At 40.8% G+C, this 221,639-nt stretch overlaps 1 protein-coding gene and 1 pseudogene across 3 annotated transcripts; both read left to right on the top strand.

The window, feature by feature from the left end:
* The first annotated feature begins 5,984 nt into the window (after positions 1–5,984).
* Positions 5,985–141,357, top strand: STAC (SH3 and cysteine rich domain). Of its 3 annotated transcripts, none has more exons than XM_019727663.3 (11): positions 5,985–6,235; positions 61,436–61,712; positions 89,549–89,649; positions 91,237–91,318; positions 92,466–92,581; positions 98,964–99,042; positions 105,294–105,358; positions 106,914–107,002; positions 126,532–126,583; positions 126,681–126,818; positions 139,931–141,357. In XM_019727663.3, the coding sequence occupies exons 1-11, from the start codon at positions 6,125–6,127 to the stop codon at positions 140,027–140,029; spliced, it is 1,209 nt and encodes a 402-aa protein (XP_019583222.3). In that variant the 5' UTR covers positions 5,985–6,124; the 3' UTR covers positions 140,030–141,357. The 3 variants fall into 3 exon arrangements, with proteins under 3 accessions (XP_019583222.3, XP_074168740.2, XP_074168741.2); XM_074312639.2 differs by having other exon boundaries at positions 61,469–61,712; positions 139,931–140,164; XM_074312640.2 differs by lacking the exon at positions 126,681–126,818 and having other exon boundaries at positions 139,931–140,164.
* A 32,205-nt stretch (positions 141,358–173,562) lies between these two features.
* On the top strand, positions 173,563–173,969 carry LOC109445403 (small ribosomal subunit protein uS8 pseudogene; annotated as a pseudogene).
* Positions 173,970–221,639: the final 47,670 nt, after the last annotated feature.

Raw genomic sequence — 221,639 nt, 5'->3', positions numbered from 1 at the left:
GGTGGAATTTGGGAAGGTTTTTAATTTCTTTAGTATTCTTTTTGAATACTGCTTGAATAATGATACACTATTGCTTTGGAAAAGAGTATTTCGAAATACTATGCCTAATATCATAATAAATTTGAAAACTCAGAAAAGAAACTTGGGCAGCTGGTAGTTTGGTCATCATGTGTTCCAAATCTGAATAAAGCAATGACCATTGGCATTGGTGAGCAAATAGACATTGGATCATTGTGCCATATATTGACTTTACACAAGTATTTAACCTATGTGAGTTTCCATTTTCCCTTCTACAAAACAGTTTTTCACTGGACCTATAAATTCCACTCCAGCACTGACATTTTAACTTTCATTCATTTAACAAACATTCCCTGAGCAGCTATTATATGAGCACCTAGGGCATCAGAGATATATGATGAAGAGGAAAGGAGAGGAGACATAAGGCCCTTGACCTCATGAAGCTTACATTCTAAAGGACACCCAACAAGAAAAGAAGGAAACAGGACATATCCATATGGTAGGCACTGAGATCCAAAACCCGAGTAGCGCTGTCCATGGGAATAATGGTAGGGGAATCTCAGATGCAGGAAATGGTGACAAGCACCAAATCTGGGAGAGAGAAAAGCCCAGGTATTTCTGAGGAGCAAAAATGCAAGGGTGGGCTGGACCTTGTGCCTCTTAAATTATTACCCTGAACTCATGTAAAGTTAAATGCTCATTACTAGTCGAAGGACCAAAATATGTAACAAACTTCAGGTAGTTGCTGTTTCTAAACAATCTAGTGAGGAACTATTAACAATTTTAGAAATGTGGAAAGAGATCTACCTTTGATATTGTATATGCATTTGGCTAAAATAAACAGAAAATCCAACTCAAATAAAATATATTTGACCAAAATCATATGACTAATGATAATCACAAAACAACAACAACAACAATAATACAAGATGCAGGCATTTAATGCTCTAATCCTTACAGAAATTCTGTGAAGTAGGGATTATTATCCCATTTGGGCCTTGAGGAAACCAAGGCTGAGAGAGATCAAATCAATCACTTAAAATCTCCTTTTACATAGAAGAGCTGGGATGTTTGGACTTTAGGTTCATGGTCTTTCCACTAAATGGAGAATAAAGATTCAAGCCCCCCTATTCCACAGAGGTAATAGCCAACTAGAAGCAGCCCAGCCATTCTCTCTTTAGGGGAGAGAACCAGATCTTAACCAGAAAGCAGCTAGCTGTAGGAGGCTTGGACCTTGCTGCTTTTTTCTAGGAATTTCTCGAGGGAGATAATTCCATGCAAACAGTGTTATTCAGATATGACTCTCTATTATTATTGCTGTTATTATTACTGATTGGAACTTAGAAAACCAAGATAAGGATGCTTCAGCTGGATCTCATTCACCCTGATCATAAGAGTCTACAAATTAAATCATTACCTTTGGTACGGAGGAGACATCACTCACGAGTTGCGGCAAGGCCTGCAGTCTGGCTTTAACAGCTACCCAAAGTAGGGGCTGTTGTTGTGGTGCTAAGACTTTGGGCAAAGCATTTGGTTTCTCAGGGCTTACAAGCAGGTGCATCAGGCAAGGTAGCCAGAGGCTGACAACGAATGCTGGATTCCTGGTGCTCTTTACAGGCTGGATGGCACAGTTGGGGCCTCCTGCCTCGTTTGCCTCAACTTGTTGGCTATCACCTTCAAATTGTAGGTCTGGTTATTATTAACTTTTAAGATAAAAGAATGATGGTGGCACCCTTCATTCTTTGAAGACTCTCCCTGTGTCTTCTGTGATGTCTCTGGCTCTGAGTTTCCATCACTCCTTCCATTTAAAGTCTGCTGCCTCTTTATCAGATCGGGTTCTTCCTTTGTCTGGGGCACAGTAGAGTCAAGTGGCCAAAACTTGGCCCAGAAGCAGGATATATCTGAGCTCAGATACTTGTTTCCACATTTACTGTAGAACCTAGGCTTATTTTCTTTATCTTGTTAAGGTTTTGTAATGATTAAATGAAATAACATATAGAAAATATTTATAACAATTGTATAATCACCAATACATGTAAATTCTTGTTATTATCAACAACCTAATTGCCAAGCCCTATGCCCTTCTCATATATCTCATCACCATAACTCTGATGCATCAGACATTGAGAACCATTCCTTCCCTGAGACCCTTTATCCTTTATCCTTTATCCTTGCCAGCTCTCCATCCCCTGGACATTCTGATTATCTTACATCTTCCCTTTTCTTGCTGTTCTTTCGGTACTCTCCATTAGTATGACTTATTTAAGCAGTCTTAATAGTATCTCTTTACCAAATGGCTCTAGAAAAAGTCAAAGTCCACAGAATGAAAGTCCACTCTCTTTATCCACACTTGAAGCAGAGCAATGGGAGAAGATTGAATGCATTATACACTCTTCTGCTCAGCAGTGTTACTGTAAAAGGCATTTGCGTGTGATCAGAAGGAAGGTTTTGCCCTCCTTACACCTTAATAAATGAGTAAATGAACCAAGAGTATGCGCTTCCACTTTAAGTTTATGAAGATAATTTCCTGCACACATCACACTTCTGCTGGCTTGATATTTAACCAGAAACCAGAGTGAAATGGACCATGAAAAGCAGCTACAAAAATCACAAGGTCCTGATACAGACTCGAGATTTAGGATAATTATTTACAATGCGAATTTCCCCAGGCTTCACTTGCCTACAGGAGAAATGAGGTCATCTTGACAGCCATAGCTAAAATGTCATTGCAGCTGCTCATTGCAGGATGTCCAGTCTTTCGTGAGGTCTCATCCCCAGTACAACTGGGAGATCTGAGGGGCTATCTCACACGGGGCCATGAAAAAGTACACTTCTGCTCAGGGGTGTCAGTGCTTTATCAGATGTCCTCTGAGAATCACTTTGCTGGTCTACCATCCACTGACTTCCCGTACCTGGAGACCATCCGTCCTCTCCACTGTCCTCTGGACATCTCTATCAATATACCAATGTCCCCTCAGTACCAGCTCAGGGCTGACTTTCACGACAACATGGGAGGACTCTCATCCATCCAGGACTTGGAATCAGGATGGTCATCTAGTCCCAAAGCAGCAGTGCATGTGACCCAAGCCTCAAGGCGTCCTACACAAATATACAGCCATCCAATTCTGCTGGCAGCCCTCTCCCCACAGACTCAGACAAAGCAGCATCCTGTCCATCTCCACAGCTATTTCTAGAGATGAGCTGTGAACCTCGTGTCCTTACTGCAGACCCCTTACCTCCATGCAAACCAACGAACTCCACATTCACAGACAGCCATGACTCTCAGTTTAAGTTCCTCTCATAAGCCATAAAATCAAAATTCTTAATGTCAAGGAGCTTGTGTAACTTTAAATCCCACTGTTTTCTAGAAACATCCAGAGTCTTTCTCCATTCAGTGTGCGAAAGGCACTTGGAGTAGCTGATGCCGAGGCCACCTTATGGCTCAGGAGTCTACATATGCAGCCTCCTTTCACCGTTTCGTAACAACCTGCGTGCCAGAGGCTCAGGAAACAAGACGAACACGACATGGTTCTTGCCCTAATGGAGCTCATAGCCCAGTAGGAGGACAGGCAGCTTCATCACTGATTATTTAGGGGATGATGCCATGAGGACATGGCATTGATTTCAGAATTTAAATCATACTACAGAGGTCAGGGAAGGAGAGCTCAACAATAACAAATGTTTGGAGATGTGTTTTGAAAAATAAGAAAAGTCAGCTAGATAACAACACAAAAAAGGAATGGAAAAGGCTTTATGTGAAAGGAACGCATGAACAAGGTCTTGATCAGTTTTGGAAACTACAGTTAATTCCACAATTTCCTAGGAATGGTAGCTATTATTTATTAGACCAAGGATGTCTGTTACTAGGACGGGGTGGGGTAAGAAGGAAGGAGGTACTAACTTCTTTAAAATTTAAATAACATTTAAATCTATGTTATTGGCTAATGACTAGATAATCAGAGCTAAGCCTTTACTAAAATGAAGGGTGACATATCATAGCTGCTCTTTAATTCTTAAAAATAAATAAATAAATAAATAAAATCCAAAATGAAAACATCCTTGTTGAAAGCCACAATGAGCTTGCCCACCATGATTGGCATTGCCTGTAAGCCATGGGGGCTTCGCTTCCTCAGAAAACCCTTCTCTGTCCTCACACTAGTTCAGGCTTTGCATCTGTACACACTCATTAGAGTCCTGTATTTTTCCTTATCACAGTTCATGAAAAATGTGTATGTGTGTGTGTACAAGTGCATGTGTGATTTACTTAATGTCTGTCTCTCTCACCAGACTCTAAATTCCAGGAAAACAGACTTAATCTATGTTTTTCTCTCTGTTGTATCATCAGTTTCCAGCACATTCTCTGGTACAGAATAGATGCTTGATAAAGATGTATTGGTACTGTTGCTCCTGTCGTCGTGTGTTCTGTTTGCTACTGTTGTGACTTTGGCTGTTAGAATTTTGTCTCTATCGAACAACCAGGAATTGTGTTTTGAAAAGAAAGAAGCTGTGGCCATTTGGGTTAGCCATTCTGGCCTGGTCAACTGACAAGCTGCTGGTCAGTACGGTAGAGCACTCTGAGAGCCAAGTGCTGAGCAAGAGGCTGTCACTCAGATCAGAGTTTTCAATTGATGTCCAGGATGCAAAGAGGAATAGGTTCTTTCCAAAGGACATGCACTAAGGCAAACTTGCAGGACCAGATGCATAATTCACAGGGTCCAGTGCAAAATGAAAATGCAGGGCCCCTTAATAATTCAAACATTATTAAGAATTTCAACACAGCAACAGAATTGCATTAAACCAAGTGCAGGACCCTGTGTGATTTGCACAGGCTGCATACCCAGGAATCTGCAAACATTTACTGTTAATAAACAAAATCTGAACTTCAGTTTACGATTTTCTGCTAGAAAATTAAGGAGGTAGTTTTGTATGCCTGAAAAAAATAAAGAAGTCTTTTAAATATCCAGATGTATTAATATTTCCTTTCTCTACATACTGAGGTTGTGTCTTCAAAAAAATACTGGATCCTTCTGCCTCTTTCTCCAATGGGGCCAGCTCTGTGTTTCCAAAAGATCTAGTAAGGGTTTGCCTGGGTCACCAGCCCTGAATTCCTTGCTATGTTGCACCACCCAGTTGCTCTACAGCTATGAAGGTCTGGCCTAGATTTGAAGCTCTGCAGTCCAAAAAGCATGGATTTTGAAGACAAAATGGATCCCTAGCCCAGCTCTACCATTTATAGTTCAGTGACTTAAAGCAAATTACTTAGCCTCCCTAAAACCTCAGTTTTCTCGGTTATAAAACGGAAGTGATAGTAGTAGGGCTCGCTCTGGCGATTAAATAAGATGAAAAGGGCTTAGCACATAAATGCACAGCAAAATGAGGACAGGAACACATTACATTCTCTCTCTGTTTTAGTCCAAAGCTGACTGGGGGAAAGCGGGGACTGAATTGGGGAATGGGGTTCCCTCCAGCCAGGGAACCCCAGCTCTGGTGCCTGATCTCCGTCACCGAACCCTATAAATAACTTGGCGAAGTCACCATCTCCTTTAGAGTCGCTGTTTCTTAGGGTGAGGAATAAGGGAATTGTTGCAGGTGGTCCCTCTCGGCTGAATCACTCACAGGGTGCATATTCATTCGAGGTTTGGGCTGAATTTTCACTATCCCTGTTAAGGAACCACCCCGGACCCGGTGCTGTGCGCTCCCAGAGCTCTCACCCGTGCGTCCCCGGCCTGCCCTGGCTACCTCGGCATAGGCCGCGCAGCCCCGCCCCGGAGCCACCTCCCTCCTCCCGCATCTCCCGGGCGAGTGAGCCCCAGCCCGAGCCCACTAGCCCGCTGCCAGGTGGCAGTCACGACTGTGCGGTCGCCGGCGAGGTGGCGGCAGGCGCGGCGGGGCGGGGCGCGCTCTCCTCTGCCCGCGGGAGTGCGGGGGAGGTGGGCAGGGCCAGGGCGGGGGCAAAGCCAGCGGAGGGCGCGTCTGCGCCTGGGCGAGGATGGGAGTCCCCAGGACCCTGAGCTGAGCCACCCAGCGCGCGGTGGAGAGGGCGCGCCGGAGGAAGGCGAGCCTCGCTGTTCCTCCCGGAGCCCAACACCGTTCCCGCGTCGCCACAATGATCCCTCCGAGCGGCGCCCGCGAGGACGGCGGGGATGGGCTGCCCAAAGAGGCGGCGAGCGCCGAGCAGCCACCGTCTCCTGCATCCACCAGCAGCCAGGAGTCCAAGGTACCGCGCGCACTTGCCCCAAGAGAACACAAACTCTCTGCCTCTCTCTGTCCACCTTTGTTTCCTCCCAACTGGCGCTGGCGCGGGGGGCTGAGATGTGTCCCTAGTTCGACCAGGGTTCAAGGACTGTACCTCCCTTGAGACTTGACTGTCCGGTAGGACTCGCTGCTGGCGATGCTGGACCACGTTCAGGTGGACCCAGCCTCTTCGCCCACACAGACCCGAGGCTTCGTTGGACGCCGGGTTCAGAGATCGCTTTCTTGGGTGGTGGTGGCTTGGTTGGTCTATGCCTGTGTGTACCCAAAACGCGTATAGGTATTAGGCGGCTTCTGAACGGTGAGCAACAGGCAGCCCAGGGATACTCTCCAGAAAAGCCAGGGCATTTGAGGGCCAGCAAAGGGTTGTCTGTATCCCAAAGGTCTCAGACCCTCTGCTTGACGGGGCTCATCCTGAACTTCAGATACTGCTCGTTTCAGAAAAACTAGGCAAAGGGACATGTCGCGTTCGCGGGAAAGTTGATGCTCTTCTGGTGAAGTTGATACTCAAGAACTTTCATTTGTTTTTGTGGGAGTTACACTAACACACATACACAAAACCAACCCCGCAGCATTTCTCTTGTCACTTTTATGCTTCCTCTGAAACTCTCGTGGGTGCCAGGCACGTGTTTGGAAATTTGGAAGAGGCTCAAGTAAAATGCCGCTGCTAGCAGTGAGATGCCAAAAGGCATCACAGCCTGGACTGAAAATCAAAGCACGGAGTTTGTAGTTATATGGAATTTCTGTTTTTTAAGTGCAAGATTCCTGGCTCTTTATACTGATCTCCTTGTGAGTTCCCCGAGCATCTTTGGAATGGGAGGAGGGCGCCGTCTCTGTGTAGGAGTGAAGGAAAGTGGGGTGCCAGTGTGGAGGGCAAGTCAGATGAGGCAAAGAAGAGTCCCTCCTTGTCTCGGTTCCCACACACCCACAGAAGCCACTGACATGACAGCAGGATCAAAATCATAGCTAAGTGTCTCTCAGTGTAATTGATGCTGCTGGGCACAGTACATATCGCAGCCTCCGGAAGTTAACCATCAAAGATGGGAACCCAAGACAGAGAGCTTTGCATTACTTTTATTTTGTTTTAACATTTTTCTGATAAATGTCTGACCTGGGGCATGTATGTCAACTTTTCTAAAGCTCAGTTGGAAATGGGGGCAAAGCATCACTATCCATAGTCATTGTGAAGAATACGTGATGAGATGACTTAAAAGTCCGCCCAGAATAGTCTAAGGAATCAATTAATGTTTCTCGTTTTTGTACCTGAGTAAAGGAGATGGGATCCATCTCGCCATAAATGATCCAGTCCAAAGCAGCCTCACAACCCACACACACGTACCACTTCTCCGCCGACCAGAAGTTTCTGGGTGTGTCATCTTTGTCCATCCTTGACTGTCAGGCACTTAAGTGATACAGGCTAGTGGTTGTTTCAAAGGTGATCTAGAATACTATAAATTAATGTAGCTTAACTCAGGAGTGAAACTGGCATTAAACTTTTTGAATTGGGCCTGTTGCTCTGCAGTAGGTGGGTTCTGGAAAGGGCTTAGCATTTGGATATACAGCAGCATGGTTCTAACACACCATGTGGGTTTGCTATTTATAGCTATCCTAATGTAAATTCTTTGGCAAAGCCAAAACTGCATATGTAATACCCATAATTATCCACCAATTTATCTGGCTTATAGTTTCAGATTTGTACACGGCCATTGTTCTCAGAGTGGTCTACATGCCTGACGTGTGTTTATACATTCCTAAATTTGCTGTCATGGCTGAGGTGTTCTTAGTCAGTGGAAAAGTGGGGGCTAGGAGCATGAACCCCAGTCAACTGAATACAAAATAGTGTGCCTAAATGAATTTTTCTTGGCATAGCATTTGTGATATTCTCCAAGGGGCCTGTGCCCCTCCAAAAAGCTAATCTACTAGTGAGGAGGAATATGTGGTAAGGAGGCAGGGTGACATGAAAAAGGAACAGAGGAAAGCTGTATTCATTCCACACCAGGAACACCACGTTTGAAGGCTCTTTGGCATTTACAAGAATCTTCCTGCAGATGAGAGCCTGGTGAGGAAAATGTGAGCAAGACATTAGTAATCATTCCATCTTACTCTCCTCTGAAGCGGTCTGTTTGTCAAAATACCGCATGGGACAAGCCTGGTTCAGGCCCCTCTGAGCATTAAACTTCAAGAAAGACTTTTAAAAGTACTTTTTAGAGAAACTTTTTTTTTCTGATTGTAAAAGTAACAAATGCTCTTTGTAGAAATTTGAAAAGTCCACACAAAAATAAAGAAAAACATCACCCATTGGTCACAATCCAACTACTGCTAATATTTTGACCTACATCTTATGTCTTTCTTCATCTGTTTTTACATTTACACAGTTGAGAGAACACTGGTGAGCATCTACTGAATGCTTGCTATATGTCGGGCACGACTTGACTTTTCACAATAACCCTTTGAGGGAGATTGTACTATTATTTCCATTTTATAGATAAGGAAGCAGAAGCTCAGAAAAGTTAGGTGACTTACCCAGGAACACATAGTTAGGTGGGTGGCAGCGCCCCAGGTGGCATGACTGTGGAACACCAGTTCTCAACTTCCATGCACCTGTCTCTCCTGCTTGCATACTGTTTTATGTGTCCTGTGTCACCTGACATTCTAACTGAGTATTGTTCATGCCACTAAAAGTCATTTGCAACATTATTTTGGTCTTCTCATCTTAAGAAATATTCGAAAATAACTTGAGCCATGTTATCATGTGAAATGATTAAAAACCAATCCTCGTCCAGCTTCTTTGCACCCGGTTCTGCTGCCCTTTCCCCCAAAGTATAGTTATGGAAGTAATTCAATGGAATATCACAGAATCATATGGAAAATGGGACCACAACAAACCCTTTAGTCCAGAGGGTCCATTAGAAAATGAATGATAATGATTCAATTCCCTGAGCACATACAGTGTTTCCAGAAGTTCATTTTCTTTGCAGATTCTTTAAAATGCAAAATCGTAGAGTATTAGAATTGGGGACACTAGAGTTCATCTATTCCAGGTATTTTCTTAAATTATGGATAATTTTTATTGTGTGAGTTTATTTAATGATGGAAATCTTCAACGTACCCAAAAGTAGAGAAAGCGTAGAAGAACCATCATGTACCTCATCACCTGGCTTCACCAATAATAAATTCTTTTTCCTGTTACCTACCACCACTACCCACCCCCCCACACACACACTGGATCATTTTAAAGCAAATTCCAGACATCAAGTTCTTTCATCCCTAACCATTTCAGGTTGTACCTCTAAAAGATAAGGGTTCTTTTTGTAAACATGACTATTATCCCTTGATCACATATTCAGATTGTTTAAATCAAGTGTCAGTATATTCTTTGGAGGTCCACGAATGGTCTTTGGAAGATTTATAAACAACCAGAACATTCAAAATCGTGCATCATATGGGGAAAGGGTTGTTAGCTTATATCAGATCAGTAAAGTGTCTATAGCCTTTAAATTTCATTTAAATATCCACCCTTTTTTTCTCTCTCTCTCTGGAGTAAATCCAGGCCCAGAGAAAGGCAGTGATTTGCCTAAGATCACACAGATAGTTACTGGCAATACCCTGCGTCAGAACTTTGTCGTGAACTTGGTGTATGTACCCTAGTACAATTCCTCAGAGCAAATTCCTGTAAGCACAAGCAGTCATGTAGTCTACCACTATTTTACGGTTTTCTTTTTCATAAAATCAGTTGAGTTGAAAGGGTTAGAAAGCCACTGATGAACCTCGCCCCTCTATCTTTCCAGTAATTATTCCAGAAAGACCACAACCTAAGTTATTTTCTAAATGTTTGACAGAGACCACTGAATACAAAGAAAAAACTCACATTTCAGCATCACTTAGTTTAATGAATCTCTTGTCTCCTGCTGACTTACTGACAACATAGAAATCTTACTAGAGTGTAATATGAAGGTTTAGTATGGATGTTCTTTGCCGTCATTTATACGACCCAGGGTCACATTTTGATGCTATGAAGGGATTATAGGTTTTGAAGTCAAATAGACAAGAATTCAAACTCTTTTCATTGATTGCTACCTTTGCAACCATGGGTATGTTGTCAAACCTCTCTGAGCCTCGCTGGAATGTCGGGATGCTAGTACCCAATTGGCGTGTTTTTGGTAAGGCCTGAGAATATGTAAAACACCCAATATGCTGTAAGCATTTGTAAGCATAAAACATTGATTACTTTCTCTTCCTGCTTCAAATTAGATGATTTCTGTCACTAGCCAGCCCCAAATGTTATCACTGGAAGAATTTCAGTAATCAAAACTGACATTCCAATAGTATAACTGAGTCCCTTTGGATTTTTAGTTATGCTATTGATTGCCGTGAGATTTCACCTTAGCTATTTTGCATCCCCAAGGAAGATAAACCACAGTGTACCAACATGTGACTTCAATTTTGAAAGGGTGATATAAGCCACCCAGTGCCCTATTGGAACCATGGAGCAAGGTGCTCCCTCATTCCTGGACGGTCCTGTCTGAACCTGCACCACCATCCAGCTCAGGAGAAGAAATCCCTAATCATGAGACATGCCCTGCATCTCCCAGAAAGGTTTTTGTGACATCAGTCAGCAGTTATGTGTTGAGTAACTATTTTGTGCCCAGTGCATCCCATGCATATGTGAAGCTGTTCCTATCAATAAAGAATTTGACTTCTACTCAGCAGAGGAGATGAAAGAAACGGTAACCTTGGCTTTGCCTGGGGAGTCCAGGCCATAGGCTAGACCTGCTAAATTGAAGTCACTGAGTGAAAGACCCAGGCATCAGTTGTTTTGGTTTGTTTGTTTGTTTGTTTGTTTGTTTAACGCTTCCTTAGTGATGTCATTGCACAGCCAAATTTCAGAAACCCTGGTCTAGACTATAAAGATTGTAGGATGTCAAAGAAGGCAAGATCCTTTCCCTACTAACCTAGGTACTTGAAGGAATCATTTCCCATTTATACTTCAATTCAAAGAAATGGCTCTGATGAAAGTGACCTGCGGTTGTCCTCCACGTTGCCAAAGAATCGTGAGCATTACTGAGATGCAGCTGGATTTACAAGATTAACTATGTCTCATCTTCATGATTATAAAAGTAATAAGTACTCAATGTAGAACACTGGAAAACACATTAAAATGTAAAGAAAAAATCATATATCACACAACCACCATAAGGATGGTTAAAATGTTGCTGTATTTCTTTGGTATACATTTCCACTTTTACACATATGCACACTTGTAACAGAATTGGAATGGAGTATACATAAGTGCACAGCGTGCTTTTTCTTCCACCTAATGTTATAAAGTTTTCCCATTCTCTTAGATAATCAATGACATGAATATTAAATATGGTATAGTATTCCATGTCATTATACCACCTAGTTTGTCAATCTCTTCTGATTGCGTATTTAGGTTCTTTCTCAGTTTTTACAAAGTAAAATTATTAAAATGTACATTCTGATACATACACATTTTTTATGTATTTCTGCTTACTTTCATGGGAAGTAGAATTGCTAGTTCCGGATATAAACACCCCTAAGGTCTTTTATCCTCATTGACATGGTGCCCTCAAGAAAGGTTATACCATAGGGTGTTGTTTTTTTCCTTAGTGAACCTTTTATTGAAGTATGACATCATACCAAAATGAGTTTTCAAAAAACTAAACTCTTGATCTGTAGATAACCACTACATAAATCAAGAAACAGAATGTTACCAACATCCCAGAATTTCCCTCATACCTTCTTCTGTCACTATCCTCTAACAATAGCAATATCCTGAATTCTAACAACGTAGATTAAGTTTGTTTATTTTTGAACTTTTTATAAATGGAATCATATAATGTATACTCTTTAAAGCCTGGCTTTTTCGCTTAGCATAATGTTGTGAGATTCATCTTTACCATTGCATGCGGCAATAGTTTTCATTTTCATTGCTATATAGCCTTCCACTGTATGAATAGACCACAATTTACCTATGCACTCTCATGATGATAGATATTTGGATTGTTTCTTGGTTTTGGCTGCTATAAGCAGTACTGCTCTGAACATTTTTGTACATATCCTTTGTGGCACACATGAAGCACTTTTATGGGGTACATACCTTGAGGGTGACATTGCTAGGTTATAGGGTACACATACATTCAGCTTTAGAGGTACTGTCAACTTTCTGAAGTAGCTGTACCAATTTCATTCATACTCCCAACAGCAATGCATGAGAGTTCCATCTGCTCCTCATCCTCCAAACACTTATTAGCATCTGTCCTTCTCATTTTAACCATTCTCATAGGTGATTTGCCGTGCCACACTGGGGCTCTAACTTGTTCTTCCCTAGGGACTAATGAATTTAGCAGCTTTTATATTTATTGTCGTTTGCATATTCTCTTTTGTGAAGTAGTTTGTCTATTTTTCTATTAGGCTATCTGTTCTTTTTAATTTGTAGGAATTCTTTACATATTCTGGATACAACTGAACTAAGACTTAAGTGTATTGCAAATATCTTCTACTCTGTGGTTTACCTCTTCTTAACAGAAATCCTTAATTTAATATAGTCAGCATAATAATTTACCCCCGTATAGTTGTCAGCGCTTTTGTGTTCTGCTTAATAAGTCTTAGCCTACCCCAAAGGCATGATGGTATTCTCCTATATTATTTCCTAGAAATCTTATTGTTTCACCTTTCACACATAGGTCTATAATCCATTTTGAATTGGTTTGTTTGTGTAGTATTAGGTTGGGGTGAAGATTCATTATTGCACGGCACCACCAACTTTGCAAATCAGTGACTATATATCTGACGTATGTGAACGTTTCGATTCTGCCCCACTGGTCTGTTTGTTTGTGCTTGTACCAACACAGCACTGTCTTAAATGTAAAGTCTTTGTTAAAAATTTTTGATATCTGACAGAGTAAGTCTTCTAGTTTTGCTCTGCTTTTGCAAAATTGTTTGGGTTATTTTAGCATCAGCTAACCAATTTCCAAAAAAATAACTGCTAGGATATTGATTGGGGTTGCACTAAATCTATAAATCCATTTGAAGAGAATGGGCTGTGTATACTATAACGTCTTCCAATAACATGTCCCACTCCAGAATTTTGCCTCTGCCAAGTAGTCAAGGATATCATTAGCTGAGAACCAAATTTTGTGTTACTTTTACATTTGGGGGCTACCCAAACCAAAATTTGAGCCCCTAATTTATGAGACGGTAGGTCTGCGATGATGAATTCCAAGGGAAATGTTTGTTTGTTTATTTATTTACATATTTACTTACTTATTTACCCTGTGTCTATGCTAAGATTTCCTTACCATCAACCTGGATTTGTGAGAAATTTGTTTCCAGTTCATTCTTTTCCAGATCTCCACTACATGTAGGCATCAAAATGCAATCCCTTTACATTTATTGTTATTTGTGGTAAAATATACATAACATAAAATGTACTATTTTAACCATTTTTAAGTGTACAGTTCTGTAACATTAAATACATTCACATTGTTGTGCAATTGTCACCACTATCCCTCTCCAGAACTTCTTTCCAAACTGAAACTCTGTACCCATTAAACACTAATTTTCCATCCCCCTCTCTCTCCAGCCCTTGGTAACCACCATTCTATTTTCAGTATCTATGAATTTGACTACTCTAAATGCCTCATAGAAGAGGAATCATATAATATTTGTCTCTTTGTGACTGGCTTATTTCACTTAACAGAAATCTTCAAGATCCATCCATGTTGTGGTATGCATCAGAATTTTCTTCTTTTTTTAAGGCTGAATAATATTCCTTTGTATGTATATACCACCTTTTGTTTATCCATTCATCCACCAATGGACTCTTGAGTTGCTTCTGCATTTTGGCTATCGTGAATAATGTTGCTATGAACTTGAGCGTGCAGATATCTATTCAAGTCCCTGCTTCCATTTTGGGGAGTGGGAGGTTTATAGTGAGAAGTGGGATTGCTAGATTATATTGCTAGATTATATGGTAATTCTGTGTTTAAGTTTTTGAGGAATCATATTATTTTTCATAATGGTTGCATCATTTTAGATTCTCACCAGCAATGCACAAGGGTTCCAATTTCTCCACATCCTCACCAACACTTATTATATTTTGTTTTTTAGATCCTAATAGGTATGAAATGGTATCTCTTGATTTTGATTTGCATTTCCCTAATTATTAGTGATGTTGAGCATCATTTCATGTGCTTATTTGCCATTCGTATCTCTTCTTCGGAGAAATGTCCGTTCAAGACCTTTGCCCATTTTTAAAATCAGGTTGTTTGCTTTTTTGTTATTGAACTGTAGTGTCATAGCAGATTAGCAAATTTGAAGGAGAAAGATGTATTGTTTTAATTACATTTATTCACTAGAGAGGAATATTTTTCACATTTTAAAAATTGTCTTTTTTCTTTTGTGAATTATCTATTCATGTCCTTGTATATTTTAACAGAGTATTAATTCATTTCCTATTGCTCTTTCAGAATTCTTTATAAATATTAAAACCATGATCTTTCAGATATGTTGCTAACATTTTCCCAAACTGAAATTTTTTTCGATGTTATTATATTTTCAACATAGAAGATTTCTTTTTTCTATGTTAAATGTTACAAATTTATTCAGCTATGGTTTCTTCTTTCCATTTATATTTAGAAAGGTCTTCCCCATACTGGGAGCAGCTTACCTATCAACCTATATGTTTTTCTAGATCCTTAATATATACTTTTTACTTTTATCATTTTAATCCATCTGGAATTCATGTGGTATGTGGTATGGTAGAAACCTAATTTTTTCCAAATATTAATAAGCATTTCTAAAACCATTTGATGAATAATTCATTCTTTTCTTCACTGATTTGAAATGTTACACTTACTATGTAATAAATGGTAATATGTCCTAGGTTCTCTTTTAGAGTCATCTGTTAATATGTTAATGATTTTGCATTTATTACTATACTTTGGCATTGTCATCATAATGTTTTAATTATTGTAGCTTTATAACAGACTGATAATTGATAATACAAATATCCTTCTGAGAGTTTTATTATTTATTTATTTAACTGCACTCACCTTTTTGTTTCCCCATCGAGTTATAAAAATCTTATTTTGAAAGTAATTGCATGAAACTTTTAAGATCATTTTAGTGAAAGTAATTGCATGAAACTTTTAAGATCATTTTAGATCATTTAGTGAAATCTTTACAAATAATGAGCTTGCTCATCCAGGAATATAGTATCTATGTTTAGTTAGTTACTGAAAGGTCTTTTTTGGGAAATTCCCAAAAAAGAATGGGAAATTCCCAAGCACTTCCCATTCTTAAATGCTTGGGAATTTTCTTCAGATATTTTCTGCTCCATTCCCTGGGTAGCCCAATAGCTCTTTCCTGGGTATTTTATACTCCGGGTTACTATTAAGAACTATATCTCTCATATTTTCTAACTGGTAAGAGCTGACTTATAGGATATTTATTTTATATTAATTTTGTAATCTGAGATCATTCAGATAACTTTTTTTTCTTTCATTAATAAAGAAATACAGTGTGGCTTACTGGTTCCAATCACACACTCTGGAGTCAGACACAGCTGTGTTCAAATCCCTCTCTGCCACATTGGGGTGCCAGTTAACAAGCTTCCCTGTCCTTTACTTCCCTGAGCATCACTGTTCTTTCTGTAAAGTGAACGTAATCATACCCTCCGCAACATCATCTTTAGGGTTAAATTAATCAGTGTATGCCAAGTGCTAAACACAGTGCCTGACACATAGTAAGTAAATGTTAGCTATTATTATTAGATTATCATAATATCTACAATAATAATTTTATCTCTCTAATTCTCTCTTTTTGGGGGGCTGGGGGGGGGGAGTAGGGTAGGTAGGAACAGGGATTTATTGTGTTAGAACTCCCAAAATATGGCAAATATTAGTAGAAGTATTGAGCTGCTACTTGACTCACTTTAAATGTCACTGATGTTTTGCTGTAAGTGTACATTGTCTATAAGTGTACATTGTACAGTGTTGGTGCTAAGGGGTGGCCTCAACTCACTTGCATCTAGAGCTACTCTGGAATCCACAGCAACTTTACATAGTCGGCCTGAGAAATATAAGGTGGTGCTTTGCAAATTTAACTTCAAGACAAATCCATTTCCAACTAAACCATTCCTTAATACCCCCTTCTACACAAAATCCAGGCTTCCCATTCATGTCACAATTAAACTGAGACAGTTTTCTTGGTGTGAAAGATAGGTAATGTTCTTAGCTTACTAAGAATTTCCATCGGGAATGGAATATAAAATTGTTTCAAATGACTTTTTGGCAAGTATCAAGGTAATCATGTGATTTTTTTTTTTTTTTTTTTTTTTTTTTTTTTGCCTTTGGCCTCTTTATGTGATGGATTATATTAATAGATAGCCTAATATTAAACTCTTCTTACATTCTTGGAAAAGGTCCTACTTGGCCATGGGGATTTTCTTTTAATAAACTGCTGGGTTTTGATTGCCAATACTTTATTATTTTCACAACTATAGACATAAGGAAGATTGTCCTGTAACTGTAACTTTGTGTCCTTGGTCAGCTTTTATTTTTAAGGATATGCCAAGTTTTTAAAATGACTTGGGAAGATTCCATGAATGTTTCTGTATTGTTTGTTTTTCTATGGAACAGTTTATAAAACCCAGATATCCTCTTTGAATGTTTGAAAACATCTGCCAATAATATCTAAACTTCACACCTATTTTAAAATAAAGTTTGAAAACTTTTTTTTCCAAATTTTTATTCTATTTGTTTTCTAAATTGGCTTGAATCAGGTTTGTTAACTTGTATTTTTCTAGGAAATCATCCAGTTCCTTTAAATCTTTGTAACATCTCTGAATGAGTTACTGTAGGACAGCCCTGGGATCTTCCTTCAATTTCACTTCATCATCACTCTCTCTAGCAGGATTTCTATGTGCTCCTATCCTGTGAACACACTTTTTTGCAGTTCTGTATGTTTATATAACATTAGTTCCTTAACTGTGGATTTGGAATCAGGAGCATTAAACAGCAGTGCTCACACTTGCACCTTACCGAGAGAAAGAACCCTTTGCTCGCTCCTTAAATCTCTCCAATCCTTTGACTCTCTTCCAACTGCTATAATCATTCCTCTCTGGTCCTACTGGCTGTCACTCCCTCCTCTAACCACATTCAAATGTTGGTTTTCCCCAGCATTCTATTCTCAGCCCTCTGCCCTCCTCATTCTCCATAATCTCTCTGGGTCTATACTGGGAAATTTTACCTCGTCTTTTTATTTCAGCCTCCAGCTGATAACGCCCATATCAGAATCCAACACAGACATCACTCTTCTGAGTTCCAAACCGATATATCTAGCTGCTTCTTGGACAACCTGTCTAGATGCCCTCCATACATTTTAAATTCAACCTACCCTCAACTAAACTCATCATTTTCAACTCAGATGCCAGCCTGCTTCTTCTTGTGTTCTCATCATCCATAGAGTAACAAGCCGGGACACCAGAAGTCGTCCTCCAAGTCCCTTAGGACACCTGAGCAGAGAGGTTGTTTGGCAGCAGATAAACAAGAGACAAGATGTCTGTTGGCCCCAGAGATGCTTCATTTACTTGAAACTGAAAGTTGTACCTGTTGCCTGTTTCTAAAGGTCCGCATAGCTAAAGTTTCAGTCAGCATGTTTTCCTCAGTCCCGGGAGCAGCTTTGACCACAGCATGAAAAACTGAGGTCAGACACAAAAGAAAGAGTCAAGAGGAGGAATCCAAAACACCCTGGGCTCCCAAGTGTGCCACTGCTTCCCTTGCCCTCCAAACTAACATAAGCAAGAGTAGTGAAAAGAGGTGCTAGAGTTCCCCTGGGAACTATGTGCCCCTGGAAAGTACCCCACATTCCCTCCCTCCCCCTCCAACATTCTCAGTTTTATCAGAACGAAGGTAATTTGGAGAGCTTGAAAAGGAATCTTATCTTACTCCTTTTCCCAATGATGTCACTCTCCAGAAGAGACACAAAACTGCAGAGCCCCCTTTCTCTCTCATAGTTTAATCTCCATACGAATCTGTACATCTGCTAATCCACCCTCATCTGCCACCCTCCCCAACTATCTGTACCCTCCACTCTCACCCTGTGGAATTCACTCTTCAGCAAACTCCTCTTTCTCCTCAACTTCTTGTCTGATATTCCCTGCACTTCCTACGCTGACACCCAGTCCTTACCCTGTAGGCCTCTCAAGGGGTGGCTTCTTTCTCCTTTATCAGGCCTGGTAGTTGGGAAGGCACTCTCACTATGGCTTCCAGACTCTTATCTTTCCTCCTCTAAAATTGTAGCTTTAAAGTCCATGTGCTCAGGCTCAACTGCCCACTCAACATCAGCAGTCACCTACCAACCCCAAGTAGGTCTCTCCATCCTCCATGATGGTAGAGCCAGGCTCACTCTAACTCGTTTCAACCCAACTCCTGTCATAGTCTTTGGTGATTGTCATATACTGCAGATGACTCTTCCAAATATCCTGACTTCTTTAGTCCTTAATCTTTCCTCCTAAGATCTTGTCTTCCACTCTCTTCCACCTCATCACCCACTTCTGTAACTGTTCCCGAGACTTTGTCTGCACAATGATTACACCTTTTCCAGAATCTCGCTGTCAAGCTTCCTGTTCTGTGACCATCAACTTGTATCTTTCCATCTAATGCCTTCTAACACCTCTCTTTGAATAATATTTCAACCCCCTCAGAGCAAAAACCCATTAAACTGGTAAGCCTACTCCCTTTTCTCTGTCCATTTTAAGTTCTCAGGTTCCTTTTCATCATCACTGTGATTTCCCCCTTGCAAACACCCTGAACTCTCTTGTCTCTGTGTCCCTTTGTTCAGAGTCACTTAGAAGATCCTCAGCTCTGTATAAGCCAATTTTCAACCTCCTCTCTACCCACACTTCTGGAGAGTGTAGACAAGACAGACAGTAAACAAGGTGAAAAATGCATAATATTATTTTAGGCAATGATAAAGCTATATAGAAGTCTACAGTGTAGAAAGGGGTGGTGTAAAAAGCTATTTTACTTTGAGTGACCAGGGAAGGAATCTATGAACATATGATTTTTGATACAAAGACTGGAATGAAGTGAAGGCATGAGCTGCCATTTGAAGATCTAGAGTAAGACGGGAGTAGGGGAGAGATCTGGACAAAGACCCTGAAGTGGGAATAGCTTGCATTTTTGAGGAGCAGAGAGAAATCATGGGTGCTTGCTTCTAAGTGAACAAGAGAAAAAAATGTCAGGATGGGAGTCCAGAAAGCTAGACTCACCTTCAGAGATGAGTCTAAGAGCTAGATCTGTGCTGTCCAATACGGTAGTCATTAACCACGGGCAGCTAGTCAAATCTAAATTTGATTGAAATTGAAAATTCAGTTCTTTAGTCACACTATCCACATTTCAAGTACTTGCTAATCACCTGTGGCTAGTAGTTACTGCTTTGGACACCACTTATTATGGAACATTTCCATCATTGTAGAACATTCTTATGGACAGTGCTACCTAGATTCTATAGGTCTTAATGGACATGCTGAGGAATCTGGATTTCTGTTCTCAGTTTGAGGATCACCATTTGAGAAAGCCATGGAGAAAGAGGATTTGGACATACATGATTTACATTTTACAAAGATTACTCTGGCAGCTGTATACAGTAGGACTATGGCATAGCAAGAGTGGACGTAAGGAGAACACTTAGAAGGCCAGATTAGGGAGAATGACATGTGAGACCAGGTATTAGTTGGTGAAATATTTAGGAAGTGATAAGTTTTAGGATATATTTTGAAAGTAAAATCAATGAGATTTACTATGAATGTGACGTGAGGTGTGAGGGAGAAAGAGAAACCAAGGATGATTCCTAAAGAGTTAAAGAGAGGATTAAAAGGGATGCACGTATCAAAATCTTTTATGATCCATGAAGCTCTGTGCATATGTAAATTGGTAGCAGTTATTGTACACTTTAAGAAGATGGGATATAAACTTAATTTTATTGGTAGCTTTTCAAAGATGGAAACAATATAATTGGCTTGACTAATATTGTATATGGGGAGGAAACAGTCAAGATAGGTGAAGAGGTCAGAGGCAGGTCTTAGAAGCCAGGCACAGGGACTTAGATTAGAAGGGTGAGGATAAGAGAAGCCATAAATATTGTAATAGTGAAGTGAAGGATGGATTGTCATGGAGAGAACCTAAAGCCTGGGAGGTGAACAATCAGTCTTAAGAAAATGACAGAGAGGAAATGGGAAGGAAGAGAAAAGAGCATGCATGAAAGGGTTTTCAAAGACAAGGAGAGTGACTGTTTCCTCCTCAGAGAGTCATCTTCAGAGATTGCACAAGGAGTGGACGCTGGTTTCAGTCAGGAGGACCCTTATCTGGTCAGAGACTACACAGTTAGAGTCAAAGACCAAATAACTGAATAGCAAGATCAGAGTCAAAAACATGGAGACAGGCAAGATCTCGAAGGGTGGGATAAGAAGGAAAGAGAGAATAAGAACTACTCTTAGCAGTAAAGAAAATAAGTTGCAGAACGGAATGAGATGCAAAGTCATCAAAATTTCAGAATGTGAATGTCACTGCTTTACTGTAGCTCTTCTCTGCTACATTGTTTGGTCCATGTAGGTTGTCAGACAACCCTTAGTTAGAAGGCTTAGTAGTCATAATACTCTACATTCATATTTCCTCACATGGTAAGAAAAAGGCGACAAGGGCCAGAGCCATCTTTGATTTTTGGCTTCCATAAGCATAAGCCATCACTCTACGAAATTAAAAACCAGGTAAGGGTCAAGGAGAAAGACCTTGGATTGGAATAATTTCCTTCAGTCAGGGAATCTTTCTGGTAAATAATAGTTCCTATCTCTGTAATAGAAAAACCCCCTTGATCATAATTCTGGCAAAAGTCTGAGTCCTCCTCCCCTGATTAATCTTATTCTAAAAGTACAATGTAAATCCCCATCCTGGAGTTTCATAAGCTTAATGAAATTTTTAGATTAATTTAACTACATATTTTTTAGCAGATATGGAACCAAAGATGCAAAAAGTAGAGTATATGTGACTTGGATATACTCCACTTTTATATATATAAAGTCAATTATAAATTGGATCTCTGTTCATTGAACAGTATTGTCCTACTGAGTTTCATTAAGAAATTTGAGATAAAGTTCCTTGAGAAAATAACAGTAAAAATCACATCGTGCAAATGTAATGAATCTTTTAAATTGGATTTGATTGAAAATTGTTAGGGATCATTTTCTGATAACACATGATTACTACTATGCAAAGTTAGTTGCTAATTTTTCTTCCAGAATCATTTTCTTGGAGTTCCATATTTTGAGGGAAATGCGTTCTTTCCATTGCAAAGAAGTACAGGGAAACCTTATCAGGCAAGTATGCTCAGAAAAGGAGCCATCTTGGAGACTCAAGCCTTCCTGATAACAGAGAACATGTCCTTTTATGTTTCAAGCATTTGCCTGTTGGGAATTTTGCTTGCAAATCTGTCTATAATCTGGTTTACATTTCCCTGCTTTCAAAAGCAGAATATGGCACATGGAATTTCATTCATATATAACAGAGCTATAAATGCTTTGTAAATTTCAAAGAAATTACATTGCTTTTGTAATCTCCTTTTCCTGATTACTCAGGATCACCATTTTAAATACCAGTTATTGAATCTTTTGCATGTAGAGTTTTTTTCCCCTCGTGCTAATGACTCCATACTGATGTACTCTCCCAGTTCTTGTGCCTGATTCTAACATTTTTCTAACTCTTCCTACACAAAGGTCATCCCTCTCTGTGGGCTACTTTGAGACTTCTAATTGGCTTCTTCTAATTTGCTTTTGTATTGGAAAGCAAATCATTAAATTACCGTGTTTCCCCCGTAAATAAGATCTAGCAGGACCGTCAGCTCTAAGGCATTTTGTGGAGCAAAAACTAATATAAGACTCGGTCGAATATAATATAATGTAATATAATATAATATAATATAATATAATATAATATAATGTAATGTAATACCGGGTCTTATATTAATTTTTGTTCCAAAAGACACATTAGAGCTGATGGTCCGGATAGGTCTTTTTTTCGGGGAAACACGGTAGTTGGAATTTCATATTCCTTAAAATGAAATAGAAATTAAACCTACTATCAGGGAAGTGAATAGAGGATTTTTGTTTTTCTGTGTTTTGTTTTTCATTTTTTATTTCTATTTAGTGATTGGTCTGGTAGTGATTCATCAAACTTTTTGCTTACATTTTCTGGTTCATGGCTGCATTTTCTATATGTCAGTTGCTAGGTTTTCCTGATAGGCTTGATATTTCTTAATTGTTGTTTAAAAGGCAAGTTGATTAAGCTGAGGTTGCTGGTTCCATTTGTTTCATTAATACAGTTTAACTGGAAGCTTGATCAGTTTGCAGGTGGTCATCCCCAATGGACCTGACCTTCCAAACAACATTTAAAAAGATAAATTCCTAAATAGAAGGTTTCATTATTGTCATGTTTTATGGAGTGGATTTTTTTCTAACTGTTACGTTGGACTCTCTCTCAGATATGTATCCTGAAAGTAAAATGATCAAAATAAATGTTCCATGAGTAAGTTGCACAGGGCAAAAGAAAAGGAGCAAAAGGAAAAAAAAAAATCCAGCTTACAAAATTAAAATATGTAGTTTATGGTTCTTCTGATGAATACAAGAAAGAACAGGATGTAAAGCCAGGAGACTTCATGTCAAACCACAACTCAACCCACCAAAGCCTCGCAAATGTGCAGATTCTTAATTACTGGTATCGGTCTCTCTTCCAGATGGAATAACTTCAGTCTGTTTCTGATAACCCAAATGCTCTAGAATTTCATGAATTGTATGAACTTGTCTGAGAAAGCAACATACATTGTTTCATATGTGATTTGTGTTTTTGTTCTTGTGGTCAGAATTATTTTGGCAAAGTTCTTTTCTTAGATTGCCTATACAGTGCCTTTTGCAGACAGCAGGAAGTGAAAAACTTGATATTCTAATTTGTAATAAATCGTGGATTTGAAGATGGGAGATAGTTTAAACTTGTATATCAGGAGCCAAGAGCAAAATGCCAAGCCATCTAGCTTTGTGGCAGGACACTTTCTCGTTCTTAATTGGATCTTCACTTGTCAGTTTGCCCACAGCCTGGTTGGACAGCTGCACAGAGAGCCTAAATCTAGCACTTACAGCCCATGAACCTGATTCCCAGGCTCTGGACAGCAGCTGGAGACAGACAGAGGCCCATATGGAAAGCAACAGCTTTGACCTCATTTAGTGGTCAGACTAAAATGCCACCTGCCTGTTTAAGCTTTTAATAAGACTATTCTACTACCATGTATGAAGATATGTTGGAAGGAAGAAAGGAGTTAGGAAGGAAGGAGAGAAAGAGAAAAAGGAAGGGGAGGAAAGAGAAACAGAATCACGCTCATCAAATCATATGGCCATATTAGAGGAACTTTGAGGAAGCCTGCTTCCCACATATAAAGTTGCTGTAGCGGCAGAAGTTACTGACTTATATTTTTTATTCCCTTATCCTTCACCGTAAGTTAGGATCTCTAGAAGCAGAGCCAGAAGTTCAGAAGCAAGTAGTAAATTGAGGGTGTATTCTCAGAAGAAATCCACAAGGAGGAAGGAAAGCAGGACAGAACAGGAACCCGGGCCGAACAAGAATGTGGTCTCAGGTAAAGCCATGGCCTGATCCACAGTGGGCTCTGGAGCACAAGGTGCATCAGAGTTGTCCCTGCCTTAGGCAATATGGCAGGACTGTTTTACTCTGTACCCCTCAGTCTTTGGGCCCCTGGGGTAGGGGAGGGGAGTTGTGGTTGCATACTCTCCCAGGGGAGACAGTTCCCATTAGCTGAGGGCAATTGTCAGAAGAAAGAGCAATCTGCAAACTAAAGCAGCTGGGAGATGGGTACCAGGGCCCCAGTAGAGAGGATATGAGCGAGGACCAACAGCGCCCCCTACCTCAGGTGCTTCAGTAAGGGCAGTCACTTCCCTTTTCCACACTCTCCAGTTAGGAATTTTGCTAAAATTTTTGGTCAGCAAAAGAGTGCTATATTTGAAAAAAGGTGAAACAGACACCTGATGAAAGCATATAAGAGCTGTTGCCATGGTAAGTGGCTGCATACCCCCTAACACACCACAGCATCATAGAGCAGAAGGAGAGGAAACTAGGGATCTTGGGGAAGGGAGCACGGATGGCACCTTCTACACCCCACCCCATGAAAAACAACCTTTGAAGGAGAGGGACAGCACTTAGATTTCGGTTGGCCAATTTATACGTCGTACGGAAATGGCTGCAGGATAGGTAGCCCAACTGCCTTGCTTCTTCAGGACACCCTTCAGGACCTTGTCCTCTCATATGGCCATCCTTTAACCTTAGGATAAAGACGTCTGAGAAGCCTACTGCTGTGTGTTAACTAACTCAGGACTCTTGGACAGATTTGGGCTAAACTGATTCACATACACTCACAAGTTTTTACAAAAGTTCCCCCAACTGACTTGAAGTCATGGAGAAACCAAAGGCCGTACCTGGAATCCTTGCCTGGAGTGATCAGCCTGGATGAATATGTTTGCAGGCTTCGTGGGCTCCGACAGCCACTGACAATTCTGTGCTTCACACAACCCCACACAAAATGGGGGTGCTCATGCTCAACTGCTTTGAGAAACATTGGGGGAAATGGACAAGGGAAAGGAAGGGGTTAATGTGCTTAAAAGTGGGTGGTGATAATGCTCAGGTCTAAGGGAGTAAAGCAATAAAGAGTGACAGCCCTTTGGAAGCTTTTCTGTGCCAAAGCCGACACTGAACACTTTAATTGTCACATCTCCTGCAACATAGGTGCTTTTCCAATTCGACAGATGATAACTAGCTGGTGTCAAATTCAGGTAGTCTGACTCCAAAACCTGGGCTACCATGTTCCAGCTCCAGACAGATAATACATATGTAAACTGACATAGAGCTAGAACTATGGAAATAGATACATTGCAATAAATAACTGCTCATCTACTGTCCCATGATCATTTGTCCATGTAACTATTTGAGAGTGTGTGTAAAATATATTTTTGAATCCCAGTGCATAGAAAATATAATGCAGGAGGGACATTGGAGAGCATCACAGACAATCCTGTGATTTTAGAGTTCAAGAAACTGAGGTGCACAGAGTTTCAGTTCTTCTCCCAATTATACAACAAGCGCTATAACTCAAAGCCACGGGACGGACCATTTAGGCATTAATGTTGGGTTGGGAAGCATTATGATGACCTTCAAAGAATGCCGTAGAGCTGTTGGTTGCCAACTTGAGTGGACATCAGAATCATCTAGGGGGTCTGTTAAAATGCAGATGACTAGGCCCTGGCCCCAGAGTCTGTGATCTGGTAAGTCAGGGGTGAGGCCTGAGATTTTGCAGTTCTAAAAAGGTTCAGGTGATGTTGACACTACTTGTACAGAGACCACACTTTGAGAACCACTGCCAATGAGGTAACTGCCTACTCTGCATGTTTGTGATGCCCACCCTCTTAATTTACGACTTTGGCTATAATTATATACAGGCGTTCTCTTGACTCCAGATGGTCTACATGTACGTAAGGGCCCTGGCCATGGCCTCTGTCAACCCACAGCTTGCTAGAATTAATTCAGCTGGCAAGGAGGGTAGTACCAGGGCCACACTGGTTTGGCCCAGCCTCTCTGCCCTTCTCCCACACCCCTGCCTCTTTCCCCAGCTGTGGACTTGGAGAAAGAAGGCAAAGGAGGTTGGCTTCGTATGGCTGAGATTTACTTGCTCAAACCTCCAAACAACCTTCTGTGTTCATTTTGAAACAACTACCATAGAAATCAAGTCTCTAAAAAGGTTGCTGTGCCTACATTTTGGACTCCTGTTGGCTTGTGAAAACTAGTCTCTGTCCCTCTGGAAATAAAGGAGCAGATGGCTAACTGAGGTTCATGAGGAAGCACGGGAAGCTCCTAGGTCTGCATTTCTTTGGGATTTCATGTTCGAGGACACACACTAGCCTATGGCCAGCGTGAGCCTGCCTTTCCCAGCATATTCCTAGAGGTTTTCTTATGCTCAAAAAAGGCTCATTCTTTTCAAAGTCATTAACAAAAAGGCAGTAAGTCATATCCTTTCCAAAACCTTGCAGAGAGCTACCTTAAAGACCTGGAGAATAAATAGCAAGTGTGTCACCTTAGAGCTATAGTTAGAAGGGCCGCAGAAAGCCCAAAGAAGCCTGCACTGGCTGTTTGAGGAACCTAGATAGCAGTGACGCTGGGAGAGCTACAGCCACAGACAGCTGTAGGATTCCAGCACTGCTGCGTTCAGGCACCTGAGAGCCTCTCTGTCTACTGGGAAGACAAAAACATGGATCCTGCCATGCACTGTGTCACACTAAGCAAAGCCAGCTGCTTCATTTATGGGGTCTAGTGTGAAATGAAAAGAGGAGTGCGTTGTTCAAACATTAAGAATTTCAAGCCAGCAACCACAGAGAATTAAAGCAAATGCAGGGCCCTTCTAAGTGTAGGGCCCTATGTCACCACACAGGGCCTGCACCCATGAACCAGCCCTGCATTGTGGTCCCCACTGCAGAGTTTGGCAGAGCAAGAGACTGGGCATGGGAGGCAGGACAGCCGTTTCCCTCAGACGTGCTGTGCCAAGTGATCCACGCACATCATTTCACTTAACCCTCGTTTTACAGATGAGCTGTGGAGCTGTGGAGGTGGAGATCAGGAAAGGGAAGCAGCTTGCCTGGGGGCATGTGGCTGACAGGGGTCTCCACTGAAATTCCTATCCATTTCTGACTCTCAGTCCCTATTGGTTGGTGGTTGGTTGGGTGGGTGGGTGGTTTAAACTTTTCCACATTCCTAAAGCAGTAACAGCTTGTAGGGAAGAACTTACACCTGTTTTTGATTTTTATTCCCTACGAGCTCGAAGAAAGAATAAACACTTAATAAGTGTTTTTAATAAATAATAAGGATTAATCAATGGTCCAGATCCTGGTTCAATACCAAGAAGAATAGTGGAAACATGGCAAGAGAAAAAGAAGGAAAGGAGGAAGACGGAGGGTAAGAGTGAGGAAAAAGAGGGGAGACGGAGGGGGAGGAAGGAGGAAAGCTAGCATGCACTGCCTAGTCCCTCCCGCACATACCATTGTCCGTGCCTTATCATATTTAGTCCTCACACCAACCTTCCCAGATCTTGTTTTTATGCCCACTTTACAGATGAGGAGTCAGAAGCTTACAGCAGTTGGTTAACGTGCCCCCCCAAACCCAGTCTGTGTGTAGCTGGGGCTCGCTCCTCTGTAACAAAGTGATGCAGGCTGTGTGTCCTGTGTCAAGGTGAGTCTCACAGTCTGTCTAGTGACATGGATAGTATTTCCCTCCAGTGAGGCCCAGAAAAGTCACTTTAGTGCAAATAAGTAATAGCAGGTGCCATTTACTGAGTCCCTGTTTACTGGTTGCCTACAATTCTCCTAGGCCTTTTAAATCCCATTTCTTATCCTTCCAACAGTACCTTTGTGGGAAGTTGATATTCGATCCAAACAACAGCTGAGTGCACTGAGGCTGAGAAGGTAACTTGTTCAGGGGAACTGTCAGCCCTGCTGTAAAGATCCTTAAAGACTCGTCGTTCAGAATCCAGACCAGGTATAGGTATTTAATCGCCTTCCCTCACAGAGTTCCATTGATAAAACAGAAACTATATGATGAAAGATGACATCAGTAACAGAGTGGGAAAACAAGAAAAAATACCATCAGCAGAATTTGTGAGGAAATCGTGGAAGATTTGAAGCAGAGAACACTGAAGTAATGGAGAAACCAGATGAGAGAAAACTGTTGTCAAAGGTTCTGGACATACTAGTTACAGACATGAGAGCAGATGCTCCCAGCAGAGCTCCAGAGTCGCCCAGGCTAAGAGTCAGCAAGTGCAGAGCAAAGAGTGGTCCCGACATAAACCCACAAGAGTGACTAAGAGCTGTTCCCAGTACAGAGGTCCTGTTGTTCCTTCTCAGTCCCCATGCATGCAAAGAGCTAGAAACACAGGCTCTTGTCCTAGGTTAATGCCTCGGGATTTCTGTCTAAACTGCCTAAGGCATTAGCCTCGGATGTCATCCAGAAAGGATTAAGGAACGACAGAGGAGCAGAGCCCATGGTAATTCCAGACTTCAAAAATTTTAAAACCTGCTAATGGGTATCATCAGAGAGATGCAAGAAGTATTGTGACCCTATCAAAAGAATTGGTTTCTTTTCTTTTATTTTCTTTTCTTTTTTTTGAAGGAACAATCAATGCACAGGAATGAATTTTTGGAAAAATAAGTTTAAAAAAAAAACACGCAAGGTTTGAAAAATAGGGTAGACAAATTCCAAGACTGAATCAGTAAAATGGAAGATAAAATAGACAAAGAGATAGTAAAAGCAAGGTATGTTTTAAGAGAAAGGCCTGAGGAGATATTGAAAGTAGAAACAGGAGACCAACCAGTCATCTCCACTAGGAGAGAACAGCTAAAAGAAAGGTGAGGAGATAATTAAAGAAAAAAATAATAAAATATTAAAATGAAAATGAATAAAATAGAAAATTAAATAGAAGAAACTTGGATTTATATGTTCATACAAAGGGCCCCGAAAAGTGCTGAGCGATGAAAGTCAAATATAAGAAAGTGTCAATCAGGAAAAGCAAAACTATAAAATGATATGAAAAAATTGAAATATAGATACAGAACTCTCAGAATCATGATGATACTTCTCAACTTTAAGAATAGAGAAGAATCCATACATAACCCCAGAAATGAAAGAAACAGGTGAACTTCTCAAAATGAGAACCAGAGGGGTGTTGACTGAGTAGAATTGAAGGTTGCCATAGCTTTAGATTCTGACAGAAAAGTACATTTGACTGGAATCCAATGTTAAGTTGTTAGGATGACTCTGGAAAAGAAAGTCATCAACACATCTCCTGAAAGAGCATAGATACAAATTAAATCCTGGATAAAGCATTCACAAAGCCATCAGTATATGAAAACATGAATTTCTCATAACCAAGGAGAATGTACCCTCAAAAAAGCAAGGGCAGCAAAACATGCAAAAACTATGCAATCTTCTTTGATAGAAAACAGAAGAAAATTGCTCTGACTCCAGTGATGCAGAATCAATTGGAATTCCTGATTATCAAAAAGATGCCTGTAAACTAGGATTTATTTACTTGTTGAAGAGTATCTACTAGAAAACTGCAGTTGCCACCACCCGTAGCAGTGAATTACGAGTCCCTTTATAGTAAGGAGCAAGCCAAAGAAACACACTTTTGCCTGTGTTACTCAGCATCACTCTAGAAGTTACAGGATGGGAAATACAAGCAAGAAGAATAACTATTAGAAATGAGGAGACACAGTTGCCATTACTAGCAGTTTATGTGTAAGTCCATCTGTTTCAAATAATCAGTTGAAACTCTTATGACTAACAAGACAATATGCTACCAGCTCAAAAAAGCAAAACACAAAATCCATTCATTTGCTTTACACCAGCAACAACAACATACCTAGGAATATCTTTAAAAAGAAATACGAACATCCAATGTAAAGGACCATGCAGACATTTGAAAGACAAATAAGGAGATCTAAATGAATAGAAAGACATGACATTTTTTAGGTGCGAAGATTCAGTGTTTTGAAGATGTCCATCCACTCTAAATAAATACATAAACTCAAGTTAATTCCAGCCATCTAACAACAGAACATGTTTTAAAAAGGAAAATTAGCAAGTCCATTCCACCATTCTTCTTGGGGAATTAGTGGCAGGTCACGTAAACTCTCTAACTCATAGTCTCTTCAATTGTATTGGGATCATAATGAAACCTACTTCAAAAGGTAATTGTGAAAATTAAATGAGGAACACTTAACACAATGCCAAATCCATAGCACCAACACACATTAGTTTTTGTTATATTATTCTGATTAAATGTACCTGTGCATATAAATACATGAATGGCAATGTTCATTACAGCATTGCTTACAAAAGCAAAACTTAAGATAGCCTTATATTTCCATCAATATTAAAATGATTAAGTACAATATACCATATTCATAGCATAGAAAAATATCAGTAAAATTTGTTATGTATATGTCTATAATCCGAGATGGAAAAAGCAAGTCACAGAACAAAATGTGTAAGATAATTCATTTATGCAAAAAGTATTGTAATAATAGATAGATGATAGATAGATAGATAGATAGATAGATAGATAGATAGATAGATAGAAAGAAAGAAAATTTTAATTAAAAGTATATGTTAGTAAATTCACAGAAATTGATCTGGAACTATACACACCAACTTGTTACCAATTGTTGTTTGTGTACAGAATACTAAGGTCGGTGATAGGAAAGATATAAAGTAATTTTCTTTATTACAAATACGTCTATGTTATTTGAAATTTTTGAAAGGTCATATAATACTTGTTTATTTTTATAACTATGAAACAGTAAAGCCTAGACAGTGTTTTAAGGAACTAGCTGGGCTTCAGGAGGTCCTCGTGCCAGGAAAGCAGCTCACGCAGGTCCTTTCCTTCCTTGTATGTCCCTACCCACACCTTCCAATCTTCACTCTCCTCTCATTTGGCTCTTAAAGCCCCTGTGCCTTTCATTGTGACTGCCCTGGTGAAGCCACAGTGCCCACACGTCAAGCCACCAACTGAGAGAACTGCCAGGTCCCCAATTCTGACTGAGGCCCTTTCTGGGCCCTCACTGGAGAAGCAACCTCACCCTGATCTATAGGCCTCAACTCATTTTGTTTAACCCCAAGTGCAAGCCCATCCAGACACCCGTCTCCCTTCTAGCTTGTCTCCATTCTGATCTGGTCTTGCTCTCCCTGACTTACTGCACCAGACTCTCCAAGGCCCCAGCTTTCCCTGTGTCCTCTGAAACCTTGAGGCATGATAACCATATTCTTATATGTTGAGGGTCTGCACAGCTCCGCCATCTGGGGGACTCCCTGAGGCCAGACTCTCCCCAAGACACACAGCTCCTCACAGCCCTCTCCAGCGCAGGCGGCTCCAGCCTCTGTACCCCCTACCTCATGGCCACAAGGTGAAGAAGGCTCCCTCCATCACCCACAGCTCCCTCTAGGCTGTTACTCCATCCACAGGTGTAGAACAGCTTGCTCTTTCAAGGTCTGGCATGATTGGGCCCTTGCCTCCCTCTCAGCCTCACGTTTAGCTCATTCCTCAGCCACACATCACACGCCAGCAACTCTGAACCACGTGTGGTTCCCTGAACCCATCATGTGTTTCTTGCTTCCGTAGCTTTGCCTTTGCTCTTCCTTCTAACCAGAAGACTCTTCCATTTCTCGCACTTCTTGCCCCTCCCACTGGCATAGTTCTAGTGGTTCTTTAAGACACAACTTTGCTCAGGAAACTTCCTTCTCAACTCTCAGCTCCTTCCCCCCTCCTTCACCCCCCCACCCTACCCCCACACCCCCACCCCCGCAGGCTGGGTTAAATGGCCCGCTTGCATCTGCTTCGCTGCACAGACTCTGAGATAGAGAATCACATACAGGGAGTCTACTAAGAGGCACCCTGGAGAACAAACCCTGGAAGGGACTGAGAAAAAGGAGAAGTGAGCCCAGGGAGATGTTAAATTTCAGTGCAGCCACAGCAAAGGCCTCAGCCATTGCTGCGGGGGGCTCTGGAGCTAAAGTGGCCCATAAGAGTTGTTCCAAACTGGGGAACCCCCACACCCATCAGCCACGCTTCCAAGCCTATACCCTCACATCCATCAGCCATGCTTCCAGGGAGAAGGCATGACCCTAGATGAAGCAGATCCCTTCACTGAGAGCCTGTGGCCACCATGGTTCCAGCAGCAGGGGGTGTGAGGCAGCACAGCTTCACAGCCAACAGGTGGGACACTTCCCCTTTTGTACACATCTCTCTGCACTTACCAGGATGTGTTATAATGTGGCCGACTTCCCCGTAGACCAAGGATCAGCAAACTACAGCCTGCAAGCCAAATCCAGCCCACTGCCTATTTTTGTAAATAAAGTTTTATTGGAACACAGCCACGTTCATTTATTTATATATTGTCTATGGCCATTTTCACACTATAATGCAGAGTTGTGTAGTTGTGACAGAGATCATATGGCCCTCAAAACCTGAAATAGTTACTATTTGGCTTTTTACAGAAAAAGTTTACCAACCGCTGTGCTAGTATCTATCAGTCCATAACTGGGGCCTGGAATTGGAATTTTGGATGAATGATAAATGAATTCATGTCTGGATGAATGAGTCACATGGGCTTAGGTTCGACTCTTAGCTGTGCCATTCAAAAGCTATGAAGTTAGGCAGATGATTTAACCTCTCTAAGGCTCAAGTTCCTCATCAATAAAGTGAGATTCATATTTTTTTTCGACGTAAGAATGTCCAAACCTGTAGAGAATTTTTATGTTTATTTGAGCCAAACTGACAACATGCTGGGAAGCAAGATCTCAAATGTTCCAGAGAATAAGTTTTGCAGTTCCTGTTATACACTTGGAATTAAAGAGAGAAGTAAAGATTATTACATGATGGTGGGAGGAAGGACGGAGGAGAAATCTCTATGATTGGACTGCAGAATAGTTAACAAGATTATGTGTCCCTTGAGAGTTAATACCCCTTCCAGGGGTATTACTTCTGGCATTTCAAAGGTATGTTCACCTACATGCACAAGAACAATGGGCAGGGTTTGTTTAAAAACCTTTCACTAAAGAAGTTATAGGCCTGGAGTATGACTACCCACCATGACCTGCCCAGTTAGGATTTATGATCGGACCACCCTGTGAGGTTACTTTGGGTCACTGAACTTATACATAGCCGCTTTTTTGATCACACTATCTTTTCACGGTGTGGTGAACATTAAATGAAAAAGCACAGATGGATTGCAATCACAGTACATGGTAGTTACTATATGTTCGTTTGCATGAAAGCCAGTGGGTCTTTTCAAAAAGTTATATGACATTTTAAGGTTGAAAAACACTGGACTTCTACTTCTCTAGTAGACTACATGTTAATACGCTTGTTTTTGCTTAAAAAAAAAAAATCTTAGCACCTGGCAGAAACACAAGTCCTTTCCTACTGCATAAATGTGACAGACAGTCCTGATGGTTCTCAGAGGTATCATGCTTTATGTATCTGGCCCAGATTCTAATTAATTGGAGCAAGCCAGATCTCATAAATGAAAAGTGCTGTAATTTGGAGGTGACAACTAATATGTCATTGCTGTTCAAATTCCATTTCATTAGCAGGTACAGCCAGGATGTGGGCCAGCCCCAGGAGACCGTCTCTAGGACAAGACTTCCACAGGAGACAGTCCCTGCACATTTGGTGGGGCATTTACTGCCTTAATAAGATCAACCTTATTAACCATTATATTTAGTTAAGGTAACACTAGCTGCTACGAACCACCAAAGTTTATGACTTAACACCAAAGAATACATTTTTTTCTCACTCATCCAATAGTCCATCGTGGGTATATCGGTTTCTATTGTTGCATAATAAAATACCACAAATTTAGCATCTTAAAACAACACATATTTATTCTCTCACAGTTTCTATGGGTCAGGAGTCTAGGTCCAGGCCAGCGGGCTGCTGGGCTTGGCATATTACTAGGATGAAACTGAGGTGTTGGCCAGCACTGCAATCTCATCTGAGGTGTGGGGCCCTCTTTCAAGCTCACCGGTTGTTGGAAGAACTCAGTTCTTTGCAGCTGTATGGCTAAGGTCCCCATTTTCTTGCTATAATAACTGCAGGCCAGGGATGCTCTCAGTAACTAGAGGCCACCTTAGGTCCTTGCCACACGGCGCCCTCCTCTCATACCGTAACACGTTTTATTTCTTCAAGGCCAACAGGACAGTCTCACTCCAGTCTGCTAGATGGAGTTTTATATAACATAGTAATCACCAGAGTGATTTTCCTGCGCCTTTCTCATTTAGTAGAACCTATCCAAGGGAGTGACCTGATATGCCCAGGTCCTGCCCACACTCTAGGGGAGGGAATTGTGTGCTCTTGTTCCCTAAGTTCGTCGTCCATCTTGTCTTATTCTTGTACTTCTTCCCTCCTGACCCCTCCTACTCCCCCTCCTTTGCCTACCACTAGTCCAGTCATTCTCTACAAGGGTCTCTGTACGTTTAGGAGACACTATTGGTTGCCTACCCCAGAGCCATTTACTCCTTTCTCCTTTCTTATAAAATACTAATACTGCTCTGATTTCCACCCGTCTCTGTATAGTCATGTTCTTCAGGAAACGCTGTTCTCAGTTTATGCACCAATGAGGTAAATTGGTCTAAGCTAAGCCTGGTGGTTTCATTTTTCTTGCCAGTGATTGGTTTAGGAAGGACATGTGTTCGGTTTTGGCCAATGAGAGGAGGAAAGTGTGATGGCCACCTTCTGGGAAAAGATTTCCAGGCTGATAAGAACCAACATAAGGGAAGATGCTGTCACTCTTCTGCTGCTAAATAATTGCGAACAAGTAGCTATTTTAGACCACCAGGGAAGCCCTCTGTAAGGCTGGGATAAGGAAGGCAAAATAAAATGATGGAAAGAACTCAAGTCCTTCGTGATGTCATTCTGCTGCTGAATTAGCCACCGCTATGTCTCCCTGCATTACAATATCTTGTTATATGAGGCAATAAATATCCTTACTGTTTAAGCTACGTTGAATCTGGATTTTCTAATACTTGCAGTTGTAGGTACCTAAGTGATTGTGTGTGTGTGTGTGTGTGTGTGTGTGTGTGTGTGTGTATCTCAGTGCAAAATACTGTGATTTCTTACTTCGCATACTGTAGCTGGAAATAATAATAATAAAGATGATGATGACAATAAAGATAATAGCAGCATTAATGTACAGAGGAGCTACCTCTGTCCAGGGAATGATGTCAAAGTCATGAAAAATGATGTCAACACATGAAATTTGCAAAAATCCATTGCCCCTGATTTTACTGAATGGCATCTAGGATATAAATATAGATTTGGCATATTTCCTGTAGTCTTCCAGATTCAGTATTCCCCATGTGAAGATCCAAAGTGAGTATGCCAAAACAGACTTTGGAGGAGCTGCTAATGATCTAGTATTAAGACTTTGATTGACTGCCTCTTTTCAATCAATCCAAATCAGGGGAGCAGGGTGGTCCAACTCAGAATTTAGTTGGTTGATGCATATTAAGGTTATAAGGAGATAAATAGAATTCATACTCAGGCTCCATTAGCATTCAGCCAACAGTGTTAATTTTTCCAATACAAAATGCATTCTAAGTGCTGTGCTTTTATTTTTTATTTTATTTTATTATTTTTGCCATAAACATGCATTCCAGCAGTATCAATGATGTGAACTGAATCAAATGGTCCTTGCCCCAGAAAGCCAAGTGAACTCTTGCGGTATCGTGTTCCTCCAAAGTTTAGTTGTCTTATAGTGCTGAGAACAAAATTGGCTTCTACACAGTCACTAGGACTTGGAAGGTACCCATTCAATTCATTCACATCATCTGGAGGAAGAAATAGAGAAGGCAAGTCACGCATTAAATTATCAAGGCAAAATACTCCAGGTAAACGGATCTCTAAAGCCAGACAGAATGAACATCCAACTGGCAGAATTGGGAGAAATCTGTCATCCTTCCATTTCTATTTTATATAAATCCAATAAACAGATGATGCAAAACTAGGGCATTTTGCGAAACTGGAGAGGAGATTTGTTTATTTTCATTGAGTCACATTGCTTGGGCTAGATTAGCAGCAAGTCTCTATAAAGAATGTAATTTTCCTTTCCTTTTCAAGGTGTATGGAAATGGGAATTGAAGCTAAAGATTATCTGGGGTGGTCTATTTTTAGAGAAAGTGATTTACTGAGAGTATTTGTCATTCATTCAGGAGGACAGCCAGCCGTGAGCCATGGCAGGCAACAGCCAGCTCTTTTGGAAGAAAAAGAAAATAATCTTTCTATTCTTGAAAAGCATTAAGAAGGAATGTTATCAAGTCAAAAGCAGGAGGCAGGCAGTGAGGGAATGAGAAAATGTAAGGCATTTTCTGTTTAGCATATGAGTGCGTGTACCATAAGTATAGATTTACTGCTGTGTGTTTATCAGTGCATGGGTGTGAAGATACATGATCAGGGTTATGTGTGTCTGTATCACATGTTTCTGTGAATAAGAAATAACAGCTAATATTTACTGGATTGAAACTGTGTCCCAGTTTCTGTGCTAAGAGCTTATTGGGATTGTCTCTTTGAATTATCTCAACAGCCTATATTTTCCATTCTTGAAAAGGTTAATAGAGTTATTAGGACTCAAAACCAGGATTCAGACCCAGGCAGCATGACCATTTGGGGCAATCAGCTCCCCAGAACCCTTGCCACCGATTACATTAGCATGCCACATAACAACAATGTTTATATGTGTATTTGTATATGTTTTTTGTTTGTTTTCAAAAAAAATCTTTAAGGGGAACAGTTTTCTCTATTGCCTGCATTAAAATAGAATCACTATGTATCTCAGGCTGAGACAATTAACCAAACAAATAAACACCCCCAACTTCTTGGTAACATATTGATGGGTTCCACAGCAAATTGAAATTAAAAAGCTAAAATCTCACAGTGTTTATTTGTAATTCCTGATTGATCTTTGGGTTCATCTTGAAACATATCTCATAATTCATACAGTTCACTCTGGTGCCTTGCCATCTGGCCTCTGGCTTACAAAAACAGTATGGTATGGTGTTTGGGACTGTAAATTTAGGGGATTTGAACAGCTTCACATGGATAGCTAACTGTCATCTCTAAATTAACCCATCAGAAACAATTGCTCAGTACTCATCCCACCCCACATCAGACATGCATCTTCCCACTGTCCATCATCTCAGTAAATCACCGTTTCTCCAACGGCAACTGCTGAGGCCAAAATCTCTGGTCTCATGCTTGATTATCCTCTTTTCCTCACACCTCACATCCAACCCACTAAGAAATCATGTTGAGTCTACTTCAAAATATGTCCAAAACATGCCGCTTTTTACCATTCCACAGCCATGGCCCTGGCTCAAGCCATCATCTGTCTGTAGAAATGCTGGTCCTTTCTCCACATATAAGCCAGCACAATCCTTTATTAATACAGATTACTCAACGTCAGGCAATGACTTACATCACACAGAGAATGAATCCAAAGTCCTTCCGAGGTCTCTGAGATTCTCTCTCTCTCTCTCTCTCTCTCTCTCTCTCTCTCTCTCTCTCTCTCTCTCTCTCTCTCTCTCTCTCTCTCTCAGTCAGTCATTGAACAGCCACACACCTTGACATTCCTCAAATCCTCAAATACCCAAAACATATTCTCATCTCAGGTCAGGAGAATGACCAAGATCAGAGGATGCTGGTAGAGGATATTCTAAAGTAGCTCTTGAAGAAGCATCCAAGAAAGACAGGCAATATTTTGCCAACAAAGTTGCACCCCCATTATAGGATGAGACCGTGGCAGCTAAGCCCAGGAGAAAGCATTCCTTTAGGATGAGGTGTCTGAGGGGGAGAGGCCCCTAATTCTCCATTAGGCCAAGGAATGAGGCAGCAGACAGCACACTCACCCTGTTATGAGGCAGCACGGATGGGGCGCAAGCATGGATTTTGGAATCTTGAGAGACCTGGATTTGACTTCTGACCTCACCATTTACTATCAGCATGATGGTGGGCAAACACTTAGTCTCTCTGAGTCCCAGTATCCTCATATTTCAAAATTTTGCAGTGATTTACTTTGCTGCAATAGCATTTTGGCTTTGTCAAAAAGCTGCATATCCCCATGGGAGCATAGCATATATGCGCTATACTAGTTAAAGATACCTACTTTATGAGTTAAAGATGATTTTAGCTAAAAGTGACCCGAAAATCTAACTTACAGTATCTCAAGCACATATTGGTTTGGTGTTCTCACAAAGCAAGAGATCTGGAGGTAGAAAGTGGTTGGCCTTAGCTCAGCTCCTCAGCAAAACCGTCAGGTAATTCCTTCTCTCTGCTCTGCCACCTTGCCCTGTTGGCTTATGTCCTTTTATTTATTGTCTTGAGATGGCAAGAGGGGTGCTGTACCTTTAGACACCGTGTCTATGTTCAAGACAAGAAGGAGAAAGAGAAAGGCAGGACCAACTCAGTCTCTCTCTTTTATCAGAAAATCAACTCTGGGGAGAAATCTACGTTGGATACACATTTCATTGGCCAGAACTGTGTCATCTGGTCATTTCCAGCTATTAGGAAAGCTTCACACAGTGCTATTCCAAACAAAACGGGGTTTTGTAAGAAAAAGAGAAGGAAGGACTGAAAGTTGGGTACACAGCAGAGTCTGCCACGGGGCGGGGGGAACAGAACAATGTAAATAATAGTCTTTGTTCCTAGAATAAACCCTAGTTGGCCACAAAATATAATTATTTCAATACATAGATTTATTTGATTTCCTAGTATTGTATTTAGAATGTTTTCCTCCATGTTCAAAAATGAAATTGGTTTGTAGAATGTGGATGTTTATACACTTTTGAGCACATTCTCTTTGTTGAGTTCTAGCATTGTTTATTTTAGATTAACAAAGCATGGATTTGGAACATCGTCCGCTTGTATCTATGCTATGGAACAGCTTGTAAGGCATAGAACTTATGTGTTACTTAAATTTTGGGATGAACTTGCCCATGAAGCATTGGATCCAGCCACCTTTTTGCAGGTGATCATTTAGAAAGAATTTCTCATTTTTATAGTAATTGAGCTAATCAGCTATTCTACCATTTCTGTATTAATCCTAGCAATTTATATTTTGTTAGAAAGTTATCTTTTTAAACCAAATTTTCACGTATGTCAGTAAAGGATCTCAAATCACTTACATGTGTGGTCATACATCATTTCTCATTCTAAATTTTGTGTATTTAGTGGAGCTGTTTTCTTTTCCACTTGTTAGACTAAGTTAAGCTTATCCTATTTTAATATTTTCTTTCAATAAACTAGTCCTGGAATTTATCTATGCTATGATTTCCTTTAATTTGTTTTTAATCTATTAAGCACTGTCTCCTGGTTCACTTGTACTTGTTTTATTGTTCTTTTTGTAATTTATTTTAGTTGCATTCTTAGTTCACCAATTTTCATTTTTTCATTGGTAGCAATGAAAGCTTTTATGGCTTTGGAATCACTCCTGAATACAACTGTGATTATATCTCCTAAATTTTTATGATTGCTATTCTCATCATTATTTTCTGAGTACTCTAAAACAGAAGCAGGTGTGTGTGTGTGTGTGTGTGTGTGTGTGTGTGTGTGTGTGTGTACATGCAAGCTAATGAGAAAGTGGGGTTAATTTCCAGTTGGTTAGGTGTTTTTATGTTGTGTACCTTTTGGCTATTAAATTCTAGTCCTTTCGCTCTGTGCTCATCACATATACCCTGTCTGATCATCTATTTGAGGAACTCATTAAGTATTCCCTTGTGGTTGCTTATAAGGTAATTTTTAATGGGTGTTCCATAGGCCCTTGAAAAGAAAATGTATTTACTGAAGTGTAAAGAGCTTAATACTCTTGATTAAGTATATATTATAAATTCGACGGTTCAGATATATTATACTTTCTTTTACAATGTTAGATTTATCACAGATTGAAATCAGTTAAAGTATTTCATTACTGATTCATTTCTATTTCATTTTTACAGTTTAAAAGTTTTTTAGCTTATACATTCTTAATGTCCTGTTATTTGGTGCATAACCACTCACAACTGTTTAAACTTCATTGTGGATTGCACCCTAATGACTAACTTCCCACTCCTCCCCCACTAACTTTTTTTAACTTACATTCTACTCTTTATAATATTAACACTGCAAAGCATTTTTAACACTTTTACCAGCATTTGTCCTCCTCTTTGCACATTCCCTTATTTAATCTCTAGGAGTTACTTTGGTTTTAGTGGGGAATCTTCTAAGCTACTTATTTTTAAAATGTATTTGATGAGGAACATAATCATTAATACTTACTGTCATATGTTTGATTTCATCCCTGTCGTTTTATGTTCTGTTTCTGGAGGTTTGCATGCTCCTTGCTTTTTTACTTTGTTTTTTAAAACTATTCTCTGCTAGCTGAACTTTTCTTTCCAATAAGTTGAAGATAACCCAAATTTTTTAATACACTAATGGCTACTTTTACATTTTTACTAACTCTTATGCAACTACGTGCTTCTGATTTCTAATATTGAGAGTGGACTAGCACATAATGTCCTCTTGTATCTTAAATGAGGATAGTAATAATAGCACCTATCTAATAGGGTGGATTGGACAATTAAAAGAGATGATACATCTAAAGTTCTCCAAACAGTATGCAACACATAGTAAAAGACTCAAATGTCAGCTCTAACTAGTACTATTGTTTTTTGCTGTCCTGGTTACTTTTCCTCCATATAAAATGAGGAAATTAGCACAACCTGATTTTCTCCTCCATTCCCCAATCTGCCCCCGCCACATACACACACACACACACACACACTGCTTATGTTTTATTACTACAAGTCATGTGATTGTCATTACTGTTGAAACACTTCTAAATTATGTGTCATCTGTTTCATTAAGTATTTATAACAGGTGAATTTTCTTTGTGAACTGTTTATACCAGTCATTTTAACTTAACCGTGTTTAAATTATTTCAAGCACAAGTCCTTTTATGCTTCATGTTTTCCATATTTTCCAGTCTTTTGTTTTCTCTGCTCCTGAATGGTAATTTGTCTAGATTAAGAACACTTGGGTCATAATTTGTCTTACATTGTTTCATGTTATAGAAGAGAAATCTGAAGTCTAAGGTTTCTTTCTTCACAGATGACCCATTTTCCTACCTATATGTTTCGATGTCCTTCTTAATTTTTGACACCTTCAGGTTCTAACAGGGGGCATTAATATGCTGGCAGGAAAAGAGATGTTTCTTGTCACTAGGCTGACCGGACACATGATGACTCCCTCACTGACAGATTGGGTCTTCTTTCCTTATTTCACCCAGGAACTCTCATATTTAAATAATGTTTCTCAGTCTCAGAGACATAGAGGAAAAACTGAGGGTTGCTAGATGGGGGGGGGGGGGGGGGGATAAAGGGGAATGTGAGGGGATTAGAAAGCACAGTCGGTAACCACAAGATTGCCACGGGGATATGAAAGTCAATTTGGGGAATGTAATCAATAATGTTGTAAAGATTTTATAGGGTATCCGATGGACACTTGTCTCATTAGGGAGACCACCTCAGGGATGATGTAGCTGCCTGATCACTGCATTGTACCCCTGAAGCTGAAGCTGAATAATAGTGAATGTCAACTACAATTATTTATATATAGTTACAAGAAGCGGAGTACAGCATTAGGAGTAGAGACAGTGGGAATGTAATTGCTGTGTGCAGTGTCAGAGGGGTAGTGGATGGGGGGAGGGGGGTTGTCACTGTGTGAGGGATATAAATGATAAATGTCTAACAATTGCATTGTTTTGTGCACCTGAAACTAATTTTTAAAAGTTTTTAAAAAAGAAAGTTAAATTAACAGCTGAAATAAAATTCAGGAATTTTATTAAATAAATAAATAAATAAATAAATAAATAAATAAATAAATAAATGTTTCTGCTCTCATCATTCTGAAGTCTTCTTCAGGACCCAATTATTTACTTATATTTTCTCTAATAGTATCTTCTCGAATGATTTTCAGCTTGTATTTTTGCTTGGTATTCCATGAGAGCTTCTCAGACATAGCCCTCCCACTCAGTACTGAAGAACCTTTCTCCAGAGCCAGTCTTTCTTGCTTTTACCTTTTTCTATTGTTTTAAATTTTACCGTGGTATTACTAGTTGCTACAATTTCTTTCCTTAATGCCTCCAGAGCCCTCCATTTCTAATCTACTTTGATCATCTTAGCTTTCATATTTTACTATGCAGAGATTTTATGTCTTCAAGTTTATTGAGAGCGTAGAGAGTACATAAAATTGACTTTTTACTTTGATAGTCAGTATTTTCATAATTATGTTCTTCTTTTAGAACCTGAGCATTATAATCTTTACTCATTTTATGTTTCAGAAGTTTTCACAGACCCCGTATTATTGGTTTGTGTTTTATGTTCCCTCATTTCTAAATGAAAAGAGTTTTTCAAGATCTGGAATTTGTGTCTAAATGTAGCGAGAAAAGTTTCCTATGATCTCTTTAGTATTCATGTGGATATTGTTAAAATCCTTATATCTTAAACGAGTCGGGAGGTCCGTATGAGTTTATAACATTAGTTGAGTTGCAACAGCCTCAGGAATCACTTAGAATAAGCAAATAGTAAATCCTCAATAAATGTTGGCCATTATCAGCAGCAGCAGCAACATCGTTGATAAATTTGACTCCATAAAAAAATTTAAATCTATCCACTGTAAACATAGTCAATGAATAAAGTCAAAGATGAATGACAAACTGAGAAAAATATTTGCCACACAAATGGCAGGCAGTTTTTATAAATCTATAAAATGTTTGCATATCAATAAAAAGATCTATAACTGACTAAAAAAATATATTAAGTTTTGAGCATGTAAGTCCATGTAAGCCACATAAATTGGCTTATAAACATATACAATTACATTTGGCCCTACTGATAGATAAGAAATTGAAAGTTTTTACAGTTCATCTACTTTTTTTTAACCCATTACCTAAAATTAATTATAACAAGCATTGACCAAGGTGTAGAGAAAAAGACATTCTCTTATATGAACCACTGGGTCTGTGAATTTAAAAATACGTCTTTGGCCAAGCAAATTTGCACTCAGCACTGTAGCTCTTAGATATCTTTGCATGTGTCTGCAATGATGTATGTAAAAAATGTTTATTCCAGTATTGCTTGTAATAGAAATATACTCATATTGTTAAGTGGAAGGATATGCTGCTAAAAAAGAAACCCAACAAATATTCAATGGCTCAAAAAATATATGAAGTGTGATAAAATAAAATACAGTGAATGTTTAAATAAAAATAATTATTACAATAAAAGTCACATTGCCATTAATTCCCCCTCAAAATCTCCCCCTTGCTTCAAACACACTTATCCCATCGTTCTTGCCACTTTCTGAAGCAGTTCTGAAAAGTCCTCTTTGGTGAGTGTCTTTAGTTGCGCTGTCATGGCTTTCTTGATGTCCTTAATCATTTCAAAACATTTTCCTTTCATGGTCATTTTGACTCTGGGAAAGAGCCAGAAGTCACCCAGTGCCAGATCTGGTGAATAAGGTGGATGAGGACACACTATAATGTTTTTATTTGACAGAAATTGCCATACCAGAAGCGATGTGTGACACAGGGAATACATCATGATGGAGGATGAAGTAAAGACACTCAAGAAAGAGGACTTTCCAATTTGCTTCAGAAAGTAGTAAGGATGATGGGATAAGTGTGTTCGAAGTGACGGGGGGGTATTTTGAGGGGATTAATGGCAATGTGTCTTTTACTGTAATAATTTTTTTTTTAATTTAAACATTCACTGTATTTTTTTATCACACCTTGTAGACATTTATTTCTCTGTTGCAAGTTAAACTATTTAGGTTAGCAGGGCAGCTATACTCCTTGTGGTTATTCAAGGACCCATTTTCCTCTAAGATATTACTCTACCTTTTCCTAGGGTATTGTCATAATATCCACAGTTGAAGTGGGATCAATACCACATCCATTGAAGCTGGTATGAAAGGGGAAGGCATAAAGCAAGCACGCACACAGCCTTAGGCCTAGTTTCAGAAGGGATACGTTTCATTTTATTATATTCCATTAGCAAGAATGCATTCCCATTTCTGCATTTATGTGCCAAAAGCTTTGGGAAAACCATGTACCCAGGATAAAATGAAAATGGATTTTGATGAACAGCTGCAGGTCTCTGCCTCAAGAAAATACTAGAAACAATCAAATGTCCATCAAAAGAGGAACAATTAGTTCACACAGTATCTCTATTCAATGGAATATTAGCATGCAATTAAAGAATGAGTTAAATCTTTCATTCTGTTAGATACATATGATAGAAAGATCCCAATATATATAGTGAAGCAGAAAAGGAAGACACAGAAAAAAATGTGTGCTACATATTCACATTTGTGTTTTTAAAAAGAGTGTATTCTATACTTATATACAGGTATATGCCCAGAGCATTTCTACAAGAAGAAACTACTAATGGAGATTTAACTCTGAGTTGAGCTAGGGGTCTGATGTCAGAAGAAAACGTATTTTCAGTCAGTTCCCTTTTTGTATTGTATAACTTTTTTACCATATGTATTTATCATTAATATTATAAAATGTACATATATGTAAATATGAATAAGTTCTTCTTTGCTTAAAACCCTTCAGCAATTATCTGTGGCTATGGATAATGTGCAGGCTTATTGACACGTTTTTCAAGCTCCTTTCCTTCAGATCCCTGTCTACCCTTTTAGACCTTGAACTTGAAGCTTTCTTCCTGCGCTGTTCCTCATTTTCCTTCCTTTGTTCATAGTCTTTCTGCCTCAAATACTCTTCCAACACTGATACCTGGTATTTTACATTATTTCTCTTTTTTTCCTCACAAAACTAAGTTTACTGCCATAATATCCCAAGTGAGATGAAACCTTGAAGACAAAGGGCATGTTGTTGCCCCTCGTCATCCCTCATTCTGTCAGCAGAATGGATGACAAATAGCAGGTAGTCAGTGAATATTTGTACAAGTGAAAACGTCCTCTCACCCACTTAATTTAAACAACATTTATTAAGTGACTGCGTGATACCTCTCTTAAGTAGCTTCTCCACTCCTCAAATTTTTTCCCATTTCTCTGTTTGTGTCCTGTGTATTTACTCCCAACTAATTTATTTCCCTTCTTCCTCTGGTGTAGTTTAAAGGACCCTACCTTAGAATCCAACTACACATATATCAACCAGGGAACAATAAACCATGTTTTAATAAATAAGGGAAAGGGTCTGCATAAACTCATGGTTTTTAATAGTTATACATCTAGACTGATACAAAAATAAATGTAGGAATACTCATTCATATATCTACTAGTTCTGTCCACTGAGAGAGCCTAACATCAATGACAGCCCAGTAGCAATGGGTGCATCTAGTACCCAGATATCAGTTTGTAAGTACCATTCCTCAATAAAACTAACCAGGGAGCTTAGAGAAATGGTTGGCTGCAAAACTGATCTAGGGAAAATATAAGATAAGCCTGGAGAATCCCATAGTGTTAGAAAATAAGGAGGTGTTAAAAAATAATTAGGGGATGTCCAAAAGGACACAGATGCCAACCTAAAGGAGCTTCCAATGACCAAACCTGTGATAATTTGAGCAACAAAATAAATAACGAGAGTAGTAAATTGTAACTCTTAGAATAAAGCAAATATCTCTTAGTCCATACTATTGAAATGGATGAATGAATGAATGAATGAATGAATGAATGAATGAATGACTGGAGAATTCTATAGTAGAATGCTAATTAATAAATATAGGAGAATACCTCTGGCTTTGTTCTTTTTTCTCAGGCTGCTTGTGCTATTTCGGGTCTTTAGGGTGCCACACAAATTTTAGGACATTTTGTCCTACATCTGTGAAAAACGCCATTGAGATTTTGATAGGGTCTCCATGGAATCTGTAGAGTGCATTAGGTGATGTGGACATTTCAATAATGTTAATTTTTTCAATCCATGAGCACAGAATATCTTTTCATTTCTTTGTGTAATCTTCAATTTCTGTCAACAATGTCTCACAGTTTTCAGAGTATAGGTTTTTCACGTCCTTTGTTAAATTTATTCCTAGGAATTTTATTCTTTTTGTTGCCAGAGATATCATAATCCCCAATTTCAAACTATACTATGAAGCTAGAGTAATCAAAACAGTCTGGTACTGGCAGAAAAACAGACAAATGGAACAGAATTGAGAGCCCACACATATATGGACAACTAATTTATGACAAAAGAGCCAAAAACATACAGTGGAGAAATGAAAGTTTCTTCAATAAATGCTCTTGGGAAAACTGAACAGTAACATGCAAAAGAACAAAACTAGACCAATATCTTACGCCATACAAAAAAATTAACTCAAAATGGATTTAAGACTTGAATGTAAGACCTGAAACTGTAGAATTCATAGAAGAAAACATCGGTGCCAAGCATCTGGATATCATTTTCAGAGATGTTTTTGTGGATTTGATTTGAAAGGCAAGGGAAAACAAAAGCAAATATAAACAAATAAATATGAAAGAACTAATGAAACTAGAAGAGCACCATTATGCAAACATCTGGTAATAAGTTCTGTAGGCAAGAATCATCAATGGATGTTGAAATTCGAGAGCAAATATTTGGTGAGAAACAGGATATTTGCATAGGCTCAGAGTATTTCCTCTATATGAAACTCATTCATTACAAAGAGAAAAGAGTAATTTTATAGTGGCGCAGCCTGGCAAATAACACCTTAACCCAGTGAGCAAAGCGAATATCACTATTAATGAGACATACTGACATCACGTATCTCCTAATATGCGGCACTGAAAAGAATGCATTACTTTGTTCCATTCTTACCAAAAATATGTAACCTCAATTTAATGACACAAAAACATCAGACAAACCCAAATTAAAGGGCATTCTACAAAATAGTGGCTAGAAATCTTCAAAAGGGTCAAGGTTATGAAAGACAGAGAAAGACTGAAGACCTGATACAGATTGAAGAGACTAAGGAAACATAAATAAATGCCATATGGAATCCTGAATTGGATCCTGGACCAGAGAAAAGACATTATGGGAAAACTGGCAAAATTCTAAGAAGGTCTATAGATTAGTTAAGAGTTTTATATCAGAATTCATTTCCTGGTTCCAATCAGTTTAATATGGCTTTGTAAGATATTAACATTAGGGGAAAATAGGTGAAAGGTATGTGGGGACACTACTATTTTATATTCTTTCTGTATGACAAATTATTTTAAAATAAAAAGTTACAAAAAGTAGGTTGTGTAGTTTCTCACTGAGTTGCCCTTTCATAGATAAGCAATCCAGAGCCCACTGACTTGAAAAGGTCGGAATAATTCTCCAACACCTAATACCTAATGTTTAAAACCTGTAGTTTTTTCCTTCATTTGGTGTAATCGACCTCTGGGGTTTTTCGTTTATTACCCAGAAGAAGCAAAATCTTTGTTGTTCATTTGGCAAAGGAAATTGCCCCCTGTCTTATCTTTAACTATGTAGTTAAAACCAGAAAAATGCCGGATGAGTCTCTAAACAGAGTCAGGATTCTATTTGCCACTGATTCTCCAAGCTGCCTTTAAAGCTGAAAGCTATTTAATCGAAAGCCATTTACTAGGTTCCTGTAAATCTAAGCTTTAGAGGTATTCTGCAGCAGTTTGAAGGTGAAAAGTTAAGGATCACACACAATGTAGGAAATGCACAAAAAATTCAGCATATAAATTGACTTTCTTAGCTACTTTTTTCAAGACATCAATATTATATTGAGTTAATATAATTACAGAATATTAGAACCGGGCTATAGGAGAGGTCTCCAGACCTTGGGTTCAAGTACTGCTCCTGCCAGTAATTATCTAATGTATATGAAAATAATTCTTAAACAGAGATAAGGAAACCAGTTTATTAATGGCCTGAACATACTGTGGTGCCCTCAGCTATCAGCCTCATATTTTTCCTCTCACACTCTTCTAGGAAGGTTTGTTGGAATTCTGTTCATTGTCTCTTGACAGCATTTGAGCATGTCATAGCTTTCATTGTTGGTCATAAGAGGCTCATTTCCAGGTATAAAGTTTAGTCCATCAAAAGCAAAATGTTAGCTTGATAGTTAATTCACTGCTGTTCCCTCATCCCCACCACCAACCTCCTTCTTGCCTCTATCCACAAACACCCCAGCTCAGGCCTCACCTGGCTTGAGAACCTGCATTGGGAAAATGAACTGTGGCCTGTTCTTTCCACCTTGCTTCTCCTCTTCACCTTTCAGACTCATGCTCCCACTTCTGAATCAATAGGGAATTTTACAAACAAGAGCTCTAGGAGGCCTCAACCATGTCCCACTCTGGACAGGTGGAACCTTCCTAATGCTCCAAAGGATAATGTAACTGTATTGAGAAATCTGTGAACTTGTGAAACACCTCAGCTTTCCTCCACATCCCAGTGGGCATCATTTGGCATGACTTCTCACCTGCACACTTTACAGATCTTCCCCCATCCAGGAATGTCACAGGTCCCTGTTTTGCACAGCCATCAGAGATAAGAAATGTAAAAAGGAGATAGAAAACATAAAAAAAAGTCAGAAATAAACAATACAATAACAGAATGAAGAATTCATTACAGGGAATCAACAATAGATTAGATGAAGCAGAGGATCAAATCAGCGATTTAGAAAATAAGGTAGCAGAAAACACCCAATCAGAATAGCAAAAAGAAAAAAGAACCCCTCAAAATGAGGACAGTTTAAGGGGCCTCTGGGACAATAGCAAGTGTACTAAGATTTGCATTTTAGGGGTACCACAAGGAGAAGAGAGAGCAAGGAAATGGAAACCTAGTTGAAGAAATAATGATGGAGAACTTCCCTAACCTGGCAAAGGAAATGGATATTCAAGCTCAGAAGCACAGAAAGTCCCAAACAAGATGAACCCAAGGAGGCCCACATCAAGACACATCATAATTAAAATGCCAAAAGTTCAAGACAAAAAGAGAATCTTAAAAGCAGCCAAAGAAAAGCAGTTAATTACCTACAAGGGAGCTCCCATAAGACTGACAGCTCATTTCTCAACAGAAACTTTGCAGGCCAGAAGGGATTATCAGGAAATATTCAAAGTGATGAAAAGGAAGGACCTACAAAGATTACTCTACCCAGCAAAGCTGTCATTTAGAATCTAAGGACAGATAAAGTGCTTCCCAGACAAGAAAAAGTTAAAGGAGTTCATCACCACCAAACCAGTATTACAAGAACTCTTAGAAGGACTTCTTTAAGACAAATAAGTAAATAAATAATAAAATGGCAATAACTACATATCTATCAACAATGACTTTAAATGTAAATGGATTAAATGCTCTAATCAAAAGACACAGGGTGGCTAAATGGATCGGAAAACAAGACTCATACATGCTGCCTACAAGAAACTTATGATAAAAAATATGGTGATGGAAGGAGAACTAACTCTGGGTAGTGAACACACAATGCAGTACATAGATAATGTATTACAGAAATGTACACTTGAAACCTATATAATATTACTAACCATTATCACCATAAATCAACCATTATTCATTAAGTTAATAAATAAAAAAGAAAAAGGAAAAAAAGACACACACAGACTGAAAGTAAAGGAATGTAAAAAGCTATTACATGAAAATGGAAACAAAAATAAAAGAAAAGCTGGGGTAACAATACTTATACAGACAAAATACACTTTAAAACAAGGCTATAACAGGACAAAAAAAGGACCTCGTAACCCCACTTCTGGTATATATCTGAAGAAACCAAAAATGTTACTTCAAAATGACGTGTTCATCTGGACATTCATTGCAGCGTTATTTACCATAGCCAAGACATGGAGGCAACTGGGGTGTCCCTGAATGGATGAATGGATAAAGGAGAGGTGGTATATATGTACAATAGAATATTACTTGGCCATTAAAAACAATGAAATCTTGGCATCTATGACAACATAGGGTATTGTGCTGAGTGTAGTAAGTCAGATGGAGAAAGACAAATGTCATATGATTTCATTTATAAGTGGAATCTAAAGAACAAAATAAACAAACAAAACAAAAACAAATTCAAAGATAGAGAGAACATTTCAATGGTTGCCAGATGGGAGGGGGCTGGGGTGGGTGAAAGGGGGGAAAGGATTAAGAAATATAAATTGGTTGTTACACAGTAGTCATGGGGATGTAGGGTATAGCATAAGGAATATAGTCAATAATATTGCAATTACTGTGTATGATGTCAGATGGGTACTAGATCTATTTGGGTGATAGATGGAAAGGGGTTGGGGGAAGTTGAAAAAGGTGAAGGGATTAGAAAATACAAATGGGAAGTTACAAAACAGTCATGGGGATATAAAGTAAAGCATAGGGAATATAATCAATAATAAGATAATAACTATGTATAGTGCTAGGTGGGTACTAGACTAGTTAGGGGATCACTTCTTAAATTATATAAATGTCTAACCACTGTGATGTACACCTGAAATTAATATAAAATAATATTGAATGTCAACTGTAATTGAAAAAGTAAAAAAGGGGGGAAAGATAAAGGGAATAAGATGTTCAAAGTTCCACATATAAAACAAGTCATGGGAATGGCTGTGGGCGATGTCAGAGGGATAGTGGATGGGGGAGGTGGGTTGTCACTGTGTGAGGGATATAAATGATAAATGTCTAACTATTACATTGTTTTGTGCACCTAAAACTAATAAAAAATAAATAAATGAAACAAGTCATGGGGATGTAATGTACAGCATAGGGGAATAACATTGTGCTAGCGTGGTACAGTGTCCAATGGTTGCTGGACCTATCATGGTGATCACTTCTCTAGATATATAAATGTTGAATAACTATGGTGTACACCTGAAACTAATACTATATTGTATGTTAGCTATATTTTAATGAAATTTTTTTTAAAAAGTGTACCTGACCTTTAGAATTAGCCACACCTGAATTCATTCTTTCAATATTTGTTGAGCACCTATCACGTGCCAGGCTTTGTTTGAGGTCCTGAGACAAAGAAGTTAATAGAATAGTGAAAATTCTCTGCCTTCATGGAGACTACATTCTAGTTTTGGAGGCAGATAATCAACAAACAAGTCAATGAGCATATAATATAAAAATACAAAGTCAGACATAAATAATATATGCTCCTGATATGATGTACTGAGGTTAAAGCATCACTTTTGTGATATTTCTGGCAAAAATGTGTAACCTGAATCTAATTGTGAAGAAATAGCAGACAAGCCCAGATTGAGGGATATAGCACAAGACAATTGTTCTTTACTCTTTAAAATAAAAATGTCACAAAAAACAAAGGATAGCTGAGACATTATTCCAAATAAAATGAGACTTAAATATACATGAAAACTAAAAGCAATTAAAAAGTCTGTGAAGAATATTAATGCTATGAAGAATATTAATTTCAAAATTTGAATATGAGTTGCATAGTAGATATAGTGTTGCATCATTGTTAATTTTTTGCATTGTATTTACATAAAAAATATTTTTGTTCTTAGGAGATACACAGTGAAGTATTTAGAGATAAAGGGTCATGAAGTCTATTTATTCCCAAATAATTCCCAAAAAGTAATGATAATACATACTGAATATATAATATATTCAGTAATGATAATAATACCAATGACAATAATAATTGCAATAATATCTATATTTTAGAGAGAACAATAAAAAGCAAATATTGTGAAACATCAATAATTGTCAAATCTGGGTGAAAGGTATTATCAGCATTCCTTGAACAACTTTTGCCAATTTTCTATGGGTTAAGAGATTTTCAAAATAAAAATCTTTAAAAAATAGTAATGAGGGCCTGCCCGGTGGCTCAGGCGGTTAGAGCTCCATGCTCCTAACTCCGAAGGCTGCCGGTTCAATTTCCACATGGGCCAGTGGGCTCTCAACCACAAGGTTGCCAGTTCAATTCCTCGAGTCCCGCAAGGGATGGTGGGCTCCACCCCCTGCAACTAAGATTGAACATGGCACCTTGAGCTGAGTCCCAGATGGCTCAGTTGGTTGGAGCGTGGGCTCTCAACCACAAGGTTGCCAGTTCAATTCCTCGAGTCCCCCAAGGGATGGTGGGCAGTGCCCCCTGCAACTAAGATTGAACAGGGCACCTTGAGCTGAGCTGCCACTGAGCTCCCAGATGGCTCAGTTGGTTGGAGCGTGTCCTCTCAACCGCAAGTTTGCCAGTTCGACTCTAGCAAGGGATGGTGGGCTGCACCCCCTGCAACTAGCAACGGCAACTGGACCTGGAGCTGAGCTGTGCCTGCCACAACTAAGACTGAAAGGACAACAACTTGACTTGGAAAAAAATCCTGGAAGTACACACTATTCCCCAATAAAGTCCTGTTCCCCTTCCCCAATAAAAATCTTAAAAACAACAACAAAACAAAAAAAAAAACACACAGTAATGAGTGTTCTGAAGAGGGTTGGGGAGATAGAGCATTGCGAGCAGAGAAGGCCTCTTGTGAGGTGACCTTTGAGTAGAGACCTGATGGAAGTGAGAAGTTAGCAAACTGTGAAAAGGAAAGAACATTGCAGGAAGGCAGAACAACAGAAGCAAAGGCCCTAACATGCCATGTTTCTGGTGTGTTTCTGGAGCAGCAAGGAGGTTAGAGGGACTGGAACAGAGTAAGTGATGAAGGATGGTAGTCAGAATGGTCAGTGGTGAGATCATGTAGGACCTTGTAGGCCATCAAAAGGATGTTACATGTTATTGTAAGTGCAATGAAAAACTAGTGTATGATTTTTAGCAGAGTACTAAAACAGCCTGACTTCTATCTTAAATAACCACTTTTGTCTACTTTGCAGAAAGTAAAGTACAATGGAGCAAGAAAATAGAATATAACTGACACATTTGTCAGGGAAACCTTGAGGAAGCAGTTGTCTAGGTGAAACAGGATGTCAGATTGGACTGGGAAGATGATGGTGGAGGTGATATGAAGTGGGTGGGTTCTGCATATATTTTGAAAGTCTTGTTGACTACTGTATTGGCTAATGGACTGGATATGAAATGTGAGGGATAAATTGGAGTCAAGGATGATTCCAAGATTTGGAGCCTGATAAACTGGATGAAATGGTATGCCATTTATTGACTTGATGTCTGTAAATGAGGAAATGAGCTGGAGGATTGCTTCCTGATGCTCTTCCAGGACACAGTGTTATCAATTCCATGCCGTTCTCTATAAATATCTAATTTTTCCATATGACCTGCCAAGGTCCCACCATAAACTTAAGGTCCCAGTGCAATCGCCATGAAACACATGAAACAGGACCAGAGTAAACAGATATGCCTCCTGTGATCTGTCAAGGCCACAACATGCATATACCCTGGCTTTGTCCACCAGTAGGAGGAGGTCTGGGAGTGGTGGGGACATGTTAGAACCTGCTCAGAGCCTTCATAGTGCTCTCTCTCTCTCTCTCTCTCTCTCTCTCTCTCTCTCTCTCTCTCTGAGAGCTGACATTTGTACCCTAGAAGATGCTCCCTTCCCTTGCTTGTCCTCAGTCCATCTAAGGGCTCTCCCCTGCTTTTCTGGGTTTCACCCATTCATTGGTCTTGGCTGGCCACGACTGCAGCTCTTCTACCTTGACTGTGTATCACCACCTCTCCCTTCCCCTTTTGAACTTGAGGAATGGAACTTTTCCTTTGGTTTCAGGGTTTAGGGTCAGTAGAAAAACACTCATCTGTCTCCCTGTGCTCCAACCCTTCCCACAGCAGACTGGCCTGCAGTACACTGGCGTCACCCGGGGAAGAAGGTCCCAATCTACCTGCAGGGAACATCGGCAAAAATTCCAGAGAGAAGTAAGGAGAATCAGGCATTTTCCAGGTAGATTGGAATGCCCCTTCAGGGCACAAAAAAAGGCACTGAAGGCTTAGGCATCATTGAAAATCTGGTAGCTGCTCCTAGTGTGTCTGTGTGCCTGGGGCAAACGAGAGGTGACTAGAGATAATGCTGGGCAGGTGGATGGCCCCCATCCATCAGGAAGGGTCTTGTATTCCACAATAAGGAGCCTGGATATAACCTAGAAGTGAGGGGGTCATCAAAGCACTTAAACAGTTGAATTATTTGTTTTAAAGTCAATTCATCCTTCAAGGTTTGAAAGAAAGTCTCTGACTATTTCAGACCCCATTGACGGCTCCCTTTTATGACATTTTAGAGCAGGCAACAGTCAAAACACTCTATCTATCACTTGCTAATATAACTAGAGGGTCTTATGTCACCACTGGATGGTTTTAAGCATTGCTCCTTGTCTCCAGAATTAGATCTTTGACTTCCTATAAGCAGAGACTGTGAAAGGTCTTTCGTGTTCCCTCATTGTGCCAAATTGCCAGAGCTGGAGAAAACTTCGCAACCAGTGAGTCCATCCTCTCCATTAACTAATGGAACCCAAGACAAGGAAATTGAGGGACCCACCCAGGCCACACAGCTCGTTGGTGACAGAGCATGCAATTGATTGTTTTCACTAGCTGTTGCTTTAGTGATACATTCATTAACAACTGGTTTTAGCAGGTGGTTGTGACAAAGCCAGGTAGATACAAGGAGACGATTTCTGACTTAAAGTCACCATCCAAACTAAATCAAATCAGGACCTAGAATATATTGTGTTTGCCTTAAAGGAAATCAGGCTGTGGATGGGTAAAACTGTTGGTGAGAAAGTCAGTCCTCACCATAGACATCACATTTCTCAAGATCCCAATACTCACTCTGACTGTAGAGCCATGGGTAAAATAATAGGGGCGAGTGTGGGAAGAACTCTGACAAACCACAGCATCAGCTGAACTTGGAGTAAATGACGTGAATCGGCATGGCTGATGGAGTGTGAAGGGTGCTAGGTTTCAGAAGCAATTCACAGGGACGGTTATGCTACAGTATGACAAATAACCTGTTTCCTTGTCATCAATTGATTTAATAATAACTTTTCAAAGAGAAAAGAATGAGCATTTCAACTGAAGGCATTGCCTTATGTTAGAAAATCTAAAATGTGAAAAAGAAAAAAAAAAATGTTCGTCTTAAAATCAAAGCTGTAGATCACAAAAAAATGTTCACCTTAAAGATGTAGATCACATATGGGCATCCAGGATGAGACATTTGCTTGCCGGATGTGCTCTGATGACCTCATTTCAATTCAGAAGCAAAAGCCAGTGCATCATTGTGGTCTTAAATAGCAAAAGAGATGTCCATAGGGGCGACTGCATGGTTAAATGACAACAGGCAGGAAACTGAACTGACATGGTGACTGTGCCTCCTGATTTATGCCTGTGTGGGCGGAGACTCATTTCCTCCAAATCCCCCCCTTTCCCACATAGTGCGGACTTTAGATGCTGGCTGAAATGATCAAGCGCGAGCTGGTTAATTAACTTCATGTGCCACTGCAGAACAGACTGATAAATCAATAGGCAGCCACTACAGTCACCTTCAGGCTGTAATTCTCTGTGTTCCATCGCTCTAATGATGCCTGATTTCTGCTCTCCCCCAATTAATTGCCATAGAAGTCGTGCTGAACATGGCAAGCACATGGATTATTGCTAAAATTCCAGCTGGCACCAGGAAGATGAAGCACACCAAGCAGAGGAATTTTACTAAGAAGAGGTCAGGGTGGAAAACCTTCTTGTGAGGGTCTGTTTGGTTTAAGGGGCCTTTGGAGTTAGAGACCCGCTTGTAGAGCTTCATCCTGCAACTTACTAGCCATTTAACTTTGGGTTTCAGTTATCGCATCTGTAAAATGAGATAATAACCTAAAATGGACCCTCGGTGGCATCCTCCCATCCCTCTCCTGTGCATTGCTCATGTCCATTTATTATTTGTTCTCTGAAACAGCTCTTCCATTATCTTCTCTCTCTTCCAACTTCCAATATCTCCTCCCTCCACTTCCCCTTTCCACTCATGCAGGAGATAGACTTGTTTTGGTGTTCACTGAGAAAACAGAAGCAATCAAAAAGAAGATCCACGTCCAACCAGCACCAAGTCTCTCCCTATGCATCTCTTTCCTGATGGATAAACGACCTCATTAATCTAAAGTCTACCCTTCTTCCAATACACTGCATCTCGCCCCCTCTCATCTACTCAAGGACATCACTCTAGCATTTCCTCCCTTTCTCTCTTGTGTCACTGGATTGAAAACATGCTGAAATAATCTTCCATATTTAAGCAATACAAAACAGAAAACCTCTCCTGATGCTACACCCCTCTCCAGCGACTGCCTCTTTTTACTAATCCCCTTTAGAGCAAAACTGCCCATGTTTTACCTCCATTCACTTCCCCTCCAGCCATTCTTTCCTGAAATCGTGTTAGGTTTTCACCTCCACCTCTTCACTGACTCTGGGAAATTCCTGTTAAGGCTACTGTCAAGGTCTCCTAAAGACATTCCTTTTGCCAAATGTCATGGCAACCCCTACACCTCATATTACGTGACTTACAAGCTTCATTTGATGCTGCTGATTATTCTCTCTTCCCAGAATTATTTTCTTCCCTTAGATTCTAAAACATCCCTCTCGTTCATCCTTCTCTTTTCTCACTAGGCCCGCCTTCTCAGATTTCTTTATTTGTTCTTAATCTCCCTGAGCTCTAAATATTGGCATGTTCCAGGGCTGTGTCCTCAGATCACTTTTCTTCAGTGTCTGCACTCACTATATAGTGATTTCATCTAGTCTCTTGGCTTCAAACACTATCTATATGCTCATGACTGCAAGGTGTGTTACTGCAGCGTGGACCTGACCCCTGAATCCCAGAATCAAACATCCAACTGCCTACTTGGCAGCACCGTTTGAATTCAAAGTAAGCATTTCAAACTTAACTTACCCAAAACTCCATTCTGCTCTCTACCCCACTCCCTGCACCAACCTGTTTCTTCTCCAGTGTTCTTTCTTTCAGTAGGTGGTTCCTCTGTTGACCACGTTGCTCAAGCCAAAACACTTCAAATCATTCTTCACTCCCTTCTTGGCCTCATACTCCACACTCAATCCCTCAATAAACCCAATTGGTTCTATCTTCAAAACATGCCCCAAATTCAACCATGTCATACTATAATTATATTTGGTCAATCCAAAATCTCACCAGGATAATTGCAAGAGTCTCCCAACTGGTCTCCCTGCTTCCATCTTTTCCTCCTATAGTCTATTTTCCACTCAACAGCCAGGGTAACCCTTTTAAAAAGGTCAGGCCCTGTCACTTCCCTGCCCAAAGCCCTTGCCATGACCTGCAAATTCCAGCATGAAGCTGGCCCTCCCTTGATCTCTCTGCCCTTTCTCTCCCTCATCTCTCTGCTCCAGACACACAGACTTCTTGGTGTTCTTCAAATACAACCATCTTGCTCTCTTTTAGAGGCTTTTGTCCTTGGTTTCCCCACTACCCAAAAAGCTTTTCTCCAAAGGAACTAAACCTTCACTTCCTTTATGTCTCTGCTCCGATGTTACCTGTCAGAGAAGCGTTCCTTGTCACCTTCTAAAACAGCCTAGCTCTGCTTTTATTCCCTTCATAGCCCTTATTCCTACCCGAATTTATATTATTAATTGTTTATTTTCTATTTCCACTCACTAGATGTTAAAACCTTAATGGGAAGGATTTTACTTTTTCCACTGCTGTATCCCCAAAGCCAAGGGCTGTGTCTGGCTCATAGTAGTAGCCCAACAAGTATTTACTGAATGAATTATTTTAATAAGTGAATGAATGAATGTTCCCTTACTCATAGGGTTGCTGGGATGATTACATGAAATAAAGTAATTCGAGAGGTTTCTAGTACATGGTAAAGTACTCAAAACTATCTGTTTCATTTACCATTATTATTATAAATAGAATGGAGCTGGGCTGTGGCAGTGGTGCGTGGAAGCTATTCATTTTGTGACATCTGCTATTATCGGAATTTGCTTCTATTTCTGCGTTTCATATGTTCCCATCTGGCCTCTGCTCTTTTAGGGATAATTGGAGAAAGCATGTTCCTTTGAGCTCACTGCTCAGACTTTGTTTAACTTGTAGGAATTTCTTTTAAGCTGTCCACTTGAATAAGAAATGCCACATTGGCTTCCAAGGCCAATTCTCCAGTTCTAGAAGCAGGCAGGCTCCAAAGGTCTCTGACACAATTTCCAGCCACATCCCTCAGGGCAAGAAAAATATTATGGGTTTTTTGTCATCATACTAAACTTCTGGGGAACACAGAATACCACGTGTGACGGAAGAGTTACATGAATCACACAAGCACAGGAGAGAGACCAGAGTACGTGTATGGAGGCGTCACCGCATTGCTTTCCCTGAATTGGCAGCAGAAGCCCATACAGAGATGTCTGATGCTCCCCTTTGATAAAGAAGACATGCCCCTTTGTAATTTTTAAGAACTCTGAAACATACAAAATTAAGGCAATAGCTCCCCAAAAGCAGGTTTGTTTTCCCACTCCACATCCCTTCCCACCCTCACTGACCACCAGAAGTAGTTCCATCCCCCTGGGGATGAGGGGTAGGTCTCCTCTATCCCCACACCCGTCCTCTGTCAGTGTACCAGCATGGGGTTTAGAGGAAGGCAGGTTTCATTTTGAACCTTGGTCTTTACTCACATAAGCTGTATGACGTTGGACAAGTTTCTTAACCTCTCTCAGTCTCCATTTGTCCAGGGGGAAATAACCAAGTCTTCCCTGAATGATTGGGAAGATGCAGAGGGATCACCTGGTAAAGCTAAGACCTAGCTCCACACTCCCAGCTCCCTCCTTCCCTGTTCTTCCTTCTCATCCTCCTTCCATGTTTATCATGTAGAATTCTCAGCTCTCTCATATGTTATCTTCGGCAACCTTCACGAACGTGCCCTGATACAATCAGAGGAGGTGTTACTGTTCTATTTTTGAGACAAACGTAGCCAATTTATTGAACCATCTGAACTCCATGGGGGAAAAACAGAAAATGACTTCATCCTATGTGATGCTATTCGTTTTGATAAACCTCTCTCGTCCTACTTTGCACAACCCACAACAAAATCTTGGCACACTCCTTAACTTCCTGGTCACTTGAACTTATTAAAATTTGTCTAAAATAAAACTCTGATCTCCCCTCCTGTTTAAGTTTCCCCTCCTCCAGCCCCAGTCCAGTGGATAGCCAGAAGGACTTCAAGCGTAGAAAGTCTGTTCTGCTCTTTGCTGCTTTCAGGTCCTCACCTCGGATTGACTCAGTCTCAGAGAGTGATTGTTTCATGTCTCCTTCTCACTTAGCTTTGCTGGAGACAGAAGGTCCTCTTCAAAATAAATGCTGCGCTTCCAGGGGCTCGTGACTCCATTCTCTTATATCAGTCAGGATACGCTTGATCATGGTACAGCAACAAACAACTCCAAAATTACTCCTTTCTCCGCCTTCAATAGCTCCGGCTCCTCTGCTGGGTTTGGGCTGTAGGGCAGAGGGAATGAGACAGAAGAATCTTGGCTGGCCCACCGTTTTTGACCTTTCCACGTAGGATGTTGCTTCTCTCGCTAGCCCTTTTTGGCTGGTGATGTCCCAATGCTAGTCCCAGGGGAGCTTCTCTAGAGGAACCTGCAGGCCTCCCCCCATATGGCTTCCTGAAGTAGAAAGCTGGCTTCACACAGCCATAGCCAGCATCAGATGGGCAACAAAGTACAATCACAACCCGTGCAAGGAAGGTGGGGAGAACAGCATTGTGTTGTGTATGCACAATAGATACCCAACTTAACAGTTTAAGAGACCAGCCATCTCTTTAGCTGATGGTCTGTGGGTGACAATTTGAGTAGGACTCAGCTGGACAGTTCTTCTGGTCTCATCCAGACTCTTTTATTCCCTGCAGGGAAGCAAAGCAGGTGGCTTTGCTTCTGGGGTCTCCCTTGAATGCTGGGAAGTAACTGGGGCATGTGTGTCTCTCGTCATCCTTCAGGCTAAGTTGGGTTTGTTCATATGGCAGTTTGGCACATTTCCAAGAGGGTCGGTGGAAGCATGCAAGGCAGCTGGCAGTCTGGGCTTGGAACTGGCTTAAAGTTGCTCCTCCCACTTTCTCTTGGTCAAATTTCCCAAACCAATAAGATTCGAGGAGTGAGGAAACGTGCTCCATCTATGATGGGAGGAGCTGCAAAGTCACATTGCAAAGGGGAATGGGGAAGGGGAAGGTAGAGAACTGTAGCATGTTTGCAGTCACCCCCCAGCACTACAGACAACATCTGCCTGATCTTCTTAGGGAGAAGTTGGGGCGGGGGGGTAACGCAGAAGTGGCTAGGCTTGGCAAGGCCAGACCAACTCACCTTGCTGTCCTGTAGGGGTGTCTGACCCCACGTGAGAATAATGTATGTAGCGCCTTTTTGTCTGCAGCTTTAGGCCGCAGACATTCATTCCCAGCAACAGGCCAAGTCCCCACGGATATTCAATTCCAAAAGGATCTACCATGAAGGCAAAGTGACCTATTAAAGGCCAGACAGAGACTAAGTGGTTTCTTTCTTTTATCTAGGCAGAGGGGCTGATGATAAAAACGCAGAATAAATACCAGAGACTTTTAACAGGCCACTGTGGCTGAGACGGACAGAACAAGGTGGACATTGGTGCAAACTGTCATTAGGATCCAGAATGTGCCCCTCCCTGGAGCTCACGACACTGGGCTCTTCTGCAAATTTAAGAACAAAAGAAACTTCATGAAGGGTTTTAAACAACAGTTTCAATGACTCACATCTGTGTTTCAGAAAGATCCATCTTGCTCCACCGTGAGGGCTGAATTGGAGGCATAGACTAAATCAAAACCAGACTTTTGGAAGTTAGTACTTTTCCAAACCCATTTTGGTGACTCTTCATGGGTCCCAAGGCAAAGGAGAAATGGTCTAATTCGCCAAATGGCCAAAAACAAGCGGCAGGGCAGGGGGAAGAGTAGAGAAAGTCAGATGGATAATTCCACACTGTGTCCTCAAACACACACACGGACACGCGTGCACACAGGTTACTTAGCCATGTGCTTCAGACCCAAGCAGGCTTGGGAGTTTCCGGTGTGTGTTCTGTGGCTGGTTTAGCCAGATTGATCCTGAGTTTGACAGTGGCTTCTCCTGCTGTGCTGTGTATAGAGACACCTGACCGTTAAGTGACCATAAAAGAGAAAGGCCAGCAGAGGTCCCTGCATTACAGATCCAGCCTTTGAGCCCAGGCGTTTGTACACTTAATAGTTCCAATGATTCAAATTCAAAAGACAAATGGTGTCAAAAACTCAGTGTCATGGGATATTTTGACACCCCATCGGTGGGACCACAAGGAGGCAGAGGAGAAGCAGGGGCAGAAGCAAAAGCAGCATCATGGCACCTCTTTCTATAGTCTCGCTTGGCAGGGTGGGGTGGGCAGCAGCAGAATTCCCTCTAGGCACTAACATCACCCCACCAACACAGGGGCACATATGAGCCTCCTGGGGTCTGAGGGTGTCAGTGGGAACAGAGAAGTGCCTGGAGCAGACCTCACCCCCACAGCATCAGTCTGCACGATTGATTGTAAGAGAGTCTGTTCTGTCATTGCATTGCAGCTCCAGAAACTAAAACGGTCACTTTCTTTCAAGACCAAGAGTCTACGGAGCAAAAGTGCTGACAACTTCTTCCAGCGAACCAACAGCGACGTGAAGCTGCAAGCAGACATGCTGGCGGAGGTCAGCCCCAGCTCCAGCCCGCTCCCTGCCCCTGGAAGCCTGACGTCCACGCCCACCAGGGCTGGCCTGCACCCAGGCAGTGGCAAGGCGCATGCCTTTCAGGAATACATCTTCAAGAAGCCCACCTTCTGTGACGTCTGCAACCACATGATTGTGGGTAAGGCTTTCCCCCACCCCTTCCTCCAGGCCCCAGAACAACCCTGGAAAGCCAAGGGAGAGTGGTGTACCATGGGTCCAAGTACGAGCAGACAGACTCTGTACCTCAGAGACATACATGCAGGAGGATTATTTGGGAGTGTTTTGGGGGAACAGTATTTGTGAATAGGTAAGGAAGCAGGACTAGGCAGAGGGTTGTGCTATCGTTGTAACAAAGCCATTCTGCCTCTGCACACCCAGGAAAGGGTATCCGGTCAGGGCACAAATAGTGTCCATGACAACAATAGAAGAAAACTTTGGCTGATCACAAGACTGGCTTCTGTGGATTCCTTCCCATCCTGGCTCTGATGCCAGTCACGCGACGGTTGGCTTCCAGCTGATGGCTTTGTAATGTCACATTACAAATGAGAGGCCTTTTCATTCAGGGTGGGCAAAGAGATACCTTTCTGTTTGATGCATAGAGTGGGAGGACAATGACCCATGTTTTGCTCCTGGATATTCCTGTGTCATAATCAGCCCTCATCCTTCCCAGATAAAATAAGATGAGGAAGTGAGGATGGTTGAAAGAGTATGAGTATAGAATCAGAAGGCCTGGATTGGAGCCCCATGCAGTTGGTGACCTAGCGCCAGCGACTCAGCTTCTCTGAACCTGTGTCCTCTCCCGGGTTCCACTCCCGGGTTCTGTATGGATTAATGAACTGGCAGAGGGGAAGTACCAGGCACCTCGTAGGCTCTCAGTAAAGAGAGCCCATTGGGGTTGGTATAATTATCACTATTATTAAAGGAGAAAATAGTCATTACTCTCCTTGAAACGAAGAGAGATATTCGGAGGGTAAACCAAATTAGTTTACAGAAAAAAAAATTAAACTTAATAGGCATAACTATTTCAAAAAGTAATGTTGACATAAGTAATTAGCCCCTCACCTACATACCAATGTTTTGCATACACTTTAAGGATTATCTCTAATTCTGCATTTCGTATTTTATGAGCAAGGGGGTGTTTAGAAGAGAGTGATCAGAATGCTGCGTGGTATGTCAAAATAAAATTGTGAGTAAACCCTGGGAGTTTGCTGTGGGAAAGTCTAAGGAGGTGCAGCTGTGTTTCAAAATACAATCCTAGAAGAGTCAAAAGACTCATTCTGTGTGGCTGTAGAGCGAAGGGTTAGGAACAAGGGGTAAAGTTAAAAGGCAAATTTCACTGAGAATCTAACCATCTAACTGATACGCTTGACCTGTAATTGAATGGCTTGCCTTGTGAGCAGTGTGTGGTTTAACTTCTGTCAGGCACAGGTCATCTCAGAGGTGTTTTCTTATGTAAGTAACTGATACTCTTTGAAATGAGACTTGGAATGGTTGTTGCTTCCTACAGAGGCCAGTGTCTGTCATCACTGAACTTGGAGAGATCAGTGGTTTCCGGTACGGCCAGGAAGGCAAGGTTCTGCAATTCCCTTCACCCTTGACCAAGACCCAGTTAAGGAGAGGGATATTCAAAGTGGGGTGCAATGCCAGCCCCTTTTGCGACCATACACACAAGGCCTTTCCTCATCTTCAGAAAACCATTATCTACTCACATTCTCATTTTCTAGTTACTATTATTCATGTTCTTCCTTCAAACAGGCCCCATGTAGGAACAGTGCCGGGTTAGTCAGGATTTCCACAACAATGCTGCATCACAAAGACTCTAAAGCTCCAGCACTTAAAGTAGCTTTCTTTTACTCTTACTTAGGCATCATCAAATCAGCTGGGGTTTGGCTGATCCAGACTCAGCTCAGTCACTTCGTCTTCTCCTGTTCCTTATTTCTTACTCTTTCCTTGGACCAGTGGGCTAACCATATCATGTTCTTCTCATGGCAAGGACAGGTGGAAGCATACAAAGCTTCTTAAGGCCTTCAATTAGAGATGACACTGTCGCTTCTGCTAGCATTCCACCGGGATACGGGCCAAGCCCATGTCAAGGGATGGAGAAGTGTACACTCAAAGCCGTCTGGCAAGGGGCACAGGTACAGGGAGGGGTGAAGAATGGGGTCAACAATTCAATCTACCACCGTGCAGAGCTTGGCCTCTGGATTACTAACTTTCTTTGTTTGGTTGACTCCGCTAAGTCTGGAGCCATACCGCCCTTCCACTTCACTTCCCCATCTGGAAGTAACGCCTGGCATCTGACTCTGAGCATGGTGGGGAGGGGTTCTCACCATCTTCCATGTTCAGAGAACTTAGGGAATTTGGTTACCAACTTAGTTTTTGTATCTGCCTTGTTAGCTTCTCAGTCTGATGCATCCCTTTCAATTCCCACACAAATTTCCACCAGGCCTTGTCAAGGCAGTGCTAATGATAATGCTTAAGTAGGTGATGAAAAGTCTGTGTTTTCAATCTCATTGTGACCAGTGTGAAAAGACAAACAGAACATGTTGTTTTTAAATGATTAATGAAATGAGTTCACCTCTGAGGAATGTCACAACTATTACTCTAAAGAGGATTCTAGATACACCTCAAGTACAGCAACAATTTTGAAAGATTATTTTGAAAACTCACACACACACACACACACACACACACACAAAACATGCCCTGTGCTAAAGAGAATTACACTATACGTTTCTTCATCACAATTAAATATACATTGCAGCTTTCTTTTTATCTTAAAAAAAAAAAAAGAGGGAAAAAATAGTCACCAAGGCATGCTGCTCTTTTCAAAGATGAAAACAAAGTAAACCAAATAGTAGACTCCTTCTAGGAAAGAAGAAAGGGATTCAAGAGGCAGTGTGAGGCAGGAGGGAAAGGGGAGAGAAAAAAGGCAGGAAGGAGGAGGTGAGGAGAGGAAGAGAAGTGAGGTGAAGTAGCGGTTGATAAATGTTTTAACTTCCTGAAACAATGCATAGGGCTTTGTAATCTGTAATAACGGAGAACAGTTGATCTCCCCCTTCTCACTTTCTTTACTCTTCAAACCTAGTCTCCTGTCTCTACATGTATCACCTGAAGATTTGTTTCTTCTAGCCACAGGTCATCTTCATATTCTAAATTCTAGGGAAAGACCACCTGCTATTAACCTCTTAGAATGACATTTAGGAAAACATATTAAAGCAGTTGTTTCTTTTTTTCCTTTCAACTAAGAACCAAAGGTTATATAATGATGGCCAAGAAAAATCAAATATCATTGGTGCACTTTCTAGTGGATGGATAATTGTTTAAAAATAAAAGGAAACTTGCATCCTCACTGTCTAGGATTTCAGAGTTGAAATGGACACTCAGAGTTGGATTTACAAGGTCTCGCGTTGGGCATTGCCTGACTGCCTGTGCCTGAAAGCTGGAAAGGCTACACACTTGCCACAAGAATGGGACCACTAAAGGTAGACCAGGACCCCAGCCTCATTCCCTGCCTACCCATTTATAATTTCCCTAGCTGCTTTACTCTGTAACTCATTCTCTATTGCCCTTGGACTTCACACCTGAGATTACTCCTCCCCAGTTGACCCGGGTCCCAGGTCTCTTGGGTTCAGCAGGCCCTGCAGCATGCCTTCCTGCTCGTCTAATCTTGCCTCCAGGACATTGCTACCCTTTATGATCACCTCCTTAGACTATTCCTTTGCCAAACATTTGGTCACCTATGAAAGCCAAAGGTGATCAACTCAAGCTTTCATGGAGACCCATGAGAAATACACAGTCAAGTGTGCCTGTCAATCCCAATGCTAGATGCCCCAGCCTTTGAGTCAACAGGACCCAAGACCTAGCTTTACACTAGGAGAATCCTCTTGTACTTTGTTAGATAAACATACTTCTTCCACCAAGCACATCCACTCTTGCCATCTTTAGGCCTTGACAATGGGAATTAGGGGTGGAGTTCTCATCTTCGTTATGCATCAACTGAATGTATTCCATCTATGACATCTGTCATTACATTGAATTAACTGTCTATGATGACTCATTTCGAGAGAGCTTTGTATTTCCTTGTGGTAATGTGCATCTCATTGAAATTTCAAAGACTTGAACAATTCAACATGTGTTAGTTAGTAATGTAACTAACTCAATGCACAAGTCTACTCCATCAATTAAGGAGGCTTTTCCAAGGCACTCCATTCTTCTATTTACTGCCAGATACCTTGTTTCCAAAACTATTTTTAAATTAACAAAATCTTTTTAGTTGGCGTCCACTTAGAAGGTATGGCTTATTAAATGGGCTCATATTTTCTATACAAATATTTAGCAAAATGGTTAGATTTTATTGCCTAAAATTTTAAGTTTCTTTGTATAGTCAGTGCAGACTCAAAGAATCATTCACATTCCACCTGTCCATGTAGCAAGCGCTGGGAGAAATAATGGCTTTGTCTTAGGTAAAAATCCCGGAAACGGGCGTGAGATAGAGATACTTGTGAACATGGTTTGCTGTGGGGAGTGCCCTCAGGAGAAGGGCAATCAGAGAAGAAGGGGGTGCAGGGGGAGGAGCTGAGGACTTGGCCTCAGCTGGAACTGGCGTCAGACTGGTCCCATTCATAGGCAGCTCTGGAGCACAGATATTATATCACCTAGTGGTGCCACCTTGAGACAAAGGAGCTGGCCTTTGTAAACTTCTGTCACTCAGTCATTGGCCATGGCTGCCCCCAGGAGGAAGTGGGGTGTGATATCTCAGGCAAGGAGGACCCCATTTGGCTGAGAACAATTCTCTGAAAAAAAGGGCGCCTGTGAGCCATTAGCAGCCAACACTTACAACATCAGTATGACAATTAAGACCTGGAAAAGGCACCAACAGCACGCTGCATCTGCACGCTCCATACAAGACGCAACTTAAAATCATCTTCCATTAGGAGTGAATTTAAAATGCAGATGGACCTTTGGCATTGCTGTACCTATAACATTGCATTACCATTATAATGAATAATATAACATGAGGAAATATTACATTACACTGAGTCTAGGACCTTTCTGCTCTAATCTTGTTTGACCATTAGTTTAATTGTTTCCTGACCTATTCTGACCTCATCCAATTGCTCAGAAAAGCCAGATCAACCAAACCTTGAATGGAAAAAAAATACACACACACACACACACACACACACACACACACACACACACACACATGACTAAACAAAGCAGTGTTCACTCACCAATGAAGTTGCCTCTTGGTTGGAAAGGCCAAACAGAAATCAAGGGGAATATTAAAAAGCAAATGTCAAATCTGAGTACTCGCAGAATGAAATTAAAACTCTGAGGTGCCATCAATCATTTAACTGGGCAATTGTTTTAGAAGCTTTATAGCTTAATAAGAAAATACAAATGCTCACTAGAAATGTTTCTTAAATTTAAAATCCTTTCTTTGGAGCCATGTTATGTGTCCATCTTAAAATGCAGTGTGCAAACGCCAGTGGTTTTTCCAACAGGGTTGCTAATAATCTCTAGTGTCTTCACTGTTGAACAATAGCACTAACTTATCTGCTGTTTTTCTATTAGAGGACAAAAGTACAATGTAATGCCCAGTACAACAGAACATCATTTCTTTATCTTCTTTGCTTATCCAACCCCCTTGAGAGAATCGTGTTAATCCTAGAAACAGAATGTTAAGTGAAAGTAAGAAAATGGAGCACAGTTGGGCTAAGGAGATGGTGACTCTACCAGATGAGGAATGTCTGCAGGAGTTGGCAACGTTTGGCCTGGAGAAGACTTGGCAGAACATGATCTTTGTCTTCAAATAGCTGAAGAGAGCTCATCTAGAAGAGGATTTAAACTCAGCCAGGGCCCCAAGGGTGCAATGATGGGTGATACAGTGAGGCAGTTCAAGACAATAAAAGGAAAAGCTTCTAAAAGGAAAAAAGCTTCTAAATGCTTCTGGAAGTAGGCTCCCTAGATTTGGGGAGGAGGGATTTTCCACGGTAAAATATATGTTTAGAAAATGCTGTGCACTCTACTCCTTTAGTTATTCATAGCACACTTTAGCATTTTGAAGCCCTGCTGTCCTGAAAACAACCAGGTGTTATCAATGGAGAACAGAGGCCGTGGAGCAAATGGATTATAACTAAAGAGTTCTCCCTCCTAATGTCTATTTGTCCCTAATTCTGCTTGGCTGCTATTGAACACTATGTGGCAGGTATTTCTTTGATGTAAATCATTCACAAAGCCTTTCCAATGCCTGCAAAAGCAAATTCATTAAAGAGTTATTGAGATGTCGATTCAGGCCCAGTGTTCCCAGAAAATATTATACCCAGCACCGTTCAATTAAAGGGACACAAAATACTTTTAAGCCACCATCTTCTATTAGTTTCCTGAAAAATAATGCCTGCTGCCATGTAATGTTTATTTTAAGAAATCTCTCACTGCAAATTACATAAATGAAAAAGTAAACCGTATGCCTTCCAGCAAAGATGGAATAGAAATGGATGTTGGTGAGCTCCAAGGAAGGACGTATCTTAAAGTCTCACACAGAAATGGAAGCAATGCCTGTTAGGGGCTAGTTATGCTCTGGGGCAGAACATGGGACCAGCATGTCATCACTTTGAAAATGTGAAAATCCTTGACCTGCTGCCACAAGAGAAGACAGGATGAGAGGAGGTGGAGAGGACTACCGGTGTTACTGTATTTCTCCCCACACTCCCTCAGACATCCTATTCCGTGTGGAAGGTCCTAATATTATTTTCCGAGCCCATTTTTCTGTGCCCTAGTGTTTTGCTCTTCCTTCTGGAACATATGGGATACCTTTCCTTCCTGTTCCATCTCTCCATCTATCCCAGTCCCACATGTATAAAGACCCAATTAATATGCTTTCTCCAGTTCTTGGGTGACCACTTGTTTTCTCTGAACTTGCATGCCACTTCCCAAACAGATTAGACTTTGGTGAGCTACTTGAAGACACAGTCAGCTCTAACTTATGTGTCTATTCCCACAGCAGCTAGCTCAGCACACACCTGGCACTTAACGAGCATTTAAAAATAGTAATTAGTGAGTGGGAAAAGAACATAGTCTGCCTTCAAATACTAACCAACAGAAATAGAAGTGAATTAAAAGCAATATAGGAGGAAAACATGGAAGAATCTTTAATTCTTCTGAAAGTCATTCCCAAGTTTATCCAGGCTGCCCAAGGGCTACCCTTGGGCAGACTCAAGTCTGCCCAAAAGGAAGCTTGACACAGCTCGGTTTTCTCATCTGTCATCTTTCTCTTCATTTGTGTTGCACAATTTAATGCAGAATTACTCAGTGTACAAAGGCACATCACAGGGGTATCTTCATTGTAAATTATATCCCTATCAAATAAAATGACATCCTATCCTGTTTAATATTTTTGTCATGAATCCCACTGTGATAATCTTCCAACTTGGTTTTTTAAATGTTTGCCTGATATGACTTTAACTTTACACCTTTGCTTGTCATGTTGTCTAAGTGCTTCTTTTGAAAATATACTTCATTGCATCTTAGATTCCTCCTTTCCCTCAACCTGAATTTTCACTCTTAAACAGAAGAGGATTATAGATTTGCATTATTTGCTATGAGTGAAATATTTGGCTTTCCTTCTGTCTATTACTACATGATTTCTATTTTATGTTTCTCGTTTTCTCACATTGTGTGTGTGTGTGTGGTAGCAGTGTCTGGTTTATGTGTTCTTTCCTATTCTAACCTCCTGTGTTTTGGAAGATGTATAATATATTCTTCTCCTAATGAGGTTTTCAAAAAACACTATTCTACATTTCTCAAGTTATAAAAAAGTAAAAATAAATATTATATTTTGACGCCTCTGTTATTCCAGATAAGCTCACAACACTTTTAATCCCAACTCCTACCTCGCCACCAATAGTATTTCTACTCCTTTTTTTGCAAATTAAATATAGCACTCTTGTCAGTCCAGATTTTTATTGTTATTCCAATGTTTTGCAATTCAGACCTTTGAGAATAAATCTTAAGATATGTGTATATTTTATAACAAGATTTATATATCTATTTAGACATTTCTAGTTCTGATTTCCATATTTACCACCAGTTCTACTATTACATAGCATCTCCACTCTTAAGCTCTTATTTTTGCCTTCTTTCTCAGTTATTCAGTGTATATTTGCAGTAATATTTTTCAAGAAGTGAGCACGAGCACCAAAGGCATGGGGAGGAAATTGCCATGGGCCACACTTGCTTGGCTAATGAATCTCTTACAGATTGGGGCTGATTGGTGCAGAATCCAACTCAGGGCTTCTGGCAGCTTCCACTTCATGTCCCTCAGCCATATTCTGTGGTTTTATGTTCTTGCCCACTTTGCTTTTGCTGAAGCTAGTAGCACATTGTCCCCTTCCATATTAGTCCATGAAATCGAAAGATTGGGAACTGCTGCTTTATGATAATAATTAAATCATCTGTCATATCCTCCACTACCCCTAAAAGGCATTTTGATTGTGAAATTTTATTTTCTGCTTCCCTATATTTCCCATGAATTCTCCCATGTTTTTTTAAATTAAATTTATTTAATTTAATCCAAGTGTACATTTCTATAACACATCATCTGTATATTACATTGTGTGCTCACCACCCAGAGTCAGTTCTCCTTCCATCACCATATATTTGACCCCCTTTACACTCTTCTACCACCCCCCTCCCCACTTACCCAGATATTTTTTTAAATTTCTTCTTTTGACTCATTTATCATTATATATGGTTCTCTTGTATTTTATTGTCAGCCAAAAGCAGATGTTGTCTATAATTGTCTTTTTCGACATAGTACATAACCCTTCAAAATATGTCTTCTCTTATGGCATTTTTGAAATGAGTAAAGACAATAGGTTATGTAATACCGTCACATGGCAAATGTGACAGCATAGAGTCCAGAGGGCAGAGGCTATGATGTGTCGTGTTCACTGTAGTATCCTTAGCACTAAGCCAGCACCGATTCTGTAATAGTTAGTTGTTCAAAATGAATTTGTTGAGTGAATGAATGCTTAGCCAATGAGAAATATTTTATCAGAATTATGATTCTGATTATGTTTATTGTACACAAAGCAAAATATTCAGAATTAAGAAGGAGGAACTCTGGATAATCCCCATAATAAATTATCCATTAAACACCGAGTGCCAGGCCCTGTGCCGATATCTAACATCATCATAAATTCAAGTGAGGCGACTAAGAGGTAGCGAAAGGAAAGGGAACAAAAGTTATATAGAAACTGGAAGAGGTAAAAAGGAGTTCCTGCCACTTTAAGCTGAAACCTGTTGGGCCTCCCTCCACAATACTCTGCAGTGTTCAGAGGACAAGGTATGTCTAATAGGCCTCAGGATGCTCTCACTGGCCTCCCAAGGGCATCCCATCCCCTACCCTCATCCAGTTGATCAGGCTGGGATGTCCTGCAGCCAGACCACTGATGGGAGAATAGCTGAACCCCATCTGGGGGACCAGTTTGGGGAAGTCAGGAAGCCAAAGGAACTGTCAGAGTCTGGTTAGTCTCAATGATGCCGGTCACACTTCTGCATATGTTCCTAATTCTGTTTTTCCTAATGCACACATATGGTGATGTTAGGAAGACATGGACCCTGCCTCCCTCCTCCACCCCATCATTAAACATCTCATGACTATTAAGAATAAGAAAGGGACCAAGTTCTGAAAAGAGAATCTTTATATGCGTACAGCTTTCCAGAAAATAAAATCTTCCCAAGTTGCCAGACACTACTGCTATCTTATCAATGTCAGAAAGAAAATGCAGAACTTCATTCCTGTGAACTGTTTATTTTACTAGTAATTGACCAAAGTCTTACATGGTCAGATTTGGGTAAAATTGTAAAAAAAAAAAAAAAAAAAGTCAGCCAAAGGAAAGAGACTGTCCCTCTTATTAAATTACAGATCATGATACTTGCAAGTGCTTTGTTGATTTCCTGAATCATGGCATAGAAGGGATCTTTCAGAAAAATAAGTGGGTTTTTTTGCGCCCCAAAGAAGAGATTTGTATTTTGGGAGCCTTTTAAGACCATACTTTAGCAGAAAGAAATGACAATACAGGAAACTATTTTCACTGCATATATAACTGACCAGAAAGGAAATAACGATCATTTAAGGTGGTTTTTTGTTAAATTTTTAGTTATTCCCTATAAGTCACCAGCTAGATGCTATTTAGTAATATCATAGCAAATATATTCTGAATATATATATTTCCATGTTCTTCCAAGACCCACTGGGCTTCATATATTTTCTCCCTGTCCCATCAACCAAGAAATAAAAATGGTGCCCAGGGCAGAAGGAAAGGAGCAGAAATCATTGAAGGTGGAGTTTGGGTGGACAGAGAGTAGGCACTGTGAGTCCTGGATACACTGTGAGGGTTCCTAAACTTGAAGCTGCAAAACTTTGTCCTGACTGTGCTATTGCTGATTCAAGCCTTCCTGCTTGAGATTCAGCCCAAGCCATGACAGACGAATGTAGAGAGGCTGCCTGCCTTTGGACCCACGATTAGCTCTGTGTTTGGAGGCTAGAGCTCTACAGGAATAAGATCTCCAATTATAAATACAGGGAGATAAAGACCTGTTGGGAAATGTGTAGACTGCACTTCCATTCAGTGGCCATAACAGGGAATGATCCACTGACCTACTTTGGAATGGTCACCTTGGTTGTGCAGCCACAGTGGAGAGCACATCATAAAATGATAGAACTGGGCCAGTAGTAAAAAATGGGACAGCTCCCTGTATGTGTCTGAGGCTCAAAGCACCAGAAAGAGGTGTGTGTGTGTGTGTGTGTGTGTGTGTGTGTGTGTGTGTGTGTCTATGGGAGCTACCTGTACATTGTGACCCGGCCATTAAGGGTAGAGGATGGAGGCAAGAGAAATGCATGGCAAAATCCTACTAAAGCATTCTTTCTGTAACTTATCAAACACTGCCTGGTTGTACAATCAGAAAAACAAAGCATAGATTATTTTTTTACATGCTAAGCTTATCTGGAAAGAAAATCCAGAAGCCTATAGCTACCCTGCACACCCCACCCCAACAACATGACAACAAACAAGTTCGTGAGTGCACACCCTTACACATGTGCGTGCATGTATACACCATACACACACTCCCACACTCCCACCTCTACCACACAGGAAATGTGTTTCCATTGACATGACAGGATTATGGTTTAAAAAATTCATACCTACTTCAGCCTGTGCCTGATCCCTTACAATAGGAGATCCAGGTACCATCTTCACCCTGTTTATAATGCCATAAAGAGAAGTAACAAGAATTATATGTTATTAAAACTGAGGAGGGCCAGTGAACCAGCCTGACTGTGTTTGATGCAGGACTATATCACTTTGCATGAGATCAGCCTGATATCTCTGTTTGAAAAGGAGATTTCAAGGAACATTTTCTGAGCACTCATTCTCTCATTTTAAAAAGAAAAATAAAAAAAATACCTATCTGATAGAGTTGGTATAAAGATTAATGAGACAGTACCCCAAAGCAGCAGTGTTCGGTTAGTAGTAATTTTCAAGGCTCTTTGTTTCTCCCTGTTTTCCTGTCCTACTGCCATGGGGGGCATGTGCTGCCCTCTCTCCTGAGATCTAGTCTCTCACTTCAACTGCCAGAACTTTGGGGCTCAGATGCCTTGTCAATGCAAAAATAAATATGTCCCTAGTGGAACAAAGTATCTCCTTCTCCCATAAATCCTGCCACTTGGCTGATGTCTTCTCCTGCAGATGGCACCTGCGTGCTCTCAGCTACCTGGCCAGAGCTGCAAGGCCATCTTTGACTCCTCCCTGCCCCTTCTCTCCAGAAAGCCCATCCATGAGCAAACTATCAATTCTACTTCTGTGATTCCTCTGAGATCAGGCCCCTCCTCCCCTTCCCACTGCTCCCACCCCAGTCCAGGCTTCACACATCTCACATGAAGTGTTGCAAGAGCTTCCTAAATTATATTCTTTCTGTCCATCTCTACCTCCTCAACAACTTTACACATACTTCCAGACCTCTTCCTAAAACAAACTAACATTGAATAACTGCTTCTCTCAGGAGTGCTTGTACTACCTCATTGCCTGAAGAATTACACTCAAGCCCCTAGCTTGATGCTTATTCTAAAACTTTTAGTAGCTGACAAAGGGGGGAAAGTAACGTCTTTGCCCCATCAGATTTGTAGAAGGTGAAATTTCATTCACTACCCTTGACAGTCATCATCAATGGTACCGGTGAACATCTACAAGCGGGTCATTACAAACTAACTCAAAATACAGACCTACAAGAGAGAGTCAGGAGAGGGGGCAGAATGGTGCAATGGGGTCAGGGCTGGTACTTGCCGTCTGGCTCTGCGTTTAGTAGATCACCTGCCCTTAGACAACTGACTTACCTTCTCTCAATCCCAGTGTCTTTCAAATGAGATTGAAAATAACAATAACCACTTCATGGAATTTACTGACAAAGTGATATATATGAATGTTCTTTGTGGACTATATAAAACTTAAAAGCCGTTCACTATTATTAAAGCTATCTTTATATATGAAAGGTTAATATTAATCCAATGCCAACTTCCTTGGAAAGCACTTTGGGGGGAGAGAAGGAGTGGGACATAGATTGGTCAATCCATTCTTGGGAGGTCTGAGGATAAACACAAATTCTCAAGACTTGAGCTAGAAGAACAATTCTGAAGAAAGCAAATGAGAGTGTGAAAACTGCAGACCTTAGAGAAGAGGCGAAGGCAGAGCAGCAGAGATTATTAATACCAGGGTCAGGGGTGTCAAGTTCAGAGATTGCCCAGATAGTCATGAGAAAATGATCATCCAGGAGGGCATCGCCTCTCAGAATTTTAAGCCAAACACACGAAACAGAAGGAAAGCTTGGCGACCCTGGTATCACAATGTGAACTGATGACCCAGAGGGCAAAGGCTATGGACTCCAAACTCAAAGCCCTGAGCCAATCCAACTCCTGTTGCTATTTTTAAAGCTCAGTGCGGGTGAGGGGCGGGGGAACTAGGGAGAGTTTTTCCACTAGTAGTCAAGAACCGAAATAGGAAAGATCAACAGAGGCATTTATAAACAATGAATGCCATTAATTTTTTTAAGCTAAGAAGGGGTTGGAAAAGTTGTAGTATAGCAAGGAGTAGGGAATATAGGGAGGGAAAGATAGCCCAGCAGTCTTCACAATTTTTAGTGGTCCTTTCTGCTTGCTTGATGGCATTTCAAGTCACTGGTGAATTACTATATTAGTGAATTTCCCGGAAAACTTAGAAACCATCTTGTTCAATTGAGCTCATAGTACGGGAGAGATAGGATGGGTTATTTTTAATCAAGTTCCCATGACTGAAGTTCAACTGCGATGGGAAATACGTTCCCCTTTTTGCTCTTTTACAGAAAACTTTCTCACTATTGAGTGATATCTAGAGTTTGGGAGCAGATTAAGCTGTATTGCTCTGATTAAAAAGCTCAAGCTCTTTCTAATACTCCACATTATGAGGACAGTGACAGGTAACCGAGGGCTCCTTTTGGGGATAGTAGGAAAGAGGTCATTGTAAACCCTAGTTTGAGCTGTGTCTGCTAAATTTACCAGCATGGTGCAACAAGAAGACCATTAGACCAAGAGGCTAGACACTAGTATTTTAATACCAGCTCTGCCATGAAGGAGTAGTATAATGTTTGTCAAGTCACTTTGCTTCTCTGAGCCTGAGTTTCTTTATCTGTCAAATGAGAGGGCTGACTAGATATGGGAGGGCAAGTTGGTTTCCATACTAATTGATTGCCAATGATTGCCCAAAGAAGCCTCTAAACCTGCATCATAGCTCAATGAGATAATTATTGTGATTGATTAGTGATGTCTGCCATGTACACAAAATGAAGGGCTTTTTCAACACATACGCTATGTATTTGCTATCCCTAGACTACTGATCTCCAGGGCGGGACTTCTCAAAACTTGAATATGCATGCAGATTGCTTGGAAATCTTGGTGAGATGCATATCCTGATTTAGTGGATCTGGGTTGGGGCCAGAGATTCTACATTCCTTACAGGGTCTCAGGTGATGCCAATGATGTTGGTCCATAGGCCACCCTTTATGTTGCAAGGCACTAAGGTATCTTTCTAACTAAATTCAATGACACTCTTAATTCAGCACATCACTAAGAGCTATGTAGAAGGCCTTAGGTACTTGGGAAAGAGAAAATGAAGTACAGAAATAACAGAGAAGAGAGCTAATTTTAAATTTTCATAAATTTGTTTCTTACTTATTCATTTCATTCTTTCCACAGATACTTCATAAATATGGGGTGCTTATAAATAATTGGGGATACACATGTAAATATGTAACCCAAGAAATATTTAGGTTGATGCAAAAGTAATTGTGGTTTTTGCGATTATTTTTAACCTCTTAAACTGCAATTACCTTTGCACCAACCTAAAGTTCTAGGGAAACTGAAGTAAGAGAACAATAGTTCTACCTGAGGAGGAAGAGGTCAATGAAAGTTCCATAAAGAATGTGGCATTTGAGTAGGGAACTGAAGGATGAATGAGAGTTCACCACTCTTTACCAAACTCATTATAATTCTTAGAAGCACCTTCCGGTGGAGTACAAAGAACCAAAATGTGCCAGGTTTTCTTTAAAAGAAAAAATATAGCAGTCCACTCTTAATTTCTCATAAAATGAAGAGATAGCCTACAGATTTATCCAGATTAGTCACTGTCTCTCTATTCTTTTCATAGACTCCTCACATGGGAAGCACCATATCCAAAAGGCAAATCAGGCGGTTACACTATTTGGCTTTGGTCTGAAATGGTATTTAAAAAAGAGTTCTTGACCAGTTCATCATTGTATCCCCAATTTCCAAATGTGATGGAAATCTGGTACCTTGATGCAACCAGAAAATATAGCTAAAAGGTTTCAGTCAAATCTAGTTGCTTGAGGGGAAGAAATAAATAATTAATTAAAGGACACCAGCCAGTGATGCAATGTCAGGTGTGGAGGAAGTCAGACCTGATTTAGGATTGCAGCTCTCCCACTTACTAGCTATGTAATCCTGGGGAAATTGTTTAAGCTGATCTTCAATTTTCCATCTGTTAAGTGTGGAATAGCAACACAATTCAAAGAACATATGGAAACTTCCTAATCCTTGGTGCACAATCCCCATATCAAGTGGTCCTGCTCCTGCTGGTCTCTCAGTTTTCAGCATTTCAAGAGTAAAGACAAGCAGTTCTTCTGTGTATGGGAATGAAGAAGGAATTTGTAATCAAGAAACCTGGGTTCTAATCTCATCTCTGCACCCTCTTTTCCATTGGCCTTAGACCAAGGACTCCCCACCTCAAGCCTCAGTTTCCTCAGCTGTAATAGAAGGCTGAAAATAATTGTTTATCTACATCCATGGATCTCAACTGTGGAGGGGTTCAAGGTAGGGGTTCCTAGGTAGGAGTTCAAGATGTAGCAAATAAAAAGACAGGACACCCAGTTAAGTTTGCATTTCAGAGAAACAACCAATAATTTTTTAGTATAACTGTGTCACAAGCAATATTTGGGATATAATTATCTCATACAATATTTGAGATATTCCTATACTAAAAACTAATTTTTCTTAAATTAAAATTTAACTGGACTTTCTGTAATTTATTTAGCAACCCTGCCCCTAAGGACTTTGGACAATATCTGGAGATGTTTTGGGTTGTCACAATTCAGGATGAGGGTGCTACTGCGTTAAGTAGGTAGAAGCTAGAAGTGCTGCTAGCCATCTACAACGCACAGGCTCTCTCTCTCTCTCTCTCTCTCTCTCTCTCTCTCTCTCTCTCTCTCTCTCTCTCTCTCACACACACACACACACACAGCAAAGAATTATCAGGCCCCAAATATCCATAGTGTAGAGGCTCAGAAACTATGCTCAGAAAACTTGGATTTAAAAAAAAATAAAAAGTGCTTTGAAATCTATAAAACATTGAAAGCTGTCCATTAACTTTTGAAGGGAAATGGGCACTTTCTCGTTTCCAACCAGAGGCACTTGAGGTGGAATAGTCTGTGAAGTCTGCAGCTTGACTTTCTACTACAGAACGTGCTCTGAGGAACCCAGGGGATGGCCACGCCGTGAAGGACATTGTTCCAAGAAAGGAACACAAAGCTTCCTGCTCATGTCAGCACGTGCAGAGTGTGCCGCACATGGCCAGCAGGGAACCAGGGCCAAGAATTAATAAGCTAGTATTTGTATCTCTTCAATTAATTTAATAGTTTCAACTTTTATGAAAATTTCTTAACCCATCCAAATTTTGGTTCAGAATAGGCTATGGGTTAAGTATCCGGTGTTTTCCACAAATAACTTGCCAGGTGACTCACCAATATGTGTTGAATAATTCCCTGTTTTCACTGCTGATCTAAAAGTCACTGTTATCAAACATTAAATTCTTAAAGATACTTAAGTATATTTTTAGGTTTTTGATTCACTTTATTGGTTATTTTGTTTGTTCAGCACCAATAGCTCCCTGGTTTATTGTTATGATTTACAATAGAGTCTTTCTCAAATGTGTTTTGCTATTCCCAAGTATTTACTCCTCAAGATTAATTTTAGAATCATTTTTGAAGTCCCCCACCCAAATCCCATTGAGATTTCAGCTGGAATTCTGGTAAATCTGTAGAACTATTTGGAGAAAGTTGGCATCCCTTCAACTCATTTTTTTTTAAATTTTCTTAATAATAGCTTGTTGAGTATAGTAACATCAGGCATCTTTGTCTTCTTTCCAATTTAATAGGAATTCATTCAACAAGTATTTATGAGGTATCTCCTCTGTGCCAGGTTTTGTTCTAAGCACTTAGAATGCATCAGTGGACAAAAGATCTTTGCCCTTGTAGAGTTAATATTGGGGAGACAGTGGATGGATGGATGGATGGATGGATGGATGGATGGATGGATGGATGGATGGGTTTTCTAAGGTGAGAGGTGCTGTGGAAAGAAGAACAGTATAAAGCAGAGTGGGAAACATCAGGATTGTAGATCCAAGGGGCAGGTTGTAGCATCATGTGAGATGATCAGGGTAAGTATTGTTGAGGAGATCAGATCTGAGCAAGACTTAAAGGTGAGACAACTCTGAGGAAAGAGCATCCAAGTGAAGGAAACAACTACAGCAAAAGCCTAAGGTAGAAGCATACTGTGTAAATAACAGCCAGGTAGCCAGTGTGGGGTGGAGCAAATGGATGAATGAAGAGCAAAGAGGAAAGGAGGGCCAAGATCTTGTGCAACTCTGTAGGCCATTGTAAGGACTTTGGTTTTTACTCTATAGAGTAATTATAGGACTCTAGTGATATTTGCAAAGGGTCACTCTGGCTGCTATGTGAAGAACAGACTTTGCTGGGGTAGGGACAAGGATTGAAGCAGAGAAGACAGTTAGAAGACTATTACAGTAATTCAGGTAAGAGATCAGCATACAGCAGGAAGAATTAAGAAGAGCCCAGATTCTTGGTATATTTTGGAGGACGTACCCACATGCTGGATTTCCTGCACGTGGGCTACCTGAGAAAAATAGGAGACAGGGATGCTGCCACGGTTTCTGGCCCAAGTAACTAGAAGAATGGTATTGCCATCAACTGAAATGGGGACACTCTAGCTAGAATAGGTTCAGGGGTATGTGCTGAGGAAAAAAGATCACTAATTCCATTTCAGACATGCTGAAACTTGAAATGCTTATTTGACAGCCAAATAGAAAAATGTCCAGTAGTCAGGTGTATAAGTAGACCTGGAGTTTGAGAGTCTTTTCTAGATAAGAGATATAAATATTGGCGTTCGCAGCATATAAGTAGTATATAAAGGAGTAAGATCGGGTGCTATGACCAAGGGAGTAATTATAGACAGAGAAGAGAAGAGGACCAAGGACTGAGCCCTGGGGCCCTCCAACATTCAAAAGTTGGATAGAAAAGGAGGAACTGGCAAAGATACTGGGGAACAGTGACCATGCAGTAGATGTGCTATGTACCTTAGAATCCAAGACAGAAAATATGTTAACGAGGAGAGAATGGGCAGCCTTGTCAAATGCTACTGGTAGATCAATTATGGGAAGAACTATGACCAGGAATTGGGATTTAGCCAGGTGATGGTGTCTGCTAACCTTGATGAGAGCAGTTTTGGTGGACTGGTGAGAGAGAATTTCCAGTGTTTCTTCATTAAGTATCATAGAGACTCATTTCAGATGTGTATCCTTCATTATACTGTGGAGTATCCTTCTATCCCACATTCACTAATAGTTTAAATCAGAATGAGTAATCTACTTAAATGACAGATTAGAATAATAATTATTTCTAATAATAAGCTATAATATATAGAATATATATACAACGGAATATTATTCAGCCATAAAAAGGAATGAAACGCTGATACATACTACAGTGTGGATAAACCTTGAAAACATACTAAGTAAAAGAAGCCAGATGCAAAAGGTCACATGTTGTATGATTCCATTTATATGAAATATCAAGAATAGGTAAATCCATAGAGACAGAAATCTGGCTGACAGATTCCAGGAGCTGGGAGGAGGGAAGAAGAGGAAGTAATTGCTTAATGGGTATGGAGTTTCCTTTTGCGGTGATGAAATGTTTTAGAACTAGATAGAGGTGGTGGTTGAACAACATGGTGAATGTACTAAATGCCACTGAATTATTCACTTGAAAATGGTTAATTTTATGTTATGTGAATTCTACCACAATAAAAAAAAAAAATACTGGGGTGGGGGGGGAAGCTATGGCCCACAGGCCAAATCTGGCTCACTGTCTATTTGTATATAGCCCTGAGCTAAGAATGGTTCTTACATGTTTAATGGTTGAAAGAAAATACAAAGAATAATATTTCATGACACATGAAAATTTTAAGAATTCAAATTATAGGAATATAAATTTCTCTTATAAATAAAGTTTTACGGAAATAGCCATGCTCATTTGTTTACTTATTACAGGTTTCCCCCACTATTTAAAAACAGAATGTTCCCCCTGAAAGCTTCCTTAAGACAAAATGAGATAAAGCAAAGAGTATCCCACACTTTCCAAAAGTTCACTTTGTGCCACTATGCTTTTAAGAAAGACCTACATTCCTAACAGTGAAAATCTTTGATTCCTTTATTTATGTCTGTTTTCATGCTACAACAGCAGAGTTGAATAGAGGCAATAGAAACCATGTGGCCTGCAAAACCCAAAATATTTACTCTCTTGCCCTTTACAGAGAAACTTTTCTGGCCCCTATTCTAACTCCTCAGAAGGGGGTGCGGGGGGGGGAACCTCCTAACTTTATGGCCAAGCTTGTCATTGTTGAAGGATTTTCTTCTGAAGAAGTTATCCATTCTGCTGCCAAAATCTTCAGATTCTTGGAATGTAGGTGTTTTTCAAAGAAGGAATTGGGAGCTATCTGCCTCCCTCCTGTTAATGATGTCTTCACTTGATTAGCCTGCAAACTGCATTTTTAAAATACTACACTAGATGACGACTTCTAATGCTGTGGAGAGTGGTCACACTGGTGTCGTGCTCAGTGTGGGCGAGATGAATCCCAGAGAGTAAGCACGGGGAGTAATTCCATCCTCTCTCCCTCCTGAGGCGTAAACTCCAGAGAAGGCTAACCTCCGTGGTCCTCTGCAGCCCTCAGCCTCTTTTCTCTCCCTAATTTCCATATAAATCAAAGCGGCAAATGAAAGTAAGGAAAGGAACCGCCAATGTCGGTAGAACTGACATTTCTCAGTTCTGACCACTTCCCCACCATCCTTGCCCGAGCTTCCCAAATCCTAGTCTGATCTGAAACGTGAAGTTGGATGTCTCAGCAGCCCATTTGTCTATAGTGTAAATGAGAGTGCATACCCATTCATTTTTGTCTTGCTTTTTAAAAAATATTCTCTCCTCATTCTCAAACGTTTCCTGGTATAGCCCTTTGATAAAGTTCCCTGGAGGATGTCTCCAGAGAAAGAAAGCCCAACCTTACATGGTAGACCTATTCTTAGAAAGCTGAGGGATCAATTCTGTGCACACGGACGGTTCACACAGGCTTTAACCAGTAGTTCTAATTCTCTTTGTTTGAATGGCTCTCAGAACATTCATCCTTTTGGTCTCTTTCAGTTTGTTAGAAGTCCCTGAAAAGTTCACTTACCACAGTAATACATAAATGAAATACAATTATTTTATATTGTTATATAACTATTCAAATAGTATTTGAATAAAAATACTAATCTAGTTGATACATACGGATGAATTTTATTTATAAAAGAACCATGGAGTGAATTGTTCTATAAGTGATACAGTTCTTTAATATTTTATGTCATCTTCATGTTCAAAATGTATTTGAGATAAACTTTTACAAAACAAGGATCAACTTACTTGTTTGTAATTTGTGTTATAAAGGGAGAGATTTCAGTGTAGAATGTAGACTGTGCTCTCTCTGGGCCATACCTGATCCAATCCTGAGTTTGCAATGTCCAGTTCAGCCTGAAGGAATCTGAAAGTCATGCCCTTGGAAAGTCACTATTCAGAGTTGCAGATGGTACATCTCCTAGCCATATCACTGCTTACTTTTTCATGGTGAGTTATGCTTACCAAAGAGAGGGCCCCTTGATTTTCCCATTTTGTGTTCAAAACATCCTTTCTCAGATTGGGAGACTGAGGCTCAGAGATCAAGTGCCTCGTCCAAGGTCTGAGAGCTAAGGACTAATATCTAAACCTTTCCATCCCTTGGGCCCAATTTCTTCCATCCCACCATGATGTCTCTATATTATATACGCATGTGCATGCACACAGATCCAGATACGAACATATGAATATAATACAATGTGTGCACGGAAGTTTTAAGGAGTTGTAAAATTGCCCTGCTTTTGTACTTTTGTATTCTTCCACTTATACTTCTCCACCCTGGCTCCACTCTTCTTTTTAAAAGAATCAACCAAGATGAGAACACTGTTTTTAGGTATCTATGACATCAATGCCATTTTCAAAACGAAAAATAGGTCCCTGAGTAAATGCATATCAAAACTCGAAACAGGAGTGTACACTTACATCAGCTAATGCATTTGCGGCCTGGACTCCTAATGACATTATTGATCATATCAGTAATCACCCACTTAGAGGGCTTGGCAATAAAGCCTGCAATGGGAAGGACTCTATTTCCTGCACTTTCCTTCTGCGTGCTTTCAAGGGCCTGCACGGGGCACTAGAGCAGATCCCTCACACGTGTCTCTCCAGTGGCCAGCTAGCTCAACCTGAAAATTCCTGTTCACATTTGTCAACTATAAGGGCCTATTTGTAACCCACCCCAGATGTGATCTGAATGCTTATTCCAAAGGGGGGTTCGGGACAGGAACAGCTGTACACCTAGAATCTTCTAAGGATAATGCTTGGTGTCTAGAACTCTTTGCTCTTTCTCCTCCAACCCTCCAACCCCATCCTCACTGACCATGGTTACATCCTTGTATTTTTATTTTATCATCATAAGAGACAGTCACAGCTAAAAGAGCCATGAATGCCCTTCTAATTTTACCCTTTCAGTTTCAGCAGAAGAAATCCAACTCCTTCCTTGGCATCAAAGAGAAGTAGTGTGTAAGAGTAATGGGAATACAAGCGCTGTTCTGTATGCGTCCTTTCTAATTCCACTGTGAGCACTGACTCCTTCACATCTTTCTGTGATTATTCAGATTTTGAAGACTCATGTTGTTAATAATGGCACTAAAGATAGAAAATGTATGCATTTCTCTCCCAGAAATCAAAATTCTACATGATTTCATTCAGGCCATTGTTTATATGTGTGAAGTCAGGCGGTTTTCATTGCATCAGTGCATGAAATCGTGGCTGAAGTTATGCTTACACACGCCTACAAATAGGTTTGTGTAGGTGTAGAGTGGCAGGCACTTCTGGGCTATAATACATATGAGGTAAACACAGGAACGGAAATCGGAGGCATCTCTCATCTGTCGGGGTGACAGAGCATTCACAGAAGCTGTAATAGCTCCTGTGGGAGGCATGATGGAATTCATACCAGAAGGAAGAAGTAGAGGCCAGTGTAAGCTGTGAGCCAGGAGGAATCCACAAGCAAAATGACAAAAGTCAAGGGGCACAGCTAAGTTGATTCGGGTCCAGAGAGTTGTCAGCATCTGCTTCAAGGAACGTATGAAGAGACGGTGTCAGAGACAGAGGGAGGGAGTCCCAGAATCAGCTTTCAGCTGGCTTCCTAGGCCAGGTAGGCATCTGATGGGACAATATCTGGCCTGGACTGTAGGGTCACCTGGAGCTTACAGAGCTCTGGGTCCCAACAAATCAGGATGCAGTCACCCCAGAACATTGGTATGGAAGACAAGACCAGTCAGGTGGGAGCCCATACAGCAAAGAGCTGCAGGCAAATTAGAGCCCAGTAGGCACACAAGCCTCCCAGAGGCAGGTGGCCACAAGAAGATATCTAGTTCTTTCCATAGTGTGCGTGGAGTGGAGCCCCATCCTTCTCTTAGCCTGGGCACCTCTCTGGCCCAGGCCTGAGTAGGCTGGTCATTCCTGATAGACAGTAATGTACTTTGTGCCAAGCACTTTCCTGGCTGCAGGGGTTCCAGAAGTGAATAAACCACCATTCCATGGCAAGGTCCTGTTGTGAAAGGTACTCTAGAACAGTGAGAGAAGAGAGGAGAGAGGTGGGTCCTGTAGTTGTGGAAGGAGGAAGGGAGTGTATGCAGGCAGCTTTGGAAAATACTTAGCCGTTCAAAGTGAGAAGCTGTTTAGCAGTAGAACAGGAAAGGCAGAGGACACAGTGTGAGCAACACTCAAGAGGCATGATCCAGCCACCTCGCCAGGAACACACATGACCTGGTAAAACAAAGGACAAGTGGCGTGTGTTGAAAATAAAGCCAGGAAAGTAGGCAGGGTCCCCATCATGGAGGACTTCTTAACTGATTCCCACATAATTCTTTTTCATTCCCTGTGCTGGTGTATATTCAGGGTAAACTGCCATGAATAATGTTAGCTGCATTATAATGCCTGTTTTTATAATCTAGCAGAGGTTTTGTTATAACTTTAGTTTAAAACTACTAACTCTGTCATCTTTACTACTGTTTTCATAATCCCTAGCCCTTAAATGCCTCTGGTCTGCCCAGGCACTGAAAACTCACCCCTTGTTTTTGTTTTCATATTCTGGCTTTGAGACCCTTCTGTGACATGGGTTTCTATGCTTTTGTTTTCATATCTCTGGTTTTGAGACCCTTCTGTGACATGGTCCCTCTCTAGACTCTGCACACTCTTGATCCCTTGCAATCTCCTCTCCCAGCCATGGCCTATACTGGTGGGGTTGAGGGGAGTTCAGTAACTAAACCTATAAGAACAGGGGCCTGGAACATCTTTGAAGTATCTCGTCTGTATTTACCTTTGAATTATTTATAAATAGTTTATGTATTCCAAGAAATATTTATGGATCTGTTTATAGGTATTCATATTTTTATATACATAGCTTTAGATTTTTTTGAAAAGTTTTTTCCCAAATCACAGTAGTCTATTTTATTATCTAATTTACATTAATTTTAATCAAATGAATTGTAGGAGTAATTCCATAGTTGTACAATCTGAAAACAAACTAACTGTTAGTAACAATTATAACCATTGTTCACTGCTTATTTAAGTACTATACTAAAATGACATTTTTTATACAAGTTCATTTTTACTCATTCTTTATATTACTTCTCTAGGTAAGTGATGTCAATTGTAAATCATCCTTTGATCTTTAATTCTGATACTATATGAAATTTGACTAAGGGTTAAGCAATGTCTCAATGGCAAAATCTTATCAAAATGAGTATGGCCAGTTTTTTTAAAGTTATATGTAATCAATTTCATTTAAAAAAAAGGGGGAGTTTGTCATCCAATGTAGTTGATTTAGACACTTGCATTGAGAATACCCCTTCAATATTTTCTCCCAATATCTATGTATAGACTTCATTCACTAGAGCTTCAACACTTGGTTTTCTATGGACAGCTCACTTATCCGTAATGGTGTATGAGACCATGCTCCTAAAATAACCCAGTGCCTGATAGTTAATCAGTGTTGTATTGGCTCACATTGATCCATTCAAAATTCCATTTGAATATTATAACTTTCATAACAATTTTCAGTTGTATTATAACTCATAGAACTGTCTTAGATTTATCCCGGAAGTTCAAATCTCGGGAAGAACTGATGGTTTATGTGATGACATGACCCATGTTTTTCCTGCATCTCCAATACCAAGGACCAAATCATTCCAAGGAACTGATATGACCCAGTTTCCAGCAACTTAATTTGTTATTTGCTCTTTTGTCACAGTAGTACATGAGACTAGCTTAAACATAATACTTATGATACTGAAAATTCTACAGTGGAAACTGTCTCATCCTCTGAAAGGCAGACACTTTTAACCTGTTTAATTGTTTCTGGCATTATTTTAATATTTCTAAATGCTTTGCTTCTACTACTACTTATTGATTAATCAAATATTAATTAGCTTCCTGCTATAGAAGATGAAGATTCAGCTTTCACCCCTCTAGCATCCCCTGCTTGTTCCCCTCTTCCTTGCTCTCAACTTCCCAAAAATGTTATATCACAATCTTTGCTTCCTTGCTCCTTCCTTTCCAAGTAGTTTTATCATAATTGTGTTAATTAGATAATCAATTTATACACTAGTGCTAACTTCTGATTCAAGCATTGTACTATGATTACATTTGCTTCCTTACACAGGTTTTAATTTCCTCAAATTAAAAGTCACCTTTTTCATTTTCTTGACTTTTCATGCACCTATATTTGTGTTTTATGAATGCTCACATATATCTGTGAAATGCTATATCTATTATAATATCAAAATCTCAAAAACATCAATAAACGTTTAAGTTCCACTTTCCCCAAGTCTACTGCCTTACTTCATCTTAAAGCACCTGTCTAGGGGTCTTACAGTATTTTCATACAGCATATTATTTACCTCTCCTCTGTGTCAGTTCTTCTGTTGTGCACTGGATCTGACAATTTCCTCTTCCTTGATTTATTACCTCGTCTTTCTAAGGCACATCCTTCAGTAGTTTTCTAAGATAGTGTATGTGGAAAGTAAATATTTTGAATCCTTGAAGATCTGAATATGTGTTTGTTCTGCCTTCATACTTGTTGGTAATTTGGCTGGGTATAAAATTCTAGATTGAAAATTATTTTCTCTCAGAATTTTGAAATGCCACAGTTTTTGAAGGTCCTTGGCCTTCTTGTTTACAAGTTGCTATTTGTAGAGCCAGTCTTCCTCTCTCCTGCGAAATTTCTAATCATTCTTCCAGTTGCTTTCTATTTTCTAAATATATGTTTACCTCTCTTCTACTCTTGCTTCTCCTTCTAGTAACCTTGTTATTTGGGGTTTGTACCAAGTTTTTATTCTTTGACTGTAATTGTAATGGGGTTAAAATTACAAAGCATATTATCTCTTGGTATGAACAAGTGTGAAACTCATGTGGACAGTTTTCCATATTTGCAAAAAGTCCAGTGACATCTTTCTGTTTCCCAGTATTTAAATCTGTGCAATCCCCTTTGCATATATTTTGACACCATTACTACATTAGCAACCATGAGAGTAATACTATCTCCATTTGATGAAGAAACAGCCAAGGCTTCAAGATTGTTAGTAGTTTTCTTAAGTATAAAGAGGCGGCAGCATGAGAGAGATTTGAATTTAAAATCACGGTTTTCTCACTCTATTGAGACATAAGGGTCACATTAAAGTGATATCTTTGTGATGGCGGTCACTAGTAATAGCACAAGTAAGACCATAGCTTTACCATATCTTGCTGCATTAACCAACAACACTGCTGTGATGTGAATTATTCCTTTGAACTATTTTTGAGCCACAGCATACAAGCTTTCCTCCTCAATCACTCTTGTTATTCCACAGTAAAAATCGGAACACCTACAACCAAATAATTGCTGGTGGTCTGACTTGTACAAAACAGTGGATTGTATTAGAACAGACAAGAAAAACTGAAATTATGATGTTTAGGTCTGAAGGAAAATATATTTTAATATATAATGGTGCTATTTCAGAGTCCATCACACAATGAAATAACTTTCTTCTTTGAAGCTCTTACTTACATTTTCACATAGGGCACAAATAGCATTCTCTAACTTGAAAAAAAAATAAGTAATTGTTTTCAAAATCCAGTCTTTTGAAGGCATGCTGTCCTTCAGCTAAGTTGTTACTCTAAAAGAAAAAGAACTTTCCAGCTAGTATTTATGAACAAGCACACATATACAATAATTTATGGTGTGTTCATATGTCTCTTAGACTTTCCATGGTTATAACAGCAGACATGCTTTATGTTAAATGAAGCCTTCCTAAAAGGAGTTTTCAGGTAATACCTTCTGAAGGATTTCTAGGTACTTGCTCAGTCAAGGGTTTTCCCATTGTTTTTTCCAGCTGAATTTTAGGTTCTTTTGCTCTCTTATTTTATCACCTAATTATCCCCAACTGCATCTTAATGTAGGTTAAACAAACCAAATAAAGGGACAAAATGTTTGGGTCATGCAGTGAAAGAGTAGAACTAGGCAGGAAACTCTCAGACGCAAGGCAAATCATTCTACTCTTTGGGCCCTCAGGCTCTCATCTGTAAAATAAAATCAAACATATAGATGATCTTCAAGTTTTCTTTTATCTCTGAATGCCATTTCTACACCATCAATGAATCAACTTCAATTAATTACCTAAATCAATCACCACTTTCAATACATATGTGACTATGAATTTGTTTATTAATTTCTTTAATATATATTTATTGGCCATCATACTGAGAGCTGGGTATATAATAGCAAATGAACAGATTCAGTCCTTAGCCACATTGCATTTATAGTCCAGAGGAAAAGGCAGACAAAAACAAATTCTCAAATAAATAGTAACTATGATTAAAATAATACTGTGACAGAGTGCTGTGAGAAAGAATAATAGGAAAAAGATAATTTAGATAGTGGAAGGGGAATGTTTCCAAGAAAGCTTCATGGAAGAAATGCCAAGCGATTTGAAGGATGAGGAGTAGTGAGACAAGTGAAGAGTGATAGAAACAGCATTCCAGGCATATAAGGCAGCATGTGTAATGACCCTGAAGCATTAAAGAACTTGTGTATTCAGGGAACTTGAAGAAGATCTTGTGGCTAGAGCAGAGTGAACGAGAGGGGTTGCCTGAGGGAAAGTTAGAAATGGGTTCCCACCAAATCATACAAAGCCTCACCACCATGGTGAGCATTTTGTATAGCATCGGAAAGCCAGGAGAACCTACTGAAAGACGGTTAAGCAAGAGAAGTTGGTGATTCAAGTACATTTTTAAGATTACCCTGGTCACTCTGTACAGACTGGAGGAAGGCAAAGACAGATAAAGCTAGTTCAATTGGGAATTAGTCCAGACAAGGAATGATGGTGGTTTAAATGAAGAGGCAATGGTGGAGAAGAGGGTGGATTTTATATATCTTGAGATATCTTCATTTTGTATCTATAATCAGCTGTGATAAACAGTGTGATATCTGTTCCCCCCCTTTACTGGTCACTTTTCAGAGAGTTTATCCAACAGCTCAGACTCAGTGATAGGAATTCAGGTAAAATGGCAAAATTTCAGGACTTGCACTACTCAGCAATACATACAGAAGAGCAGAAACAAGTGACTTATATGAAGAGCAACAAAACTGCAATTTGACAGCTTGAATGGAGAGAACAATGAAAGTGGAAGTGGCTAAGATTTTCTGGAGTAATGAATAGAAAAGGAGAGGAGAAAACCAGAGCTGACACCTTATGTAGAACATGTGAGAGAAGGTAAAAGAATTGACCATAATATTTTGCCCATTTTGAAAGGTTCATGCAAAAGTCACAGATTAAGAAGAATTACCTGGGCTATGGAAGTAATCACTTTTCAGTGATTTCATACTAGTCACCAGAAAAGAGTAGGTTGTATCCTAACCAAAGCTCACTGTATGTTTGACAGGAACAAACGCTAAGCATGGACTGCGCTGCAAAGCCTGTAAGATGAGCATTCACCACAAGTGCATGGATGGCCTTGCACCCCAGCGGTGCATGGGCAAGCTGGTAAGGGCTTGTGCCAGAACCAAACCCCAGAACCCCCTGCACAAGCACTTGCCTGCCCCAGTGAGATCACTGCATTTAATCTCCTCCCCTACAGCACCCTTGACAACTGGACACCAGAAAGGCAGCCCCAGAAGCCCTGTCCTGCCACCTTGGCTTCCTAGTTGACAAAACAATAGAGCAGTGGTGGAGGTTCGTTAGCCTAAGAGATGGATGTTCCACATGGAAAAAGGACTCAGTGTCCTTACCAGGGCGACCAACTTGTCCGAGTTGGGACTGTCTCAGTTTTAGCACAGGAAGTCCTACCTCCTGGGACTTTCCAGGTTTTAAAAGTGAAAATCAAGCACCCCAGAAACCACGCCCCCAGCCCCAGACAAACTATGGTGGTTGGTCACCCTAGTACTGAATTGGCTGACAGCTCAGTGGGTATCATGGATGGGATAGAGATTAACCACGTTCTCAAAAGTGGAAAAAGTAATAAAAATTTACAGCACTTTGATAGAATCATGGTGGTCAAACCAAGGGAGGTTGGGTAACCCTGGCCCATTCTGGGCTGATCATACCATCTCAGGAGTGTGCCACATGTTGATAATAAGCAACCCAGAGCACATTTAAGGATATATGAAACTAGGATGACCAAAGAATTGTAGAAGGGACCAAGAATGTCTACCCTAGAGAAACTTAGGCCACAACAGCTGTCTTCAAAACATTTTAAGACAAGCAGAAGAAGGATCCTATTGTCATCTGTGGCTCCAGGAAAAAGACCTAGGATCAGTAGGTACCAAGTCTTAACAGTCGGAGATAAAGTCACCAAAGGCCTGCCTTGAGGGCTAGTGAGAGCTCCTCGCACCCACCTTCTATCACTGGCAGTAGCCAAACCAAGGAGGATACCACTGCCAGGAACATTGGATACAATTCTGGAATTCTCATAGGCACTGGGCCACTAAGTTCTCTTTCAATACTAGGATATATAATAGTAACTTGAGGTTGTTAGAGAGTTCATCAGCTCAGTCTGATCGGCAAAGTCCTCTTCTCTAAAACCTCTGCCTCACCTGTTCCCCTTCTCCTCCAATGGTGATTTCCACAGGCTAAGGCAGAAGCGATGGATGAGAGGTCTCAAAAACAGAACAGAGTCTAGAACACAAAGCAAGTGGCTCTGGGTAGAGCTCATCAGACATACAAGGGCCTTTAGGCTGACTTCTGAGGTCTGCTTTCCCATGCCCAGGCCTTTTTATGATTTTATAAACCACAATAATAAGCTGTGGTAAAATAAGGCATAATGGTCCGTTTGTATCCTGGGAGATAATGAGCCGGGACATGAGGGCGGCTACTGAGAGCTGCAGAGGGAGGAGGAGCAGGACAGGGACGGCCGGGACTGGGGCTTGCTTCCTGGGTGGAGGGTAGTTTGCTTCTTGCCACCTGAATATCCCTGCTCTCCAGGGATAAATTATAGGACAAGTCAGCATCTTAAAGTGAGACAGGGGGATGCTCTTAGAGAAACCAACTGGTTTGATTTTTATAGTTCTTATGTGGTTTTCTCCATCTCGTCAGTGACATTAAGCCCTTCCCTTTCTCTTTCTCTCTCTCCAGCCAAAGGGGTTTCGGCGTTACTACAGCTCCCCCTTGCTCATTCACGAACAATTTGGATGCATTAAAGAAGTTATGCCCATTGGTGAGTGGGGACATTGATGGTTTGAGCTGGGTTTTGAACGGCAATGTTAACATTAATGGCTGCTGCTCTCCCAGGGCTGCAAAATCAGTGGGATGTGTTTGGGCATTTGTTTGTGGGTTTGGGCATTTGTTTGTAGGTTTGTGCATTTAATGGGGTTATGATTGTTTGTGTATTTTGCTGGAAGAGACACATAAGGTAGACCAAATTCTGTAGGAATATTCATCCTCTCCCTGATGAAGCTCAAAAAGCACGCAAGTCCTGAAGGCCGCTCACATGCTACACCACCCATCAGCAGCGTGGTGGCGTGGAAACCTGAAAGGGGGTGTGGCAGACCTGAAAGAACTGATTTAAAGCCCAGCCTCCCCACTGCACTGACTGTGTGTCTGAAAAAGCTACTCAACCTGTCAGACCCTATAAAATGAGAACAGCAATGGTCTCCTTTGATAGTTGTTGTAAAAATAAACATAAATTATAGACCAGTGCTGAGAAGGAACTCCATGAATGTCAGTTATTCTTTAATGAGGACAAAAATAATGCCTTCTATTTATAGCTATTTCTGGCTTGCATTTATCCTGTAACAATATCATTCAGTGTACTTCTATTTCTTTCTCTCTTTCTGAAAATCTCTACATCTATGTTTGCCTTTTGGCGGGGGTGGGGGCAAATATTATACACTAGAAAGCTTTGCATTAGAAACACATGAAGCCTGGTCATTTCCAATTATTTCAAATATACTTGCTTCCAACTGCAAACTTTGTGTCTCAAGGCTTCACACGTGGGTGAGCAGAGCTCTTTAGGGGAAGTAAGGTGATCTCTTGAAAGAACCTTGAAATTGGAGTTCTGGGGGTGGATAAGCAAAGTGGAAAACCAATCCACCAGGAAGCCTTTGGGAGCAGAGAGTGCTGGGTGCAGTGGAGGGACCTGGCAAATGGGCACATGTCATGGGAAGCACATCTGTGAGGAAAGCTGACCACAAAAGCTCCTTTTTCCCAGGGGTTACTGTGTCTGCTGCTCAGAAACTGCTTCTCTGGTGCATGTGATAAGTGATGCAAGATGCAACCCAGGCGATTTGATAGGTGGTTGGCTGCATTCCTGACCCTGAGTTGAGGAAACATTTGTCTCAGATGAGCTTTCTCTTCCTTTGCAGCCTGTGGCAATAAGGTGGACCCTGTCTACGAGACCCTCCGCTTCGGCACCTCCCTGGCTCAGAGAACAAAGAAGAGCAGCTCCGGCAGTGGCTCTGATTCACCTCACAGAACCTCTGTAAATGTCCTCTGCCTCCTTCAGTCCATAAGGGTGCTCTCAGGGAGGGCAGTGTGAGGGGTTCCACCTAAATGCATCATAAGGGTGGGTGTGTTGGGAGTCAGGCAGCTTCCAAAGGGAAACCAAAAGGGGTTGGGGGCACTAAAGGTTAACCTTCTGTTGCCAACACCCAGGAATCATTTTTACTTTTTTCCTCAAAGACCACACTTTTGGCTTCTGGCTCCTTGATTCCCTCTTCCATGTCCTCCTTCTCCTCACCCTCCCACCAATATTAGATAACATGTCAGTGAACATAGAAAGATTTGACCCAAACAATGAGCAAAAACAAGGAGTCTCAGCTGTGTTCAGTTCTCCTTCCAGATACATCTGAGTTCAAGAACCCAGCCATTTCTCACGTGTTCTCAGTCCTTTCTCTCTATGGCGAGGTACACCCTTGGTTTCACACAAAAACTGCCCTCCAGAGGCACTTGACCTATGACTTAGTGAGCCTTCTCTTCATGAGACACTCATCATCCCAAGCACCTCTCCTGTTATACCTGATCTAAAGTGAGTGCACCATGCATCTCTGTGACCTACTATTATTATCCTGCCTCTAGCGGCCCCAACCAGAATTTCTATAAATTCCCCAAGATGCCGCCCAACTCTATAGCTCATGCGGAAGGCCACCATCTCTCCTGCAAAAAGACAAGGACCTTCCAATTCACATTTCCGATTAGGATAGCTTGTACCCAGTTATTGTTTCCATTATTGCAGCCTCTACTGGACTGAGGACTTCTGGGCAAGACACAGATGAGCCTCCAAATGGTCTTCCCCAAAGGGTCCTCTCAATATCCAGTGATTAGGGTGGATTGTGGGAGAAGGGTGGGCAGACCCCTGGGAGAGGTCCTCAGGAACTGAGTTGAGGTAGCGTCCTCATTGGGTGCGGGTCAACACAAGATAACAGATTATAGTCTGTGGTAGGTATGTAGGTCAGCTGGGTGAGTAGGTAGGTTTGTAGGTCCTCTGACTAACGCCACGTGGTTATCCTAGAGGCCATCTTTACACTCCCTGAAAGTCCTGCTCTTCTTACATTCCACTAACATCTGAGAGGGAAGAAACAAAAATAGTTCTTACTCTTTTTCTTTGCTCAACATAAAATTGATGTCAATGAGTTCTTTCTTTTACTACTTAGTTAGCAAACATGAATTAAGTGCTTACAGTTTACTAGCACTGGAGGGGACACAAAAGAATTGGAGGACATGACTCTTAACCATCAGAATTCAGACAACTTATTTCTGAAGACCAAACAGATGGAGAAGAAAGCTGAGGATGGTGGCTTATTTAGCATTTTTTTAATACACTTTTATATGTCTTACCCTAAGGGTATTATAATAACTATGTCATGTAAGTGTTGAAGGATTTCACAGTAAAGATGAAAAGTATTTAGCTTTTGTAGACATTGCCTCAAAATGGTATAATTTGTGACATTTTAAGAGATTTAATCCTGATGATCTCCCTAAAGATGCTATAAATCAAATTGGCAGTCCCAAAGATAATGTTCATTCATTTACTGAAAGAAGGCTAGAAATGGTGCTAAATGCAATAAAAACATACAAAGTACATATGTACAGGATTCATATTATATAAAAATACATTATTGCTGCAGGGATTGGATGATAATAATAGTATCAGTAAAGTTCCTAGCACAGGACCTGGCATAACTGGCGCTCAGTAAGTGGAAGTTGTTGCTGTTTTATTTCATTAAGCATCTAGGCCTTAGCTAGGTTTTCTCTGAACTAGAGTTATGAACGTGAAAAAAGGTTGTAATCCATTTGGAAGGTAAATATGTCTTTAAGAAGAGCATTTCCCAGAGCCACTCTTTAACAGGGTCCGTACTTGGCTCTGTAGGAAACCCCTGAGTCACTCAAGGGTTCTGGTCAGCCTGTCCCCTCTGTCATGTCCTCCAGTCACTCCTTGGTTGGGGGTCTCCAGGAATGTGCTTTGGCTTGGTCTTCATGTTCTACATGCTCTTCCTGGTTTCCTTTCTCACATTCCTCTTGTCCAACCACCGTGTCTAAGCTGATGCCTCCCTTAGGGGTTTCCCATCTTACCCTCTTTCCCAAGCTCCAGACCAGTCCTACAGATCTCTCAAAATGAGCATGTCTAAACTAATTCATGCTCCCTTGCTGATTAGGTCCTGTAATTCAGAACTCAGAAATGTGTATCAAAAGTACTCTTCCTCTCTATCTCCGATGCTGGAGGTTTGAATGCATCATCTCTCTCCCAAATTATTATAAAGGAATAACTGTGCAACCCTCTTCCTTTTGAGTCTACTCTTAGCAGTATCTCCAGATTTATCATCTTTTAAAGAAAGACTCTTTTTCCTAATTAAAGACTCAATTTTCCTAATTAAAACACTCTATTGACTAGCTTATGCCCAAAGGGCAATGCCCAAGCATTTTAGTGTGGCAAATGAGGTCTGTCTAAAGACCCTCCTTCCCCCAAACTCACCAAGCTCTTTAACATCCGCACACCTTAGAACATGCTGTTACCCCCATCTGAAATTCTTTAAGACCCAGCTTGGTTTTTACAAACACTGTAAAGAGTTCTCGGACTCCCCAAACATGGTGAGTTGCTCCTCCCACAAGCCTTCAGGAATTTTTCTTTAAAAAAATTATTTCTTATGCGATATAGGCTATTGCATTGTAATGATCTGCTTTTGCATCTCTTTCCTGATCTAGCTACTGAGCCACTATAAATCAGGGCCTCATTTCTTATTCATTTAATTACACCGAGGTCTGGTGCATAGTGGACACTCAAGAAATGCTTGAAGAATGAGGAAGAATTAGCAAGGGAGTCTTGAAGACTGACCTCAGAACCCTCCGGGATCCAGCCAACACCTCATTTTCATGCTCTCAGCTCCAGGCACAGTTTGCCATGTTCTCTCCAGTCACTGGGTCTTGCCCACACCTCGTCTCTGCCTCTTTGCAAACAACATCTCTCTTCCTGGTATGGGTTAGGTGCCCTTACCTGGGCTCCCATAGCAGCCAGTTCATTAATCATGTGATTTGAATATTGCTTGGTAATTTTTACTTTTTTTTCTCTCTCTCTCTCTTCTCCAGTCCCCTCCTCAACTAGCTTTGTCTTAAGCTGCTTAAATGCGAGGACTCTTCTCACTTCTTATTTCCATTACTTAATGCCAATGATTCTCAAACTTTGGCTGGTATCAGAAATAACTGAAGAGCATTCTAAAATATGAAGGCCAAGGCCGTGTGCTACTTCAACAACCCTGGACCTCTGTGCGCTCTATTAGTTCTCTAGCTAATCCTGATACCTACCAAAGTTTGGGAACCACTAATCAATACATTGTCAGTCCATTGCAGAGTGTCACTAAATATGTGGTGAATGAATGAATGAAGGAAGGAACATCCTTCTCAGTCAAACTCTCTAAACTTCTAAGAAGGATCTAAAGCCTGCCATGCATTAAATCAGTGCTTCTCAATGTGTGGCCTCTGGATCAGCAGCATTCCCTGGGAACTTGTCAGAAAGGCAAATGTGTGTTTTCTTCTCAGACCCACAGAATCAGAAAATCTGAGGGGGAAGCCCAACAATCTGTGTTTTAACAAACCCTCCAGTTGATTCTGATGCACAGTAAAGTTTGAGAATCACTGAATTAACTGGAGGACTTAAGTTCATTTCCAAGAAACCAGCCCCTGCCGGCCCCTCCTCTTTCTCTTTCACAGTCTCTCTCACTAGCTCGCACTTGTTTTGCTCCCCCTCTGTGTGAACAGCTCTTGAATCACACATTTACCGTGGCCATCAGGCTGGACCTGAAGTCGGGAATAGAGATGCAAGAATGCTACCATGTCCCTAACCCCATGTACCATGTTATAGCTCCTTTCTCATCACCAGGAGGAGGGCCACTGCTGTCAAGTCGCTTCCCCCAAAGCCACATAGAGCTGGCTCTTAGCCTGCAGCCACCCCTTCCTTACAAGTCAAGATTTTTTGTAAATACAACCCAGCAATCCAAAAGAAAACTGCAAACAGCAATGGCAGAGCAGGCAGACCTGTCTCCTTTGAGCTGCATGCTGAACAGGCCTTTCTCACATCTATGGGGGGAGCTAATATCGTACTCACAGCTCATGCATCTCCCATGCGTGTCTGAGGCCGGCATGGGTGGAAAGCAAATGGACAACCAGCCAAGGGAGGCAAGAGCAGAAAGGAGGATTCCCCAGGGACGGCCCTGACCTGTTTGCATCAGCCCCAGATGGCTGTTCCTGTGCTTCTGGGCTCTGCTGAACTCATGACGAGGAAACAGCGTCAGGAACACTCACAGCAGGCAATGAGCATACCAGCCTCCACACTTTGGACTCATGCTAAGAAACAGCGAGACCATCAGGGAGACAATTTGTCCGATTTGCTTTCATGTCTAAAATAGCTTTGTTTCTAGCAATGTCCGGACCCTAGAGATTGGTTTTAGGGACAAAAAGCATAGTTTTCTGAATGTCAGTAAGGTGTTCGTTCATTACAGTCCACTTATGCTTCCTGCCACTGGTGTCATCAGTAAATAGTTCTTGGAATTTTGTTCTGTGAAAGCATTGTTCTGAGACTCACAGGGAGACAAAGACAAATCAAATTGTGCTTAAATATCTGTCACTTTACCCTTTCCCCAGAGTCCAACTTGCTTCCATGGAAGAAAACAGAATCAATAGATTGGTACTTCAAAACGATTTTGCTTCCTTCCTGCAGGGTCAAATGATAATGAACTTCAGCCTGTTGCCATTCTTGCAGTCTCATGTCCTAATGCTGACGTATTTCCACGCAGCAAAGCTCGGTCCCGCAGGTGGATTTTCTTCTAGGGCTGTGGAGGCAATTTGCTTCACGTTGTCGGGAAGTTGCTACCTGGCTTGTCCTAAATCGTTATGTTTCTTTTAATGGTCTTTCAAATGTCCTAAAATATGAAAGGTTTAATGGCTTTGGGAAGGCCTGCCAAAACTCAATTCAAAAAACTTTTAGGAGTTGGTTGGCCAACATTATTCATAACAAGTGTATGAATAATCTTCAGTTTCATGAGATGAAATTAATAGAATAATAACTTTTGTTCAGAAGCAGTGAGGTTCAAAGGAGCAGGGTGAAAGTGACTTAGAGACCCTGTGACATTTTTATTTTTCATATTTCTGATGCATCATGAAAGTAAGAATGGCTAAAAAAAATAAAAACTTAAATTTTTTGTAATAAAAATTAGTCTCTGGAGAGTGGTACCAAAGTGCTCTAGCGCTGACTAGGAGAGCTAGACAGGCAAACTTGTGCTTCTCTTGATAAGATATAAATAAAATGTTTTTAAAATGTGACTCTCCTTTGAGGCCCCCTAAATTCCTCTTGTAAAAAGGGTGGAGCCAGGTAGATACAAGTGGGGCATCTGGCCCTTTGAAAGAAGCCATTTGAAATCAGTGATATGCTAGTAAATGTTTAACTATCATCTGGGGCTGGACCCTAATTTGTAGCATTTGCCAATTTCCATGGTGTCACTACTCCCACTGTGACCAATTTCAAGCTACCAACAGTGAGGACACTGGAGGCTCCCAGCAGCCCACATGAGTCGCTCTAGCACAGCACTGGATGAAGCTTAGTGCTTAAGAGTGTCAGTTCTAGAGACAAAACCTGGGGTTCGAACCCCGGGCCTACTACTTAGCTGTGGGACCTCAAGTAGAGTTACTGATTCTGGGCTTCAGATTCCTATCATAGGATGATTGTGAAGAATAAATGAGATGATGCATATAAGGTACTTCTGTGATAAATGATCGGGAGCCATTACTAGAGTGCTGCTGTTATTACTGTTGTTGTTGTTGTTGTTGTTGTTGTTCTGTAACCTAAGTAGAAGAACAGCTATGACTTGTCTTATTTTTTAAAAAGGGCAGAATAAGTATTTCAAAAACAATTGATTTTCGCAGCAATGGAAACAGCATTTAACTCGTACCTAAGTAATGCACCCTCAATGATGCATCTTATTCTCTACAATTAATCTTTAAAACTCACCTATGGAAAAAGCTATAGTTTTATTGAAAATTTTAAGTGACAGGATATGGGCAGAAATTCTGATTTCTCTCTGTTGTCTCTTCCTGGGAAGAAACCTAACTGTGACCCGTGCATCTCATGCAACACTCATTGAGGACCTATCATGTGCCAAGGTCTGAGACTGTCACTGACACCTGAAAAGGGGGACAGTGCCCACGAGGGAAAACACAGCCTCTCTGAAGTTAGACAAACAGACAAGACAGCAGTGATTGGATTCTTAAGATAGTATCATGATTCCATCTTAGTTCCTCTACTGACATCAGAATCTGTTCAGTTAGTCCACTGATATGACACTGCTCATTCCATGCTGTTCCCTCTTTTTTCCAAGACTTCAGATCTTGTGGAGGTTCCTGAAGAAGCTGATGGGCCAGGAGGAGGGTATGACCTACGGAAACGCAGCAACAGCGGTGAGTGAGGGAATGGGGCATCAGGCACTGCCCAGCACAAATGCCAATCACGTTAGTCGTGTGAGTCAGTGGGTGGGGAAAGTAGACTTCCAATCCCCTCATTTCCTCTGCTGGCTCTGGAATTCAATCTGGGCAAATGCTCAACATTCTGGAGAGAAACCGGGCAGAATTACTAGTGGATTTCAGTGATTTGACAATAACGGTCCCTGAGTTCTGTCTCCTGAATGGACTTAGTGATACTGAGGTTTAAGAGTCACTTTTAGACCTTCTTGTGAATGTGTCACTTCCCCCACTGACTTACATGAGATTAGAAAACTGCCACAGAGAAGCTACTCCATACTGCACCTGAACTACCTCAAACCAGGTGGGTGGTGGTGCCTCACCCCGACTCCTTCCCTGAAGAGATAACTAAGGCTCTGATATGTGCAATCGAGCCAAACATTCTTTATTATTATTTAATTTCCTAATAGCTTAAACTCGTGTTACAGTAATTTCTAAAATATTGATTAAATGCTAACTGCATCCTGTTGCTTGCTAACATTAACAACGAACGGCCTCTGAAACCAGAGCTTAAGGAAACATAACCAGCACCTTATGGATGCGTCTCGCCGAGCCTCTCTGACGCAAACAGCAGCTTCATCTCCACTCTTTATCAAAACATATTTACAAAACACTATCACCAGCAAAGGTACATAGGTCACAAACTGTGTCCTCGGGTCACTACTAATCCAGCAAGGTTGCACGTCCTGACGTACGTCATTTATTCAGGCTGAGTGCATCATGGAGGGAGAAGCCATCCCTCCTGACTCGCATCCCAGATGTGAAGCGTGGGGACGTGCCATCCTGGGTAGGTTTTCCACTTGCCTAGTTGCCCGGCCTTTTCCAGACTGGAAGCAGAAGTTCTGCATTCAATATCCCATAGCTGCTTTGTCAGCAGCAATCTTACGAGGTTTCACTCCCACTTCTTGAGTTCTAGGAATCCATGTACCGGTATGTCCCTTCTCTTGTTAGGACTGTGCCTCTGAGTCCCAAGGCAGCACGTGCTTGCCTTCCCCCACAACTCGCCTTGCTAATTAAGCGTCAGTGTTCACCATGGCCCCCTTTGCCAAGCCCACGACATCTCCTAAAGCACACTGCAAGGGTGAGGATTCTTTGGCATCACATGGGGAAAACTGTCCTTTTAGATCGATGCAAACATTCACTGAGCACTTAGCAGTGCCATGAGAGAGACAAATTAAAGAGTGCCAGCTGCCAGGGGACTCTGTCAGTGGGCAGTAACATGGCAGGACCGTCCCAGCCCAAGTCTGTCCAGCATTGAAGGTCCAGCAACTGACTTTGGTCAGCAACCCTGGAGTTCTTGAGCATCTGAAGGACCAACTCACCAGAGACTGGTATATAAAGCAGACATACCTGCATTTTAATGCTTCAGGTCTGCTCAACTGCTCTGTCCCCTGAGTCTGACTTTACCTGCACCTTACCTGATGCTTTTCACCAGTGTGATGCCCTCCTCTTCCCTAACTGTGCTGGGCATATTTGGTCCTTGGCCCCTGCTTGGCTGTGAAGCAGTGACCTAGCTTTTCTCTGCCTCAATCACCTCATCTCTAAAATAACACTGACCCCATGGGGTGTTGTGATCTTTAAATGAGATAATGAATGTAAATACCATTCAGATGACTCTGAAACTCCACTTCCAGCACCAAGCTTCTTTTCTGGCCCCAGACACCTATAGCCTAGTGGATATGACATCTGAATATGGAATAGGCATCTTCAAGTTAACACTGGACTCTGGATTCCTTCACTCACCCACCAAAAACGAGCTCTTCCATAGTTGTCCCTGCTCAGTAAGTAGGAACTCCATTCTACTAGTTGATCAGGCCAAACTTCTGGCATCAGCCTCGACAATCCCTTCTCATATCTAATCTGTCAGCAGATCTCATCTCCAGCTCTTCAAAATCATGCCCAGCCTGGGCCCTCCTCTTACCTCAGCTGCCTCAGCCATCCTGGTCCAGCTTTATGGATGCAATTGCTCTCCCATTCCTTTAGTAGTTAAGGTCTCTATTTGCCCTGGGGGTTTCTTTACTCAAAGTGATCTTCATAGGATTTTATAATATGAAGAGCTATATTTAGGAATCATCAATACGAAGTATATTTGCTGTTAATGAAATCATCATAAGGTCATCAAGTGTCAGATGCAACCTAGAGACTCACTAGTCCAAGTGTGGCTCATCGACCAGCAGCCCGGACACCGCTTGAAGAGCCTGTTAGAAATGCAGACTCTCAGGCCATCCGGGAACAACTGCAGAATCAGAATTTGCTTATGAATCTGTCACATGAATCTGTGATATGAATTTTACTAAGTTCGAGAAGCAGGATTACAAGTCATAGAGTCCACCCCTCCCCCCAGCACGCACGCACACACACACACACACACACCTACACACACACACACACACACACACACCCCACATACTGTATAGATAAGGAAACTGAGGCACGGAGTAATACAGTCAGCCCCAAAGCTGACATTATTTGCCATCTCTTTTATGTTAAGGGACATTTTCACAGCCTCATTCAAAGAAATCTGTTAAAAGAACTTAGCAAGCAATAAAGCTCTAAAAATCTTTGGAGCTCTATTAGCTATTCCTTTGATCAGGAGTAGCTTTCTTTATAACGCACCCTTGGAAGCTAGAGGGATTAATTATGCAGCAGTTTGCTTCAAAACATTTTCCTTTGATTGGATTTCATCCATCGTCCATGCGGTTTGAGAAACAACCCAGAGAAAACATTCTGCTTTTGGGGTCCCAGCTCCCACTAGTCTTCTCACTGCCCCGGCAAGGAGGGTGCTGGCTTTTCAGAAGCAGCGCTTGGGCTTCCTCCACGATTCTCCTTGCTAAATAAGCATCAGTGTTCACCATGCACCCCATTGCCAAGCCCATGTTTCATTTATGCTCTAACAAATACACGGTGCACACAGGTATTATTTCTGCCAGCCAGGTGTCACATCAAATCTTTGAGGAACATTTCCAAAGCCACCTTAGAAGAGAGTACAATTCATGTTCATTTTTTTACTGCTAAGAGTGTAGTCTCTTTTATCTCTTTTATAGAAAATCTTAGGCAGCTCTGAGTGTTTCTGGTTGTTTTCAACACTGTTCCTGGAAGCATCAAAAATACGGATGGGGAGAGTTATCAGTTTTCAACTTTGGTTTAAATGCCAGAAACTTCACTAGAAGCAAGATCATGAGCAAAGGGAGAAGGAACAAGTAGGCTGCCTATTTCAGCTCGAAATGCCAAATAATGATGTCACTGGCTAACTTCAATAATTGCATTTCAGTCTGACTGTATATGATCATAACTTTCCTGGAAGAGAGGCAGAGGGAGTGAAACGTAAGCAAGACAGATTCCTAGAAATATTCTTCAAAAATGGACAGGGTTAATCACATCCACTTGAGGATGTTACGGAGCCCAATAGTACCTTACGTTGCACTAAAGCAAAGAAATTGTGCCCAGAAGGAAAAATGACAAGCTCAGATCTGGAAAACTTGTCCTTGCCTTTAGCATGCACTGCTTCTAAATTTCAAATTTTGAGTTGTCACCAAAAAAAGGAAGCAAATGTTTTAATGGCTCTTTTGGCAGATACCCCTGGTTCTGGTCCCCCTCCAGTGGACAATTCCTACATTACAGATGCAAATATTTACAGTGTGTTTCTGCAACACACACTTAACATCTTCAGTACCAAGAAAAAATATCAATGACCAAAATCTGACTCAAGAAGTAGTAGAGAACTTGAATTTGCTTCTAATCATAATAGAAACTGAATCAATATTTTAAATTTTTGCACAATGAAAATACCAGGCCCAGACAACTTTATAAGTAAATTCTACCAAACATTTCAGGAATAAAATATTTCCACATGACATAAGCTTTTTCAGGACAACAAAGAGTGGCGAGGAGGAAGGGCAGCAGCGTTCCGTTAGTTTCTGAGGCCAGTACAATGCTAACCTCAAAACCAAACAAAGATGGCATGAGAAAGGAAAATCAATGGTCACTCTTCCTCTGGAAAATAGACGCAGAAATCTCACACAAAATCTTAGTAAGCTGAATCCAATAATGTATTTTTAAAAGTTAATTACCAAGTTGGACTTGTTCCAGGGATACAAATTTGCATCAATGTCAGGTAAGCCAGTAATATAACTGGCTAAAGAAGAAAAACCAAATAATCATCTCATTAGAAAACAATGGTGGACATGGGCCTGGCAGGACTGCAGAGCAAAAAAAGACAGACAGATATGAAAAAGGAGCAGAGGAAAGTCCTGTAGGGTTGTGGCCAAAACTAAAGCTTCTTTTTGCATCTGTGACATTAGAAAATATGTCTACGTAAAGGGCATATTCTTTGAATACTTGTCCTGGATGAAATCAACAACCAAGTTATTTTTAATAAAATGCATTTAAAGCACCAAACATAAAAGGTGTACATGATATAATTTTAGTAAAATAGTTACCTTTCTTTATTCCTTTTCCCTCAAATCAGTGTCTTAGACTTGATTCTGGAAGGAATGGGTTTTAAAAATCATTTTTGCACTGTTCCATTTCTGCTTGCAATCATATAGCTGAAAACACATTTGGGGTCACTTTAAATGATTTTTAGTGGAGTTCACAAAAATGATACACAGTTCGAACCAGGTGCCTAATGGATATTCAACAAAAAGCTAAAATAATGTGAAATTACAAAATTGTAAAACCAGTCCACACTAATCATTGCATATGCATCTTCTGTCATCCCCCTTTTTAGCTCCAATCAAGAATTTTCCAGGAAGATTCTCTTTGCGTGTTCTCACTGAAATAGTCAATGTTCTTTTAGAAGTATAGAGTTTTATAACTAAGGAATCAAGTACTTACACCAGGATTTCAGGTAATCACATAATACCAGAGAAAAGTTTTGCTGGCCTTGTTCGTTTTAAACTCTTAAGTTGAGTGGCCAAATATTGAGGCAGAAAAGGTTCATGGGATCAGATTTGCATTTTCCACTTGCTTGCAAACCAGAGCTCCTCCAATGACCGCTTACTGACTTCCTAGGGATAATGGAATTGCGTCCACAGCTCTGGAACTATTAACTGTGGAGAATAGATGTGCACTAAGCATTGGTACATTTACAAGGGCTCTTGTTTTGAAGTGTGTTTTCTACATCACAGGTATTGAGTCCATTTTAAGGACAAGGGAAGATTGTCAATGTACTAACTGAAATAGGTTATAGAGCTTTCTGTGGTGTGTTCCTCTTCCTCAATTGATATTTCCTTGATAATCTCAAGGGAGACCAAAGGGGAGAATAAAGCTGCAATGTGTCATTTGTAAATATCAAGTCATCTAACTGGTAGGTTAGTTTAGAAAGCATAACTGTATTGTATAAACTTGGACGCATTTGCCACATTTGTGTTTAAGGAGGATACACCCGATGAGAATAAGGCTATGACGTTGGTCACTGGGGCAGACTTGGTTAATGGAAGTAGCTAAGGCAGAGCTCTCATACCAATCAGGGACCTCCCACAGCTGTGTGTGGACAGTGAAAACTCCTGCCCATTTTGAGAAGCCGTGTTCTTTATCAAAAGCTACAGAGCGGCTACTTAAATGCAAAAGGAAGAGAATTATACATCCCAAGAACGCTAAATCAGAAACACGATTTTGTTTTTTATTCCAAATAACAGCCTCAATGCATTGATAATACGAGACCAAGGAACTATTTTGAAGTTTAAAACTAAAGCTCTAATCTGCAAACTAGAATATAGATATCATTAAGAAACTAGAATCAACATATTGAAAATAGATAAAGAATCTGATATTTAGAAAAGGTAATTCAAATACAATTAAATTGGGCCATACCTCCCCTTCCATCCAATTAACAAAGCATTCAATACATTTAACAAAGATGAATGACGTGGTTTCTGCTCATGAGAAAAGCTCTGCCAAAGGAGACCAAGTTGTGAACACACAATTGCCAAGCATTCAAGAGGATGTGTGCTAGATGGAGGCATGTGGAGGGTGTGTGCAGGCAGAGACGGTGGTGCAGAATACTGCATGGGGAGGCAGGGATGACGTGGAAAGCGACATGACAGCTGGGTCACTGAGGACGAGAAAGGCAGTGAGAAGTGAAGTAGAAGTTACAGGACAGGGAATAAATAAAGCCACATTTTTCAGGCATGTTTACAAAATACAGTGACTGGATTCATAAAGCTCCCACTTTCTCTTGTCTCCTTCAGTGTTTACGTATCCAGAAAATGGTACTGACGACTTCAGAGACCAAGCAAAGAACATAAACGACCAGGTATTTATGGATGTCACACAAGGCAAACCAGACAGGGTCCTTAGATCAGACTGCCGGTCACCACCCACGTGGGTCATGGTATCGATGCAGTGGGTCCCAGGCCAGCATTTTTAGAGCATACAATACAGCCATGTAGCATAATTTGCCATAGAATAGATAACATGCAGTAAAATAGGAATATCAAATGTAAAAGATATATCAAAGGTGAAAAAGATAAGTATTGTATTGTACACTTTTTGTTTCCATTATATTAGTTCCATAGAAGTTGTTATATACTCTATCGTGTGTAAATTATATAATTCCATAATCTGTTACACTTATTTTATAGTATATAAGTATATAGTTATATATTTTATGTTCATTTAAATATAAGAATAGAACAGAACAGAACAGAACAGAACAGAACAGAACAGAACAGAACAGAACAGAACAGAACAGAACAGAATAGAATAGAATAGAGTAGAGTAGAGTAGAACAGAATAAAAATATATAGCATAAGGTACTTGAGCTTTGGATAGCAGAGTGAATCATAGATAAAAAAGATATAGCCCTGTGCAACTTTTGTTTATGTTTTATATATACATACATATAAAACATATATATACATGTATATATTTATTATCATTATGCATTTAAATATATTATACAATTATATATCATATAATATATATGCATATAATTGTATATTATGTATATATACATATATTACATATTATACAAATGTACGGAATATATAATATATAATTTATATGATATGTAATATTACATAATTTTGTTATGTGTTACATAATTTTTCATTTACTGCACGTATTATAAAGTATAGACATTTATATAGCTACATGTATTTGGTTCACAATAATAGCTAGTATTTCTATGATACTTGTAAGACTTTTGTATAGTCTACAAATTAGGGACAATAGAATCTACCTCATGGGGCAATTGTGAGGTTTGAGTATGCTAATACAAGTAACAGACTGCTATCGAAAATGGTAACTTTTATTAAAATTATTGCAAGGTTTCAGTTAGATGATGATTCCATGATATAAACTAAATAAGCATGATGCCAAAATCTATGTTTTTTCCACAACGTGAATGAACTGATTGCCAAATGAATATACCTGGTTCCCTGTGATATGCTAGATACCAAATTTTAGGCTAACTAATGAGAAGTCAATTTTAGGAAGTTGTTTACTTCAACTCACATGCCACTCTGTGCATAGAGAGAATATTCTCATTCCTGGGGCCAACCCCATGTAACCTTTCATGAACAACTATATCAAAACAAAAAGTTACTTGAAGAAAACTATAGTATTTCTGACAAAGGCTTCCACATGATTGTTTTCCAATGGTTTGCAATGAAATCAAACTCAGCTAAGAAATTAAAAATAAACCTATGGTTGAAACACAGTGTTTAATAATCGTTAGCTATTTTAACACTTAAAAAACATACACTGGATTACATTGCTTTAATTCTCCATTTCCTTTTTTTCCCCCCTTGCTTCTCTCCATTTCTTCTTCCTTCCGTCTCTCATTTTTCTTTTATTTTCTTTTTCAGGGACTTCTTTCCAAAGACCCATTACAGATGAACACCTACGTTGCCTTGTATAAATTTGTACCACAGGAGAATGAAGATTTGGAAATGAGGTAAAAACATGTTTTAAAGAAAAACAAAAGAATGAATGAAAGAAAGAAATATTTTAAGTCAATGTGTTTCCATGTGAAAGGAAAATAATTCAATTTGTGCTACCTCCTCATGCTTTAGAGCCGTGATTCTCGGGCTTCAGTGTGCATCCAATCACCTGCAGGGCTGGTTAACACCTACATTGCTGGAACCAATCCCTGGAGTTTCTGATTCAGCAGATCTGGGGTGGGGCTTGAGAATTTGCATTTCTAACTGGTCTACAGGTGGTTCCGATGCTGCTGGTCTGGGGCCGTGCTTTAAGAAGCACTGTTTCAGCACATCGTCTACAGAACTTCTAATGGGAGTTTTCATGCAAGTTGAGCATCAAATGCACTTGGCACCCTGGGGTGTCTAATAGAAAATCAAAAAAATGTATTTAATGCCCAAATTAACATTGATTGAAGACTCAAACTAAAACTGTTTGCTTCTCCTGCTGGAGACCGGTACCTCCCCCTGGCTCACACCCTGAGGTAGGACTCATCCCACTGATGGTAAGTGACAGGGGAGGAGGCTTAGGTGAGCTTTGGGATCCTTAGGAAATCTGAACCTTTCTGTTGACCACAGTGTAGGTTCCTCATGTTTCAAGGGTAGTTAAGCTGGAGTCAATCCTGCATTCACATCTATGTGATCTTAAGCAATTTAGAAATATCTCAATACACTGATTTCCGTATGCATGAAAGAATAATAATGACCTCTCCCCTCTCGGGTATTTGTGAGGATGAAATGAATAATGTTCATAAAGCCTACAGCACAGTGCCTGGCCATCATAAACAGTCAGTAACCGGTAGTTGTTACAATTTTTATAATGTGGTGTTTACTGGCCTATCTCGAAGAAAAGGCTTTACTCCTTTCTTTGATTCATCACCCCAAAACATAGGCAATCCAAGGAGAAGGCATTGGTGTTTTCCAGTCCAAGCGCAGGATAGAAGGGGCTGCTTTTCCAGTCAAATGGGCCTTTGGAGATTTGTTCTTTCCAAATATGATGAGAGTGGAAAGATAAATTAGCACTGAAAACTACTGAAATGTCAGAGCATTAGTGAAATACCCTCTATCTGGGGGTGGACTCCACTTGTCTGAGTGCCATGCAGGCCGAGTTACCAGTCACCAGTCAATCCCTTCAGATCATTTCCGGAAGGACTTGTGTCTCCACCCTGGGGCTACCTGGGCTTCTCCACATCCTCAGGCTTGTGATATTTCCCAGGCATGGCCCCTCACGCACTTGCTAGGATATGGTTCCCCACCTCAGTGAAATCTGCCTCTCCTCTTCCACTTTCCCCAAAACCCCTTAAAAAGAGAGAGCTACCAAAAAAGTTCCAGTTAGACCCTCTTTTCCTGGTTCCAAAGCCATTGGGTCAACTTCAGCAGCTCACTGCCCCTCATGCTGCAGCCTCTATGGCAGATGTGTGCATCCTGCCAGAGTCGGGTACCTCCGCCTGGCTCACACCTAAGGTCAGCTGGGTTTCAGTATTCCTCTAGGGGCTGCTTCCAAGTAACTCTTGGGCCTTTCCAGAGGAGGGTTCAGGGTCTACACCACAGCTCCTTCCATTTCTGCTTTTGTACATCTGAGTTTTCTCTATCATTGTGTAAGAATGGCCATGCTGAAGTCACTGGTAGGAATTGTAAATGCTACCTGAACAGTCTGACATCCGTGCAGGAGGAGAAGGCATTTACCAAGTGAAGCCCTAGTGGATCAGAGATGTAACAAGCCCTGAAGGTGAGAGCCCACCTAGAATTCACTGGGGTGGTGCTCTGCCTTCAGCTGACGGTCCACAATTACCTATCTACTGACGAAGACACGGGTGCCATATACAGAGGGTGCCAAAAACATATACACACATTTTAAGAAAGGAAAAAACTGTATTAAAATTGTAATACTCAAGATATACCAATAACAAAAGATGAATACAAGTTGTGTATGTAATTTTTTGGCAACCCCGGTATTTACTTTGCAATAAATACGGTATATTTTGTCCTTCTTCAGATTGTCATTTGGGAGTCCCAAATTTAAATTAACAATTACTTATTGTGTGAGTCCCACCATTTTATATGAGAATTTTATATTGAAGTGATCAGGTGGAAAAAAAAATTCCAGCTAAACATAGAATGTTATTGGGATGCTGAGGAATGACGTCTAGCTGCCTGGTGGCGGTCGTAACTTTTTGTGCTTATTTTAGTCGGTTGCAGGCCATTAAAAGTCAAGTTGTCAGGCCTGCATCAAACGTTTACAGGCTGCTGCAAAGCACACAGGACTGTTCGTTCCCAGGAGTGAAGTATCTGCATTGCATAGACTGCGAGATTGGAGTGATAAATTGTACTTACTTTTTTTTTTTTCTTTTGCCAAGAGATTGTAGGTTCCCATTTTAAAAGCCAGGCACTTGATTTACAAAGTGTAAGGCCATGCTTTGGGGATTTGGTGAAATTCCTTGAATGAGGAACTGGGACTTTGTGAATTATTGTTTTTCTCCTTAAACCATAAGGTAGAAAAAAATCCCTTTTAACAAAATTCCATTCTTATCCACCTGCATTCTGATCCAGGGGAGCCTGCTGGGTATTGTCTTCAGGAAAGAGAACAAAGAACGTGAGAGTACAGGGGTTGTTAGGAATGTGAGCTTGAGGGCAAAGAAGGCCCCACTGGTGAAACCAACCAACAGAGATCAGAGCAGATGAATCACCGCTTCAGCAAGCATTTGTTACATACCTGCTTAGTAATCAGGAAAGGTTGTCTGCCAACAGCCAGCAGTCCAGATCTCTCTATCGACTTCCAGATGCACATCCCTACCTGCCTGCTCTAGGAGTGCATGGCACGCAGCAGCTCCACTCTCCCTCCACAAACCTGCTCCCCAAGGTGAATGATGTCACCATCTGCCCAGGCTTCAAGCCAGCCCCCAGAGGCTTCCCTTTGCCTTATGCTCAAACGGTATTTACTGTTCAAGTCCTGCTGGTTGTCTTTGCCTAAAATCTACTATAGCCATCCCAACCTTCACCTCGTTCCTAGGTTGGTGTAGCAGGCCCTACCTGGACTCTGTGTTCCTACTCTTGCCTCCCACTCTTCCGTTCTCATCCATTTTGAGTGGAGAGGACTCTAAGGTGACAGTGCACTGTACTGGGGGTTGTCTAAACTATGGAGTCAGATAAAATGGATTCAAATGCCAGCTACTCTACTTTCTAACAATGGAGCACATTACATCACTTTCTGAACCTCCTTTTTCTTACCTGGAAAATAGGGATACAAGGCCTGCCTTTATAGGTTGGCTGTGATTAAATAAGATAACAATATCTGGTACATAGTAGGAGCTTACTAATGTTAGTTCCAATCAGTTCTATTCATCCCCCAGAAGTAGATGCTTCCTTTACAGATTTAAGAAATGAGAGAAAGAGAATGATCATATCAACAAGGGTTCACTACATGTTTAAGAAAAAAAGTGTGGGCATCACTTGACATGGGTTTGAGTCCAAGTTAGGCCTCTCACTAGCTGTACGACCCCCTCCCCTATGAAGCTCATCTGAGCCTTTGCTTGTTCTCTTGTAAAAGAACATAATCATTATGCCTGCTTTAGGTCTGCTCATGACAAATATATCTTTGCTTGAAACTATCCAGTGTCCTCCCAGTTCCCATGTGTAAAGACCAGAATATTTTCAGGGACCTCCAGGACCCATACAGTCTCATCCCTGATGACATCTCTACTCTGTGTTCTCACTCACGTCTCTGCTCCACCCACAATAACTTCTTTCCTTCCCCAGAAGGACCACACTATCACCTGCCAAAGGATTTTTCTTCCTGCAGTCTGCTCCTCCCCTCTCCCACCCTCCTATCCACCCAACACCACTATCATCACAACACACACACACACACACACAATTCCAGTGACTATCATGAACCCACTAGATCTCAGCTCAGGTTTTGCTTTCTTGATGCAGCCTTTCCTGATACCCACAATCTGAGTTTTCTCTGTTATATTCTTTCATGACACCATGTTGCTTTCCTTTAAAGCACTTTTCTCAACTTAGATTTATGTATTTCTGGAATTCTTTGGTTAACCTTCCTGAGAACAAATCCATAATTGCTAACCTTGATATCTGTGTAGTACAGTTCTTGAAATATAGTAGATGCTTAATAGATATTTAATGAATGAACGAATGAATATTGTGGGGATGAAAGGAACTAATGCTGCGCCTGACATCTACAATTAGTGGGCACATCAAGTACATGACGATATAATGGAAACTGTAACAGAGGAAGCAAACCAAGCTCAGAGGGGTTAGCCAGGAACTGTTTCCTAGAGAAGCACCTTCACCCCATGATGAAACTATTTGTCAAGAAGAAATTATAGGAAAGGAGACCAAATTAGCCCATGGTTGTATTCATAAAGAACAAAGGGTTTAAGACAATTTTCAAGAATCCCTGCTACGGTACTTCTTTACTGAGCACTCACAGTTGAGGGTGGAGGAATGAGGCGCAGAGATGAGAAGCCAGGTGCTGCCCCCTTATTCTTAAGGCACTAAGCACTCCTCTTAGAAGTGCTATGGTCCCATCATTAGTCTCCAAATGCTGTCTAACTACAAAGGCTCCACACAATCTGTTTTGCTACAGTTTCAGTGCAAAATAAACTTCCTTTGTAAATTCATTCACCGTTACCTTTCCAAACTGCAGGAGCTCACATCCCATGATAATGCCCTATCTCTCCACCATCATGGGCAGAGATAGGAAAGAACAGGTAGCAGGACAGAAAAGAGCAATGTCTGGGAGCCACATAGACCTGACCTTCCTTCCAGTTCTGATCCTCACTAGCTGCACCAATTTGAGCAAACTGATCTCGTGGAGCCTCAGTTTTCTCCTTCCGAGGGAGGATATTTCATTTAATATTTCATTTAACATGATAATGTAAATGAAAGGTGGAATTTCATGTCCTGTACAAAGCGAGGTGTACAGTATATTTTAGATACCTTCTCTTCAGAATTTGCATCCTTTCACAATATGTTTTATTTCCTAGTCTTGCAAGCAACCTTATTAACACTACCCTAAGGATATTTAGTAGAGAAAACACAAAGGCTCTCTCTGGCCTATGAGCACATCCAATGAGACTTTATCTAATTGGTCCAGAGCTAAGGAGGCTGTGATACGCTGTCCTTCATCTTCTAAGTAGGTTTTGCAGTTCCTGACATGACACACCATAGGCATGGAATTTTACCATTGACATGAAATATGTGAGGCCATCATGTGTGGGATCTCTAATTATTACTGATGATTTGCAGTCTGGAAGCCTTAGAGAGCCACTCAGGTTCCTCTGAGTGTAATGAGCTTGTATAGTAAGTAGATGACCTTCTGTAATTAAGGGTCTCTAACAATTTCCACCAATAACCTTTATTATACAGTTTTTTTTTAAAGAGTTTGGAAAATTACACTTTATGGACTGCCAGCTTAATTCATGAGCAAGGCTCCTTAAAATGCTACTTGACATGTAAATTGGAGAACCTCGTTATAATCAGCACTGATATCATTATTATTACATACCACCTTGTGCATTCACATTGGCCATGTGTCAAATCATCCTCTTGGCCAAGTGGATGAGTATGTGTGTGTGATACACTTACATGTGCACATACACTCTCACACACTCACAGTCAGAGCTCCATGACCACACAGTCACACACTCACACTCACATGCACACATTCACATACTCATGCACACTCAAATACAGTCATTCATACACACACACACACACACACACACACAATTATTAACAAGAACTTAATAACACATGCTTAGCTTTTTGAAGAAAGTAAATCCTGCCCTCCATATTAACAATGTAACCAGTCCCATTATCCTCACTGTTTTCGGGGTCAGTAGTCTGCAAACAGTCTCAGAGCCATCATTTATTATTCATACCAAGACATCTTTTAAAAATCAATAAGAATAATTTTTATGGCTTTGCTGAGTTGATGTATCATGTAAATAATCAGCAGACGTAAATAACTCCAAATAAACACAAACCAATAAAACATCAGAGAGAGACTGAAATAAAGGACCAAGAGTAAATAAAAGAGAGAGTTCTGGTCAAGATGGTGTACTAGGTAAATGCTCTGCTTACCTTCTCTCATGACCACATCAAATTACAACTAAACTACAAAGCAACCATCATTAAGAATCGCTTGAAGTCTAGCTGAACCGAAGCCTTACAACTAAGGACATACAGAAGAAGCCACCTTGAGACTGGTAGGAGGGGCAGAGATGCAGAACGGGCTGGTCCCACACCCGCATGTGACCATTAAAAATCGGAGGGATATCTCGGCTGAGGAGGTTGCCCACAAAGGAGCAAGGGGTGCCAAAGCCACTCCAGGCACCCCAGTCCAGGGTTCCAGTGCCAGGGAGTGAAGTCTCCATAATTTTTGGTTGTGAAAACCAATAGAGATTGTGGCTGAGTGAGACAGAGGGCAGCTGGAGTCCCAGGCGTTCCTCTTAAAGGGACTGAGCATGGACTTACTTGCTTACAGAATTGCTGACTCTGAGATAGCTCTGGGGCAGCAGCTGGAGAAGTCACAGGGACATACAGGGGGAAACTGAGATGTCTGGCTTCAAGACGAGTGCTGGAGGGGCAGTTTTCTCCTAGATGGAAGAGCTGGTGGAGCCATTGGGTTTTTTTTTGTTAAGCTCTCCCCTTTCCCAGCGTGCAGTCATAGGCAACTGCCATATCTGAGTCTCCATCAACCAGCTTAACACAATTGGCTCAGCCCTGGTGATTCTGAGACCATGCCCCACCCAACTTCCGAGCCCACCCAAGCGACTTCCAGTGGCTTCTTCATACAAACCACCTGCCTTGGCTCATGTTACAGACTTTCCTAAAGTCTCTCAAAGGTTCACAAAACCCAAACAAGCAGCATCTGGCTTCTGCATGTCCCATACCTCAGATAGAACAGCGCCAACCCCAGCACTAAGGACAGCTGGCCTAGGTTCCCAGATTTGCCTCTCAAGGCACCTCCAAGCACAGAGCAGGTAGCAGTCATCTGCAAATTGCTCTGTGACTCATGCCAGCTGGCCCTGGGAAGGGCACAGACTTCAGCTGAATTTGGCCAACAGCAGGTCTCCTAGGTGACCCTGAGTCTGGCATGCCCTGTGGCTAGCTTTGAACCAAACTAGAATATCACCCAGCCTTGTCCAAGGATGACATACCCAAAGTGCTGACTGAGCAGATACCAGAGCCCTGCTAAAGCAAATCCTTCTCCATAGGGTCAGTCCCTGCACAACAGCTCTGTCACTATAGTAAAAGCCAGTCCTCACAACCAATGAGCCCAAGGGTCAATTCCTCCCATTGATGTACAAGTAGCAACTAAGGCTCAACTACAATAGGAGGACATACACAACCCACACAAGGGACACGCCTGGAACACCTGGCTCTGGCAACCAAGGGACTGTGCCACTGGGCCCGACAGGACACCTACTACATAAGGCCACTCTACGAAGACCAGGAGACATAGCAGCCCTACCTAATACGTAGAAACAAACACAGGGAGGCAGCCAAAATGGGGCAACAAAGAAACATATCCCAAATAAAACAACAGAACAAAGCTCCAGAAAAAGAACTAAACAAAATGGAGACAAACAATCCAACAGATGCAGAGTTCCAAAAACAGTTTATAAGGATGCTCAATGATATCAGGGGAAACGTCAACAAAGAGATAGAAGACATAAAAATGGAGATAGAAAACATAAAAAAGAACCAGTCAGAAATAAACAATACAATAACTGAAATGAAGAATACATTACAGGGTATCAACAGTAGATTAGGTGAAGCAGAGGATAGAATCAGTGATTTAGAAGATAAGGTAGCAGAAAAACCCAATCAGAACAGCAAAAAGAAAAAAGATTCCAAAAAAATGAGGATAGTTTCAGGAGCTTCTGGAACAACATAAAATATACTCACATTCACATTATAGGGGTACCAGAAGGAGAAGAAAAAGAGCAATGAAATGAAAGCCTATTTGAAGAAATAATGACTGGAAACTTCCCTAACCTGGTGAAGGAAATAGATATAGAAGACCAAGAAGTGCAGAGTCCCAAACAAGATGAACCCAAAGAGGCCCACACCAAGACACACTATAATTAAAATACCAAAGGTTAAAAACAAAGAGAGAATCTTAAAAAGCAGCAAAAGAAAAGCAGTTAGTTACCTACAAGGGAGCTCCCATGAGACTGACAGCTGATTTCTCAATAGAAACTTTCCAAGCCAGAAGGGATTGGCACAAAATATTCAAAGTGATGAAAAGCAAGGACCTGCAACCAAGATTACTCTATCCAGCAAAACTTAGAAGCCAAGAACAGATAAAAATCTTCTCAGACAAGAAAAAGCTAAAGGGGTTCATTACCACTAAACCAGTATTACAAGGAATCTTAGAGGGACTCCTTTAAGATGAAAAAAAAAAAGTCATAAATATGAATAATAAAATGGCAATAACTACATACCTATCAATAATTACTTTCAATGTAAATGGATTAAATGCTCCAATCAAAAGATAGGGAAACTGAATGGACAAGAAAACAAGACCCTTACATACGCTGCCTACAAGAGACTTACTTCAGATTGAAACACAAACACAGAATGAAAGTAAAGGGATGAAAAAGATATTTCATGAAAATGGAAACAAACAAACAAAAAGTGTGGGTAGCAAGATTTATACCAGACAAAATAGACTTTAAAGCAAAGATTATAACAAGAGACAAAGAAAGACCTAGTAATCCCACTTCTGGGTATTCTTCTAAAGAAACCCAAAACACTACTTTGAGGGGACATGTTCATCCATATGTTCATTGAAGCATTATTTACAATAGCCAATATATGAAAGCAACCTGGGTGTCCCTGAATGGATGAATGGCTAAAGAAGAGGTGGTACATATATACAATGGAATATTACTTAGCCATAAAACAGAATGAAATCTTGCTAACTGAGACAACATGGATGGACCTAGAAGGTATTGTGCTGAGTGTAGTCAGATAGTGAAAGATAAATGTCATATGATTTCACTTGTAAGTGGAATCTAAAGAACAAAATACACAAACAAACAAATGAAGCAGAAACAGACTCATAGGTACAGAGAACGCTTTGATGATTGCCAGGTGGGAGATGGTTGAGGAAGGGTGAAAAAGGGGAAGGAATTAAGAAATACAAATTGGTAATTATAAAATAGTCATGGGGATGTACAGTAAAGCATAGGGAATATAGTAAATAATATGGTAATAACTATGTATAGTGCCAGGTGGGTACTAGTCAGGGGGATCACTTCATAAATTATATAAATGTCTAACTACTATGCTGTACACCTGAAATTAATATAATATTGAATGTCACCTGTAATTGAAAAAAACTTTAATGGGGGAAAAGATAAAGAGGAATAAGTGGTTCAAAGTTCCAGATATAAAACAAAAAAGTCTTGGGGATGTAATATACAGCATAGGGAATATAGTCAATAATATTGTGATAGTGTGGTATGGTGTCAGATGGTTGCTGAATTTATCATGGTGATCATTTCTTTAGCATAGGGAATAAAATCAATAATATGGTAATAACCATAGTGCCAGGTGGGTACTGTTGAATAACTACCATGTACACTGAAACTAATATAGTATTGTATGTTAGCTATATTTTAATAAAAATCTTTTTTTAAAAAGTAAATAAAAGACTTAAAGGGTCAAATGCATATTTTAGTGACCATATGATGCCTATTCCAAAGAAATCTACTTTGGCTTCCCACATCTAAGACATTTTCATTTTTATTAGTCCTCCCCAAACAGATTTATATAATAGCCATGTTTCATTATGGGGGGGGGAGGAACAAGAGGGAGAGAAGTGACACAAATCTTATGAGCCAAGACAGGAAAAGAGGAACTGCGTTTTCAATGTATTAAATTCTGGGATACATATCAACTGTTATTTCAATGTGAGTCAGTACACCTAATTTTGAGGGGCTTTAAAGAAAAACCTGTCTTCTTTTATAACCCCAAATTAAGATTTAGATTCTTGAATCACCAGACTCTTTCTTGGAAGCAGTGAGTCTCAGATTCTTTCCATGGGTGAGTCGGAATGAAACCAGGCAACCAGTTGTCTCATTAGCTAAAATTCACAAGAACCTCTGCAGATGAGATGGCCTGAATTCATCTCTTTCTGATTTTTTTCAAAGCACCATTGGAAATAGAGTTAAAACTGATTTTAAGCCTTGTATGGCTGTTTCCAGGATGTGTTTCATCTATCCGCCGCTCATCATGTCATGAATGAGCATCTACTCTCTGCTGGGTGAACAACTGATAGAGCCCGTCCTCAAAAAGCTCAGGTGGTCAGAGGCTGGGGGCTGGCATAAGACGAAACAGGAAGGTACACTTCAGCGTGAGATCTTGTGGGTCAGGAGAGAATCCAGGATGCTGCTGCAGCACCTCAAGGGGGCATCCAAGCATCCTTGGGAAGTCAGAGAAGGCTTTGCAAGGAGGTGACATCACAGCCAAGCCAGGACTTCAGCAAAGGGGTCATGGGTGCTTGTGCAGCTTGGTGAGTGAGCAGTCAATCTCTCTCCAGTGAGGAAAGGGTAAGGGAAGAATAGGTCAAATCGCTGAACAAGAGAATTACTTTAAGAGGTACCAAGTGGGGGGCGCATGCAAACTCCATTACAAAAGAGGTGGTGCAAATTCATTGCAGGAGCAGGCGCATATTGAGCTAACCACATTCACTCCAGCTTCGCTCTGGAAAGACTATCTTAAAATTCTGTAAAGCTTAAAGCATCTAGTGTTGTGTTCATATTCAAATGAGAACACTTATGGTGCTTTACCCTTTAGGGGATAAGGTAGAAGAAGCAGGACTGAGAACTCACAGGTAGAAAGTAGAGACTCAGGGCTGTAACCCAGGGAGGCAAGCTACAAGTCCACTCACCTTCCTCTTACCCCACACCTTCCATCCTACACTGATTGTGGTAGGTTTCCTCGCTGATAAGGTTGACAATTATATCTTAATCAGCAGGATCAGACAATGTATTAATTTATCCCCGGTTGGCCATTCACATCACTTCTTACAAGTCTGTTAAGATTGTTAAGCTTATTTGTAAGACCAGGAAGCTTGTAGCCTATAGAATGAGTTAATGAAAAGTCACTCTTGTTCAAGGATAATTTTAAAAAATTAAGTTAAAATCATGACTCTGATACAAATATAAAGTGTACACATGTCAGAATTTTTACTAGACTCATTAATTAATGAGAGAGTCAGTAATGTATCACATTTGGTTCAAAGAATTCAAGCACCGCGTATATGTAGGCAATGAGTGCTGGTATGAATTTACAGATTCATGCAAAAGTGGTCAGTATTCACAGGGTAATAATTCATTAGATTCCACCAGACACAATTCACTTGCATTTCTATGGACAAGAGTCATTTGTATGTGTCATCAGTTTTCTACAACTTGTGGAAATGTAAAATAACAGCTCAGACATTGAAAGGGGGAGGGGACCTGGAAAGGTGAGTTAGACACCCAGATCGATAATCTTATTTGCCCATTTCAAAGTCTTTCACAATTTTCTCTGACATCCCCTTGAGTTCTCTTGGCAAATCTGTTGGGTTATCCGAGCAAGTAGTATTTTACAGAGGAGAAAACTGTGGTGAAGATGGTTAATACTTGTTAGAAGCCATAAGAATCTCCTGGAGAGTATTATTAAAATAGAGATTTCTGGGCGCCACTCAGGCCTAGAGAGTCAAATCCCATTTGGAAATCTGTATGTTAAATGTTTCTCTGGATTCTGACTATCTGTCAGATTTGAGAACAACTGTGACTTATCCCAAGATACTCAGTGGGCCGGTGGCATAGCCCCAACCAGAATGCAGGTGTTCTGATTCTCAGTGCCGATACCCAGTGTATGGTCCACACTGGGTTCTTGGCTTATAACTTATGTGATGATGTCCCTCATTCTGTAAGGTTTTATACACCCTCCATAAAATAAGAACAGGAGAGCCCTTGAGACAGAGTCAGCCAGAATAAGAATCCCTGGGTGTCTTGTTTCCATTCTCTAAGTACATTACTGCTTGGCAAATGCATCAACTTAATTAAAACTAAATGTAATTCTAATACACCAATTTGATTTAAAAATAATCTTCACAGTCACCAGGACATCAAAATGCAATTAAGGCTATTTGAGGGAAGTCTCTGATGCATATTATGTTCTGATGCTGCACTGTGTCAAGAAACCCAGATCTTCCCAAATGTCACTAATGTGTTTAGCAGCCTCCCTCTCACTCAAATGCCTCTTTCAATTAGGTCCTGGAGAGCGTGATCCATGCCAGTTCAGGAAAACTTACCAAATCCCATCCAAATTTCCCTTTAGCTGAATGCTTTTTCTCTGAGCTAGTCTCTTAACGTGGGAAAGTGCTGGCAGTCTTATGGATACCAGGTTTAAGACAAAATCAAATTGTGTAGTTCAAGAGTTCCTTGTTACCTACCCATGTTCTCAGACTAAATGGCTCTAGACCAGGATTACGGAAATTGAAAAATAGGTCTAGTGAAAAATCAAGCAGTAGATTTAAAATTAATGGAGCAGTTTGGCTGGCTTCTTCTTCTGTTCCCCTTAGCCTGGTTTTTCTAGGACATCTATTTTGGCTGAGTGAATATGGTTGCTGTAAGCTTCATCGGGGGTTCTTTTTGCTTAATGAATGGGAAAGGGTGAGAAATATTAAAGATATCTCAAAGTACTTGCAGATTAAAATGGAGAGTTCTGATGAGTTCTCACAAGGCTTAGGTAGTACAAGAGGCAGATTGACCTAAGGGTGTTAGAAGGGGATTTAACCCCTGCGTATTACTGTGAAGGCTCTCTGAACCTTCTTTCTTGCGTGAAAATGCACCATGTCATGCTCACATCACTCAGTGAACATTGCTGTTCTGCTCCAGGCTATTTGGCTGTCTTCCTCAATCCTTCCAGCCTCTACATTGCAATCAGCCCCTGGGTGGTAGAATATTAGCTCCAGCCCCCAGGCCTTGCCACACATGGAGTGGAGGGGCAAGAGGGATGGGGAATGTAAAAGAGAGGGAAAAAGCTTTTCAGAAGCTCGGAATCATACCCAAGGACAGTGTCGGGGCCACTTAAGAGGCTATTTCATTAACCAACTGTCCCTTCCAAACATCTAAGAGGGCACTCAATTAAAAGGTAGTTATCACTAGATCTTCTAATTTCCAAGTGAAGATTTACATTTTTAGGAGGAAATGTAATTTGTAAACCCTTATTGTATATCAGTCACAATGCTAAAGACTTCTACATACGTATTCTCATTTAATCCACACAGCAGCTTTGCAAAGTAAATATAGTTCATTATGTATTTGTTGTGCATGGTTTATAATTATACAAATATAAATGAGGTAGCTGAGTCTTAAAAAGGCGCGTATGTTTGGGATTTTTGTTTCAGGTCAATTCCACACTTGTTTGTGCCCCCAGGCCTATTTTTCTCATTCAGCAATGACACTTATTATAAATTACCAGTTTACGAGGCTTTCCCCTTTAAGATTATCAACATCTTGAGGGCAGTAACAATGTTTTAACCACAATAGCCACCATCTGTTGTGGGCTTTTCTACATTTCTTTATAAGTATCACCTTACTTAGTCCTCAAAAATATTCATGAGGTGGGCACAATTATTATCTTCGCCTTCAGAGAAGACAACTGATGCTTAGAAAAATTTATCCATCTCTGTACACTTGGTGCACACTCAAAATCTAACATGTCATAAGCATTCAAGAAATACTTGAATGTCATATAATTTTCTTCGTCTCCATAGGCAGAGATGAAGGGATAAAGAAAGACAAATATCCTTTGTTTTCCAAAACATGCAGTATATCCCAACTATTACAAAAGCATAGAAGGCCCAGGGCATCCTGCCTTGACCATGTCTTCCAAAAGAGGGCCAGTGTGAGGTCTCAGGTTATCCTAGACAACAGGGAAGGTGTCTCTCAGAAGCAGTGACCTCATCAGGAGGTGTCAGCGTCTCCAGTCCTAGGACTCTGTGCTCTACGTGGGGAATGGAGAGAGGCTGGGCAAGGGGGGACCTCCGGACAACTCACACTCCACCCTCCCGGAGCTCCCACCCACAGAATACCAAGGCACCTTCCTAACACCTTGCAGAAGAGTTCCCTCTAGCTGGCTGGGCTCCACTTGCATCATTCATATCATCAGTGCACAGGGTGCTCTCCGAGTCCCTGAAACCAGTTCACCTGGTGGGAGAAGAGATGGGCTCTTATATCTAAGCAGAAAATTGAGAAATGAGAGAAGCAAAAGACTGCTGAAAATGAACCCAGATAACAACATGCAGAACTACATAAACACACAGGCACGCTCACAGATTAAACCATAATTCTGTAGTTAGCTTTTGTTATCTTATTCCTACTCTTGTTGATAGCTCACAGTGCCCTCAATAGTTCAAGACTTTCCATAAAATCATGATATAACCAAACTGAAAATCTTCTTCTGGGCCCAATACAAATTTTACTGAGCAAACAAAAACAGGCCATCTGTGGCACTCTGATCTATCTGCAACAAATAGGGAACGGATGCTTCCATTGTTTATGAATTGCGTTATACTGTGTATCATGCTATATAATTCTGAGTTCCAGTTCAAGCAGAATTTGTACCTGAACTTAGGACGCGCTGATTGAATTAAGCAAAAGGAACCTTTTATAAGTATTTGGGGGCCTGACAAGTTCATCCCCATGACTTTAGAAATAAGGAGTTAAACTATAAAATCTACACATAATGGATCAGGACCATCAAGTTACCTGTAAAAAAGAGCATAGCTATTAGACCAGAGCACGGCTTTCTCTGAACACATTTGGAGTGTGATACCTGAACTAAGAAAAAATTGTTCCATGGAATGGTCCTGGTCAGCCCAGAAGTATGAAGCAGTTGGAGGCAGGGTGTCGATACACCAGCAATGTCCATCCTAGGACCAATGAAAGGAAGGAGAATTGTAGGCATTAGGCCTCCATTCCTTGGGGAACAATGGCAAGGCACTCCCTATGAAGAGCAGGTGGGCAGAATGTTTGGATTTAGTTCTTTGATGGCAGGACATAGCACCCCAACACCACAAAAAGAGAGAGAAAAGAACTAAGTGGAGAACCGGTTTGAGAAGAGAACTCCCAGTTGAGAGTGAAGGCCCACGACACAGGGCCACATGGGCCACTGGGAGTCACATAACAGCAAGTAGGAGCTATAGGGGCAGCTTAGGTGGGGCCAACAGCTGGGCTTAGCTGGGTTTCCTAGGCTCCCAGTGAATTAGTTAACTGGGATCATTTCCCTGGCTCCAGGGCATAAGGGCTGTCCCTAGTTGTCTGGTATCTGGCCCTCAGAGCAGTTAGGGCTGGAGCTGGTGGTGCCTAGTGGCCTGGAGTTTTAGAGCCCAAAGGGAAATGGTTGGGGTATTGATTTAACCAGCTGCTTAGGGGGAACTGAGCAGCCTCTAGCCAGAATTTAAAAACTGGGTCAAAACACATTTAAAAAAATAAATGTAAAACATTGTATTACACAGAGTGGTTTTATCTTGCATGCCTGCTCAGATCTACCGCCTGGGGCCCAGTGTTAAAAATGACTCGTAAGTCTGAGTGCAGGCTCAGGGGGAAAGAATGCTGAGATTGATGGCTGATGCCAGGCAGGGGTGTGGGGCAGCACAAATCCACAGGTTGACCCAAATGTTAGACCGCTGCTGTCTTGGATTCCAGGGCTGCCCTAGAGCAAGTTCCTCCCTCCAGTGAAAAGGAGACACTCACTGTCTCCATGAGATGGTTAGAGCATTGACCACTGTCAGGCATCTACACTTCTTTATGACTGCATCCAGTTTAATTCCTTCATTGTCCTTAAGACAGTTCACAACATAGACACATTATGTATTTATTGTTTTATTATAAATTTTCTTGTTTTTTATGCAACTTTCTCACTAGAATATTAGCCTCAGTGAGGACTTTATTCACCAGAGCATACCCAGTGCCTGGAAAAATGGCTCTTTCAAAGTCAGCATCCTAGAATATTTGTTAAATGAGTAGGTAAATTTAAAATATAAAAAGAACACATTGGATGAATGTAACTCTCCTTGCTCATCAAACCACTTTCTGATACTGGCAGAGCTCTTTTTCAGGAACAGAATCTCCATCACACTGTCAGGAGTATGTCTGGTAGTTCTCGTAAAATTATAGCTTGTATTTCATGGATTGCTTTATTCTACTGTGTGGTTTAGTTAACATGGGCCATGGGCTCAGGGACTGTCCACTTCTGGGCACAGGAAAAGTGAGTCTCTATCGAGACTAGAAAAATAGAGGTTGGGTTCAGGCAGCGTCCTTTTGCACACTTAGGAAAAGGTGCCTCCCCTAATCTCCAGCTTTATTCCCTGCTGAACGATTTCTACCAAACCACCAGTGAAGTCTTTGTAGTTGATACCAACACATGGTTTCTTAGGTTATTAGGTTAAATAACATCTGCTGGAGCTAGAGAGATTTTTCTGCATCGACTTTCATCCTTGCTGCTTAATTAAATCCCTCACCTGGGAAAAGAATGATTTTCAGCCATCTCACTTTCTGTGGCATCAGCATGAAACTGTGACTGCTGGAATACCCAAATGCCAGTTGTGTTTAATGTTTCAGGTGCAACAAGCCTGTTATATTTGGAATCCCCTACGAAGATAGATATTAACTAAGAATTGAAAATGACAGCAGAGGAGATTGAATCAGAAGAGCAAAATGAGCACACAAATCTACTTCCCCTCTTGCTATAATCCCTTAAAATGTCAGAAAATACATATATTTTTTAAAGAATACATCCATAACAGTACCAGAAAACAAGAAATAATACTATCAGAGACCCCCAAATCCTGAGAGTTTCCTGGCAGACTGCAACAAATAGAATCTGGTTGAGAAAAATGAAGATGAACAGAGACCAGAGTACTCAGGGAAAAAAAAAACAAAAACTTTGGAAGTAAGAGCACATACAGAGATACTGAACTCACAGCAAATTCATTGAAGAGCATGAGGTGTCTCTGATGGCTTGATTGCATTATAACCCAATTCTTCGCCCTTCCCTATATTCATGCCCTTCGCCATGAGACTTTGCAGTTCCTCTCACCACAGAGGTGGTGCCTGTTACCCCATCCCTTGAGTCTGGACTGGCCTCTTGACTGGCTTTGCCCAATAAGATGAGGCAGAAGTGACAATGTAGGAGTTTTGAGTCTAGGGCTTAGGGGCTTTCTGTGTTGCATGTTTCCATTTGCTATTCTTGAAACTCTGGCATTGCCATGAATATCCAAACTAGCCTTCTGGGGTGTGAGAACCATGGAAAAGAGCAAAGTCACCCCGGTCATCTCAGCCAACAGCAAGCCAGCACCCAAGCATGGGATTGAGTCATTGAGGTTTTGTGGCTATTTGTTACACAGCATTGTCATAGCAATATGTAACTGATACTGAGTCTTACCTGGGTATATAATATCACATCAGTGCTTACAATGAGCAGTGATGTTTGGCAGCAATGGTATTTGACTCCAGAATTCAATCAATACCTGTACTTGAAAGAAAGTACATGAAAGTTTCATGCCTAAGGAGGGCTCCTGTGTGAGCACAGAAGTCTGAGCAAGAATAAGAACTGTGCTTAGATAACTCTGGACCTCCAGACCTTCTTGAGAACATTGGGGGAAGAGAAAGGTGGCTCTACTTAGCAGGAAAACAAGCTTACCTTCTCCCTCACCAACGTTAAGAAAGCCCTCATTCTTTTAGACATTGGAGTAGAGGTAGGAGGCCCCCAGACAGCTTGCCTCCTATTCATGCATCCAAAAATGAGATATATCAACTGACATACCCTGCTCTCTTAAACAGGGCCTGAAATTAACCCTCACACTTGGGAGAGAGAGCCATTACAGACACAGATGTATGCAATCACAAAGAAACTCACCCAGCTACCCACAACTACCTCTATTTCCAGCAACTACTATAAAGAAACACCCAAGAAAAAAAATAAAAGAAAGAAACAACCAAGAAATACAGATGTTGGAGAAAATCCATTGATCAGAAGGAGAAGTAGTAAGATAAAGAATAAGCCAACTAATCCTAGAGGAAATAAAGAATTCGATAAAGAAATATTGTTTTAAAAAATATAATAATATCCTCAGAAAGATCCATTATAAGGGGATGGTCAGTTAGCTCAGTTGTTTAAAGTGTAGTGCTGTTAGCACCAAGGTTGCCGGTTCGATCCCCGCATGGGCCATGGTGAGCTGTGCCCTCCCGGAAAAAAAAAAAATCCATTATAATATTGCATCCATAACAGAAAGCGGCAAATATGAAAAGGAAACTTTAGAAAATAATAAAAAACCCTTGGAAATTAATTTATTTTTTATTAAAAATTCTTTTAAAAGAGTGTTAGAACCTTCATTGGGAGTAAGGAACCAGGGGAATCTATTAGATATATTAAATGATAGAAGAGACAAGCCTAAACACAAAATAAGTGATCAGAAAGATAAAATTGAGAAAAATTTTAAGAACATAGATGAGAAAAATGTTAGGAAATGTGTAAGAAAGACAAAGGCTGCGGATAATTGATTCAGAAAGTCCAGCATGTGTTGACTAGAAGTTCTAGAAAGAAAGGAGAGAGAAAATGAGTGGGAGAAAGCGGTAAAAATATAGTAGAAAATTTTCCTAGGTTGAAAATAACATGAGTCTTCAGATTGTAAAAGCTCCAGCAAGGGCTGAGTAGAAGGAATTAAAACACACATCCAAACACTCAAACACACATGTGGCTGTGAAAATTGAGAAGTGGCAAATAACCACCACATCAACAAAAACATGTAAATCTTCAGTTAAACCCAAGTAATTCTTGATGAAAAATCACACACACACACACACACACACACACGTCTAGAGCAAAGTTCCAAATTATAGCAACACAAAAGGTGGCAGGCCTGGAAAGTAGAGCTAAGCAAAAGTATACAGCTTTCAAGAAGGTACTGAGAAAACACAGATAATGATAAAAATAATGACTAATTCTAGATGTCAATATTTTAAAAAAGAAAAATCAAATTACATGTATATATCTACATGTAAGTGTAAGTGCATTGAAAGGGTCTAGAAGGAGATACAGGAAACCATTAACATTGGTCACCTCTGAGCAATGGGAGGAGGATTGTAGGGCAGACTACAAAGGGCAACCAGCACCTGAAACTTATCAACTTCCAAATTTGGAGTTTTTTTACAGTGCAAATATGATCATCTATGTATAAAAATAAAACTAAGGATTATTTTTTTAATACAGCATAGAAATCACACTTAATTTCAATATCTAAAAAAATTATTTTTTATGGGCATGAAGAACTGGTATAGTCATGCTAATTTTATTTCTATTTATTTTAGTATTGTTTGTATAAATGAAAAACTATTACTTCCAACTTTTAAATACCATTTTTTCTTTTCTCCCCTCTCTACTTTCCCACCCAACTCCATTCACTCTTTTTTAGACCAGGAGACATGATTACTCTTCTAGAGGACTCCAATGAAGACTGGTGGAAAGTAAGTGTTTCTCTTTCTTTAAGAACAAAAATCATTTGGTTACTATAATTACAATGAATGCTACAATTGTGGATGCATGCCTCCTTTTTCCTTTCAGGGGAAAATTCAAGACAGGATTGGCTTCTTTCCAGCCAACTTTGTTCAGAGAGTACAACAAAATGAGAAGATTTTTAGATGTGTTAGAACCTTCATTGGGTGTAAGGAACAGGGGCAGATAACACTGAAAGAGAATCAGGTGAGTAAAGTACACAACACATACCAACTATGACCAAAATAGGGGAGGAGTCATTTTAACAAACATAGCACTACATATATTTCTCAATGAGTAGGCTCACATTCAAAGTATTCACTTTGAGAAAAGATATGCTTACTCCAATAATATTAGTGTAGTAGGATCTAAACGTGTAAAACTAAAAAGTTAAGAAGCTCACTTGGTAATATCTGTTTACAAGAGGAAATGTACGTATCATGGCAGGAGGGTGAGGCTATCTACTCTCCATCCTTTTCTCTGAGGACTACTGGTATCTGACGTGAGCAGCTACTCCAGTTTGGGCTCTGTGCTGACCTCCACTAATGTATGGTTCATTTTTCGTGGTCTCTTGGGAATATTTTGTTGCTATTTGACACTGTGTTCCACAGTTCACTGCATTTGCCTTCAGTCACAAAGACCCCTCTCAGGTTTCCTTATCCAAGCTTCTGCCTGCACATTGGATACCATGACACCTTCACACCACTCCATAACTAGGAACTACCTCAGGTCCATGTCTCAGATATTCCCCCTACACCTAATGTAGAGGTGTCTGGTGCCATCTTGTGCCACTATCATGTCAAATGTGAAGTTCATTATGGTGATGTCAATCCCCTGAGAAGTGAGGCATGAACACTCTGTATGTATGTGCCTTCACTTCCTTGCTTTAGGCTCTCCCACCTCACTCCTGGAATGTTGACAGAGGCAAAGAGATAAGATACGCACAGCTCAGCTTTTGTCTTGTTCTGTCTCTCTTTGTCTTCTTCCAGCAGAGGGAGGTTTTCCTCCTGCCCTTCTCTAGCTACAACCCCCTTCACGTCATATCCTGTATCCTCACTACAGACTAAAATAATACACTCAGATACTCAGACCTCTACGATTGCTATTAATATACTTGGGGATGCTTTAGGAAATTAGACATTAGAAATTTATTTTCTCTCCTAATAAAGTCTGTTAACGCAAATTTCCCATGTTGGAAGTCAACAGCTTGCCACTGCTTCTATCTGCATTCATAATACAACAATTCTGATATTTTCTGAGGCAATCAATACCTCTGGTTAAAAATGATGAGGCTCACCCTACAAAGAAATACAAAATGAAAATTGCACTAATGATTTTAATACTCTCCTTCTTCAGTAGAGTTGCCCAAAACACATCTTGAATGTCAGTTTGGGAATTGCCTTCAAAGACAGTTTCCAAGTCCCACAAGAAAATCAGCCATTACTTTATAATTTTATCTGATTTATAATTTTTTTTAAATTGTTTACCCAACTTGATCAACCATTTTATAGCCACACATGGCTCCAAATGACTTAATCGCTTTCAAACTAACAAATACATCCTCAAAAAGTAATGATTTATCTTTTTATGGCTATTCAAAAGAATCTCTAAAAGAAAAATCTTTTTAAAAAGTATAATGCAGGGAAACAACATTTAAAAATCTTAAATTTCCCCTCCCTTTACGTTCAAGTAAATAAAACTTACTAAATATGAGAGATAAATAATTTGGAATATCATTTTTCCTATATATTACAACAAAGGCTGGGGATGGAGTCAGTGAAATTGGCATGTTTATAAATGCTAGGATACATGAGTTCACTCATTTTGTATAGTGATTTGTTGCCATGTATTAAGAGCCATGAAATTGATCCACCTCATGAATGAATAAATTCCATTATCTATAATGTAGCAAAGAAAATAATCTAAAATATGGCAGGGAGAGGGAAACTTTATGCAAAAACAGATAATAATTGTCACAGTGGTGTCCATATGGTGAGAATAAGAAAATTTGCACAATGGGGTGAGTAAGTCAACAATAATATAATACTTTCTGTAGTGGCTAGTGTTAGGAACCAAGGCAGTTTTGATGGTGTTATGATAGTATTATGGACAGAATGCTGGAATTCAGACCCAGATCCCACTCACCACTCTCCCAAGGTAAATACAAAGGGAGAGAGGAAAATGGGGCCTGATGCCCTTTATTATTAGAAACATAGGGAACCAGATGGGACCCCGAATCCTGAAAGTCCTCCTCACCACAGCCCCACCACTGCCACCACTCAGACCACAGGCCTGTCTGAATCTCAGGATCCTACAGCACCAGATGGCCCATAGGAGAACGAGACATCAGGAAGGAATGTGACAAAACTGGCACAGGAGACAAGATGGCCTGATGACCTCCCAGGAAGGGCCAGAAAGGAGATGCTTTACCAGATGATGATAAAGCCCTGCTGGGACATGTCCAATCAGACCTCCTCTCTCTGGAGAACTGAGGACAGACCTAGGCAAGAGGATAGAGATCTTCAAATACTGTATCACCGTCTCACATGATGGTTTTATAAGCAGTAAAGGAGTTAAGTTAAACATTAATGAACATTAATGATACAATAGTGGTAAAAAAAAAAAATACAAACATGAGGGAAAACAGAAAAAAAGGAAGATTTGTTTAATGGCTTTTTTCTTTCCATTTAAATTACTTTCATAGTGTAAATTTTTAAAAACTAAATTTTAAAAGAAGCGAAGTTAAAAATACTCAGTCTTTTGAATCAGTTAGTGGAAACATACACAGGGTTGCTGTGATTTTTCCTGGGCCTCAATCTTGCACATGCCCACAGGCATAAACACAAACACACACCACTGCCACCACCACCATCACCACCACATCCCACCGTTACTGCATCTAATTGCAGTAGCTGTTGCTTATAGAAATGCAAGTATCCTCCAGAGGTGTATGCCATCTAGTGGTTTTAGGTTATTAAAATCGCTTATATCCTTAGGAAAATGGGTCACTGGGCTCTCTGGTTTCACAGTTTTACTTGAAATCTGCATTCTTCCTACTTATAAAAACTGCTTACAAGTTATGCCGAGTTTAGGACAGACTGCATTTTGAAAAATTACACAACCTCTCCTTTACCTGGTCCCTTGTGAACAGAATATATAAGTCCGACTATGTTTAAAGAGATCAAAAGCCGTCAATGTGCCAGCATGAAATACACCTTGCTTAAGATCTCCTGCTCCTTCATTTTCTGCCCAAAATTGCTCATTTTCCCTAGAGCTGGTGTTTGTCCAACACATTGCTTGCCTATGTGCTCCCTGGAGATAACAGAAGCCATCATCTGCCTATAAAGACCAGTGGCATCTGAGGGACTCCCCTTAACAACAGCACCTCTGGGGAATCCCACCACACCCTGTATCCCTGGCAGATTGTATAAACCACTCTGTCTCCCACAATAATATACGCAAAACTCTCACAGCTATTCCTTTTTGGGTCATGATGCCCTGTTTTTACATCTGCTTCATGAGAGAGAACCTTTTATCTCCAACCTCTGGTTCACAAAGCATGAGAGAACAGATTAAAATTCTCTAAGACATTGTCACAATAACTAACAATTGTTATCAGTATTATCACTACTATTATTTTTAAATGTCATACATATATATATTATACAATATTTATAAAGCTTATATACATTTTATTTGAGGTTCCATACATGCCCTATGAATTGTATAGGTTAGTTATTCACTGTTTATATTTTATAAATGAGGAAACAAAGGCTCATAGAGGTCACGTGCCTTGCTCAAGAGGGCAAAAACCTGCTAAGTGACCAAACTTAAACATAGGTCTGCAAGCTCCAAATCAAGACCTTTCACTGAACCACGTGCCCTGGACACTGTGAAACAAACTCTGAACAGTACAGCACCATTTATTTAGTTCGGTTCCCAGGGAAGGCACATGTCATAAAGGCAAGTGCCCTAGGACCAGAGGACCCCTTAAAAATAAATTGTTGCTCATGTGGGCACCCTAGTGAGTCATTCTTGAGTCCAAGCAATGGAATCATCCTCATCAGACTGAGACCTCATCTCTAATGCCACACGTACCCCAACAAAGCAGATGAGCATGTTTCCCAGCTGAATTCCATGCCAGTGCTTCAAACTTCTCCAAGTTTACCCAGCTGTATCCTTCCTGTTCCAAAAATTTGGAAAGTCTTTGGAATGAAATAAGTTTGGGAAGGATGTTCATCTTTTTTTGGCAAAGTGTTATTAAATAATTTTGCCAGGATGTTTGATTTTTTTTCTCAGAATACTCTTGCTCTTCCTGTTTGAGATTAAACATTGTTTTTATGCTCTTAAAATACAAACCAGTGAAACCAGAAGGCAAATTAAAGTCTGCTCAAGTTGATCAATTTCCAGAAGCAAAACATCTGTTCAATGACTTCTATCAATTTCTTGGCCATATTTCCCAAAAAGAACATTTTCTGAGAATGGGTTCACACCTGCATTTTCCACTCTCACAGGTGAACTAACAATCGGCGGGGTGAAGGGAAAGCAAGACAACCCAGCCTCTTCAATTAGACATGCTCAAGACACAATATAGCTTTTCAGCCTGAGCTTGGAACTACGTGATCTAACCAGAATTCCTTAGGAAAGTGCCATAACCCCTGATATTTGTCCAGCCTCGTGTTCATTAAGGCGTGGTCTTTGGACCCCCTGAATCAGAATCACCTGGGGTCTTACTGAATACGCAAATTCTTGGCTCCACCTGAGACCTGCTGAAACAGGACCCCTCAGGATAAAGGCAGAGTATCAGTCTCTTTTACAAACTCTCAGGTGTTGTGAGCAAAGTGAACCTTTGAGAATGACCTTCATTTTTATTATCTCACTTGAAGTCCTGTAGTAGTAGGTTGATGCAAAAGTAATTGCAGTTTTTGCAATTATTTTTAACCTTTTAAACTGCCATTACTTTTGCACCAACCTAACAGTTCTGTAAGAACTGAAGGCATTTTTATTTCCAATCGCATACTGGTCAACAAAAGCCACTAAAATCTCTTTATTGCTACACAAATTTCTATTTTCAATCTTTGTCATTAATGTGGTAACCAATTTTTGAAAAATGTCACCCACTTGAAAGAACATTTACATTTTAAAAATCTATTATTGAGAAAAAATTCAAAATTTGTCTCCACTTTAGTATCCTAAATTATTTTAAGTGTAAAATTTCAAAGCATGCTTGTTAATTGAGGGAAGTATAATGTAGTAGCTAGAACATGGATTCTAGTTTCGCACAAATGGATCTATAGCCTGTGTGATTTTGGCAAAGTCACCTGTGAATATCAATATTCTCATCTGTAAAATCTGTGTAGTAGCATCTCCTTGATTTGGAGATGAGGGTAAAATGTCATCATATGTGTAAAGCCCCAGCATCTCCTTCTTGATTTGGAGGTGAGAGTCAAATGCCGTCACCTGTGTAAAGCCCCACAGTGACTGGCCACCACGGGTGGTTAGCAAGGTCATTTGCCTTGCTGCCATCATCATTCAGAGTAAAGCCTAATGGAGAATTCATCTACAATGACCAATGCCACCTAAAATTACCTAGTAAGCATTAGAGAATAGCCAATATGATATTTATAACTCTAAAAATATAAACAAATGGTCGTTAGCAAGGAAATAGAAGAAATATGATTCTGAAAATAAATGCAATGCATCTCTTTGATTAAATCACATTTCTGCCTTGGGATTAATTTGTGTCAGTTATTATATTATTTTTTCACAGAAGCCTTGTCACCAAATAGAATTAAGTTACCCTTTTGTTGTGAACACAACTAGAGTCTGCATTGACATGAGTATGCTTTCTGCATTTTTGAAATTTTAAAAATGTCCTTATAAATCAACTTTAAATATCATAAAGTATTTTTAAATACTTTTCATCCTATAGTTATGTCATCCTTATAGAACTGTTTTTATTTATCGTTTGTGTTCTATCCATCTTTAAAGAAAAAAATAAATTATTTTTAGATTACAAAATTGAACTGCATTTATTTTGGAGAAAATTTGGAAAATAACCCCAAAAATAGAAAAAAGTAAATAAAGATCACAGGTAATCTAACCATCAAGCTATTATCAACATATTTCCTACTAAACTTTTCATCTAATTCACATTTTAATACCATATTCTATTTACTTTCCCAACCTATTTTTTTAACTTAATCACTGAATGTTTATGAAAACACAGTTTTTAAGAGAAATGCAAGATGGTGGAGTAGATAAACACTGTGCCTGCATCCTTCCATGAACACATTAAAATTACAACTAAATTATAGAACAATCAACGTGGAGAACCACCTGAAGTCAAGCCAAACAGAAGTCCTATGACTAAAAATATAACAAAGAAGCCACATCGAGACTGGTAGGAGGGGCGGAGACACAGAACAGGCCCCAAACCTCCATTTGGCATTTGGGAATCAGGAGGGATATCTTGGTCATGAAGGTTCCAGCACCCCTGAAGGAGCAAGGAACCCCAGCCACACACACCAGGCTCCCAAGCCCGGAGTATGGTGGCAAGAAGAGGAGCCCCCACAACATCTGGCTGTGAAAAACAGTGGGGATTCCAACCATCCAGGTGGGATGGAAGACTGCGGGAAACCCAGACGTCCTCTTAAACGGCCCATGCACAAGACTCACTCGCTCGCAGGCACTCACCTTGGGCTCCAGCGAAGGGACGGTGACTCAGGAAGAGTCAGAGACATATGAGGAGCAGACTGAGGTGTGTGGCTTCAAGGGAGGGACTGGAATACAGTCGGCATTTTCCCTGTATGAGGTCCTTCTCCCATGCAGCCAGCAGCGGCTGCCATCTTTTCTGTGTTGAGTCCGCCCCCACCAAGGCCAAATCTGAATTTCGTTGGCCTGATGAGCTCCTAGGCTCCACCCCGCTGACTCACTGAAACCGAGACACCCCCAACTTCCCCAATGCCAGAGGCATTTTCTCCAGGTGCAGCCATCCCTGCCCACATTGCACTCTTTCTTGGAAAACTGTCAGAGTCTGGCAGGCTCCCAACAGGCAGCGACTGGCTTCCGTGTGCTCTGAGACTTTTACTGAGTAGCTCCAGGCTCAGACTGGCACCAAACCAAAATTTACATTCACCTGAGGATCACAGCTCTTCCCACTCTAGTGATTCCCTGAGACCCTGCCTTATCCAACTTGCATATCGTACAAGGCTCTATCAGTAGCTGAACCTTAAGGGAGCTGGCAGGTGGCAGCAGGCCTTGGGGTCTCCTGGCTCTTTGCAGAGCTACCCCAGGTCCAGTACTGGTGGCAAATGTCCTCAGTTCGTAGCATGACCTCTCCCATGCACCTCCAGGTTTAGCACAGGCAGCAAACAAGTTCAGGTCACTTTGCAGCTCCTACCAGGTAGCCATGAACAGTCATAGGCAGTGGGTGACCTGGGCCTGCACCAGAGCCCCTCGCAAAAGGCCCCAGAACCAACATACTTGGAGGTTGGCTTCAGAGCATAGCCCAATTAGCCCCACAAGTGGCACATCCAAAACGTGGTCTCAACAAGCACCACAGCCTGGTGGGGCAAATACCACTCAGTGGGGTAAGCCCCCTGCATAGCAGCCTGTAAGCTGTGGATGTGGCCAAACCCCACAGCCAATCAGCCTGAGGGTCAATCCCACCCACTGACATGCCAATAGCAACCAAGGATCAACTATAACAGGAGGACACACACAAGGGACACTCCTGGAGCACCCAGTGCAGGTGACCAGGGAGACTATAGACTGTACCTCTGGACCCCACTGGACACGTACTACATAAGGCCACCTGACCAAGACTGGGGAACGTAGCAGATCTAGCTAATACATAGAAACAAACAGAGAGGCATCCAAAACGAGAAAACAAAGAAATACATCCCAAATGAAATAACAGGAGAAAACCTCAGAAAAAGAACTAAACAAAATGAAGGCAAGCAACCTACCAGATACAGAGTTCAAAACAATAGTTATAAGGAAGGATGCTCAAGGAACTTAGTGAGAATTTCAACAAAGAGATACCAAGTATAAAAAAGGACATGGAAACCATAAAAGTGAACCAGTCAGAAGTGAAGAATACAATAACTGAAACGAAGAATGAACTAGAAGGAATCACCAGGAGACTAGATGAAGCACTAGATTGAATCAGCAGTTTATAAGATAAGGTAGCAGAAAACACCTGATTAGAACAGCAAAAAGAAAAAAGAATCAAAAAAAAAATGAGAGTTTAAGAGACCTCCAGGACAACATTAAGCATAACAACATTTGTGTCATAGGGGTACCAGAAGAAGAAGAAAGAAAGCAAGAGATTAACAACCTACGTGAAGAAATAATGATTTTAACTTAGTACTTATTTCCTTGTAGTGTTTTCTTCCCGATCAGCCTCCTTTCCTCTGCAGCATGTTCTCTTTGCATCTCATTACATCACTCTTCACCTCAAGAAATTCTCTCAAAACATCGAGGCCAAGTCCTCCTTTAACCTACTTCATTCAATATAGCTGAAAATTATTCTTTCACTTATAGGCACATGTTTTCTCCAATATTTTTAATGTTTTATATTAATAGTCTTGATCCATTCGTCTTGTGGCAAGCAGAATAACAGCCTCATGATCTAATCCTCAAACTTTGAATATGTTACCTTACATGGCAGAAGGGATTCTGCAGATATGGTTAAGGATCTTGAGATGGGAGATTCTCCTGTATTATCCAGGTGAGCCCAGTGTAATGACAAGAGTCCTTATAAGAGAAAGACAAGAGGGTCAGAGTCAGAGAAGTGAGTGTGAGGATGGAAGCAGAGATCAGAGAGAGATTTGAAGATGTTATGCTGCTGGCCTCGAAGATGGAGGAAGGGGTCAGGAGCCAAGGAATGAAAGTGGCCTCTAGAAGCTGAAGGCAAGGAAACAGATTCTTAAAGTCTCCAGAAGAAATGCAGCCTGGACAACACCTTCATTTTAGAATTTCTGATCTTCAGAACTGCAAGATAATAAATTTGTGCTGTCTTAAGCCACTAAATTTGTGGTAATTTGTTATAGCAGCCAAAGAAAACAAATCCAGATTTCATGGAAAATGGACTTACAGATGTGATTACGGTTATAGACTTTGTGACAGGAAATATCCTAAATTGTCAAGGTTGGCCTGGCTAATCACTTGAGCCCTAAAAACAGTAAATGTATCTGGCTGGAGTCAGAGAGATGCAGCAGAAGACGGTAGAAGAGAGATGAGGCAGAAGAATAGATCAGAGAGAGATTAAATGTGAAAAGGACTCCTCTCACCCTTATTGGGTGTGAAGGTACAGGAAGGACCGCAAGTTACGGAATGCAGGTGACTTCTGGAAGCTGAGAATGACCCCTGGATGACAGCCAGCAAGGAGACAGGGACCTTAGTCCTACAACCACAAGGAACTGAATTTGGCAAGGACCTAAATAAGCCTGGAACTGAATTATCTCCTAGAGAAATGCAAAAATAATAAATATAATAATAGTACCTGTTGACTTCTTGATTTTGGCCTTGTGAAACCCAAAGCAGAGAAAACTAGCTGAGCCCACCAGACATCAGACCTATAGAACTGTGTTGTTTACAATCACTACATTTGTGGTAATTTGTTATAACAGCAATAGTGAACTAATGCACATCTTCAAATTAAATCAACTTCAAATGGTATTTTTTTACTCACATAATAAGAGTTCTGGATACAAGCAAGTTCTTCAATTTGTAATTCCCATAGTCAGGGATCCAGATTCTTCCACCCTTCAGCTCTGCCATATTGAAATATTAGCCACCTCCCCTCATGGGCACAGATGACTGCAGCTATACCAAGAATCCCTTCCAGACAAGGAGAGATTTTCTTCGTAGTCTATCTCTTTGAAGAGGAAGACACACCTTCCCATCCTGGTTCATTGGCTGGAACTAAGTCCCATGGGAAGCACTAAGAGAATCACTAGCAAGAAGAATGGAAACAGACTGGGACCATTAGGATTTTCCTGAGTCATGTAGCATAGGGATTGACAACAGAACAAAACCAGGGCTCTGCTGCATGGGAAGAAGAGCAGAAATGACTATTGATATCAACCAACAGTGTCTGCCTCAAGCGATTTACTTATTCTAGGACAAGGAGTGATGGGTGCAGAGCGGAGGTTTCCCAGCTGAAAAGATGAGTGGATCAGGGTGGGTCCAGCTCAGGGTCCACTCCGGTGTCTTCAGGGGTGCTTAGTTGGAGGCACAGGTAGTTATGCCTGGCTCAGAGTAACTTCTGGAATCTAAGAGGCATTCATCCTACATGGGTCTGCTGGGCTGAGTTAGGATTTGCTTTCATCACCATCGCTCTTGCCCCCAGCATTCTAAATTCCTGCAGTTCATGCAAAACTACTTTCTCCTTCTTGCGAGACCTCCCACAGTCTTTCTGTCTCCATTCCCATCCACTGTTTTATGTGCTGGGGACTTTCCTCTAGGAAACATTTGTGCCATTTCTAATTTGCCCTACTTCCTGTCATTTATCTTTCTTAGAGGACCACAGTCTCCTAATAGATGTAGAAAGAGAGGCATTGGTTGGAAAGAGGGTAGTGTGAGAAGGAAGAAGTATATTTTGGCTACATTAGAAAGTAGAGCCCACAGTAAAAGAGAAATGGCTGGCGGGTTTTCTGATCTGGACAGATGCTGAATCTCTGAGCCTGGGACAGACCTTAGAGGGGGAATTCTCTTCTTTTTATCCTTGATCTAGCAGCACAACTTGCTTCAGTCATCAATGAGTTCAACTCCAAAGGTCTTATGGAAATTCCAGTCCGCTTGTGGAATGGCCTTCAGTCTCGGCATTAATGTTATGACCTTTCTTCTCCACCTCCAACCCCCTGTCTTTTCATGGGTATTTGGAGGGAAAGACTCAGTCCAGAAGTGATAGGCAAAAAATATATATATATTTTTTAAATAAAATGATTACTTATCTTTTATAAGTGGCAGTACATTGGAATGCTAAGGAGTTTGGCGGCAACGCAGAGGACAACCTTTGATGTTAATGGTACACATGCTCCCCCAAGTTGGTTAGACTGTAGGACTTTAGCCAAGTAGGAGCAAAATGGGACTGACAAAATAGGGGCACTTAACTGTCAGGTAGCAGAATTTGAAGCAATACAGGAGAAGGAAGGGAGTACCAGTGAGTGGGTCAGCAACCAGATATCAAGTAGAGACAGGAGTGTGGAAAATCCAGTCCACTCCCATAGTCTTTAAATACTAGGGGGTGTGAAAGCAGGAGGGTGGTAGAGCTATAAATGCAGAAACCAGAGCAGAAATATGGATGAGTGGTATTAAAGTAATAATAACAACAACTATAATTAAAATGAAAGGACCAAAAATGTAATGCTGAGTGTTTAACTACCAAGTTGAACCTGCATCCCAGCAAAGAGTCTAGGCTCTGGGACATAGAGCAAGAAAGGGGTAAGTCTTTTATTATAGAAAACCATAACTTTTATGTTTCCTATGAGGAATGCAAAGTCTCTGAGTAATGCTGAGGGGCTGAGTGTAGCTGGGCTTGATATCTAGGGAAGGACTGGGCTGACTGAAGATGGAGTGCTGAGTATGTGGGGTGCTTCTGTTCTGGATAGACTGCACCCACCTTGGCATTGAAATGCTCAGTTCACCACTGCTACACACGTGATGCACCGAAGTCAAGTCTACACTGTTGTTAGCAAGCTGAGGGCACAGGTCAGGACTGGTCAGCAGTGGGAAGAAAATTGGTTCAGCCTTTGGAAGTCTTCTGTCTGAAAAGAGAAAGAGAGGGAGAGAACAAGGGAGGAAGAAAAGGAGAGGAGACAGGAGAAAGGAAAGAATGACAACAGGTAACAAGAGAAGAAGAGAAGAGGGAAGATGAAAGAAGAGGAAAAGAAAGAATGAAGAACTACTTTAAAGAAATCTATCTCTTTCTTCCACTTAAAATCCTTTAACACCCAACTGTTGGTGGATACCAATAGTCATTTTTGCACTTTTCCCATACTACAGAGCCTTGATTTTCATTCACTTGTCCATCTCTTAAGTAAATCCTAACTGAATTGATTGAATTGGTCTTATTCTCCTTGCTGGTTGGCTAGTTGGCTTGTGACCCAGTTCCAATCAATGAGATAGGTCCAGAAGGTCAGCTAAGGGACTTAGCAGGACTTACCATGGGTTTCCTGCACATTCTGAGCCCTGCCAGCATTTTTGGCTTTATCTGACACTATTCACCACCTCCATCCACCATTCTAACTACTGCTCTAGCTAGTCACTCTAAAGTGGCACAATCTCTTGACACTGGAATTGGTTCATATTCTACTCACTTTTCCCTCCCTCCCACAATACTCCCCTCTCTTTGCTTAAATGTCACTTTTTCAGGGATATTTTTCTTACACCCCTCCCAGGCTAGATAAGATTGCCATATATTGTTACATTGGCACCCTTTTTTTCACTCATTAATTCATTCAAAAAATATTAATTGTGTATATTGTCAGTTTGCTAAGTGTTAGTCACTGAATAATCAGTGATCAAAATAGCATGAACCTTGCAGTCATCACACATAAAATTGCTCAATGAAATGTCTTCTCAGGTCTGCTCAATCAGCTGTATGAGAACAGCGATCTGTCTTTTTTTTTTTTTTTTTCCCCACTACTTTCCCAGCTTCTGGAATGGTACCTAACACATACGTAGTAGGCACCCAATGAAAATGTGTCGAATGAATGAGCAAAAGCAGAAAGGAGGGAATTGAGGGTCCGTAGACAACTGAGTTATCTCTGACTTGGCTTGATGAGTAAAATATTTGATAGGATAATCAAACTTCCAGTTTGTCTGGGAATGAGGAATTTCCCAGGATGTTGGACTTTCAGTGCCAAAATTGAGGAAGTCCCAAGCAAACTAATACAAGTTGGTCACCCCCTTCATGGCCCAAAGGAGTTCCTCTGGTTCTCCCTCACCTTCCACCCTTTTCTACTCATGACTAATCTGAGCTCATCTTTCCATTCCACCTCCAAATGAAAGAGAAAGTTTCCACTTTGCCACAGCTTCCTAAGATGGTAGATTCTCAAGCTTTCCTTGATCCTCATTCGTCAAACTGGATCTCAGAAAACATTCAATGACTGGACCTAGTTCTAAACCCAGGGTTCTGCCTATCTTTTTACCAAAACTTTTTCTCACAGAGTCACAATTTCCCACCCTGACACTGCTCTCCCTTTTCCAATTTGATATTCTGCTGACCTTAGTCAGCAGGGATTCATGCTGCAGCCTCTAGCTTCTTTCTTATTGACACTTTGGTTTTTTTTTTCTTCCTTGGCATTCAGATCTGCCTGACTTCTGAAGAAGAGCAAGATGGCTTTATCAGAGTCCTCAGTGGAAAGAAGAGAGGCCTCGTCCCCCTGGATGTCCTAGAAAACATCTGATTGCTGGCCCCTCCTCCTCTTGCAATAAGCAAGCTCTGCTGCAATGCCTCATCTCACACTGTGTCAACCAAGAGGAGCTGTCACACTGACCCGGCCACCCAGGAAACAGTGAGACAAGACTCAAGGGCCTGAGGCTGTGGAGAAACAGCCACAAGACAGAGGGTCCATTGCACAGCATATCCAGGCTGCCCAAGGTGGGGATGTGGCTGAAAGAGTCGCTGGCAGAGTGAGAATCCTACCTGGTGGCAGCAGCAGGGTGGTAACCACAGCTGTCTCCCAGGACTCAACTCCCTCCCTGCCCATGTGGCCTAAGTTAACCCGCTGGAGTGGACTCCAGTTTGCAGTGTGGCCCCAGGGTGAGGTTCAGATCCATGTAGCCAAATGTGATTCTGGTTCCAGACCTTTGTCCTCAGTACCAACCAATGAGCATCATCACATTTGAGACCCCAAGCAGTCTCTCTGTGAGAATCAGGAAGTCATACTTCCTAGTCCCCAACATTCCAGGGCTCCCCTCGGGGCCCCTCACTTTGTGTTTGTGCTGTCTCTTCTGTCCTCCGAAGAAATCCGGCTGATGTACATTAGATGTGAGCGCTAAGTTGATGTGGTGACACTTTGCAGACCAACTGCAAAGACCTGATCTGCCCAAACGTGGCCAACAGGGAGTTCCCCCCTGCTGCTCTAGTGACCAGCAGAGGTGACAGAGCAGGACACAAGGCATAGAGACAAAGGACAGAGTAGGGGTAAGGTTACTCACCCTGTTACTTATTGAAGGATATACAGCCCTTTCCATAATGAAGTCCTTTTCCCAAGGAGATGGAGCTGGGGAAGAGAGTGTGGCCCAAAGCCTCAGTGATATGCTTCACTTCCATTTTATATCTTCTGTACTAGGGCCAGCATTTTTCCCTCGTGCCATCCTGTAGCACTCCCTCTTGTAGGCTGAATCCACCTCCCAGAGAACCAGAAACCTGGAGGAGAACCAACAGCATCTTATGAGAAAAGTAGCCAAATTGGAATCCATTCTTCTTTAGGGCAGTATATTTTACCATAGCAGATGTAAATGGGAAAGAATCCTTAATGCTTCAGCCTCTGAAAGCGGAGGAACTTGGGGCCTATTTAGCATTAACTAGGGGAGTCTCTATTATTCTGTACTTGTACCAATGTTTACAAGAATGCAATATACTGTGATGCCTTTCTCCTTGTTCAAACTTGCATCCTATTAGGCTTTAATGTGGTTAAACTTCAATTCACAATGACCTTGGAATCAGTGTCCGTTTGATTTATTTTGTTACAGAGCAATAAAATCATTAGAACAATTGGTTTTTAAAAGACTTAAGTGGATGCATCGTGTGCATGTAAGCATCATTTCCCAAACCAAAGCATCGTTAGTCTCCATTTATTTCTTTTGTTACTGCTCAGCATGAAGTTGGGAGCTGAAATGGGATGGCTGCTGGTTTCACAGTAGTTTGGATGCCTTACTCTCATTTTAAAGCCATTCATTGGAATTTCCTCCCTCTCTGATATAATGTGCAAAACGGAGTGTACAGAGTCAGAAGGATTCTTTGAAAGCCAGGGTGGATACTATGACATGAGTGCTGTTCTGTAAAATGGAATGCCGGACTACAAATGCTCTTTGCCTCTAATTCAATATTCCATTTAATAAAAAAAAAACAACACAGTAGCTGGAAATAGCATAGAAAATATGTGTTCCAATTTCTTCTTTCTGGTGGAATATCCACTGAAGCTCTTAGGTACAGTGGTGTCACATGCTATGAAAACTGAATTTGCATTTTAGAAAATCAGTTTGTCTGTTGCAGTTGAATCGGGGGAGGCTGTGGGAGCCAGCCTCCAACGTCGTCCCCCAGTGATCCCTGCCTCTGGATATTCTTGTCTGTGTGTAGCCCACTGCCATATTGAATCAGGGCTGGTCTTATGTGACCAATAGGATACAGCAAAAGTGATATCGTGTGACATCTGAGACTAGGTCAAAAAAGTCCTTGCAGCTTCTGCTTTGATCTCTTGGAACACTGATCTTTGGAACCCTGAGTCACCACCACGTAAATTGATCTACTCTGAAGCCACCATGCAGGAGAGGCCCAGTAGAAAGACCACCCATTTCTTCAGCTGACATCACAGAGAAACAGTGGGTCCTGCTGAGAGCCCTGCCCAGGTTATAGATTTATGAGCAAGATAAATATGGTTAGATTTCTTTTTTAAGTCACAAAGTTTTGGAGTGATTTCTTATACAGAAATAGATAACTGGAACAGGAACTTTGTCATTTGAGCCAATGTTAGAAAGGAGAAAACATACTCTTTCTGCACAATGAGACCCAAACGTTTTTGCAAATATCAAGTGACCCTCCACATGCAAGATATCTAGCGTGCCTTCAAGATCTGGAGTCATCCATATATCAGAGAAAAAGGCAACTGTTTCTCAGAGCGCAGATTGCCACAGACACTGAGAAAAAGAGAGAGAGAGAGAAACCAACCATTTCTTCTCCTCCTGCCTGTCTACAGAAATGGCAAGAATGAGGATAGTATGACCTACCAAAGTCTTGAAGGTTTCTAAGACTCAAGAAATGGCTGGAAGAAGGGCCACAGTTTCAGAATGGGGATGAGATGAAAGCCTCTGGAGACAGACTCTGATGAGGGGACAGAGAAGGAAAGTGCCAATATGAGAAGAACAAAGGGGTTGGGTGGCACAGTGTCCATGTGAGGGAGCAGACTTGTACCCCCTCTCACCTGCCCCTGCCTCCAGCGGAGGTATAGTGAATATGTAACTAAACCAGGGGAGCTGTGCCTGACACTTCACCACCAAGGCCAGAGGACTTGGATTCTATCATGGTGAATTTGAAATAAAGAACTGTTTGAACCTTCCTCAGGGCTCCAGAGGTGAAGAATAGAACTTCTTTCACCTCCATCACTAGCAGACATCTGAGGCCCCGTTAGTGTGGGCAGTGGGGCTGCAAAGAGAGCCAATGTGTAGATGTCCAGGGGGCTAATAGTAGGGTGGATTGCACAGACCACTTTTGCCCTCAACTCTGCACACCACACACACACACACACACACACACACACACACACACTCCTCCATCAAGAGGAAGAGTCAAGCATCTGGGTTACATATTTAAAGCAAACCAGTGAGGTGGCACATGGTAGGAGCTTATTAGAGTTAGTCCTCTTTGCTATTAGAGAGAAAAATAAAATCAGTGGGAAGATCACAACATATGTAAATAGCCTGGTGCCAAGTACTGGTAAAAGACAAGAAAAGCACCACAGAAGTCCAAAAGTTGGTCAGGTCACTGGCTGCTCCAAGGAGAAGAGAGCAAGGGAGGAAGCCTACTGGTCAACCCCAGCCTAGCGCCAGGCCCAGGCAGCTGTGAAAAAAATGCTGTGTGCTTAAATAGAAACTCAGATTTTTAAATGTGAACCATACTTCTTCGCTCTGGACTTCTCTAAGCCTTTAATTTCCTAATATTCATGGTGAATCTGTAATGGGGGATTTAGAACCAGGAAACACCAATGAACATCAATTATAACATTCCAAGGAATATAGTTTGAAGAATGCTGCAGTAGAGAAGCTTCATGTAATATTGTACCCCCCTAATAGGTATGATGAGATGATAAAAAAAAAAAAACCTCTGCCATTAAAATACCTATGAAACACTAAAAAGCACAAAAGTGTACAATTTTAGTAAAAACTAAGGCTGCAAGACAATCTACTCTGGAATCTGAGTCTGTAGGGAGTAGGAGAAAGTGGGATCTGGCTCCCCAAGTTTCAGGAGGGAGAGAAGCGTTATATTGCTCTGATACTGACCAGCAAGGCATAGGCTGGTATAAATCTGGGAATAAAGGAAAGTTCAGCATTGCCCAAAATAGCATCCTCAGAAAACTGAATGAGCAGGTGCGTTCAACAGATTGATCACAAAACAAAAACTTGTAAACAACTCAAACGAAAAACTAAAACTAGTTGGATGACATCCTGTAATTGCCTTTTAGATTCTGCTCAGTTGCCATTCTTTGTGTGTTTTGTACAACACCTGTAGTTTTTTACCCTTATTTTTATTTTTTTTCTCAGCTTCCAATAAGGAGTTTTAAATAATCCTCAATCTTCCTGTGGGTAGTAGAAACTTTTAAATATACTTTGAAATTTTAAGGTAATAGCAATTTATTTTATATTCCTCTTTTAAAATGCAAAAATGGCAGATTTTTTTTTTTTTTTTATCATCTCATCATCAAGTTTAAACAGCTACTGAACATCTTCCATGTCTTCATGGAAGTCAGGATGTACTGACATCCTGAAAAAATATATTCCCTGGAAAAGTACAATACCGATTTCCAAGAAAAATGGTAGATCGTTTTTAGATTTCCTCCACTGGCCTCATTTACTCGGCCTCTCAGATTACTTGCCTAATCCCATTTTTTCTATGCATGAAAATATTTTTCTTTGTCTAACTTCTCCTTTTAAACCAGGTTTTTGAAAATTATGTGCTTAATTCATTTACTTTCATTCTTTTTTAGGGTAAAAAAAATCATCCAAGGTTATGAACTTTTCTTCTGAGTTCAGCTTTGACCATATTAAAGTCTTCCTATTTTTGTTCATTTCTAAATACTCTGTAATTACAGTTTTGGTTTTTCTCTTAGATTTTTTAGTGTGTGTGTGTGTGTGTGTGTGTGTGTGTGTGTGTGTGTGTGATTAAAACTGTTATGTATTGTAGTCAGAAAATATGGTCCATGTGGTTTTTGCTTTGAGGGATTGTCATTTTATTTTTTTCTCTAGTATATAAGTAATCTTTATAAATGTTTAATGGATGCTGGTAGAAAAGTCATGTCTGCAGTGTATAAAGTTCAATATGTATCTACTAAATAAATGTTTAAAGTATTCAGGTCATCTGTGTTCTCATTTATTTTTGCTAATGTGTTCTCTCAAAGACAAGGAAGCCAAAAGCAAGCAACAGAGTGACTGAAATGAGAGACACTTTGCAAGGACCTCCAGTTACTTCCTTAGTGCCAGCCATTGGAGGAAGAAAATGACATCCAATGCTGTCCACCACAGGTTCCCCTTCCACATTTAGGATGAATCACTAGGGTCATTTCCTAAATCAACATTCTCTATAATACCCTGGAGAAAACTGTAAAGGAACCACTTTTAAGTGAAGAGGTTCCAAAAATATTCCTGGAAATTTTCAACATTAGGTCAAGGAATTTTGACAGAGAGAAAAGTTTCAATGAAATCAGCAATAACTGTTAGGTGGAATCACATCACAGCTTCAGGGTGTGCTACCTACAAGACTGGTAAGGACCAAAAAATCACACAAGGAACTGATGAAATGTATTCACACCTAAGAGTCTAAATCTGGACACAGTGCACCATAAGCTTCTGGTTTTAAACCACAGGTTTTCCTTTGGTCATTACTATGGTTGTTATTTTTGCAGTGAAATCAACAAATATTTATTGGAGTCTATTGAGAAAGATTGTAAACAAGAAAACTGAAAATGTATGGTTAGTGCTACAACAGAGAAAGAACAATGAACCTCAAGAATATACTATATCTATGCTGATTCCACTAGGAACTGGATCTACTAAAGTTCAAAGATCTCATGCCCAAAATGTTCTCACTTTCCAAAATGGCAATTTTAGGTTGGAAGTGTCAGGTAGCTTTTCAGAACTCTCTTTTATAATTTCTCCAATACCTGAAACATTTTAGTTTCACTAGAATTTATGGATTATGAAGGAGAATATTTTGTGGAGATGAGGATATTTTTGTAGAGTTAGATTTTTTGGCAGTGAGGTAATTTTTTTTAATTTTTTCGTATGTTTCCAACAGCGTGTTCCCTTCATGTTGTAGTGTTGAATACTTGAGCAATATTAGCAGTATTGGTGAAAGGTTAGGTGGAAGGTAGGGGAGTTGGTGAGGAGGGGGAGGTGGGTGTGGCTGAGGGCATGGTGTAGGGATAGAAGGAGGGGGTTGCTTACTTATCTGTGCTACGTCGCATCCCAAAGAAGATTTAGGTTCATGTCTTATCTCCAGAGAAATGGCCCAAGGACAGTGAGCCATCCAGGTAAGACCTTACCTATCCCACATCAATCCTGAAGTTTAGGAACCACCCCCCCAAAAAAAATGATAAGTTAATAAAAGTTAAAACATCATCAAAATGGAAACATATACAGACTTCTTCACAACAGAAGGAACAAGTGTTTAAAAAAAAATCACAGACATCTTATGATTTGGGTCAGATTCCTGTCAAATTCACGATGGACCTCACAAGAGCCTTTATGCTATAGAGAGATCAGAAACATGGAAGTGCTTACCCCGAGTGCTGCAAAGTTGTTCTTCCTCCTTTCAATCATAGAGAAAAAAAGTTAAAACCTTACATATTCAGAAATCAGTGTCATAGAATCCATAACTCTTGCAGACACGTAATACTAAAACCATAAAATTCAATGCAATGAAGCAGTACAAGGCAAATCTTCTTGAGCCAGTGATGGAAATAAAGGCCTCTGTTGGGCTTTCGGGCCTAAGAAGCATTACTTGTCCTCACAGAAAGAACAGCCATCTGAGGGGCAGTACCATATACTCTGTGGAAAGGAGAGTGGAACAGTGAGGGTGCAAGGACTCAGCCAGGAGGGCAGTCGTGGGAAGCAGAGCTGGACTCAGATGAGATTCCAGGGCAACCCTGGGGTGGGGATGGAGCAGTAACTGTCAGTGAAGAATCATTAGCACAATAGCAATACCGAGCAGGCTATATTTCTCAGAACCTCCGGGAGACATCTGTGTCCGCTGAAGGACAAAATATTTTGAGAGACTTTAGTTTGGAATGTGAGGCCCTCAAAGAGACCAGCTGAAGTAACAACAGATTGATGCTAATGTGACTTTTAGGGAAGATGTGTCCTGTTACCTGCAGGATTTTTGTGTTGCTGATGGGGTCTGCAAGCTTGACCCCAGCTGCGTCTCCTTGACTGCTACAAGAGAGCCTATGGGACCTAGTCCAATGAGACCCATTTAGGACTTCTTACCTCCATGACGGTAAGATAATAAATTTGTCTTGTTTAAGCCAGTAAATTTGTATCATTTGTTACAGCACCATAGAAAACAGCGTCACGTTGCCACTTTGGAAGGTGGAGAGACGACAGGAGAAATCTAACTAAACCATGTGGTTGTGTCTTAAAAATATTGCCAAGGACAGAAGCCTGCAAACATGGACTAGGAACAAAGAAACAGCTCCCAAAACTCAGAAAAAGCCAAGCAAAGAGAATAGGAAATATCCAATAGCACGATAGTGATGTGTAACCAGCTTGGAAACTATTATTTCCTTCCTTGGGAAGTAATAGACTGCGCCAGCCTCTGGGGATGAGGGAAGTGAGAAAGATGCCTCAGTTTGGTCCGTAGGATGGCATCCAAGGGGTGCATGCAGGCACACCCACATTCTCAGGTGGAATTCATACTGGGCCCTGATAAAAGATTTAAGAAGCTATTTGTTCCATGATTTCAAAGCTACTCCTTTCTCATTTTATACACAAGAAGCAAAGCCTGATTGCCTAGGTCTCAGGAAGGCGTCTCCCATACACCACTCTCTTTAACCCTTTCCTCTTCCACTGACCCTATCACCACCACCACTCAAGACTGCAACTCAGTCCCTACAGAAATAACCCAGCTTTCTTAAGGAAATAACACTTCTATCTTGTACATTTCATAGCCTCATCAGATAATGTAAATGATATATTTCCTCCTCCCAATTTCTGTTTCTTCTAGAGGGGAAGGGTGAATTTGGGTCTCAGTGACCTCTGGCTTTGTGTGATGTAGGAACAGACTGAGAGATGAGCTCTGGTGCAATGATAAGGAAATGGTTATATGATAAGCATTGCCACCCATGGCTGCAATTCATCTTTCAAATGCACTTTATATTTCTATTTCAAGACAGATCAATCGTTGCACAGCAATAAGTAACTTACAAAGCATGGGGAAAAGAGACATCTAATCAAGAGAGGATTGTTAGAAATAAGGCGACTATCACACACTTGGGGTGATTCGGATAGATGAAAATACCCAAGAAGAGGCTTATGGGATGGCATGAACTGTGGGTGAAATCAATATTCTGTAGGGGTTGCAGTAGAAACGGTTGATATTGGGAGAGCTGAAACAGAAGGGACGACACTCTTAGGAACAAGAGAGGGAGCCTGCTAGAAAAGAGGGAGGCCTGTGTCTGAGGGGCAGAGTCTACAGCCATATAGGGCAACAAGAAGGGGCCCGTGGCAGCACAGCGAGGTCTGCCAGCCTGCTTGGCAGTATTATCCTGGCACCGTGTGCTCACAGCTCCTCCACCATTGCAAAGCCTTTTTTGGAGGCGGTTCTTTGGCACACACCTCAAAGCCAGAATCGTCTTCCTACAGCATTGCTTTGCTCCCTCACTGGCTCCCCAGGTCTACAGAAGCCAGCCCAGCCCCTGCAGGGGAGGTCTCCTCTGGTGGCCCCAGACCAAGCTCAGCGGCTCTAAAACTACATAGCCCTGACCAGAACCACTCAACTGACATCTACATTTCATGTTTAACTGGAGGTAATGTTTTAAATTTATTTCAGTGAGTAGCCTCTAAACTCCTCGAGGCCAGAATGCCACGCTGGATTGCCATGGAGAAAGAAATCACTACCTTTTGTGATAAGTGCAGAGTACCCCGGAGTATTGGCATCATCAGAAAAATCCCCGGCCCCATCTGTCATAACCAGCACACTCTCCCACCTCTTAGCATAGCCAGGTCATGGCAACAGATGACCATGGCCTCTGCCTATAGCAGGTTAAATCAATCAGCAAAGCCCACCAAGATAGCGATCAAGGTCAAGACCTGGACTAGAGATATGGTTTTGTCCTGTTCCTTGGCAGGGAATGCAGCTCCTGTCCCAGTCACAAGGTGAGGGTGTGATGTTACAGATCCATCATCACCACCTCCAGAAAAAACAGCTTAAAGGGCATTTGATGACAGGGCTACCTCCACAAGGCCCCTTTGTGCGTCTACCCCTCTGCATCTTTATTGTTTTTAGAGACAGCTCAGGTCAGGTGGGGTTGGGGGAAAAGAATGGGAATTGCTTGCATTTTATGACTTTTAAGTCTCAAGCTATGAATGATGTTAAAAGTGAATTGCATTGGATAAGTCTGTGACTTAGATTAACTATAAGACTTGCCTTAGCATCAAGAAGGAGGGACTGTGAGCCTTTTGCACAGATGTCCCCACAAATTGTCCCTACCCCCCTGCAGTGTAGTGACAGGTGTGAGCTCTGCATTGAGGCTAGCTGGGTTCCACCACTCACCCCCCGGTGTGAACTTACAGCCCATTGCCCCAGCCATAAAATAAATACCAAATAATGCCCATTTCACTGAGTTGTTTAGAGAATTAAATAGAAAGATCTTAGCATAAGTTATGGTATGTAGTTAGTACTCAACAAACATCTCTATAAGTGTACATCATGCACGAGGTGAGAATAATCTCTCTGAACCTACTTCTCACTGTAACCGACTATTCTCTGGCTGTCTAAGCCCTGCCAGGACTTTCTACCTCATTCTGCTTTGTAAACTAGGTGCTTGCTTGTCCTTCTCTCTTACTTGATTATAAGCAACTTAAAGGGAGGGACTGATCTTTTTCATAGTTTCAGCAACACACATTTGTGGAATGTTCAGCTGAATCTCTCTATTTCCCATGTGTACTCAGCACAGTTCTCTGCTAACAGTGAATGTTCAATAACTGGCTTGGGAATTAAACTGAATTCTTCTCCCAAACAGAGGTGCCATCTAGGTTTGTTTTTTAACCCTTGAAATCTACAGAGGGTTACTTAGGAGTGTCTAGTCCATGGCCTAAAAAAGTCTAAAGCCTCCATGTAAATTAGTGAAGCCACTATTGTAAACAGTATGAAGGTTCCTCAAAAAACTAAAAATAGAACTACCATGTGATCCAGCAATTCTACTTCTGGGTATATGTCCAAAGAAAATGAAAACAGGGTATCAAAGAGATATGTGCGCTCCCATGTTCGTTGAAGTATTATTCAAAATAGCTGAGATACGGAAACAAGTTAAGGATCCGTCAACAAATGAATGGATAAAGAAGTTTTTTACACACATACATACAATGGAATACTATTCAGCAATAAGAAAGAAGAAAATCCTGCCATTTGCGACAACATGGATGGAGCTTGAAGGCATTATGCTAAGTGAAATAAGTCAAACAGAGAAAGACAAATACTGCATGGTATCTCTTATATGTGGAATATTTTTAAAAATCAAACACTTAGTAGAAAAATTATTGCCAGGGGCTAGGGGGATGAGGAAAATAGGGAGAGGTTGGTATAAGTATACAAACCTTCAGCTATAAGATAAATAAGATCTGAGGATCTAATATATAATGTGGTGACTATAGTTGATAACACTATCATGTAATTGAAATATGCTAAGCGAATATAACTTAAATGTTCTCACCAAAAGAAAATGAAAAAACAGATAAATATGTGAGATGATGTATATGTGCATTAACTAGATGGGCAGAATCCTTTCACAATGTATACGAATATCAAATCATCACAATGTACACTTGAAATATCTTATAATTTTATTTGTCATTTGTATCTCAGTAAAGCTGAAAAAATAAATTAAAAAAAAATAAAATGATGTAGCCAGTCCTGGTTATTATGTTTTAATCATGTTATCTGTTTATAAACTCCAATCTCTAATTAATTAATTAAGCCTCCATCAAATCTCTAGAAATTCCCAAAGACTTATGTTCTCCTGGCCCTCCTTTGTCTCCCTCTTCTTATTCCCCTGCAAGCCGTTTCTGTTTCTGCACTATCTCAGGCTGGATGCGAAAGTCGGCCTTCTCACCATTGTTTATGAGAAATCCGCTCCCATAAATCATGTGCTGAGTTTAGTAGACTTGCCCTGATGATGTCAGAAAAAAGTCCAGGAGGAATCCTAGCATATGACTTCCCACCAACGCACTGCCACCCCCCTTCTTCCCTGCCCCTCTCTTCTCCCTCCCACCTTACCCCCAGGAGCTCTAAACTTGCCTCATTCTTTTAAGGGAGAAAAGTATTTCTCTCCAGCTTCTTCACTCACTTTGCACGTCCAAATGCACCAAAATGCTCCACAGGGCAAGAGGTCTTCCTTCTTACAAGACCCATTCTCTGTAGAAGGATTTAGATAACCATTAAAATTATAAATAATAACAATACCACCTTTGGTCACCATGGAAAGCCTCCATCTAAAACTATACATTTGAGCAGCAACAAGCCTCTTTCTCTTTCTCCCTCCAGGCTCTTGCACTGGTTCCTTCCCTAAAAGACACAGCTCCACCGTCAGCATCTCAGGACATTTCTTCAAACACTCTCAATTGTGCAACATGGCCGAGCTGAGAATGTCTCTTCCCTGGATTCATGTCATCTTTTTAACACCTACTTCTGAAAGTTTCACTATTTCAGCTGTTCAGCTGACTACTGATGGGGTGAAATGCATGTTCATTTGTTTATTAACATCTTCCTTTCATGCCGAACACAAAATGATTTTTATTGGGTTTCTGATTTGAGATTTCCATAATTACAGCAAATAGACTACTTTTGGAAAGTCACCTTTCCATCATGTCACAGACAATGAGCCATGAGGGATTCTTGATGATGGTTGACTCTTGGAGAAATAGAAATTACACCCCCAACCGAACAGCAGAAATGGAATGGTCTGGAACACCATGATTTTACTGCACGAGTAGGCTTTTTTTTTAATGATACTTCTGGTTTCTCTTTAACATTTGGATTCTTCAGTTCCCTGGAGCTTCCTTCAGAACTGGATGTATTTGGCCTTCTCTTCACAAGAATTCAGCTGTTATTGGTCCCACTTACACAATCCTTCCAAGGAGTATAATCTGTTTCACAAAGGCACAAAAAAAATGACAGCATTATTTGCTCTTTTATAAATCTAGGTATACTACTAATATAATTGTGCACTCTAAAATATAATAACTACTGTCCTTAAAAGATTGTTTTATCTTAACTTATATTACCACTTCATCACAAAAAGAACATAAATAGTAAAGGCTTAACAATCTAGCTGTCGACCTAGAAGGCAACTATGAGTGTTTTATAATATAGTAAAAAGAGCATGGATTTTTTTTTTTTAATATAAACAACCAAGGTTGGAAATCCTGATTTAGTTCCTTACTAGCCTGTGGCCTTCAACAAATTACTGAGCCTTGGAGATACTAATATCTACTGGAAGAATTTGTGAGATAATTAAAGGAGATATTTATATGAAATGGTATAATGTAGTGACTGGCACATAGAAAGCCGTAAAATTTTTACTCTTGTACCCCAAAAATGGTATTATCCTACTAAGAGGTTGTTGCCCTATTGTAAGCTGTTGATTAAAAGGAGTCTATGCTATCATATGGCAAATATTGTTCAGTATGTGAATAGTTAATTGTTAATAAACCAGAATAGTATATACTGATCTCCTCTGATTCTTCACTTAAATTGTCTGAGCACAACTGTAAACAGAACACATCAAGGATTGGCCCACACCCGTGTTGACTGACCGCCACCTCCTTTAAGAGCTATGGGAAAAATTCTTTATGCTTATATGGTCCTTATGTCTGAAACACTCAAAGCATTTTTCCGGAGATTAAATCAAGGCTTTCATATGACCCTGGTTAATAAATGTCAAGTCACCAATGTGAAACCTCAGAATACCCTTTTGAGGAAGGTGGCTGACAACCTTATCTTCCATACAAATAAACCGAAGCATGGAAGGGATAAATCAGAGGGCTTGTTACAGATTCTTCACTCCTTATGTACATATTTAGTTTATACATGAAGACCAGTGTTTCCTGGGAATGCATGGAGTGTCAGCAGGGATCTCCAGAGTATGGTTGTGGTTTCTTGAAAACAACCAGCCTACTCTTCTCCTAACACGGCTGGGAAGGTTATGGGACATGGTGGGGCAGGTGTTAAGGGAGAGGGTTGCCCTAATCGGGTAAAGAGTCTGAGTCAGTGATGTCAGCACAAGCAGATAAGCCAGAACTCCAAAGGTGAGCAGTTATGGCACTTGTCATAGAAAACACCAACTTCCCATTTTGAGCAAAGATCCTGTAGTTGCAATAAGCCTCTCCTCAGGAGGAAAATATTACTCTAAAAGAGTTAAGAAGGGAGGCCTTTATGCATTAGGAGGGGGGAAGTGCTCTTATCAGCAGCTGCGAGAGGGTGAAGGACCAACCTGCCAGGTTGAGACAGTGTCAGTAACTATTACAGGAAGAAGCAGAAGGATTTCTACCTCACATAGTAATTCCCTGTACCTCAAACATACACTTCCAGTAGACCCTTAATTAAAGCATACCATTAGTTAACATTTATTGTTATCATTTACCATACACCCAGTCTTTAACCTGGTATGGTGGCTTTGCAGGCTTTGCACTGTGACAACATAGCTAAACTGGAACTACATCTCCCAGAATTCCCTTCCCCGAATGGCTCCATGTCAGTGCAGGTCACAAGAGAAATTTTGAATGAGACTTGAAATCTGGAAGGTCAGTATGAGACACAAGGCACTATGCTCTGAAGGTCAGTATGAGGCACCAGGCACTGTGGCAGCTGGCTCACATGGTCACTATCAATTCCTCCATCTCCTGATCTGTCTCCACCTACAGATACTCCATGAGCAGGTACAGCATCTTGGTGAAGGGCACCAGTTTCTCCTGCATATCAGCCACAGCACTGAGTTTGAAGGTGGAGCAAGACAGATGTGTGTGTCAGTTCATCCTCATGGGTTCCAGTTTGTCTCTGCTCTCAACCACACCCAGCTTTCTTATCTAACTGCTGACTTGGTTAACATAATGTTGCTTTAGACTCAATGGTACATGAAGAGACAACATCCAGCATTAATTTCTCCCCCAGTTTCTACAATTGCAGGGACTAATCCTTATAATAAATTTGGTTTTCTATATTACTTAGAGTAGTTCTTCTTTTCTGATAGACCACCGAGTGAAATACATGTATTGTTTCTTTTAATCCGCATAAAAGCCCTAGAAGATAGGCACTATTATTATCCCTATTTCACAGGTAAAAAAACTTGAGAAACAAGGAGATGGCCCTTTGTCACTTAGCGAGTATATGGTGATGCTGGGATTTGAACACAGACAATTTGATTCCAGAGCCTGAGTTTCAACTCTTTACCCATTTTTTCCTTAATTAAATATAGTTTGGCTTCTGCCTTCACCGCTTATTTTTGTAAGAAAAGAGAGTGTTCTCGACACTTTTTAAATATCTTCAGGAAACTTTCCTCCTTGCTTCTTCTTCTGGACCTCTTTAAAGCCCCTGATATTTTTCATGATTTCTTTCCTTTAACTATCTAAGATTTTCTTTTCTGTTTCTTTTACTAGTTTTCTGTTGTCTACTACACATGTATGCACACACACACACACACACACACACACACACACACAAGTGTGACCATACTACTGGCTCCAGACTGTATGCTCATCTCTCTAGACTGCCTGCCCAACAGTGCTTCATCAGCCCCTTTTGCTAACCAGACCTCTTCCATCTCCCTCTGGGGGCTGCCAGAAAACCTATCCTACTACCATCTAATGGTAAAATACAGGCAACCAAGCATAAAGTACACAGGAGGACAGAGACCAGATGGGAAAGAGACAAGACAGGGAAGGCAAGAGGGGAAACTAAGAAAATCAGCCAAGAAAAGGTATCGGAGGAGTAGAGCAGAACCTTGTGAAATCTTTTAAGACAGAAGTAAACTCCCACAGGGGGGAAAAAAAAAATCCAGATGCTTTTATAAAGAGAGAAACAGCCAGGTCATAAACCATAGAGACAAGGGAGAAAAATGTATACAGACTTCCCACAAGAGAGGAACCAGAAGGACAGCATCAGGATTGTTGGTGGGATTGACTGGGCAATAAAAAGTTTTAATATGAAGCTAATGATAGGTATAGAACTTAGAGAGGAGATCTTACTAATTCCAAACCAAGCATCTGAAGCTGGGCAGAGCCAGAAACTTGGTGTAGTGTCTGGACCTGTGAACTCAAGAGAAGTAGTCACCCAGACAGGAACGGCTAAGTTCTGCGAAAATTTGCTAAGGCAACAGAGAGATCCAAGATGGCAGAGTAGGTAAACATTGTGCCTGTGTCCTTCTGTGAATATATTAAAATTACAACTAAATTATAGAACAATCAACCTGAAGAACCATCTGAAGTCTAGCTGAACAGAAGTCCTATGACTAAAAATATAAAGAAGAAGCCACATCAAGACTGGTAGGAGAAGCAGAGGTGTGAAATGGACCCTAAACCTCCATGTGACTGTTGAGAATCAGGAGGTATATCTCTGCCACAGAGGTCCCCCACACCCTGGAGGAGCAAAGGACCCCAGCCCGACACCAAGCTCTTCAGCCTGGAGTACTGGTGCCAGGAAGAAGAGCCCATCTGGCTGTGAAAAACAATGGGCATCCCGACTATCCAGGTAGAACAGAAGGCTGCAGGAAACTCAGACATCCCCTTAAATGGCCTGTGCACAGACTCACTCGCTCGTAGGCACTCACCTTGGGCTCTGTTGGAGGGATGGTGATTCAGGAGTATTGGAGGTATACAGGGAACAGACTGAGGTGTGTGGCTTCAGGACAAGGGCTGGAAGATAGTCATCATTTTCCCTGTGTGGGGTCCTCCTTCCATGAAGCTGCTAGGCAGGTGCCATCTTTCCTGTGTTGAGCCCTCCTCCACAGGCCAAATCTGAATCTCAATTTGTCTGGTGAGCTCAGCTGGGACCTTGCCCCAGCCAACTCCCACAGTGCTGAAGGCACTTTCTCCTTTCTCCAGAAGCAGCAAGCCCTGCCCACATTGCACTCTTTATTGGAAAACTATCGGAGTCTGGCAAGCCTCAGGTGGGCAGCAACTAACCTTGTTGTGCTCTGAGACTTTTGCTGAGTCACTCCAAGCTCATCACTGGCACCAAACCAGAATTTACATTAACCTGGTGACCACAACTCTTCCCACTCTAGTGACTCCCTGAGACCCTGCCTCACCCAACTTGCATACTGCATGAGGCTTTATGAGCAGCTGAACCTTAAAAGAGGAGGCTGTGGGGTGTCTGGGCTTTTTGTGGAGCTACCCCAAGCTCAGTACTAGTGGCAGATGTCTTCAGTTCGAAACATGGCCTCTCCCACATGCCTCCAGGTTTAGAACAAGCAACAAACAGCTGCAGATCACTTTGTAGCTCCTACCAGGTTATCCCCCAGCCAGTAACAGGCAGCAGGTGACCTGGACCTGTATTACAGCCCCTCCCAGGAGGCCCCAGAACCAACATATTTGGAGGTTGGCTTCAGACCACAGCAGAGCACCACCCAATTAGCCCTACAAGTGGCACACCCAAAGAGTGGTCTCAATAGACACCAGAGCCTTCTGAGGCAAATCCTGCTCCGTGTGGTGAACTCCCACACACAGCAGTTCATAAGCTGTGGATGTGGTCAAACCCCACAGCCAATCAGCCTGACGATCAATCCCACCCACTGACATGCCAATAGGAATCAAGCCTTGTCTATAACTTACAATAAGGGACACTCCTGAAACACCCAGAGCAAGCGAGCAGGGAGACTGTGCCAGGGCCCCACAGGGCACCCACTACATAAGGCCACCTAGCCAAGTCTGGGAGACAAAGCAGTCTAACTAATACATAGAAACAAACAAATAGAGGCAGTCAAAATGAGAAAACAGAAAGAAAAAAAATGAGTCCCAAATATAAGAACAGGAGAAAACTACAGAAAAAGAACTAAACAAAATGGAAGCACACAACCTACCAGATACAGAGCTCAAAGCAATGATTATAAAGATGCTCAAGGAACTTAATGAGAACTTCAACAAAGAGATAGCAAGCATAAAAAAAGGACCTCAAAACCATAAAAAAGAACCAGTAAGAAGTGAAGAATACAATAAATGAAATAAAGAATGCAATACAAGGAATCACCAACAGACTAGATGAAGCAGAGGACTGAATCAGTGATTTGGAAGACAAGGTAGCAGAAAGCACACAATCAGAACAGACAAAAGAAAAAAGAATCCAAAAATATGAGGAGAGTTCAAGAGACCTCTGGGACAATAGTGTAACAGCATTCACATCATAGGGGTACCAGAAGGAGAAGAGAGAAAACAAGGAATTGGGAACCTATTTGAAGAAATAATGACTGAAAACTTTTTTAATGTGGCAAAGGAAATAGACATACAAGTCCAGGAAATGCAAAGAGTCCCAAACAAGATGAACTCAAACAGGCCCACACCAAGACATATTATAATTAAAATGGCAAAGGTTAAAGACAAAGAGAATCCTGAAAGTAGCAAGAGAAAGGCAACTAGTAACTTATAAAGGATCTCCCATAAGACTGTCAGCTGATTTCTCAACAAAAGCTTTGCAGGCCAGAAGGGATTGGCACAAAATATTCCATGTTATGAAAAGCAAGGACCTACAACGAAGACTACTCTACCCAGTAAGCCTAGACTAGTCAGGGGGATCACTTCTTAAATTATATAAATGTCTAACCATTATGCTCTATACCTGAACTTAATATAAAATAATATTGAATGTCAACTTGTAATTGAAATTTTTTTAAAAGGGGGAAAAGGTGAAGGGGATAAAAAAAAAAATTTGCTAAGTCAACAAATATGAACTGGATGTATGAATGACCTCAACAAATCCTGAGAACAGAATCAGGGATAACAAATCCAGAGATCCGCCTTTTACTGAAAAATCTACCCCTCCATCCCATGTGCCTCTGGGAATGGGAACCTGTAATTTTCCAAGAATGAGACTGGGTCTTGTGTCTATTTTTCCACATACATACCAATATGACAGTCACAAACACCAAGAAATAAACAATGAAATTCAAACCAGATACAGGAATAAAACTTGACTTTTGGCCTCAATATGTTCGGTAAACCATTGCAGAGGAAATCTTAGCTGACGCGAAATTTATGAAGACGTCTTAAAAAGAGGCAAGAGTGAAAAAATGAAACTGACGGCCTTGAACCCAGTGATCTTAGACCTAGGAACTCTATTTCTGGGTCTGATAAATGGAAATATACTAAATGGAGAAACAGCTTTTGCCCCAAAGTTGTTTAAGTATTACTATATATAGCATAAAATTGGAAACAGTCCATCTATAGGGCAAAAAGGAATGGTTCTATAGCAGTATAAATAAACAATATAGCATATCTCTACTATGAAATATAATGCATGTTTAAAGAAATCAAAACCGTGTGTGTGTGTGTGTGTGTCTGTGTGTGTGTGTAAAGCGCTGGGAGGAGAAACAGAAACAAAGAGAACAATGGAAAGAAATATTAGTAAGTAAAAAGAGAAAGCTGATGCTGTATTGAACATGCACTCATTTTGGTCAGTCTCTCTGTGGAGGTCTATTTACCTATGATTACATATCCCTAGAAAAAATCTGGAAAGAAATATTAGAAACCACTGGCAGTGATGACCTCTGGGGGTAGGAAGAACAGAACCATAATGCCAGGACATTCATTTTCTTCTTTTGTATTCTTACAAATTGCTTGGATTTTTTCAGATTTGGGGCAGAAACCTTTCCAGTAAAATATATTCATCCCATCCATCATTGCATCTCAGAAGCGGCTCTCTCCACAAAAACGACATTGCCCAGTCCTCTGCAGACCTAGATGTGGCCATATTTGCTACAGAATATTAGCAAAAATGTGAGCCACTTCCAGGTCAAGGCTTTTGAGAAATGGTGGGCCACCTCCATGCATCCTTTCTCCTCCCACTAGAATTACCCTGGATATGGTGACCCACTCTCAATCATTAACAAGCCCACGGTGGATGGTGATCAAAAACAGATGGAACTACATTTCCAAATTATGCTGTGGGTAAGAACCCACTGGGACTGTTACATGAATGAGACATTAACTTCTGCTGTCTTTGAGCCATTACCTTGAGTCTGTTTTTCCAACTTAGATTAGCCTAGCTAAAATTTCCAATATTACTTTTTTGAGGATCTTTTTTAATTAAACTTTTTATTTTGAGATAACTATGGACTCACATGCAGTTGTGAGGAATAATGCAGAGAGTCCCATGTACTTTTTATCCAGTTTTCCCCAGTAGTAACAGCTCACAAAATCATAGTACAATATCACAACCAGAATGTTGACATAGACAAGAGTCAAGACAGAAAACATTTCTATCGTACAAAGATCCCACACTCACTTCCCTCCAGCTCCGCATGGCTGCCTTAACTCCTAGCAACCACTAATCTGTTGTCCATTTCCATAATTCACCATCTAGATAATGTTATATAAATGGAATCATAGAGTATGTAACCTTTAGGGACTAGTTTTTTTCAATGAGCATAATCCACTGGAGATCCATTCCAGTTATTATGTGTGTAAATGTCAATAATTTGTCCCTTTTCATTTTTGAGTAGTGTTCTGTGGTATGGGTGTACTGCAGTTTGTTTACAATTCATCCATTGAAAGATGTGTGAATTGTTTCCCGCTTTTGTCTATCATGAATAACACATCTATAAACATTCTTGTACAGACTTTTCTGTGACCATGTTTTTATTTCTCTAGGATGAAACCATGGAATGTAATTGATGGGTCATATGGTAGTTGCATTTTTAGTTTTTTAAGAAACTGTCTAATTGTTTCCCAGAGTGGCTGTACCATTTACATTCCCATTCACAACATATGAGTGACAGAGTTTCTCTGTATCCTTGTCATCATTTGGTGTACTCTCTATTTTTATTTTAACCATCCTGATAGGTATCTAGTGATATTTCATTGTGGTTTTTATCGTCACTTCCCTAATAGCTAATGATGTTGAACATCTCATCATGTGTTTATTTGCCATCTGTATATCCTCTTCAATGAAATACCTCTTCAAGTCTTTTGCCCATATTCTAATTGAATTGTTTGCTTTTTTACTGCTGAGTTTTTGAGAATTCTTTATATATTTTGGATACTAATCCTTTACTGCATATGCGATTTGCAAGTATTTTCTCCTAGCTTGTACCTTGTCTTTTCATTCTCTTAACATAGTCCTTTACCGGTAAAGCTTTTAATTTTGATAGTGTCCAATTTATCAGTTTTTCCTTTTCTGCATCATGCTTTTGATGTCAACCCTAAGAACTCTTTGCCCAGCCTTAGATCCCAAAGATTGTCTTTATACTTTTCTAAAAGTTTTATAAATTTACATTTTGCATGTTCCATTTTCAGTTAATGTTTATATAAGATGTAAGACTTAAGTCGAGATTAATTTTTTTTTTTTTTGCCTATACAAATGTTCCAGCATTGTTTGTTGGAAATACTATCTTTGCTCCATTGAATTACTTTTGTTATAAGTAGTTGGACACATTTGTGTGGTTCTAGTACTGAGTTCTCTATTCTCTCCATTGATCTGTTTATCCCTTGGTCAACACTCCACTGTATTGACTAATGTAGCTATTGAGTAAGTCATGGAATTGGGTAGACTGGTTTTTACCACTCTATTCTGCTTTTTCAAAATTGTTTCAGCCATTCTAGTTCATACCAATATAAATTTTAGAATAAGCTTGTCTATATCTATAAAAAAAAATTTTTTCTGATATTTTGATAAGAATTTCATTAAAACCGTATATCAGTTTCAAGAGAATTTACATGTTTACTATGTTGACTCTGCCAATCCATGAACATGGTAAGTTTCTCCATTTACTTATATCATCTTTGATTTCTTTCACTAGTGCTGTATAGTTTTCAAGTCTCTGTCTTAGATATCATTTTCATTTCATTGACCTAATATCACTAAGTATTTCATAGAGGATGGCAAATGTTATGATTTGTTTTTGGACAATGTCTTAATCTTCCCTCACAACTAATTGATATTAGTTTCTGATAATAGCATTTTGAATTCAAAATACATTCTTTCAGAAAGTTAAAAATCAGAATTTTTAACTTTTAATTTTGATATTTTAAATTTACAAAAATTTGCAATGTTAATACAGAAAACATCTATACATCTTTTACATATATTCACCAGTTAATATTTTGCTGCATTTGTTTATTTTTATTTTTTTTTATCCATTTGAGAATAAATTATAGGTAAGATGCTTGTTCATCCCTAAATATTTCAGTGTGGATTTCCTGAAAAAATTTACATAATCACTGTACTATTATCAAGATCAGGAAATTAAACATTGACATAATTCTATTATCTAACCATCAGTTATTTAAATTTCACTATGTGTCCCAATAACGACCTCTACAGCAATTTTTTTAGCACTTTGTGTTCTTAGTGCAAAGCTTGATGTCAGTCTAATTTTTTAATTCCTTAGTAATTTTTTTTCCTCTCAGAGGTTTTAGGATTTTCTCTTTTCACTTAAAGGTATAAAATTTCACGAGACTCTGACTAGATGAAATTTATATTCCTTAGCACCAGGTAGGAAATTACAGTCGGAAAACCTGTGCCTTTCTACAGCCAGGTAAATGTTTTATTTTCATTTCTTATATTATTTCCTCTCCTCCACTTGCTCTGTTCTCCTGAGACTTCTGGTCTTTCATTCTTTAAACCAGTGTTTATTGGGTGCCCTCTGTGTGCCAAATACTGCTCAGTGAAAAGAAAAATAATTTTGCCTCAGACCAAACAATTGGCTGAGCTGATCATTCACCAACAACAGCACAATGCTTGGAAAATTGCAAGGCAGTCTAGCTCTCAGAACAGAGGCAGTGTGCTCCAGGCAGGAGACAGGCCATTCAAATTCCCATGCAGCTCAACAGGGCACTTTGAAACCTGAAGGCTGACAATCCAGAACCTTTGAACAGTGCTCTAACTGCTCAAAATAAACCACTTATATTTACACACATTAAATACAGAGAGCCTAGACATCAGAAACTTATGCAAGGACATGCTTTAGCATCATCCATTTTAAAATAAAAGTATTCTGCTTTGCAGCATGGATTGTAAAATCTCTAAAAGTAAATAGTTACACTATGAACTTGAAGCTTTTGTGAATTTGAGGATAAATAAAAAAATTTTTTCTTACAAAACAAACACTCTCTGTATAGAGCATTAATTATGACTCTGATAGTTACGTCAGTCACAAAGTGACAGTCATGCCCGAGCATCATGTGAAAGGAATACCCAGTGAACGCTCTAACCAGATAACTCCAGACACAGGGTGCAGTGTGACCATCTTGACTGCTTCATCGGACTGCAGATGAGCTTTATCGGGCTGCAGATGTGTGCACCGCACCTAGTCTTGAGCATAAAATCAGAGCTCTCTGACAGCGTATTGCTCAGGCCTTCACTGACAGCTGACAGCCACATTTGCACTTGTCCCAGACCAAGCACTTGAAGCCCTGCCTCCTGACCATCTCAACAGCCTGGCCTGATGCCTGACACATGCTATACACCCCAGTGCCATAGGGACTCTCATTGAACACAGGACTCTCCCTCTCCCATCCTTCTTTTCGTAAGACTTTGTTCGCCTTGCCTAACCCTATTGCTTGCAAGCATGTGTGACCCTCTTGTGTGAAACCTCTCTACTTCAACTGTTGGAGGCTATCCTCTGGCCAGAGCTTTGGTTAGTGTCTGTGGTGAACCAATTCAGTAGCAATAGATCCATGGCTTTATTCCAATAAAATCTGGCATTGTGGAAAGACACAAACATGCGTAAGACTGCTTTTTTGGTAATCACGTCCTGCTCATGACACTCTCCCATGGTGATTTTCTTCCTTGCCTGCTGTAGCTCCCCTCTCAAGGTATGTGATGTTAAAACTGGAGTGGGTGAGGCTGGGATTTCTTCTGGTAAAGATGGAGGCTGGAGCAGGTGAAGAGTTTGGTGGGATCACCTGTCTAGACCCAATGTCTTAGCTTTTCAGATCCAGAAATCAGCTTTGTCCTAGCCCCAAGTTGATCAGTCTCTCATGGACTCACTCAGACCAATCAACTTCTCTAGCATCTGAGAAACAATTATGATAATTACTTTACAATGAAAAACCAGACTACCAAGAGTACCAGAAGTACTCTTCCTCTGTGAAGAGCTCAGAAAGTAACTTTGAATATTAACAGACCTGATTTCAAATTTTAGACCTGCCCCTAACAAAAGTATGATTCTGGACAGTGATTTAACTCCCCTGAACCTTGAGGTCCATATCTGTGAAATGGGGACAGTCAAAAAACCAACCTCACAAGGCTAATGTGAGATAAATTAGGATAATGTATATTAAATGCATGACATACTGCTGGCACAATTGTAGGCATTCCATAAATGGTGACTGCTAAAAAAATTAATGCTCATATTCACAGATAGACACATCTTCCTACACAGGCAAATTCACATGGCGGTATAAATTATAATCATAAAGCTGTGTACACACAAAAAAGTAGGCAAACGAGTTTGTGGCAGATCCAAATGTCTGATGCTCCTGTCCCCCAAGACTAATATGGTGGCCAAGAGGACTAGAACACTGGTGCTTGTGACAAAGCTTATGACAAACACTTGTGCTTATGACCCCCTTTCTAGACTTCACAGATACTCTTCTGCTTCCTTAGTGTCTCTTTCGATCTGTTAATAGTGGCAAATCAGTCAACATTTAATCTTACGTTTGTGGAGAGCTCACTACGTATGACGTCAGACAATTAAGTTCATGAACTTGTTGCAACAATGTTGCTAAGCATTTTGATATCAGAGGGATTATTCATTATGAATTTGAACCAACTGGACAAATAGTTAACCAAGTTTACTATTTGGAAGTGCTGAAAATGCTGCATGGAAAATATAGACAAAAACAACCTGAACTTTTCGCCAATAATTCATGGCTCTTGCATCACAACAATGCACCAGCTCACATGGCACTGTCTGTGAGGGAGTTTTTAGCCAGTAAAAGAATCACTGTATTGGAACACCCTCCCTACTCAACCTGCTCTGGCCCCCAATGACTTCTTTCTTTACCCGAAGATAAAGGAAATATTGAAAGGAAGACCTTTTGATGATATTCAGGACATCAAGGATAATACGATGACAGCTCTGATGGCTATTCCAGAAAAAGAGTTCCAAAATTGCTTTGCAGGGTGGACTAGGCACTGGCATCAGTGCATAGCTTCCCAAGGGGAGTACTTTGAAGTTGACCATGGTGATATTCAGCAATGAGGTATGTAGCACTTTTTCAAGGATGAGTTCGTGAACTTAATTGCCTGACCTAGTACAAACCCAGTTAGTTTTACATGGATCCCTCAGAGGATCACCCTGTTCTGAAGTTGTAAAGACTCCTCACTGACCCCCCCACCACTGACCTCACTAACCACAGCTAAAGGGTTATTTTTGTCCACTGCCCATATCCTCATTTCTCTATCCGATCAACCCATAATTTCATTAAGAATTAACCAATCATTATGAAAACTAACAGGTGAAATGGAAAAAATAGGTGTCTCATAACTCACTCCCTGGCCTAAAGGAACCCAGCTGTATACATCTCTACTATGAATGGCTTTATCATCTTACAATTATGCACATGAGCTTGTCCAGTAGTGAAGACAAAAATTCCAAAAGTTTAGGTGTTGTTCCTTTTTTCCTTCTTACATTTCTGAAATATCCTTAATTCCTCTTAAAAAGGGTCAATTACCTGCTCCTTTGGAAGAATTACAAAATATTCCAGATGCTTAGAAAAAGGCTGATTTCCTCTATTTCATTACTAATGTAGCCAATGAAGGAAAAGTATGAATTCATATCATGAGAACACTTACAATAATACCTAACTTTTTTTATTAATTTGGAATCTCCCCCAAAGTACTCGAAAATATATGCCATAGTAGAAGTTCAATGCATATAACATAATTATTAATCATTAAAAATGAATCTTCTAGGCAACAAAGGAACAATACAAACAAATAAAGAAACAAAAACTTCATAGACACAGACAACAGTTTAGTGGTTACCAGAGGGTAAGATGGGAGGGGGGTGGTGGACGAGGATAAAGGGGGTCAAATATATGGTGACGGAAGGAGAACTGACTCTGGGTGATGAACATATAATGCAACATATAGATGATGTATTACAGAATTGTACACTTGAAACCTATGTAGTTTTGTTGATGTCACCCCAATAAATTTTAATTTTTAAAAAATTAGTCTTCTATAAGCATTTTGTCAAGGATTACTATGCAACGTTATATATATTCAGAGGAAATAAAATGGGTGTTTTAAAAATAAAGCTTTATGACAATTTTCAGCAATTCAAATAAACCTCACCCACCACTGTAATACCATCTGATTGTTCCAAAAGGTGTAACCATATAACCTAGGTAGTGAACGCAGAGAAATGTCTTTCCTGCCATTGGCTTTTGAAAGTTTACTTTTCCAAAACAGTTTAAAGCTATATAGAAATTAAGACCCAGTAAACAGATCACATTTCTGTTTTCCTTCCTAGAAGTTGTAATGTACAATTTAAGAACATTTTCTGTGCTGTAACTGACGATTTCTCTTTTTTTGCCTTTAAAAGATGGCTGTATCCATAGATGTAAAATCACTCTGTGTTCCTATTTGTATGTATTTGCCTTCATTTAGACTTCCTAAAATAGAAGCAACTTCTTTGCCATATTACTATAAACAGAAATATAGCAGCATGTTGAATTTACTTTAACTTTGAACTAAGATTATAGAATATTCAAGCCAGAAGTGAGAACAATCTGGGTTGAGGGGGAAGAAGGAGGTTATTGAGGAGGAAAGGGCAGAAAGAACAAGTTCCCTTTCCACTTCTACCATTAACAAACTGGAGCCTTGTTTTCCTATCCATAAATAAGATTTTACTAAGGTTGTATGTATGTATGTATGTATGTATGTATGTATGCTGGTATATCAGTGTGAGGTAAATGATAGGTAGGTAGGTAGATAGATAAATGATAGATAGATAGATAGATAGATAGATAGATAGATAGATAGATAGATAGATAGATAGATAGCTATAGACGTCTCCTATTGGTTTGGTTACCCTGGAGAACCCTAACTAATGTCAAGAAGGATAGCCATACCATATCTCATAGTCTAGCTTCCCACAGTGAACAATAGCTTCCCATCTAAGGCTTATTTAAGCAACTCCTCTTTCTCTCAACTATCTTCAGATTTACCTCACGTCACCTCACCTAGTTCATACAACAGCACTTGAAATCAGTATCATTGAAGCTGAGGCTCAGAAAAGGTCAGCAACCTCCTTGGACTCCTACAACTAGTTCCAGTGCCGGCCTGAATCCATCATTACATAATTGTGACACTCATCCCCTCTCGAATTATTTTGTATCTATTCATCTTCATAAGGCATGCAGTATTGGGCACAATGCTTGACACCTATGACACACGTAATATGTGTACCGTTTGGACCGTATCAAGCTGTAGTGTTTGCTAGTTCCTTCACTGAAGAGTGTCATTCTCAAAAGCAATCTTTATGCTTTCTTGAGCTTCTTGAGCTGTTGAGTGAGTCTGAAAATTACCCTCAGATAATTTCTATACTTTCCACTAGGTGAATGCTTGTGGCTGTCTCACAATTCTCTGACATTTGGTCAATTACGTACAAACCAAGCTTTACTGTCCAAGCCTCGGTGACATAACCTACTCTACTTATACACCCCCAAAGAAACAACCCCCCATATGTTACATCACAAACGTCAGGAATTAAAAAATTAAATAAGAAAACTATTGACCCTTGACCTATGTTATTTAATAACTTCGGATTTTGACTATATTTCTCTTTGTCTTTTCTCTGAAGCAATGATGTAAACTCTCCTAGGATTTATACTTAATAAGGAAATGTGTTTCTCATCTGGTGAGTTTTACATGTTTGTAGACACGGATTTAATAAAGATGTAATTCATAATTGGTTTTCCATGAAAGGATCCAGTTTGAGTTTTAAGTTCACTTCAATTAGCGGTTTTCTTTCGCAAATCATTTTTTTGCAATGGGAACAATATGTTTTTTAACATCCCCGCTGGCAAATGAGTATGTGTTAATGAAGTTTCTGGATCAATTGGAATCTCATCTTCATTCTTCCAACTTTGTAGAACCATGTTTCATGCCTGTAATTCTTAAATTGATACTTTCTACCTGATTGTGGGTTAAATAGTCAAGAGAATGCCCAAGAGTAGTTCTTGTCTATCTGGAGAACAGTGAAGCCATAGGGGTTTATAGATATTATTAATCTAGTACAGATCACTAATGGTTCATTATAATGAAAACATTCTATGTGCCAGAAACTAAACTCTGTGGCTATAGAGAAGTATACAGTCCTCTTCTTAGGTAAGTGCAAAATCTATCTGGAGGGAAAGATAATGTTTCTAAGAGATAACTAAAAAAACAAAGCAAGAAGTATAAAATTGTCAATGAGGGGCATGGAAAAAGTATGGCAAACATCGGGCCACCCCCATTACTGATATCCATGGCTGACATTGCTATTCATACCTCCTTTGCCCAATGAGCCTGGATGAAGCCTCATTTTAATATCTTCTCAACACACTAGACTTGGGAGCTACCGCCAATCACTCAGAGTAGACATATGCAATGACATCTATTTGCTATTTTTATATAGATAATGCTGGAGGAGTTCAAAAGAGGCTTAGAAAAGACTTCCTGAGGATAGTGAGACGTGAACTTAAAACATGGATGAGACATAGCTCAGTAGAAAGTAGAGCTTAAAGCATTCAAGCAGAGGGATTGGTGGGACTGAAGGCATGTCAGTGAGAAAGGCTCATTGGGTTTGGGAGGGTGAAGAGGTCTTGCAAATAACAAAAACTTTACCAGCCCATTGCCTAGCTCAGTGATTGCTTTCCTATATCAGGAAAGTAGATAGAATAGATATTAATTTCCTATCCTCATCTCTTCCCTTCCTTTAAGTATTTGAAGAATCAGCAAGACGAATCCAGAAGGAAAACTGACTTAAAACATAAAAGGGCACCATGCTCAGAAACCTACAAACTTCAAAAATATATATATACCAGACTAAATCATTTACTCTAAGTATATCAGACATGAAGTTGTTCAATAGTTGGACCCTGTAATCTGCAACAAGAATGATGTTTAGTGATGTCATAATAGGGATGGCCATGGTGCCCTGATTCAACCCTGAAAGGGATGCTTTGCAGCTCAGAATCTCTTCAGGATCATTTCAGAAAAAACGGCAGGCGTAATGCAGAACAAACCGACAACGCTGCAGCAGATGGCTGCAGTCTTCAGATAGACAGCAAAGGTCCCCAAAGCAGAGTAGGAAACTTGTCCCCAACAATAAGGATTTAACGCTAAGCATTTTTCCAATAACTTGATGATATATAAAATGAATTTCAAACAAGTATGTAAGGAGAAAGTGAGACTCAACACTCTGATACAAAAACTTTGCTCCCCTTGCATACCTGCCAAGGACAAAAATGGTGTGGGCCAAGAGAAGCAATTTACACTCAGGAGAACATGGACAAAGAAAGAAAAGGAAGTCCAGACTAGATGACAAGAGACAATATTCTCTTCATTTTGTTTTCTTAGATTCCACATATAAGTGAATCCATATGGCATTTATCATTGGGAAGATCTATCTGGTCAAGGATTCTAACCAAAGTTTAAGTGAAAAGGGATTTAGAAATTAGTATGTGAGCCCCATTACAAAGAATCCATAGCTGTTGCATGTATTTATGTGCAAATTAACTTTTTTGAAAAGTTTGTATGTTTTTTATTCAATAAGGGGTTTCAGTTGTTCTCAAATAGTCTTTTTAATGTCTCCTAAAATCCATTAAATAAGTCCTCCAGATGCTACTATTAGGCATGACTGTTGGAATAAGAGACCTTGCTCAGCTATTGCATTCAAGATTGTGCTCAGAGTAGACCAAATAGGTAAGCAGCCTATGTTAGGTCAATGTCCACAGAAGCAGAGCCTGAGACAAGAATCTGGTATATATGGTTTCCTGGGAACGTATTCTCAGGAGAAACCTGTGAAGGAAGGAAGGCAGCAGGGTAGGGCACGGGGTGGAGCCTGAGCAAGGAAGTGGTCTCAGGTACGGACTGGCCTTGTCCTGATCTACAGAGGGTCTACGGGGTAAAATCCACACCCTAGAGATGTTCCTTCTGAAAGTAAAGGATCTTTCACTCCAATATTAGTCACTTTTGCAGCTCTTCAAGCCCGGTAGCTTCCCTCAGCCAAGGCCTGCTTTCCAGCTGTGAGCCAGTACCACTGAAATTCACAGAAGCTGGGCAGATGGATACACCAGCCCAATGTAGGGTACCTGGGTCGGGGCGGGGGTTGGGAGGTGGATCACAGTCCCTTTGCAGAGTACTCTTACTTGGCCTCATTTTTGTCTAGAAAAATTCTGTAAACAGCAACACTGGCAAACCTTGTTCTAGCACCTTCACACTCCTATAAAGGCCCTTTAGAAATAGCTCCTCTGGAACTAGCCTCCAAAACCACATTTCCAAAATGCATCCAACCGGAGAGACAGTAGCAGCAATGCAGCAGTAAAAATTATCACTATCAAATCTGCCTTTTTTTTTTTTGCTTATTTTTATCTGCAATATTTTGAATGCACAAATAATAGGCATACTATAGTTTCTTCTTTTTTTAATTAAAGTTTATTAGGGTGACAATTGTTAGTAAAATTACATAGGTTTCAGATCTGTCTTTGATATGCTAAAGGACCACACTAAGACTTGTCACTGAGCAATGGGGATAAGGGAAAATGGGGATCCAAGAGAAAATGGGACAGGAAAACAGACCCTGGCAATCCACAATGAGTTACGCTTTTATTAGAATTAAAAAAAATACATCTTTTGGAGTCAGACATATCCTGTTGCATTCCAAGGTCTTGAAGTTACTGATACTCTCACCATAGTCTTCCCATTGGCTAAAACGGAATAATACTATGTGCCTTGCATATCTGTTGGAGGGGGAAAAAATGTTTCCGGAGGCCCCAAATGCAGTGTTTGTCTCATTGTGTGAGCATCTCAATAAATGGCATATATTTATGTTCCTCACTCCTACACTCTGAACTTCATTCCCCAAGTCCAAACAGCTGGGTTGGATTTATCCACTGCAGAACCCAAACGAAAAATACAAACACTCAAATACTAATCAAAAGAAGCCATGGGCCAGAACACAAATCAGAAAAGTAGAAGTACATTCTTGTACTTTCTCTGTCTGAAAGATAATATTAAAAGACACCAAGCACTGGGGAGAGGGGAAGACAACCCTGGTAGACTAGAGAGAGTAAAATGGAGAATTTGAAAACTGCAGCCTGAGTTTGAATCAGCTCAGCCCTGTAACACCAGAATTAAGAGGTGTGAGTAAACCACAATGGTGCTAAGTTGTTATCCTTCTCACTGTCTTCTGATAAGGACAACAAACTGCCAGCAGCCAACCCATCTCCTTGTCAGCTAGTGGGAAATAACAGTCGTCTGATCCTGGAGATTCTCATCAGCCTCCATCCACAGTCCCATATGGACAACCACCATCTGATGACCAGATTCCCTCATAAGTCTTGTTCACCTCCATCCCCAGCATAGATGGCGAGGGTGGATATTGGGAACCACAAGGCATGAATGAAAAGTATGAACTATGCTTCCCCCACATGTTCCTCTGTCTTACCTATGGTTGGACCTTTTGAACTTTACCCAACAAGACTCCAAGAAGTACCCGATGCTGTTTAAGCCTGTCCACCACCAGAGGGAACTTGGCTGAGGTACCAATGCTATTCTTCCCACAGAGTTGTTTGGGAGAAGAACAGTGGGATATAACAACTTACACTTGGAGTTTTCTTTTATTTGTTCAGAATTTGGTGTCCTTTTCCATTTCTCCTCCCTCTCCTTTTACCCCAGCTCCAATTAGAAAATTTCATTGTGCAAAATTCCACTCCACAGGAACCTACAAGAAATTGAGGAAGCCATTGGTATATAAAGAACCCTCATTTCAAGAAGGTAGAACAGAGAGTGCCATGTAATCAAAGAGAATTAAAGGCACTCACACAATTGTGACTATACGTGCTTTACATACACAATTATGGAGAATTGCTCAGAAAGCTTACACACTGGGGTGCTGGATGGTTTCCTAAAGGCACTTATGGCATAAGAAGCACTTATTTGGGGCTTGCAAACATGATTTTTGTTTGTGTTCTTATGCATGTTTGGCAAATACAATGCAGGCTCTGCTTTCAGAACATTTGGCCCTAAATAAAAAGAAATTTGTCAGCAAATCCACCAAGAAGTACACTAAATGCAAAACTTCTTTTGTTGAATCCAGAGACAGGCTGAGGTAGACTCTGTTTATTATCCAACTAAAGGCAACATCTGGATGCAATCGTCAAGAGTTCTGGCTGTTTTGGCCCCATCTAGACATCTAGCAGAGAAGCAGAAAGTCTTACGAAAGGCCCAGTGCATTCATTGCAAAGCTGCCCGATGCTTATAGGACACCAGGAGTCAGTTAGGAGGGCGAAATGTCCCTATGAGCAGAATGATCTCACCCTGTGCCACTCAGTGACTCAACCATTTGCCACCTACTCCAGAACATGCAAGAAACCACCTACATGCATATTGGATTTCTTGGATGGTGGAGCAGTGGGACCGGGGTGGGGGGGGGGGGGTTGTGGGGGGAGAGCAGAGTGGAGAAGGACATGTTTTTATCATTTTCATTTAGTAAATAAGATACAAGCCAAGACTCTATAGCCCATCTACTGCTCTGCTTGCTCTGTGACTGAGCAAGTTCTATAACATCAGCCTCGCTGTCCTCATTGGTAAAACAAAGATAATACTGGTACCTGACTCATAAGCTGTTGAAGACTGATAAGATGGCAAACGTAAAGTGGCCACACAGAGTAACCTCTCAAAGAATGTAGGCTAAAAGCATTAAATTATTTTACAATATTCTCCTTGTGTTTTCTCTTAGACTTCTATGTAGAAATGTCTCCTCCATTAAAAAAATAGGCAAAAACAAAAACAAAAAAGCTTGATCTACCACTCCCTCTCACAATTTACCACACCTCCATTTCCTTAAATGCTAAGTTCCTTAAAAAAGGAGTCTGCCTGTGTTGTCCTGCCCTCACTCCCATTCACTCTCACCTCCTGCTCCCTCCCCTACAATGATTGATGTGAGTCATTCATCAACAGCCTTTGCTATGTGACTTTGAGCATTTTCCAGGCTACCCCACTGACCCTCTGGCCACATGACTGGAGTGGGTCAGTAGAATGTGGAGAAACGTATTTGCCATTTGTAAGCAGAAACTTAAATGTGCTCACCCCTTTCATTATGGTCTCTTGCATTCTTGCCTTCTTCAAGGAGAACAGCAGAAAGTAGAGGCTGCTCCTTTAGCCTGAGGCCTGGAATGAGAAGATGCCTTGAACCCAGGAAAGCCCTCCAGAATCACAGACAATTCATAGCCTTCATTTGATGTCAAAAGGAAATAAGCTTTTGGTTTTATTCTGTTGAGAATTAGGCTGTTTGTTACTGTAGCAAAAGCTGACTAATACCTAGCCAGCATCTGTTCTCCTGCCTGCCTAAGTATCCCCACTATAATGATCGATAGGATGATATGACAGGAACCACTCCCCTTCTTCATTGGACTTCCCCTCCTCCCGCCCAGCACTCCGTATACATGATTCCCCTGGGTATTACCATGTTTGTAAATGCTGCCTCCCCAGCCACCCATTATTGACTCATAGGTGGGATCTGAACTAGTCTACAGTGGGCGAAAAGCATCATGTGATCATACACACAGAAGAATGAAAGCTTGAGCCACTGGTTAAGGTTGTTCTGTTTCCATTGCTAAACGTTCATGCCCAGGAAAGAATTCCAAAGATCAGGAAATGTCATGGTGATGGAAGAGGGCAATATAAACCATCTTAATCCCAAGAATGACAAGGAGAACCTTTAATCAAGTTGATTTCAAATTTAAAAATTTGAGAAATAGAGATTAATGTTTGAGAAAAAGTTAAACAATAAGAGCGAAACTGAAAGCACGATGTACATTTAACAAGTGACTAGGAAAATTAAAAGGAAAGAAAATATGTAGACAAGTAAATAGATGAGAAAGTTGTCAAAAGGCTAAATATTTCCATTAGAACAAAAATAATGTGAATTAAATTCCCCTATCAAAAGGGGAAAATTCTCAGATTGGATTAAAAAATAAACCCAACTGCATCTTGCACATAAGGATTTCTTAAACTATTGACAAGAAAAAAATTTAATAAAGGAAAAAAAAACCCATGGTGGTAATATAAAAATCAAATTAAACAGAATTAAAGGCATAAAAAGCGTCCTTTCATAGGGTACAAGCTATAATTAAAATTAACCAAATTATGAAACTTGATGTGTTAATAGCCTCAAGGTTTACAGAATAAAACTCTGCTCCTGCTCTTGCTGGTGGTATGGCAATCAGGACGCTGTACCACCAGCCCTCAGAACTCCCAACTCCCAACTCAGGATCTTTCTACATCAAATTGCATCTTGCAACTCCAAGAAAACAATCCTAGATGAAGAGAAGGGGGCTCTTTCCGCCATCTTTCTGGGCGGCCATAATGATGCACATGAACGTCCTGGCTGATGCTCTCAAGAGCATCAACAATGCCGAGAAGAGAGGCAAATGCCAGGTTCTTATTAAGCCGTGCTCCAAGGTCATCGTCCAGTTTTCTAATTGTGATGATGAAACATGGCTACATTGGCGAATTTGAAATCATTGGTGATCACAAAGCTGGGAAAACCGTTGTGGCAAACTCATGGGCAAGTTAAACAAGTGTGGAGTGATCAGTCCCATATTTAATGTGCAATTCAAAGATCTAGAAAAATGGCGGAACAACCTGCTCCCATCCCACCAATTTGGTTTCATTGTACTGACAACCTCAGCGGGCATCATGGACCATGAAGAAGCAAGATGAAAACACACAGGAGGGAAAATCCTGGGATTCTTTTTCTAGGGATGTAACGCATATGCACAAATAAAATGCCTCAATGACCAAAAAAAATGAAAGAAAAGAAGGGCTACTGACAGTCTGTTGAGGCAAGGTGCCCCAAAAGGAAAGCCCAGTTTGCTCTACCAGCAGTAGATAATGGGAACTAAAGATTGTCATAAACTCCATTTGTTTAAGAAAAAAAAGTTAATGGTGATTTAAAAAAAAAAAAATTGTTTTCCCTGCTGAGGGACCCAGGATGAAGTGGGCTAGGAATTAGTCACATCTGCCTCCAAAGAGAATTCAGGCAGAACCTACATGGATTTAGAACAGGGCCAAGGACACCAAGAACTAGGGGCAAAGGTCAAAGTTAGATAGGGCTCTCTTTATTCCAACAGCAAAAAAAAAAAGAAAAAAAATGGGCATAATAAAAATATGTATATATATTGCAGATCTATATGAATGGAATAAGTGAATGCTTACCAAATATACAAACAAAATCCCATGATGTCCCCTGAAAAGGAAAACGGAAAGAAAGAAAAGCATGTATGTGTTTGTCTGTTTGTTTGTTTGATTCATTGATTGATTGATTGATTGATTGATTGATTGACTGATTGTTTTTCCTGAAACAAAGTCTCAACCTCTTTCTGCCAACACTGAAGAATATCATCTGGGAATTCTGTAGATGATGCAGATTGAACTAAAATAAAAAGACAGCCCTGGGAGCTGAGGCTCTGCTCTCCAGCTCATGAGCACAGAGCAATGGGTCAGATGATTGAACACCACGCTGCAGACCCCTCCAACTTTCCCCTGGAGTGGGTACATGTTGATAGCAGAAAACAGGATTGGGAACAGGAGATAAACTGGGCAATGAGTAAAATAATAAAAGAGAAGCTGTGCAGGGAATAAGGATAATCATGGGCTAAAAACTGAGGCGTAGATATGATCATTCCAATTCTCCATACCACGGAGAGAAAAAAAAAGCTTCACTGAAAGCCAGGATAATATCTCTTTTAATCCCGACAACACTCTGAGGTACACCTTATCCTCATTTTACAAGACAGCAAAACAGGTGAACTTAAGATCGGTTCCCAATAGTGCCCAAGTTCACTCCATTGACAAACCGGGATTAAAACTCACCCCTGCTTAACTCCTGTGTCTCAATCATAATACATTTTCCTTCTCTGATGCTTATGCTGGATGTGCTTTTCTATTGATGTGTCCTTTCTTTAGCTGTGAAATACCATGGTTATGCTACGGTCCCTATACATCGATATACATTCCATTTCTACTCTGTATCTTAGTTAAATTCCCTTCGTTCTAGCAGACTGCATATATGTATCTTTAGGAGCTGGAAGAAGGCTGGAAGGAGGCTTCTTGGTTGAGACCTCGATGGTGGAATCTATGTAAACGTACAGAAAAAACATAAATAAAGTTCATATCCCTCAAAAAGAATATCTAGATAATTGAAGGTACTGTATTAAACATTTCACATTCTACCTCGCCTTGGTGTATACAAACCAGTGCAGAAATCCTGAATACAGGTCTTTGTCAAAAATCTTTACTGTCTCCTTAAAACTCACTATGGTTCTTCCCAGAAGACATTTGAAAATTCTTTTTGGGTAAGCTACAACAAACAAGCCCCACCCCCCTCATAAATCTTGCTACTATTTAGTGATGCACCATCAAGGCAGGCCACATTTATCTCCCCAAAGCAAGCCTGGCATGAATATGTTCAGAAAATATTGGTCATGTTATCTTTCCAAAAGGTTAGGAGAAGGATTTGCTTATCTATAATGATTTATGGAACTGACAAGCAGGTTCACAAATGTGCCAGGAAATGCATACAAATACACAGAAGGGCTTAGAACAAAATTATGGTGTCAGGGCACAAAGCAGATAGCTTCATTCTATAATGGGACAAAAGAACCAGAATTCATAAATCACATTTGTCAAGAATAAATAAAAAGAGACCCAGACAGACCAGTGCCCCTTGTTGTTTCTATCTCTAACATAATTTGTTGGCCTGCCCTGTGGTGCCTCTGTCAGAGATAAGAGCTTCTATTGCTTTCTTGCTATCTCCAGATTAGGTCTAAACACCAATAAATATGTCACACTGGCTCCTGTTAGTGTGTCTTGTCCATGTCTGACTGGCCTAGCGACTGTTGAATGCTTTTCTGTGATTTGATGAGTTAAGCCCCAAACAAGTGTATCTGAGCAAGACCTCATGTCGATCCCACGCAGTGAGTAAGCCCTCAGCGGCAACAAGAAAATCTGAATTCCAGTTCTAGCTTTCCCAATCCCTACCTGAGTGACTTTGGACAAGATCACTGTTCTCACATCTTTCCTTTTCAATACTATTAAAAAATACATCACCCATCAGTATCAAAAGCTGAGATAATAATCCCGACGAACCAGAAGAAACTATATGAAATCGTGCCAGTACCCCAGACCCCAAGGCTATTTCATTGCCAGGCTTATGAGGGAGAGGGTGTGGGGAGCAGCAGGTAAAAGGTTATAAAATTGACTTGAAAGACATGTCTCTAAATGAAGAAATGGAATAAATGTACATAGAATTTGTCAGTCTTTTTAATTATGTCATTGAACTTGTAAAGAATAGCTAACCATCTGCTGAGTTAATTGACATTTTAGCACAACCGAATTGTTCTGAAATAAAAAATACTTTATAACTTCCTGGTTTTTGCAAAACATTCCCTCCTTGTGTTTTACTGTGGCCCCAACAATAATTCAAAGACAAACAAACTTCAATACAACACCCCCACAGCCCCCGACAGTACCTTGTGCTATTTTAAGCTCTAACTGCACCATAGGTAGCAGTTAGTATAAACACCTTGCCAGCAAACCTTCATTTTCATTTCTTAAAGAAGACAGCTAACCTCCAGGTGTCCCATTTAATGGGTAACATGCATGCTGCAACTCTTATGCACTTGTTTTTATCCATTTTGAAGCGTGAGCGTGGAGCAAATATCCATAAGACCATTTGCAGGATTAAAATATGGAAGGTTTCACTAGGTCAGGTTCTTGTTCCCTGCTCCCTCTGCTCAGCTCTTCTCCATTCATCAAACCTTGCACCTACAGGAGGCAGTACCCCTCATCCTCAGGCTTTACCTCCATTCTTGCCCAGCTCCATCCCTGCTCTGCCTGGCTCCTGACTTGCTGGCTTCATCTCCCATTTCTGATCTGTGCTCACCAAGTAGACCTTCAGCCACTCCTCTTTGGACTGTCTTGCTGTTCCTGAGACAAAGGCTTGTACTTGTTCTGTAGGTCCATCCAATTTTCAATCAGGCCACCTGATCACAACCTGGTCCTCTTGGCCTGGACTACCTGGTACCTCCCAGACCTACCAGGAAGAGAGAAGTGGCCATTTATTTTATTAGCTTGGTGCAAAAACAGTTGCAGTTTTCGAAATTTTTAACCTTTTAAACCGCAATTACTTTTGACCAACCTAATATATGTGACCACATCATTCATTCTCAACTACCTTGGATTAAGAACAAAGATTCCTCTACTTCCTCAGTCCCTTAAGCAAGGAAAAGGTAAGAGTCAGAAGATTTGACAAAAAAGGCTGATTATCTCAGGTCAGCAAAAACCCAACATATACAGCTGCCAATTTTTTTTTAATTCTCTTTTCAATTGAACTATAGCAAATGTCTAGAGGACTTCAAAATTATGCTTATACAGGCTCCTCAGAAAAGAATACACCCATCTATTCACCACCCAGATTCAGAAATACATTACCAGCATGCAGAAACCACCCTCGTGGCCCCCCAGTCAGAAATCCCTCTTTCCAACCAAGAGCAACAAATATCATGACTTCTGCCCCCAGACATTAGTTTGCTTGTGGTTTAATTTCATGTAAATGGAATTAAACCAAAAATATTCTGTAGGGTCTGGTTTCTTTAGCTCAACATTGTGAGATTTATCCACATTGCTGTGTGTTGATAATTCATGTTTATTTCTGTGTAGTATTCCATTGAATGAATGAATATATCACAATTTATGTATCCGTTCTAATGTGGATGGACTTGAGTTGTTTGCAGCTTGGAGTTACTATGAATAATACTGTTATAAACATTTTTTGCACTGATTTTAGTACATATGTGTGCACATTTCTGTTGGGTATATACCTAGAGTAGAAATTTCATCACAAAGTAAATGCTGCCAAAGAATTTTCCAAAGTGTTTATATTAATTTACGCACAATTTACTACCAGTAGTGTTTAAGAGTTCCAGAAGCTCTATTTCTCACCCATACTTGCTATTGTCAGTCTTTTTAATACTAACTCTTCTGATGTATGTATAATAACTGTGGCATTTTAGACCCAGGCAAAAGTGGAACCTACTCTAAGCCATAGGCTATAGAAAGCCCTGTCTCGTCCTGCCTTAGTCATATCACCCAACAGAAGTCTGCTGGACCAAAGCCAAATAGAGCAGCAGAAGACTTTACCGATATATATTCTATCTACCTTGAAGATAGAAAACTGAATCTTTTTTCCAAAAAACAAAAACATTTTTTAAAAACTTTATTATAAAAATGAGATATAGATAATGTATTACAGAATTGTATATCTGAAATCTATGTAACTTTACTAACAATTGTCGCCCCCAATAAACTGATTTAAAGACAAAAAAAAAAAAAAAAAAATATATATATATATATATATATATACACATACATACATATATATATATGTGTGTATATATATATATATATATATATATATATATATATATATATATATATATATTTTACACCAGACTACATTACTCAAGACTATGAAAAACTGGATGACATGTATATTTTCCTAGGAGAGTATAATTTACCAAAACTGATTGCCACTAGGATATAGCCCCGGGACATTAACCTCTTTTGGGTTAAACATATTTTGAGGTTCACCACTAAAATAAATTTCTCAAAACTACTGAGCTAGAAGACTAGTACACGGATACAAGGATAGAGTAATGCTTTCTTCCAATATAAAAATGAGAATGTTGAGGAAAGGACCCAGTTCGGAGTGGGAAGGGGATATGATTAAATTCAGTTTTCAATATATTTCCTTATTCCTCAACAGTTAACTATCAAAATAAAAGCCGCAAGAGGGCCACAATGTTGATTCCTTTCAGCCACTGAAAATGTCAAGGCAAATGAGCCAATCGTGTTAATAAATACATGACATTGCATGCGGATTCTTATGTATTATTTGTCAATTAACCTGCCAACAACCCATTGTGATGAACATTTAGCATTGTCCACAGTCGCACAAATAAAACTGCAAGATTATGGCTTGGGATAATGTCCTATTGAGCACCATCCAGGATTCTGTTCTTGTCTCGAGTTTGACAACGACCTTATGATCAGTTCTGAGTAAAGCAGTTGGGGATGGATGTAGAACTTCTAACACAATTGTACTTTCCTTTGTACAACAGTCCTCCAAGAACCTTAAACCAGAAAAGTACCTAATACAGTGCTTTTCATAGAGTATATGTTGATGTTGTAATCAGGTCTTTCTCAAATTAAGTGAGACTCAGAATGGGCAACTTGTTTAAATGCTGATTCTCAAGCCTGTCCCAGAGATTCTGCTTCAGGGAATGTGTGTAAGTTCCACAAATTGATTTGAATGTATGTGTTCCACTGACCTCATCTTGAGAAATACTACCATAGAATGGCTTTTCTACATATATGTGGTAAAGAATCACATTTTTTTAAGTTCCAATCCATCACAAAATCATCGTTTTATAATATACAACAAAAATAGATTGCTAGAAAAATAAAATAAAAATTTATATACAAGTAATCCATATTTTTTATTATTAGATTCAACAGGTACAAAATTCCATGTCAATAAATATATAAATTCACCAATAAATATAATTAGAACAAATATGACACAGGAAATGAACAAAATCTGTGCATCTTATTCATGGAAAGTGTGCACAGAGGCAATGGACATAGAGAATAATTATTATCGTTGTAATTTTTTATTGTTTCACATTTATAACTAAACTAAAAATTATGAGTTAGCAAGCCTCCACATTAAGCACCAATGTGCACACTTTGAGCAAACATCATGTATGTTAGCATTTAAAAGCTTTCATGAAACAAATCTATTTGCAATGCTAAATTGGATTGACAACGCTATTATTCACAGGGAATAAGGTATATCTAAATGATTTCTGTTTTGTTTGAATAACACTCAGAGATTCATAGCAAATAAACCAATCCCAAAGAGGTATGTTGACAGAAATAGAAGCGAGCTCAAAGCCACTTCAGCCAGCTCAAGATACCCATTTCTCTCTTTTAACGTGGCCCTACCTTTACATCTTATGGTACATGTGACCCACCAAGAAATTTACCACCAGAACTGGTCTGTTAGTTCATTTAAACACAAGCTGATCATTGCTTGGATGTGGCAGCAATGTCCAATGGCTTATCAAACTTCTAAACACATCTTCTCATTTCCATACTTATCTCCTCGGGGGCCAGTCATAAACAGATGGCCAACTAGCATAGTCCTCAGAACATACTTTGAATAACGCTCACCTAGAGGATTTGACAAAATTGGCCTGTCAGTACTTCATTCTGCAAATCTCAGGGTAAATGGACACAGCCTCTTTTAAACATCAGAGATTAACTCAAAAAGCTGTAAAAAGTTAGCATATTTGGAGCAATGCATTTAACTGTTTTATGCCTCCAAAACCAAGTAGATCGCAAATGACAGACATTTGTGTCCTCGGTTTTTAAATGATGACATCTCCACACAACATTAACTTTACATTCATTTCTAAGGAGTGAAGGGAACCAGAATTTTGCCACCCTGAAGCTGCTTTTGGGGATATTGATTCTAAGCTGTCTGTTAAGAAAAGATTCAGAAAGAACCTTTGGCCTGACCCCCTTTCCTGCTCAAGAGATTCAGAGAACTGACACCTGCTTCAGGAAGGGAGCCTGGATTTAATCACCTTAAGAATCTTCACCCCAGCATTAGTCAGGAAGACTCCAAGCTGTTGACCAGATACCCCTTGTATCCCATTGTTTCTAAGTTGCCTAACAAGAATTCTCCTGCCACATATGTTGTATGTTTCACTCTTCCTCAACTACCTGTAAATGGTCCATTATCACTTCTGAAATCTAACACCCCTTCCCCCACCCCTTTCTCCTTTGTCCAAAAATGTCTTATACACCCAACATTGCCTCACTGTCTTTGGAATTTTCATGCTTATGTGAATTCTCCATGCACGTGTATTAAAATTTTTATTTTTTTTCCTGTTAGTCTGTCTCTGTTATTTTGATTATTATCCCAGCTAGAAGAACTTAAAAGGCGGGAGAAAAAGTATTAGTATTTTTTTTTGCCCCCCACAGGAATATGGTTTTTTGAAATTTTTGTAAATAATGATTGTCATTTTACATTCCAAATGACAGCAGAAAACACCTTCAGCCAGACAAATCCTGTCAACATGAACACATTGTGCTTTCACCAGCAAACCAGAGAGAGACAAATCACAGATAAATTCTGGTACCCCAGAGGAAAAACAGAAGTGAATTCTAAAGACTCATTTGAATTCGTGTCCTGACTAAACTAGACCAGCAGAAAGCTCCAGCATTGTTGTGACAACCCAGCTAATTAATGGGTGTATGGAGTCAGTCCATATTTGGGACGTATCCTTCTAATCCATAAGACGTCAGGGAAGCAAGGAGTGGTTTTACCCTGGCTTGAAAATTGTTGGCAACCACTAACTCCTGTGGAAAAGGCTTTCGTGGAAACATTTTGCTCTTTCACAGAAATAAATGCTGTCCCATCTGTCTCTGTCCAGTTCAGCTCCAACTTTGAGCTCTGGATGTCTCTCTCTCTCTCCCCTATCTGTCTATGCAAATGGCTCTCACATCCTGCGCCCCAGAACTATTGATCGCTGTGGAAAAGCTCCTTTTCCTCCAACAGGGGATACAGTCTGGTTCATCAGCTGACACTCTGTGCCCTAGAGGACAATGTACGGGAGAATGAGAGGCAGGAGGCACAGAAAAAAGTCAAACAGTACCAAGGGAAGAATGAGAGAAGTCCGTCCCCTGGGTACATTCAAGAGTGTGGTCAGAGCAGGAACGATTGAACTCAAATAGAAGCATGATTCTGAGGGGCAAATCAGAGACTAGTTCAGTGACGGATGCTTTAAGGGCAGAGTGAGACCCTGCTATACAGTGGTGGTAGCTGGGGTAGCTGCAGGCTTGCTCGTGCCAGATTGATTCCTATGACCTCTCCGAGTGTACTGCCAAAAATCTATACACAAAAAAGTGAGAAGCCTGCTCCATATGTCCCTCTTCCTATCTTCCAGACAGTGTTTGTCCTGGTGGAAGGGAGGTCATTGGATACTTTAAAATGTATATTCTTGACTTGCCCAATCCGAAAAACAAAGTCTCTGAAAGTGAATCCCCCCAAAAATGGATGTTGCTGGCTGGAATAGGGAGGAAATCTCAGTCCCAAGTGAGGCAGGCCATCCCTGCTGGCCTGGATCCTGAAGCCCAGCTCTGTGGAGCTGCTTTGCCAAGCCCCCGATACTGCAAGGGAGGAGCCCTTCCCCCTGTGGGCTCAGCTGCATGGACCCTGAGTCTTCTGTCCAAGGCACTGAGGGCCATTGCACAATGCCTCACACTCATGTTAGGGACATCCAGGATTTGCTTACTGCCATAAAACCTGGCTGCCCACTATACACAATAGCCAAGACATGGAAACAACCAAAACACCCATAGATAGACGTCTGGGTTAAGAAACTGTGGTACATTTATACAACGGAGTATTACGCAGCCATAAAGAAGAATGAAATCTTACCGTTTGCAACAATATGGAAGGACCTAGAGAACATGATGTTAAGTGAAATAAGTCAGACAGAGAAAGACAAATACATGATCTCACTTATATGTGGACTCTAAAGAAAAGAATAAATGAATGAACTAATCAGAAACAGTCTCAGAGACATAGAGGAAAAACTGAGGGTTGCTAGATGGGAGGGGGGTGGGGATCAGGGGGAAGGTGAGGGTATTAGAAAGCACAGTCAGTAAACACAAGATTGCAATGGGGATACAAAAGTCAATTTGGGGAATGTAATCAATAATGTTATAAAGATTTTGTAGGGTATCCGATGGACACTTGTCCCACTAGGGAGCCCACCTCAGGGATGATGTAGATGCCTGATCACTGCATTGTACACCTGAAGCTGAAGCTGAACAATAATGAATGTCAACTACAATTTTACATATATATGTGTATATATATAGTTACAAGAAGTGGAGCAAAGCATTAGGAATAGAGACAGTGGAAATGTAATGGCTCTGTGTGATGTCAGAGGGGTAGTGGATGGGGGCAGGGGGGTTGTCACTGTGTGAGGGGTATAAATGATAATTGTCTAACTATTACATTGTTTTGTGCACCTGAAACTAATAAATAAATAAATATAAATAAATAAATAATACCTGGCTGCCTACATGTAGGAGCTGATGCCAGCCCTTGCCAGACTGGCCTGAGTCTGCTTTCCTGATGAGCTCTCCAGGATTCAGCTGGAACCAGAACCCCACCCGGCAATGATCATAATAACTACCCCTGTATGTTAAGAACCTACAGTGTGTAGATACCATATTGGGTCCTTTAAATACTTTATATCATGTCATCCTCATGGCATCACTCTAAAGTAGAAATTATTATCCCATTTTACAGATTTGAAAAATGACCTGCGACATTGTCATACAGCTAGTGAATAGTAAAACTGGTTGTCTTACCCCAACATACAAAGTTGGACAAGGGCTGAGACTCTGGAAACTCATCTAGTTCTTGTCATCTCGCTCCTGACTTTGATCACATTTCCTGAATAGCCAGCTGTCCAAGGCTCTGCCCCAAACCAGATGGAATACCCCGGACCATGTGGGAGCCCCTCTGTCTGCTGGGGCCACTCGCCTGGCTGAGTACCTAGGGTGTCCACCTGGGCCGGGATCAAGCTAGACTTGGTTTCATTTTGGAGCCTGTTTAAAATGGTCACCCCAGCAGACAGTCCAGTTAGATATCCAAGTTAGACCACCCCCTACCCCCGAACCTGGCATTTTTCCCCTTGTACTGTTCTGAAGTCTCAGGAAACCTGGTAGAAAAACTACATATTTATGGGGTCTTGGAGACCTCAACCAACTCTTTCTGATTGACAATCGTGCAGTGCCTCTCAAAATGCAGCCCATGTACTACCTGCATCAGAACCACCTGGGATGCTCTAAACAATGAACATTCCAAGTGCCCCTGAGACCTCCCAAACCAGACTGTCCAGGTGGCTATTTTCCTCGAGGTGCTCTGTACGTACTTCCTGAATTCCATTAGTATCCTCATTATACAAACATCATGCCAGTATCATCTTCATCTCTGAAATGAGTATATATTGGCTTTTCTAACATAATTTATAACAACGCTCATATGAATTTCTACAGTTCAGTCATGTTAAGAGCAAAGGAAATTATCACTCCAGAGATGCTGTGGGAGGTCAGGTACCTTGTATTCTTCCTGTAGTTCATCCTCCCCACAGCCCTGTCATGGTGGCTTACTGTCAGCAGCATTGTCAATGAAAGACACTGAGACTCTAAAAGGTTAAGTGACTTGTCCAAGGTCATGCAGATACAAACCCAAGTCTATCTGATCCCAGTCCCAAAGCAAGTCCCTCCAAACCACACTAGCCTTCCCCCAGTTTCATCCAAAGCATGTTCTATGTACTGTTTTGACTCATTTTAATACTTAGTTACGTAGTTGGTTGTTTTGTCCTGACATAAAAATTATTCATACCTTTTGGATACAAGAAGCTGTCAATTATTATGTGGTATATAACTGAATGAATGCTGTGTAGGCTTTTAAATCTATAACACAATCAAATATTTCCAACTGCCATGCCATAAACCTGCAATAAACATTGTATATTTAAACTGAAATGTAAGCTTTTTTACCATTACAAATCAGGAAGTTGGCAAACTGTGGCATGTGAGTCAAATCCGGCCCACAGCCTGTTTTTGTACAGCCAGCAAGCTAGAAATAATTTTGTTATATTTTTCAAGAGTCGTTTTTTAAAAAATAAAGAAAGGAATATGCAACAGAGACAAGAGACCATATGTGGCCTGCAAAGCCTAGAATATTTATTATTAGCTCTTTACAGAAAAAAATTGCCAAGCCCCACTAGAGATGATAAAAAAAAATTATTATACTCAGACCTTGCATGCTCACAAGAGTGATATCACAATAAAAATGATTTTCAGGGAATGAAAAAAATTTTTACTCATTTTTATGTATAAACAAAGATATACAATGGTACATAAACAGATACACAGTATATCTGTGGTTTTAGAAATTTCATGGGGGAGGAGCAAGTAGGAAAATTGCTATCCAGGCTCCTTAAGGCACAATAATAAGAGGTTGGGAAACACTGTGCTCAACAACAGCTAAGAGTGTGTGGGGGAGGGGGGGAATGTCTCTACGTGTGAGATGTCCAGTGTTCTCAGTCTTCATCTTTGTGGCCAGGCTGAAAGGCTTTCCTCCAGGATCACACCTGCTCGTGTCATACTTACCCAGTCAGAGCTATAACATCACTGCCCCAACCCTGCGGGGACAGCCCCATGTGTCTCACACACCAGCTCTTACTTTTATTAAAAATAAAGTCGAGGAATTCATTTTTGGAACTGAGAAGCTCACATGTTGTCCCCATTTTTCACACTGGAAACCTCACAGACAAAGAGAAGCATCCCCAGGTTCTGTTGTAAAAAATCCAAGGAGACTGAGTGCCGAGCCAGAGAAGTAACTGGCAGCCAGAGAAGTAAATCCTCTGTGTCTTTCTGTAGCAAACATTCACAGAAGAGTTGTTTTCATTTTCTTTCAACCCACTCCAGTCCACATGTTTCCCATAAATGTGCTCTTGTCATGGTCATCAGAGAGCTCGAGGCTGACAAATCCAGTGGCTGTTTTTCTCTTCTCATATTCCTTGACCTCTCGTACTCCTTTGACATACCCATTCCTCTTTGTTATACTTCCCTCTTCTTCTTAGCAACTGCACACTCCACCGATTTTCCTCTTCCTTCCTTGGACAATCCTTTCATACTTCCTTTGGCAGATTCCTCTTCTTCCACCTGAATTTCAAATGTCAAAATTCCCCAAGGCAGTCCTAGACACTTCCCCTTCTTTCTCCATGTTATCTATACAATCCATTTCTAGCTTTCAGTGTTATCTGTATGCTAATGAGTCCCAAATTTGTATCTCTTCACCTCTCCCCTGAATTCTGGATTCAAGTCAAGCCACCTCTGACATCTCCACTTTGATATCTAAAAGATACCTCAAATGTTAGGACAGTTTTTACTTTCCCCTCTCCTTCCAACCAACTTGGTCCTAACCAGAGTCCAGTCAGGAAAACAGAATCACTCTAGGTCTTTCCAACAGAGAGGATTTAATACCAGAAATTGATCATGCAGGTGACAGAAACAAGAGATGATAGAGCAACCCATATGTTAGTCACAGCAGAAAGTCACCAGCACCTGAAGGGCTGGAAAGAAAAGACAGGTGGAGGTGTCATCAGAGTCCAAAAGCCAGTGCCATCCAGTGAGAGTTAGGACCATGAAGGCTGACAGAAGCTAGAGTCATGGAAAAGATAAAACCTCTGCTAGAAATACCTTATGCAGAATTAAAGGGAGAAGTACCCCTGGCTTGTCCCTTCCTCCTGTTAATCAGTCTTCTGCCATTGCCTCCATTGACCAAATCTACCAAAAGCCAGCTGACAATGGGACCAGGAAAATACGGGGTCTTACGACATACAGCATAACATGAGTAGAATGAAAAAAGGATATGAGGGCAAACAGAAAGTGATCACTCTTTCCTTTCTGGTAAATGGCACAATTTCCACTGAATTACTAAAGCCAAATTATAGAAGTCATGCACGAATCTATTGTTCCCTTATCACTCATTTATAGTCTAATATAAAGCACTGTCAGTTCTAGCTCAGAAATAAATCTGTCTACTTCTCTCCCTGTCACCCATCCTATCTTTATCTCTCACCTGGTCAACTGCAAGACCTCCTTACTGGTCTCCCAGCTGCCACTCTTGCCCTGTTTTCAACATCCACACAGCAGCCAATCTGATATTTTTAAATTTGATAACAAATTATGTCATCTCCTGCTCAAAAACCTTGAATGGGATTTCTACTTCCGGTAATGGAAGTCTGAGTAATTCAGACCAATCCTCTTGCTAAAGATGTCTATAAATCCAGGCCAAACATTTTTTTTTAAGAAAAGAGGAATTATCAAACTGGGGGGGGGGGGGGAGGGAGAGAGAGAGAGAGAGGAGAGAGAGACCTCTTTTGAGAAAGAGAACCGGCATACTAGGCATCAAATTATTCCTGTAAAAAATGTAAGTACAGTGTACAACATACAGCCAAAGAAAACTAGGCACACAGGAAACAAGTCACTATGACCAAGAACCAGAAGAAACAGAACCACAAACAGATTCTAAAAACTTTCATAGAGTATTGTAACTATCAGATATAGGCTACTAGCTTAATGTTTCAAAGACATAAGAGCCAAGTTTAAAAGTTTTGGAAACAACTGAAAATGATAAAAAGTGACACAGCAGATTTTTTTACAGAACCTAATATAAACTAAGAATAAAAAATGCAATAAACAAAAATTTAAAGGCAGATTTGACTCTGCCAACAAGGGAATAGCAATTTGGTTTATAGGAAGAATAAATTATACAAAATATAATGCATGGAGACAAGAAGATGGAAAATAACAGAAGAGAGCACAAGCGATATAGAAGATACAATAAGAGGGCTGAATACATTTACTTGCAATGAGAGGAGGAAAAGAGAGAAAGAGAAAGAGTAGAGCCGAGACAATATAGGAAGAAAATGGCTAAGCATATTCCAGACCTGACTAAAAACATCAATTCACAGATTCAAGAAGCTGAATAAATCCCAAACAGAATAAAATAAAAAGAAGCTCATACTCGGACATGTTATAGCAAAACTGCAGAAAACCAAGACCAAAAAAAAAAAAAAAAAAAAGTTGCAACAGCCGCCAGAGAAAGGAAAACAATAGATGACAATCATTGGCAGGCAGTTTCTTACTAGCAATAACAGAAAACAGAAGTGGAATGATATCTTCAATGTATTTAGAGAAAATAACTATCGATCTAAAATTTCATATCCAGGAAAAAAATTCTCTAAGAACAAGGGTAAAATAAAGACATTTTCAGGCAAAGCTCAGGGACTATTTTGCCAATAGTCCCATACCAGGTATAAAGAAACTACTTCAAACAGAAGAAAAATTATTTCATATGGAATGTTAGGTGTGTGGAAAGGAATGAAGAACAAAGATGTAAACATATGAGATTAAGATATATGAGTATAACTAAAAGACAGCATCTAAGCCTGTGATTCCCTGGAAAGCAGAGCCTGAGACCAGGCATGCATGAAATTTATTTCAGGTAATAATCCCACGGCAGAGGAACAGGAGACTGGGGAGAGCAAAACAGGAAAGGAGAGAAAGCCAATAAAAGGGTATATTATTGAGCAAGTCCTTCTGTCGACAACAGGAGCTCAATCTCATCAGGGCCTCCTGAGAAGCCAAGTAAAATTTTCTACCTGAAGGACAAGAGAGGAGAAGTTATTCACCAGCTTCTGTCCCCAATTGGCCATTAACCTCACACTTCCAGGCTATGGATGCGTGAGTCTGGGCAGGTTCTTGCAGACAGAAGGTGAGAAGGTTGAGAAAATACGAGATAGAGGATATTATTGTAAGACCATCAGTGAAGTAGACAGAGTAATTTTTGCTCCAAAAGACGCATTAGAGCTGATGGTCCAGCTAGGTCTTATTTTCGGGGAAACATGGTAGGAATTATCTAACTACTTGGGAGACCAAGCCATTCTCATGAATTATGATGCTCTGAGAAATCCTGAAGCCCTTTTCAACCTCAAGCTGCTCAAGCTGATCATCTGTGTGTGACTCATTCACAGTAAATCTATGCCTGAACATGTTTAGTCTTAACCAAATGTTGCCTCCTCATCCCCATGCTGAAACTATGCCGAAAGCTTAGCCAACCTCTCGCTTTCCTTGGACAACACACACTGCCAGAAGTCACTTGTGAGCAATCCTTTTATTACTGCCTGGCGAGCGATTACTCTCAAAGTCCTCTGCCTTTGAGATTATGTTCTTGCTTTTAGTATGTATGTGCCTTTCCTCTTCTTCTACTTTCTGCTGGCGGTCATTAGCTCCTGCACACATTATCAGTCCAGGTCCAGTCCTACTGCCATCCTTGGTGCCTCTTTCTAAAACCATACAAGGCCAAGGGCTGCTAACGGAATTGGGAGACTACCTTTTCCAACTCTTCATTGCAAAGTAGGAAGCCCCCAATTTTAGGCAAAGGCTGAGTGGAATCCCTTGTCCCACCAAAGGCCAAACTACCCATGTTTCCCCCTCTGCAAGGGTCTCTTGAGTACCTGACTTTTTCTATCCCATCTAAGTGTCTGGAACCAAGAAGGAAATTCTACTCTGGCCTCAGGTGACTGACAGAGTGAGCCCTGCTTTCTCACTTCCTACAAGGCAGCCCAGGACTTGGACTCAGTCTATTTCTCCTCATTTCACCTCTAACTACAGACAGAATGACTGACTGAACCTCACATTTTAACGGTACTGCACCTGCCTCCTTCCCTAGAATCAGACTGTCTTCCTATGTCTGTGCCTGACTACAAGGAGAGTGGCCATGTTCCAGCTGAGACAAAACTGAGGAGGATGACTGACCCTCACAAGGACCCAGGCCACTCCTGTGTGCCACACTGTCCCCATGCTTCCCCTGTGAGTACCTCCACATCTACCCTCTTCTTCTGCTCTTGGGTTCTCCCTTTTGCTCCTGACATTATGCACAGCAGGCATTACCACCTCAGTAAGTGACACCACTACCTCAGGAAACATCAGAGCAGGTATTTTTAAGAGGGGGTGTCAGAGAAATTGCACCCAACTTTAGACTTTACAGTGGGGGTGACTGACCCTTGGCAGAAGGCCATGGGCTCCTCAAAGCCCAGGATAAACATGGCACAGTTTCTTGGGGCACCAATTTTACTTATAATAGTAACTTTAAATGTCTTAAATACTAAAATAAAGGATAGCTTATTGTGAAGTAAGATATAGGATTTATATTAATTTTTAAAAATTAAACTTAAGACTTCTAGGGTATTTTGAAATGCAGGTGGAAAACATCAGCACGATACCAGACCTCTCCCCCTCACACCACACTATGGTCCCCCAGGTGAAGGCATTCACTCTTCTCGCTCATTACCGAGAACTTTGGAGAGCGATGGCTCTGTGATTATTTCCCATTATTTAAGATGGCTCCTGTTGACAGGAGTAAATTTCACATTTTATAGATGTGGCCCTTTTCCCTCTGGCCCTGCCACTGACCATTTACTTTAGGCCATTCTGGATATTGTGCTTGAGAAGAGTTTACAGAACTGATGTGGTTTCAGAGAATTTCCTTTGGGACTGACATTTAAAGTGGGATTCTTTTTGTGGGGGTTACAAAGAAATTGATATCTCAATAATTATTATGGATACTTTCATTTTTCATTTATTTGCTAGTATAAACAGAGCTGCAGTGAACATTCTTATCATATCTGTGTACGTGTCGTTAATTATTTCTCTGAGGATAATGGGGAAAGTGGCTCTTTCTAAAAAATATAAATTAGTCTAATATTTCTATTTTTATAAACCTCAGTGCTAGGTCATGAGTATGAAACAATCCTCTTATGCCAGAAAGAGGTATATCTGTAAATACTGAGGTCATACTAAGGTTTGTGAAGTGTTTCTTCAGGTCCCCTGACCATATCTGACCACAGCCCAAATTATTCAAAAATCCCAGATACAATAAAGAACAAAAGTGGGGAGGAGGCAGGTGTAGTGAAAACCTAGCACTGGATTCCACTGCCAAGCCCATTACCCTTGTGTATTCCAGTTACTCATGGAATGCATTTTTAGCGCACATATCTTAGCTCTAATACTAAAATCCTACAGCATTGTATAGGTAAATGCTACTGCAGAGAGCAGTGCACCTCAGGGCCATAAGAGCAGCTGAAATTTAACACAAAATTATACCTTTCTTCCTCAAAGATAGGTTATAAAGTATATGGAGTAGCAGGAAAAAACGTGTATATAACAATTGCAACAACAATATACAGCCAACACTTGTCTGCCTCTTTTGATGCTCATTCTATAAGCTTACACCCTTGGTTTGATTAGCTCTGAGCACCACCCACATCCATAAATACTGAGGGAGCATATAGCTACTCTCCATCACCTTTCCCTGCCCTGGGAGAACCTGTTGAATGCGTATGCCAGTGAGGGAAAGGCACTCAAAGTGACAGGAATTTAGCACCAATGTGCTGGTGCTTCATACTTATTGACCATTTCACCCTCAGGACCACCATAAAAATCAATATTATTATCATCACCTTCCAGATAAAGACACTAAAGTTCATGGTAGGCATGGATTTGTTGAATATATATTAAATTTGACCTGCAGTCTCAAACACAACACAGATATGTGATTGTGGAAGCCGATATATGGGGCCTTTCTAAGGTAGTCATAAAGGAAATAAATAGCTGTGAACACAGTTAATGACCCATGAAATAGAGATCAGTGTGGTCAGAGTTCACAGAGGGGTTACATTCCACTGCGGAAGATGATAAGAAACCCCAGAGTCCATAGTAATCTCACAGATGCTTTGTCTGCAACCTGGTTTGGGGCCAAATTATGACTCTCAATTTATCCAATGAAAGACAACTCAAGTAATTTTTCAAGGTCAATACAAGCAGCACACTGAAAGTCATAGCTCTGTTGCCTCTGAAAGACAACAGAAAAGAATTGTAGCATGTCTATAACATCTTTAGAAAATAGCAGATTTATAATCAGCAAAACTGAAAAGAATGTTACCCCCTTCTGCTTCTCAAATCCCTTAGAAACTACTAAAGACCAGAGGAAACTAATTTTGAACAGAAGAGCAAAATAACTCAACGAGTGTGATTTTTATATTCAGGTTGATTAAAGATATCACCTTGCCTCAACAAGCTTCAAGAACTGCCTAGATGGGTCTTTTTTCCCATGACTCATGAATTGCATAGTTTGTTGAATCTGTAATTCACAGAAACATATCATGGTGTCAGCCTTGTGAATGCTGATGCCAAGCCACCATCCCCTTTTATTATGGGTTCTGATTATGGATTAGATGATTTCATAAACATATTGGTTGTTCCACATTTGGCATGAGGCTGTCTTAGAGCCCCTACAATCTGTCATCACTGTTAATGAGATGTCGACCTCCTTGTAACCCTAGCAAAAAAAGTTCCCCTTTGAATGTCAGCCAAGAAGAAAACTCTCCAGAATATCTGCAAACTCCTCTCAACACTGTATCTGGAATGGCCTCAGGAAAAGGGCCAACAGCATGAGGACCACATCTGCACAATATTAAAGGTAGACATTAATGATACCTGGGATCCTTTCTCTCCCCATGACAAGGGCCACCTTAAACAGGTGAAGCCCGTACTGCAGGTTTCTCAAACATTTCACTGAAGACTCACTAATAGCAGAGATTGGGGAACTCAACATTCAGCGGTCCTGGAGGCTGGCTGCTGGATCCTACCATAATATCAAAATTTCCTAGAAGTCTTATATGATATCTTTAAATTTTTATTATACATCTTGCATTTCATTGACAATATGTCCAGGCTTAATTTAGCATTTAAGAAGCTTTGGATCAAGTAATACTGATATTCCAGGAAGTAGAACCTTGCTTATTCTGGATGTTGTGGTCTTCACCCATACAAATATCTGAGGGGTCCATATATTCCACTTTAAGTTTCTCAATCTAAGGGACTTTCCTAATTGGCCCTAATCTCATTTAATATCAAGAATGGAGAAATTAATAAGATTGAACATAGGTGGTTACCAGTTACAGAATATTCTAAATATCTCCATTCTCAGGTAAATTAAGATATTCCCCTACATTCTTGTCAGATTTCATTAAAAAATTTGCCTGTGTGCTACTGTTAGTAGATAATGGGGCAAAGATATTTATAATTTTAGTGTTATATATACAATCATATGTCACTTAATGTTGATGTTTCCATCAACAATGGATGACATAAAACCAAGGTGGTCACATAAGATTATAATGGAGTTGAAAATTTCCTATCATCTTGTGACATCATAGCAATTGTATGGACTAAGTGCAAAGCATTTCTATTTTGTGCTCGTCTCAGTATATGAATAGTATTGTTATTGGCTAGAAACACCTGAAGGCACTCTCCTGAGCCCCACTGAGCTTCCCACAGACATCTCCCCTTTCTAAACCAATGTTACAACTGGACCTACCCCGTGGTTCTTATTAGGATTGCCAGATGCCCTTTGGCAATAACCATTACGAAATTTTGAAGAAAAAGATAGTTTATTACTTACAGACCCTGGAGCTTACAAGGCACACCAGGAGACACATAGCAAGGTAGGGGGAGGGTGGTTTGGCTTTTATTGAGGTCAAGGATGGGGTCTCTTTATTGGTGAATTTAAAACATAACAACAGGAATTTAAAGACTAGGAAGAGAAAAGAAAAAAAAAAGTAACTCAAATGCTCAGTTATAGTAATCAACCAAGATCTCTAAAACAAAGAAACCTCAATGGGAGAAGGTGGCCTGGCTCTTTATCTAGAATGTGGCTAGCAATGCATTTATTTGAGATAGCCTTCCTCAAAAGGGATATTCTTTTGAAATGGATGCCTTGACAATCAAAGTTTAAGTCAGACACTTGCATTACAAAAAGAAAATCCAACTGTCAGGATTTGCACTACTTAAGTGTTTGTGGCGATTCTGGGATAAACCTAGTGAGCTACCAGTCTTATAAAAGTATATCCCACTGGTCAAGATGGTGGAGTAGGTGATGCTGTGCTTACCTCCTCTCAGGAACATATCAACTACAACTAAACTACAGAACAACCATCACTGAGAATCTCCTGAAGTCTACCTGAATCAAACCCTACAACTACAGACATACAGAAGAAGCCACCTTGAGACTTGTAGTAGGGGCAGAGACACAGAATAGGCTGGTCCCACACCCACCTGTGACCATTAAAAATTGGGAGGGACACCTCAGCTGCAGAGGTCCCCCACAGAGTAGTGAGGAGCCCCAACTCCACACCAGGCTCCCCAGCCCAGGTTTCCAGTGCTGAGGAGAGAGAAGTCCCTATAACTTCTGGCTGTGAAAACCAGCAGAGATTGTGGCTGAGTGAGACAGAGGGCAGCTGCAGTCCTAGGCACTCCTCCTAAATGGTCCGCGCATGAACTTAGTCACTGACAGTCTCACTCTCATTGAGCTTCAATGCTGAGACAACAGCTCAAAAGATGACAGGAACATACAAGGAGGAACTGAATTGTCTAGCTCCAGGCAGAGGGCTGGAGAGGCAGCTTTCTCCTAGATGGAGGAGCTGGTTGAAGTCATTGTCTTTGTTGAGCCCTCCCCCTCCCTGTGTGCAGACGCAAGCAGACATCATATCTGAGTCTGCATCAAACTATCACCTTATGTCTTCCCCACCACAGTGATTCCCTGAGACCCTACCCCACCCAACTTTCGGGCACACCCAAGCCTCTTTCAGTGGCTTTTCTGTATAAACAACATGTCTTAGCTCATACTGCAGACTTTCATAAAATCTTTCAAAGGTTCACAAAACGCAAACAAGCAGCATCTGGCTTTAGCATGTCCTGTACCTCTGGCTGAGAAGCCCCAAGCCCAGCACTAGCAACAGTCAGCCTCAATTTGAGGCTTGGCCTCTGAAGATACCTTCAAGCCCAGTGCAGGCTGAGGCCATCTGTGGATTGCTTTGTGACTCATGCCAGGTGGACCTGGGCAGGACACAGCCTGCAGTTGAACTTGGCTGCCATGAGTCCCTTCCCAAGTGGCTCTGGGACTGGCACACCCAGTGGCCAATTTCAAAGCAAGGTGGAGCATCATCCAGTCACCTCCATGGACAACACTCCCAAAGGGAAGACAGGCAGGCACCAGAGCCCTCCACTGTAGTCAGGGCCAGTGCTTGCAAACAATGAGCCTGGCGATCAATTCCTCCCATTGACTTGCAAACAGCAACCAAGGTTAAACTACAATAGGAGGACACACGCAAGGGACACACCTGAAACACCCAGCTCTGGTGAACAGGGAGACTGTACCACTGGGTCCCACAGGACACCTACTACATAAGGCCACTCTGCTAAGACCAGAAGACATAGCAGCCCTACATAACATATAGAAACAAACATAGGGAGGCAGCGAAAATGGAGAGACAAACATGTTCCAAATAAAAGGACAGAACAAAGCTCCAGAAAAAGAACTAAACAAAATGCAGACAAGCAATGTACCACACACAGAGTTCCAAACACTGGTGATAAGGATGCTCAATGATCTCAGGGAGAACTTCAATAAAGATATAGGAAACATAAAAATGGAGCTAGAAAACAAAAAAGAACCACTCAGAAATAAAGAATACAATAACTGCAATGAAGAATACATTACAGAGAATCAATAGTAGATTAGGTGAAGCAGAGGATTAAATCAGCAATTTAGAAGATAAGGTAGCAGAAAACACCCAAACAGAACAGCAGAAAGAAAAAGAATCCAAAGAAATGAAGAGAGTTTAAGGGGCCCTTGGGACAATATCAAGCATACCAACATTCACATCATAGGGGTACAAAAAGGAGAAGAGAAAAAGCAAGGGATTGAGAACATATTTGAAAAAATAATGACAAAAAAACTTTCCTAGCATAGTGAAGGAAATAGATATACAAACCCAGGAAGTTCAGAGTCCCAAACAGTATGAACCCAAATAGGCCCACACCAAGGCACATTATAATTAAAATGGCAAAGATTAAAGACAAAGAGAGAATCTTAAAAGCATCAAGAGAAAGGCAATTAGCAACTGGTAAGGGGGCTCCCATAAGACTATCAGCTGATTTCTCAACAGAAAGTTAGCAGGCCAGAAGATATTGGCACAAAACATTCAATGTCATGAAAAGCAAGGACCTACAAGACTACTCTACCCAGCAAGGCTATCATTTAAAATCAAAGGACAAATAGAGTTTCCCAGACAAGAAAAAGCTAAGGAGTTCATCATCACCAAACTAGTATTACAAGGAATGTTAGAGGGACTTTTTTAAGATGGAAAAAAATAATAAAAATTTTGAATAATAAAATGGCAATATCTATCAGCAATTACTTTCAATGTAAATGGATTAAATGTTCCACTCAAAAAACAAGAGACTCATTTCAGATTGAAAGACACACACAGAAAAAGAAAGAGATGGGGAAAAGATATTTCATGAAAATGGAAACAACTGAAAATCTGGAGTAGCAATACTATACCAGACAAAATAGACTTTAAAACAAAGACTATAAGAAGAGACAGTGAATGACCCAGTAATCCCACTTCAGGGTATTTATCTGAAGAAACCCAAAATGCTACTTCGAGATGACATGTGCATAAATATTCATTGTAGCATTATTTACAATGGCCAAGATGTAGTCAGCCTGGGTGTTCATCAATGGATAAATGGATAAAGAGCAGGTGGTACATATATACAATGGAATAATGCTTGGCCAAGGAAGGAATATGTTCTTGCTATCTCTGACAGCATAGATGGACCTGGAGAGTGTCATGCTGAGTGGAGTATATCAGACAGAGAAAGATAGATGCAATGTGATTTCACTTATATGTGGAATCTAAAGAACAAAATTAACAAACAAAACAGAAACAAACTATAGATACAGAAAAATGTTTTGATGGTTGCCAGATGGTAAAGGGCTTGGGGGTGTAGGTGAAAAAAAAAGGGAAGGGATTAAGAAGTACAAATTGGTTGTTACACAGCAATCATGGGGATGTATGGTGTGGCATAAGGAATACAGTCAATAATATTTAATAACTATACATGGTGTCAGATGGATACTAGATTTGTTGGGGTGATAGATGGGAGGGGATTGGGAGGCAGGGTGAAAAAGGTGAAGGGATTAAGAAGTACAAATTTGTAGTTACAACATAGTCATAGGGATGTAAAGTAAAGCATAGGGAATATAGTCAATGATATGGTAATAACTATGTATAGTGCCAGGTGGGCACTAGACTAGTCAGGGCAATTACTTCTTAAATTATATAAATATCTAACAACTATGTTGTACACCTGAAATTAATACAAAATAATATTGAATGTCAACGCTTATTGAAAAATTAAAACGGGGGCAGAAAGGTGAAGGGGAATAAGAGGTCCAAATTTCCAGGTATTAAGACAAATAAGTCATGGGGATGTAATATACAGCATGGGGAATATAGTCAATAATATTGTGATAGTATAGTACACTGTCAGATGGTTGCTGGACTTATCATAGTGATCACTTCTTTAGGTATATGAATGTTGAATAACTATGGTGTACACCTAAAACTAATATAATATTGTATGTTAGCCATATTTTTCATAAAAATATTTTTTAAAAAGAAATGAAAGAGGAGACATTACAACTGATAACACAGAAATAAAGGTTTATAAGAAATCGTTATGAACTAGTATTTGGTATAATCAAAAGATATGGTGAACGTTTAAATAAAGAAAATATTACAGTTAAACACATTGCCATTAATCCCCCTCAAAATACTCCCCCTCACTTCAAACATACTTATCCGATTGTTCTTGCCACTTTCTGAAGCGGTTCTGGAAGTCCTCTTTTGTGAGTGTCTTTACTTCATCCTCCATCATGACAATGCTCCATGTCACACATCGCTTCTGCTGAGGCAATTTCTGTCAAATAAAAACATTACAGTGTGTCCTCATCCACCTTATTCACTGAATCTGGCACCATGTAACTTCTGGCTCTTCCCCAAAGTCAAATTACCATGAAACGTAAATGTTTTGAATCAATTTAGGACATCAAGACAGCCACAACAGTGCAACTAAAGACACTCACAAAAAGAACTTCCAGACTGCTTCAGAAAGTAGAAAAAACAACGGAATAAGTGTGTCTGAGGCAAGGGGGTGTATTTTGAGGGGGCTCAGTCTTTTACTGTACTACATTTTTTTTTTACTTAAACTTTCACTGTAGTTTTTGTCACACCTCATATAAGCAACCAATTAGACAACCTAGATGAAATGGATAAATTCTCAGAAACAGATAGCCTACCAAGACTGAATCATAAAGAAATAGAAAAGCTGAACAGATCTGTAACTAGTAAGGAGATCTAATCAGTAACCAAAAACCTCCCAACAGTGAAAAGTTCAGGATGGCTTCACTGAAGAATTCAACCAAATATTTAAAGAAGAATTAACACCAATTCTTCTCAAACTCTTTCAAAAATATTGAAGAAGAGGAAATAGTTCCAAACTCATTTTCTGAGGCCAGCATTACCCTGATACTAAAGCCAAACAAAGATACAAGAAAACTACTGCCCAATACCCTGATAAATATTGGTGCGACAATCCTCCAAAAATACTAGCAAACTGAATTCAACAGCACATTGAAAGGAACATACACCATGACTAGGTGAGATTTATCCCTGGGATGCAAGGATGGTTCACCATATACAAATCAATCAGTGAAATACATCATGTTAACAGAATGAAAAACAAAAATCACTTTGTCATCTCAATTATGCACAAAAAGCATTTGCCAAAATTCAAAACCCTCTAAAGATAAAAAACACTCACTAAACTAGAAATGGAAGAAAAGTACCTTAACATAACACACACCATATATGAAAAACCTACGGCTTACATCATAGTCAATGGTGAAAACCTGAAAGCTTTTCCTCTAAGATCAGGAACAAAACATGGAAACCTGCTCTTGCTACTTTAACTCAACATAATACTGGAAATCCTAGCTAAAGCAATTAGGTGAGAAAAAGAATTAAAAAGAGCATCCAAATTGGAAAAGAAGAACTAAAATTATCTCTGTTCTTAGACGGTTGTAATGCAGGGTCTCAGCTCCAGCTCCCCACACAAGAACGCAGGACATGGTGAGGCCAAAAAGGAACAACGGAGCTATAAATAAGGGAGTCATACCACTATATTCTCGATGGCGGCTGGTCAAGACACAAAAGCAAACATCCACCAGTACCCCAACGAGGGGTCTTCCTGCACCCACGTCTCACTGGAGTCTGGGCAAGACACAGGAAGTAGGATCAACATGATCTGCAATCCACAGTCCGATTGCCAACCACACTTGGTAACCACAATTGGCTGTCTGCTTCTCTGCCAACCAACCAACCCTCTAGCGTAGCCACAGCAGTTATATTAGTGGCTAATGGCTAACCGGTAACAGCAGATGGCCATCTGATTACAGCTGATGGCCATCTAATAACCAAGCCAGCACCTTTCCATGTGAGGCTGAGAGCCTGGAAACTGCTCTCTGGGACTCTGTCCCCACTGTTATAACAGAAATGAACCTTGAAGACATTATGCTAAGTGAAATAAGCCAATCACAGAAAGAAAAATAGTACATGATTCCACTTACATGACATACCTAGAGTAGTCAAACTCATGGAAATGATGCCGGCGGCGCAAATCCCCCCAAGTGAGGACTCAAGCCCTGGGCCAAGAAGATTCTTGGTTTCATGTAGGAAAGAATTCAAACGTGAGCCAATATAGAGTTTAAAGTGAAATAAGTTTATTTAGCAGAGAGCAAGTAAGAAAAGGAAGGACACCACACAGAGTCTCTAGTCACTAGTGGGAGAGACCTCCTCCATCCACTGGGCTATGGTTTATACCGTGTTTCCCAGAAAATAAGACCTAGCCAGACAATCAGCTCTAATGTGTCTTTTGGAGCAAAAATTAATATAAGACCAGGTCTTATTTTACTATAAGCCTGGGTATAATATAATATAATATAATATAATACAATACTGGATCTTATATTAATTTTTGCTCCAAAAGATGCATTAGAGCTGATTGTCTGGCTAGGTCTTATTTTCGGGGAAACCGCTTATGCATTTTCTTGTTTTTATGGACAATTTCTTGGTGTGGGTAAAAGAAGAAAGAACAGTGGTTAAGTGTACCTTTAACTTCTGTATGATGTAAGAAGAATAGGGGCAGCTTTGTCTTTAACTTTTGTAAAACACAACCTGTGGCTTGTTTGTAGTGGCTTCACTATGAGGATGGCTGTAATGGAATCTCTTTGCTTAACAGCCTTTGGCTGCTTTGTTCTGTGTGATTGATTAATGTCTGCCTGAGTTCTGTGTCTTGGAACACGTGGGCAGCAGGCTTGGAATCCAACCTCCTAGTTCCTTCTTTTGTAAAAATAGTCCTCACACCCCTTCCCTATATTAGAAAGAGAAAGTAGACTTGACTGTGGTTGCCAGGGGTTAGGGGGAAGGGGCGATGGGGAGTTTTGTTCAATGAGTATAGAATTTTAGACATGCAAGACAGAAAAGTTCTAGAGATCTGTCGTACAACAGCATGCATATATTTAACAATCCTGTAGTGCACACAGCATTGTTAAGAGGGTAACTTTATGTTATGTGCTTTCTACCACAATTAAAAAAAACCTTTTTTATTATTATAATTTTGGTGGCAATAGGAGTAGAGGTGGTAACGAGGTAGGGCTTCAAGAATTTTAGCTTCATGAGTTATTTTTCCTGTAGATATTTTTAATAAGAAGTTTTCTGTAGTTTTTTCCAACAGTTGCAAAATCAAGCATCATCGAGCACCTGCAGGATTTTATTTCATGTGGCTGTTGGGCAGCAGTCATGCCATGTCTCCCTTTCACCATCAGCACATTTATTAGCCCTGGTCTCCTCACACATTCTTACCATCTTTATCCTGCTTATAATCGCGTGTGCTGTGTACTCTCCACTTGCCACTCCCCAGCGCCTCTCCACAGTTCCCCGCCCTGCCCTGGGACCCCAGAAGGCTGACCTTGGTGGAATGCATCACCCAGCTCTTTGGCCCTCTGGCTTGTGGTTGGATTTGGCAAATGGAGGTACCACCAAGCAACTGAAGGGCAAGGAATAGGAGCGGCATGTTTTTTCCCTGGTTTCCTCCCTGCTAAACAACACTTTGACAGTGTCTACATTTTTCTCCCCAAAGTCACAGCATCTTTCAGACAACCCCTCTCGGACAGCTCTGGCCAAGTTCCCATTACCATTGCTACCTCTTTTCCATCATGGGAGGCAATGACTCCCCACTGATTTGGGCCCTACAGTGCCTCACCGTTCCTTTTCGGTGCCTTTCACCCAATCTATACCTTAGCAAACACCTCCCCATTGAACTCTCCTAAATTACATTTGCACCTGTCATCTGTTTCCTGCAGGACCCTGACCGATCCACCACTGCTGGGATAAACTGAGCTCAGAGCCACTCCAACAAAGAATCTGAGTTGTAAGTGATAATGTTTTTCCTGCGTTCGTAGAGCAAGCTCCACGTTAGTACCAATAGCTGTCTCCACACTGCAAACCAAGCTTCCTAATTAATCTCTCACATCACTTCCAATCAGCATTATGAAAGCTTGTGCTAAAGAGAAATGTCTGTGTTGTGAAATCCTGCCAGAGAAGGAGTGACTCTGCCTCAAGGAAGAAGCATTCCAACGTCAGAGGAGAATAAGGTGGCCGAGAAGGGAGGGGGCCGTGCTGGAGGGAGCCAGCCTTCAGCAAGTAATGTCAGCGTGGGTCAGACCAATCATAAGGGGCTACTTTGGGTGGTTCTGAGTAGCCAGCCCCAAAAAGATAGTTCAGGACAGGTGACGCCCCCAAGCAATGGGGCAGCAGAGGATTTTCACGGTGATTAATGAAAGTCTTATCCTCTGACTTCCTTAAACTTGCACAAAGATAGCTAAATTTTCCACCAGATCTCTCCCCAGACTGTGGCCAATGAAATGTCTTGTTTCTCCGCTCAAGGTGGAGGCAGGGAAAACAGTTATCACGAGAAAATACAGTGACCTGGGTATCCATGACTGCCTCACCTTTTCTCCAACTGCGAAGCCTCAGCGAACTCACAGTGGAGGAAGGGGCAGAAGGATAACGTGTACAGAGCCTCCTACCATGTGCTGGGCACTCTGCACCCTTTGTCTCCTTTGGGATGACTTTCCAATAACTCCCTGCAGAATGACTGTAAATAGGGGAAGCCGGTCTGGCCTTCCTGATGAAACAGAAGAGGCAAAAGCCATGCTAGTTGGTATTCCAGGGTCATAGAATATTATTTTGCCTTTCCTAATCCATTAATCCATTTATGAAAAACAGAGCAAGAGGATTGGTGGAGAGGAAGAAGCATGAATAGGCAAAAAACAGATGTTTAGGGTGATGAAACTATTCTGTATGAAACTGTAATGGTGGGTATGTGTCTTTATGCATTTTTCAAAACCCATAGAATTGTACAACACAGGGTGAACCTTAATGTAAACTACTGATTATAGTTAACAGTGATGGATCAATATTGGTTCATTGATCATAACAAATGTATCATACCAACACAAGATGTTAATATTAGAGAAACTGTATGCTTGAATGGAAGTGGGGTGTTGAGGAATGAGTGTAGGGAATGCTGTACTATCTTTTCAACTATTCTGTAAATCTAGAACTGTACTAAAAAAGTAAAATCTATTAATTATTAAAAATTATAATAATAATCCTACTCACTGAGCACCTGGCCTTCCTGTTGCTTTGGGATGCATCTGACCTTCTTCTCAATGGAGGTAGAGTTGGCCCACCATATCCACAGGTTCCTTACTCACTGATTCAACCAACCATGGATCAATCCACAGTTTGTTGAATCCTCAGATGAGGAACCCTTGGATAGGGAGGGCTGACTAAGAGACTTGAGCATTCTCGGGTTATGGTATTTGTAGGGGTTCCTGGAACCGATCCCCTGTGGACACTCAGGGACAACTGTATAGACTGTATTGTGACTAGGATTATTAGGCTGGCATGTACATGCTGGACATGGGGGATGGCCCAATGCTAAAGTGTCCAGCTGCAACTGAGTGTCACAAGATACTAAGAATGTGAGGGGAAAAGTGGAAGAAAACCTCCTATTTAAACATCTGTGGGATGTTTAAGGATGAAAAGTCATAGTGGCAGGAGGACTCTTTCCTGATAGTACTCTTAGCAGGTGGCAGAAATTGGGAAGGGCTGTGAAATGCTCCTGTACTATGTTTTGTTTTGTTTTTAATTTATATGTGCTTCATTCATGAATGAATATGTATGAGGTAGGGAGAAGATAAGTGTGTCCAGACTCTCATAAATGTACAGTTATCTCTTTAAAAAATAAAAATAAAAACCCTTAAGATTCTGAAAACCAAAACTGCCTCTGGGTTTTGTAAGATATCCCAGGAACCCAAAGAGCCCAGTTACTGAAAAGAGTGTTGAATTACTTTGAGTTCCAAGAGGGCAAAGCCTGAGACTTGTGTGCAGGTGGTTCATTAGAAGGGTGATCCCAGGAAGCAGAAGTGAGGGAGTGAGGAGAGTCAGGGAAGGGTAGGATAAAAAGACTTGAAAGCTGGCAGTTGGAAGCTGGCAACAAAAAATTTCCACAAAACATCAGAAAATAATTAGACAAGGCCACTAATGGTAGAACAAGACAAAAGCAAGACCACTCCATAATCACTACCGAACACAAAGATAAGGACACTGTGAAACCACAAAAATAATCCAACATCTCCTTCTTTCTAACACAAGTGAGTCCTCTTAGATAGAAATTATTAAATACCCAGTCACCAAAGTGCCCCCAGCACCCAATTCAGAAAAAAAAGAAAACTCATTTCTTACAATCCTTTCCAAAATCACCGAACACAGGTCCACTCCCTATAAAAAAGTGCTCTTTACATCTCTCTTACAGTTGCCCATGGTTTGTGTTCTTCCTATTGAAGCAAACTAATCAACCTCACTTTGTTTGACTTCAGGCAGGGTCCTGAGGTCTGGCTGAGGGACAGTGACATCAATAGAAAGTGTGTTAATGACTTCATCACCATGGTGGGCCCCTGGGATTCAGATCCCACTGTGGACACCATGAAACTGCATAGCATGCATCTCAGAATTGTACCACCTGAAGATGGAGAGACTAGAGAATTAACTGTGGATTCCCAATCTCCTTTACTTGAGCGTCATCCCTGGAGCATTAACTCCTTTGCATTTTGGGGTTGTGCCTGCCTGAGGTTGGGCAACCTTCCACTGCTTCAGCAGAATCTCAGTGACAGAAAAGCAGAGACATTGTGAGTTGTGTTCTCCATGTGCTGAGTGTGGGACTCATCCAGAGATGTGCAGATACCAGGTGGTCCAAGTGGGTGAGGGTACATCCCCACTGCACCGTTTTGACAATCTTCCTTTTATAGATGCAGAAAAGGAGGTTCAACAAGTTTAGAATTGTTGAACTGGTCATGTAACCATCCTCTCCATGTTTAAAAAAAATTGTTAAAATTTTTTCTGGCTATATTTCTATGATATTGTAAGCAAAAGAAAATATGTTGAGGGGTGGAAGGGTGGCTCAGTTGGTTAGAGCGTGAGCTCTGGGCAACAGGTTGCCAATTCGATTCCCATATGGGTCAGTGACCTGTGCCCTCTGCAACTAGAATGAAGACAATGAGCTGCCGCTGAGCTGCCACTGAACTCCCAGGTGGCCAGATGGTTGGAGTGCATGCTTTCAACCACAAGATTGCCGGTTTGACTCCCACAAGGGATGGTGGGCTGCGCCCCCTGCAATTAGCAACAGCAACTGGACCTGGAGCTGAGCTGCGCCCTCCACAACTAAGACTGAAAGGACAACAACTTGACTTGGAGTTGATGGGTCCTGGGAAAAACATACTGTTCCCCAATAAAGTCCTAGAAATACACACTGTTCCCCAGTAAAGTCCTATTCTCCTTCTCCAATAAAAAAAAATCTTAAAAAAAAAAAAAAAGAGAGAGAGAGAGAAAAGAAAATACATTGAGTCCCACTTCTCATGTCATCAAATAGCAGTACGGGCTTGAAGATGGCTGTCTGCAGCTACAGACCTGTGGAACACGTAGAATCCTATAGAGCAGTGGTTTGCAAACTCCTTTTAGCTGTGGAACCCTTTTCTTTTTCATAGGAAATCTTATAGAGAACATGGGACAGAGATTAGACCCACAGCCTACTTTACTTGGGACCAACTTCATGGCCTCAGTCAGCTTCTGAGGCTTCTCCAGGAATGTGCCAACTCTACAGAGCACAGAAGTAAATCAAGAATAAAAGATAGAGGGGCAGGCCCAGTGGCTCAGGCGGTCGGAGCTCTGTGCTCCTAATGCTGAAGGCTGTCGGTTCGATTCCCACATGGGCCAGTGGGCTCTCAACCACAAGGTTGCCAGTTCAACTCCTCAACTCCCACAAAGGATGGTGGGCTCCGCCCCTGCAACTAACAATAGTAACTGGACCTGGCGCTGAGCTGCACCCTCCACAATTAAGATTGAAAGAACAACTTGACTTAGAAAAATTCCTGGAAATACACACTCTTCCCCAATAAAGTCCTGTTCCCCTTCCCCAATAAAATCTTAAAAATAAAAAAAATAAAAAGTTCTCTCCTACTCCAAACATTATTTAAAAAATAATAATAAAAGAATAAAAGATAGAATGCTGGAGATTCAGGTGCCTACACAGGCCTGACCTCTATCAGCTTGTTACCTGGAGTTAAACATATCACCTTAGCTATGAGATGGGTCTCCTTTGGCCCTCAGAGTCCAGTTTCTCTCTTACATTGCAGAATTACCTCATTTATCAACCAACAATTGAAAGCTAAGTGGTCTGACACACAACCAGACCTTGCTGACATACTTCACAACTGATCTTGTTCATTATCCAAGTATAAAATCAACTGTTTGATCCACACCAAGCCACAGTGGCCTGCGATGACATCCACCCTCCTTTATTATTTATTTGTTCAAACACAATGTCTTGTGCTCCATGAATATTATCAAATTAGGGATAGAGCTGAATACAGAGGCAAGGCAAAACAAAATCCTCTATCTCTTGTTTGCAATTTCCCTTGGGGAAAAAAAGGAAAAGCATGGCAGAGCTATGTAATTAGGTGCTAAATATGCTAAGCAGAAACGAGAAGGCTTGGGTAGCCAAGAGATCCATGGATGATGCAAAAGATAAAGGACAGGGGAACACTTATCAACAAGCTGCTATATGTACTTAAGGGTGCAATGATATGACATCTGGGATTTGCTTTCAAATTCTCCAGCAAAATAAAAAGTGGGAGGATAGATGAAACAACACTGGCAAAATGTTGCTAATTTAAGGATGGGTCCTGCATGCATAGCAGTGTATTTCTTCTCTGAAATTTTCCATAATAGAAGGGTGGTGGTGTGTTTTGTCAAGTACACTATGTGTAATACCCATCTTCAACACTCTGCACATTATCTTGTTAAATGTTTTAAAAAGCCAATTCACTGTACAGATGAAGACTCTTAAGAGTCAAAGTAATGAAGTAATTTACCTAAAGAGTGCTAGAGCCAGGATTTCTCTTGCGATCTCCAACCTGAATAAAAATGTCATGAAGAGGTCAAGCTAGAATTGGACCTTGACTTCTAGGCATGTAAAGGCGTCTCAGAGGAAGGAGCAATATGAACAAACCTCCTGAGATAAGAGCCACGGGATGGGACCAATACTATGAGGAGATGGTTTCACAACTCATAAATACATATTTTACTACCCAATTAATACGAGCCGATTGTCTTATCACTTAATCAACCCTAAGTGATAGAGGAAAATCAATGAGGCTGACAATCAGGTATTGAGACAGAAGACGGGTCAATTGGAGGAATCAGAGGGCTTGAAACGATGCAATGACTGACTCTGTCTCTGCCTTGTCCTAATTCCAATGTGAGAATGAAGAGGAGAGGGAATCCTGACAGCAGAATAAACAGAAGCTCTGGCTCCTTCCAGTTGGGGAAAATTAACTTTCCTTTCTCCTTCTTTTTCACTCCCAGCTCCTGGCCAAAAAAAAAAAAATAGATAGATAGATAGATAGATAGATAGATAGATAGATAGATAGATAGATAGATAGATATAGATAGATATATATAGAGAGAGATAGAGATAGAGAGGAAATAGAGATAGGTATAGCTAGATGTAGATAGATATAGATAGGTATAGGCATAGGTATAGGTATAGGATAAAGATAGAGGTAGAGATAGATAGAGATAGAGATAGGGATAGAGATATTTACTGAGTGCGCAGATTTATTGCATGCTGGGCGCCTTATAGGCTGGATGTTGGGATCAGAGGTGCAGTAGATCAGACAGCCCTCCAAGAAAGCCCATGCAAGAAAGGTGAGTGATAATCTAAGTTCAGAAGGTGAGGTATGCCAGGGGCAGGACTGCTCAGAGGAAGCAGAGTCTGAATTCCACCATAAAGTAGGGTAGAGCATAGGCAAACAAAAACTTGAGAGGGGAAGGCAAATGTGGACATGTCTAAACTGTGTTTCGCTGGGGGGAGTGGGTAGGGGAGGGCTATAAGAAGTTATAGAGAGAGGCAAAGGAAAGAGATCCTTGAGTACCAGGCCAAAGGTAACGCAGAGCCACTGATGTTTTCTGAACAATGCAGGTAGATTACAATTTGGGGGACAGTGATTTTACTCCTCCCTATATCCACACCCTCTCCCATGTGATTTTGCACATCCCTGTGTAAGCATGAATGAGTGTATTTTCCCACCCCTTGACTTCAGGATCAACTATGAAATTCGCTTTGGCCAAGGGGATCTTAGCAGACGTGAAACACAGCTGGCTTTTTGCAGTGGGGCCTTCCCTCTTATACCTCTGCCATTGCCATGACAAAGACATGCCCTGAGTAGCATGCTGGTTCAGAAAAGATGAGATGCACTGCCCAAGAGACCCCTAGATTTGCAGTGAGACATGGACCCCAGACATTGCAGTCAAAGCAGACCACTCAGTCAAGCCCCACTTAGATCAGTCAACCTCCAACCAACTCGTGATGTGCAAACAGTCCATCTGAGATCAACAGAGGCGTGTAGCTGACCTGCAGATTCATGAGCTAAATAAATTCTTATTATTGTATGTCACTGAGACTTCTTTTTGTGCTTGCTTGTTACATAGCAATAGCTGACTGATACACTCACCATATTTCTCACCCCCAAAATTCAGGGAATTTTGTCAAAGAAGGTGATCAATTCATGAATAATCATGGTCACCTGTGAAGCTAAAGTTACAGATGGAAGGAAGGGCAGGACAGTGCAGGAGACAAGTGTGAAAAGGTATGGCTCTAGGTAAGATAATATATGCACGCATTCCTCCTATGTGTTTGACTTGGCCTAATTCTCCCTAACCTTCTAGAAGAAACAAAACTTTGTCTTTGAAGTTAGGATAAGTTAGAATAAGAAGGCTCTGGGAAACTTTTAGTCAATCCTGGGGAGTTGGCAAGCAAACTGCTCTAGGAAAGTAATTAAAGTCCTAAAAGTTTAGACTCTTACACACACACAGACACACACACACACACACACACACCTTCCAAACCTAAATATTTCTAAGGTTATTGAACATGCAGAGATAAAAACACATTTTCATCATGTGAAAAGAATTTCTTTTATAACAAATGAAAACTCACATTTTGGAAGTCATAACCAGTAGTGTGTCTCGGGCATATTTAACACAATTTAGTTCTCTGATTTTAAAATGTTGGCTGACCCTTAACAATTTTAAAAGGTTAAAATGGTATAGGCCTCACAACTGTCAACAATTCTGTTATTAGGGGAAAAAATTGTACAATTTGAACATTTCAGCCTGAGATTGTATCTCCTGTTCATGACAGCTAGTTCCAGGCAAACTTGGGCTAAGCAGCCCTGAGCATTTATTGCTTCCCTAAGCCAGGAATTAGGACTGTTAGCTATTGAGAGAGAGAGAGAGAGAGAGAGAGAGAGAGAGAGAGAGAGAGAGAGAGAGAGAGAGAGAGAGAGAGAGAGAGAGTTAGTTGTACCCAGCACTGACATTCAAACCTTAACAAACTTCCTCTTTCTCAAAGACAGAAATTTGGGCAGAAATGAACCCCGACTGCTTTGCACCTCAAGTGTGGCCACAGCCCTCAGCTGGCCCCGTGCCCCAGCCCACCATCCCACCATCCATCAGAGATTCTAGTCCAGCAGATGCTGCTCAGCTTGTGTCCCGGTTTATCCTGGAAGAGATGTTCCCCATAGCGGGAGCCATCCATCCGATGAATCAGGACATTTCAAAGCCAACTATCTGACAAGGCCCTTCCAACCTTTAGGACATTTTTACCCCAGTCTTTTATAGCATCTACAGCAACATGGACTTTATCAAAATTGTAAAACGGGACCTTACCCATTGTAAAAGTGTGTGCATAAGCCCCTCCCACAGCCCCGCCCCATCCTTCAGCATTACTTGGCATCTGAGCCTTTTCTCATTGACAACCCATCCTCTGACCACCTAACAGTTCATCCCTGTCCCCATCCTTTGTCCAAGGTCTGTCTACCCCATCCCTGGGCCTGTTCTAGCCACACTCTCTTTCACCCTGACCTCTGGAATGGGGCAAAGCTAAGTCACGGAGATTAGATGAGGGTAAGGGCAGGCCTGCACACTTTGAGCTTATCCATGAAGGTTTCGTTGCCAGGAGCAAGAATATTTTGTTTCAATGATACAATCCTTATCTCGTCAGAGAGCAATATCCCATTTTGAGAGACTGAACCTAGCAGGGAAGAAAATGAGAAAGATACCAAACCTAGATAGTCACAGAAAGCACTTATCAGAAGCCAATACAACTCAAATCCCTCGGGTACAGAGTCAAGAAGCAAGAGCCAGGCATCCGCTTGTGGTGTCTTGTAAAACTCAGGTCACTCCTTGATCAGAAAGCTAGCTCCTCAGGCCCTGATCACAGGGCCCTGGAGGCAAGGACAGATTCCGATAATCTCGGCTTCACCTGGGAGAGGCCTCACGTTACATTGCTGACAGCGCCATCTGGTGGCCTCTTAAGGATGTGCCACCCTGAGGAGCCTAAAGACACCAGTAAAAATCTCACCAAAAGGATTCAGAAAAGTCAATGTTTCACTTTACCTTTCTCACACTTTCTCAATCTAGTTGTGTAGGACACAGCTCCCTGGCCCATGCTGGTATTATGAGCCTTGCATGCCCCCCAGCTGAGGCAGTCGGTTGCCAGTCACTGGTCGGCTACTCACAGCCTCTCACGGCAGCTCTCTCTGGCTGCTGGCCACTCACGCTGGCCACCGGCCACTCATGGCAGTACACGGTAGCCAGCCCAGCTCCAGGGAGAGCCGTTGTTCACAATCTTAGCTGTAGAGGGCACAGCTCACTGGCCCATGTGGGAATCAAACCGGCAATCTTGGGGTTAGGAGCACAGCACTCCAACTACCTGAGCCACCGGGCCAGCCTCTTGCCTTTAATTCTCTCTCCCACCTGCTCACTTTTGTTCAGTTATCGAGATTTTTCAGGTTCTTGTAACAAGCATGATGAGGAAAAATTTCACCAAACCCCAGTTCAATTTGAAATTAAGCAATTCACTCCTTTTCTTTCCTGGGGTACATTAGACATCAAATCAGCCAGGGGGGCAGTGCTGCAATGTGCCAGCCCATGGTGGGAGGCAGCACTGTGTGTGGTTGTTCCCCACCTGCCCTTCGCCTTGATGATTTTGCAAAGCAGCGGGAAATGAGGACAGGGGAGATTCGTACCCGGCTGCTCCTGGGACAGCAGGGTCACTTTACCTTTCTGTCCTCAGTCCCAAATGAATATCTGTGGCTGTCAAATTATTCGTGGGCCAGTGGCACAACTTGGAAGCTTTTTTTTTAAACTTGTCCACTCCTCTTTAAAAATCAATGTTCATTTCAGTGTTCAAATGCCATGAGGGACAACATCCAGCTTGCCCCCAAAAATCTTACTGCAAACACAAAAATAAGGGTGGGACAACTGAACAATAATGCCTCTGAAGACAAATGCCTCAGCTATGACTAACGGTGCTCAGGAGATGTGTTCTTTCTGCTCAACCCAGGACAGAAAATGACTATTTTCAGGTAAAAAACGCTCATTAAATCCCTGCCATGATGATCCAGATCATGTCAGAGAAATCACAGCAGACAAAAGGGACACAGAACATTCTGAAAAAGTGAGCAAGGGCTAGAACTCAAGCAACTTAAGCAAAGCAGGCCAAAAACGTATTGTAAACATTTGGCAGAATACTTTTTTTGAGATATATTTTGCTAGGTGCTATCTTTATCCCCTCAGCTTCCATGCAAGTAGCCTTTGTAATTCTTTGCCTCAGGGTATTTTTTTGTAGAGTATGATGCAGAAGCAACTTGAGATCAATAGCTTGTCTTCCTTCTGTCCTCTGTAGTAGCTTCCTGGTGAGGAAATAAGAGGTGGCCCAGAGGTGGAGTGGAGAGAGGAGAACTTATGCTGGCCAGGAGAGTGTGCGAGGCAGACCTGGGGGATATCTATGTGTCCCATGTCTAAGATTTTGGAAATGACTATGAGTCCGTGAGTCATGGGGACAGAACTTGGGGGTGGGGGGGTCACAAGACCTCAAGGAGATACTAGGGTCAGGGGGCTAGACCCAATGACTAAGTAGAAGCCAAAGGATTCAGTCCCATAGCGATTGCAGAATAGTGGTGTGAGAATTGAGTCATCGCAGGGCTCACAGTGATAGGAGCTCACCTAACTCAACAGAATCTGGGACAGAACAGTAAGGAGCATATTTTCAAGGCCAAGGCCACATAGTAACAGCAACACATCATCCATCCTATTGAGTTGATATAGCCTTATTTGAAGTTAATTTGTAATTTTGTTTTGCTTTTATGGCTGAGTATGAATTATAAGGATAAGAAATGTATACCTAGTATTGTCTGAAATATTTTAATGACCCAAAGCTCTCAGCCTCACCAAAAATTCTGGGGCTCCTAGCTGAACCTGAGCAGAGCCAATAGGCTGGGCTAAAAGGTGTGTCTCAGCATTAACCAGTGTGTACCCATGATTCATGACTGGAGAGGCCTCCCCTTCGCTTAATCTCTGGGAATGACCCCAGGACCTTGGCACAACCCCAGGTTAAAGAGCTTCCCACAGTAACACCTGAGATATTTCCTGTCAACTCAGTAGACTGGGGCTTCAGCATTAGAAAATAAAGAAAAGTGATCCAGCCTACAATACTCAGATTCACAGCACCCCAACCCTATGGGCAGGAACAGACTTTGCACATACCTTCCACTAGAATTAGAGAGACCCAGGAGGAAATAGAAAATGGAGACTGAAGACAAGACTCAGAAGTAAGGAATTAAAATGCAAGCATTTAAAACTCAGAGCCACACACTATCCCTGCAGTGGACACAGACAGGCCTGTTGAAAAGCATGCTGGATTTCCATGATTTCCACGTAAAATCACCACAATTGCTCTTTTGGGGGCTCCTTAGACTGATCAAGAACTGGAGCACAAAGGCGTCACACGCCTGTCTTAGCACTAGAATTAACCCACCGGCCTGCAGGTGTGAGCTTTGAAGTAAACCAGCTTAAACAAGCCGACTGCCTATGTCTAGGGAGGGTCTGAGAGTCTCCCAGCAAACCATCAACTACTAGGCTGCAGCCAGTGCTGCTTTCACAGCCCAGAAAAAAACAGACCATAGATCAGGGACAAAATGCAGCCCAGCCACATGCCTAAAAACTTGGCTGACTCGGCCCAGATAAAGTCATTGCAGAGACGGTGTTTTCAAAAGATTAAAAAACAGCAAACCCACTGCAATGCCACGCCAGCAAATTGTATCTAAAGCTGAGAAACGCGTGCGGTACTGCAGGCCCCAGTCTGATTCCAAGTGTCAAGGGCGCCACCTGCTGCCCAGACTGTGAAAAGTCTGGTTTGTCTCTTCCTTTCTCTTAGCACAATGAACAAACAGAAAGTGCCTGAATGCAGTGGGTCTCACACCGGAAGAGTATGCTGACATGCGAAGTGCTCTCCAAGACTTGTGAGCTGTTTGTGTGTGTGTTTGTTTGTCTGAGAACCTCAAAAACTTAATACAAGCAGATGCTGGCTCATCAGACTGATAAAGGAAAGTCATCAAACCAGATTCCAGGCCTTCCTTTATTTTGCATTTGTTAGGATATGACTAGGAGGTTGTGTCAGGGGCTGCTGTTTTAATTGTGGTATGTTAATGAAAGAGAACACAGGTGGACTAACTTCTCAAGGAAGCATTTATACTACTAAGTAGAAGCCAAAGGACTCAGCCCCATAGCGATTGCTGAATAGTGGTGTGAGAACTGAGCCATCGCAGGGCTCACAGTGATACAAGCACACTTAACTCAGCAGAATCTGGGACTGAACAGTAAGGAGCATATTTTCAAGGCCAAGGCCACGTAGTATAAGCAACGCATCATCCATCCCATTGAGTTGATATACATTTAAAGCTTCTGTTCCCATCATATTTGCTTACATTCTATTGGCCAAAGCCAGTCACATGGCCAACATTAGTAGGATAAGGAAGTACATTCCACAGAGGTTGCAAGAAGCCAGGACGAGGGCAAGGAGGGAAGGCAGAGTTGTGCACAAAGTATACAACCTATTACATATCCACAATTTAGAAATCCTGCCTCTAAGGAAAGGGATCATCTATATTCCCTTAAAAAAATCACAGAACTTCCAATCCAAATGGTAAGTCAGTCTATGCATTTTATTCTCTTCCATTTCTGAAATCTCCATCAAAATAACTAAATGACTTAGGGGCAAGAATTCTAAATCATAACAGGAAACCTGAGGGGGTAGCAACCACATGCCTAAAACTTAAAAATTGAGATTGCAAACAAAGGGGACCTTAGAAGATGTGTCTGCCTTTTCACTGTCTGCTGCACAAACTTCTAAGAAGGGATCAACTGGAAAATAAGTGATGGATCCCAGGAAACTGGCTTTCACCCCAGCTCTAAACCAAAATGTCTAGAGATGGGGGTGGGAGGTGTTACAGTCAGCCAAAAGCAAAATTTAGTATATGATAAGGTGTTCTTTTTTAAAAAAATAATTTTAATTTTTCAATTACAGTTGACATACAATATTATATTAGTTTCAGTAGGTATTCTTTAAAATGGAAAAAAAAAACATGGGTGTCAAAAATTATTTCAGGGGGACAGCCGGGTAGCTCAGGCGGTTGGAGCTCCATGCTCCTGACTCCGAAGGCTGCCGGTTCGATTCCCATGTGGCCAGTGGGCTCTCCACCACAAGGTTGCTGGTTCGATTACTCGAGTCCCGCAAGGGATGGTGGGCGGCGCCCCCTGCAACTGGGGTTGAACAGGGCACCTTGAGCTGAGCTGCCGCTGAGCTCCCAGATGGCTCAGTTGGTTGGAGCGTGTCCTCTCAACCACAAGGTTGCCGGTTCGACCCCCGCAAGGGATGGTGGACTGTGCCCCCTGCAACTAGAAAATCAGCAACTGGACCTGGAGCTGAGCTGCGCCCCCCACAACTAAGACTGGGGAGACAGCAGCTTGGGGCTGGATGGCACCCTCCATGGCTGGGATTGGGGGGACAACAACTTGACTTGGAAAGGGGCACCTGGAGGTGTGCACTCTTCCCCAATAAAGTCCTGTTCCCTTCCCGAATAAAAAAAAAAATTATTTCAGATGCACAGTAAACACTGGAGGAAAAAAAATACAACTCAATTCCCTACCTAACTCCTTGCACCATAATAAATTCTGGATGGATGAAATATTTACTGTTTAAATATTTAATAAAGATACACATAAGAAAATTTTTAATATTTAATCTTGGTGTGAGGAAGGACTCTCTAAGCAATAGGACAACATCAGCACCCAAAACAGAGAAGACGAGACAGTCAGACCATCAGGAGAGGATCATATTTCCTTGAAAGACACGCTTACCAGGAGTATGCCCAGAGCAGCAATGAGCAGCAACAGAAAGTGTCACTTAGTAATGGCCCAAAAGATGCCAATGATCTGCTCAGCCCACACCCCCCTCTTAGAAAATCTTCCCCAACTCATTCTCCTCTGAAAGGGACAGCCCATGTACCATGTGACCTCCACCACCATCAGACACAGCTGATTGGGCTAGAGGTGTTCATCTGGCCCAGGCTTAGCCAATCAGAGTTTCTGTCCCAGTAATTTGGAAATGGATCCCTGAGACACTGAGCCAGTAGGTTCTCAGGACACAGGCTACAAGATAACAGAGATTCAGGAGCCAGAGTGGGCACCATGACACCCAGAAAGGTGAGGGAACAAGACCCAGGGAGCTAGTTTGAAGAAAGCTGTGCACAGGGGACAAGAGGAGAGGACACCCAGTTCAAGACCAAGCTGAGAGCCCACTGGGCCTCAGAAAGATAGCAAGGCTGGAGACTCAGTGCAGGTGACCTCCGGTTCTCAGGAAACCTTTTCCCCCATGACCTTGCATTAAGCCCCCTCTCAACCTGCATAGTTTGGGCTGCTTATCTTCCTTGCAACTTCTTGATTCCTGATGAAGATGCAGCTTCGTGTGTAAGGAAAGTGGCTTGAGAAGGAAGGAACAAAAGAGAAGTGAGAGAAAGTGTGTGGCAGGAGTTTTGTTTGAGAGTTACGTGAGGGAGCAATGAAAGCACAACCCGGGAAAAACAATACGAGTGAAAACAACGTTCAGTCACTCAGAGCCTAGGGAAGAGAAGTCTGTGTCAAAAAGCTTGGTGGGGAAAAAAAAACCCTCAGAAGCAGCAAATGTGGGACAAAAATGTCCCATGGTGCTTCTGTCCTTTTCAAGGGAGTCTGCAAAGTGGAGAAAACAAACAACCCTTGAACAATTTTTATGAGGGCTGAAAAATTCACGCCAGGCAGCTTAAAAGCAGCTGCTTCCCAGTTACAAAGGGCCCAGGCCCCTCTGATTCCAGGCAGAACAACTCTGCTGACTTTTCACAACCTTATATTGTTTTCCTGGCATTGATTTTTACCCTTGAGAGCAAGTTTGAAGAAAGATGCTCAGTAAAAGGAGTCACCCTCCAGTTTGAAGGCTCCGTTCCCCCTCCTTAATAAGAGTGCTATGTTGGGGCAGAAGTTGGGCCTCTTCTAAAAATAGAAGCAAACTTCGCTGATCACATTTTGGGGAATGTGTTTAAAATAGTGCTTTTGAGAGGGAAAAAAAAAAAGCACTTGATAACATGTTTTTGTTTTCTAATGAGTGCAAAAATGCAGAGCAGCCCAGGGCCATAGCCAGAAAATAAGCAGTTGAGCCTCAAAGAAATGAGGAAAATGAAACTAGGAAACGTCTGGCAAGGTCACGGGCCACAATCTCAATCTCGTCTGCTGTGATTTTCTAGCTAGTGAAACATGGTCAGTTGGCCACGCTTCCATAGCCAGAATCTAAGCTGAAAAGCAATTTGAATTGCTCCTGGTGACTAAGGGGGATGAGGCAGCAGGTATCTTCCTTTTTGTATGTCTACCCATGAGCCATCAGTCTCATCCTCTCCTTCACATTAGAAGTATAGACACAAGAGCTGGAACGTGCCTTTGACAGAGAACCCAACCCTCTACTTCCACGTGGCTAGATGAATTTTGAGATATTAATTTATGGTTTGTGCTGCCAGCATTTTCTCTCCCTCTTCCCTTCAATTCATGCTGGTTTCAGGGTACATCACAAGACAGAAAAGAGAAGTAAGCCATAGGATCTTCTGGTTTGGTTTCTAAAACCCATGGCTGGGATTAAGGCGAGACACTACCTTTGGCCACAAAATTGGAGGAGCCACCGAAACACTCAGTAAGCAAGATGAAATAATATTTTAATGCAATAGTTTTAAAAATTAAAAATCCACAATTTTTAAGATGTATCCTTAAATGTAAAGGCTCATTCACCTCATCCTAATTCCAGTCCTGCCCAGGGGAGAATTTGGAGGAATTATGGAGGGGGACGTAGGGAGGAAGAAAGGCGTTTACAGAGAGGAAAAGAGGAAGAAAGGTTCTTCCCCAAACCATACAAAGACATCCTACCTGGCTTGAGGAAATAGAGAGAGAGAATTCTACAGGCTCTTAGAGCCCCAGAGCTCCAAGTGGAGACGCAGTGAAGGGTCAGAACCCCACAGAAGAATAATCAGTGTGTCCATGGAGATAGGACCACGAACCATTGTACAAAGGATTCCCAGGCCGTGAGGTGGCAAGGGGGCAGAAGAGAAGGAGGCTGGGACTGTGGATGTGTCAGCAGCAACCCCACGGGAACAGATCCATAAAGCATGTTCCCTGTGACTTAGCACTTCACAAGACTCTAGAACTGTGGCCCAGTGTCAGCTGAGATCATTGCCCAAGAGCCAGCAGATGGGGTGCACAGTCAAAACATAATCCACTTGACAGAAAATAAAATTATGCAGTCATTGTTGCACACCTGTGCTTCCAGATTAATATAAGACTATCCAGATAGAGAAACTGAAGCCAAAAGGTGAATTAAGCAACTTGCATTGTGATTGGATTTAAAGAAAAAGACTGGATGAATCTACATGTGATGGGGAAACATCAATTTCAACACGTCCATTTAAAATGACATCCTTGGTCTTAGGAAGAATGCTTACGAAAATCATATTTTCTGTTTCCAGAGTTATCTCTGTGGTGCTCCTGCATAAATCTTCTCTCTATATTGAATGCCTGGGAGCCTTTGGTGGTGGCTGATGTGAAAGAAGAGCAATCTCAGAGCCATCTGTCTTCCCCTACTCCCACCTCCCACCAAACTTCTTTTGGGAAGTTGGAGCTGAGAATTTATACTGTATGCTTTCTTCTATCAGATCAGGAGAGAGCCCAACATCTCTCAAGTGAAATTTACTTTCAGATCATGATGAAGTTATTGGCTTTCTGTTGACATAAATTACACAGGTATCACAATAGACGAAGCATCATTTTCTCTATGCTGCACAGTTTTTATACTAGCAGCTGGATTTCTCAATGTAATTTTTCTTCAGGTCAAATTTTCTTCTCCAGGTATATTCAGTGATATGAAACTTGTCAGAACAAATCTCAATATACCTTTATATTCTTGTGTTATTCAAGTCCCAGATTCTATCAGGAAGATAGACAAGGAGAAAAAACAATATATCATTAACAACAAAATAAATATCTGAGACTACTGTATACAGTATCTGTGTAAAACAGAAAGAATATAACCCGAGGGAAAGAGAAAAATTTCTACTACTTATTCGAAGTACCACCACTTTCTGGAAAAGAATTTCAGTTTTCTCTGTAATTTATTTTCAGGTTCTAGGACACTATCACTGTGAGATGTACCCTACGTTTAATGAGAGCTTTCAAGAGGAAAAGGAAACTCTATTGAGTACTTGTCAATTGTAAAATGCAATCCAATTGAAGAAATGCTAAAATATGAAAAAGCATCCATCAGAATGAATGGAAAACAGCTATGGAGATTCAATTTCATAGCAGCTCAGCTTTTAGTATATGCCATTGAAGGATGGCCATGGTGATCACCCTGTGGGACCAAAGGCAAGGTCATAAAACTTGGGATCAAGATACAGAAAATGGGGGAGGTGTGCTTTTCCATCCCCGAGGCAAGGTGGTCTTTGATTACTATGCCTTCAGATCTCAGCTCTGCCATTTATTACCTAAGTGACATGGGTCCTCAATTTCCTCATCAGTAAACCAGGGATTTCTTCATTCATGCAAAAATTATTTATTCTGAGGCTAAAGTTTTCCAGTTTTAGACACTGATGATACCAAGGGAACAAGACAGAGAAGGTCCCTGGCCTCCCGGATCTTATATTCTAGCAGTTGGAGAGCGGGGAGGAGGGACACAGGCAAGTAGACATATAAAAAAGCAAGACCATTTTAGATATTGAGAAGTGCATTAAAGGGAATGAAATAGGGGCATGGGACAGCATCTCAGGGAGGCAGCTTCTCTGAGGAGTCAGCATTTGAGCTCAGACCTCAAAGAGCTTGAAGAAAATCATTCCAGAGAAAGGAAACAGACAGAACAAAGTCCCCAATAGAAGGAGTTGACTGCACTTGAGAAGCCACAGAAGGGTTTGTGTGATGACAGCAGAGCTAGTAGAGGGGTGAGGGGTGGGAGACAAAATCACTGATGGGGGGAGGGCCAGCTCATGCATCTCCTATAGGCTACGGTAAGGAGTTTGGCTGTGTTCTAAATGTAATGGGAAATCATTTTAAACTGAGGTGATGCGATTAAATTTTTGTTTTAAAAATTCACTCTGCCTATGGTAATTCGTGCAAGAGATGCTGGGGTGAGGTGCCTGTATCATGAGGTTGTCGGGGGATTAGCTGAGAAAATTTCAAGGAGCTGGGGCACAGAGCCTGGCCCCTCATGTGTGCTCCTAAATGACCTCTATTAATTATAACATATATGAAACTCTGTGCACATGGACCTCATACCAGTTAACACATTGCATGAAATTATCAGCTTCAGGGCCTATCTCCCCAACGAGACTACGTTTCCTGACAGCAGATACTGTACCATATCCACCATCATATTCTGGGGGTCCCTATCTGGCAGCTGACAAATAATAGTGGGTAAGTCAGGCCACTTTTCTGAGTCAGGTCACCTCTCTGAGCTTCATCTCCGTAAAATAGGTTTGAGAATCATACCTGCTGGTACCATTGTTTTAAGGTAAAAATGAGATACTTACGGGAGTTCACTCTAAGAGCTATAAATGCTACACAATTGTCAAAGTTTAGGAAGCAGCTTCTGTGTTGTATTTCTCAATTATATCCATATCCATATCCACTTCTCAATTATATCCATATATTAACATTTGAGTAATTTAAAAAATACATATGTGGGAAACCATGAGGGAAACGAGGAAACTTTCATTGCTCTTTGTGAGAAGGTAAATTAATTCAAACTCAAGTTGGCAATATCTGGACATGTTGAAGCTTTTCTAGGTCTCAGAAGAGAAAAGTCCCCCCTATGTGCACAAAGAGAATGGTACAGGATGGCAAATGCAGCATGCTTGTAACAAAGAATTAGTGAGAAAACAACCCTAATGTCCATCAGGAGGGGAAGCAAGGAAGTAATGTGCATAGATTCAAGCAACACTCAGGAAGCAAAACCAATGGATATGTTCGGGATTCAAGGTAGGGGACAGAGGTGTCAAGGTTGATGCCCAAGCTTTCATTTTGCTCAGCAGAACCACCCCCTGAGACAGGCAGCAGTGGATGGGGCGGGTGTGGGGTGACAGTCACCCCCTCTGCCCTGTAGCAACTTCTGATGTGTACGCCTGGATGTGGCATTTGGCCAGTTGGATTGATGGTCTGAGCTTAGAGGAGAAGCCTGGACTGGAGAAGTAAGTGGGGGGAGGAAGGAAGAGGATCATCTGCAAACAGATAGTGAGTGTAGACGAAACTGTCAAGGGAGAGAGTTTGGAGTAAAAAAATAACACTAGTCTTGAAGTCTAGGACTGGTCATGAAGATACCACAGGTATATGTTTTTAACAGCTTTATTGAGGTGTAATTGACACACAATAAACTGCACGAAGTGTATACTTTGATAAGGTTTGACATAGATACACCAGTGGATCCAACGAACACATCCATCACCTCCACAGTTACCTGGCATTCCCTTGTAATCCTTCCAACGTGCCTTGTCCCAGGAAGCCCCTGATCTACTTTCTGTCACTATAGATTGGTTTTCATTTTCTAGAATTGTATGTAAATGGAATCACACAGAATGTAGACTTTTGGAGTCTGGCTTCATTTATTCAGCCTAATTATTTTGATTTTTGTCCATCTTGTTGCATGTATCAAGAGTTTGTTCCTTTTTTATTGCTGAATGTTATTCATTATTGATACACTCACCAATGGATGGATATTCAGTTTGTTTCCACTTTGGGGTGGCTACAAATAAAGCACCTGTGAATATTTGTGTATTCCACACGAATACTTGTCCATATACAAGTTTTTGTGTGGACATATGCTTTAATTACTCTTGTAAATACCTAGGGTTGGAATGGCTGGATCATATGGTAGGTATATGTTTAACCTTTAAAGGAACTGTCAAATTGTTCTCCGAAGGGGGAAGACCATTTTACATAGCCACCAGCAATGTACAAGAGTTCCTGTGGCTCCTAACCTGCCAGTACTTGGTATGGTCAGCCTTTTCATCATAGCAGTTAATTTTAGCCATCCTAATAGGTTTATGGCGCTATTCCATTGTGGTTTTGATTTGCATTTCCCTAGTAACTAATGATGGAACTAAAATTTTCAGCAAGTGGAAGAAGACTAAACCTGTGCAGGAGACTGAACAGAGTAAACAAGGATGCAGGAGGAAAACCAGAAAAATGTGACATCACAGAAGTCAACAGGAGAAATTATTCAAAAAGAAAATGGTGGAGAGGGAGATCCAAGATGGCAGAGTAGATAAACACTGTGCCTGCTTCCTTCCATGAACACATTAAAATTACAACTAAATTATAGAACAATCAACCTGGAGAACCATCTGAAGTCTGGCTGAACAGAAGTTTTATAACTAAGGATATAAAGAAGCCACATCAAGACTGGTAGGAGGGACTGAGACGCGAAACTGGCTAACCACAAACCTGTGTGTGACGAGAACCGGAAGAGATATCTCAGCCGCAGAGATTCACCTCAGAGGAGTGAGTGGCCCCAGCCCCACACTGGCGTCCCCAGCCCAAAGTACTGGTGCCGGGAAGAGGAGCCTGTACCATATCTGGCTGTGAAAACCAATGGGGATTCCGACC

This window comes from Rhinolophus sinicus, chromosome 5 (assembly GCF_057876585.1).
Source record: "Rhinolophus sinicus isolate RSI-liver-muscle chromosome 5, RSI-T2T, whole genome shotgun sequence".
Taxonomy (NCBI): Eukaryota; Metazoa; Chordata; class Mammalia; order Chiroptera; family Rhinolophidae; genus Rhinolophus; species Rhinolophus sinicus.
The sequence above is the reverse complement of the archived record's forward strand: the minus strand, read 5'-3'. Positions and strand labels throughout refer to the sequence as shown.

Coding starts and splice junctions, on each gene's coding strand:
- STAC (XM_019727663.3), top strand. CDS start 6,125: ATGATCCCTCCGAGCGGCGCCCGCGAGGACGGCGGGGATGGGCTGCCC. Junction 61,713..89,548: donor CTGCAACCACATGATTGTGG/GTAAGGCTTTCC, acceptor TATGTTTGACAG/GAACAAACGCTAAGCATGGA. Junction 126,584..126,680: donor CCAATGAAGACTGGTGGAAA/GTAAGTGTTTCT, acceptor TTTTCCTTTCAG/GGGAAAATTCAAGACAGGAT.